At 36.9% G+C, this 288,358-nt stretch overlaps 1 protein-coding gene across 3 annotated transcripts; it reads right to left on the bottom strand.

The window, feature by feature from the left end:
- Window positions 1-94,293: 94,293 nt before the first annotated feature.
- CWF19L2 (CWF19 like cell cycle control factor 2) lies at window positions 94,294-287,873 on the bottom strand. 3 transcript variants are annotated; one of them, XM_067750901.1, is made up of 18 exons: window positions 287,714-287,873; window positions 286,060-286,170; window positions 285,197-285,319; window positions 257,922-258,032; window positions 257,047-257,166; window positions 235,977-236,070; window positions 222,937-223,046; window positions 216,038-216,696; window positions 211,289-211,385; window positions 209,597-209,689; window positions 181,258-181,374; window positions 179,343-179,480; window positions 139,107-139,319; window positions 125,948-126,064; window positions 120,824-120,979; window positions 118,788-118,868; window positions 98,311-98,412; window positions 94,294-95,559 (listed from the first exon to the last, which is right to left on the bottom strand). In XM_067750901.1, exons 1-18 carry the CDS (start codon window positions 287,804-287,806, stop codon window positions 95,416-95,418), a joined length of 2,679 nt encoding a protein of 892 aa, XP_067607002.1. In that variant the 5' UTR covers window positions 287,807-287,873; the 3' UTR covers window positions 94,294-95,415. The 3 variants fall into 3 exon arrangements, with proteins under 3 accessions (XP_067607002.1, XP_067607004.1, XP_067607003.1); XM_067750903.1 differs by having other exon boundaries at window positions 94,294-95,372; XM_067750902.1 differs by having other exon boundaries at window positions 222,937-223,043.
- Between the last annotated feature and the right edge of the window lie 485 nt (window positions 287,874-288,358).

Genomic DNA, 288,358 nt, shown 5'->3' with positions numbered 1-288,358 from the left:
GTGTTGCCTCATACACATAGAAAAGTATGACTCTTGTGGAAATAAGTCTGCATTTTCTTAATACCTATTCCCCAGCACAACCTTACCCCCTTTTGAGATATGTTACATTTCCAAGATAGCATTCATTCATGCACTCATTTATTCAGAATTTACTGAATAGCTCGTACAAACCAGTCACTCTTCTAGTCATATAAAAATTAATGACATGGCCTAGGCCCTCCAGAAGATCATATTTATATTTAGGAGTCAGACATGAAAAATAATTACAACACATACAATGTTTAAAGAATATAGTTACATACTAAGTTCAGTATTAACAAGAGGTAGCTTAGAGTAAGGGTTCTGAAGTCAGGATGCCAGACTCAAATTCTAGTCTTTCTATTTATTTCCTTTGTAATCTTAGGCAACTCACTGTGCCTCATTTTCCTCAGTTATAAAATGGAAATAATAATACAACCAATAACTTTGTGGACTTCATAGGTTTTTTTGTGAAGATTAAAAAATATATATAGAACATAATTAGACTGCACTCATTTAGTGCCTATTGTTATTATTATTGTTAAATGGATGCAGAGAGAATGGATTTTATTTTAAGGTACTGAAGGGTAGAAAAGGCTTTTCTGGAGATTTTGATTAATACCCTAAATATCAAAAGAGTTTTCCTAAATAATGTTATCCTCCTCCCAATTCCTCAGCCAGTTATTCAGTGTTCTGGGCAGGAACAAAAATCAGTTTAAAGATGGTGAAACAATCTGATTAGCCATGGATAAGAGAATAGTTAAATGAGTTAGAGACCTTTTATCCTTGTTCAACACTGTGTCTCAGGACTAGCACAGGAATTTAATAATTACTTAAATAAATAATTCAATCAATGGAATATTATTTAGCCATCAATGTATATATTGGGATTGCCAAAAAGTTCATTCGTTTTTTTCCATAAGATGGCTCTAGTAGCGCTTAGTTGTCTTTAACTTCATTCAAAGCAATTTTGTTAGATTGTATTGTAACAGCTGTCATATCAGTATGCATTTAAAAAAAATCAAAATTGATGAATTTTTGTGTAGCCATTTTAATTTTGAAGATGGAAGAAAAAAACAACATTTTCAGCATATTATGCTTTATTATTTCAAGAAAGGTAAAAACGCAACTGAAACACAAAAAAAGATTTTTGCAGTGTATGGAGAAGGTGCTGTGACTGATCAAACATGTCAAAAGTGGTTTGTGAAGTTTCGTGCTGAAGATTTCTCGCTGAACAGTGCTCCACAGTCGTGTAGACTGGTTGAAGTTGATAGCAATAAAATTGAGGACATTAATTGAGAACAATCAATGTTATACCACGTGGGAGATAGTCAACATACTCAAATATCCAATACAAGCTTTGAAAATCATTTGCACCAGCGTGGTTATGTTAATCACCTTGATGTTTGGGTTCCACATAAGAGAAAATAACCTTCTTGACTGTGTTTCCACATGAAGTTCTCTACTTAAAAGTAACAAAAACATTCAATTTTTTAAACATTTTTTGGAGTATAATTGCTTTGCAATGGTGTGTTAGTTTCTGCTTTATAACAAAGTGAATCAGTTATACATATACATATATCCCCATATCTCTTCCCTCTGGCGTCTCTCTCCCTCGCACCCTCCCTATACCACCCTTCTAGCTGGTCACAAAGCACCAAGCTGATCTCCCTGTGCCATGTGACTGCTTCCCACTAGCTATTTTACATTTGGTAGTGTGTGTATGTCCATGCCACTCTCTCGCTTTGTCACAGCTTACCTTCCCCCTCCCCGTGTCCTCAACTCCATTCTCTAGTATGTCTGTGTCTTTATTCCTGTCTTGCCCATAGGTTCTTCATGACATTTTTTTTTTTTTTAGATTCCATATATTTGTGTCACATACGGTATTTGTTTTTCTCTTTCTGACTTACTTCACTCTGTATGACGGACTCTAGGTCCATCCACCTCACTACAAATAACTCAATTTCGTTTCTTTTTATAACTGAGTAATATTCCATTGTATACATGTGCCACATCTTCTTTATCTATTCATCTGTTGATGGACACTTAGGTTGCTTCCATGTCTTGGCTGTTGTAAATAGAGCTGCAATGAACATTGTGGTACATGACTCTTTTTGAATTATGGTTTTCTCAGGGTATATGCCCAGTAGTGAGATTTCTAGGTCGTAGGGTAGTTCTATTTTTAGTTTTCTAAGGAACCTCCATACTGTTCTCCATAGTGGCTGTATCAATTTACATTCCCACCAACAGTGCAAGAGGGTTCCCTTTTCTTTTTTCTTTCTTTTTTTTTTTTTTTGCAGTACACGGGCCTCTTTCTCACTGCTGTGACCTCTCCCATTGTGGAGCACAGGCTCGGGCCGCACAGGCTCAGCGACCATGGCTCACGGGCCCAGCTGCTCCGCGGCATGTGGGATCCTCCCAGACTGGGGTACGAACCTGTGTCCCCTGCATCAGCAGGCAGACTCTCAACAACTGTGCCACCAGGGAAGCCCAAGGTTCCCTTTTCTCCACACCCTCTCCAGCATTTGTTGTTTGTAGATTTTCTGATCATGCCCATTCTAACTGGTGTGAGGTGATAACTCATTGTAGTTTTGATTTGCATTTCTCTAATAATTAGTAATGTTGAGCAGCTTTTCATGTGCTTCCTGGTCATCTGTATGTCTTCTTTGGAGAAATGTCTATTTAGGTCTTCTGCCCATTTTTGGATTGGGTTGTTTGTTTTTTTTAATATTGAGCTGCATGAGCTGTTTATATATTTTGGAGATTAATCCCTTCTCCGTTGATTCATTTGAAAATATTTTCTCCCATTCTGAGGGTTGCCTTTTCGTCTTGTTTATGGTTTCCTTTGCTGTGCAAAAGCTTTGAAGTTTCATTAGGTCCCATTTGTTTATTTTTGTTTTTATTTCCATTACTCTAAATGGTGGATCAAAAAATATCTTGCTGTGATTTATGTCAAACAGTGCCCTTCCTATGTTTTCCTCTAAGAGTTTTATAGTGTCCGATCTTACATTTAGGTCTGTAATCCATTTTGGCTTTATTTTTCTGTATGGTGTTAGGGAGTGTTCTAATTTCATTCTTTTACATGTAGCTGTCCAGTTTTCCCAGCACCACTTGTTGAAGAGACTGTCTTCTCTCCATTGTATCCCTTTGCCTCCTTTGTCATAGATTAGTTAACCATAGGTGTGTGGGTTTATCTCGGGGCTTTCTATCTTGTTCCATTGATCTATGTTTCTGTTTTTTTTGCCAGTATCATATTGTTTTGATTACTGTAGTTTTGTAGTATAGTCTGAAGTCAGGGAGTTTGATTCCTCCAGCTCCGTTTTTTTTCCCTCAAGACTGTATTGGCTATTTGGGGTCTTCTGTGTCTCCATACAAATATTAACATTTTTTGTTCTAGTTCCATAAAAACATGCCATTGGTAATTTGATAGGGATTGCATTGGATCTGTAGATTGCTTTAGGTAGTAGAGTCATTTTCACAATATTGATTCTTCCAATCCAAGAACATGGTATATCTCTCCATCTGTTGGTATCATCTTTAATTGCTTTCATCAGTGTCTTATAATTTTCTGAGTACAGGCCTTTTACATACTTAGGTAGGTTTATCCCTAGGTATTTTATTCTTTTGTTGCAATGGTGAATGGGATTGTTTCCTTAATTTCTCATTCTGATCTTTCATTGTTAGTGTATAGGAATGCAAGAGATTTCTGTGCATTAATTTTGTATCCTGCAACTTTAAAAAATTCATTGATCAGCTCTAGTAGTTTTCTGGTAGCATCTTTAGGATTCCCTATGTATAGTATCATGTCATCTGCAAACAGTGACAGTTTTACTTAGTCTTTTCCAATTTGTTTTCCTTTTATTTCCTTTTCTTCTCTGATTTCTATGGCTAGTACTTCCAAAACTATGTTGAATAATAGTGGTGAGAGTGGACATCCTTGTCTTGTTCCTGATCTTAGTGGAAATGCTTTCAATTTTTCACCATTGAGAATGATGTTTGCTGTGGGTTTACTGTATATGGCCTTTATTATATTGAGGTAGGTTCCCTCTATGCCCACTTTCTGGAAAGTTTTTATCATAAACGGGTATTGAATTTTGATGCTTTTTCTGCATCTAATGAGACGATTATATAGTTTTTATTCTTCAATTTGTTAATATGGTGTATCACATTGATTGATTTACCTATATTGAAGAATACTTGCATCCCTGGGATAAATTCCACTTGCTCATGGTGTATGATCCTTTTAATGTGTGGTTCAATTCTGTTTGCTAGTATTTTGTTGAGGATTTTTGCATCTATATTCATCAGTGTTATTTGTCTGTAATTTTCTTTTTATGTAGTATCTTTTTCTGGTTTGGGTATCATGGTGATTGTGGCCTCATAGAATGAGTTTGGGAGTGTTCCTTCCTCTGCAATTTTTTGGAAGAGTTTGAGAAGGACGGGTGTTAGCTCTTCTCTAAATGTTTGGTAGACATCACCTGTGAAGCCATCTGGTCCTGGGCTTTTGTTTGTTGGAAGATTTTTAATCACAGTTTCAATTTCATTATTTGTGATTGGTCTGTTCATATTTTGTTTCTTCCTGTTTCAGTCTTGGAAGGTTATACCTTTCTAAGAATTTGTCTATTTTTTCCAGGTTGCCCATTTTTTTGGCATAGAGTTACTTGTAGTAGTCTCTTAGGATGCCTCATATTTCTGAGGTGCCTGTTCTCCTTTTTCATTTCTAATTTTATTGATTTGAGTCCTCTCCCTCTTTTTCTTAATGAGTCTGGCTAATGGTTTATCAATCTTGTTTATCTTCTCAAAGAACCAGCTTTTAGTTTTATTGATCTTTGCTATTGTTTTCTTTGTTTCTATTTCATTTATTTCTGCTCTGATCTTTATGATTTCTTTCCTTCTGCTAACTTTGGGTTTTGTTTGTTCTTCTTTCTCTAGTTCCTTTAGGTGTAAGGTTAGATTGTTTATTTGAGATTTTTCTTGTTTGTTGAGGTAGGGTTGTGTTGCTATAAACTTCCCTCTCAGAACTGCTTTTGCTGCATCACATAGGTTTTGGATCATCGTGTTTTCATTGTCATTTGTCTCTAGGTATTTTTTGATTTCCTCTTTGATTTCTTCAGTCATCTCTTGGTTATTTACTAACGTATTTTTTAGCCTCCATGTGTTTGTGTTTTTTACGTTTTTTTCCCTATAATTCATTTCTAATCTCATAGTGTTGTTGTCAGAAAAGATGCTTGAGATGATTTCAATTTTCTTAAATTTACTGTGGCTTGATTTGAGACCCAAGATGTGATCTATACTGGAGAATGTTCCCTGTGCACTTGAGAAGAAAGTGTAATCTGTAATTTTTGGATGGAATGTCCTATAAATATCAGTTAAATCAATCTGGTCTATTGTGTCACTTAAAGCTTCTGTTTCCTTATTTATTTTCATTTTGGATGATCTGTCCATTGGTGTATTATTGTGTTACTGTTGATTTCCTCTTTTATAGCTGTTGGCAGTTGCCTTATGTATTGATGTGCTCGTATATTGGGTGAATATATATTTATAATTGTTATATCTTCTTCCTGGATTGATCTCTTGATCATTATGTAGTGTCCTTCCTTGTCTCTTGTAACATTCTTTATTTTCAAGTCTATTTTATCTGATATGCGTATTGCTACTCCAGCTTTCTTTTGATTTCCATTTGCATGGAATATCTTTTTCCATTGCCTCACTTTCTGTCTTATGTGTCCCTAGGTCTGAAGTGGGTCTCTTTTAGACAGCATATAAATGTGTCTTGTTTTTGTATCCATTCAGCAAGCCTGTGTCTTTTGGTTTGAGCATTTAATCCATTCACGTTTAAGGTAATTATCAATATGTATGTTCCTATGACCATTTTCTTAATTGTTTTGGGTTTGTTTTGGTAGGTCTTTTTCTTCTCTTTTTTTTTTCTCACTTAGAGCAGTTCCTTTAGCGTTTGTTGTAAAGCTGGTTTAGTGATTCTGAATTTCTTAGCTTTTGCTTGTCTGTAAAGCTTTTGATTTCTCCATTGAATCTGAATGAGATCTTGTGTAGAGCAATCTTGGTTGTAGGTTCTTCCCTTTCATCACTTTAAGTATATCATGCCACTCCCTTCTGGCTTGTAGAGTTTCTGTTGAGAAATCAGCTGCTAAACCCATGGGAGTTCCCTTGTATGTTGTCATTTTTCCCTTGCTACTTTCAATAATTTTTCTTTGTCTTTAAGTTTTACCAGTTTGATTACTATGTGTCTCAGCCTGTTTCTCCTTGGGTTTATCCTGTGTGGGACTCCGCTGCACTTCCTTGACTTGGGAGGCTATTTCCTTTCCGATGTTTGGGAAGTTTTCCACTATAATCTCTGCAAATATTTTCTTTGGTCCTTTCTCTCTCTCTTCGCCTTCTGGGACCCCTATAGTGTGAATGTTGTTGCGTTTAATGTTGTCCCAGAGGTCTCTTAGGCTTTCTTCATTTCTTTTCATTGTTTTTTCTTTCTTCTGTTCCACAGCTGTGAATTCCACCATTCTGTCTTCCAGGTCACTTATCCAATCTTCTGCCTCAGTTATTCTGCTATTGATTCCTTCTAGTGTAGTTTTCATTTCATTTACTGTATTGTTCATCTCTGTTTGTTTGTTCTTTAATTCTTCTAGGTCTTTGTTAAACATTTCTTACATCTTCTCTATCTTTGCCTCCATTCTTTTTCTGAGATCCTGGATCATCTTCACTATCATTATTCAGAATTCTTTTTCTGGAAGGTTGCCTATCTCCACTTCATTTAATTATTTTTTCTGGGGTTTTTTTCTTGTTCCTTCATCTGGTACATAGCCCTCTGCCTTTTCATCTTGTCTATCTTTCTGTGAATGTGTTTTTTTTCCACAGGCTGCAGGATTATAGTTCTTCTTGCTTCTGCTCTCTGCTCTCTGGTGGATGTTGCCATCTATTAGGCTTGTGCAAGTTTTCTGATGGGAGGTACTTGTGGTGGGTAGAGCTGACTGTTGCTGTGGTGGGCAGAGCTCAGTAAAACTTAATCTGCTTGACTGCTGATGGGTGGGGCTGGGTTCCCTCCCTGTTGGTTTTTTGGCCTGAGGCAACCCAACACTGGAGCCTACATGGGCTCTTCAGTAGGGCTAATGGCAGGCTCTGGGAGGGCTTCCGTCAAGGAATACTTTCCAGAACTTCTGCTGCCAGTGTCCTTGTCCCCATGGTGATCCACATCATCACCCACCTCTGCAGGAGACCCTCCAACACTGGCAGGTAGGTCTGGTTCAGTCTCCCCTGGGATCATTGCTCCTTCCCCTGGGTCCTATGTGCACACTGCTTTGTGTGTGTCCTCCAAGAGTGGAGTCTGTTTCCCCAAGTCCTGTCAAAGTCCTGCAACCAAATCTCACCAGCCTTCAAATTCTGATTCTCTAGGAATTCCTCTTCCCATTGTTAGACCCCAAGTTTGGGAACCTGTTGTGGGGCTCAGAACCTTCACTCCAGTGGGTGGACTTCTGTGGTATAAGTGTTCTCCAGTCTGTGAGTCACCCACACAGCAGTTATCGGGATTTGATTTTACTGTGATTGCGCCCCTCCCACTGTCTCACTCTGGCTTCTTCTTTGTCTTTGGATGCAGACTATCTCTTTTGGTGAGTTCCAGTGTCTTCCTGTCAATGATTGTCCAGCAGCTAGCTGTAATTCTTGTGTTCTCGCAAGAGGGAGTGAGAGCATGTCCTTGAACTCCGCCATCTTTGTTCCAAATCTCGCATTGTAGTTTTGACTTGCATTTCTCTAATGATTAATGATGTTGAGCATTCTTTCATGTGTTTGTTTGCAATCTGTATATCTTCTTTGGAGAAATGTCTATTTAGGTCTTCTGCCCATTTTTGGATTGGGTTCTTTGTTTTTTGAATATTGATCTACATGAGCTGTTTGTAAATTTTGGAGATTAATCCTTTGTCAGTTGCTTCATTTGCAAATATTTTCTCCCATTCTGAGTGTTGTCTTTCTACTTGTTTGCAAACGCTTTTAATTTTCACTAGGTCCCATCTGTTTATTTTTGGTTTTATTTCCATTTCTCTAGGAGGTAGGTCATAAAGGATTTTGCTGTGAATTATGTCACAGAGTGTTCTGCCTATGTTTTCCTCTAAGAGTTTGATAGTGTCTGGCCTTACATTTAGATCTTTAATCCATTTTGAGTTTATTTTTGTGTATGGTGTTAGGGATTGTTCTAATTTCATTCTTTTATGTGTAGCTATCCAGTTTTCCCAGCACCACTTAATGAACAGGCTGTCTTTTCTCCATTGTATATTCTTGCCTCCTTTATCAAAGATAAGGTGACCATATGTGCGTGGGTTTATTTCTGGATTTCTATCCTGTTCCATTGATCTATATTTCTGTTTTTGTACCAGTACCATACTGTCTTGATTACTGTAGATATAGAAGTCCGGGAGCCTGATTCCACCAGCTCTGTTTTTCTTTCTCAAGATTGCTTTTGCTATTCAGGGTCTTTTGTGTTTCCATACAATTTGTGAAATTTTTTGTTCTAGTTCTGTGAAAAATTCCAGTGGTAGTTTGATAGGGATTGCATTGAATCTGTAGGTTGTTTTGGGTAGTATAGTCATTTCCACAATGTTGATTCTTCCAATCCAAGAACATAGTATATCTCTGCATCTATTTGTATCATCTTTAATTTCTTTCCTCAGTGTCTTGTAATTTTCTGTATACATGTCTTTTGTCTCCTTAGATCTGTTTATTCCTAAGTATTTTATTCTTTTGTTGCAACGGTAAATGGGAGTGTTTTCGTAATTTCACTTTCAGATTTTTCATTAGTGTATAGGAATGCTAGAAATTTCTGTGCATTAGTTTTGTATCCTGCTACTGTAACAAATTCATTGATTAGCTCTAATAGTTTTCTGGTAGCATGTTTTGGATTGTCTATGTAGACTATCATGTCATCTGCAAACAGTGACAACTTTACTTCTTTTCCAATTTGGATTCCTTTTATTTCTTTTTCTTCTCTGATTGCTATGACTAAATTGATAAACCATTAGCCAGACTCATCAAGAAAAAAAGGGAGAAGACTCAAATCAATAGAATTAGAAATAAAGGGGAAGTAACAACTGACACTGCAGAAATACAAAGGATCATGAGAGATTACTACAAGCAAAAATATGTCAATAAAATTGAAAACCTGTAAGAAATGGACACATTCTTAGAAATGCACAGCCTTCCGAGACTGAACCAGGAAGAAATAGAAAATATGAGCAGACCAATCACAAGCACTGAAATTGAAGCTGTGATTAAAAATCTTCCAACAAACAAAAGCCCAGGGCCAGAAGGCTTCACAGGTAAATTCTATCAAACATTTAGAGAAAAGCTAACACCTATCCTTCCCAAACTCTTCCAAAATATAGCAGAGGGAGGAATACTCTCAAACTCATTCTAAAAGGCCACCATCACTCTGATACCGAAACCAGACAAAGATGTCACAAAGAAAGAAAACTACAGGACAATATCACTGATGAACATAGATGCAAAAATCCTCAACAAAATACTAGCAAAAAGCATCCAACAGCACATTAAAAGGATCATACACCATGATCAAATGGGGTTTATCCCAAGAATGCAAGGATTCTTCAACATATGCAAATCAATCAATGTGATACACCATATTAACAATTTGAAGGAGAAAAACCATATCATCATCTCAGTAGATGCAGAGAAAGCTTTCGACCAAATTCAACACCCATTTATTATAAAAACCCTACAGAAAATAGGCATAGAGGGTATTTACCTCAACATAATAAAGGCCATATATGACAAACCTACAGCCCAGATAGTCCTCAATGGTGAAAAACTGAAACTATTTCCACTAAGTTCAGGAATAAGACAAGGTTGCCCACTCATCACTATTATTAAACATAGTTTTGAAAGTTTTAGTCACAGCAGACATTCCATTTTTAAAACAAATTGTGATGGATAAAAAGTGGATACTATACAGTAATATGGAATGGAAGAGATCATGGGGGCAAGTGAAATGAACCACCACCAACCATACCAAAGACCAGTCTTCATCCAAAGAAGGTGATGTTGCATATAAGGTGGGACTGGAAGGGAATCCTCTATTATGAGCGCCTACCTGAAAACCAAACAATTAATTCGAACAAGTACTGCTCCGAATTAGACCAACTGAAACCAGCACTCGACAAAAAGCATCCAGAATTAGTCAATAGAAAACACGTAATTGTCCATCAGGTTAACGCAAGGCCTCATGTTTCTTTGATGACCAGGCAAAAACTGTTACAGCTTGTCTGGGAAGTTCTGATTCATCCACCATATTCACCAGAGGTTGCACCTTTGGATTTCCATTTATTTTGGACTTTACAAAATTCTCTTAATGGAAAAAATTTCACACTAATTTAATTGGACAATAATGAGCAGCTAAATGGCCAAAGGTAAAGAGAAAAAAATAGTAATAAAGGGTAATAATTATTCACAAACAGGTCATTGACCTAGTCCAGCATTGGCTACTACACAGACTTTTGAAAATTAATCTAAAATTATATATTGTTAACATGTCTGCTTTCTATAGATAATTATCTTTCTATGTGCCTTATGCATTCACTTTGGTTAAGAGCTGATCTTACCACTATAATCATACCATTAAGAATTTATTATTGCCAGTCCATTGTAATTGACCATTTCCAATGGATTATCCATTCTGTCTTGGTTTAAAAAAAAAGAATACTGAAGTTTGAAATTTTGTTTATCCCTTGAATTACGTCTCTATATATTTCAGCGCTTCCCTGTAGCATGGATCAATCAATAGCCTTATCCTTGTTTACAATGAAATAATTATGAATTTCCTGAGTCCACATGCTTTCTGGCAGTGTGATGGTTAAAGTTCCCAGGGTTTGCTGCCTCTTTGCAGCTAATGAAAACTGAATTACATAGCTTAGCTTATAGGTTGAGAACAAAGTGTAATTACCATGAAATGACGAGTCAACGATGAAGAAACTGTAGCAGGAAAATTTGCATTTGAACTCTTCTATTAGGAGTTGCATGCACAGTGTACAAAAGAGATCTGAATTTAACTCTCTGGGTTATCAGCCTTGTGAACTCTGCAGTGAAAGAGTGAAGTAAACATTTGAGGAAGACCCATTTTCTTTGTAAAAATAAGAATCTGAACTGAAACTTCCGATGCATCATGACACTCAAGGACAGCTTGACAGAACAACAAATGCTGCTCCCTGTATGTCAGGAGAAGCAGTGTTTTGACAGTTCATGGCATACTTTGCAGGTCTACTGAGACCTCTGGGATTGTATTAAAGGAATGATTTAGTCTTGTTCCTATGGAAACCATAACTACTCTGTAAGCCTATTAAACAAGAAAGTTTGCAGCAAGATATCTTATTCAAGATGAATAGTGTTTGCAGTACATCATTTATAAAGTTTTCAATCTGGTTTTCAACATCTGCCCAATAAAATTCTAAATCTGTGGTGACTCTGCAAGAAAGGGATCAGCTGGCCACAGTAAAACAAGCTCCACTGCACTCAGGTTTGCATGCTGGAAATTAGAATGACCTCTACGTTAAGGAAAAGTGATTCTGTCCAGAACCCAGGAATAACATTCTCACTTTGTACAACTCATGAGACACCAGCATTTTCTTACCTAGTTTTATTTATATTTCTTTGAATTTCTCACTTTTCTTCATCACAAAAAGATTAATGCATTTAAAATTAAATTGGTTTAAGGATTAAGAAACAGAAAACATGTGTTGTCTCTTCTACCTACTAGCTGTGAATATTTATGCAAGTGCACTAGACTACACCTTGTACTATTATACCACTAGCAACTATTACAATGCCCAGCACATAAGTGAAAAAGCAGTAATAGTAATATGATAACAATATCAGCTATCAATTTTATTGAGCAACAGCTTTGTTCCAAATAGTGTGCTTAATATTTTACATGAATTATCTCATTTAATTCTCACTACAGCCCAATGAGTAGATACTTTGATTAGCCTCAAAGCACAGATAAGAAAACTGATGTTTAGTAGGGCCTGGAAACTTGACCAGCATCACATAGCTAGTAAAATATCTAGAAATAGAATTAAAAGTTTGGTCTATCTGATTACAAATACTGTGATCCTGACACTGTGCTAGTCTACATATTGGTAAATGAATAAATAATTAATGATGTAACTCTTCTGACCCTTTGTTTCTTCATCGCTAAAAAATGGGGATGGTTCATACTTTACAGGGGGTTTGTAATGATTCCATGGTTTACTTTATAAATCATAAAATACTATACAAATTTCAACACTAATATTAATTATTATTGGCTTACTGCATTTGCAAACCTAATACCATCTGGATACAACAAAAGAGCAGTGCTTGAACATCTTGTTTTTTGTATGTGGGTAAATTGCTTTTAATAGTAATGTCTTGAAAACATCACATAGACAGGGAATTGCAAAGAAATATGAGTATGCATAAGTTGGATATTAACCTTAATGACAAAGTAGCTCTGCTATATAATCTTTTATCTTTCTCTGTATCAACTGCATATAGATCTGAGGGCTAGAAAAAGTCTCCATAAAACTGAGAGCATCCTTTTAGCCAATGCTGGTCACCACTACAAAGTGAAGGGGAAACAAACTTTTGCAGTATTCATTGTAGAGGAACTGGGTTTCTGCTGATTACAGAAGTTCAGCACAGAGCAAAATAGTGAGCAGCACATGAGCACCTAGTCAACATTTGTTGATTAATTGATGACATGGCTGATGATGACACGTATCTTTGCACACAGAGATGTTTGAGTACCAGAGACTGCCCTTTGATTCTAGCAATAGTTGACACTTGTAAGATCTGCCACTCTTTGCAGGTCATTGTGTTATGAGGATAAACATCCAGATGCTGAGTGGAACCAGAGGACTAAAGACCTCAACAGTTTTACCTGAACAGTCTGCTAAGCTGCATTGGACTGTGACCAGGAGAAATTTGGAGACAGGACGCAAGATGGTGTGGCAGGCAGTAAAACAGATCCAGCTTCAAGTCCTAGCTCCACCACTAACTAGTTGTGTGGTCTTGACAGACTTAACCTTTATATATTTTGGTTCCTTAATTTATAAAGTAGAAACAATAACAGTACCTGTGTGGAAAATAAAAGAAGTGCCAGGAGTGGTATGGAGAAAGGGTTCATTGAATGCTAGTAGTCATTGTTGTGTGAAATGCCATATTTAAAATTCTCAAATGAATATCTTACTTTTTAAATTGGCTTTTTGCTTTTGTAAACCAGCCACCCTCTGAGTTGGGGGTATACCATGTACATTAATTAATAAAATATTTTTTGACATTCTTCAAAAAGGTGTTTGATTTTCCAATATCTTGCTGCTACTGGTTCTTTGTTCATTAGCCAGAAACTCAAGATCCTAACATATTGGAAGTGGCTTTCTTTTAAGTATTTGCATGCCCCTTAGCAAAGAAGAGAACTGAAACAATTCTTATATAGCACATGCTAAATTAAAGAGAATGTAGTCTTTTTTTAAGAAGTTTTTTTTTAATCATGAGTGAATGTTGAATTTTGTCAATACTTTTTCTGCATCTATTGAGATGATCATATGATGTTTATTTCTCTTTTTGTTAATGTGGTGTATCACATTGATTGATTTGTGTGAGCCATCATTTCATCCTTGGCAATCATTCCACTGAATCATGGTGTCTGATCCTTTTAATATATTGTTGAATTCAGTTTGTTAATATTTTCTTAAGGATTTTTACATTCATGTTTATCAGGAATATTGATCTGTAATTTTGTTTTCATGTAGTGGCCTTATCTGGCTTTAGTATCAAGGTAATGCTGGCCTCATAAAAGGAGTTTGAATGTATTACCTTCTCTTCTATTTTTTGGAAGAGTTTAAGAAGGAGTCATATTAATTCTTCAAGGAATGTTTGGTAGAAGTCACCATTGAAGCCATCTGGTCCAGGATTTGTTTTTATTGGGAGCTTTTTGATAATTGATTCAATCTCCTTACTACTAATTGATCTATTCAAATTTTCTATTTCTTCATGATTCAGTCTTGCCTACTTGTTTTGATCTGGTTATTTTCTCACTCTTGCTATTTGTAGGAATTTCTCAGCTAACTTCTTGATTTCTTTCAGATGGAATTGTTCCATGTGTAGCTACACAATCTGTGTATCCTTGGGGGTAAAAAAATTCAGGAGACTCTTATGTTGTCATCTTGATTGACTCCATCTGATAGCCTTTAAAATTGTTCCTTGAAGATCATCTCTAGATATTCTATCTTTATTAATTCTTAATCTTTCTATCTTTAAAAAAATTATTTTATATTAGAGTACAGTTGATTAACAATGTTATGGTAGTTTCAGGTGTACAACAAAGTGATTCACTTATACATGTATCTATCCATTTTCAAATTATTTTCCAATTTAGGTTGTTACAGAATATTGAGTAGAGTTTCCTGTGTTATACAATATGTCCCTCTTGGTTATTTATTTTATTTTATTTTTAACATCTTTTTTTTTTTTTTAAACATCTTTATTGGAGCATAATTACTTTACAATGGTATGTTAGTTTCAGCTTCACAACAAAATGAATCAGCTATATATATACATATGTTCCCATATCTCTTCCCGCTTGCGTCACCCTCCCTCCCACCCTCCCTATCCCACCCCTCCAGGCGGTCACACAGCACCGAGCTGATCTCCCTGTGCTATGCGGCTGCTTCCCACTAGCTATCTACCTTACGTTTGGTAGTGTATACATGTCCATGCCTCTTTATTGCTTTGTCACCGTTTACCCTACCCCCTCCCCATAGCCTCAAGTCCATTCTCTAGTAAGTCTGTGTCTTTATTCCTGTTTCACCCCTAGGTTTTTCATGACATTTTTTTTTTCTTAAATTCCATATATATGTGTTAGCATACGGTATTTGTCTCTCTCTTTCTGACTTACTTCACTCTGTATGACAGACTCTAGGTCTATCCACCTCATTACAAATAGCTCAATTTCGTCTCTTTTTATGGCTGAGTAATACTCCATTGTATATATGTGGCACATCTTCTTTATCCATTCATCCGATGATGGACACTTAGGTTGTTTCCATCTCTGGGCTATTGTAAATAGAGCTGCAATGAACATTTTGGTACATGACTCTTTTTGAATTATGGTTTTCTCAGGGTATATGCCCAGTAGTGGGATTGCTGGGTCATATGGTAGTTCTATTTGTAGCTTTTTAAGGAACCTCCATACTGTTCTCCACAGTGGCTGTATCAATTTACATTCCCACCAACAGTGTAAGAGGGTTCCCTTTTCTCCACACCCTCTCCAGCATTTATTGTTTCTAGATTTTTTGATGATGGCCATTCTGACTGGTGTGAGATGATATCTCATTGTAGTTTTGATTTGCATTTCTCTAATGATTAGTGATGTTGAGCATTCTTTCATGTGTTTGTTGGCACTCTGTATATCTTCTTTGGAGAAATGTCTATTTAGGTCTTCTGCCCATTTTTGGATTGGGTTGTTTGTTCTTTTGTTATTAAGCTGCATGAGCTGCTTATAAATTTTGGAGATTAATCCTTTGTCAGTTGCTTCATTTGCAAATATTTTCTCCCATTCTGAGGGTTGTCTTTTGGTCTTCTTTATGGTTTCCTTTGCTGCGCAAAAGCTTTGAAGTTTCATTAGGTCCCATTTGTTTATTTTTGTTTTTATTTCCATTTCTCTAGGAGGTGGGTCAAAAAGGATCTTGCTGTGATTTATGTCATAGAGTGTTCTGCCTATGTTTTCCTCTAAGAGTTTGATAGTTTCTGGCCTTACATTTAGGTCTTTAATCCATTTTGAGCTTATTTTTGTGTATGGTGTTAGGGAGTGATCTAATCTCATACTTTTACATGTAGCTATCCAGTTTTCCCAGCACCACTTATTGAATAGGCTGTCCTTTCTCCACTGTACATTTCTGCCTCCTTTGTCAAAGATAAGGTGACCATATGTGCGTGGGTTTATCTCTGGGCTTTCTATCCTGTTCCATTGATCTATATTTCTGTTTTTGTGCCAGTACCATACTGTCTTGATTACTGTAGCTTTGTAGTATAGTCTGAAGTCAGGAAGCCTGATTCCTCCAGCTCCATTTTTCGTTCTCAAAATTGCTTTGGCTATTCGGGGTCTTTTGTGTTTCCATACAAATTGTGAGATTTTTTGTTCTAGTTCTGTGAAAAATGCCAGTGGTAGTTTCATAGGGATTGCATTGAATCTGTAGATTGCTTTGGGTAGTAGAGTCATTTTCACAATGTTGATTCTTCCAATCCAAGAACATGGTATATCTCTCCATCTATTTGTATCATTTTTAATTTCTTTCATCAGTGTCTTATAATTTTCTGCATACAGGTCTTTTGTCTCCTTAGGTAGGTTTATTCCTAGGTATTTTATTCTTTTTGTTGCAATGGTAAATGGGAGTGTTTTCTTGATTTCACTTTCAGATTTTTCATCCTTAGTGTATAGGAATGCCAGAGATTTCTGTGCATTAATTTTGTATCCTGCTACTTTACCAAATTCATTGATTAGCTCTAGTAGTTTTCTGGTAGCATCTTTAGGGTTCTGTATGTATAGTATCATGTCATCTGCAAACAGTGACAGCTTTACTTCTTCTTTTCCGATTTGGATTCCTTTTATTTCCTTTTCTTCTCTGATTGCTGTGGGTAAAACTTCCAAAACTATGTTGAATAAGAGTGGTGAGAGTGGGCAACCCTGTCTTGTTCCTGATCTTAGTGGAAATGCTTTCAGTTTTTCACCATTGAGGACGATGTTGGCTGTGGGTTTGTCATATATGGCCTTTATTATGTTGAGGAAAGTTCCCTCTATGCCTACTTTCTGCAGGGTTTTTATCATAAATGGGTGTTGAATTTTGTCAAAAGCTTTCTCTGCATCTATTGAGATGATCATATGGTTTTTCTCCTTCAATTTGTTAATATGGTGTATCACGTTGATTGATTTGCGTATATTGAAGAATCCTTGCATTCCTGGAATAAACCCCACTTGATCATGGTGTATGATCCGTTTAATGTGCTGTTGGATTCTGTTTGCTAGTATTTTGTTGAGGATCTTTGCATCTATGTTCATCAGTGATATTGGCCTGTAGTTTTCTTTCTTTGTGACATCCTTGTCTGGTTTTGGTATCAGGGTGATGGTGGCCTCGTAGAATGAGTTGGGGAGTGTTCCTCCCTCTGCTATATTTTGGAAGAGTCTGAGAAGGATAGGTGATAGCTCTTCTCTAAATGTTTGATAGAATTCGCCTGTGAAGCCATCTGGTCCTGGGCTTTTGCTTGTTGGAAGATTTTTAATCACAGTTTCAATTTCAGTGCTTGTGATTGGTCTGTTCATATTTTCTATTTCTTCCTGATTCAGTCTTGGCAGGTTGTGCCTTTCTAAGAATTTGTCCATTTCTTCCAGGTTGTCCATTTTATTGGCATAGAGTTGCTTGTAGTAATCTCTCATGATCTTTTGTATTTCTGCAGTGTCAGTCGTTACTTCTCCTTTTTCATTTCTAATTCTATTGATTTGAGTCTTCTCCCTTTTTTTCTTGATGAGTCTGGCTAATGGTTTATCAATTTTGTTTATCCTTTCAAAGAACCAGCTTTTAGTTTTATTGATCTTTGCTATCGTTTCCTTCATTTCTTTTTCATTTATTTCTGATCTGATTTTTATGATTTCTTTCCTCCTGCTAACTTTGGGGTTTTTTTGTTCTTCTTTCTCTAATTGCTTTAGGTGCAAGGTTAGGTTGTTTATTCGAGATGTTTCCTGTTTCTTAAGGTAAGATTGTATTGCTATAAACTTCCCTCTTAGAACTGCTTTTGCTGCATCCCATAGATTTTGAGTCGTCGTGTCTCCATTGTCATTTGTTTCCAGGTATTTTTTGATTTCCCCTTTGATTTCTTCAGTGATCACTTCGTTATTAAGTAGTGTATTGTTTAGCCTCCATGTGTTTGTATTTTTTACAGATCTTCTCCTGTGATTGATATCGAGTCTCACAGTGTTGTGGTCGGAAAAGATACTTGATACAATTTCAATTTTCTTAAATTTACCAAGGCTTGATTTGTGACCCAAGATATGATCTATCCTGGAGAATGTTCCATGAGCACTTGAGAAAAATGTGTATTCTGTTGTTTTTGGATGGAATGTCCTATAAATATCAATTAACTCCATCTCATTTAATGTATCATTTAAAGCTTGTGTTTCCTTATTTATTTTCATTTTGGATGATCTGTCCATTGGTGAAAGTGGGGTGTTAAAGTCCCCTACTATGAATGTGTTACTGTCGATTTCCCCTTTTATGGTTGTCAGTATTTGCCTTATGTATTGAGGTGCACCTATGCTGGGTGCATACATATTTACAATTGTTATATCTTCCTCTTGGATCGATCCCTTGATCATTATGTAGTGTCCTTCTTTGTCTCTTCTAATAGTCTTTGTTTTAAAGTCTATTTTGTCTGATATGAGAATTGCTACTCCAGCTTTCTTTTGGTTTCCATTTGCATGAAATACCTTTTTCCATCCCCTTACTTTCAGTCTGTATGTGTCTCTAGGTCTGAAGTGGGTCTCTTGTAGACAGCAAATATATGGGTCTTGTTTTTGTATCCATTCAGCCAATCTGTGTCTTTTGGTGGGAGCATTTAGTCCATTTACATTTAAGGTAATTATCGATATGTGTGTTCCCATTCCCATTTTCTTAATTGTTTTGGGTTTGTTATTGTAGGTCTTTTCCTTCTTTTGTGTTTCTTGCCTAGAGAAGTTCCTTTAGCAGTTGTTGTAGAGCTGGTTTGGTGGTGCTGAACTCTCTCAGCTTTTGCTTGTCTCTAAAGGTTTTAATTTCTCCATCAAATCTGAATGAGATCCTTGCTGGGTAGAGTAATCTTGGTTGCAGGTTTTTCTCCTTCAACACTTTCAATATGTCCTGCCACTCCCTTCTGGCTTGCAGAGTTTCTGCTGAAAGATCAGCTGTTAACCTTATGGGGATTCCCTTGTGTGTTATTTGTTGTTTTTCCCTTGCTGCTTTTAATATGTTTTCTTTGTATTTAATTTTTGACAGTTTGATTAATATGTGTCTTGGCGTATTTCTCCTTGGATTTATCCTGTATGGGACTCTCTGTGCTTCCTGGACTTGATGAACTATTTCCTTTCCCATATTAGGGAAGTTTTCAACTATAATCTCTTCAAATATTTTCTCAGTCCCTTTCTTTTTCTCTTCTTCTTCTGGAACCCCTATAATTCGAATGTTGGTACGTTTAATGTTGTCCCAGAGGTCTCTGATACTGTCCTCAGTTCTTTTCATTCTTTTTTCTTTATTCTGCTCTGCAGTAGTTATTTCCACTATTTTATCTTCCAGGTCACTTATCCGTTCTTCTGCCTCAGTTATTCTGCTATTGATCCCATCTAGAGTACTTTTAATTTCATTTATTGTGTTGTTCATCGTTGCTTGTTTCATCTTTAGTTCTTCTAGGTCCTTGTTAACTGATTCTTGCATTTTGTCCATTCTATTGTCCATTCTATCTCCAAGATTTCGGATCAACCTTACTATCAGTATTCTGAATTCTTTTTCAGGTAGACTGCCTATTTCCTCTTCATTTGTTAGGTCTGATGGGTTTTTATCTTGCTCCTTCATCTGCGGTGTGTTTTTCTGTCTTTTCATTTTGCTTATCTTACTGTGTTTGGGGTCTCCTTTTTTGCAGGCTGAAGGTTCGTAGTTCCTGTTGTTTTTTGTGTCTGTTTCCAGTGGCTAAGGTTGGTTCAGTGGGTTGTGTAGGCTTCCTGGTGGAGGGTACTAGTGCCTGTGTTCTGGTGGATGAGGCTAGATCTTGTCTTTCTGGTGGGCAGGTCCACGTCTGGTGGTGTGTTTTGGGGTGTCTGTAGACTTATTATGATTTTGGGCCGCCTCTCTGCTAATGGGTGGGGTTGTGTTCCTGTCTTGCTAGTTGTTTGGCATAGGATGTCCAGCACTGTAGCTTGCTGGTCGTTGAGTGAAGCTGGGTGCTGGCGTTGAGATGGAGATCTCTCGGAAATTTTTGCTGTTTGATATTATGTGCAGCTGGGAGGTCTCTTGTGGATCAGTGTCCTGAAGTTGGCTCTCCCACCTCAGAGGCACAGCACTGACTCCTGGCTGCAGCACCAAGAGCCTTTCATCCACAGGGCTCCTTAATTTGGGATGATTGGTTGTCTATTCAGGTATTCCACAGATGCAGGGTATATCAAGTTGATTGTGGAGCTTTAATCCGCTGCTTCTGAGGCTGCTGGGAGAGATTTCCCTTTCTCTTCTTTGTTCTCACAGCTCCCAGGGGCTCAGCTTTGGATTTAGCCCCGCCTGTGCGTGTAGGTCGCCGGAGGGCGTCTGTTCTTTGCTCAGACAGGACGGGGTTAAAGGAGCCGCTGATTCGGAGGCTCTGGCTCACTCAGGCCCGGGGGTAGGGAGGGGCACGGAGTGTGGGGCGGGCCTGCGGCGGCAGAGGCCAGCGAGACGTTGCAGCCTGAGGCGCGCCTGTGCGTTCTCCCGGGGGAGTTGTCCCTGGATCCCGGGACCCTGGCAGTGGCGGGCTGCACAGGCTCCCCGGAAGGGCGTGTGGCTAGTGACCTGTGTTCGCACACAGGCCTCCCGGTGGCGGCAGCAGCGGCCCTAGCGTCTCATGTCTGTCTCTGGGCTCCGCACTTTTAGCCGCGGCTCGCGCCCGTCCCTGGAGCTCTCTCAAGCAGCGTTCTTAATCCCCTCTCCTCGTGCACCAGGAAACAAAGAGGGACGTAAAAGTCTCTTGCCTCTTCGGCAGTTCCAGACTTCTCCCCGGACTCTCTCCCGGCCGGCCGCGGTGCGCTAACGCCCTGCAGGCTGTGTTCACGCCGCCAACCTCAGTCCTCTCCCGGCGCTCCGACAAAAGCCGGAGCCTCAGCTCCCAGTCCCGCCCGCCCCGGCGGGCGAGCAGACAAGCCTCTCGGCTGGCGAGTTCCGGTCGGCCCGATCCTCTGCGCTGGAATCTGTCCGCTTTGCCCTCCGCACCCCTGTTGCTGTGCTCTCCTCCGCGGCTCCCAAGCTCCCCCACTCCGCCTCCCGAAGCCTCCGCCCGCGAAGGGGCTTCCTAGTGTGTGGACACTTTTCCTCCTTCACAGCTCTCTCCCGCTGGTGCAGGACCCGTCCCTATCCTTTTGTCTCTGTTTAGTTTTTTCTTTTGCCCTACCCAGGTACGTGGGGGGTTTCTTGCCTTTTGGGAGGTCTGAGGTCTTCTGCCAGCGTTCAGTAGATGCTCTGTAGGAGTTGTTCCACGCGTAGATGTATTTCTGGTGTATCTGTGGGGAGGAACGTGATCTCCGCGTCTTACTCTTCCGCCATCTTCCCCTGAACTCTTTTTAACATCTTTATGGGAGTATAATTCCTTTACAATGTTGTGTTAGTTTCTGCTGTATAACAAAGTGAATCAGCTATATGTAGACATATATCCCCATATCCCCTCTCTCTTGCATCTCCCTCCCACCATACCTATCCCACCCCTCTAGGTGGTCACAAAGCACCGAGCTGATCTCCCTGTGCTATGCGGCTGCTTCCCACTAGCTATCTATTTTACATTTGGTACTGTATATATGTCTTTGCTACTCTCTTACTTTGACCCAGCTTACCCTCCTCCCCTCCCCATGTCCTCAAGTCCATTCTCTACATCTGCATCTTTATTCCTGTCCTGCCCCTAGGTTCATCAGAACCTTTTTTTTTTTTAAGATTCCATATATATGTGTTAGCATAAGGTATTTGTTTTTCTCTTTCTGACTTACTTCACTCTGTATGTCAGACTCTAGGTCCATCCACCTCACTACAAATAACTGAATTTCATTTCTTTTTATGGCTGAGTAATATTCCATTTTATATATGTGCCAATTCTTCTTCTTTATCCATTCATCTGTTGATGGACACTTAGGTTGCTTCCATGTCCTGGCTATCGTAAACAGTGCTGCAATGAATATTGGGGTACATGACCCTTTTTGAATTATGGTTTTCTCAGGGTATATACCCAGTAGTGGGATTGCTGGGTCATATGGTAGTTCTAATTTTAGTTTTTTAAGGAACCTCCATACTGTTCTCCGTAGTGACTGTATCTATTTACATTCCCACCAGCAGTGCAAGAGTGTTCCCTTTTCTCCACATCCTCTCCAGCATTTACTGTTTGTAGATTTTTTGATGATGGCCATTCTGAAATACAGCAGTGTGTACATGTGAATCCCAAACTCCAAATCTATCCCTTCAACCCAACCTTCTCCCTGGTAACCGTAAGTTCTTCTCTAAGTCTGTGAGTCTGTTTCTGTTTTGTAAATAAGTTCATTTGTATCATATTTTTAGATTCCACATATAAGTGATATCATATGATATTTTTTTTTCTCTGTCTGACTTACTTCACTTACTATGATAATATCCAGGTCCATCCATGTTGCTGCAAATGGGATTATTTCATGCTCTTTAATGGCTGAGTAATATTCCATTGTATATATGTACCACATCTTTATCCATTCTTCTGTCAATGGGCATTTATGTTTCTTCCATGCTTCAGATATTATAAACAGTGCTGCAATGAACATTGGGGTGCATGTAACCTTTCAAACCATGGTTTTCTCCAGATATATACCCAGGAGTGGAATTGCTGGATTATATGGTAGCTTTATTTTTAGTTTTTTAAGGAGCCTCCATACTGTTCTCCATAGTGGCTGTATCAATTTACATTCCCACCAACAGTTCAAGAGGGTTCCGTTTTCTCAACACCCTTTCCAGCATTTATTGTTTGTAGATTTTTTTTATGATGGCCATTCTGACTGGTGTGAGGTGATACCTCATGGTAATTTTGATTTGCATTTTTCTAATTATAAGAGATGTTGAGCATCTTTTCATGTGCTTCTTGGCCACCTGTATATCATCTTTGGAGAAATGTCTATTTAGATTTGCCCATTTTTTTTATTGGGTTATTTGTTTTTTGGGGTTTTTTGTTTGATATTGAGCCACTTGAGCTGTTTGTATCTTTTAGAGATTAATTCCTTGGCAATTGCATCATTTGCAAATATTTTCTTCCATTCTGTGGGTTGTCTTTTACTTTTGTTTATGGTTTCCTTTGCTGTGCAGGAGCTTTTATGTTTAGTTAGATCTCATTTGTTTATTTTTGCTTTTATTTTCATTACTCTAGGAGGTGGATCACAAAAGATCCTGCTGCAATTTATGTCAAAGAGTGTTCTGCCTATGTATTTCTCTAAGAGTTTTGCAGTATCCAGTCTTACATTTAGGTCTTTAATCCATTTTGATTTTCTTTTTGTGTATGGTATTAGTGTTCATTCTTTAACATGTAACTGTTCAGTTTTCCAGCACCACTTATTGAAGAGACTGTCTTTTCTCCATTGTATATTCTTGCCTCCTTTGTCATAGTTTAGGTGACCATAGGTGTGTGGGTTTATCTCTGGGCTCTTTATCCTGTTCCATTGATCTATATTTCTGCTTTTATGTCAGTATAATACTGTTTGATTACTGTAGCTTTGTAATATAGTTTGAAATCAGGGAGCCTGATACGTCAAGCTCCATTTTTCTTTCTCAAGATTGCTTTGGCTATTTGGGGTACTTTGTGTTTCCATAAATATGGTAAAATTTTTGTTCTAATTCTGTGAAAAAATGCCATTTCCATTTGATAGGAATTGCATTGAATCTGTAGATTGCTTTGTGTGATATAGCCATTTTCACAATATTGATTTTTCCAGTCCAAGAGCATGGTATATCTCTATATGTTTGTGTCATCTCTGATTTCTTTCATCAGTATCTTATAGTTTTCTGAGCACAGGTCTTTTGTGCTTAAACTACCTTCTCAGGTAGTTTATTCCTTGGTATTTTATTGTTTTCTTGTGTTGGATTGTTTCCTTAATTTCTTTTTTCTGATCTTTCATTGTTAGTGTTTAGGAATGCAAGAAAATTTCTGTGTATTACATTTGTGTCTTGCAACTTTACCAAATTTATTAATGAATTCTTGTAGTTTTCTGGTAGCATCTTTAGGATTTTCTATGTATAGTATCATGTCATCTGCAAAGAGTGACAGTTTTATTTCTTCTTTTCCAATTTGGATTTGTTTCATTTCTTTTTCTTTGACTGCTGTGGCTAGAACTTCCAAATCTATGTTGGATAATAGTGGCTAGAGTGGACATCCTTGTCCTGTTTCTTATCTTAGAGGAAATGCTTTCAGTTTTTCACAATTGAGAATGACGTTTGCTGTGGGTTTATCATATATCGACTTTATTATGTTGAGGTAGGTTCCCTCTATGCTCACTTTCTGGAGAGTTTTATCATAAATGGGTGTTGAATTTTTTCAAAAGTTTTTCTGCATCTATTGAAATGATCATATGGTTTTTATTCTTCAATTTGTTAATATAGTGTATCACATTGATTGATTTGCATACGTTGGAAAATCCTGACATCCCTGGGATAAATCCCACTTGATCATGGTGCATGATCCTTTTAATGTGTTGTTGGATCAATTGGCTGGTATTTTGTTGAGGATTTTTGCATCTATGTTCATCAGTGATATTGGCCTGTAATTTTATTTTTTTGTGGTGTCTTTCGTTTTTGTATTCAGGGTGATGGTGGCTTTGTAGAATGGGTTTGGGAGTGTTCCTTTCTCTGCAAATTTTTGGAAGAGTTTGAGAAGGATAGGTGTTAGATCTTCTCTAAATGTTTGATATAATTCTCCTGTGAAGCCATATGCTCCTGGACTTTTTTCTGTTGGAAGATTTTTAATCACAGTTTCAATTTCAGTACTTGTGATTCATCTGTTCATATTTTCTATTTCTTCCTGATTCAGTCTTGGCAGTTGTGCATTTCTAAGAATTTGTCCATTTCTTCCAGGTTGTCCATTTTATTGGCATATAGTTTCTTGTAGTAGTGTCTTATGATCCTTTGATTTTCTGCTGTGATAGTTGCAATGTCCAGTTTTTCATGTCTAATTTTTTCTTGAGTCTGGCTAAAGATTTATCAATTTTATCTTCTCAAAGAACCAGCTTTTAGTTTCATTGATCTTTGCTATTGTTTTTTTTTATCTCTATTTCTGCTCTGATATTTATGATTTCTTTCCTTCTACTAAATTTGTGTTTTGTTTGTTCTTCTATCTCTAGTTGCTTTAGGTGTAAAGTTAGGTTGTTTATTTGACATTTTCTTATTTCTTGAGGTAGGATTGTATTGCTATAAACTTCCCAGTTAGAACTGCTTTTGTTGCATCCCACAGGTTTTGGGTCATTGTGTTTTTATTAGCATATATTTTTAGGTATTTTTGGACTTCCTCTTTGATGTCTTCAGTGATACAGTGGTTATTTAGTAACATGTTTTTTAGCCTCCATGTACTTGTGTTTTTTACAGAATTTTTCCTGTAATTGATTTCTAATCTCATAGTGTTGTGGTCAGAAAAGACGCTTGATATGATTTCAATTTTTTAAATTTACTGAGGCTTGCTTTGTGACTGAAGATGTGAGTTATCATGGAAAATGATGTGCAATTCAAAAGAAGATGTTTTCTGCTTCTTTTGGATGAAATGTCCTATAAATATATTTGGTGTATTGTGTCATTTAAAGCTTGGATTTCCACACTAATTTTCTGTCTGAATGATCTGTTCATTGGTGTAACTGAGATGTTAATATCCCCCACTATTCTTGTGTTACTGTTGATTTCCCCTTTTATGGATGTTAGCATTTGTCTTATGTATTGTGGTGCTCCTATGCTGGGTGCATAAATATTTACAATTGTTATAACTTATTCTTGGATTGATCCCTTAATCATTATGTTGTGTCCTTCCTTGTCTCTTTATTTTAAAGTCTATTTTGTCTGATATGAGTATTGCTACTCTAGCTTTCTTTTGATTTCCATTTGCATGGAATATCTTTTTCCATCCCCTCCCTTTCAGTCTGTATGTGTCCCTAGGTCTGAAGTGGGTCTCTTGTAGACAGCATATATTTGGTCTTGTTTTTGTATCCATTCAGCCACTCTGTGTCTTTTTTTTTTTTTACCACTACTCTTCACTTTATTTTTTTTTTATTTTTATTTTTTAACATCTTTATTGGAGTATAATTGCTTTACAATGGTATGTTAGTTTCAGCTTCACAACAAAATGAATCAGCTATATATATACATATGTTCCCATATCTCTTCCCGCTTGCGTCTCCCTCCCTCCCACCCTCCCTATCCCACCCCTCCAGGCGGTCACAAAGCACCGAGCTGATCTCCCTGTGCCATGCGGCTGCTTCCCACTAGCTATCTACCTTATGTTTGGTAGTGTATATATGTTCATGCCTCTCTCTTGCTTTGTCACCGTTTACCCTTCCCCCTCCCCATAGCCTCAAGTCCATTCTCTAGTAAGTCTGTGTCTTTATTCGTTTCACTCCTAGGTTTTTCATGACATTTTTTTTTAATTCCATATATATGTGTTAGCATACGGTATTTGTTTCTCTCTTTCTGACTTACTTCACTCTGTATGACAGACTCTAGGTCTAGCCACCTCATTACAAATAGCTCCATTTCGTTTCTTTTTATGGCTGAGTAATATTCCATTGTATATATGTGCCACGTCTTCTTTATCCATTCATCCTATGATGGACACTTAGGTTGTTTCCATCTCCAGGCTATTGTAAATAGAGCTGCAATGAACATTTTGGGACATGACTCTTTTTGAATTATGGTTTTCTCAGGGTATATGCCCAGTAGTGGGATTGCTGGGTCATATGGTAGTTCTATTTGTAGTTTTCTAAGGAACCTCCATACTGTTCTCCATAGTGGCTGTACCAATTCACATTTCCACCAGCAGTGCAAGAGTGTTCCCTTTTCTCCACACCCTCTCCAGCATTTATTGTTTCTAGATTTTTTGATGATAGTTATTCTGACTACTGTGAGATGATATCTCATTGTAGTTTTGATCTGCATTTCTCTAATGATTAATGATGTTGAGCATTCTTTCATGTGTTTGTTGGCAGTCTGTATATCTTCTTTGGAGAAATGTCTATTTAGGTCTTCTGCCCATTTTTGGATTGGGTTGTCTTTTTGTTATTGAGCTGCATGAGCTGCTTATAAATTTTGGAGATTAATCCTTTGTCAGTTGCTTCATTTGCAAATATTTTCTCCCATTCTGAGGGTTGTCTTTTGGTCTTGTTTATGGTTTCCTTTGCTGTGCAAAAGCTTTGAAGTTTTGAGAACTTGACCTTCACTACTATTGGTCCCCACCTGGTGGTAACTTGTCCAAGGTCACAAAACTGAAGCTGAGGTTCAAACCTAGATCCACCTAACTCAAAATCCAATGCATAATCCACTCCACAGTGTGTGTGTGTGTGTGTGTGTGTGTGTGTGTGTGTGTATACTGTACAAATCCACTATGTTTATACTTTTGCATGTTTGCCTGCTTGGGAACAACACATCTGTAAGCATCATCACCAGGACCCTAACAACAAAAAGCATTTCAAGGTCAGTGTAGAATACTGGTGGAGAACAAGGAGTCTGGTTTTCAATCCCAGCTTTTTCATTTGCCTGCTGTGTGAATGTTCTGGTTATCTACTGTTGTCTAATAAACTACCCTAAAACTTTGTGATTTAAAGTAATAATTTATTATTAACTTTCATGGTTCTGTGGGTTGACTGCATTTAGCTGGGTGGTTTTTAGGGTCTCTCATGCCATTGCAGTCAGATGTTGACTGGGGCCACATTCATCTGAATGTTCAATTGGATTAAACATCCAAAGGGGATCCTATGACTGGTAGGTCAGCTGGGGCTGTTAACCAGAGCACATTCATGTAGGCCTCCCATTGAATCCTTTTGTTCCAAGACAGAGATTCCAACAGCAAGTGTTCCAAGAAAACTGGGTAGAATCTATAAAGCTACTTATTAACTAGCACTGGAACTCATGTGACTTCACTTGTGCTATATGTTGTTGGTCTAAAGTGAGTCATAGTGGCCAAGAGAGATTTGAGACAACACAAGTTGTGGGTCATTAGCAGATTCACCTTTGGAGGTAAGCTACCACACTAACCTTGTTCAATTCAGTTCAATTCTCTGTGCTTCATTTTCTCCATCCATAAAATGGAGGTGATAACAGTGCCTACTTGATAAGATTGTTGTGAGAATTAAATGAAGTAATACATGTAAAATGGTTAGATGATCCCCTGGCACATAACAGGTACTCAATGAAGGTTACATTGCTATTACTATTCTCTTAGGAACACCATGCTAGATACTGGGACTGTATCACTTTACACCCACGGAGCGCCTTATATATCGCTTATTATACTGTTTCTAGAGACCATCACCAGGCCATGATCATGCTTGGACAGAGAATTTCACATGGGCTTCCTGGTGACTCTTTATTGTGTTCCACATATTCATTCCCATGGACAAATGGGAATTTGTCTATGCTGACACTTGTCTTTCTGTCATTTCTATGCTGTCACTTGTTGTTAACATAGACTTTCAATGAGGATATTTCAAAGCCAACCACACTCAGGCTTTCAGGCAGGAAGATCAAGGACATAATCACCAACGCTCTTCGCAATTTTAAACATAGCTCCAAGGAGATCCATTAGCAATAAACTGTCTCCCACCCACTCAAGGACCCAAACTGAGAACTTCTGATCTTCTTGAGGTCAGCTTCAAAGACTCAGGGGCAAAAAGTGGCTTTGTGGTTCTCAGGAAACTTGGACTCAAGCTTGAGAACTTTCTGTACAACAGACCAGCTGAGGTTCCTCTTGCAAAAAGAAGAAAATTTAACCCAGGCACTGCTCAACTGAAAAGCTGCATGGTTTTGAGGAAATCCCTGGCATAGCTGGCACACAGTCATATCACCATGACAGTACAAACATTTTCCCCAGGCTCCTGCCACATGGAGTTGCAGCATGAAAGCCTAAACATAGTTTTAGGGAGATCAGACCCACAGGGCAACTTACTGCAGTCTTTTCTTCTCTCCTTCTAGTTTCTAGGTCGTCTCAGGAAGCAGCTGGACATTGCTGTTCATTCTAAATAGAGTCACCAGTTTATCCACCTCTAAGTGCTTAAAAGATCCTTAGCAAAGGTAGCCAATTTTGGTGAGTGGCACAGGCTAGCACTGGTGTGGTGAAAGTTGAGAGGTATCAGAGTGGACCCTCTGCTTCAAACTGCTTTCTCTCCATTTTCCATACTGCCTGAAATGTTACTGAAAGTGCTTTATTAATTTTAGTGATTATGTCCTCTTGAAAAATAAAAATTTCCTAGATTGAATTAATTCATTATAGAATGATATTAGTCAGAACTATGATTAATATTTAAGAAAAAAACTGAGGAGGAAAAGAGCAGAGGAGAGAAGTAGGTATTTCTTCACTAATATGAGTAAAGTGCAGGAAAAGCAAGGGTAGAGCTAGGCCCAGGAGAAAACTGGAAGCAGAGACTTGACATCTATAGGACCTTCTCTAACTCTAAAATGTGTCAGCTTCTTATCTTAAACAAAATCTCTACAATTGGAGACCTGGACACTAGCAATTATAGGCTTCCATTGTTTTACCCTCAAAAATCAGAGAGGAAAGATACTGTTACCTCCCTGATACTTAAAAAAAATATCCTAGGGAAGGATCCTGACTGTCCAGTTTAGACTAGATTTTTATCCCTCAACCAATCACTGTGGTCAGGAAGGGGGAGTCATTAAAAAATAAAAAGTCTCATTTATCTCATGTGAATTGTGGGTGGAGGAAGAGGTAGAAAAAATGATTCAACTAAAAGGAAGAAAGTGAAATTCTCAAAAGAAGAAAGAGGTCCTGGACACACACAAAAAATCACTAATATACACAATGGGTATTATCAGCCACCAACACTTTAAAGCAGAGGTCCCCAACCCCCAGGCCGTGGACCAGTACCAGTCCACTGCCTGTTAGGAATTCGGGCCGCACAGCAGGAGATGAGCAGCAGCAAGCGAGCAAAGTTTCATCTGCCGCTACCCCATCACTCCCCATCACTCGCATTACCACCTGAACCATCCCCCCACACCCTGTCTGTGGAAAAATTGTCTTCCCCGAAACTGGTCCCTGGTGCCAAAAAGGTTGGGGGCCACTGCTTTAAAGTATATTATTTTATCAAATCAATTTTAGGTGAGACTAGTGGACTGAAGGACAGGAGAAGTGGGGGGAGGATAAGGAAGAGATATAATTTTGATTCAGAATTTATATCTATTTACAACTGTATTTATAATTAACTATAATATATATGACTTTCATATAAATACTTTTTCAAATCTCTGGTCAAACTATGTGATATAACTTTTATCAAAAGTATATAATTATTGCAGTCATGGTCTCTAAGAAGGCAAAAATTAGATGAGGGAGCAGCAATTGTCAGTATAAAAATGCTAGAGGTAAAGTAAGGATGGGGTGGAATGGGGTGGGATCAGCAAGGAAAAAGAGAACAAAAAAGTCAAAGTGAGAGACTTTCCAAAATAAACTTCAATGCCATCAGAGTTTTGCCTTTGACAAGCAGTTTAGATTTTTGGATCTATCAGCTTTTGCAGTTCTCATTCAGTAGCTTCAGCTTTTCTCCAGGAAAAAAATCTAGACACATATTTTCATGTCTCAGATGAAATCACAACATCTATTATGTGGCTGGATTTGTAAATCTAGTGCTACCTACTTCTATTTCCAGCCTGAAAACAGTGGGCAGCTCCAAGAGTTCTCCAGTGCAAACCCATGTGCATATAAACACTGCATGCCTGACAAGCTATGTAATGAAGCATAAGTATTTTCTTATTCAGCTTCTGAAGAGACGTTTCATTGAATAAGAAGAATTAGGATTGAAAAGAGTCACATTTGACTGGCTACACTTTGCCAAATGAGATTTCAAACTCTCTTTAAAATTTCTTAAAACTCTTTAATTCCCCACATGAAGTAAAATCATGTAAACTTCAATGTTTACCTCTAGAAAAAACAGCTAAAATAATTTTACTTGCTTGATGTTACCTGTACAATAATTATGTCAAAGCAGAAGCTCCAAGTTCCATTCTGCTTTTCTTTAAATGGCAGTAATAACAGTTGTGTAGTAATAGCAGCAGGTACAGTGATCCTGAGCCCACCACAGAGGCTCTCACTCAAAGGTAGGTGGTAATACTCAGCATCTTGTCAAGAAATGAGTTTCAATATTCGAGAATTTCTCAAAATGTCTTCCAAGTTTGTAAATATCACTATGTCTAACCGGCCATTTCAAAATGTCCAGATCAACATCTACACTTTTAACTGGTTATCTCATCCCAGAAGGAAAATTTGCCCCTTCTCCTATTTACCTGTGCTTTAAACACGAGTTCTTCCATTCCGTCAGCATTCCTCTCCCTGTTCCCTCATCTCCTTGAAGTCTTTTTCCCACCAATACCCTCCTTTCTTCTCCAGTGTCTCCCTTCTTCAGGCTCTTTCCTCTCACTTCCAATACACACTTATGTCTCCAACTAAACTCTCTTTGAAGAGGAAGTTGTGTTCCCTGTGCAGATTCAAGTGCTTTCTGCTCAGTTAAGCCAATGTTTGGGGTAGAGGGACAGTGGGAGAGGGAAAAGAAACAGTGAGTAAGCATAGCAGCTGTCATGTTTTGTTTAGGGCAGAATGACATTTTAATGAGTTCTCAGAACTCTATCACAAGTTATATCTTGCTCAGGACAGTGCTGGCACAGAGAAAACAATGTACAGCATGGGATGAGAACCACAGATGTGAAGACAAAAGTAAAACCTAAGACATTGACAAGTTCCAGGCTGTAGAAATATTACTAAAATTCAATGAAATAAAAGCCTTGGTTATAAAAAAGATGATCACTGTATAACTACATACTTTCCATATTAATACCAACAGAGGTATAGGTACAAAGCAATAGTTATGTGGCAAGTTAGGGAAACAGTACCACATTCCTGAGCTATCATAGCAGCGAGATTGCCCTTCACTTTTGGATGAAATTTCAAAACAAGAAATGTGTGATATTACTAAGATGTCACCTTCCTTCCATTTTCCAACAGATAAATTTAAATGGATAAATTTGTAAATTGAATTATATTTTCTCAATGAAGAGAAAGGAAAGAGGCTCTCTCTCGTTTATTATTGAACTTCAATTAGTTATTTGTATTTAGTGCTTTTTAAAAAATTATTTATTTATTTATTTTCAGCTGAGTTGGGTCTTTTTTGCTGTACATGGGCTATCTTTAGTTGCAGTGAGGGGGGGCTACTCTTCATTGCGGTGCGTGGGCTCCTCATGGTGGTGGCTTCTCTTGTTGTGGAGCATGGGCTGTAGGCGTATGGGCTTCAGTAGTTGTGGCTTGTGGGCTCCTAGAGTGCAGGCTCAGTAGTTATGGTGGCGCCTGGGTTTAGTTGCTCTGCAGCATGTGGGATCTTCCCAGATCAGGGCTTGAACCCATGTCCCCTTCATTGGCAGCAGATTCTTAACCATTGAGCCACCAGGGAAGCCCTGTATTTAGTGCTTTAGTTTTAGTTTATCTTCTCCCAATCTCTCTTGTCAAGTGACTAGTGAAACATAAACAAGAAATTAAGGAAAGAAAAGTACGACTTTCTAATTAAAATTATTTTAGAATTCAAACAATGAACGCTGTTCCTATTTTTTGTTCCTGTTATCATCCAATTTTGTCTTGTTTTTAGTGTAATAGGTTTTCTTGAAGACAGGCAAATAAAACTGATATCTGGGGGAAAAATTTTTCCTACATCACGTTTCCTAAATCCCATAAAAGTGTTTTCTCTATTTCATTCCAAAGCCTCAGGATAAAGAAAAGCCAAATTCTGCCTTAATCTTGGCATTCACTTGTGAACAAGCAGCCTGACCTAGTTCTCTCATTTAATGTCATACAGTCCTCTGAGCACCTGCAGAAAAAGAAAAACCAAAACTCATTTACTAGATACCCAACATCAGACATGTGTGAAGATACATTTTTAAAAATAATCATGGACACTGATTTGCAAGAATATAACTTACTTTTCTTATATTTGGACTTTGTTTAGTTTTCAAGATCACAATTTCACTAATAGCAGAAAAACAAATCTTGTATGTTGGAAGATTTTTTAATCATATTACTTATGATTGGCCTGTTCATATTTTCTATTTCTTCCTGGTTCAGCCTTGGAAGGTTATGACTTTCTAAGAATTTGTCCATTTCTTCCAGGTTGTCCATTTTTTGGCATAAGTTGCTTGTAGTAGTCTCTTATGATCCTTTGTATTTCTGCAGTGTCAGTTGTAACTTCTTTTTCATTTATAATTTTATTGATTTGAGTCCTCTCCCTTTTTTCTTGACAAGTCTGGCTAAAAGTATATCAGTTTTGTTTATCTTCTCAAAGAACAAGCTTTTCATTTCATTGATCTTTGCTATTGTTTTCTTCATTTCTTTCTGCTCTGATATTTATGATTTCTTTCCTTCTACTAACTTTGAGTTTTGTTTGCTCTTCTTTCTCTAGTTGCTTTAGGTGTAAGGTTAGGTTGTTTATTTGAGATTTTTCTTATTTCTTGAGGTAGGATTGTATTGCTATAAACTTCCCTGTTGGAAATGCTTTTGCTGCATCCCATAGCTTTTGGGTCATTGTGCTTTCATTGTCTTTTGTTTCTAGGTATTTTTTGATTTCCTCTTTGATTTCTTCAGTGATCTCTTTGTTGTTCAGTAACATATTGTTTAGCTGCCATGTGTTTGTGTTTTTTACAGTTTTCTTCCTGTAATTGATTTCTAATCTCATAGCGTTGTGGTTGGAAAAGATGCTTGATATGATTTCAATTTTCTTAAGTTTACTGAGGCTTGATTTGTGACCCAAGATGTGATCTATCCTGGAGAATGTTCCATGAGCAATTGAGAAGAAAGTATTATGCTGCTTTCAGACGGAATGTCCTATAAATATCAATTAAGTCCATCTGGTCTAATGTGTCATTTAAGACTTGGGTTTCTTTATTAATTTTCTGTCTGGATGATCTGCGCAGTAGTGTAAGTGGGGTGTTAAAGTCCACGCTATTGTGTTACTGTTGATTTCCCCTTTAATGGCTGTTAGAATTTGCCCTGTTTATTGAGATGCTCCTAGGTTGAGTGCATGTCTATTTACAGTTGTTATGTCTTCTTCTTGGATTGATCCCTTGATCACTATGTAGTGTCTTTTTGTCTCTTGTAACAGTCTTTATTTTAAAGTCTATTTTGTCTGATATGACTATTGCTACTCCAGCTTTCTTTTGATTTCCATTTGCATGGAATATCTTTTTCCATCCCCTCACTTTTAGTTTGTATGTGTCCCTAGGTCTGAAGTGGGTCTCTTGTAGACAGCATATATACAGGTCTTGTTTTTGTATTCATTCAGCCAGTCTATGCCTTTTGGTTGGAGCATTTAATCCATTTACACTTAAGATAATTATCGATATGCCTGTTCCTATTACCATTTTCTTAATTGTTAGGGTTTTTTTTTTTGTTTGTTTTTTTTTTTTGCGGTATGTGGACCTCTCACTGTTGTGGCATCTCCCATTGTGGAGCACAGGCTCTGGACATGCAGGCTTCGGACACGCAGGATCAGCGGCCATGGCTCATGGGCCCAGCTGCTCCGCGGCATGTGGGATCTTCCCGGACCGGGGCACGAACCCGTGTCACCTGCATCGGCAGGTGGACTCTTAACCACTGCGCCACCAGGGAAGCCCAAAGGGGTTTGTTTTTGTAGGTCTTTTTCTTCTCTTGTATTTCTCGCCTAGAGAAGTTCCTTTAGCATTTGTTGTAGAGCTGGTTTGGTGGTGCTGAATTCTCTTAGATTTTTCTTGTCTGTAAAGCTTTTGATTTCTCTGTTGAATCTGAAAGAAATTCTTGTGTAGAGTAATCTTGGTTGTAGGTTTTTCCCTTTCATCACTTTAAATATATCCTGCCACTCCCTTATGAACTGCAGAGTTTCTGCTGAAAAATCAGCTGTTAACCTTATGGGGATTCCCTTCTATGTTATTTGTTGCTTTTCCCTTGTTGCTTTTAACATTTTTTCTTTGTGTTTAATTTCTGTTCCTGTGATTAATATGCATCTTGGTGTGTTTCTCCATGAGTTTATCCTGTATGGACTCTTTTGTGCTTCCTGGACTTAGCTGACTATTTCCTTTTCCTTCTTAGGGAAGTTTTTGACTATAATTTCTTCATTATTTTTTCAGACACTTTCTCTTTCTCTTCCTCTGGGACCCCTATAATCTGGATGTTGGTGTGGTTAATGTTGTCCCAGAGTTCTCTGAGACTGTCCTCATTTCTTTTCATTCTTTTTTCTTTATTCTGCTCCATGGCAGTGATTTCTACCATTCCCTCTTCCAGCTTACTTACCCCTTCTTCTGCCTCAGTTATTCTACTATTGATTCCTTCTAGTGTATTTTTAATTTCATTTATTGTGTCATTCACCACTGTTTGTTTGTTCTTTAGTTCTTCTAGGTCCTTGTTAATCATTTCTTGTACCTTCTTGATCTGTGCCTCCATTCTATCTCTGAGATCTTGTATCATCCCTACTATCATTACTCTGAATTCTTTTTCAGGTAGATTGGCTATTTCCTCTTCATTTATTTGGTCTTGTGGGTTTTTACCTTGCTCCTTCATCTGCAACATATTTCTCTGTCATCTCATTTTGTATAACTTATTGTGCTTGTGGTGTCCTTTTCACAGACTGCAGGGTCAGAGTTCCTCTTGTTTCTGGTGTCTTCCCCCTGGTGTATGATATTGGTCCAGGCGCTTGTGTATACTTCCTAGAGGGAAGGACTGGTGCCTGTCCACTGGTGGGTGGCGCTGAGTCTTGTCCCTCTAATGGGTAGTGCCTCATCAGGGAGTGTGTTTTGGGGTGTCTGTAAGCTTAGAAAGAATTTAGGCAGACTGTCTGCTGATAGGTGGGGCTGTGTTCCTGTGTTGCTGATTGTTTGGCATGAGGCATCCAGCACTGGAACCTGCAAGCAGTTGGGTGAAGCCAGGTCTTTTTGTTGAGAGGGAGCCCTCCAGGAGAGCTCAAGCTGATTAATATTCCCTGAGGCCAGGTCAGGATTCCCACCCTGGAGATTCAGGCCCAATCTCCGGCCTAGGAACCAAGACCTCCCAAGCTGCACAGAGTGGTCAATAAAAAAAAAAAAAAAAAAGGAAAAGAAAACAATCAAACAAAACCCAAGACAAGTAACAAAAATGCAAACAAACAAACAACAGCAACAACAACAACAAAATGGAAAAGAAAACAAGCAAACAGACAAACAAAACCTAAGATAAATGATAAAAGCAAAACCAAACATAAAAACCCACAAAAAATACAAAGAAAACAAGAGAATCAAAGGACTCAAAAACAAACAATAAAAATGAAACTAACAAAATCAAAAAAAACAAAACAGAAAGCAAACAAAAAAGAAAACATAAAACAAACAGACAAACACAATCTACAAAATAAAAAGATAAAAACAAAGAACAAAAACAAAAGAAAAAACACCATACAGCAAAAAAGAAAAAAGTAAAAATAGTAAAATAAAAAACATTAAAAAATTTTTAAAAAGAAAAGAACAGGGCCTGGTGGTGCAGTGGTTGAGAGTTCACCTGCCAATGCAGGGGACACAGGTTTGTGCCCCAGTCCAGGAGGATCCCACATGCCATGGAGCAGCTGGGCCCGTGAACCATGGGCACTGAGCCTGCGTGTCCAGAGCCTGTGCTCCCAAAGGGAGACACCACAACAGTGAGAGGCCCATGTACTGCAAAAAAAAAAAAAAAAAAAAAAAAAAAAAAAGAAAAAAGAAAAGAAAAAAGGAAAAGAAAAGAAAGAAAAAAAGAACAAATAGAACAACAACAGAACAAAATGAAACAAATAAAAATAATAATAATATTTTCCTGGGGCCTCCACTGTCAGTGTCCTTGCCCCCACAGTGAGCCACAGCCAACCCTGCCTCCACCGGAGGCCCTCCTATACCTCTAGGTAGGTCTCTGAACCTGCTGTGGGCACTGTAGGGGCAGCTCAGACTCTCACCTCACCCAACTCTCACATGTGCTTGCCCCCAAAGTCCACAGCTGCTAAAGTTAGACCAGTTTCAGTTGTGGGAGCACTTGCTGTCTGTTCATATATTCCACAGACCCAGAGTTTGCCAAACCAATCATGGGGATTTTATCTGTGGTTTGTGCAGCTGCCCAGAGAGATTTCCTTTTCTCCTCCTTAGTCACACAGCCTCTGGGGGTCAGCTTTTGTTCTGGCCCCACCTCTGCATGTGGGTCACCCTCAGACATCTATTCCCCACCCAAGCAAGAGGGGGGCGAAAGCAGTAGCTGATTGGGTCACACTTACTTGCTCAGGCCAGGGAGGGATAAGGCAGCCACAACTGGGGCAGGTGCGAAGTGCCTGCAGTGACAGAGACCGGCAGGAATTTGCAACAGACTGGGGAGTGCTCAATCTGGTGGGAGTCCCTCCCAGTGCCTGTGGAGGCAGGGGCTGGCGTGTGAGGAGAGAGTCCAGGATGGCAGCACCACCTCTTATGCACCACTCAACAATGGTGCCTCATTTCCAAGGCAGACCACACTTCCTCTAGGAGCATTCATGGCCATGGAGCCCCTCACTCCCATCCCCTCAAGTTGTCTCTGTACAGCCAACAGTGGTCCTCTCCCTGGATTTGCTCTCCTAACCTCACACTTTAGCACGCAGCCCCTACCAGCATTGGTGGCTTCATTTCTCAGGCTGGGGTGCCCAGGGCTTATTTTGGAGGAGGCTTTGGTGTGGGCGATGCATGTGGTTCCTGCATGCTGTCAAAGGAGGCTTTGGCAGTGGCAGCACTCAGGACCCTGGAGCCTGCATTGCACTCAGGACTCCAGAGCCTGCATGGGTGGAGGAGGTGTTGACTTGAGGGGTGGGCGAGCCTGCTCAGAAGGCTGCCCCTCTCAGTGAGCAAGGAGGCAGGAAGCCAGTGGGTGGGGAAGAGGGTTGTGATGGCGGCCCCACCCCTTGCACACCAATCAATGTGTGCCTTGCTTCTATAGTGCCCCAGGCTTCTTCTGAAAACTTTCTAGGTTGTGGAGTTCCTTCCTCCTGTCCCTTCAGGCTGTCTCTTCACAGCCAGCAGCTTTCCCCTCCCTGGGTCTGCTCTCCAAAGCCCACTTCCCAGCACCCAGCCCCCCTCTGCACCAGGAGACACACGACTCAAGCTGGGATGCACAGGGCAGCTGCACAGACCATGCACGCAGTTCTTACTTGTCCTGCCTTCCACAGACCACTTGCTGCATTTCCCTCTGATCCCACAAATGTCCCTTCCTACCCAAGCTGATTTCCCTGTTGTGAATGGGCTTTTCTGAGGGCAGGAACCTCTCCTCACCTTCATTTCCCTGCCAGCAGTGCTGGTCCCTTACCATGTCCTTGTTTCGTTTTTTTTCTTTCTTTTGTCCTACCCAGTTGTGTGGGGATTTTTCTTGTCCTTTTAGGTGTCTTCTACTAATGTTCAGCAGGTGCTCTGTGAGGATAGTTCCATTTGTAGATGTATTCTTGATGTACTTGTGAGGAGAGGCAAATTCTACTTCCTCCTATTCCATTATCTTCTCTTGTAGTTCAGCATAAATGTAATCATTTCTGCTTTAAAATTCAAAATAACCTTCTGGGTGAAATACTCAGTTAAATTTAAGATTTTCAAACTCCTCCTTAACCTTACCTTCTCTTTCCCAGGAATTGAACTAAGCACAAAGGACTTTGTATCATCCTGTCATCATGGGAGAGGTGCCTGAGGAATGACAAATTGTTTATGCTAGCTTCTGCTCAAATGGCCTTGGTTTTCAGCATCTGTTCCCACTGTACCTTCCACCCATTGTCCTCCCCTACAAACATCCCACAGGTTCCTCTGTGGCCACCTCATCCCCATTGTGCAAGTGCTCTCTCTCTGTCTCTCTTTCTCCTGGTTTACCAGACCTCTCTCAATCTTCCTCTTCACTCACACCACATGGGACCATGAGACATCATTGAGGCTCAAGGTGAAGTGAATAGTGATGATAGCTTTCTCTCTGCTAGGTCTAATTGGTCATTATTTCTACTTAACTACAGACACCTCACTTTGGGTATGGCATACTGTGAGTCTATCTCCTCTCAGAGTTTTAGGCAGGAAATGGGACATCAACCCTGTAATGCCCTCTAACCCCCAAGCTTATCAGGGTCTTTCTATGGGACCCATGTCCATTACTCAGACTCTGACTCCCCTCTCAGCCTTTCTTTCTCCTCCCCTCAGTTTGTCTCTCAATTGGTCAAGGAGAAAAAGACTAGTTTTTCCTCTGTCATGCATCATTTTGAATCTGTTTTTTTAGCATAATCTCTACACTTTGTTTTCTTCAAGGATCTGGCTCTTGATATACAAAACCAAGTTTGGGGGATTCAAAACAATTTTCTTTCTTCATCCTCTTGCCTTTAAAAGACTTTTTCACTACCAAGAATTGTGAAGCAACAATTCAGTGTTCAAACGACTTATTCTATCTTGGCTTCCACCTGCCTCACCCCTTATCCCCACCTCTAGAGCAGTGGATATAGAAAACTACCAGTAGTAGCTACCAGTAGTAGCTATGGAAATGGAGGATGGAAAACTAAGATTATGTTTCTATTATGGCCAATATTTTTATATTGAAGCCCGATATTAACTTCATCAACAGAGATTTTTGAGACATGCACTCTTCCAGGCTCTGAGAGTTCCCTATACTCATGAAACTTGCACTTTCATTGAGTGAAGTAGATAACAAACAAGAAATGAATAAACAAGATAATTTCCAATTATTATAAGTTCTATGAAATAAAGAAAGAGGGTAATATGATAAAGAGTAACTGGAGGAAATGAGGAAGGTCAAGGAAGCTCACTCTAAGTAGGTGACATTTGAGCTGAGACCTGAAGGATAAAGGGAGCCCAACATGTGAAGAGCTAGGAGAAGACCTTTCTAGGAAGAGAAAGCAGCAAGTATAAAGGCTCAGAGGTGGAAAATAGCTTGGCATGTTCAAGGAACAGAGGGGAGACAAGTGTAACTAGAACATCATGGACACAAGGGAGAGATCAGAAAAGGAAACAGAACCAAGTCATGTGGTTTCCAGAAAGCCAGAGTTAACAGCTTGATTTTTTTTCCAGATAAAATGAGAAATTATTAATCAGTTTGATCAGAGAAATTACATTTGTTTTGTTTTTTAAAAGATTCCTCTGTTTGTAAGAATGGCTTACAAGGGGAGTAAGACTGAATATGGTAGAAGTAGATACATTCAACATATATTTAAGAAATATCCTCAAGGAGAACTCTTCAGCTCTCGGTGAAAAAGGGTTGAAATGTCAAATTCCCAAATTATATAATTGTGTTTATGATTCCACTATTAATACCAACTTTGCAAGAACTAACTCATAAGCACTCTGAACATCACACTTGGTTGATCATTAAAGGCCTTGACCAGCTGCCTAAATAAAAATCAGGACCATTGATGTTAAGATAAGGCCAAGAATCTCACTGGCAAGCTATTTATCTCTAACATTTTGTGAAACAAAGAATGCTTATTAGTTCTCATATCCAAGTTGCATGAGAATACTTGGAGCATAAGTATTGTGCAAAAATAATTTAATGGTTATGTTCCAGCTTAAATACAAATATTAAGATTTGGAGGGTAAAATTCAGATTTATTTCTCCCTTTAGAATTTGGTCACCAGATTAATCACCCATCTAGAGTTTCAGACTAAATACATGTGTTTTTTTTTCTTTTTTTTTTATCACCTTTCTCCCTTTCCCCTGGTAAAAATACTATCAAATGAATATCCTCCAAACTCTGCCCAAGTCTGTTAGCTACTCTTCCCATCTCCATGAGGTATATGTGAGTGATTAACTAGGAAAGTGTTCACTTCAATATAATCCTCTCATACGAAGGGGAGTAAAAGTGTCCTGTCTGTTGAATAATAAAGATGGGAAGCTGCAGATTTCCCCTTATAATCTGTTCAAGAGTTCAAGTCAATTATAAGGATTCTAGTGCAGTAATAACTTGAATAAGAATTTTACTTAATCTTTGATCTTACATATAAGCAATTCATTAGAGTTTGGTGCAGGAAAGAGAAGAGAGATCTTTGAGAAGTTTAGTGTTTGTCATTCCTTTGCTTCTCTTCTGCAACAAAACTCAGGGTCTGTTCTTGACATTACTGTCCTCTCTTCCATACATCCTATGTAAAACATCTCATACTCTACATTACTGTTTTTATGCTGATGACTCCCAAATCTCTATCTCCAGCACTAATCACTCCATGAACTTCAGAATCATTCATCCAACTGCCTGCTAGACATAAATGGGAAGTCCCATAAACATTTCAATATCAATATAATCCAAATTGAATCTGAATTTCCCTACATATTCCCATCTCAAACTGTTACTCCTCCTATATTTCCAATTACTGTGGTACCAGTACCACAGTACTGGTACTTCTACCCTATACCTAGTCACAAATCCAGCAAACTGAGAGTGATTCTAGGACACTCCCCCCTTACACAATCCATCAATTGCAAAGTTCTGTTGATTTAACATACTACACATTCTTGAATCTGAACTCCTAACACTTACTCTGGTTGGGGTCCTCCTCAATTCTTACATGAACCAAAAAAGCAATCTTCCAGCAAGTCTCCCTACCCCTAATGTTGTTCCCTTATATCCATCCTCAACAATGTTATCTATCTAAAGTGCACACCTGACCTCTCCTGCTTTAAACCCTTCAGCAACTTCTGATTGTCTATAGGGTAAATATAGAAGCTCCTTAGCATGACACAAGCCTTCCAATATCAGTTGCCCACCTACCTCTTAAATCTTATCTTTCTACCTCACCTTTTAAGTTTTAGTCTTCAAACCACTTTTTCCCTCCACAATCTATGATCCTTCAAATCTCTGTGATTTTATAAATGTCCCTTTATTTTATAAATGTCCCCCTTGGAATAATTTTTCCACCTTCTTTCTCCTAACTTTTTCCACATATGATTCATCACAAGTGTCATTTCTTTCTAGGAGCTTCTCTTTAACCTCCAGTTTCTGCCAAGTGTCCCTTTCCACTCTGTAATTCTATGATACCTGCATTTACCTCTCTTACTAAATATTATACTAAAGTGATCTATGTACATTCTGGGGCTTTAAAAGAGTCAATCAGTAACAACCCACTTTCTTGCACCCAAGTTAGTACCCAATTGAAAAATAAAAGAGTCATGTGGATGAAAATAAAAATATTACCTTTATTATTGAGAATGTGGCAGAGCTCTTTGAGCCAAATAAGCTGAGTTAGACTTACCCTGAATAGTCCCCAGTGGTTCTGTGCAACCACAACCTCCCCCCACCCTCATCTACATGAGGGTGTGCCTGCTCCTGAAAATTCACATGGAGGAGTCAAGAAGAATGCATACTTTCTTCAGGTAAACATTAGAATATTGCCCCAATAAAAAGGATAGAAAGGCTGAACCATCAGACTCTGCTCTTTTTCAAAGAGAAATCAGCTCTCTTCACTCAGAAGGAGTGAGAGGAGGGGGTAGGCAGGAAGCTGTGAGTGTCACTCTAGTGAGGTTTCCTCTTCACAAAACATGGAGCCAAGGAAACAAGGTTTAATTCCAAAGATCTCATTACTTCATTAAATGGTAAGTTCCTTGAAGGCAAACCACATCGTATTCCTCTTTGCATCACCAAAGCTGGCCTACATGAATGTTTATTGAATTTAAGTGATTCCTCAGCTGTAATCATTAAAATCAATTTTGGATAACAGTAACTGACAGAAGCACAGGAAGAGTCAAAGTAAAGACAAAAATTAGAGCAGTATCTAGGCTGGTGACAATTTTTAAAATGTCTATGATGTAATGACAGGGAGGAAAAGGCAAAATGTAATGGGAAATTAAAATTATTATTGTAGAATTATGGGCAATATTTTTAATAATATTTCTTGAACATAATAATTTTGGGGGAAAAATGTTTTAATACATAAGGCAGTTTAGAGGGAGGAATCAAGATGGTGGAGGAGTAGGATGTGGAGCTCACCTCTTCCCACAAATAGATCAAAGACACATCTATAAGTGGAGTGATTAACACAGAACATCTACTGAATGCTGGCAGAAGACCTCAGACTTCCAAAAAGGCAAGAAAACCTCCATATAACAGGGTAGGACAAAAGAAAAAAAAGAGAGAGAGAGAAAGAAATCAGGATGGGAGCTGCACCTCAGGGAGGGAGCTGTGATGGAAGAAAAGTTCCCTGACCCTGGGAAGTCTCCTCACTTGTGGGGAGTTCAGTCTGGATGGAGGAGGAGATTTAGACCCTTGGAGAAGAGCACAGCAACAGGTTTGCAGAAGGAAAAATGGAGAGTGACCTGAACAGATGGCTGGTACTGCCTCCCTGCACTCCTCAGCCTGAGACACTCATCCACAAGTGCAGGAGGGGTCTGGGTGCTGAAGCTCAGGTTTAAGAAGTCAGACCCAGGGAGAGGACTGGGGTGGGCTGCATACAGACAGCCTAAAGAGGCTGGAGTGTGGCAACTAAGGGTAAACTCAGAAGAAGCCTGAGCTCATCAGAGAGGCAAGATGCCATTGCTGGGGTTGCCCAAGGAGAGGAGCGAGACCACCATAGGAGCTGCTTTTCTTGTATCCATGTTCTCAGGCAACAGGACATCACCAACACAAGTTCAGGGGCCGGGTGCAAGCCAAGGACATTGTGAGGTCCACTGGTGGACGTGGGCCACTGCTGTGGCTAGGGGACCCACGAGAGGGCACCAAGCACTGTCCCTGCTCTCCCAGGGGTAGTGGGCTGCCACCACCATGGGGAGACACAGGAGCATGCACCAATCACTGTCCCCACCATACCAGGAGCAGGCATGGTCTGCGAGCAAGTTGCTGCCCCAGCCCTGCCATAAGCATGCACAGGCCTCCACACCTACACAACCCATATAAAGGGAATAAAGGCCAGAACATGCTGAGGAAAGAGACATCAAGCATTCAAGCTAAAAGCAGCCCCTCGATTATGGACAAGATCATGGAAAAAAGGACTTGAACTTACCTCCTCTCATAAAAATCGCACAAAAATCACAACTAATTACTGAACAACCATCAAAAAAAGATAGGAACCTACAAAAAAGAGAGATACTTTACACCCAAAGACAAAGAAGAAGCCACAATGACACAATAAGAGGGCCACTTTCACAATATAATCAAATCCCATACCAGCTGGGTGGGCGACCCACAAAGGGGTAAATAATTATATTGCAGAGGTTTTCCCACAGGAGTGAGAGTTCTGGGCCCCACATCAGGCTCCCCACCCTGAGGGTCTGCCATGGTGAGGAGAAACTCCCAAAGCATTTGGCTTTGAAGACCAGATGGGCATGAATGCAGGAGCTCCACAGGACTGGGGGAAACAGAGATCCACTCTTGGAGGGTGCACAAAAGATTTCATGTGCACTGGGAGCCAGCACAAAGCAGTGACTCCATAGAAGCCTGGGCTAGACCTACCTGTGGGATTTGGAGGGTCTCCTGAGGAAGCAGAGGATAGCTGTAGCTCACTGAGGGGGTAAAGTCACTGGTGGCAGAGGCCACAGGAAATATTGATTAATGTGAATTCTTGCAGAGGTCACCATTTTGGTGCCAAGACCCAGTCCTACCCAACAGCTTACAGAATCCAGTCCTAGAACATCTCAGACCAAACAACCAGAAGGATAGAAAAAAAGCTGCACCCATCAGCAGACAGGTTGCCTAAAGTGAAACTAAGCTCACAGCCACCTCTAAACACACCCCTTGACATGGTTCAGCCTACCACAGGGACAAGACCTAGATATACCCTCCAGTGGGCAGAGACAAGTCCCTCCCACCAGGAAGACTACAGAATCCTCAAAACCAACTTCACCCAGCAATGGGAAGACACTAGAAGCAAGAAGAGATATGATCCAGAAGCCTGTGGAAAAGACACAATAAATACAGAAATTAGACAAAATGAGACCACAGAGAAATATGTTCCAGTTGAAGAAATAAGATAAAAACCCACAAGAAAAACTAAGTGGAAATAGGCAATTTACTGGAAAAGAATTTAGACTAATGATACTAAAAATGATCCAAGATCTTCTAAAACAAATGGAGGCACAGGCCAAGAAAAGAGAAAAAAGGTATAACAAAGAACTAGAAATACTAGAGAACAAACAAACAGAGATGCACAATACAATGATTAAAATGAAAAAATACACTAGAAGGAATCAGTAGCAGAATAAATGAAGCAGAAAAACGAATAAGTGACCTGGAAGGCAGAGTAGTGGAACTACTGCATAACAGAATAAAGCAAAACAATGAAAATAAATGTGGACGGTCGAAGGGACATCTGGGACAACATTAAACACATCAACACTTGCATTATAGGGGTCCCAGAAGGAGAAAAGAGGGAGGAAGGTCCTGAGAAAATATTTAAGACATTAGAGATAAAAAAATCCCTAACATGAGAAAGGAATCACTCACTCAAGCCCAGGAAGGGCAGAGAGGCCCATACAAGATAAACTAAAGGAGGAACATGACAAGACAAATAGTGATCAAACTGACAAAAATTAAAGAAAAAGAAAACAATATTAAAAGCAACAAGGGATAGGCAACAAACAAAATAAAAGGGAATTCCCATAAGGTTATCAGTGGATTTTCTGCAGAAACTCTGCAGGCAAAAAGGGAGTGGCACAATATATTTAAACTGATGAAAGAGAAAAACCTACAACCAAGAATGCTCTATACAGCAAGGCTGTTGTTCAGATTCAGTGGAGAAATCAAAAGCTTCACAGACAAGCAAACACTAAGAGAATTCAGCACCACCAGCTTTGCAACAAATGCTAGAGGAAGTTATCTAGGAGGAAAAGAAAAGGACACAACTAGAAAGAAGAACATTATGAATGGAAAAGCTCACCAGTGAAGGCAAACGTACAGTAAAGTTAGGAAATCATTTGCACACAAACGTGATATCAAAACCAACAATCATGAGAAGAGGAGAGTACAAATGCAGGATATTGGAAATGCATTGGAAACTAAGAGACCAGCAAATATAAACAGTCTTGTTTATATACACATTGCTATATCAAAACCTATGGTAACTGTAAAAGGAAAATCTACAATAGATACACACACACACACACAAAAGAAAAAGAAATCCAAACACAACACTAAAATAGTCATCAAATCACAAGAGAAGAGAACAAAAGAGAAAGGGAAGAAAAAAGGCTTACAAAACCAAATCCAAAACAATTAACAAAATGGCAATAAGAACATACATATCGATAATTATGTTAAATGTAAATGGATTACATGCTCCAACAAAAAGACACAGACTGGTTGAATGGATACAAAAACAAGACCTGTATATATGCTGTCTACAAGAGCTCCAATTCACATCTAGGAACACATACAGACTGAAAGTGAGGGGATGGAAAAAGGTATTCCATGCAAGTGGAAATCAAAAGAAACCTGGAGTTGCAGTACTCATATCAGAAAAAATAGACTTTAAAATAAAGACCGTTACAAGAGACAAGGAAGGACACTACACAGTGATCAAGGGATTAATGCAAGAAGAAGATATAATAATTGAAAATATATATGCACCCAACATAGGAGCACCCCAATATATAAGGCAAACACTAACAACCATAAAAGGAAAAATCGACAGCAACACAGTAATAGTGGGGGACTTTAATACACCTCTTCCATCAATGAACAGATCATCCAGATAGAAAATCAGTAATGAAACACAGGTCTTAATGACACATTAGACCAGATGAACTTAATTGATATTTATAGAGCATTCCATCCAAAAGCAGCAGAGTATGCATTCTTCTCAAGTTCACATGGAACATTTTCCAGGATTGATCACATGCTGGACCACAAAACGAGCCTCAGTGAATTAGGAAAATTGAAATCATATCAAGCATCTTTTCCAACCACAGTGCTTTGAGATTTTAAATCAACTACAACAATGAAAAAAACTGTAAAAAACACAAAGACGTGGAGGTTAAAAAATATGATACTAAACAACCAATGGATGACTGAAGATATCAAAGAGGAAATCAAAAAATACCTAGAGACAAATGAAACTGAAAGCACAATGATCCAAGACCTATGGGATGCAGCAAAACATTTCTAAGAGGGAAATTTATAGCAAAATAATCTCACCTCAGGAAACAAGAAAAACTTCAAATAGACAGCCTAACATTACATCTAATGCAAAGAGAGAAAGAAGAACAAACAAAACCGAAAGTGAGTAGAAGGAAAGAAATCGTAAAGATCAGAGCAGAAATAAATGAAGTAGAGATGAAGAAAACAATAGCAAAAATAAATGAAACTAAAACCTGGTTCTTTGAGAAGATAAACAAAATTGATAACCCTTTAGTCAGACCCATTAAGAAAAAAATGGAGAGTACTCAAATCAAAAAAATTAAAAATGAAAACAGAGAAGTTAAAAATGACACCACAGAAATACGAAGGATCATAACAGACTACTACTATGTCAGTAAAACGGACAACCTAGAAGACATGGACAAATTCTTAGAAAGGTACATTCTCCAAAACCTGAACCAGGAAGAAATAGAAAATATGAACAGATGTATCACAAATAATGAAAAACTGATTAAAAACTTGCAACAAACAAAAGTCCAGGACCAGATGGCTTCACAGGCGAATTCTATCAAACATTTAGGGAAGAGCTAACACCTATCCTTCTGAAACTCTTCCAAACAATTGCAGAGGAAGGAACACTCCCAAACTCATTTTGTGAGGCCACCAACACCATGATACCAAAACCAGACAAAGATAACACAAAAAAGAAAATTACAGGCCAATATCCCTGATGAGCACTGATGTAGAAATACTCAACAAAATATTAGCAAATGGAATCCAACAGTACATTAAAAGGATCATACACCATGATCAAGTGGAATTTATCCTAGGGATTCAAGGATTTTTCAATATCCACAAATCAATGTGATACACCACAGCAACAAACTGAAAAATAAAAACCATAGGATTGTCTGAATAGATAAATTTTAATAAAAAATATTTTAACAAAATTCAACACCTGTTTATTAAAAAAAAAAAAAAAACACTGCCAAGAAACTGGACATAGAGGGAATTCCCTGGTGGTCAAGTGGCTAAGACCCTGCACTCCCAATGCAGGGAGCCTGGGTTTGATCCCTGGTCAGTGAACTAGATCCCACTGCATGCTGAAACTTAGAGTTCACATGCCACAACCAACTGTCTCGCATGTGACAATTAAAGATCTCACATGCCTCAATGAGATCCTGCATGCTGCAACTAAATATTCCACATGCTGCAACGAAGATCCCAAACATGACAACAAAGATCGTAGCATGCCCCAACTAAGACACAGCACAGCCAAAAATAAATAAATATTATTTTAAAAAAAGGAAACGGGTACAGCAGGAACATTCCTCAACATAATAAAGGCTATGAATGACAAACCCCACTGTTAACATCATTCTCAACAGTGGAAAGCTGAAAGAATTTCCTCTAAGATCATTAACAAGACAAGGTTGTCCACTCTCACCCCTTTTATTCAACATAGTTTTTGAAGTCCTAGCCATGACATTCAGACAATAAAAAGAAATAGAAGACATCCAAATTGGAAAAGAAGAAGGAAAACTCACTGTTTGTAGATGACATGATACTATAAATAGTAGGAAATCCTAAAGAGGCTGTCAGAAACCTACTAGAGTTCCTCAATTAATTTGGTAACTTTACAAGATACAAACTAAATACACAGAAATTTCTTGCATTCTCATAAACTAACAATGAAAAACCAAAAAGCTAAATTCAGGAAACAATCTCACTTACCATCACATCAAAAAGAATAAAATACCTAGAAGTAAACCTATATAAGGAGGTAAACTTTCTGTACTCTGAAAACTATAAGACACTGATGAAAGAAATGGAAGATGACACAGATGGAAAGTTATACCATTTTCTTGGATTGGAAGAATTAATATTGTCAAAATGTTATACTACCCAAGGCAATACACAGATTCAATGCAACCCCTATCAAACTACCAATGGCCTTTTTAACAGAACTAGAACAAAATATCTTAAAATTTGTATGTAGACACAAAAGACCCCAGATAGCCAATGCAATCCTGAGAAAGTAAAACAAAGCTGGAGGAAGTGGGATCAATGACTTGACTATATTACAAAGTTACAGTCATCAAAACAGTATGGTTCTGGGCCAAAAAGGGAAATACAGATCAATGGAACAGGATAGAAAAGCCAGAAGTAAAGCCACACACCTATGGTCAATTAATCTATGACAAAAGAGGCAAGACTATACAATGGAGAAAAGACAGTCTCTTCAATAAATGGTGCTGGAGAAACTGGATAGCTACATTTAAAAAACGATATTTGAACATTTTTAACACCATACACAAAACTAAACACAAAATGGATCAAAGACCTAATGTAAGACTGGATACTATATAACTCATGGAAGAAAACATAGGCAGAATACACTTTGACATAAATCACAGATCTTTTTTGCTCTACCTCCTAGTGTAATGGAAATAAAAACAAAAATAAACTAATGGGACATAATTAATTCAAAGCTTTTGCACAGCAAAAGAAACCATAAACAAAACAAAAGACAGCCCACAGAATGGGAGAAAATATTTCCAAACAAAAAGACCAAGAAGGGATTAATCTCCAAAATTTACAAACAGCTCATGCAGCTCAATATCAAAAAAACAAATAACCCAATCAAAAAATGGGCAGAAGACCTAAATAAACATTTCTCCAAAGAAGACATACAGATGGGCAAAAAGCACATGAAAAGCTGCTCAGCATCTCTAATCATCAGAGAAATGCAAATCAAAACTGCAAGGAGATATCACCTCACACCAGTCAGAATGCCCATCATCAAAAAAATCTACAAACAATAAATGCTGGAGAAGGTGTGGAGAAAAGGGAACCCTCCTACACTGTTGGTGGTAATGTAAATTGGTACAACCACTATGGATAACAGTATGGAGGTTCCTTAAAAAAACTAACAATAGAGCTACCATACGATCCAGCAATCCCACTCCTGGAAATATATCCAGGGAAAACCATAATTTGAAAGGATACATGCACCCCAATGTTCATTGCAGTGCTGTTTACAATAGCCAAGACATGGAAGCAATCTAAATGTTCATTGACAAAGGAATGGATAAAGAAGATGTGGTACATATATACAATGGAATATTACTCAGCCATTAAAAAGAATGAAATAAGGTTTTGTAGCAACGTAGATGGACCTGGAGATATCATACTAAGTGAAGTAAGTCAGACAGAGAATGACAAATATCTTAGGATATCACTTATATGTGGAACCTAAAAAAAATTATACAAATGAACTTATTTACAAAACAAACAGACTCAAAGACTTAGAGAATGAACTTCTGATTACCAGGTGTGGGGGAGGGTTGAAGGAGGGATAGATTGGGAATTAAAATTGACATGTACACATTGCTATATTTAAAATAGGTAACCAACATGGACGTACTGTGTAACACAGGGACTCTGCTCTATACTCTGTAATAACCTAAATGGGAAAGAATTTGAAAAAGAATAGATACATGTATATGTATAAGTGAATCAATTTCCTGTACACATGAAACTAACACAACATTGTTAATCAACTATACTCCAATATAAAATAAAAATTTTTTAAATCCAGCTTTATTCATTTATAATTGATATATAAAACATACATATTTGCTATATACAATTTGAGAGCTTGGACATATACATACACCTGTAAAACCATCTCCATAATCAAGGTATTAAACATATTATCAACTCCAAAATAATAGCACTGCAATGAATAATGGGGTGCATGTATTTTTTGAATTATGGTTTTCACTGGATATATGCTCAGGAGTGGGTTTGCTAGATAATATGGTAGTTCTATTTTTAGATTTTTAAGGAACTTCCATACTGTTCTCCACAGTGGCTGTACCAATTTACATTTCCACCAACAGTGTAAGAGGTTTCCCTCTTCTCCACACCCTCTCCAGCTTTTATTTTTTGTAGACTTTTTTGATGATGGCCATTTTCACCCGTGTAAGGTGACACCTCATTGTAGTTCTGATTTGTATTTCTCTGAAAATCTATGTCCTTTTGACCATCTGTACGTCTTCTTTGGAGAAATGTCTGTTTAGATTTTCTGCCATATATTTATTCAGTTGTTTGTTTTTTGATATAAAGCTGCACTGGCTGTTTGAATATTTTGGAGATTAAGCCCTTGTCAGTCACTTTGTTTGCAAATATTTTCTCCCATTCTATGGTTTGTCCTTTTTGCTTTGTTTATGGCTTCCTTTGCTGTGTGAAAGCTTTTGAGTTTAATTTGGTCCCAGTTGTTTATTTTATTTTTTAAAATTTCTATTACCCTAGGAGGTGGATAAAGAAGATACTGCTGAGATTTATGTCAAAGAGAATTCTTCCTTTGTTTTCCTCTGTGAATTTTATAGTGTCCAGCCTTACATTTAGGTCTTTGACCCATTTTGAGTTTATTTTTGTTCCTGGTGGTAAAATATGTTCTAATTTCATTTTTTTACATGTAGCTGTCCAGTTTTCCCAGGACCATTTATTGAAGAGTGTCTTTTCTCTATTGTATAATCATGCCTCCTTTGTTGTAGGTTAATTGACCATATGTGTGTGGGTATACTTCTGGATTTCCTATCCTGTTCCATTGATCTATGTTTCTGTCTTTGCCCCAGAACCATCTATTTTGATGTATGTTGCCTTGTAGTATAGTCTGAAGTCATGGAGCCTGATTCCTTCAACCCTGTTTTACTTTCTCAGGATTGCTTTGGCTTTCTGGGGTCTTTCGTGTTTACATACAAATTTTAAGATTTTTTGTTCTAGTTCTGTGAAAAAGGCCATTGGTAGTTTGATAGGAATTGCACTTAATCTGTGTATTGCTTTGGGTAGTATAATATTTTGACAATATTAATTCTTCCAATCCAAGAACATGGTATATCTTTCCATCTGTTTGTGTCATCTTCCATTTCTTTCATCAGTGTCTTATAGTTTTTCAGAGTACAGACAGTTTGCCTCCTTATATAGGTTTACTTCTAGGTATTTTATTCTTTTTGATGTGATGGTAAGTGAGATTGTTTCCTGAATTTAGCTTTTTGGTCTTTCATTGTTAGTATATGGGAATGCAAGAAATTTCTGTGTATTTTGTATCTTGTAAAGTTACCAAATTAATTGAGGAACTCTAGTAGGTTTCTGACAGCCTCTTTAGGATTTCCTACTATGTATAGTATCATGTCATCTACAAACAGTGAGTTTTCCTTCTTCTTTTCCAATTTGGAAGTCTTCTATTTCTTTTTATTATCTGATTGCCATGGCTAGGACTGCAAAAACTATGTTGAATAAAAGGGGTGAGAGTGGACAACCTTGTCTTGTTAATGATCTTAGAGGAAATTCTTTCAGCTTTTCACTGTTGAGAATGATGTTAACTGTGGGATTTGTCATTAATAGCCTTTATTATGTTGAGGCATGTTCCCACTGTGTCTGTTTTCTTTTTTAAAAAATATTTATTTATTTTTGGCTGTGCTGTGTCTTAGTTGGGGCATGCAGGTTCTTCATTGCCACCTTCGGAATTTTTGCTTCAGCATGTGGGATCTTTAGTTGTGGCATGCAGGATCTTCACTGAAGCATGTGGGATCTTCAGTTGTGACATGTGAACTCTAAGTTTCAGAATGCAATAGGATCTAGTTCCCTGACCAGAGATCAAACCTGGGCCCCCTACATTGGGAGTGCAGGGTCTTAGCCACTTGACCACCAGGGAATTCCCACTATGTTCAGTTTCTGGGAATTTATTTTTTTAATCATAAATGTGTGTTGAATTTTGCTAAAAGCTTTTTTGTTAAAAGTTTATCTATTGAGATAATCCTATGATTTTTATTCTTCAGTTTGTTGATGTGGTGTATCACATTGATTGATTTGTGGATATTGAAAACTCCTTGCATCTCTAGGATAAATCCCACTTGATCATGGTGTGTGATCCTTTTAATGTATTGTTGGATTCAGTTTGCTAATATTTTGTTGAGTATTTCTACATCAGTGCTCGTCAGGGATATTGGCCTGTAATTTTCTTTTTTGTGGTATCTTTGTCTGGTTTAGGTATCATGGTGCTGGTGGCCTCATAAAATGAGTTTGGGAGTGTTCATTCCTATGCAATTGTTTGGAAGAGTTTCAGAAGGATAGGTGTTAGTTCTTCTCTAAATGTTTGATAGAATTCGCCTGTGAAGCCATCTGGTCCTGGACTTTTGTTTGTTGCAAGTTTTATAATCAGTGTTTCAATCTCATTACTTGTAATTCATCTGTTCATATTTCCTATTTCTTCCTGGTTCAGGTTTTGGAGAATGTACCTTTCTAAGAATTTGTCCATGTCTTCTAGGTTGTCCGTTTTATTGGCATAGTAGTAGTAGTAGTCTGTTATGATCCTTCGTATTTCTGTGGTGTCATTTTTAACTTCTCTGTTTTCATTTTTAATTTTTTTGATTTGAGTACTCTCCATTTTTTTCTTAATGGGTCTGACTAAAGGGTTATCAATTTTGTTTATCTTCTCAAAGAACCAGGTTTTAGTTTCATTTATTTTTGCTATTGTTTTCTTCATCTCTACTTCATTTATTTCTGCTCTGATCTTTACGATTTCTTTCCTTCTACTCACTTTCGGTTTTGTTTGTTCTTCTTTCTCTATTTACATTAGATATAACGTTAGGTTGTTTATTTGAGGCTTTTCTTGTTTCCTGAGGTGAGATTATTTTGCTATAAATTTCCCTCTTAGAAATGTTTTGCTGCATCCCATAGGTCTTGGATCATTGTGCTTTCAGTTTCATTTGTCTCTAGGTATTTTTTGATTTCCTCTTTGATATCTTCAGTCATCCATTGGTTGTTTAGTAACATATTTTTAGCCTCCACGTCTTTGTGTTTTTTTACAGTTTTTTTCTTGTAGTTGACCTAAAATCTTATAGCAGTGTGATTGGAAAAGGTGTTTGATATGATTTCAATTTTCTTAATTCATTGAGGCTCATTTTGTGGTCCAGCATGTGATCAATCCTGGAAAATGTTCCACGTGAACTTGCGAAGAATTTGTGTTCTGCTGCTTTTGGATGCAATGTTCTATAAATATCAATTGAGTCCATCCGGTCTAATGTGTCATTTAAGACATGTGTTTCCTTATTGATTTTCGGTCTGATGATTTGTTCATTGATGGAAGGGGTGTATTAAAGTCCCCCACTACTACTGTGTTGCTGTCGATATTTCCTTTTATGGTTGTTAGTATTTTCCTTATATATTGGGGTGCTCCTATGTTGGATGCATATATATTTTCAATTATTATATCTTCTTCTTGCATTAATCCCTTGATCACTGTGTAGTGTCCTTCCTTGTCTCTTGTAATGGTCTTTATTTTAAAGTCTATTTTTTCTGATATGAGTACTGCAACTCCAGGTTTCTTTTGATTTCCACTTGCATGGAATACCTTTTTCCATCCCCTCACTTTCAGTCTGTATGTGTTCCTAGATGTGAATTGGAGCTCTTGTAGACAGCATATATACAGGTCTTGTTTTTGTATCCATTCAACCAGTCTGTGTCTTTTTGTTGGAGCATGTAATCCATTTACATTTAACATAATTATCGATATGTATGTTCTTATTGCCATTTTGTTAATTGTTTTGGATTTGGTTTTGTAAGCCTTTTTTCTTCCCTTTCTCTTTTGTTCTCTTCTCTTGTGATTTGATGACTATTTTAGTGTTGTGTTTGGATTTCTTTTTCTTTTGTGTGTGTGTGTGTGTATCTATTGTAGATTTTCCTTTTACAGTTACCATAGGTTTTGATATAGCAATGTGTATATAAACAAGACTGTTTATATTTGCTGGTCTCTTAGTTTCCAATGCATTTCCAATATCCTGCATTTGTACTCTCCTCTTCTCATGATTGTTGGTTTTGATATCACGTTTGTGTGCAAATGATTTCCTAACTTTACTGTACGTTTGCCTTCACTGGTGAGCTTTTCCATTCATAATGTTCTTCTTTCTAGTTGTGTCCTTTTCTTTTCCTCCTAGATAACTTCCTCTAGCATTTGTTGCAAAGCTGGTGGTGCTGAATTCTCTTAGTGTTTGCTTGTCTGTGAAGCTTTTGATTTCTCCACTGAATCTGAACAACAGCCTTGCTGTATAGAGCATTCTTGGTTGTAGGTTTTTCTCTTTCATCAGTTTAAATATATTGTGCCACTCCCTTTTTGCCTGCAGAGTTTCTGCAGAAAATCCACTGATAACCTTATGGGAATTCCCTTTTATTTTGTTTGTTGCCTATCCCTTGTTGCTTTTAATATTGTTTTCTTTGTCTTTAATATTTATCAATTTGTCTCAACATGTTCCCCTTTGGGTTTACCCTGCCTGGACCTCTCTGCTCTTACTGGACTTGGGTGACTGTTTCCTTTCCCATGTTAGGGAATTTTTTAGGTATAATCTCGTTAAATATTTTCTCAAGCCTTTCTCCCTCTCTTCTCCTTCTGGGACCCTATAATGTGAATGTTGGTGTGTTTAGTATTGTTCCAGAAGTCTCTTAGATTGTCCTCATTTCTTTTCATTCTGTTCTGTGGCAGTGATTTCCACCATTCCTTCTTCCAGCTCACTTATGTGATCTTCTGCCTCAGTTATTCTGCCATTGATTCCTTCTAGTGTATTTTTCATTTCAGTTATTATATTGTTCATCTCGGTTTGTTTGTTCTTTAGTTCTTGTAGGTCTTTCTTAAACATTTCTTATATCTTTTTGATCTGTGCCTCCATTATTTTTCTGGGATCTTGGATCATCTTTACTATCAATACTCTGAATTCTTTTTCAGGTAGATTGCCTGTCTCCACTTCACTTAGTTGTTTTTCTGGAGTTTTACCTTGTTCCTTCATCTGGGTCATATTCCTCTGCTGTCTCATTTTGAACTTTCTGCACTTGTGGTTTCTGTTCTGCAGGTTGTAGTTATTCTTGCTTCTGCTGTCTTCTCCCGGTGGATAACCTGTCTAAGAGACTAGTGCTGTTTTCCTTGTAGGAAGGACTTTTTCCTGCCTATTGGTGGGTGGAGCTGGGTCTTTTCCCTCTGTTGGGCAGGGCCGTGTCAAGGCATGTGTCTATCATATAGCTGTGTGCTCAGTACTGCTTTAGGCAACCTGTCTGCTGATGGGTGGGGTTATATTTCTTCCCTGTTTGTTCTTTGGCCTGAGGCTTCCCAGCACTGGAGCCTACAGACTGTTGGGTAGAGCCAGGTCTTGGTGACAAAATGGTGGCCTCCAGGAAGGCTCACACCAATGATTACTACCCAGAACTACTGCCACCAGTGTTCTGGACTGTGCAGTGAACCACAGCCACCTCCTACCTCTGCAGGAGACCCTCCAATACTAGCAGGCAGGTCTGGCCCAGTGTCTTATGAGGTCACTGCTTTTTTCCCTGTGTCCTAGTGCATAGGAGACTCTGTGTGCACCCTCCAAGAGTGTAATTTTTGTTTCCTCCAGTCCTATGGAATTCCTGTGATCAAACCTCACTGGTCCTCAAAGCCAGATTCTCTGGGGGCTCCTCTTGTTGCCATATCCCCAGGCTGAGGAACCTGATGTGGGGCTCATAACTTTCACTTCTGTGGGAGAACTTCTGTGGTATAATTATCTTCCAGTTTGTGAGTCAACCACCCAGCAGGTATGGGATTTGATTTTATCATGTTTGCACCTTTCCTACCTTTGTCTTTGGATGTAGGGTATCTCTTTTGATACATTCCAGTTTTGTTTTTTTTTTTTAATCAATGATTGTTCAGCAGTTAGTTTTGATTTCAGTGTTTCTGTAAGAAGAGGTGAGCACACGTCTTTCTCCTTTGCCATCTTAAATCTGGGTCCACTGCAGCACTACTTACAATAGCCAAGACATGGAAGCAACCTAAATATCCTTCAACAGAGGAATGGATAAAGAAGATGTGGTACATATATACAGTGGAATATTACTCAGCCATAATAAAGAATGAAATAATATCATTTGCAGCAACATGGGTGGACCTAGAGGTTATCACACTAAGTGAAGTAAGTCAGACAAAGAAAGACAAATATCATATAATATCACTCATATGTGGAATCTTATTGCAAAAACTGATACAAATGAACTTACTTACAACACAGAAACAGACTCACAGATTCTGAAAACAAATATATGGTTACCAAAGGGGAAACATGGGGGGAGGGATAAATTAGGAGCTTGGGATTAATATACATACACTACTCTATATAAAATATATAACCAACAAGGACCTACTGTATAGCCCAGGGAACTCTACTCAATATTCTGTAATATATTTACCTATATGGGTAAAGAATCTGAAAAAGAATGAATATATGTATATGCATAACTAAATCATTTTGCTGTATACCAGAAACTAACACAACATTGTAAATCAGCTATACTTTGGTAAAATTTTTTTAAAATTTATAAGGCAGTTTAGTGGACATTTATTGTATTGCCTACTCATAACAGCAACACCCTCCTTTGAGGAACTGTCCCATCTCCTCTTCAACCATGTGATTTTGGTTGGAGTTGCCAGACACTGTACTTTATTCTCCTGGGCACAGGAATGGGCATTTGACCACAGTCAGACCAGACTCTTAGCTAATATGAGCAGGTGGCAAGAAGAGGACTCCCATTGGAACTTGCTGTTATAGAAAGGTTTAATGTGCCTTGTAAATGGTAGGAGGGCTATGTATACTTTCTGATTATAATTAAGTATAGTTGAAGACAAATCTTTCTTCAGAAAAGCAGCACCTATCTCGTTTTCCTCTCATTTCTCAATACTGTTTTCTTGCTAGTACTTATGAGAACTGCTCAGGCCCTGCAGCTTTGTGACATCTCCCTGTTTAACAGTCAGCAGGGTTCTCTGATAAACCACTATGACCAGACCCCAGTATCCTCTTTCCAATTATTTCTGGGAGTCCCAGCAGGTGTTCCTCAGTGTTCAATTAAAAGTCTAGTCAGCCAGCAAATGGCCTCTCTCACTTTTTCCCCTCCCTCATGGGTCACCCTATAGCTCAGTCACTGTTCTTAATGGCTCTTCCAAGTGGCATGTAAAAGAATGGGTGCCCCAGCTTAGAAGAATGACTCTATCAATTCTCCCTGAGGAATTGGAATTAGTTGACCATGATCACACACCTCTTGGGCTGAGAAGAGCCCAGCCCTATTCTTGCCTCATAGCTAGAGTTCAGCTCTTCTGTGTCATAGCCAAATGATACTTGTTTATGCCCAATTAGAAATGTGAAAGATTCTTTAGTCGAGTGAAGTGATTATTCCTTACTAAGCAGTGATGCAGAAAATGAATTAACACAAATTGCTTCCATTTGTTTGTTTGTTTTCTTTCATTTGTTTCTCCAAAAGTGGGGTGGAAATAACGAGAAAGTTCAAATTTTCTGAATTGTACTATTTAGGAAAACTGACTATTATCATCTTGGCTCCTTTAGTGGATATGTAAACACGGCATGGTATTCTTTGGCAAAGTGAAAGATAATGCTTCTTTTTTTACACAATTCTGAGTGAAAATAACTTTCACTTTTCCCTCTTAATCTCAGTTTTCCTGGGTCTCAGCATTAATATACATATATGAGGCTGGGCCAGGTCATAAGCACCAGAATGAACCCAAGATCACTCACGGTCAAAAAAAGGAAACTCTGTTGCTGTGTGTCAGACTCGGCTTTTTTGAGCCTGTCATAACTAGGTATGTCCACTCCCTGTAGTGGACATAATTAGATCCTCTGAAAACCCTACAAAATAGAGTAAGGTTTAGAGTAAAGCACCTAAACTCATCAGGCTTCCTACCAAGGTGGTAGAGTCCAAAGTGCTCAAATATACTATACGTAACTCTTCTTTATCAGTTCTATTCAAAATAACTTTCTGTGATTTTGGAAATGGTTAACATCTGCGTTGTTTGATATGGTAACCACTAGCCACATGATGTAACTGTACATGTGTAATGTGATTAGTGGTACTGAAGAATTGAATTTTCAATTTTATTTGATTTTAATTAATTTTAATTTAAATAGCCATATACAGTGAATGACTACCAGTGAACAGGAGACTTCCATAGGAAAAGAGATTCCTTTAAAGTGAACAAAGATTCCAAAATAGGTAACTAGAAATGAGTGAAAAATTTTAAATTAATGCTATTCAGCTTTTCCTTCAAAATGCCCCTCATAAGTAAACAGTAATAAAATGAATTTATTACTCTGGGACATCCAGGTATATGAGGAAAATGCTTTCCATAACCCAAGCATACGATCTAGTCCCCTTTAGGTACATATATTCCATCTTGGGAAACAGGGGATTAAATGATGGTCCAAAGGTCTTAGCAAGATGGAGCACAAGGAAATAGTTTTTCTGACCCCAACCAGCACTCCTCTCCTTAGCCCAGATGAAGCTCACTACTTCCCTTTGCATATGAAAGTGAGTAGGGGTAATGAGTGCCAAATCCCATTCAAAATTGGGAAAATCCTCAAGGTGCTGCCATGGTGTTTTGTGTCCCTGTTATTAACAAAAGAGGTTAAAAGATAAACACACAGGTAAAGACAAAGGAGGGCCATTCCCAGACAGCAGTGTGAATTAGCTTGTTTTCTGTGGGACACAGGAATCCTCTCTGAACACTTTCTTTTCTGTTTTTTTTCAGTGACACTTTTCATCAAGGCACCCTGGGCTGCCATGCTACTGGGTATATCTGGTTAACGTGAATGAACTTACCTTATAATCTTTATTCACAATAAGGTGTAATTGCAAATTAGCTCTTGCCTAGAGTATATACATTTTAAAAGAGTTTCCTGCTGAGGCGGCTGAGTGTAACTATACAACCAAACAGGAATTTCAGAATGCTCTGGGAGTAAAAAACAGAGGATCCACCTTGTCTGAAGGGCTTGAGACAGCCTCCTTGTGATTGTCACAGTGAAGCTGAAGCCTGAAGATTAGGTAGGATTTGAAAAGGCAAAGATGGGAAAAAAAAAACATTCCAGGGTAAAGGAATAATAATAGCATGTAGGAAGAACAAAAGTTAACAGAGAGAGTGTGTGAGTTGTTAAAATTCTGCACAGTAAGATTGTTAAGAGAAAGGAAGTTTGGTGCAAGAGAAGGCCATATATGTAGGTAAAGAAATAACTGATTTGCAGAATGTTCTGGTGTACAACTTCTCAGGCTATTCAGGCTGGTTCTGTACTCAATTCAATATGTTTGGGAGATTATATGTATCTTTGCTCTGGAAAACATCCCCATTCATTCATTGGAACCGTAATCCCCTTGGCAGATAACAGGTCTCTTCTCCACCTCTTTCATGTAAGTACTAATTAATCTCCAGAATGCCTCTTCTGTATGTATCTGTACTTGTTCGCTTCTATACTTTAAAAATCTGGAACAACCTCAAAATGAGTTGCCTTTTGAAACCACTAAAGAATTCCATTCAGAGGTAGACAATTCAGGGTTAGGATGTCTGTCCTGGATCAGATTGTTCCAGCTAAATTAAATAGAAGACATTACTCACATTTTGCAGGCATTCCAATAAGCCAAAAAAAAAAAAAAAAAAAAAAAGATTCTGCATCCTACAGCCTGAAAACTAATGCAATAAGCCCCTGACTATAATATTTCCCCTGACACCTATGAATGGGTTCTAATTGTAGGAAAGAGATTCTGTTCTCCCTGGACTTATATACATAAAACACTCCAGAAAAACTCTCTCTAGGCCTCTACAAATGTGAGATTGCTAGAGGTCTGCCCTCGATTATTAGGGAGGAAGCTTCCTCTTTTCTCCTGTGGAAGTCAGCATTTCCCAGAAACATGGAGTGACTTGGCAGAGGTCATAAAAATAACCCAGACAAACAACTCCATTTTCTACTTTGTGGACACTGTTTAAACTAGAAGGCCAATCACTGTGGTGGCTGCTTGGTCACAGAGGGATTATGAGTAATTTTTATTTTTTTCAATACTTTTAAGAATTTTTTTAAACAAGCAATTATTATTTTTATAGACCTCCCCCCTCTCCAAAAAAAAGCCACATTTAAAAACAGTGACTCTGTAAGACTAGAAAGACCTCTGCTGGCTAATTTTATGCCTGGGGATGGAGCTTATCTTATCTTCACCCTCCTTTGATAAAAATAATTAGCTTCATTAAGATTCTGAGAAATAGCTAGTATTTCTAAATCACTTTGCAGATGATGATATTCAGAGAGGATAAATAACTTTCCCAAGGTCACATGTTAGTAGCAGAGTAAGGAGTCAAACTCATGCACTTCTGATTTCAAAATCTATACTTTTACTATTAAGCTACACCACCAGCATTTGCTGTGTTCAAAAATCAGGACTGAGTCAGCAAGGCTGAAGGCTAACACTAAATTCCATATATAATTTTTGTAATGCTTTCAGCTGTAAATAACTCAACTAGCTCAAGCAATAGAGAATTTTATTGACTCATATGACTGGAAGACCAAAAACAGAATGGGTTTAGACACTTTATTTGGAGCTCTGACTTGATTTCTGGTCCTTCTCTTACTTTGGCCCTTCTCCATATGTCACATTTTTTTCTTATCTGGCTTCCCTCAAGATCATAAATCAGGGAAATCTTTAAAAGCTATCACAGAGGCCTCTGGTTTTCATATGGTGCCTTAAATTGGTAATTAATTGACCTGAGGTTATTGATTTCTCTCCTTGGTGTATAATTGTGCTGAGCAACAATCAACCAAATCTACAGATGGTTCTATAAAATAGAAACATGTATATAAAAATGTAGTATATGATAAAGGTGGAACTTCAAATAATGGTGATAATTCTGAACTATGTAGTTAATAGTGTCGGGACATCTATGAAGCAATGCAGTATGAGTTCTACCTCACACCATATCAAAGTAAATTCCAGATGTAATTAAATGTAAGAAAAAAAAAAGCAAACTTCCATAGAACTAAGAAAAAAGTACAGATGAATATTTAAATAATTTTAAAGAAGTTCTCCTATTTCATAAAAGGAAAAAACAATATAAGAAATATCTTAAAATTTTATTGGTCAATTATATATCACTAAAGCTGAAGAAAAGATTGAGAGTTTTAACTAATTTTTAAATTTTTCTATAGTTACTTTAAAAAAACTCCCATATATAAAGTTAAAAACCAAAGGGCAATTTGTAACAGATATGACATGCCAGTATAATATGTGTGTGTCAATGTGTGTGTACATTTGTGTGTTTGTGTAATACATAAATCCTTATCAGAACATAAATATCTTTAGAAATCAATTAGAAAAAAATACATCAGTATAAATATGGTAAGTGGGTAAATCACAAAAGGAAAATTTTAAGTGGCCAAAAAATATATGACAATCTATAAAACCTCATGGTTTTAAATAAATTCAAATAAAAAATGTTACTATTTACTTATAAAATTGGAGAAATGTTTTAAAGTAATTATTTCCATTCCTTACATGGAAATTTAAAACAACCTAAATGCTTAATAATAGAATGTTTCCCAGATATAGTTGTACATTCCTAAAAATGGAATACTCTTTCATTCATTAAAATTTTTTATGATTCAAAATAATAGGGAATGTGTTCATGCTGTATCATGTGAAAGAAGAGTTTTCAAAAATATATTGGTAGTATCACTCTCTGTTTAAAAAGAATCATGTGTTTGTGCACAGAGAAAAGGCCTAAAGGTCATGTTAACAATGTTTTCAGTGAGAAGTGGATTAATTTGATGACTTAAATTTTTTGCTTTCTGTTTATCTATATCGAATAAATGTCCTATAATGAGCATGAATTACTTTGAAATAAGATTTACAGTTACCATTTATTTTAAAGGTACAATTTTCCAAATTCCCCTTAATTAATCAAGGTATTTAACCCCACTTGTGATAAAGTTTGGGGGAGGAACAGGGAAAACTTCGGATTAGATAGGTGAACTCATAACAGCTCATTGGTGAGACTGGGTATGGACTTCTGAAGTGCTGGGAGGTAGGCCTTGACTTCCCTCACCTCCCTGCCCTAACACTCCATTCTCACTGCACCGCAGGCTAGGCCTCACCTTGGTTGGACAGTGACCTCTATGCTTGCTGGAGCTAACATCAACATGACTCCCACTCACAGCCTCTTTATCAGAACATTAACCCTATATTAAAACATCATACTGTATTTTTTGGTGCAAACTGCATCCCTGGTGATGACAGGTTTATTTCATTTGAAGGCAAAGGTTCTGTAAACTTCAGTTAGGACTAAACATAATTCTACCAAAAGGCTTTATAATACTTAGGCAGGAATATAAATCATTCAAACTCAGTATTATAGAAGTTTTACAGATTTCTTTCTTCTCTGAATGACAAAGCTTATGAAATAAATGACAGTAATCTGCAAAGCTTTATTCCTCTTTGACTAATAGATTGGTCAGTTTATCCCCCATGTGGCTTCAGGCATATATGCCATGCACTCTGCCTTTCAAGTGTTAATGATGCCTTATATTTTCCTTTAGAATTATGATGTGATTAGTCAAGACATTTTTCAGCAAGGCATCACATAGGGCCAGTTAAGGGAGACTGCTTTCTGGAAAGGCAAAGAGAAGTCCCTTGTCATTCCAGAGGCACAGGATTCCATGGAGGAAAGCAAGCTACAGAGAATACAGGACACCATGGCAGAGCCCTAAGCCTACTTCCTGAACATTAGGTCACCAGTAATTCACACAGTGATCAGACTATTCCTAATGATGCTGATGATACTGTGTTTGTGTATATTGGGCTTTCTGCCAACAGACAAGCTCAAGAAGTGGGTAGTCTGGCCCTATCTAGTCTAGCTCCTTGGTTTATAGCCAAGTGACCAAGAATGAAATCACTGAATCATTTAAGAGATTGGTATAAGACTATTAAATGTAGTGTTGGAAAGTAATACCTTTTTTTTCTCTTTCTTTCTCTTGTACTTATTTGACAAACCATTAGCCATGCATTCACTTAAATGCTGAAGAGCTAGAATAAGGAAAGCAATGTGAGGAAGCCAATCAGAGCACGAAGTTGGTTCATAAACATGTATGACCAACCAACATCCCAAAGATCCTCAAAAGCAATTGTCAAACATCATAATAGCTTGCCTTTATATATTTATATACATACATATCTAAATTTATATTTATCTATATTACCTTATATTTTCCAAGTTTTAAAAGAAGAAAAAAACCCTGAGAAATTAAATGACTTGTCTGGTCAGCAGCAGAGGCAAGCCGGGAAGTTAAGCAGGGTTTTTTCTAGTCCACATTCATCAGTGATTAAGGGAGATACCGTTAAGTGTACTGTCTTTTGAGAAACACATCTATGGAAAATAACAAAATGTAAGTCTTCAGACTCATGGTTTATAATTTTTAATGAGTACCAACTATATGCAAGGTGTTGTACTAAATGCTTTAAGGTTTACAAATATAAGTAGGATGTAATCCCATCTCTCAAGGAGAGAATTACCTGACAGGAGAGATATATACATTAATAATTCTAATAAAAGGTAGATGGTAGCATCACAACAAAAGTACAGAGTTTAAAAGATATATTTCAGGGTTTCCCTGGCGGCACAGTGATTAAGAATCTGCCTGCCAATGCCGGGGACATGGGTTCAAGCCCTGGTTTGGGAAGATCCCACATGCCACGGAGCAACTAAACCCGTGCACCACAACTACTGAGTCTGTGTTGTAGAGCTTACGAGCCAAAAATACTGAGCCCACATGCCACAACTACTGAAGCCTGTGTGCTTAGAGCCCATGCTCCACAACAATAGAAGCCACCGCAATGAGAAACCCATGTACCACAACGAAGAGTAGCCCCCACTCACCACAACTAGAGAAAGCCCGTGTGCAACAATTAAGACCCAACACAGCCAAAAATTTTTTAAAAATTAAAAAAAAGAAAAGATATATTTGAAGTGACCTCTGAAAAGTGAGTAAGATTTGGACAGACAGAGAAAGAGGGGAAAGTCTTTCCAGGTGGAACAAAAAGGAACCAAGAAGCAGGAGTAGAAAAGTTCAGGACATGTTTGCGAGAATATCCAGTTTGATTGGAGGTCAGTGTACTCTTCTAAACACCTTAGACCCAAAGCATAAATTCTCTTTAGGAGGTCCCCCAGGTTGTAGATAAGAGCCTTGGAGTTGCAGTTGGGTTCTAATACTGGCCAGGTCACTTTCTACAGGCAAGCCCTGATGACATTGGGCCAGTAGCTTCACCATTTTCAGTCTTTGTTTACTCGTTGGTATACAGGTACAATAACACTAACCTTGTGGGGTATTTTGAATATTCATTTAGTTAATCCACAAATATATATTGTGTTTACTGGGCCAGCACTGGTCTGTGTACTACAGATAATGCAGTGAACCAATTAGAGTGGTCCTTGCCTTGATAGAGTTCCATCTAATAGGAGAACCAGATATTAAACAAATGAGAGTTATTCATTCTTTACTTATCAGCTTAGAAGGCCTTTCTCCCCAATCTAAATTAGATCTCCTCCCCACTTACTTTCTCTCATAGATCTATATACTTTTCCTTCAGGATACTTGTCCTCATTTTAAACTGTAAGTTTATTTCACTTATAGCTAGATGAAAAGTGGGTGAAGAAAGTCTCAAGCAGAGCATGTTCCAGCAGCATGTGTGATGCCCTTCAGGTAGGAAAGAGTTTAGACCTTTTGAGGAATTAAAAACTCAGTGTGTATAGAGCACACAAGGAGGAGAAGGGAGAGAGATTCAAGACATGGTCAGGAAAAAAGGCATGGGTCAGATCATGCAGGATCTCCCGGGCCAAGATTAAGAACTTACTACTTTACTTTCATTGCTATGGGAAGCCATTCATGGTTTTAGGCATGTTAAAAATCTGCAGTGAATGAGTGGAGAGAACACTGCAGTTTCCTCCTTAGCAGTTATTCTGTTTCCCCAAAAGTAAAGGTGAGACTGGCTCATACCCAGTCACACTTATTTGTTCATGACCCAAGTTGGTAAGTCAGAGTGAATTCTAGGAATTTGTTTTAGCAATTACAGGAAAGAGAAATCCCCTCTCTTGCCTGAAGAAGCATGTAGCCCTAGGGATTGCTGCCAGACATTTTGCCATCTAAAGAGAAGCCTGTATGAGGATGAAAGCAGCCTACACAGGAGGTCCAAGGTGAAGGGTTGGCATGGCAGAGAGATGGAGCGGCAGTCCTTCTCCCACTGAAGCCTACGCTGCTTATGGACTCACTGGGTACCCGAGCCAATAAATTCAATTCATGATTTAAAATAAACAAATAAAAAGAACTTCAGGGTCAAAATGATTACCTTAAATGCAGAGCTGTTTAACACAGAACTAGGAAAATAGACATCTAACCAGCTGACCAAGAAAAGTGATTAAACCTCAGGCATAATCCATAGTGGAGCCACAGGGCCTCTTGAAGCCTAAAAATGGAAGATAATCTGGAATCAAAGCCCATGTTATTAACTTCAGATCCTCATGAATCTTCATGCTAATGTTCCAACCCTAACATAATTCAGCTCTTCTTCAAAAATTGCTTTTCTCACTTCCAACTGGCTTTCTTGTCCTCAATCCTGTATAGATATTTTATATATATATATAACTTTTACTTATTTGCAACTTTGACTTACTTACTCATGGGCCATCATGACTATCAGATCAGCCTCTATCTTGTTTCTCATCAGCTTCAGATTCCACTATTATTTGCCTGATTATCCCCATATGTTCCCATTTGACTTACAGAGAGTGAGAATCCAACCAGCCCAGCTCCTTCCTCTTTGAGCACAGCTCGCCACACCAGACCACCTCACAGGCCTGTGGGTTGACAGCCCTTGGGTCATATGTGATCAGAGAGAAGTATCCCTTGGTTGACCTGTTTTCCTGAGAGGCATATGACTGATCTCTCTATACACTAGGGCTGGTAGGGAGAAAAAGGTAAATACCTTGGAATCTTAGCAAAATGTTACTTTTACTACTATAAGAAAAGTTATTCATTTTTAATAGATGAGAATGCTATTGGACTCTGGTGTCCTTGAAAAGACTTTCTCTGAATCAAGAAATAATCATTTATTTCAGTGGGAAACAAAGTGAACCATGCAAATGAAAATCGTGAATTACTCATTTGGAAACTAATTGGAGAAAACAAAGTCTGCAACTAAATGTGCATCTGCTTAAAAGTGGAGTGACTGTGATAGAGCCAAATGTGTTTTCTTTCTTTTAACATTTCTCTTCAGGCTTCTTAAGCAGATGAAACATAACTATAAATCCAAGAACAGATTCCTTATTGCTACTAGGGCCCAATGGAACTAAGGCATCTAAGCTTCTTAAAGAAAATTTAAGAGATCCCTGGAATTGTGCTGCTATAGATGCTTATTTGTGAGTCTGGCATCTGTGTTGTATTATTCTCTCTAAATTGATTTATATAAAATGATCTCCATGCCTTTAAAGGAAAAATGTATCATCATTCAAGCAACATAAGAAACCTTATCTCCAAGCATCCTTCTATATAAAACATTGTGTCTACCTTATCCAATAGCCTTCTATTCTCTTCCTCCTTTGACCCCTCCTTTCCTCAGCAGTGAAGTAAACTGTCAAGACACTATCTATGGAGAGGGCAGACAGCAGAAGCAGGAAGAACAACAATCCTGCGGCCTGTGGAACAAAAACCACATTCAGAGAAAGATAGAAAAAATGAAAATGCAGAGGACCAGGTACAAGATGAAGGAACAAAATCCCAGAAAAACAACTAAATGAGGTGGAGATTGGCAACCTTCCAGAAAAAGAATTCAGAATAATGATAGTGAAGATGATCCAGGACCTCAGAAGAAGAATGGAAGTAAAAATCAAGAAGATGCAAGAAATGTTTTAAAAAGACCTAGAAGAATTAAAGAACAAACAAAGATGAACAATAAAATAACTGAAATGAAAACTACACTAGAAGGAAGCAATAGCAGAATAGCTGAGGCAGAAGAATGGATAACTGACCTGGAAGACATAATAGTGGAAATAACTGCTACAGGACAGAATAAAGAAAAAAAAGAAATGAAGACAGCCTAAGAGACCTCTGGGACAACATTAAACACACCAATATTTGCATTTTAGGGGTCCCAGAAGGAGAAGAGAGAGAAAGGTCCTGAGAAAATATTTAAAGAGATTATAGTTGAAAACTTTCTAACATGGGAAAGGAAATAGCCACCCAAGTCCAGGAAACACAGAGAGTCCCAGGCAGACTGAACCCAAGGAGAAACATGCCAAGACACATAGTAATCAAATTGACAAAAATTAAAGACAAAGAAAAATTATCAAAAGCAAGAAGGGGAAAATGACAAATAACATACAAGGGAACTCCCATAAGGATAACAGCTGATTTCTCAGCAGAAAATCTACAAGCCAGAAGGGAATGGCAGGATATATTTAAAGTGATGAAAGGGAAGAACCTACAACCAAGATTACTCTACCTGGCAAGTATCCCGTTCAGATTTGATGGAGAAATCAAAAGCTTTACAAACAAGCAAGAGCTAAGAGAATTCAGCACCAGCAAACTAGCTCTACAACAAATGCAAAAGGAACTTCTCTGAGTGGGAAACACAAGAGAAGAAAAGGAAAAAAACCCCAAAACAATTAAGAAAATGGTCATAGGAACATACATACCGATAATTATCTTAAATGTGAATGGATTAAAGGCTCCAACCAAAAGACACAGGCTGGATGAATGAATACAAAAACAAGACCTGTATATATGCTGTCTACAACAGACTCACTTCAGACCTAGAAACACATACAGACTGAAAGTGAGGGCATGGAAAAATATATTCCATGCAAATGGAAATCAAAAGAAACCTGGAGTAGCAATACTCATATCAGATAAAATAGACTTTAACATAAAGAATGTTACAAGAGGCAAGGAAGGACATTACATAATGATCAAGGGATCAATCCAAGAAGAATATATAACAGTTATAAATATATATGCACACAACATAGGAGCACATCAACACATAAGGCAAATGTTAACGGCTATAAAAGAGGAAATCGACAGTAACACAATAATAGTGGGGGATTTTAACACCTCACTTATACCAATGGACTGATCATCCAGACAGAAAATTAATAAGGAAACAAAAGCTTTAAAGCACCCAGTAGACCAGATAGATTTAATTGATATTTATAGGACATTCCATCTGAAAACAGCAGCTTACACTTTCTTCTCAAGTGCTCACAGAACATTCTCCAGGATAGATCACATCTTGGGTCACAAGTCAAGCCACAGTAAATTTAAGAAAATTGAAATCATATCAAGCATATTTTCTGACCACAACACTATGCAATTAGAAATAAATTACAGGGGAAAAAAACATAAAATGCACTACAAATGGAGACTAAATGATATGCTACTAAATAACCAAGAGTTCACTGATGAAATCAAAGAGGAAAAAAAAAATACCTAGAGACAAATGAAACTGAAAACACGATGATCCAAAACCTATGGGATGCAGAAAAAGCAGTTCTAAGAGGGAAGTTTATAGCAGTACAACCCTACCTCAACAAACAAGAAAAAGCTCAAATAAACAATCTACCCTTACACCTAAAGGAACTAGAGAAAGAAGAACAAACAAAACCCAAAGTTAGTAGAAGGAAAGAAATCATAAAGATCAGAGCAGAAATAAATGAAATAGAAACAAAGAAAACAGTAACAAAGAACTAAAACTAAAAATTGGTTCTTTGAGAAGATAAACAAAATTGATAAAACTTCAGCCAGACTCACCATGAAAAAGAGGGAGAGGACTCAAATCAATAAGATTACAAATGAAAAAGGAGAAGTAACAATTGACACTGCGGAAATACAAAGGATCATGAAAGATTACCACAAGCAACTCTATGTGAATAAAATGGACAACCTGGAAGAAATGGACAAATTCTTAGAAAAGCACAACCTTCTAAGACTCAACCAGAAAGGAATAGAAAATCTGAACAGACCAATCACAAGTACTGAAATTGAAAGAGTGATTAAAATTTTTCCAACAAAAAAAATCCAGGACCATATGCCTTCACAGGTGAATTCTATCAAATATTTAGAGAAGAGCTAACACCCATCCTTCTCAAACTCTTCTTAAAAATTGCAGAGGAAGGCACACTCTCAAACTCATTCTACGAGGCCACCATCACCCTAATACCAATATCACACAAAGATACTACAGAAAAAGAAAATTACAGATGAATATCACTGATGAATATAGATGCAAAAATCCTCAACAAAATACTAGCAAACAGAATTCAGCAACACTTTAAAAGGATCATATACCATGATCAAGTGGGGTTTATCCCAGGGATGCAAGTATTCTTGAATATACGCAAATCAATCAATGTGATACACCATATTAACACATTGAAGAATAAAAACCATATGATCATCTCAATGGATGCAGAAAAAAACTTTTGACAAAATTCAACACCATTTATGATAAAAAGTCTTCAGAAAGTGGGTATAGAGGGAACATACCTCAACATAATAAAGGCCATATATGACAAACCGACAGCCAACATCATTCTCAATGGTGAAAACTTGAAAGCATTTCCTCTAAGATAAGGACAAAGACAAGGATGTCCACTCTCACCACTATTATTCAACATAGTTTTAGAAGTCCTAGCCATGGCAATCAGAGAAGAAAAAGAAAGAAAAAGAATACAAATTGGAAAAGAAGAAGTAAAACTGTCACTGTTTGCAGATGACATGATACTGTACATAGAGAATCCTAAAGATGCCACTAGAAAACTAGTAGAGCTAATCAATGAATTTAGTAAAGTTTTAGGAGACAAAATTAATGCACAGAAATCACTTGCATTCCTGTACACTAACAACAAAAGATCAGAAAGAGAAATTAAGGAAACAATCCCATTCACCATTGCAACAAAAGGAATAAAATACCTAGGAATAAACCTACCTAAGGAGATAAAAACCTGTACTCAGAAAAATATAAGACACTGATGAAAGAAATCAAAGATGACACAAACAGATGGAGAGATATACCATATTCTTGGATAGGAAGAATCAATATTGTGAAAATGACTACACTACCCAAAGCAATCCACAGATTCCATGCAACCCCTATCAAATTACCAATGGCATTTTTTACAGAGCTAGAACAAAATATTTTAAAATTTCTGTGGAGAAAAAAAAGACCCTGAATAACCAAAGCAATCTTGAGGGAAAAAACGGAGCTGGAGGAATCAGACTCCCTGACTTCAGACTATACTGCAAAGCTACAGTGATCAATACAATATGATACTGGCACAAAAACAGAAACATATATCAAAGGAACAGGATAGAAAGCCCAGAGATAAACCCACACACCTATGGTCAACTAATGTATGACTAAGGAGGCAAAAATATACAATGGAGAAAAGACAGCCCCTTCAATAAATGGTGCTGGGAAAACTGGACAGCTACATGTAAAAGAATTAAATTAGAACACTCCCTAACACTATACACAAAAATAAACTCCAAGTGGATTAAAGACCTAAATGTAAGACTGGATACTATAAAATTCACAGAGGAAAATATAGGAAGAACATTCTTTGACATAAATCACAGAAAGACCTTTTTTGACCACCTCCTAGATTAATGGAAATAAAAAAAAATAAACAAATGAGACCTAATGAAACTTCAAAGCTTTTGCAAAGCAAACTATAAACAAGACAAAAAGACAGCCCTCAGAATGGGAGAAAATATTTGCAAACGAATCAACAGAAAAAGGATCAATTTCCAAAATATATAAACAGCTAATGCAGCTCAATATTAAAAAAAAACAAACAACCCAGTCAATAAAAAGGCAGAAGACCTAAATAGACATTTCTCCAAGAAGACATACAAATGGTCATGAAGCATGTGAAAAGCTGCTCAACATCACTAATTATTAGAGAAATGCAAATCAAAACTACAATGAGGTATCACCTCACACCAGTTAGAATGGGCATTATCAGAAAATCTACAAACAACAAATGCTGGAGAGGGAGTGGAGAAAAGGGAACCCTCTTACACTGTTGTGGGAGTGTAAATTTATACAGCCACTATGGAGAACAGTATGGAGGTGCCTTACAAACCTAAAAATAGAATTACCATATTGCCGAGCAATCCCACTACTGGACATATACCCAGAGAAAATCATAATTCAAAAAGACATATGCACCCCAATGTTCATTGCAGCACTATTTACAATCACCAGGTCATGGAAGCAACCTAAATGCCCTTCGACAGACAAATGATAAAGAAGATGTGGTAAATATATACAATGGAATATTACTCAGCCATAAAAAGGAACGAATTTGGGTCATTTGTAGAGAGGTGGATGGACCTAGAGACTGTCATACAGAGTGAAGTAAGTCAGAAAGAGAAAAACAAATATCCTATATTAACGCATATAAGTGGAATCTAGAAAAATGGTACAGATGAACCGGTTTGCAAGGCAGAAATAGAGACACAGATGTAGAAAACAAATGTATGGACACCAAGGAGGAAAGTGGGGGAGTGGTGAGTGGTGGTGGGATGAATTGGGAGATTGAGACTGACATATATACACTAATATGTATAAAATATATAACTAATAAGAACCTGCTGCATAAAAAAAGAAGACCCTGTCTATGGGCTTCTACTTGCTCCTCTTGACTTGCTACCCAATCACACTTCTAAATAGCAAACTTTAGAGGTAGATATGATAGATTTGGGAGCCTGAGCCTGGGTCTCCTCAGAGAGACAACCAAGAGATTAGGATCTAATCCCACGTATGGCACATTCATTTTATTTTTTTGCCTGAGGATCAGTCACATTCTAGGAACTGATTCATGCCATCCAATTTCACAAGACACTGCCACGAGGGTCAATATAATTTGGCAGAAAGCAAACTTTATTGGTGACAGACATACCCATGTCTACTGTGCAGGATGTAGTCCTCCCTCCACCGTGTCACCTCACCTCCAGTTTTCAAATTACCTGGGAAACTGACTTGTCACTAGGAGATTTGTGGCAAGCATACTATCCCAAACAAAGGAACCTGGGTGATGTTCTGAGTCTTTAAATATTTATTTATTTATTTGGTTGCACTGGGTCTTAGTTGCAGTAGGCAGGCTCCTTAGTTGTGGCTCTCTGGCTTCTCAGTTGTGACACATGGGCTCCTTAGTTGTGGCATGCGAACTCTTACTTGTGGCATGCATGTGGGATCTAGTTCCCTGGCCAAGGATCAAACCCAGGTCCCCTGCATTGGAAGTGCATAGTCTTAACCACTGCGCCACCAGGGAAGTCCCAATGTTCTGAGTCTTAGCCCTAATCCACTAGGTGGTGCAGCTTTAATGTGACTATAAACTCACATCTGCCAGATACAGTGTCTCTGTGCCTCTGACAATGACAGATTAGTAATCACAAATTTTTCTCAAACATTTACCTTTTCAATGTTCCTTAACAGTTGCCAAAGACTTATTACAACATACCCTCAAGATACACATGTCACTATTTCCAAAATGACAGCCTGTTTTTCATTAATTACATTCTAGATTGAAGCCTTTTTTTTTTTTTTTTTTTATGGGAGCACCTTATGTCCCTGGCTGGGAGAAAAGAAGCTCCATAATCTTATCAGGAACACTCATCCAAATCTTTTCCTCCTGAAAAGATTTCCACAGATGGGCAATCTCACTCATTTGTGATGTTTTATTAATTCTAGTTTCAAAAACTGCCATTTCTTTTGTCCCCAAATAGTTGGAATGGACATGATTCTGAATCTGCAACTCAGTTCAAGTGTCTCAAGTGCACATATTCTTCTGAAAACTGAAGGTGGATGCAAAAATAGCAAGTCCTTGCCTTCAATAAATGTATACTCTGGAGGTACAAAACAGCCCCAAAACCAAAGATAATTATCCAAATACCATATAACATGGCATGTTAAAGGAGTGATACAGAGAGGGACTACTTTGAGAGTTCAGGGGAGACAACTTTAAGGGTTTGGCATTGTTAGTCCCTATAGTGGGTTGAATAATGCCACCCCCCCAACCCCCTCCCAAGATATACCCATGCCCTGACCTCTAGAACTTGTGAAAATGACCTTATTTGGGAAAAGAGTCTTTGCAGATAAAATTAAGTTTAGGATCTTGAGATGAGATCATCCTGGATTACCCAGGTGGTCCCTAAATCAAATGACAAGAGTCCTTATAAGAGACAAAGAAGTGAGAAGAGAAGAAGGCAAGTTGAAGACAGAGGCAGAGATTGGAATGATGTAGCCACAAGCCAAGGACCACCTGAAGCTGAAAAAGAAAAAGAAAGATTCTCTCCTAGAACTTTTAGAGTGAGTGTGGCCCTTCCTACAACTTGATTTCGGACTTCTGGCCTCCAGAACCATGGGAGAATAAATGTCTAGTATTTAAGTCACCAAGTTTGCAGTAATTTGTTACAGCAGCTAAGGAAACTAAAACTAATACAGTCTATTTGTCTGGAACACTCCATTCCCCTAGCTCTTTAGGTTTCAGCTTTAATATAACTTCCACAGAGAAGCATTCTCTAATGCCTAGCCTCGCCTCAAAGCTAATTTTGGTCCCTTTTTTATATTTTTATAGCCAGCTCCTGTACTTTTCCTTCCTAATACTTATTATAACACATACCTACTCAATTTATTGAGATATTTATGTTTGTTTCTGTCTAAAAATTCGCTATAATATTCCTCAGAAAGAACTGGGCCTTGTTCTGCTTTGTTTCTTTAAAGCCTGAACCATTGAGGAGATTATATGGAGACACAGAGCAAGAAGGGAAGCAGCAGCTAGGAGAGGAGTGATTCCTCAGTAATGGGGAGAGAGGTGTGGCACACACTCTACTATCTGTCAGCACCCAAGGAGGCAGTAAAACCTCTGAGGGAACTACTGGACCTCAGGCCCTGGGGTTTCCATCTTCACAAAGATTCTCAGCCCTAAGCACAGAGTGTCATACCTTAAGGGACCATGTGGGACAGTGGTTCATCAGCAAGATCCAGTGCAATCAGTTGGCCAACTACTACGATGAACCTTCTTAATGTTCGATGCCCCAAGAGTAAATGTAACTTCTGGCGGAGTACGGAGGGAAGTATGAGGAGGGCAGGCAAGAATTTCTGTTGCTTCTGGCCAATGTATTCTAGTGCAAAATTATGTTAAAATGGAATTTTCCTGTTTTAAATCAGTTATGGCTGATGTTACAAAGTTATGAACAAAAGATATTAAATACCCACACATTCCAGAGAGAAGCACAAATGTTTGCAAAACTTATTAAGATGACCCCTAAATCCAGTCCAGCGAAACTTACCCCACCACCCAGGAGGGGCTTTTAATAGAACTAGAGATTAATATGAAGATATCTTTAGAAGGGAAGTAGTCTGAGTGCTATGGTACAACACCACGTCCTTGTGAAGGGATTGAGGGCTTCAGGGAATCAATAAGAGGCTGACATGTTTCTTCTGGAGTTTGGAGGAAGTAGGGACATAAGCTATTCTAAATGTGAGAAGCTGGCTGGAGCAACCTATGGTGACAAAGCAAAGATCAAAGGCGGCTTCAGGAACAGCCTGTGCTTCCAGAATTCAGCAGTACCTCCCCAGATGTAGATCTTCCAGAAAATAGGTGGGTCTTGGTCATTTTGAAAAAAATCCTAGCCCAGAAGACCATCTTGGTGGGCTGAGTGACTCCCAAAAAGATTCTGCGTGGGGTAGACTGCAGAAATTCAAAGGGGGCAGTACCTGTATTGGAGAGCTATGGAAAAAAAGAGCTCCTAGTAATGGGGTTCTCTGAAGATCTCCCAGACCTATCTTATCAGAAAAAGATCAGCTTTGGAACACCTGACACCCCCAGAGGGACAAATACCAGGTCACAAATAAGGGTTTTGTTTTGTTTTCTTTGCTATTTTTCTCTCTGTTCTCTCCTGCTCCAACTGTGGAGGCAACTTAGCAAATCAAGCAGGGGGAGGACATAATTAAAGCATCACCACTATCTCCTTTCCACTGCGGGTTTACCAGTCTGGGCAGGCTTAGCTTACGGTGGGGAGTGGGAAGAAACTATGATTTAGATGAGAGGCTGAAGGTTATAGATTACACTGGTCTGAACTTTTAATATCTGAAAAATGGAATCATTCATTAACACCTGAAAACAACTTCATAAAGCTATGGGGTTTACTCAAGACTTCATCCATAAGTAAAGAAAGCTGCAATAAATCTTGGTTAAAGGCAGTAGTGTGAAAGAATAAAGCTGCTTTCTTCATATAAGTTTCTCAGTTCAACTCAAACAAAAACCAGTATAGTTCCATGGGCTTCTCCCCCACAGTGATGTCAGGTTTGAGCCTTGCACAGCTGTAGTGGGACTCATGTTTGGGTTCATAGGTGACCCTCACAGCCATAGCCCAAGGACAAGCTAGGCCCAGTAACAATGAGCACTGTTACAGGGTCAGAGTGACCCTAATTGCAGTACAAATAATTGGAGTCATTGTCTTTCATCCTCAGAACTAACACATTTTCTTCGGCCACTCCAAATTCTATAAGACCCTTCTTACAGCCACCTCCTAAGACAAGATGACCAACTCCTTCTAAGCATACAGAACTGAAGGACACTCTCAATGTGGTCTAGTTGGCTTAAATTTGCATAAGTAAGTTGAGGCAGCCAACTGACACTTCCTTTTTCAAGTGACTTGTAGTCGCCACCCTGGGCATTTGAAGAACCTTTTTCAATAAGCACCCTGTATGATTTCTGCCTTAATAGGCTACCTATTATGGTTCCTTTAAGCAAAAGAAAAGAATATTGTTTTTAATTGAAGGATGACAGATTGAATAAATAAGAAGAGACAGCCTAATAAAGAAAAGAGATGGGATCTATACAGGTTAGGGGAGGAGAGGGAGAAGGAAAGGTATCACATCATAGCTTTCAACCCCAGCTCCATCTGCCTAACTTTAGTTCCCCCAAATTCATAATTTTTGAAACTGTTAACTTTTTCCTATACTGAAATTAGATGGGCAGACAAACTTTACTGGCTGTAACCCAACTGCAGCCATGTTTTCCCCCATGTCTTTGCTGAATGTGCTTAAGTGTCCTGGCTCTATACTATTTCTACACTAGAGGAAATATAATAGTTCTGTGCTACAGGAATGTGTTGCTTCATTACAGCTTTCCCAGGTTCATTAAATAAAATTAGCTTTGAAAGAAGTTACATTAAAAAGCACTCACATTAAATATCAACTGCTAATGAGTATCCTTTTAAGACTGTCCCCTGAAAAACAGAGCTTGTCACCCATTAGCAATTGTTTTAAAAATGAGCTAGGGAAGAGTGGCTTTCCACTGAGAAACAGAGTGGCTTCCTATGGAGATGGATGCCAAATGGTGCAACAAGTTTATTGAGAAGTCTCAATTGTTGGAATAAAAAAAACCTTTTTTCGTAACACGTAGCACCCAATGAAACTATGTCAAACCCATTTTTCCTCTTCACTAGGTTCCATAACATTTTAGTCACTTTTGATTTTCAAAAATGTCTTAGTTGAGACATTTCAAAAATATCTAGGAATCATCCCTATTCATTTTTTCCTTTTTACTGTGTAAATATGTAATATGTACACATCTTTTAATGTGGGAGAGATTAGCTTATTCTGCATATGTATTTTGTGTACTTTTAAAACTGTAATGTTATATTATTATTAATACTAATATTATTATATTATTTCCAATGTCTTTAAAAACTACTTATAACTATTTTATGAATCATAATTTATTTACTCCCCTATTGCAGAATGAAGATTTTTGTGTTGTTATATTCATTCATTTTATTTTTTAGGTTCCACATATAAATGATAACATACAGTATTTGTATTTGTCTTTCTCCATCTGACTTGTTTCACTAAGTATAATACCCTCCAGGTCCATTCATGTTGTTGCAAATGGCAAAATTTCATTCTTCTTAATGGCTGAGTGGCATTCCATTGTATATGTTTATACCACATCTTTATCCATTCATCTGTTGATGGACACTTAGGTTGCTTCCATATCTTGGCTACTGTAAATAATGCTGCTATGAACATTGGGGTGCATATATCTTTTCGAATTAGTGTTTTCTTTGGACGTATACCCAAGAACGGAATGGCTGAATCATGTGTAGTTCTATTTTTAGTTTTTTAAGGAACCTCCATACCATTTTCCATAGTGGCTGCATCAATTTACATTCCTACCAACAGTGTACAAGGGTTCCCTTTTCTCCACGTCATCACCAACATTTGTTATTTGTGGTCTTTTTGCTCATAGCCATTCTGAAGGTGTGAGGTGATATCCCATGGTGGTTTTAGTTTTGATTTACATTTCCCTGATGACTGGTGATGTTGAGCATCTTTTCATATGCCTGTTGGCCATCTTCATTTCCTCTTTGGAAATATGTCTAGTCAGTTGTTCTCTCCATTTTAAAATTGGCTTTTTTTGATATTGAGTTGTTTATATTTTTGGGGTATTACCCAAAATATCATTTGCAAATATTTTCTCCCATTCTGTAGGTTGTCGTTTTGTCAGTGATTTCCATTGTTGTGCCAAAGCTTTTAATTAGGTCCCATTTGTTTATTTTTGCTTTTGTTTCCTTTCCCTTAGGAGACAGATTAAAAAAAATATTGCTACAATTTATGTCAAAGAGTGTTCTGCCTATGTCTTCTTCTAGTTATTTTATGGTTTCTGGTCTTTAATCCATTTTGAATTTATGGTGTAAGAAAATGTTCTAATTTCATTGCTCCTTTTCATATCTTGAATAGACTATATTGCAAATGCCTATAAATTAATCTCCCTTTTCTTATGTCAGGTCCTTCTAAGGCATCTTCTACATGAGTGCCAAAGTGGTCTTTCTAAATAACGAATGTGCTAATCTCTGTACCCTACCTTAAAATCTTTAATGATGCCCATTACCCACAGACAAAGTCCTAAATTGTGAGTATAGAATAGATGTCCCTTTATGCCCTGACTCCTTCCCACCTCACCGGTATCAGTTCTTAGATCTCCTCCATTCTCATCCTGCGTTACAGCCATTCTAAAATCTTTGTCTTCTCCATTTGCTATATGACAACTTGGCGAATTTGCACTAGGTTTTCTCTTTTTGGAGTGTTCTCCCTTATTTAAATCCCATTTACTCTTCTAGGCTCAGTTCCCACTCTTCTTCCCTGTTACAGGGTTGCTGATCTTCCTCCTGCCCCCACCTACTGATTTTGGATGCACACAGCAGTGAGCAGTAGCTTGCAGTGAGCAGCAGCTGGAAGCGAGATCTTAGTTCCCTGAACAGGAATTGAACCCTGGTCACCTGGGTAAAACCAGGAGTCCTAACCGCTAGACCATGAAGGCCAGCAGCTAGAGCCTAAATCCCCAGTCATTGCCTGCCTTGACAAGAAAATTCTGATGAGGAGGTGGAAGGTAAAGAGAAAAGTAAAGCATTTATTGGAAAAGCAGAGTACATGGGAAAGACAAACAGGCAAACTCAGCAAGAGTCATGAGAGTCATGCCTTTGGGAAGTTTAAATCATTTATAAGGGGGCAGTTTTCTGGGCCTTTGTCTTCCCTCTCGCCAATTGTCTTGCTTTGCCCCCCTGGCTAATTTGTCTCAGGGCCTTCCCTTAGGTGCGAATGCACCCCTCAGCCAAGATGGATTTCAGTGCACAGGTGTCTGGGGTAGGTGGGGAATGGCAAGACTCATTATGGCCTGGTGTTCCCTGCCTTTTGACCCCTGAAGAGAATTTCTGCGCATGTGTAGTGTCTCCGTTGCCCTAAGGAGGGGAAATATGTAACTTCTTGATCCTTTACTCAAACAGGGTTTAGCCCCTCTCTGTCCCTGCCAGGACTGTTATTTTAAAGTGTCCTCAGGAGACAAAGCCTGGCTATCTACCCTGTGTCTGTTGTTATTTCTATTTTAAAGAGCAAACAGGAGGCTGATTGGAAATGCCTAACCTGGAGCCCACCGATCTCCTGTCTCAGGAAACGCAAACAAGAGGCTAGTTTTAAGTGTCCGGCCTGAAGCCCACCTTTTTCCTGCCCCAAGAAATGTAAACAGGAGGCCAGTTGTGAATGCCTAACCTGGAGCCCACCTATCTCCTGCCTCACTACCTCAAGTAGTTTAATTTCCTTTACAGTACCTGTGCAAACTTCTGTTCTAACACATCACTCTATATTGTAGTTGTTATCTGAGCTCTTCTGAGGATAGGAATCACGTCTTGCCTGTCATTGTAGTATAACCCTATCACAGCAAGGTTTCAGTAATTCCTGGATCTGGCCCACACATTTGCTTCAAATTCTCTAGCATTTATCTGGTTTGTTATTTCAACGTACTGTTTCCCACCTAGATTCTCCCTCTCTGCTTAGACTTCTTGGATCAACAACCCAATTGGATGGTCTACCCAGATTTGACAGAGGTTGACCAAGGTGGCAGCCTGTGAATTTCTCTATTCAGCTCCATACTCTGAGAGACAGTAGTGTCACCTGGCCCCAAGTTCCTGGGTACCCCAAGTTCCTCAGGGTACTGGGCAGCCCAGACCCAGTACCCTGAGCACCCAGCTGTCAGGGGTAGGAAACAAAGAAGAGAGAGGGAGAGGCTGGGAAAACTGTATTGTTATTATCTCATTATCTCATCTTCTAATAGCAATGTTTTAGAAAATAACTATGTATTAAGATAGCAGGCACTCTGTTGACAGGCATCATTGTACTGCTGAAAGGATAGAAAGCCATTGAGTGAACTGGAATAGCTGTAGAGAAAGAATAGCAAGGTACAGTTTAAGGAAAAATAAAAAGTGAACAACATTGTTCTCATCCTGCGTTCCTGTGTTGTCTATTGTGATGCAATTAGACGGATGGGGATGTCTGAAGTCACATCAATCTGTCATCTATTATTCAGTTTTGCTAGATTGTTGCTGAAAGAGAAGCAGCTAATTAAAATGCCAGAGTGTTGTCTATTCTTAGCTTTGAAAGACAAAGAATGCTGTTATAGCAATGTGTAGACTATTTTGTTTAATGTGAAAGTCAAAAGACCAAAGATTTAGACAGCTAATCAGGAAATGTAATGGAATAAATTATAAGAACACACTCATTGCATGCTTCCAGTCAACTTAAGGTTCAATAGAAACATACTAAAAATGCTGAAATAAAGTATGTAAATTAACAATCTCAATGTGTGTCATTGTTGAGAAAACAACATGGGAGATTCTCTAGACTTTTCCCTTAATAATACTATAGAATTAAGCATAAGTCATGTTTGTCATGAACTCAGAATTTATTAAAGGAACTTATTATAACATTTATACCTAGATTACAGTCCTTGTCTGGATTACAACTTTGAAGGCTGTTATAAAATTTCTGAATACCTTACTAGCTGCCTGCATCACAGAGAAATAGTGGTGATTATTTTCACTCTCAGATCAGAAGATCCTGAGATAATACATGTTCCCTTCAGATTCCAGTTTGAGACCTGTTAACAGGAGTCACTTTTCTGTCTTCCAGTATTAAACACTATACTTGCTCCTTCCAGCTGGGCCCACAGCTCCAATTCTATTTAGCAGTCTCTAGAGTCAGAAATATATGGATGTCCGCAGTGTTAGTCTTGCATGTTATCAGCATGTGATAACTGTGCAAAGTGTGAACTGCTCAGCTCTGAGGGATGCGGTCTCTGTCTCTTAGGCTAGGATGTGTGTCCCCTGGAGATGGGCAATGTGCTAGCCTTGGCATGCTTTGAGTTGCATATCCTCTCCATGCCTCAGTTCTTTCATGTGCAGAATAGGGACATTAAACAGAGGCATTTAGAATATCTACCTAACTTAGTATTGTGAAAATTAAGTGAGATAATGTATGAAAAATGTTTAGTATAGGACATGGACACATACAGAGTGCTCACTAAATGTTAACAACTATGATGATGACAAAGTCTCATTTTTCAGTAGGATTAGTCTCAAACCTGGCTTTCTAAGAAAAAACACCATTGCAGCTTTTGTACGTCTGCCAGCCACCTTAGTATTTATGTACCTAGAGTACAGATATTTAAACCAGTTGTGTTGGAAACTTCCTTTGTCATATAGTCATGTTAATAAACCTTAATAGCAATGAGGAGCAATGAAATTAGAACATTTTCTCACACCGTATACAAAAATAAACTCCTCATTGCTCCTGAGGCTCCTGGGAGAAATCTCCCTTTCTTTTCTTTGTTCGCACAGCTCCTGGGGTTCAGCTTTGGATTTGGCCCCGCCCCTGTATGTAGGTCGCCTGAGGGCATGTGTTCTTTGCTCAGACAGGACGGGGTTAAAGGAGCAGCTGATTAGGGGACTCTGGCTCACTCAGGCCAGGGGGAGGGAGGGGTATGGAATGCGGGGCGAGCCTGTGGCTGCAGAGGCCGGCGTGACGTTGCACCAGAGGCGCGCCGTGTGTTCTCCCGGGGAAGTTGTTCCTGGATCACGGGACCCTAGCAGTGGCGGGCTGCACAGCCTCCTGGGACGGGAGGTATGGATAGTGACCTGTGCTTACACACAGGCTTCTTGGTGGCTGCAACAGCAGCCTTTGTGTTTCATGCCCGTCTCTGCTGTCTGCGCTGATAGCCGTGGCTCGTGCCCATCTCTGGAGCTCGTTTAGCGGTGCTCTGAATCCCCTCTCCTCGCACACCCCAAAACAATGGTCTCTTGCCTCTTTGGCAGGTCCAGACTTTCCCGCACTCCCTCCCGGCTAGCTGTGGCGCACTAGCCCTCTTCAGGCTGTGTTCACGCAGCCAACCCCAGTCCTATCCCTGGTATCTGACCTCCGAAGCTGGAGCCTCAGCTCGCAGCCCCCACTCGCCCAAGCCTCTCAGGCTGGTGAGTGCTGGTCGGCACCGATCCTCTGTGCGGGAATCTCTCCGCTTTGCCCTTCGCACCCCTGTGGCTGCACTCTCCTCCGTGGCTCTGAAGCTTCCCCCTCCGCCCCCCTCAGTCTCCGCCAGCAAAGGGGCTTCCTAGTATGTGGAAAACTTTCCTCCTTCACAGCTCCGTTTCTTGCCTTTTGGGAAGTCTGAGGTCTTCTGCCAGCATTCAGTAGGTGTTCTGTAGGAGTTGTTCCACGTGTAGATGCATTTCTGATGTATTTGTGGAGAGTAAGGTGATCTCCGCGTCTTACTCCTCCGCCATCTTGAAGTCTCTCCTGCGTATCTTTTCTGATATATTCACTAGTTTATTTTTTGGATTATACATATAAGTGACATCATACAGTATTTGTCTTTCTCTGACTTATTTCACTAAGCATAATACCCTCTAAATACATTCATGTTATTGCAAATGGCAAAATTTCATTCTTTTTTTAAGGCTGAGTAGTATTCCACTGCATATATATACACATCTTCTTTACCCATTCATCTGTTGATGGACACTTAGGTTGCTTCCATATCTTGCCTACTGTAAATAATGCTGCTACGAATATTGGGGTGCATGTATCTTTTTAAATTAATGTTTTCATTTTCATCAGATATATACCCAGGAGTGGAAATGCTGGGTCATATGGTAGTTCTATTTTTAGTTTCTTGAGGATCCTCCATACTGTTTTCCATAGTGGCTGCACCAATTTACATTCCTACCAACAGTGTATAAAAGTACTCTTTTCTCCACCTCCTTGCCAAAATTTGTTATTTATGTTCTTTTTGATGATAGCCATTCTGACAGGTGTTAGGTGATGTCATTGTGCTTTTGGTGTTGATTTGCATTTCTCTGATGATTAGGGATGCTGAGCATCTTTTCACATGTCTGTTGGCCATCTATGTGTCTTTTTGAGAAAATGTCTATTCAGGTCTTCTGCCCATTTTTAAACTGGATTATTTTTCTAAATATTGAGTTATATGAGTTGTTTATATATTTTGGATATTAATCCCTTACCAGTCATATCATTTCCAGCAAAATTTCTTAAAGATCATGTTAATAGTCCTTGGACTATTTACGTGTCCTCTAGCACCTAATGACATTGTCTGAATTTTATCAAATGTTTCTTGATGTAAGTGCTTCTTTTGAATTTCCTGTTAGTTCTGATATTTCCTCTTCAATTATTTGTATCTAGACACGGAATTATTTTGCAGGGGAAAGTGATGTGTAACTTGCAAAAACTTCTAGAACACTTTAACCAGTAATACTATCTGAAGTTCTTTCTGTTGATGCCAGTTGTAGAGTCCTAGATCAGGAGGAGGCAAAGCAAGCCTTAGAAAACTATCATCTTATCTTTTAAATAAGTGCCAGTAAAGTGAGCCTACTGTATTTCAGGTACTCGTCCTAGGAACTTACAAAAGGGAAGAAATGTAAATAAATAAATCAAATAATATCTTATAGGTGCTACATCAGAATGTTGTGCCTTTTACAACTGGGACAGAAAGAGAAAGCGATCAATTCAACACATGTGTCAGTAAAAATCTCCATTAAGAAGGTTAATATCTGGGTGGAACAATGTCCTCAAAATTAGTAGATATCCCCCAAGTGTGTATGTTGTAGAAAGGGGGTGGGAAGTAGTCCAAGTGAAACATCATGAACAAAGGTAAAGAGGCTAAACCAGCATGATATGTTAGGGGAATTAAAGTTTGTTCACTATGATTTTCATTGACTAGGAGAAGAAGTGAGATGATCATGAGACGGAAGAAGTGACAACAGAAAGGTAGGATGAACTCATATTATGAAAGGAATTTCTCCCATGCTGTGGTGTTTGGATTTTATCCTTTAGGCGAAAAAGAACCACTGAAGAGGCATGACATGATTTTTTAAAGAAATAATTCTGATATTGAAAGAAAAAAGCAAAACTGAAAGGGAAACAATAGGCTAATACAATAATTCAGAAGAGAGATAACAGAAGTCTGAAGCAATGCCATACCAAAGGGAATAAGGAGGATATTTGAGAGATGTTAAAAAAGTATATTGTTCAGGACACAATTGGTCATTGAATGTGGAAGGCACAAAAGATGACTCAAATTTGGGGTGTGGCTTACTTGGTTATGGTTAGATTCATTCACCGAAACTGGATCTACTGGAGGAAGAAAAAATTTGGAAATGAGTAAAATATGTTTTATTTTGGATATGTTGATTCTGAAGTATCTTATGGGGTATTTAGATAAAGAACTCATTTCAGGGGTGTACAAAGAAAAAGGAACCAGAAACTATATTAATAAAAAACAAAGAGGAGGGCTTCCCTGGTGGTGCAGTGGCTGAGAGTCTGCCTGCCGATGCAGGGGACACGGGTTCATGCCCCAGTCTGGGAAGATCCCACATGCTGCGGAGCAGCTGGGCCCATGAGCCATGGCCGCTGAGCCTGTGCTCCGCAACAGGAGAGGCCACAACAGTGAGAGGCCTGCGTACCGCAAACAAACAAACAAACAAAAACCAAAGAGGAATAAGAAAACAGAGACAGGGCCACCAATAAAGTAAAAAGAGTTTCATGTAATGTTCAACAATGTTCAGTCCTATAGAGAACGTAATTAAGATAAAGACTGAAATAGTCTTTTTGGTTAATTTGCTTTGAATTGGGCAACTGGATCAACATTACTATTGTAGCTTCCAAAAATAAACAGCTTTGGAGGCCTCACTGAGGTGGATTTAAGAGTGAACAAGAGAGAGCCTCTAGGTAATAAAGAAGAATGGCAGCTACTTACATCTTTGTCTCCCCACATCCACCAGAAACAATAAAGAACAACAAGAACAAATAAATTTATACAAAAATCATACCCTCAACCTGAGGAAAAGATAGGATATATCCAAACCTCAAATTACAGTTGACCCTTGAGCAACATGGAGGTTAGGGATATGCCAACCCTCCATACAGTTGAAAATGTAAGAATATAATTTAGAGTCGACCCTCCATATCTGTGGTTCCTCCATATCTGTGGTTCTACATCTGCAGATTCAATCAACCAAGGATTCAACAAAACTCTACCAAAACAACAATCATAGAAAACTGTAACAAAACAAAGCAAACTGAATTAAAACACTCAAGTAGCATTTGGGTATATAAAAAGCAACCTGACTTGAAAACTCAAAAAAATTAAAAAAAAAACAAAACAGAAATAGGCAAAAATAACTGGCATAATTGAGAGATGATTAAATTCAAGAAAGAAATGGAAGATAAGGCAAAATCATATCATACATGAAGATTAAATTACAAGGTGCCCATAGAGAACAAACTAAATGAAAATTTAAGAGGCAAAGAAGAAATGCTAAATAACAAGCAATATGAGAAAGGAAACAGGGTTAGAAAGAGTGAAATGGTGGACAAAGGAGAAATAACACATGTATAATTGGAGTCTCTGAAGAAGAAAATAAAAACAATGTAATTAATACTTAAAACTATAATTATAAAAACTTAATTACAAATGAAAAAGATCTGAATTTACATTTTGAAAGGGATCTCAAGGTAACTGGAAAAGTAAACCTAGAATGTCAACTCTGAGACATATCCTGTTAAAACTATTTAGACTTGAAATAAAAAAAAATCCTCAAGGATTACAGGCTACATGACCAAATAAACTGTAAAGGCAAAAGAATTAGACTGGCATCAGTCTTCTCAAAATCACATACACACACACACACACATATGTATATGGCAAGGCAACAATGAAACAGAATTTTCAGAAAACTGAACAAGTGTGAATCAAGGGTTTTATATTCAGCTAAGCTATCCTTCAAGTATCAGTACTATAGAAAAACATCTTTAAATATAAGAAATTAGATAATTGTGTACCCATGAGCCACTAATGAGGAATCTAGTAATGAATGAGCTTCATTCAAGCAAGAGATGACTTGAGAAAACTTCAGCCAATAAACAAATTAAAATGATGCTGAGCATTTATCATATTTATTAAATACGAAGAAGCTTTATGACAAATGAGTAATAGGAATGACAATGCAAAACCAATATATAAACATTTTATGTTGTGACCAGGTAGAAATAAGATAACTAAAAAATGGAACATAAAGAAGTAAGTAGAATAAGCTCATTCATTGCTGTATGCTATATAGGCAATAGGTGTGAATTAAGGGTTTTAAAAACCTGATAAATCAGAAAGTAAACATTTAATTACAATGAGGATAAAGTATAAGTAAAATGGTAACCACTAGAACAAAAATTCAAACCTTCCTAAATATCAACAAAGTTTTTAATGAAATAGCAAATAATGTACATTACATGGAGAAATAAACAGAGCAAATGTAATAATTATAAAATTTTGTGAAAGACGTGAGACCAAACATTCATTCATATTAATAAATATAAATGGGTTTGACACATCTATTAAAGGAAAAGTGCTTCCAATCTGGCTCTCAAAGCAAGAACCAACAGTATGACACATATAAGAAAGTTATTTAAGAAGGCTAAAAATAATGGGATGGACAATGGAATGCTAGGTAAATGAAAACAATAAGAAAGTAAGGGTACCAGGCAAAGTATAATCCAGGCCAAAAAAGGAAAATTGTGACAAAGAAAGCTCTCTTTTAATGCTAAGAGCCACAATTCAAAATAAAGATAATAGTTAACTTGTGCCAAATAACACTGTAACCAGAAGATGCAGGAAGACAAAGATAGAATTGCACTAATAGTAGAAGACGTTAACAAAACAAAGTACAAGACAAAATAAGTGTACAAAAAATGACTATGTATATAGAAGACCTAAACAACATAACATAGACCCTATGACTATAAATCAAACTTGACATGCTGACAGTAGACTGTATACCATCTAAAGTACATATAAATTATTCATAAAAAGTAATCATATATGAGGCCACAAAGTTCCGTAAAGTAGAAATATTAACAAAAAATATCTGATCACAATGTAGTACTAGAAATAACTAACAAATTCAAAAAGCAAAAATGATCTTCTACTGAAATTAATAAACCTTATTTTAAATAATCCTTGGGTCAAATGAGAAATACGAACTGAAAGTAAAATTTTCTAATAATGAAGACACTTTATATCAGAATCTATGACATGTAGTTAAGAGTAAGCAGAAAAATATTGATCAATAAAAGAATTAAGAATAAATGAATTAAATTCATAAATTAAGGAAAACTTCAATGAGTTTACTAAGTTTTCAGAATTGTCACTAATACCCCAAATTATGAAAAGAAACAAATTCAGTCATTACCCATATCTTTTCTCTCTTATTTGCCTCCCTCTTTTCATTGAGAAAATATTGGAAAAGGCTGGAGAGAAATGGGCTAACTTATGAAAACGTGGACAATGGAGATGACTTTTTGAAGTGAATGCTCCAGTACTAAACACTGAGTTGGGAAATAATTTAAAACCCACATATCTTTCCCAGTGGGAATGGAAAGATTTCTACTAGGCAATATGAACTATGATACACAATATTTACTATCTCACAGAGAGACTTACAGAGCTCAGCAATTCTAACAAAACATCTCAATCACACCCCCACTCTCCACCCTTCCCCACAATCTCCTCAGGCTACGAAAAAGTAGATAGAATAGGAACTATCCAGGTCTCAAACTACAGTGCTGACTGGAAAACAAATTGGTTCAAGTTAAAAAGTATGAAGAAAGCCAAGCAATTTTATTGCTGATAGAATGTACAACACAGATCTCCAAGCATGAACAAGATGAAAAGAAACATTCTGGCAACTCTGTAAACACACCATAGCAAAAAAAAAGAAAAAAGGAGTAAAGAATAAATGTATAAATGAATTGAAACAATGCATGCAAACTACAAAGAGCACGATTAGAAGAAAACTCACACAAAAGAAATTTCCATAAAGTGCTTCTTGAGCAACTTGATGAAAATCTAAATGCAATAGACAAAAGCTCAAAAACAAGATGATTTAAAAAATAGAATTAGGAAGACTGCTTAGCTATAAAAAATGAGAAACCAAAAAAAAAAAAAAACATTGCTACAGAATCAATAAATAAATTAGGAACAACAGGTACACAGGACAGACAAGGCTAAAAAAATCAAACTGACTTTATTTCCATTTACTGAGGTGACACCAAATATGAATTGGATCAACTAAAAGGAATGCAGAGTACTGGAAATTGCAATACTTGTGTATATATAAGAGAATTTTTTTCCTCATTAAAAAGTTGCTTTAAAATAGAGTCAGGTGTTTAAAGCAAAAATAACAATGTATTCTGTAGATTCTAATAGACATAGAAATAAAATGTAGAAAAACAAAGGGCAAGGTGGGAAAAATGAAAGAAGAAAGTTTTAAGGTTCTTAAAATGTGAAATGGCATATTTTTGGTGGACAAACTCTTAGGGTGGCCTCCATTATGTTCCAGTCCTGGTGTTCACAACCTTGTGATTGCATCCCCTTGAGTGTGGGGATCCAGGACCTGTGACATGCCTCTACCAATAGTATATGGCAACAGATGTGATTTTGTGTATTATGTAAGAGTTCAGCTGCCATCTTTCTGGAATCTCCCTCTCTGTTGCTGGTTGTGAGGAAGCAATAGGCCATGTTAGAGAACCACATGTGGTAAGAAATTGCTGATGCCTAGAAGAGCAGAGAGCACCTTCTGGCCAACAGCCATTAAACAACTGAAGTTTTCAGTTCTAGCTGCAAGGAACTGAATGCTGCAAAGAACCATGTGAGTATGGAAGTGAATCTTTTCTGGGTTCAGTCTCCAGGTGAAAACTCTGTCCTAGGTGACACCTTGGCCTGGTGAGATCCTAAGCAGAGAGGACCCAGTCAAGCTGTGCCCGAACTCCTGACCCACAGAAGCTGAGATATTAAAGATTTGTTGCTTTAAGCTGCTAAAGTTGTAGTAATTTGCTATATGGCAATAAAAAATGGATATTACTGATATAATGTTTAGGTTTAAATCTATCATCTTGTTATTTGCTTTCTCTTTATCCCATCTATACTTTGTTTCCCTGTTCTTCTTTTTCTGCCTTCATTTAGATTATTTTATGTTTCATTTTACCCTCTTTGTTGGGTTTTTGCTATAAATCTTTATTTGCTTGTTTTTTTTTTTTGTGGTATGCGGGCCTCTCACTGTTGCGGCCTCTCCCGTTGTGGAGCACAGGCTCCGGATGCGCAGACTCTGCGGCCATGGCTCACGGGTCCAGCCGCTCCGCGGCACGTGGGACCTTTCCAGACCAGGGCATGAACCCGTGTCCCCTGCATCGGCAGGCGGACTCTCAACCACTGTGACACCAGGGAAGCTCTATTTGCTCGTTTTTTTATCTTAGGATCTGCTTTAGAGTTAATTACATATCTTTATCACAGCCTACATTCAAGTTATGTTATACTGCTTCAAATATAGTACAATATCCTGTACTTTCACTTCTCCCCTTCCCACCCTTGTGCTATTATTGTCATTTATTTTGCTTTTACATGTTATAAACCTCATACGGGTTTTGTTTATAGAAGTAAAATATCTTTTAAATAAATCTAGAGAATAAGAAAAAAATCTTATATATTTATCCATGTAACTGCTTTCTTTGCATGCCTTGTAATTTTTGACTGCATGCCAGACACTTTGAATTTTTTATTGTGACTACTGGATATATTTTTATTCCTATACATACTTTTAAGCTCTGTTCCGAGATGTAGTTACTTGGAAACAGTTTGAGCCTTTTGCCTCTTGCTTTTAAGATGTCTGTCAAGACTAGATCAGTGCTAAGTGTTGGAATAATTATTCTACACTGCAATTACCATCTGTGTACTCTACCCAATTCCTAGTCAATCTTGAAATTTTCCATTCTAGCTATCAAGAAAGGTTCCCTCTAATCATCTCGGGTAGATCAATCTTTTCCTGGCCTTGGGTAGTTTCCTCACATGCATACAATTAGTCACTGTACAGATACTAGAAGGGGACCCTCTGAAGATCTCTAGAATTCTCTGTGTAGCAATCTCTTCTCTAGTAACCAGTCCTGTTGTCTTAGTCTCCCCAGACTCATAGCTCTACTTCCTCAACTCAGTTAGTTCAACTGGCTCTGCCTGGATTCTCCCAACTTGTACCACAAGGTGGTACACAGCAATAAGATAGGGTAATACAGGGTTTATCTCACTTTCCCCCCATCTCTTAGGGCTCATTATACCTTCTTGCCTGATATCCCATGTCTTAAAAACCATCCTTTCATATATGTTGTCTATTTTTCAGTTGTTCTGGACAGGAAGATAATGTGGCTACTTTGTCTTAGCTGGAAGTGTAAGTCTTGAGTTATTTCTTATGAAAAACAAAGGCTGACTGAGGGTTGAACCAAGAGTGCAAAGGGCAGAGCAAAGAGCCCAATGGAGTCATTCTCAAGAAGCAGGACTGGGGGGAAAAAAAAAAGCAGGACTGGGGCCCTAATCAAGCAACTGGTAACATATGCTTGACTTAATTTTAGAATTACTAGTGAACAGTGACTAAAATGTGCATCAAGTTTTCCATCTTTTTCAATGAATGTTCCTACTGCAGTAACTATATACTTCTCTTACTACTGTATGTTTGATAGTGTGTGTGTGTGTGTGTGTGTGTGTGTGTGTGTGTAAGGGGTACAGATAATTTGTCTAAGTTCACAGGTCTTCAGATTGAAGCACCTGAGTAACCTCATCTCCATCTGGGCCTGATTTAGATGGGATCCTGAATTTTGAGCCTAAGCCTAATGCCCTACTGGAATGGGACTTTCCTGGGTGGATTTGAATATGCTTTTCACATAGGAGGAGTATAAGTTTGTGGCCAGAGGGTGGACTGTGGTAGATTAAAGATTATTAATTATTTGACACAAATTATTTGACACTACTCCCACTGAGAGATAGGGTTATGACCCCTCTTCTTGAATGTAGGTGGGCTCTGTGACAACTTTATCACAAAAAGAACACAGCAAAAGTTAAGCTGTACCAGACTCGAGAAGATTGGCACCTTCCACCTCTTATCTCTTGGAACTGTCTTTCGGAATGCTTGCTCTGGAGGAATCCAGAAGCCATATAGCAGGTCCAACTACCCTGAAATTGCCATAGGAGAAAAGAGTATTATAAGCCCGTCCCCAGCTGTTCCATTCATTCCACTATAGGCACCACACATGTGAGTAAAGGAACCATTCCCACTATTCCAGCTTCAACATACACTGTATGAAGAACAGAGTATCCAGACATATGACCCCAGTCATCTCCAGACATTTGAGCCATCCCAGCTGAGGCCCCGGACATCTTGAAGCAGAGGCAAATCATCCAGCTGAGCCCTGACCAAACGTCTCACCTATAAAACCATGAGATATAATGAAATGGTTATTATAAATAACTAGAACAGGAGGAAAATCAGGAGTTCAGTTTATATATGCTTACTACCGATACAGTTACAGAACAAATGTCAAGTTGGTATTTGGATATGTGATTCTGGAATTCAGTGAAGATGTCCAAAGTGAATAAAAATTTGGAAAACAATCTCCTTGTTCTGTTCTATTTTCATTTTTCCATAGTACTTATCACCTCTGACATTTCCTAGACAATTTATTTATTGTCTAATGTGTACTATCTGTCTTCTCTGATACAATGTAAACTCCTCAAATACAGGGATTTTTGTTTTCTTCACTAATGTAACCCCTGCACACAGACCAGTGACTGACATATAGAAGACACTCAAACATTTGCTGAGTAAATGAACGAACTTAAAAATAGTATTTAAGACCATTTTATTGAGAAAATTACCTTGGGAGAGAGTGAATACAGTAGTTATGGTTTGAGAATAGGCATTTCAACACTTAGAAGTTGACAAGAGGAGAAACCAGCAAAGGAGATTGAGAGGATGCAGCCAGTAAGGAAAGAGGATAAATAAGAGACAGTGTTCTAGAAGCAAAGTAAAAATAGTGTTTCAAGAAGGGGAAGTGATCAAGTATGCCAATGAAGCTGATAGAGTAAGATGAGCACTGAGAATAAATTATTTGATTTGGCAATGTGGAAGGAACTGAGGACCTTACCATAAACAAAACTAAAACTAGTAGAATGGTGAGGATGAAGTCTGACTACTGAGAACAGGAAGAAGATGGAAGGAAAGGAAACAGATTTTTTTTTTTAATGAATTTTGCTCAACTGGAGAAGAGAAGTGGCTAGGGGTGGCAGTATGATGCCAGGGCTTGTTGTTGATATATTATAAAAGGTTTTGTATGCTAATTGAAATAATCTTACAGAGAGGAAAAAATCTAATAATTCAGAGGGTAGAGGCATTTGAGTAGGTGAAAAAGGATGAAATCTAGTAGTACATAAATGAGTTGACTAGCTCTAGGTAAGGACAACAAAATAATTTACCTACAGTTATCAAGAGGAGAAGCAGAGTACCTGGGTACAGATGCAGGTATATTAATTAGATGTGGTAGAAACTCCTTCTATTTAGTTCTATTTTCTCAGTAAAACAGGAAGCAAGATTCATCAGCTAAGAATGAAGACAGAGGAGGTGTAAATAGTCCTTTAGCACTAGACTTGAACACACTTGGCACATATCTTGCATTAGAACTTATATTGTGCTGTAATTATTATTTTTTTTTAACATCTTTATTGGGGTATAATTGCTCTACAATGGTGTGTTAGTTTCTGCTTTATAACAAAGTGAATCAGTCATACATAAACATATGTTCCCATATGTCTTCCCTCTTGCGTCTCCCTCCCTCCCACCTTCCCTATCCCACCCCTCCAGGCTGTCACAAAGCACCGAGCCAATATCCCTGTGCCATGTGGCTGCTTCCCACTAGCTATCTACCTTACTACGTTTGTTAGTGTGTATATGCCCATGACTCTCTCTCGCCCTGTCACAGCTCACCCTTCCCCCTCCCCATAACCTCAAGTCCGTTCTCTAGGAGGTCTGCGTCTTTATTCCTGCTTTACCCCTAGGTTCTTCATGACATTTTTTTTCTTAAATTCCATATATATGTGTTAGCATACGGTATTTGTCTTTTTCTTTCTGACTTACTTCACTCTGTATGACAGACTCCAGGTCTATCCACCTCATTACAAATAGCTCCATTTCGTTTCTTTTTATGGCTGAGTAATATTCCATTGTATATATGTGCCACATCTTCTTTATGTAATTATTTTTGAACATATCTCTTGCACCACTAAACTATGAAATAATTTAAGGTATAGGAAGTATTTTTTTATTTTTGTACTACCAGTATGCAACAAAATGCCCTGCAAACAAATGTTTGTTAACTCACTGATTGAATAAATGAATGTTAAAGATTCCTCTGAGACTTTGCAGCAAGGCCAAAAGAGTCTGAAAACAGCGAAAAATAAAATACTATCAAGTATCAAGTATGTGATAATAACTTAAATCCAATTTGTAAATATTGAGAATCTGAAACCATTAAACTTCCAACTTTTATTAAAATTTTAAAACTTCAGATAGAACATAAACATTTCTCTTTTTTCAAGATACTAAAGAAATGAGATGTCAATATTAAAAATAACTACGTCGAGTTAGGAGTTACTCTAGAGTACATGTCACATTGATTCTAAATATTCAACATTTCATGACAAAACGTCAAGGTTCCGCTCCAAAAAAATCAACATCTTTGAAAAAGGGTTACTACAAAAATATCTTCCATATAAAAAATAAAGTAGGAACACTCTTAGAGACCATGGCCATATTTTATATGTATAGGGTTTTTCTCTTCACACCAAGTGTAAGAATACAGGAAAATGAAGAACCTTAGATCATATGGGACAACAGAATGTGTTCCTGACACTAAAAATACTCACATTACTTAAGATTTTGTAATAATCAATACAACCTCAAAATGATGATTTGGCTAAAATTTTTAACTTTCATACAAACCCCAAACAACTGTAAACTGTAATTTTTGGAACAATTACTTTTAAAATCACCAAAATTCAAAGACACTATTTAAAAATACAGAAATAAAAACAAATCATGAACATGTTATATACCTTATTTAATTCTTAATTACTTTTGGGACATTCTTTATTCCTTTAATAAAAAGAATAGTAGTAATATATATGCTATTGGTAGAAAATTAAGAGCTTCTATAAAATGCTGTGAAAAGAAATTTCAATTATTACTAAATATGCCAACTCTTAGTTTAAAAAATGCAAAAGAAGCTAGTCAGCAGACTCAAACTTGAAGCAGACCCGCTTCCCTCTGAAGCAATGATTTGCTATACTTCCTAGATAATCCTTCAGAAAAGTCTTTCTATATGTTAATATAAATAGTTCAGAATACCAAGACAGAGGTACAGAACAGGACATGAACAGGTCACATGACATAACTGGTCTTGCTCCACAGTTACTACAATGAAGTCCACAGGAGCAGGTGGGGAAGGAAACCGACACAATCCAATGATGAAGTTGTCATTAAACCCAGATCATGATTCTCTTCCTATTACCTGATGATCAGTTGTTTAGTTAGATGCAATGGAAATAAAACTGAAAGAAATATGAAGAGGAAATAAAAAATGAAAGGTATGTCTCAACATTTTTTATTTTTGGTGAAGTCAAATGGTTTCCACCACTGAGCAAACTGCAGTACTTTCTTCCTCTGATCCTCAAAGCTTTCTCGGATCCCTTTCCTCCAAAGTCTTGGTTCTACATCCAGCATCCCACCAATGATTTCCTTTCAAAGAATGAGAAAAATACAAACACGTGCATGTATAAATACTAAAAACAGGAATGAAACTATTTCAATTTATTCTGTTACTAAATATAACATTAAGTAGTTCTCCGTGAGGATCAAATTTTACATAGGTATTAGTTTCAAGTTAAAAATAAACATTCTTTTCATTTAGTTCTAACTATGCAAACCCTGTGATTCTAGGGGTCCTAGCTGTGTCTCCTGTCAAACAATTTGTCTATTTTGTTGCTTGTTAACACATCCATCAGACAGCAGCAAAGGGGAGGAAGAGAAAATGGAATTTAACTAATTTGGTCCTTATTAGCTGCTCTGGTAAAAGTTTGAAGAAAAAGTTGATCAACATGTAGCAATTATTAACTTGGTTGTTCAACTACAGTTGAATCTCCGGCTAATGTTCTCCCTACTACCCAGTATAGTTAAAAGCCAGTTTCTTCTACTATTAGCTGTAGATATTTTTTCAGGAAACAAAATCATATTTTAGTACTAATCTAAGCAAACCAAGAATTAGAAATTATAAATCACCTTCATTTAAAAAGTCACATTCCCAAGCCCTGAAAGGAATGGATTTCTGACTGTCTGCTTATTACTCTAGATCATTTCCTTCATGATCCTCTTCCTGTGCTATCAGCTACAGAAATTAATCAAATTTATGATAGTGAGTATCCATGTACAGAAAGATATGGGGGAGATTTATAATGCTTCGAGGAAGGGAAGTACGGTAATACAGGAAAATCTTGGGCTAAGGGTTGAGTTCTGCATATTCAGTCTAGGTCTGCAGGATTGTGTGGTAAGACCTTGGACATAATCACTCTAAGACATAGGTTCTTCATCTTAACAAATATACTAAAGGGACATACTATGTACAAGCAAGTGCCAAATATTGTAGGGGATACAGAGATAACTAAAATACATTTCTCTGTCTTCAGAAAGCTCATAACAGAATGTGGAGCTGTGGTGGGAGTTATAAAGCAGAATAAGGCAAATGTCAAAGCAGACTACATGGAAACTCAAAAAGAAAGAAGATTCTAATTGTTGGATAAATCAGGAAAAGCTTCATGGAAAAGGAAATCTCTTTTCAGTGGGAAAGGGAAATAAAGGGGTTAAGAGAGACATAGTTTAAAAAGAGGGCACATTTAGATTTAATGCAAGAGTTTCTTGGCACCAGCCAATCACTAGCAATGTAGTTTAAGAAAGCCTAGCTTATAAATTGATCTAAAACTGTCTATAAAGCATCAAGTTTTGTCTCATGGGTACCATATAAGGACTGATTCTTGTTCTGTTACTGAAGCAGATGTTAATGGAAAGAGACCAACCCTTCTTGCTCTCTAAACAACTGCAGGCTGAAGGGAGTTTTGGTCTCATAGGCTGTTTCTTGGAAAGAAGATTTTGGAGAAAACGGATCAATGATGTAATGCTAACTAAAGAAGCTTTCCTTTTAACATTAAAACAGTATCATAAAAATCATAGCACATGCATAATATTGGGGGGGGCGATCTCCCAATTAAATTTATGCAACTTAAAAAATTGATATTTTATTTCATTTTCACTAGAATTAAGTTTTCTTTTTTTGAAAGAAAGAAATGCAGAGTCATAAAGCTTTGAGTTATAAAGCTCTATTGAATAACAACAGAATTTTTCAGAGCAATGAAAACAAATTTCTTTCTAATTAACTCTGGGAAAAGATATTCTGAAAAATTCTCAGACAAGTTTCTGTAACATATCTCAACAGTTCATAGATGAATGTGATTTTAGGCCTCTAGCTAACCTTTAAGGAAAACAGCATAAACATTTTTGAGTCCAAACCTCTTACATGTCACTATTCTTTGCAGAAAATGATCTTACACAGGAGATGAAAGTGGGGAGGAAGAACAGGGAACAATGGACAGAGTTCATCTAGGCTCCTCTAATTTAGAGAGAAAGGCCTGAGTTATACTAGATTGAAAGGTCACTTCTAGAGCTGTTATTGCCCAGACTTCTTTTAATTGCTTCAATAGCTACACTAATTTCATTCTAGTCCCTGATACTAACTTACATACTTCCCAGATACTCAGTAGACCTTAAATTTAAGGACTATAACCCTAGAAGGCAATCTGTAGTAACAGAAAAAATCCACTAGCAAAAAATGAAAGATCTACACTCTAGTATCTGTCCAGAAACTATCTGTGTGAAATGAGTGACACATTCTTGGACTATATCGTTCTTAATTATAAATGAAGATGTGAGATCATTTGTTCTCTAGTTCAACCATGAGCTTATGCACCCCTTGTTTCTGTCACTTAGCACATGACCATGGGGAAGTTATATAGCCTCTCTGTAGCTCAGTTTCATCATCTATAAAATGAAAGTATAAAAATATCTATATAATAGAGTTATTGTGAGCATTAAATGAGTGCTCAGAACAGTAACAGGCTCATTGTAAACCCTCAATGAGTGCGTTATCATCATTATCAATTATCATCAATCACTCTCAGCACAAGCCTGGCTGACTCCACAGGAAAAACATTATAGTCACCATTGACACTGTCAACAAATGTTTGGTTACAAAGTAATATTCCTGTTATAAATATTCTGGGATATATTTATTAACAGTTTCTGGGTACTCCCTCTAAAACTTGGGTGGAACAGTAATAACCAACTTCACTATATATTGTGCCCAAAGTTTTGATTTCCCTTCAAAAGAAAAGTGTTACAAAATTGCTAAACTCTGGTACTTTACTAAATTTGTGAGCATACCTTTCCAAAGTAATGAGGGAATTTGTGTTGATCTTCAATGACATGGGCAAACCCTCCATGGAGGCCAAAATTCACAGAGAAGTAAGGTAAGCCTCTGGGTACCTAAATAAACAGATAAATCACACATGAATACAGCATGAAATCAGAAAGTTATGCTTAATCCCTCTTCCTAATTAAGCATCCCTCAAGACAAACGTATACACTGAATTTCCAGTTCTATAGGTATTTAAACAATAACCTAACTTCTTAAATAAAACATTTCATTTGGTAGCCTTTCAGCTAGATAGTGCTTTATAATATCCAGCAATTATAATCAGAACCAATTATTTTTGTCTTATGGGGAAACAGGAAAGAAAAGGCATTTTTAAAATATATAACAACCGAGTAATTTTCCTTAAACTATGCAAATAGAGATTAAGGATATACTTTCTTATATTTTCCTCACAATGCAGAGGTATAACATTCCTGAGATTATACTGCTATTTATTGATCAAAGATAAATTAAACATGAACAATCATAGTTTTTTATTAACTGGTGAGGTGGGTATAGAAATTTTTAGTTTACCAACCTTGTTTCAAAATATTTCCATGATTAGCTATTATCTTTCCCTGTCTTTTATCCCTCCCTCTTTCTATACACACTCACGCACAGACACACAAACACACACACGTGTGCATGCATGAAGTATTTTAAACACTATCTTGATTGGAAAAGGCCATAATTTCTAGCTTTAAAAGTTAAGTAGATCTTGTGTCCTTGCAAGTTTTTCCTTCAAGCCCTTATTCTGTCACTAGAAAGTATTCAAACTGTCAATTTAAAGTAATATCTCTCTCCTCTAATACCCTTATACAGTCAGCATTTACTAATTTTGGCAGTGAATTACATATTTCTACTTAACTATATATATTTTGTATTGTGTCCTCAGGAAGGCATGACTTGGAAAGAGATAGTATGGTATGGTGGAAGAAGAGTGGTCATCTTGAAATAGTATAAAGCAATTAAAATTGGGGATTATAAAGACTTGTTCAGGTTATAGGAAAAGCATAATTAAAAAATAATCAGTTTACAAAATAGTACAATACGTAAAATGCAGAGAAATGGGTTACTACTTTGTGCTTTTTAAAAATATTTTCACATTTTAAAATAAAATGTGAAAACATGTATGACACAGACAATTAGGAAAAAAATAAAGAGAAAGACAAGGCTCTAATCACAGCTCTGATACTTATAACTACGTAACTTCAGGCAAGTTATTTAACATCTGTGAGTCTCATGAGAAATATGAAGAGCTCAGAAGTCTGCTGTGAAGATCAAATAGAAAAATGTATATAAATGCTTGGCACAGAGAATATTATTCAAATATGACTTTCATTTCCATCTATTAATAGCACTTTGTGCAAATCTGATAGTCAAAGAAAAAGAAATGGAAGGCTCCGTTAAAATATATATATATATATGTATATATTTTTAACATCTTTATTGGAGTATAATTGCTTTACAATGGTGTGTTAGTTTCTGCTTTATAACAAAATGAATCGGCTATACATATACATATATCCCCATATCTCTTCCCTCTTGCGTCTCCCTCCCTCCCACACTCCTTACCCCACCCCTCTAGGTGGTCACAAAGCACAGAGCTGTTCTCCCTGTGCTATGCAGCTGCTTCCCACGAGCTATCAGTTTTACATTTGGTAGTGTATATGTGTTCATGCCACTCTCACACTTTGTCCCAGTTTACCCTTCCCTCTCCCTGTGTCCTCAAGTCCATTCTCTAGTAGGTCTGTGTCTTTATTCCCAATGCTGCACCTAGGTTCTTCATGATCATTTTTTTTTAATATTCCATACATATGTGTTAGCATACGGTATTTGTCTTTCTTTTTCTGACTTTCTTCACTCTGTATGACAGACTCAAGGTCCATCCACCTCACTACAAATAACTCAATTTCGTTTCTTTTTATGGCTGAGTAATATTCCATTGTATATATGTGCCAATTCTTCTTCTTTATCCATTCATCTGTTGATGGACACTTAGGTTGCTTCCATGTCCTGGTTACTGTAAATAGAGTTGCAATGAACATTGTGGTACATGACACTTTTTGAATTATGGTTTTCTCAGGGTATATACCAAGAAGTGGGATTGCTGGGTGGTATGGTATTTCTACTTTTAGTTTTTTAAGGAAGCACCATACTGTTCTCCATAGTGGCTGTATCAATTTACATTCCCACCAACAGTGCAAGAGGGTTCCCTTTTCTCCACACCCTCTCCAGCATTTACTGTTTGTAGATTTTTTGATGATGGCCATTCTGACAGGTGTGAGGTGATACCTCATTTTAGTTTTGATTTGCATTACTCTAATGATTAATGATGTTGAGCATTCTTTCATGTGTTTGTTGGCAATCTGTATATCTTCTTTGGAGAAATGTCTATTTAGGTCTTCTGCCCATGTTTGGATTGGGTTGTTTGTTTATTTGATATTGAGCTGCATGAGCTGCTTGTAAATTTTGGAGATTAATCCTTTGTCAGTTGCTTCATTTGCAAACATTTTCTCCCATTCTGAGAGCTGTCTTTTGGTCTTGTTTATGGTTTCCTTTGCTGTGCAAAAGTTTTGAGTTTCATTAGGTCCCATTTTTTAATTTTTGTTTTTTTTGCATTTCTTTAGGAGATGGGTCAAAAAGGATCTTGCTGTGACTTATGTCATAGAGTGTTCTGCCTATGTTTCCCTCTAAGAGTTTTATAGTGTCTGGCCTTACATTTAGGTCTTTAATCCATTTTGAGTTTATTTTTGTGAATGGTGTTAGGGAGTGTTCTAATTTCATTCTTTTACATGTAGCTGTCCAGTTTTCCCCGCACCACTTATTGAAGAGGCTGTCTTTTCTCCATTGTATATTCTTGCCTCCTTTATCAAAAATAAGGTGACCATAGGTGCATGGGTTTATCTCGGCTTTCTATCCTGTTCCATTGATCTATATTTCTGTTTTTGTTCCAGTACCATATTGTCTTGATTACTGTAGCTTTGTAGTATAGTCTGAAGTCAGGGAGTCTGATTCCTCCAGCTCCGTTTTTCTTTCTCAAGATTGCTTTGGCTATTTGGGGTCTTTTGTATTTCCATACAAATTGTGAAATTTTTTGTTCTAGTTCTGTGAAAAATGCCTTTGGTAGTTTGATAGAGATTGCATTGAATCTGCAGACTGCTTTGGGTACTAGAGTCATTTTCACAATGTTGATTTTCCAATCCAAGAACATGGTATATCTCTCCATCTGTTTGTATCACCTTTAATTTCTTTCATCAGTTTCATAGTTTTTTGCATACAGGTCTTTTGTCTCCTTAGGTAGGTTTATTCCTAGGTATTTTATTCTTTTTGTTGCAGTGGTAAATGGGAGTGTTTCCTTAATTTCTCTTTCAGATTTTTCATCATTAGTGTATAGGAATGCAAGGGATTTCTGTGCATTAATTTTGTATCCTGCTACTTTGCCAAATTCATTGATTAGCTCTAGTAGTTCTCTTGTAGCATCTTTAGGATTCTCTATGTATAGTATCATGTCATCTGCAAACAGTGACAGCTTTACTTCTTCTTTCCTGATTTGGATTTCTTTTTCTTTTCTGATTGCTGTGGCTAAAACTTCCAAAACAATGTTATGTAATAGTGGTGAGAGTGGGCAATCTTGTCTTGTTCCTGATCTTAGTGGAAATGGTTTCAGTTTTTCACCATTGAGGACGATGTTGGCTGTGGGTTTATCATATATGGCCTTTATTATCATTAAAATATTTTTGCTACCTGAAGTAGATCAACGTGTGAGACATGAATTTGAATGGCTAAAATCATGTTGTAGACTACCATCAATTAAAAAGCAGTACTTTGAGGAAGAGATAACTTCAGAAAGCAATTTATGATGACAGTGCCCATGCTTTTGGTTTGTATTACACTGTGTTTGGCAGAAAAAATGGCTTCCATGTTACATTGTATGGCAAAAAGGACTTTGCAGATACAATTAAGTTAGGGGTCTTGAAATGGGGAGATTATCCTGGGTTATATAGCATATGATAGGAGGATCAGAGTCAGAGAAAGACTGGAAAATGCTATACTGGTTGACTTTGAACACAAAGGAAAGAACCACAAGCCATGGAATGCAGGTGGTTTCTAGAAACGAAAAAGGCAAGGGAATGGATTCTCCCTGAGAGCCTCCAAAGGAAAAAAAAAAAAAAAAAGTAGGCCTGCTAACACCTTGACTTAGCCCAGTAAAACCGAGTTCATATTTGTGACTTCCAGAACTATGAGATAACAAATGTGCTGTTTTTAAAGCACTAAGTTTGTGGTAATTTGTATATATCAATACATACCAAAGCTCAACAACATATGGCATAATTGCCAAGATGGCAAAATGAACACATTATTTCTAAACAAAGAACAGTTGCGTGCCACAAGAACTCTTCTCTCACTGCAGGCAGAAAAGGTACAACCTAATGTCTTGCCTGAAGAGTTGTGAGTCGGTAGGCATTGCAAAGGATTCAGTATAAAAGTATATGTACATTTAGCACTTCCTTTTCCTGCCTTGACCAGCCAGAGGGATAGAAGTTGGAACACTGGCACCACCCATGAAGAGTACTGACAGAATTACAGCAAAAAATTTTACTGATGATAGGAAAACAGTAGTATTTGAGCTTTCCCCTTTTAATATTCCAGATTTTAATCCTGACTTCGTATAATTGTCCTCATATTTGATGGTCTTAGGGTAAACCCAAATTTTCCTTGAGGTGGACTTTGCTTAGCTTTGAAGCTCAAACCCAAGACGTCTTAGATGTTTTTCAACTGCTACAGTTAACACAAAATTACAGTTAAAAATCATATTAAAAAGTAGAGGGGGAGAATTGGGAAGATGGCGGGGGGAATCGGGAAGATGGCGGAAGAGTAAGACACGGAGATCACCTTCCTCCCCACAGATACACCAGAAATACATCTACACGAGGAACAACTCCTACAGAACACCTACTGAACGCTGGCAGAAGACCTCAGACTTCCCAAAAGACAAGAAACTCTCCACGTACCTGGGTAGGGCAAAACAAAAAAGAATAAACAGAGACAAAAGGATAGGGACGGGACCTGCACCAGTAGGAGGGAGCTGTGAAGGAAGAACAGTTTCCACACACTAGGAAGCCCCTTCGCGGGCAGAGACTGCGGGTGGTGGAGGGGGAAAGCTTCGGGGCGGAAACTCCGGAAGAGAGCACATCAACAGGGGTGCGGAGGGCAAAGCGGAGAGATTCCCGCACAGAGGATTGGTGCCGACCAGCACTCACCAGCCCGAGAGGTTTGTCTGCTCACCCGCTGGGGCGGGCACGGCTGGCAGCTGATGCTCGGGCTTCGGTAGGAGTGCAGGGAGAGGACTGGGGTTGGCGGCATGAACACAGCCTGCAGGGCGTCACTGCACCACGGCTAGCCGGGAGGGAGTCCGGGGAAAACTGTGGACCTGCCGAAGAGGCAAGAGACTTTTTCTTGCCTCTTTATTTCCTGGTGCACGAGGAGAGGGGATTAAGAGTGCTGCTTAAAGGAGCTCTAGAGACGGGCGCGAGCCGCGGCTAACAGGGCGGACCACAGAGACGGGCATGAGATGCTAAGGCGGCTGCTGCCACCAACAAGAAGCCTGTGTGCGAGCACAGGTCACTATCCACACCTCCCTTCATGGGAGCCTGTGCAGCCCGCCACTGCCAGGGTCCTGGGATCCAGGGAAAACTTCCCGAGGAGAACGCATGGCAAGCCTCAGGCTGGTGCAACGTCCTGCCGGTCTTTGCCGCCGCAGGCTCGCCCCGCATTTGCACCCCTACCTCCCCCCCGCCTGAGAGAACCTGAGTCCCTGAAGCAGCTGCTCCTTTAACCCCGTCCTGTCTGAGCGAAGAACAGACGCCCTCCGGCGACCTACACACAGAGGCAGGGCCAAATCCAAAGCTGAGCCCCGGGAGCTGTGCGAACAAAGAAGAGAAAGGGAAGTCTCTCCCAGCAGCCTCAGAAGCAGCGGATTAAAGCTCCACAATCAACTTGATGTACACTGCATCTGTGGAATACCTGAATAGACAACTAATCATCCCAAATTGAGGAGGTGGACTTTGATAGCAAGATTTATTATTTTTTCCCCTTTACCTCTTTTTGTGTGTATGTGTATGCTTCTGTGTGAGATTTTGTCTGTATAGCTTTGCTTTCACCATTTGTCCTAGGTTTCTATCCATCCGTTTTTTTATTCAGAGCCGTGTGCATAAAAGGCTCTTGGTGCTGCAGCCAGGAGTCAGTGCTGCACCTCTGAGGTGGGAGAGCCAACTTCAGAACACTGGTCCACAAGTGACCTCCCAGCTCCAAATAATATCAAACGGCGAAAATCTCCCAGAGATCTACATCTCAACACCAACACCCAGCTTCACTCAATGACCAGCAAGCTACAGTGCTGGACACCCTATGCCAAACAACTAGCAAGACAGGAACACAAGCCCACCCATTAGCAGAGAGGCTGCCTAAAATCAGAATAAGTCCACAGACACCCCAAACACACCACCAGACGTGGACCTGCCCACCAGAAAGACAAGATCCAGCCTTATCCACCAGAACACAGACACTAGGCCCCTCCACCAGGAAGCCTACACAACCCACTGAACCAACTTTAGCCAATGGGGACAGACACCAAAAACAACAGGAACTACGAACCTGCAGCCTGCAAAAAGGAGACCCCAAACACAGTAAGATAAGCAAAAGGAGAAGACAGAAAAACACACAGCAGATGAAGGAGCAAGGTAAAAACCCACCAGACCTAACAAATGAAGAGGAAATAGCCAGTCTACCTGAAAAAGAATTCAGAATAATGATAGTAAGGATGATCCAAAATCTTGGAAATAGAATGGACAAAATGCAAGAATAAGTTAACAAGGACCTAGAAGAACTAAAGATGAAACTAACAACGATGAACAACACAATAAATGAAATTAAAAATACTCTAGATGGGATCAATAGCAGCATAACTGAGGCAGAAGAACGGATAAGTGACCGGGAAGGTAAAATAGTGGAAATAACTACTGCAGAGCAGAATAAAGAAAAAAGAATGAAAAGAACTGAGGACTATCTCAGAGACCTCTGGGACAACATTAAATGCACCAACATTCGAATTATAGGGGTTCCAGAAGAAGAAGAGAAAAAGAAAGGGACTGAGAAAATATTTGAAGAGATTATAGTTGAAAACTTCTCTAATATGGGAAAGGAAATATTTAGTCAAGTCCAGGAAGCACAGAGAGTCCCATACAGGATAAATCCAAGGAAAAACACGCCAAGACACATATTAATCAAACTGTCAAAAATTAGATACAAGGAAAACATATTAAAAGCAGCAAGGGAAAAACAACAAATAACACACAAGGGAATCCACATAAGGTTAACAGCTGATTTTTCAGCAGAAACTCTGAAAGCCAGAAGGGACTGGCAGGACATACTTAAAGTGATGAAGGAGAAAAACCTACAACCAAGATTACCCTACCCAGCAAGGATCTCATTCAGATATGATGGAGAAATTAAAACCTTTACAGACAAGCAAAAGCTGAGAGAGTTCAGCACCATCAAACCAGCTTTACAACAAATGTTAAAGGATCTTCTCTAGGGAAGAAACACAAGAGAAGAAAAGACTTACAATAACAAACCCAAAACAATTAAGAAAATGGGAATAGGAACAGGCATATCCATAATTACCTTAAGTGTAAATAGATTAAATGCTCCCACCAAAAAACACAGATTGGCTGAATGGATACCAAAACAAGACCCTTATATATGCTGTCTACAAGAGACCCACTTCAGACCTAGAGACACATACAGACTGAAAGTGAGGGGATGGAAAAAGATATTCCAAGCAAATGGAAACCAAAAGTAACCTGGAGTAGCAATTCTCATATCAGACAAAATAGACGTTAAAATAAAGACTACTACAAGAGACAAAGAAGGTCACTACATAATGATAAAGGGATCGATCCAAGAAGAAGATGTAACAATTGTAAATATTTATACACCCAACATAAGAGCACCTCAATACATAAGGCAAATACTAACAGCCATAAAAGGGGAAATTGACAGTAACACATTCATAGTAGGGGACTTTAACACCCCACTTTCACCAATGGACAGATCATCCAAAATGAAAATGAATAAGGAAACACAAGCTTTAAATGATACATTAAACAAGATGGACCTAATTGATATTTATAGGACATTCCATCCAAAAACAACAGAAAACACATTTTTCTCAAGTGGAACATTCTCCAGGATACATCATATCTTGGGTCACAAGTCAAGCCTTGGTAAATTTAAGAAAATTGAAATTGTTTCAAGTATCTTTTACGACCGCAATGCTATGAGGCTAGATATCAATTACAGGAAAAATCTGTAAAAAATACAAACACGTGGAGGCTAAACAATACACTACTTCATAACCAAGTGATCACTGAAGAAATCAAAGAGGAAATCAAAAAATACCTAGAAATAAATGACAATGGAGACACGACGACCCAAAACCTACGGGATGCAGCAAAAGCAGTTCTAAGAGGGAAGTTTATAGCAATACAATCCTACCTCAAGAAACAGGAAACATCTTGAATAAACAACCTAATCTTGCACGTAAAGCAGTTAGAGAAAGAAGAACAAAAAACCCCCAAAATTAGCAGAAGGAAAGAAATCATAAAGATCAAATCAGAAATAAATGAAAGAGAAATGAAGGAAACGACAGCAAAGATCAATAAAACTAAAAGGTGGATCTTTTAGAAGATAAACAAAATTGACAAACTATTAGCCAGACTCCTCAAGGAAAAAAAGGAGAAGACAGAAATCAACAGAATTAGAAAAGAAAAAGGAGAACAACTGACACTACAGAAATACAAAAGATCATGAGAGATTACTACAAGCAACTCTATGCTAATAAAATGGACAACCTGGAAGAAATGGACAAATTCTTAGAAATGCACAACGTGCGAAGACTGAATCAGGAAGAAATAGAAAATATGAACAGACTAATCACAAGCACTGAAATTGAAACTGTGATTAAAAACCTTCCAACAAACAAAATCCCAGGACCAGATGGCTTCGCAGGCGAATTCTATCAAACATTTAGAGAAGAGCTAACACCTACCCTTCTCAAACTCTTGCAAAATATAGCAGAGGGAGGAACACTCCCAAACTCATTCTACAAGGCACCACCACCCTGATACCAAAACCAGACAAGGATGTCACAAAGAAAGAAAACTACAGGTCAATATCACTGATGAACATAGATGCAAAAATCCTCAACAAAATACTAGCAAACAATCCAACAGCACATTAAAAGGATCATACACCATGATCAAGTGGGGTTTATTCCACGAATGCAAGGATTCTTCAATATACACAAATCAATCAACATGATACACCATATTAACAAATTGAAGGAGAAAAACCATATCATCATCTAAACAGATGCAGAGAAAGCTTTTGACAAAATTCAACACCCATTTATGATAAAAATCCTGCAAAAAGTAGGCATAGAGGGAACTTACCTCAACGTAATAAAGGCCATATTAGACAAACCCACAGTCAACATCATCCTCAATGGTGAAAAACTGGAAGCATTTCCACTAAGATCAGGAACAAGACAAGGTTGTCCACTCTCACCACTCTTATTCAACATAGCTTTGGAAGTTTTAGGCACAGGAATCGGAGAAGAAAAGGAAATAAAAGGAATCCAAATCGGAAAAGCAGAAGTAAAGCTGTCACTGTTTGCAGATGACATGATACTATACATAGAGAATCCTAAAGATGCTACCAGAAAACTACTAGAGCTAATCAATGAATTTGGTAAAGTAGCAGGATACAAAATTAATGCACAGAAATCTCTTGCATTCCTATACACTAATGATGAAAAATCTGAAAGTGAAATCAAGAAAACATTCCCATTTACCACTGCAACAAAAAGAATAAAATATCTAGGAATAAACCTACCTAAGGAGACAAAAGACCTGTATGCAGATAATTATAGGACACTGATGAAAGAAATTAAAGATGATACAAATAGATGGAGAGATATACCATGTTCTTGGATTGGAAGAACCAACATTGTGAAAGTGACTCTACTACCCAAAGCAATTTACAGATTCAATACAATCCCTATCAAACTACCACTGGCATTTTTCACAGAACTAGAACAAAATGTTCACAATTTGTATGGAAACACAAAAGACCCTGAATAGCCAAGGCAATGCTGAGAACGAAAAATGGAGCTGGAGGAATAAGGCTCCCTAACTTCAGACTATACTACAAAGCTACAGTAATTAAGACAGTATGGTACTGGAACAAAAACAAAAATATAGATCAATGGAACTGGATAGAAAGCCCAGAGATAAACCCACACACATATGTTCACCTTATCTTTGATAAAGGAGGCAAGAATGTACAGTGGAGAAAGGACAGCCTCTTCAGTAAGTGGTGCTGGGAAAACTGGACTGGGACATGTAAAAGTATGAGATTAGACCACTCCGTAACACCATACACAAAAATAAGCTCAAAGTGGATTAAAGACCTAAATGTAAGGCCAGAAACTATCAAACTCTTAGAGGAAAACATAGGCAGAACACTCTATGACATAAATCACAGCAAGATCCTTTTTGACCCACCTCCTAGAGAAATGGAAATAAAAACAAAAATAAACAAACAGGACCTAATGAAACTTCAAGGCTTTTGCACAGCAAAGGAAACCATAAACAAGACCAAAAGACAACCCTCAGAATGCGAGAAAATATTTGCAAATGAAGCAACTGACACAGGATTAATCTCCAAAATTTATAAGCAGCTCATGCAGCTCAATAACAAAAAAACAAACAACGCAATCCAAAAATGGGCAGACGACCTAAGTAGACATTTCTCCAAAGAAGATATACAGACTGCCAACAAACAGATGAAAGAATGCTCATCATCGTTAATCATTAGAGAAGTGCAAATCAAAACTACAATGAGATATCATCTCACACCAGTCAGAATGGCCATCATCTAGAAAGAATAAAAAATCTAGAAAGAATAAATGCTGGAGAGGGTGTGGAGAAAAGGAAACACTCTTGCACTGCTGGTGGGAATGTGAATTGGTACAGCCAGTATGGATAACAGTATGGAGGTTCCTTAAAAAACTACAAATAGAACTACCATACGACCCAGCAATCCCACTACTGGGCATATACCCTGAGAAAACCATAATTCAAAAAGAGTCATGTACCAAAATGTTCACTGCAGCTCTATTTACAATAGCCAGGAGATGGAAACAACCTAAGTGTCCGTCATCGGATGAATGGATAAAGAAGATGTGGCACATATATACAATGGAATATTACTCAGCCATAAAAAGAAATGAAATTGAGCTATTTGTAATGAGGTGGATGGACCTAGAGTCTGTCATACAGAGTGAAGTAAGTCAGAAAGCGAAAGACAAATACTGTATGCTAACACATATATATGGAATTTAAGAAAAAAAAATGTCATGAAGAACCTAGGGGTAAGACAGGAATAAAGACACAGACCTACTAGTGAATGGACTTGAGGACATGGGGTGGGGGAAGGGTAAGCTGGGACAAAGTGAGAGAGTGGCATGGACATATATACACTACCAAACGTAAGGTAGATAGCTAGTGGGAAGCAGCTGCATAGCACAGGGAGATCAGCTCGGTGCTTTGTGATCACCTAGATGGGTGGGATAGGGAGCGTGGGAGGGAGGGAGATGCAAGAGGGAAGAGATATGGGAACATATGTATATACATAACTGATTCACTTTGTTATAAAGCAGAAACTAACACACCATTGTAAAGCAATTATACTCCAATAAAGATGTTAAAAAAAAAAAAAAAGATAGCTAGTGGGAAGCAGCCGCATAGCACAGTTAGATCAGCCCGGTGCTTTGTGACCACCTGGATGGGTGAACTAGGGAGGGTGGGAGGGAGGGAGACAGAAGAGGGAGGAGATATGGGAACATATGTATATGTATAACTGATTCACTTCATTATAAAGCAGAAACTAACACATCATTGTAAAGCAATTATACTCCAATAAAGTGGTAAAAAAAAAGAAAAAGTTGAGGAAGAATTCATGTGAAATCTCAATAAAATTGTCTTGTGAAAAAAGACCACTTTCTTGACAAGTTACTGAATATTATGCAACTCCTCTGCAATGAACATTCAGATCTGTTTTTTTTGTATATATCCATGAACTTCACACTACACTGCAAGGAAATAAAAAGACCCAGAGAGAGTAAACAAAATAGACATAAAAAGAGAAGCTTATACTCACAGAAATAAAAACATAAATCAACAGAGAATCAGAATGAATTACAAATATGTCAATCTCTACTAACAACCAAGAATCCACTATGGAAGAAAAAATCAGCACATCCCCAACACACACATAAAATACTTTACGTACCTACTAAGGACATAGAGTTTTTTAAAAGAAGGATAATGAGGTTTCTTCAGAATAAAAATAATGTTAAAATAAATCAAGATTGTTCACTTCATGCTCAGAAACATAATTATCATTTTAAAAAGACACTGGAAAGTTTGTTAACCTTGTAAAAAGTGACCTGCTTTGAAATTATTCTTATACTCAAGTTCTCTTCACAACTCCATCCACATAATTATCAAATCCTAAGCTAAGAGTGACCTCAAGAGGTCATCTGATTCATTCCCCAGCTACTCTCAAATAGTCTCAGATAAAACGCTATGTGGTGATTTAGAAAAGAAAACACTTCAAAGTTGAATATACAACAACCATTCCAAGAATTTGTATGTTTCTTACTGTCTCTATTGGTTATTTTAAAATATTAAAATCCTCCAGGTACTTATTTTAGGTATATATCCAGGTTTTAAAAAACAACCTTACAATAGGTACTAGATGGCTTACCAGCAAAAATACTGCATATATAGTGGTTATCATGGAGTTCACATATGTTGATGTATATCTATATCTATCGTTTTAAACTGATAGTCATTTAAGTTCAAACACATTCTAAAAGATCTATATTTTTTAATTTCCCCTTCATGCTTTCTATTTTTGATGTCATATTTTACATCTTTATGCCTATCCCTTACCTGTTCATTGATCCACTGCCTTTACTTGCCTTTAACAGTGAGGTTTTTCCCTTCCTGTATTTTCTTATTTCTTGTTTTGGTCCTTTCTTTTTCACTTGAAGAAGACCCCTTAACATTTTTTGTAAGGTCACTTTAGTACTGATGAACTCTTTAGTTTTTTCCTTTTAGCAATTTAAATATATCATGCCACTCCCTTTTGGCCTGCAAAGTTTCTGCTGAAAAACCAGCAGATAGCCTTATGGAAATTCCCTTGTCGTAACTGTTTTTTGTTGTTGACTTTAAAATTCTCTCTTTACCTTTATTTTTTCCCATTTTAGTTATTATATGTCTTGGTGTGGTTCTCTTTGGGTTCATCTTCTTTGGGACTCTCTGTGCTTCCTATACCTGGATATCTATTTCCTTCTTCAGGTTCAGGAAGTTTTCAGCCAAAATTTCATCAAATACATTTTCTATCCCTTTCTCTCTCTCTTCTCTTTCTGTGATCCCTACAATGCAAATTTAGAATGCCTGATGTTGTCCCAGAGGTCCCTTAAGCTAGGCTCATTTAAAAAATTTTTTTATTTTCCCTGTTCTGATTGGGTGATTTTCACTATATTCCAGGTTGCTTATGCATTCTTCTATATCACCTAATCTGTGGCTAATTCCTTCTAGTGTATTTTTCATTTCAGTTATTACATTCTTCAGCTCTGATTGGTACTTTTTTATATTTTCTAGTTCTTTGTTCAAATTCCCACTCTGTTCATTTATTTTTTTCCCCAACTTGAGTTAGCATTCTTATTACTATTGCTCTGAACTCCTTATCAGGTAAATTATTTATCTCTGTTTCAGTAGGGTTTTATTCATTTTTCTTTTCTTGTTTTTTCATTTGAAACATATTCCTTTGTCTGCATGACAGTAGGTGAAAGAGTTACCTATCCCGGTCTTGAAGGTATGTCCTTGTGTGGGAGCATCCCAATGCAGTGTGTGTGTGCACAGTGGTTCCAGTGGGAGCTCAATCTGAAGTAAGCCCAGGGTGCCCTGACAGCCACTGCCTTGGTGGGAGGTAGAGCCAGAGCCATGTTTGAGCTGGGGCTTCTCCTATGCTCAATGGCAGTCACTGCCCTACTGGGGGTGGGATCCAGGCTCAAGAGCTGAAGCAGGAGCCCTGAGGGACCTGCACTTCTCCCAGGTGTGATGGCAGTCTCTACCTTAATTGTGAGCATGGTCAGGGACTGAGGGCTTGGGGCTGCACTTTGAAGTGATTCCACTTTTTTCTTGATGCGTGTACTTTGGTAAGAGGCTAGATCAGGGCTGGAGGAGTTGGAGCCACACAACTGAGCTGGTTCCACTCTTTCCCAAGTGTGTGCACCGACATGCACACAAGAAATGGCAGTCTCCACCCTGGGGCTGATTCCTCTCCCTCCCAAGTATGTTGCTCCCATCCTAATCAGAGGCAGGGCCAGGGTTCAACCAAGCCCTGTTCCCTCCAAGTGTGTGCACTCTTGTTGGCAATTGCAGCCTTGACCTTAGCAGGGAGCAACAGCAGAGCAGTAGGGGCTAGAGTAGGAGTCCAGTGCAAACCTGGGGGCACACTGGGGTGGTCTTGGCAAGCCAGCCAGAGCACCATGAAGATTTCAATCTGCTGCCTCCACCCTGGGACTGTGAGCAAGTCTGTGTGCAAGCTCCTAAGAGCAGAGTTTCCATTTATTACAGCACTCAGGTAAGCCCCACTGGTTTTCTAACCCAGACAGGCTCATCTTCCTCTTGCTGGACCACAGGGATGGAATGCCTAATGTGTGGATTGAATGCTCCACTCCCCAAGGAAGATCCTGAACATGTGATTTTCTCTCCTCTCTAGGTCACTCTCTAGGGGTGTCAGTCCCAATTAGATCGCTTCTCCTCCCCTCCTATCAAACTCTGTGTGGTTCTTTCTTTACAGTCTAGGTTTCAGAAGAGCTGTTCTGCTAGTCTTTAGGGTCACCTTTAGGGAGACTTGCTTTATATGTAGTTGTAGTCTTGATGTGTTTGTGAGGGGAGGTGGGTTCAGCAACATGCTACTCCACCATTTTGATTCCACCCCTCCCCTAAAATATTTTCAACTGCCATTAAAATCATGTTCTAAAAGAATCAATGGCATTGGAAATTATGATATGAGAAGTGAAAAACTTAGGCACAAAAGATGTATGTACATTAGATACCTTTTTCTATAAGATCATGAATTAGACATTTGTGGGGGCGTTGTTTTGTTTTTTAATATATTGTCTGTCCCAATTCACCAGCAAGGGAAAAGAAAAAGACCACAGGCAAATTGTAAAATTATTTGTCTAGTTCTGTGAAAAATGCCATTGGTATTTTGATAGGGATTGCACTGAATCTATAGATTGCCTTGGGTGGTAGGGTCATTTTAACAAAATTGATTCTCCCAGTCCAAGAACACGGTATATCTTTCCATCTTTTTGTTTTATCTTCAATTTCTTGCATCAGTGCCTTATAGCTTTCAGAGTACAGCTCTTTTGCCATCTTAGTTAGATTTATTCCTAGGTATTTTATTCTTTTTGATGTGATGGTAAATGGGATTGTTTCCATAATTTCTCTTTCTGATAGTTCATCGTTAGTTTATAGAGATGCAACAGATTTCTGTACATTAATTTTGTATTCTGCAACTTTACTGAGTTCATTGATGAGATCTAGTAGTTTTCTGGTGGTGTGTTTAGGATTTTTCTATGTATAGTATCATGTCATCTGCAAACAGTGACAGTTTTACTTCTTCCTTTCCAATTTGAATTCTTTTAATTTCTTTTTCTTCTCTGACTGTTATGGCTTGGATTTCCAAAACTATGTTGAATAAAAGTGGTGACTTTGGACATTCTTGTCTTATTCCTGACCTTAGAGGAAATGCTTTCAGCTTTTCCCCATTGAGTATGATGTCAGCTGTGGGTTTGCCATATACAGCCATTATTATGTTGAGGTATGTTCCCTGTATGCCAGCTTTCTGGAGAGTTTTTATCATAAATGGATGTTGGATTTTATCAAAAGCTTTTTCTGCATCATATGGTTTTTATTCTTCATTTGTTAATGTGGTATGTCACAGTGATTTGTGAATACTGAAAAATCCTTGCATCCCTGGGTTAAATCTCACGTGATCATGGTGAATGATCTTTTTAATGTATTGTTGGATTCATTTTGATAGTATTTGTTGAGAATTTTTGCATCTATGTTCATCAGTGATAATGACCTGTAAGTTTCTTTTTTGTGATATCTTTGGTTTTGGTATCAGGGTGATGTTGGCTTCATAGAATCAGTTTGGAAGCATTCCTTCCTCTGTAATTTTTTGGAATAGTTTCAGAAGGATAAATGGTAGAATTCACCTGTGAAGCCATCTGGTTCTAGACTTTTGTTTGTTGGGAATTTTTAAATTACTGACTCAATTTCATTACTGGTAATTGGTCTGTTCATCTTTTCTATTTTTTCTTAGTTCAGTCTTGGGAGATTGTACCTTTGAAACACTCTGAATAGCCAAAACAATCTTGAGAAAGAAAAACAAATCTGGAGGAATCATGCTCCCTGACTTCAGATTATAATACAAAGCTACAGTCATTAAAACAGTATGATACTGGCATAAAAACAGACATATAGATCAAAGGAACAGAATAGACAGCCCAGAAATAAACCCACATACTTAATGGTAAATTAATCTATGACAAAGGGGGCAAGAATATACAATGAAGAAAAGACAGTCTTTTCAATAAGTAGTGCTGGAAAAACTGGACAGCTACATGTAAAAGAATGAAATTAGAACATTCTCTAATACCATACAAAAATAAAACTCAAAATGGATTAAAACCTAAATTTAAGACTGGATACTATAAAACTCCTACAGGAAAATACATGCAGAACACTGACTGACATGAATCACAGGAATATTTTTTTGGATCAGTCTCCTAGAGTAAATGAAATAAAAGCAAAAATAAACAAATAGGACCTAAGTAAATTTAACAGCTTTTGAACAGCAAAGAAAATCATCAACAAAATGAAAAGACAAACTCCTAAATGAGAGAAAATTTTTGCAAATGATATGACCAATAAGGGATTAATATCCAACATATATAAACAGCTCATACAACTCAGTATCAAGAAACCAAAACACCCAATTAAAAAAAAGACAGAAGAACTGAATAGATATTTTTCCAAAGAGGAAATGAAGATGGCTAACAGGCATATGAAAAGATGCTCAACATCGCTAATCATCAGGGAAATGCAAATCAAAACCTAAACCACAATGAAATGTCACCTCACACCGTCAGAGCAGCTATCATTAAAAAGAAAACAAATAACAAATGCTGGCAAGGATGTGAAGAAAAGGGAACCCTCCTACACTGTTGGTCGGAAAGTAAAATGGTGCAGCCACTGAGGAAAACAGTATGGAGGTTTCTCAGAAAACTACAAATAGAACTACCATATGACCCAGCAATTCCTCTCTTGAGTATATATATCAGAAAAAACCCCAAAACACTCATTTGAAAAGATATATGCACCCCAATGTTCATAGCAGCATTATTTACAATAGCCAAGATATGGAAGCAACCTAAGTGTCCATTAACAGATGAATGGATAAAGAAGATGTGGTGTATATATGTATATATGGAATACTACTCAGTCATAAAAAAGAACAATTTTTGCCATTTGCAGCAACATAGATGGACTTGGAAGGCATTATGCTAAGTGAAATAAGTCAGACAGAGAAAGAGAAAGACTATATGATATCACTTATATGTGGAATCTAAAGAATACAACAAACTAGTGAATAGAAGAAAAAAGAAGCAGACACACAGATACAGAGAACAAACTAGTGGTTACCAGTACCAATGGTGGGGGGCAATACAGGGGCGAGGAAGTTGGAGGTACAAACTACTGAGTGTAAGATAGGCTGAAGGATGTTTTGTACAACACGGGGAATATAGCCAATATTTTGTAATAACTGTAAATGGAAAGTAACCTTTAAAATTTGTATTACTTTTTTTTTAATTTTTAAAAAAGACAACAGACAATGGTTTTACTTTTGAATTAAAACTACCTCCAATAATACAATGAGATTTCAACCTTTGGCCTGGGATATAATAAATAAAATAGTGAATTCTATCAGTCACATGTATCAGGTCTGGCTTTCCAAAACAAAAAATGGGAGAGAAATATTCTAGTGACATCTGCTAGAGGAGGGGTCAGCAAAATTTTAAAAACTTAAAAAACAATCTTAAAAACCTATAATAAAATTGTAATTTAAATAAAATAATTTGGGCTTTGCAGATCATAAAATTTCTATTGCAACTCTCAACTCTATCCTTGTAGCATGAAAGCAGCCAAAAACAGTACCTCTGAAACTTAAAACCTTTGGCAGCAAAGGAAACCATAAACAAGATGAAAAGACGACCCTCAGAATGCATGAAAATATTTGCAAATGAAGCAATTCACAAAGGATTAATCCCAAAATTTATAAGCAACTCATGCAGCTCAATATCAAAAAAACAAAAAACCCAATCCAAAAATGGGCAAAAGACCTAGACATTTCTCCAAAGAAGATATACAGATTGCCAACAAACACATGAAAGAATGCTCAACATCACTAATCATTAGAGAAATGCAAATCAAAACTAAAATGAGGTATCATCTCACACCAGTCAGAATGGCCATCATCAAAAAATCTACAAACAATAAACGCTGGAGAGGGTGTGGAGAAAAGGGAACCCTCTTGCACTGTTGGTGGGAATGTAAATTGATACAGCCACTATGGAGAACAGTATGGTGCTTCCTTAAAAAACTAAAAGTAGAAATACCATACCACCCAGCAATCCCACTTCTTGGTATATACCCTGAGAAAACCATAATTCAAAAAGTGTCATGTACCACAATGTTCATTGCAACTCTATTTACAGTAACCAGGACATGGAAGCAACCTAAGTGTCCATCGAACGATGAATGGATAAAGAAGATGTGGCACATATATACAATGGAATATTACTCAGCCACAAAAAGAAACGAAATTGAGTTATTTGTAGTGAGGTGGATGGACCTAGAGTCTGTCCTACAGAGTGAAATAAGTCAGAAAGAGAAAAACAAATACCATATGCTAACACATATGTATGGAATCTAAAAAAAAAAAAAAAAAAAAAAGGTTATGAAGAACCTAGCAGCAGGACAGGAATATAGTCGTAGAGAATGGACTTGAGGACACGGGGGCGGGGTGGGGGAGGGTAAGCTGGGAAGAAGTGAGAGAGTGGCATGGACTTATATATACTACCAAATGTAAAATAGATAGCTAGTGGGAAGCAGCCACATAGCACAGGGAGATCAGCTCAGTGGTTTGTGACCACCTAGACGGGTGGGATAGGGAGGTTGGGAGGGAGACACAGAGGGAAGAGATATGGGGATATATGTATATGTATAGCTGATTCACTTTGTTATAAAGCAGAAACTAACACACTATTGTAAAGCAATTATACTCCAATAAAGATGTTAAGAAAAAAAAAAGGGATTTAGCTGTATTACTATAAAACTTCATTTACACAAACAGGCAGCAGGCTGGATTTAGCACACAGAGTGCAGTTCCCAACTCCTGCACTAGAATATTAGCTACATAAAGCCTTTGTTTTGTTCCATTATGTATAAAAAGCATGTAGAACAGTGCCTGGTAAATAGCAGGCACTCAATAAACATTCATATAATACTCTTTGAAAAGAAAAAGGAATCCCCAGTTCTATTATATATCTATTCCATTTAATGTGTATTTCTAGAAAAGAGGGAGGTCATTACAGAAGTACTCAACCTAAGGGTAACTTGTATCTAAAATCTGATCTGCAAATCAAGATTAAACTATGAAGCATGGTTAGTAAAGTCTCTAAAAGAATAATGTACCCATCATCTAACTTAACTACTGTTTTAAAGGACCATAACAGTAAACCTTTGTATAAGTAAAAAAAAAAAAAAAAAAAAAGAGAGAGAGTTCCATGTGCAAAATAGAGCCTTTAGGAAAATGTTTTTCTCATTATAATTTCAGTAACAAGAAGACATCTCTCCTCACTTGTCCCAGAGCCTGAGAATCCCATTAAGAGCAACTTTCATGGCAGAGTCTTATGGTTATCATAAACAATCATAGGGACTACAGTGGCAGAGCACCAAAAGATCAGGAATAAACATTCAAATAAGCAATTAAAGAAATAAGGATTTGCTAGACCAGGTAGGATGAAAATAATTTCTTCTTTATTTATGGAATTATATTTCCTTCACCTTTGATCACTCAGCCAAATGGTCTCTTTCTCAAATAAGATATGGAAATTACAAAGATCCTAAATAGTAGGGTTATTTCTTATATTAAAAAAAATAATACTTACAGACTTTCTGATATCTTTTGAAGAGAGATCAATTAATTTCTTGTTCATAGACCATTCTTCATCAGTTTCCATTATGGCTTTCTAAGAAACAGCCATTTGTCAATTAAAAAATAATGCACAAGTAAATACAAAGAGTTTAAAAGTAAAGTAATATGGTGAATTAATTATAAGGTTTAATATACATGTTAGGTTATTAGTTTGAATGACTTTAATTTCTGTTATTTAAAATTGGAATTTCTTGATTTCATACAAGTCTTATCTTTAGCCAAAATAATACTATTTTACTCATTCTTAACTCTTGTACTAACTTTAGCTCACCTTTACATGACAAAAACAATCCTTAGTAAGACCAAGCAACTTAATATTGAACGGAATTTGTGAACATAAAGTTCACAAATTCCTTACTCCATTCATAGACATCTACTCAAATAAATTCATTTTGTTTTATTGTTCTTCTTCCATATATAAGAACAGTAATTTATGTGCTTTCTGGCAACCAAATACTTGACCTATTTCTGGCCATAGAAAAAAGGAGTAAAAATGCATGGGAAAAAATACATAGACATGGAATTATAAGACTTTCTAAGCTAATCAATATGACTAGTATTTATGGTAAAGAAATATTTAATAGAAAGAAAAGCCATGGTGATAATTATAAAATAATCTCATTTTTATACATCATTACTAATGAAGTAAATTTTAAAGGTGAAATTAACATTCAAATAAGCATAGTTTAAATACATCAGGTATACTGCCTGCTCCCTATTTAAAAGACATGGATTGCTTGTGTTGACATTATAATGTAGCACATTCAATATAAAATTGAAGCTAAATCAAATAAGTACATCTTTAATGATCATATAAAAGATACAATATAAAAGAAAAGTAGCATACCATTCTGCTAAGAGATGACATTTCTGTCACCCACCATAAGCAACAGTAGCTGCTCTATGTTGTGCCCTATGTACTTCAATACCTATAGTCACAATCTCCTAGGGCTCACTGAGGAAGTACAAGAGGAAAAAAAAAAATTGAAGAAAAGCATAATAATCTCTTTCTCAATTGATTCTGTTTAATACAGGACTGACATGGGTTTGGGAATTATCTGGATTGTTTTCCTATACTTTACTAGCATGACTTCAAAGCAAATAATCAGATGGTTTTTAAAAATTTCTATAGGAAAAGTTGATTTTCACCACCTCATCAACCTTAACAGGTTTAATAATCCTTTTTTAAAATAATTCTTTTTATTGGGATTTACAGTCCATATTAATTAAAATTTACCATCCTATATTGTCTAAATGTTGCATTTGCAAGTTTCTATACCACCTCATAAAACATTATCTTCTTCTTTAATTGTACACGTTACTATTTCATATATGGTTCTACATTTACAAATTTATAAATTATAAATTTATAAATTACACTGCACTCAGGCCAGTATCAAACAAACGCTATTTAGTTAAACCTGCTTGAACATTATAATGACACAATTGCTTAAGAACTCTAATCATTTATTACAATGTCCAAAGATGTATGTCAAGGTTAGATTTTAGTTTCTTTTTCAAAGAGCATGATGAGGTATTAAATATTAAAACTTGCAGCAATAACTTGTCTCTGCAATTGTAATTTTTTTTTTTTTTTTAGCAATTGTAATTTGTACTGTTTGCATGTAACTATGTTTGGCCCTAAGGAATTTAAATTATAAATTTCTAGAGTCATGACTACAATTTTGACTTGAAAGTATTTCAAGGTAGAACTTGATTTTTCATTTGAGAAATGAAAAATTAAAATTATAAATTACCATTTGATAGTATATTCATACTGATAAGTAAGCATGCTTTTTAAAGGTCAAAATCCCAAATTTCTTCTACAGAAATTTATATAGCAGAATTTTTGTGCTTTACTTCATTTCTTTATATGATATAAAATTTCATTAAGTACATAGGAGAAAAAATATCAGAATAAAGATAACTATTCATAAAACCATAATACAGCAAAAAATAAGTATGCCTGTAAAGACTATCCATAAATACCTTAAAATAGATGGGAGCCATACCACCCACTTCCTTTGGGAGAGGAATGCATTCATAAACCATATGATACTGTTTCTTCATGCTCATATTCGTTTCTAAAAAGATACAGTCCAATCCTTTATCTTCAAACATCTTTACCAATGATTTTCTAAACATCTGAAGAGAGGAAATGGCTAGGTAAATAACACACTGAGAGGAGATTCAAAATATGAGAACAATAAAAAGTATAATAAATTCTTTTAAAATTAAAAAAAAATAGTAAACAATGTTTGAACTCTACAATGTTACCTTATAGTTACTTTACTTTCTAAATCTACCACATAATTTCACATAGTTAAGCAATGTGTTTTTTATAACTGAAACGCACTCTGCTCAGTATTATGTATATATTGGAAACAGTGCCAGTAAACTAAAATAAGAAAAGGAAGAGATAAAAATCAAATTTAGGTGGTAAAATATATAGAACTGACAGTAAAATCATAGGAAAACATCCAAAAACCAAAAAAGGTACTCTGAGCAGGTAGGCATCCTTAAATTCAGTAACAGACATGCAGAATTCACTTCCAATTGTTTTTCTATCCTCAAAGTAACTTCATTTGCTGGTTCCCTTCATATGTCTTCTGATCCTTCACTTGCAAATTTTCACTCAGCATAATTCCCTAGAGATTCAACCAGGTTGTTGTTGAGACCCTGCCTAGTTACTGCCATGTGGAGATAGAAGTTCAGGTTTTCCATTCAAGCCTCTGTTGACACCCAAAAATAAGAAAGCCTACAAATTACTGCTGGGTAGGGGTTGGGAGTTCTGGGTTCCGACCAGGTCTCCTCTGATCACTTATTATTGATCACTCATCACTATTCTATTTTCCACTCATTTTATAAAATAAGAACAAGTAGGAAAAAAAATCGAATAATTATAATTTGAGGTAAAGTAAAAAGGTACCTAGTAAGCAACAGATACAGGATTCGCTCTACATTTCTAACCACAGCTATATATATAAGCTCAGCATTTTTTAAAATAAAAAAATAGTAAACAATGTTTAAACTCTACAATGTTACCTTATAGTTACTTTACTTTCTAAATCTACCACATAATTTCACATAGTTAAGCAACATATTTTTTTTAACTGAAACTCACTCTGCTCAGTATTATGTATATATTGGAAACAGTTCCAGTAAACTAAAAGAAGAAAAGGAAGAGATAAAATCACATTTAGGTGGTAAAATTTAGGTTTAACTGTTGGATGACTGTTCTAGAGTCTATCTGGATAATAGCGAAGAAGACAGACTTAAGATGTCATGGATTATAAATGAAAACTCAAAAGTACTAAATTAGTGATACAAGAATAGTTCAATATTATAAAATATATAAACATCATACTTATAGCCTCGAGGACACATACACACTTTTAAGTACTTCATATATATATATATATATATATATATATATATATAAAATACTTTAATTTAAAAATATGAGTTTAATGGTATAATTTGAGGTTATCAACTCCATTAAAGCAGGATTTCCCCAAGTTCAATACAACAAATACAATATACATAGTTAAATAATATGCATTCTTTAAAATTTATATGAAAACTAAACAATGAAGAAAGTGTTTTAGTTCATTATCATAAGATACCAAAACTATTTTATGCTTCACAGAGATGTAGAGATCTCATGTTACAGGGGCGAAATAAAATTCCCGTATTACTAGTAGAAAACACTTCGTCCTTCAGGTAATCACTATTTTCCACGTTTCTAAACTATGATTACTCACCTAATTGCAATTCCTCATTTAGTTAACACATCTGGACTTATATTCCTTACAATATATTTAAGTAATCTATACTAGAGTGTTACGATTCTTACACATTACAAACCACATTACAAAAAACTCAGATAAACACACGTAAAGGAATTTAAAATAAATATTAAAGTATTTTCATTAAACATACCAAAGCTATTTAGGGCTGATGATATAATATTAATACTATAATTTATTCAAATTTTCTAAATAGAACATGTCTAAAGATAGGATTATCCTAAGATAAATGTTATGCGATAGTACAGAACATACACATTTAATTCTACACCCTTCATGAAGTGACCCCTCAAAAATGACATTAAGATAATTTTCAAAACAGCATAAAGCTATTAGAACAAAGAAAATATGCTAAAAATCAGATCACCCCATATTATCTGACTTAAACACTAGAAAGCTGGTTCACAGTTGGGTGATATAGGAGGAGGCAGTTTAGCAGGGATGGTAAAGAAGAAACCCATGCTACACTGCAGAATCCTCAAAAGGCTCAGGAATTGGCAGCACCAAGGAATTATGGAACTAGAGGTGAAGTTGTAATGAAAAACAATGGCACAGACGAAAGTCTTTTGAAAAAAAATAACTAACACACCGGATCCCCTCCTCCACACCAGCAGAACACTATAGGATAAACTTCTGGAGAAGGCAAACAACAAAGTTGCTGGGCTAGGAAAACCAGACACAGTTGAGAGTATACAGTCTGAAAACAGGGGCATCATAAAAAATGTTACTTAGTGTTCTTAAATGTTTGACATTCTGCCACACCAGCCTTCTTTCCCAACTCAGCTCCCAGAACACTGGAAAGCAGACATAGATGCTCTAGGCAAGAGACTGAAAGAGTGTTTTCTGGAGAGTCTGACTAGCCCCAAGAAAAAGACCCAATGGTACTAACACTGGAAGTTTTCCACTGAAATGGCCCCACAGTGAAGCCCACTGTAGATAAGCATCAACGACCCCACCACCATACCGCTAATTTGAGATATTTAAAAAATGGACCTACAGTATCTGACTATAACGTATGTTCAAGTTCATTTGTCAAACTGATAAGAATAAACTTAAAGGGGAACAAGTTTCACTATATATTTAGTAAAACTAAAAATTTAGATATTATCATTAGAAATCTGTGATTATTCCCACATGCTCTGCTGAATATCTTTGTATATTCTACTAAATACAAGGTCTAAAATTAAATTTAAATGTTACTAGAGGATGGTGATAAAAATTACTTGAAGGAAGTGGTCCCTGAATTTGCAAACATAATTTTTTGCTAAGTCAAGTCATTTTTAACATATATTCTCTAAAAGAGGTGAATGACCATAAGGGTATTAACCAGGGCATAATTAATTTGAGTTTTTGTACATATTTGAAAGTAAAAACAAAAATCAAAAAAAGTACATTTCTTTAAATAAGCTAGAATTCAGATATTTTCTTCATTCACTATCATAGAGTAATTTACACCTTCTAACAACTTCTTTCTATCACAGAAGAGAGCTATAATGCCATTATTTACATAAAACAATTTGGCTTCTCCCTCACTCAATTTTCTATAATGCATCTGGCTTACAAAATCTGCTAAACCATAATGTAACCTATACTAGTATATACCACACCTTTGGGCAGAATTAATGAGTGATTTTATCTCTGCATTTCTCACAACACCTGCATGATCATACATTCATGCACTCAGTATCTACTGAACTGAATAAATTTCTTCTTTATCCAACTCGGTGTTTTTCATCAAGTAACTTAATTTCTTCTTTTTTTTTTTTGGCGGTACGCGGGCCTCTCACTGCCGTGGCCTCTCCCGCCGCGAAGCACAGGCTCCGGACGCGCAGGCCCAGCGGCCATGGCTCACGGGCCCAGCTGCCGCACGGCACGTGGGATCCTCCCGGACCGGGACACGAACCCGCGCCCCCCGCATCGGCAGGCAGACTCCCAACCACTGCGCCACCAGGGAAGCCCAAGTAACTTAATTTCTTACAAAAACATATAACATACATACTAGATTCCTGTATAACTTAAAATCTTTTTGGCACTTTATTTTTGCTCTAAGTTAAATCAGTTTTGCATGTATACATTTTTAGAAAGCATTCCAGAAAAGTCCCCAAATAATTCTCAAAACCAAATCTGCCACACTTTCCACTTTAAATTATTTACTGCACTGGAATCCACTATTAGAAAAAGAAAAATTTTTTTCACATCAAATACACTTATCCACACTTTTACCCTTGCTGGGCCACAGATGCATTAAAACAGTTTGCCCTTTAACTTTCACAGCATAAACTAAAAGATTTCAGGGAGTTAAAAGACGGAATTTCATGAAATACAGTCAAAATATCTCCTCTCTTGGTATCTTTATCAGCATGATACAAAGACTAGTATTAGTCTCTTTAGAAGTCTTAAAATTTTCGTGTTTTCTAACTAGGGGTTCCTATAACCCCTATTCACCCTATTCACTTGTCAGTCATTAGAAAAACAGGACCTGCCTCCCTTCCTTCCTTCCCTCTCTCTCTCTCTCTCTCTCTCTCTTCTTCTCCCTTCCTTCCTTCCTTCCTCCCTCCCTCCCTCCCTTTCTCTCTCTCTCTCTCTATTTTGGTCATTATAAGGTCTTGCAATTCAGCAGCAATTTCACCCACGTTGTGCCTTTCAATTTCTTGAAGAATCAGACACAGACACAGACATTCATTCACACACACACACACACACACACACACACACACACACACACAATCCCTGAATCCAAAAGGCTATAAGGGAAAAGTATGGAAATTAAAGCTGGTAACAAAATCATGACAAAACATAGCAGCAGAAAAGGTCAATGCCATTATAGGAAAATATGACAATTGCTAAATGTAAACCACTAAGTTCCAAAAATTATTTTTTATTATCTGAAAACATCTTTCCTTTGGCTGTAATTTATTAGCTTACTGTGGTAAGAATGATTATTTCATGTTCCACGAAAGCAAATATTAGAAATCTTACATTGATTTCTTTTAAAGTAAAAATAATTATTACTTGATCATAGTTTATTTAGTAGACAAAAGCTTTCAGTTGTATACCTGGAACTAATATATTATATGACAATTATACCTCAATAAAAATTTTTATTTAAAGCTTTCAATAAAGTAAAAAGTGAGTGGTGAAAACATCATGACCCACAACATACACAACTATGGAAATGTATACTTGTTTAAATTCAGAAAGTAAAATCATTGAATGAAGGCATAAAACTTGTTAGAATTTATCACAATAGTGTGTAAAAACTGCTCTTGATCATTACAATGATCATGAGCATTATCATGCTGACCTGAATTTCCTCCCAGATGTCTTCATCCAATAAGGTAGCTGCTCTATAGTGCTGCAAAGGGACTATCAAGCAGTGCCCTTCAGTAAGAGATCGTAAGTTGGGTAAACATAAATAAACCTATGGGAAAAAAGATGCAAAGGCGAAATGTTATTGCTATTCTCAGTTCTGAAAGATGAGCCCCTCATAGGTTAACATGGCTAACAGTTAATAAAATAAACCTGCTCATAAGAAATATATTATAGTTTAATATTTTAAAGACATTCACTATTTAAAAATTTAAAATCCATGAAGATATCTTTCAATAATCAGAAACTTATTGCATAAGTCTCAATTTTGACTGCTATACCTCAAAGATTAAGCTTACCAAAGAGTAGAATGAATGACACTTTATCCTTCACCTGAGAAAGCTATATGCCTTCAAAGCCCTTGAAACAGCACAAATTTTGCAAGAATAAAAGAAATACATGACCTGGTAGTGATACGAAAGTTAAACTGATGCCTGTTAATCAGGTCTTCCTTCCCTCATTGGCTGGGAAAAGAGAAATAACCTCTGTATGGCTTTACAGCACTGGTTAAGTTCTATTTATTTACATACATGTATTACCTACAAGCTGGTACTATTTTTTCATTTTACACAAACTGTCTAAAAACAAAAAAGGTCAATTAGTATATATGTAGAGAGGAAAAGGTGTTTATAAGAACCATAAATATTCTTCAACGAGGCTTGATCCTATTTTCTATAATTTTTCGCTAGGTTTTAGCTAGAAAAATTTTATGTAAGAGAATTAATGAATTAATAAATTTATTTATTAATTGCTTTACAAAATTATGCAAATTTTTAAAACTTCACTGTAAGAGGAGAAACTAGGAGTGTGTGTGGATATGGCTATCTACTTAAATTTACAGTTAAATCCCCAAAATATTCACAATTAAAAACAATATCAGGAATAAGCACTGAAGAGGTGGCCAAGACGTTGGACTAGGAAGACCCTGAGCTCACCTCCTCCCACAGGCACAACAAAATTACAACTAATTACAGAGCAACTACCTGTAAGAACAACCTGAAGACCAGCAGAAAAGATACTCCACAACTAAAGACATAAAGAAGGAACCACAATGAGACAGGCAACAGCGCTGGAGATGCACTTTAGTCAGGACCTACACCCCCAGGTCAGCAACCCACAAACCAGAGGAATATTACAATTATAGAGGTCCTCCACAAGAAGCAAGGAGTGTGAACCCCACACTGGGCTCCCAGGCAGGCGACCTGCACCATGAAGATGAGCTCCCAGAATGTCTGGCTTTGAAGGCCTGCAAGGTTTGCATATGGGAGAGATCCCAAGGGCAATAGGAAATAGGGACTCCATTCTTAAAGGTTGTCTGCAAAATCTCACATGCTCTGAGTCCTAGCACAGAGGCACTAGTTTGAAAGGAGCCTGTTTCAGACCCACTTGCTGCTCTTGGAGAGCCTCCGAGACAGGCAGGAAGCAACTGGGACTCCCCCTGGGGACAGAAAAGCTGGCAGCAGCCATTTTTGGCAGCTCATTCTACCTCAATAACACCAGCACTGGCAAGCACCATTTCAGAATCCTCCCTCTAGCTTATTAGTGCCAAGGACCAGGCCTGTCCTCCAGCAAGCTGGCATCAGCCCTGAGCCCTGCTAGGCATGCAATGAACCACTTGAGAAGCCTACCCCACCGACCAGCAGACGGCAGCAGCCCCACATCCCATAGGTTGAAACAGACAACCACGAGAAAAGCCCACCCTGCACTCCAGCAGGCCTGCAAGTTGTGCCAAGAGGCACCACAGCCAACTAAGCTGGGGTTCAGCCCCACATACCAGCTGCCCAATGGAAGTTGACCCTACTGCAACAGAAGGGTACATGCAGTCCATATAGGGGGCACCCCTAGGAATAGGGCTCTGGTGACCAAAGGGGTGCATGCTGCCAGGCTCCAAAGGATGTCTCTTATATAAGGCTACTTCTGAAGATGGGGAGAAGTAACTGACATACTTAACACCGAGTGAAAAAACACAGAATTGGGTAAAATGAGGAGATGAAGGAAATGTTCCAAGTGAAGGAACAAGACATAACCTCAGGAAAAAAAAAAGAAAAGCAACTAAACAAAGATAAGCAATTGACCCAATAAAGAATTCAAGATAATGATCATAAATATGTTAACTGAACTTGGGAGAAAAAGGGATGAACACATTGACAATTTCAAAAAAGAGTTAGAAAATACAAAGAAGAACCAAAGAGAACTAAAGAATACAAGAACTAAAAGAAAAATATATACTAGAACAAAACAACAGTAGATTGATTCAGAGGAACTGATACAGAGGAACTGATCAGAGATCTGGAAGATCTGGAAGACAGAGTAGTGGAAATCTCTCAAGCTGAACAACAACAAAAAAAAGGGTTTTAAAAATGAGGACAAATAGAGAAAGACCTCTGAGACAACATCAAGCATACTAATATTCACATTATAGGGGTCCCAGAAGGAGCATAGAAAGAAAAAGGGGTAGAAAATGTATTCAATGAAATTATGGCTGAAAATTTCCCTAACCTTAAGAAGGAAACAGATATAGGTATAGGAAGCTATGGAGACTTCCAAACAAGATGAACCCAATGTGTCTACACCATGACACATTATAATTAAAATTGCAAAAATTAAAGACGAAGAGAGAATCTTAAGAGCAGCAAGAGAAAAGCAACTAGTTACATATAAGGTAACTCCCATAAGGCTATCAGCTGACTTTTCAGCAGAAATTGCAGGCCAGAAGGGAAGGGCATGATATCTTTAAAATGATGAAAAGAAAAAACCTACAACCAACAATACTCTACTTGGCGATGTCATCATTCAGGTTTGAAGGAGAGTTAAAGCATTTTAAAGATAAGCAAAAGCTGAAAGAGTTCAGCACTAAACTGGCTTTACAAGAAATGATAAAAAGACTTCTCTAAGGAGAAAAGAAAAGGCCATACTAGAAGTAAGAAAATTATGGAAAGAAAAGTCTCACTGGGAAAGGGAAACATACATTAAAGGTAGTAGATCAACCACTTACAAATAGGAAGGTTAAGAGATAAAAGTAAAAAAATTATCCATACCTGCAATAAGTAGTTAAGGGATACACAAAACAGAAAGATGTAAAATATGACAACAAAAACATTAAATGTTGGGGGGAGGGCAGTAAAATGTAGTGTGGTTAGAATGAGTATAAACTTAACAGATCATTAATTTAAAATAAAGATTATATATATATATATATGCAAATATGTATGTTGCTACATATGAGCATCATGGTAACTAAAAAAATCAAAAACCAGTAATAGATACACAAAAAAGAAAAAGAAATCCAAATGTAACACTAAAGACAGTCATCAAATCACAAGGAAAGAGAGCAAAAGGAGAAGAAAGGAATGAAGAAGAACTATAAAAACAACAGGAATACAATTAACAAAATAGCAACAAAGACACAGAGCAACTAATTTGGTAAAAAAAAACAAGAATGATACATATGCTGCTTCCAAGAGATTCACTTCAGATCTAAAGACATACATACTGAAAGTGAGGAAACAAAAAATTGTATTTGATGCAACACGATACACCACATAAAAAAACTGAAGAGTATAAATCATATGATCATCTCCATAAATGCAGAAAAAGCTTTAGACAAAATTCAAGACCCATTTATAACAAAAACTCAACAAAGTGGGTATACAGAGAACATACACCAATATAATACAGCCATACATGAAAATCTCACAGCCAACATTATACTCAACAGTGAAAAGCTGAAAGCATTTCCTCTAAGATCAGGAATAAAAAGGATGCCCACTCTCACCATCTGTGTTTAGCGACAGCAGAGAAGAAAAAGACAAAAAAAAGACTGCAAATTAAAAAGAAGTAAAACTGTCACTGTTTGCAGATGACATGATACTATACATATCAAATCCTAAAGATGCTACAAAAAATTACTATAACAAATAAATGAATTCAGTAAAGTTGCAGGATAAAAGATTAATATACAGAAATCTATTGTTTTTCTATATATTAATAATAAATTATCAGAAAAGGCAAGAAATCAAATCCCATATAAAATTGCATCAAAAAGAAGAAAACACCTAGAAATAAACTTAACTAATCATGTGAAAGACCTATATTCTGAAAACTATAAGACACTAATGAAGGGAACTGACGATACAAAGAAATGGAGAGATATCCTGTGTTCATGGATTGGAAGAAATAACACGGTTAAAATGTCCATATTACTCAAAGCAATCTACAAGTTTAATGCAACCCATATTAAAATAACCATGATATTTTTCACAGAATAAAAGATCCTGAATAGCTAAAGCAATCTTAAGAAAAAAAGAACAAACTGTAGGTATCACACTCCCTGAGTTCAGCTGATACTACAAAGCTACAGTAAAATCACAACAGTATGGTACTGGCACAAAAACAGACACAGAGATCAATTAAGTAGAACAGAAAGCCCAGGAATAAACTCATGAACCTATGGTCAATTAATCTATGGCAAAGGAGGCAAGAATATACAAAGGAAAAGACAGTCTCCTCAATAAGAGGTGCTGGGAAAACTGACCAGCTACATGTAAAAGAATAAAATTAGAACAGTTTCTCACACCATATGCAAAAATTAACTCATAAAACTCCTAGAAGAACACTATAGGCAGAACACTCTGTGACAAAAATCATGGTGTTATGTTTTCACATCAGTCTCCTAAGGCAAAAGAAACAAAATAAAAAATAAACAAATGGGACCTAATTAAACTTAAAAGCTTTTGCACAGCAAAAGACACCATCCACAAAATGAAAAGACAACCTACTGAATGGGAGAAAATATTTGCAAATCATATGACCAATAAGGGGTTAACATCCAAAATATACAAACAGCTCATAAAATTCAATATCAAAAAACCAAATAACCCAATTGAAAAATGGGCAGAAACTAGAATAGATATTTTTCCAAGGAAGATATACAGATGGCTAATAGGCACATGAAAAGTTGCTCAACATTTCTAACCATTAGAGAAATGCAAATCAAAGCCAAAGATATTACCTCACATCTGTGAGAATGGCTATCATCAAAAAAGTCTATAAATAACAAATGTTGACAAGGATGTGGAGAAAAGGAAACCCTGTACACTGTTGCTGGGAATGTAAATTGGAAGTCACTACAGAAGACAGTATGGAGGTTCCTCAAAAAACTAAATATAGAACTATCATACGATCCAGCAGTTCCCCTCCCAGGTATACATCTGAAGAAAATGAAAACAATAATTGAAAAGACACATCACCCCAATGTTCACAGCAGTATTATTTACAATAGCCATGATATGGAAGCAACCTAAGTGTCCATCAACAGATGAATAGATAAAGAAGATGTAATACACACACACACACACACACACACACACACACACACACAATGGAATATTACTCAGCCATAGTAAAAGAATGAATTCTGCCAATTGTAACAATGTGGATGGATCTAAGAGGTATAATGCTTAGTGAAGTAAGTCAGACAAAGAAATACAAACACTGTATGTTATCACTTATATGTGGAATCAAAAAAAATAAAATAAGCAAATGAATAAAATAAAACAAATACAGAGAACAAGCTAGTGGTTACCAGTGGAGAGAGGGGTGGGGGAGGGGAAAATAAGGATAGGGTTTTAAGAGATACAAACTTCTATGTATAAAATAAATAAGCAACAAGGCTATATTGTACAGCACAGGGACATATAGCTATTATTTTGTAATAACTTTAAATGGAGTATAATCTATATAAATACTGAATCACTATGTTATAAACCTGGAACTAACATAATATTGTAAATCAACTATATTTCAATTAAAAAATAAAAAATAAATAAAAGAAAAAGAAAAGGAAGCCAACTCTTGCCACTTGTATTTAGCCACAGCAATCAGACAAGTAAAAGAAATAAAAGGAATCTAAACTGGAAAGGAAGAAGTAAAACTCACTGCAGATGACATGATACTATATATAGAAAGTCCTCAAGATGCTACCAAAAATACTATTAGAACTAATAAGTGAATTCAGTAAAGTTGCAGGATACAAAATTAATACACAGAAGTCTGTGGCATTTTTATACACTAATAACAAACAATCAGAAAGAAAAAATTAAGAAAACAGTCTCATTTACAGTTGCATCAAAAAGAACAAAATACCTACAAATAAATCTTACCAAGAAGATAAACAAATTGTACTCTGAAAAGTATAAGACATTGATGAAAGAAAATGAAGATGACAAAAATAAATGGAAAGAAATTCTGTGTTCATAGACTGGAAGAAGTAATATCGTTTAAAATGACCATACTACCCAAGGCAACCTGGAGATTCAATGCAATCCCTATCAAAATACCATTGGCATATTTCACAGAACTAGAACAAATAATTCTAAAGTTTGTATAAAAATACAAAATACCCTGAACAGCCAAAACAATCTTGAGAAAGATGAACAAAGTTGGAGGTATCACACTTCCTGATTTCAAATTATACTACAAAGCTATAGTAATCAAAACAGAATGGTACTGGCATTAAAAACAGACACATAGATCAATGAAACAGAATAGAGAGCCCAGAAATAAACCCATGCTTACATGTTCAGTTAATCTACAACAAAAGAAGCAACAATATACAAAAGAGAAAAGATAGCCTCTTCAATAAATGGTGTTGGGAAAACTGGATAGGTACATGCAAAAGAATCAATCTAGACTACTTTCTCACACCATATTAAAAAAATTCAAAATGGATTAAAGATTTAAATGTAAGACCTGAAACCAGAAAACTTCTAGAGAAAACTATAGGTAGTACACTCTTTGAAATTGATCTTAGCAACATTTTTTTGCATATGTCTCCTCGAGTAAGGGAAACAGAAGCAAAAATAAATAAATGGGATTACGTCAAACTAAAAAGCTTTTACATAGTGAAAGAAATCATCAACAAAATGAAAAGGCAGCCTACTGAATGGGAGAAAATACTTGCAAATGATAGATAAGGGGTTAATATCCAAAATATACAAAAGAAGTCATATAACTCAAGACCAAAAAAACAACTGATTAAAAAATGGGCAGAGGACCAAACAGAAATTTTTCCAAAGAAGATATACAGATGGCCAACAGACACATGAAAAGATGCTCAATATCACTAACAATGAGGGAAGTGCAAATCAAAACCACAATGAGATGCCACCTCATACCTGGCAGAATGGCTATCATCAAAAAAACAAATAACAAGTGTTGGTGAGGATGTGGACAAGAGGTGACCCTGCTACACTGTTGGTGGGAATATAAATTGGTGAAGGCACTATGGAACACAGTGTGGAGCTTCCTCAAAAAATTAAACATAAAACTGCCATATGATCCAGCAATTTCACTTCTGAGTATTTACCTAAAAAAAACAGAACACTAATTCAAAAAGATATATGCATATCAACGTTCATTGCAGCATTATTTACAATAGCCAAGATACAGAAGAAACCTAAGTGTTCTTCAATAGACGAATGGATAAAGGAGATATGGTATATATCTGTGTGTGTATATGTGTGTGTGTGTGTGTGTGTGTATATATATATATATATGTACCATATATACAATGAAGTATAACTCAGCCATAATGAAAATGAAATCTTGGCATTTGCAACACTACAGATTGAAATGCTAAGTGAAATAAGTTAGACAGAGAAAGATAAATACCATATCATCTCACATATACGTGAAATCAGAAAAACAAAACAAATGAACAAACATAATGAAACAAAAACAGACTCACAGATACAGAGAACAAATGGTGGCTGGCAGAGGGAAGTGTTTGGGGATGGAGGTGTGAAATAGGTGAAGGGGATGAAAAAGTATTAAAACTCCAGTTACAAAATAAGTAAGTCATGAGGGTGTAATATACAGCATAAGGAATATGGTCAGTAATATTGTAATAACTTTGTATGGGGACTGATGGTTACTAGACTTTTCATGGTGATCATTTCATAATGTATGCAAATGTCAAATCATTACGTAGAACACCTGAAATTAACATAATATTGTATATCAACTATATTAAGTAAAACAAACAAAAAACAGTACTGATTCATTAGATGTAACAATTTTACTATACTAACGTTAAGATGGAAATAATAGATGAAACTGGGCACAGGGTATATGGAACTCTATACTGCCTTACAATTTTTCTGTAAATCTAAAACTGCTCTAAAATCAAAGTACTTTTTTTTTCTTTTAAGTAAAGGATAGTGTTAAGACAAGAAGGGGAGAGATAACTTTTATTTTTAAAAAAGAGGGAGAAGGCAGGGACAATTTATGATCAGAAGCTTACATAACTGTCTGACTCTAATGAGTACTCACATAGCTTCATTAATACATTTGGATTTACGACATTAACTTTAAGTATTAGAAATTCAAGCTGAGTGAGAATTGCTGAACTGCTTTAGAATACTGTTAAATTATTACTACCTAACGCAAAGTAATTCCTTAGAAACTCATAATCATATATAATTACTGAGGTAACAACTAAAAGGAATAATTTCTTACTGTTTATTCAGATTAATAAAATAACCTATTAGCTACAATAGATGGGATAAGCAGTCAGATACTGTAGTAAATAGATGAAATTCCTTCGAACCAATATTTCAAACATTTCTATATTAAAATATTCACGGATGAAAGGCTGAAGCTTGATAGCAGTTATTAAAGCTAAGATAGCATAATAAAGCATAGACCAAGAAAAGAGATTCAAATGGTATTAAAATGAAATCAGAATGAAACGACTAGTCTGAGAGGGAAGAAACATCAGCCAATGCTCAGTAAGTTAAAGGCAAAAGAAGATTTAATACCTTTACAAATCTCTAATGGAAAATGTGGATTACCTCACAGCAGAAGAGGAAAACTGAGACTAGGAAAAGGAATGTATGAAATAATATATGAGTTGAAGAAATAGAAAATGTCTCTTTACTGGCCAACAGTTTCCTTTCACTAGTTAATTGAGAAATGCCTACTTTGGGACACCGACTATAAGGTAGGAGGCTAAAAAAAGGTTTATACACTTCACACCTCTGGGCCTCCCCTGGACCTGGCCTGTCTTCAGTGCATTAGAGAAAATGAAGTCATTGAAAAAAACCCAAACTTCTTGTAAAGAATTACTGAAAACTTTGTGTTACTTTATGTTTAATTTATTCATACATTTTTTAAAGGTAGGGACTAGATGAAAAGGGAATGAAATATTTATATATAATGTCATAATTATGAAAATGCGAATGTTTATGTAACAATCTAGAAAAGAACATAGAAAAATTAATAAGTGATTAAGGTGGGGTTTTTGATTGATTAAATTTTGAATGGAATTTTTACTTTTACTTTTTGATAAAGTCTAGAGGAAAAGAAAGAAAAAGAAAAGGAAGGGTAAGGAAACAAAGAAACCAAAATCCAAATTGATAAATTGACTGTCTTAATGACCTAAAGATATTAAAGTCTAGAATTGGAATGGAAAAGTCAATGCCAGTTCTTTGGCTACACAGGTGCTTGTGTGTATGTGTAAGTATGTATATACAACAAACAAATTAATTAATATGTATATGTATATTCCCCAAACTATTAGTTCTTGAAACTAGCATTAATTGAACTTCCTCTCCTACCACTTTTTCTCACTCACTCCACTCCAGCTATACTGATCTTTTTTCTGTCCCATAAATGCCTGCCTTACTTCCTCCTCAAGGCTTTTCACTCACTGATATCTTTCTGAAACATTATTCATTCATAGCTTCATGTTGCTTGCTTCTTCTCATCTTTCATACCTTTACTAAAATACCTCCTCAGAGAAGCCTTCTACACCACCTTCTCAAAAAATACTCTCCCATTATTTTATCACATTTGCTCTCTATATCTGCTTCATAACAACACTTTCTTTTATATCAGGGCAATCATTACGTTTTTTATTCTCTGCTCTATTTCACTAGAATACAAGCTCCACACGTATATCTGATTTTCTACTTTTCCCCAGTGACTACTGAGGTTCTGGCATACATCAGGTACACAATAATTATTTACTTAATATAAGAATGAGGGATTGCATTGAAACTGTAGATTGCTTTGGGTAGTAGAGTCATTTTCACAATGTTGATTCTTCCAATCCAAGAACATGGTATATCTCTCCATGTATTTGTATCATCTTTAATTTCTTTCATCAGTGTCTTATAATTTTCTGCATACAGGTCTTTTGTCTCCTTAGGTAGGTTTATTCCTAGATATTTTATTCTTTTTGTTGCAATGGTAAATGGGAGTGTTTTCTTGATTTCAATTTCAGATTTTTCATCATTAGTGTATAGGAATGCAAGGGATTTCTGTGCATAAATTTTGTATCCTGCTACTTTACTAAATACATTGATTAGCTCTAGGAGTTTTCTGGTAGCATCTTTAGGATTCTCTATGTAGAGTATCATGTCATCTGCAAACAGTGACAGCTTTACTTCTTTTCTGACTTGGATTCCTGTTATTTCTTTTTCTTCTCTGATTGCTGTGGCTAGAACTTCCAAAACTATGTTGAATAAGAGTGGCACAATTTGTATGGAAACACAAAAGACCCCGAATAGCCAAAGCAATCTTGAGAATGAAAAATGGAGCTGGAGGAATCAGGCTCCCTGACTTCAGACTATACTACAAAGCTACAGTAATCAAGACAGTATGGTACTGGCGCAAAAACAGAAATATAGATCAATGGAACAGGAGAGAAAGCCAGAGATAAACCCACGCAAATATGGTCACCTTATTTTTGATAAAGGAGGCAAGAATATACAGTGGAGAAAAGACAGCCTCTTCAATAAGTGGTGCTGGGAAAACTGGACAGGTACATGTAAAAGTATGAAATTAGAACACTCCCTAACACCATACACAAAAATAAACTCAAAATGGATTAAAGACCTAAATGTAAGGCCAGAGACTATCAGATAAACTCTTAGAGGAAAACATAGGCAGAACACTCTATGACATAAATCACAGCAAGGACCTTTTTGACCCACCTCCTAGAGAAATGGAAATAAAAACAAAAATAAACAAATGGAACCAAATGAAACTTAAAAGCTCTTGCACAGCAAAGGAAACCATAAACAAGACCAAAAGACAACCCTCAGAATGGGAGAAATTATTTGCAAATGAAGCAACTGATAAAGGATTAATCTCCAAAATTTACAAGCAGCTCATGCAGCTCAATAACAAAAAAAAAAACAACCTAATCCAAAAATGGGCAGAAGACCTAAATAGACATTTCTCCAAAGAAGATATACAGATTGACAACAAACACATGGAAGAATGCTCAACATCATTAATAATTAGAGAAATGCAAATCAAAACTACAGTGAGATATCATCTCACACTGGTCAGAATGGCCATCATCAAAAAATTTAGAAACAATAAATGCTGGAGAGGGTGTGGAGAAAAGGGAACCCTCTTGCACTGTTGGTGGGAATATAAATTGAGACAGCCACTATGGAGAAGAGTATAATTGCTTTATAATTCCGTAAAAAATAATTCCTTAAAAACTACAAATAGAACCACCATACGACCCAGCAATCCCACTACTGGGCATATACCCTGAGAAAACCATAATTCAAAAAGAGTCATGTACCAAAATGTTCATTGCAGCTCTATTTACAATAGCCAGGACATGGAAGCAACCTAAGTGTCCATCAACAGATGAATGGTAAAGAAGATGAGGCACATATATACAATGGAATATTACTCAGCCATAAAAAGAAACAAAATTGAGTTATTTGTAGTGAGGGGGATGGACCTAGAGTCTGTCATACAAAGTGAAGTAAGTCAGAAAGAGAAAAACAAAAACTGTATGCTAACACATATATGTGGAATCTAAGAGAAAAAAAAAAAAGGTCATGAAGAACTTAAGGGTAAGGCAGGAATAAAGACACAGACCTACTAGAGCATGGAGTTGAGGATATTTGGAGGGGGACGGGTAAACTGTGACAAAGTGAGAGAGTGGCATGGACATATATACAGTACAAAACGTAAAATAGATAGCTAGTGGGAAGCAGCCACATAGCACAGGGAGATCAGCTAGGTGGTTTTTGACCACCTAGAGGGGTGGGATAGGGAGGGTGGGAGGGAGGGAGACGCAAGAGGGAAGAGATATGGGAACATATGTATATGTATAACTGATTCACTTTGTTATAAAGCAGAAGCTAACACACCACTGTAAAGCAAGTATACTCCAATAAAGATGTTAAAAAAAGAATTAAACTGCCAAATACTGAAATAAGTGACTATTATTAGTGACTATTAAATAAGTGAGTATTAACATTTATCGAAAGAAGTGACTATAAACATAAATGCTTGGTATATAATGGGATACATGTGTGGTATACAATGATGAGTGAAAGTTATCTATGCCGTCAGAGCACTTACAGACTACTGAGGGAGACACTCAACAAGTAAAACAAACTACAGTTGACCCTTGAACAACATGGGTTTGAACTGCGTGGGTCCAATTCTACATGGACCTTTTTCAATAAATACTATGGTACTATATGATCCAGGGTTGGCTGAATCCACAGATGTGGAATTGCAGATAGATGGGTGACTATGGGACTTGAGCATCTGTGGATTTTGGTATAGAGAGACTGCTGGAACCAATCTCCCGTGGAAACCAAGCAACAACTGTACAATAAACTTCTTCAAATTATGAGATATTCTATAAAGATACAAAAGGTTCTATGAGAAAGTAAAGGAAGAAGCAGAAGTTAGACTAAGTAGCTCTGAAGTGATTTTAATACTGAGAATCAAGTGCCAATCATGAAAATAAGATCACATAGATGGTAAATGGCAGAGCAAGAATTTGAATCCAGGTGGTCTGGTTCCAAAGTCTAGGGCCTGAGCACTACTCAATGCTGCCTCTCTACAGAGAAGAATTACACAAAATGGGAGCTTCATATCATTTAGATATTTATACTCGCTCTAAAAAGATTCTAAGAATCATGGGAACTTAGAAAATATTTGAAACAGAATGAGACAAGACAGATTTCTTAGAATCTTATGAAGAAATAGGCAAATTTACATATACCACTGAATCGTTTCCTTAGGGCAATAAACGTTATATTTCTTACCTTAACACCTATTGCAACAATAAGGTGCTTGGGAAATTGAGAGCTGTCAAAACAATACAGACAGTTTTCCATTAGTGCAGCAAGTCTCCGGTGCTCAGCAATAGCTTTTTTCCTCTGATTCTCTTCCTCTTCACCAAAACATTCTCTCTCAGCTGCTCTGGAGACAAACATGTCATCCAGAGTGTAATAGTCTCCATCTGTTTTTCCCATAAACTGAAAAAACAAAATAATAGTAGTGGGGAGAAGGTAGTAGTTAATTCAGTTTATTATACTGTGGCATACTGAAGTCATATCTGTAAGTCCTGTGATAAAACTCTTACATTAAAAGAAAAAAGAAAACATGATTAAAATTTAAGCTTGACCTGCAAGGACCAAGTTATTATCATCATCATAGCTAAAGTTTACTGAGTATTTACTATGTGCAGTTCTATGCAATTTGATTGTTTTATACTCCTATGATGAGGGAACCATTACCATTTCTATTTAATAGATGAGGAACTTGAACGACAGAGAGGTTAAGAACAACCTTCACTTTAAAATTAGCATACACTCTATTAAACTTACAAGCCAATTTGCTAATATGTATATTGAGAGCATTGAGAGCCACGTTCCCCTTTCTCTTTTAAAAATAATTTTCTTTTTCATTTGTTTTTATTGAGGTAACAATGATTTATAAAACTATATAAGTTTCATGTGTACAAAACCAAATTCTTTAATAAGTCTTTTCTAACACCCTTTTACTGAAATACTGAGCAATTCAACATGGTGTGCATTCTGCCTTGCTGCAATAAGTAATAAACCCAACTTGTTTAACTCTGTGTGCCCCTGGTGGTCTTTGGCTAACAGCCACTGACAGTATCAAGAAATACTGTTAATTTGTGTGTGTGTAATAATGGTGTGATAATGCTAAAAACTTCTGTTAAAAGTTTATTTATTTATCTTATTGAGGTGTGGTTGGTTTCAATGTTGTGTTGGTTTTGGGTGTGCAGCAGGGTGATTCAGTTATATATATGTGTAAATAAATATGTATATGTATATGTATGTGTATGTATATGTGTGTGTTTTTTTTCAGATTCTTTTCCATTATAGGTTATTGCAGGATGCTGAGTGTAGTTCCCTGTGCTTATCAGTAGGTCCTTGTTTGTCTGTTTTGTATATAGTAGTGTGTATCTGTTAAACCCAAACTCCTAATTTATTTAAATTAGGAATTAAAAGTTTATTTTTATTAAAAAAATAAATCCCAGAACCTCATCTATGAAAAAATAAAAATAAAAAAAATAAAATTAGTATACGCTCCACATAGAACATAAAACATTTTTCAACTGTATCTCAAGGCACCTTCTCTATACCTCCCCCAACATAAACTGTAGCCAGGGTGATGTTTTTAAAACAAAAATTTTATTTACTTATTTTATTTATGTCCCTACTTAAAATCCTCAAAGAGCTCTACATTGTGAACAGGATCAAGTTCAAACTGTTGTTTGGCCTAAGTCATAGACACAGAACGGTATAATGGTTAAGAGCTTGGGCTCTATAGTCAGAATGACCATGGTAAAATTCTATCTCCTGTCTGTATAATCTTGGGCAGTTATTTAATCTCTCTGAGCTCTCTCTCTGTTTTATTTCCTCATTTTACAATGGCTATAACAATATTATCCATCTAATAAGGTTATCTTTCTTCATCCTTACAACACATGCCTGGCACACAATAAGGACTCATAAATGTGAGTCACCTCGGTCACATGTGATCACATCCCTACTCAAACTCTACACTTTGCCACCCTACTTTAGTCCCCAAAAGTACTGTTACCTTCAGGCTTTGCACATATTGCTCTCTGAGCAGTTCTGCCCTCAATTTCGCCATTCCTACCCCTACTCATTTTTTAATCTGAGGTTTAGATTTAGTTGTCACCTGCATGAAAGAACTTTTCTAGATCGTCCAAGCTCCTTCAGTACTATACTCATCAGTTTCATGAGGACCACACTGTATCAAAACAGCTCATTAACTTATGTTTTTCTTCCATTAGACTAAGTTCTACTTAGTCTACTAAATACCAAAAAGAAAATGACTGTTTTCATCTTACCAGATACTTAAATAGATATGAAGAAAGCCAGAGTGCCTGTACTCCTGTCAGAGAAAGTAGATTTCAAAGCAAAGAATATTATGAAGGATAAAGAAGGTCATTTCATAATAATAAAAGACTTACAGCAGGAGGACAAAACAATCCTAAAGTTTATGCACCTAATAATAGTTTCAAAATATATGAAGCAAAAACTTGACAGAACTGTAGGAGAAACAGACAAACCCACAACTGTAGTCAGAAATTCAAATGCCACTCTCTCTACAATTGATAAAACAAATAGAAAATCAATAGGCAATAGAAGACTTGAACAAACTATCAACCAATCTGACATAACCAACAATGACAGAAATTGTATCCAACAGAAATTGTATCAGCAGAATAAACATTCTTCTCAAGTGCACAGAGAACATTTACCAAGACAGACGGCATTCTCAGACTTAAAACAAACTCTCAATAAATTTAAAAGAATTCAAGTAACATAGAGTATGTGCACTGAAAACAATGGAATTAGACTAGAAATCCCAACAGAAAGATATATGGAAAATAGTCAAGTATGCAAAAATTAAATAGTGTACTTCCAAATAACCCACGGATCATCAAAAAAATAAAATTAGAAAGTTTTTTGAACTATAATAAAACAAAAACAGGACATGTGAGAATTTGTGGTGTACTGTGAAAGCAGTACCTAGAAGGACAATTACAGAACTAACCACTTATATTAGAAAACAAGAGAGGCCTTAAATCAATGATGTCATCTTCCAACTTAAAAAACTAGAAAAAGAAGAGAAGTAAAACTAAATGTAAACAGAAGAAAATTTCTAAAATGTCATTATTGATAGAATCAGGTAAAAAGATTATTATCAGTAAGGTATTTCTCAGAGCACATTAGCTTCAGGAATTAATTTTTATCTTCTACTTTTTCTCTTTATTAATCTTTGATTATCTCTCTATTCTTCAGGTTTGTCTATTTATATGTAGTCTCCTGACTTACAAATTATTATTTTAACTTCAGACCTTTATCTCAACCATAATATATCAAATTTTGAAAAATGTCCAAACTGGTCACTAAAATTTTCATGAAAATAGTGACTAACTATATGCTAGATATTAATAGAAACTTTAAGTACCCTCTCAGCCAAATACCTCTACAACATAGGAATTGTCATTCTCCCTTCATATTAAAAAACTGAGGCTAAGAGAGACTAAATAACTTAATCAAAATCACATAATTATTAAGAGACAGCCAGGAATCAAGTTTGATTGTAAAACTGAGAGTGCCTGGCATATAGTGAGCCTCTCTCACTTAAGAAACCCATCTTTAAAACATAGAAAGGGAATACTGTGAATATAGTCTATGAAGCAGAATAAAGAATTAGAAGAAACCTTAAATTTCATCCAGAATAAACATACCCAATCAAGTTAAGGTGCATATTAAAAGAGAATACAGATATCTCATGGGTATTTATCTTTTCTAAAATACATTAGTGAGCAGAATATGTACTTCTACATGTAACTTTACTTTCATATGATATATTGTTAAAATATTGTTATTAAAAATCAGTTCATAACTTGTCAGGGAATATATTCAATTCAAATAAAATCAGTTGAAAACAGAAGACAGTATTTCTAGTTTTTAAATCTATGTTCCATGAATGCTGCTGAACGTCTCTGATCTATTCACAGTTTTTGACTTAAATAGGGGACAGTCTTCCAAATTAAGTCTGAATGATTCTTCAACACAACTGAAATATGATACTCATCTATCCCAGAACAATAATTCCCTCCTCCTACACCCTCTAATTATTTGCATTTTCCCATTATCTTCTCTTTGGGGTTTGACACAAAATGTTTTTACCTTTATCAGTCACGTACACATCTATGACCTTACCCCCAACCAAAAATTTTTAATGAACAGAGATAGTGGAGAATATAAGACCAAGAAGGGGAAAAGTGAAAATATTTGCTGGAGGAAAGGAGGTGAAGAAAACAAGAGGGGCATGAAAATATGCCTCTTTTTCATTTAGATAGAGTCCTAAAGAAAACTGATGAGATGGTACAAGATCAAGATAGTATATCATAAATTTTAGAACTTTGAGAATCTCTTTTCTAAATAAATAAGAAAATGTGATAAAATAGTTATAACATTAAAATGAATAAGATAAAAGAAAGGGGAGTAGATGTCAATACTACCCAAAGTGATCTACAATGTATGCAACATCTATCAAAATCTCAATGACGTTTTTTGCAGAAATAGAAAAAGCCATCTTAAAATTCATATGGAATCTCAAGGGACTACAAATAAACAATCTTTAAAAAGAACAAAGTTGGAGGTCTCACACGTCCTGATTTTAAAACGTACTACAAAGCTACAATAATCAAAATAATGTGATACTGGCATAAAGAAAGATATACAGACCAATGGAATAGAATGGAGATCCCAGAAATAAACAAACTCATATATGGTCAAATGATTTTCAGTAAGGGTGCCAAGACCACTGAATAGGGAAACGACAGTCTTTTAAACAAACGGTGTTGGGAAAATTGGATATTCACATGCAAAAAGAGATGAAGTTGGACCCTCACCTCACACCATATAAAAAAATTAACTCAAAATGCATCACAGACCTAACTTAAAAGCTAAAACTTTAAAACTCTTAGAAGAAATCATAGGGGAAAAGCTTCATGACATTGAATTTGGCAATGATTGCTTGGCTATGACAACAAAAGCACAAGCAATAAAGAAAAAATAGGTAAGTTGGATTTCATCAAACTTAAAACTTTTGTGCATCAAAGGACACTCTCAACAGAGTGATAAGGCAGCCCACAGAATGGGAGAAAATATTTGTAAATCACTTATTTGATAAGGGACTTACAACCAGAATACATAAAGAACTCCTACAATTCAACAACATCAAAAAACAAGCAACCTGATTTTAAAATGGGCAAAGGATCTAAACAGACATTTCTCCAAGGAAGATATACAAATGGCCAATAAATACAGGGAAATGTAAATGAAAACTACAATGAAGTTACAACTTCATGCTCACTAGAATCAAATAGTCAGATAATAACAAGTGTTGTCAAGGATGTGGAGAAACTGATACCCTCAAACACCGCTGGTGGGAGTGCAAAGTCATGGTGCTGCTTTGGAAAACAGTCTGGTAGTTCCTCAAACAATTCAATATAGATTAATTAATAAATAATTAAACATATGGGCTACCATATGACCTAACAATTCCACTTCCAGGTATATACCCAGGAGAAATGAAAACATATGCCTAACAAAAACTTGTATATGAATCTTTACAGCAGCATTATTCATAAAAGTCAAAACTTGTACACAATCTAAATGCCCATCAATTGATGAACAGATCAACAAAACATATAAAATATGTACAACAGAGTGAGTATATTTGGCTATAAAAAACAAATGAAGTACTGATACCCCCTACAACACTCTGAAAACATGCTAAGTGAAAGAAGTCAGTCACAAAAAATCACTATCATATACATGAAATGTCCAGATCAGCAAAATCTATACAGACAGAAAACAAACTCAAGGCTGCTTAAGGCTGGAGATGGAGGAGGACTAAGAGGGTTAGGGGGTGACAGCTAAAGGTTACAGGGTTTATTCTTGAGGTGATAAAAATGTTGTAAAATTGACTGTAGTGATAGTTACATATATTCATGAAGATACTAAAAACCATTGAATTTTACACTTTAAAAGGGTGAATTTGTATGGCACGTGAATCATATCTCAATAAACCTGTGTTTTAAAAAATTAACTGTACCCAAATAGAGGTCTGGCCTTTGCCTTCTGTCACTGGAAGGTAATCTTTAAGGACTTGAAATGTCCTGCCTAAAACAGTGGTTTTGTTTATCTGAGGGTCTTGGGCCACACGAGCCATCTATGTTAACAATGTGGTTTATGCTGGGAAATTTGGGCCACACAGTATCAGCTCCACCTCAGTAGGGGCTGGAAACTGTCATCATCACAGGCAATCAACCATGTCTATGTGACCAAATCCTAACAAAAACTGCACACCAATGCTTGGGGGAGCTTCCCTAGTTGGCAATACCCTGTGTATTTCACACATTATTGCTGGGAGAAGTTAGTGCTGTCCATGATTCACTGGGAAAGGGGACAAATGGAAGATTCATGCTTGAAATTCTGCTGGATTCAGCTCCATGAGCCGCTTCCCTTGACTAATTTTCCATCTGTATTCTTTCACTGTAATAAACCTTAACTGTATATTTAACAGCTTTTAGGGAATTCTGTGAGTCCTTGTAGTAAAGTATCAAAGCTGAAGGTGGGCTTGGGGATCCCTGAACTTGAAGCTGATGTCAGAAGTGAGGATGGTCTTAGGGACATTGGGGAGATATAATAAACACAATGCACGAACACTGATCAGATCCTGAATCTCAAAAAAAAAAAGCTATAAAAATTTAAATATAGGTTCATCTATATCAACATTTAAAAAAATAAATACATGGTTCTGCATGATACACAGGCACCACCCAAAGTGGACAGCTACAGCACTACAGTCCCACTCTGGAATGGCCATAAAGGGAAATTATCTCAGTAAGAAGAACTTTGTGCAGTGAGTTCACTTTGCCTGGAAAGAGAGATGGCCATAGATACAGGTCTGCACTGATTCATGTACTATGGCAAATGGTTTGGCTGGATGGCCAGGAACCTGGATAGAACACAAGTAGAGATTACCAACAAGGAAGTCTGGGGAAGAGGTATATGGACAGACCTCTCCAAATAGATACAGATATTTATGTCACTAGTGATATTTATGTCACTAGCCACTCCTACCATTGTTCCAATGAGCTTGTGAACAAAGTGGCCATGCAGGTATGGAAACTATTCAAGGGCTCAGCAACATCAAAGCTGATCTGGCTATAGCCACTGCTGAATACCCAATCTGCCAACAGAGATCAACACTGAGCCTCTGATATGAGCACCACTCCTTTGGGAGATCAACACTGAGCGTCTGATACGAGTACCACTCCTTTGGGGGATCAGGCAGCTAACTGGTGGCAAGTTGGGTACATTGGACTGCTACCATCATGGAAGGAGCAGCACTTTGTTCTTACTGGAATAGACACTTACTCTGGATATTGACTTGCCTTCAATGCATACAGTGATTCTGCCAAAACTACCATCTCTGGACTTGTATCATTGTGGTATCACACATACGCTTCTGACCAAGGAAACAATTTCACAGCAGATGAAATGTGTCTATGCCCATTGCAGTCACCATGTAACAATGATGACTACCAAGCAGCACTGCTCACTAATTCACCATGTTCCCCACCAACTGAAGTAGCTGGCTGGATAGAACAGTGAACTGGCCTTTTTAAGATTTAATTACAAGTGCTGGATAGGTGATGTCTTGTAAACTAAGGGTATGTCTCCCAGAATGAAGTAAGTGCTCTAAATCAGCACCCAAACTATGATGCTATCTTTCCCACAGCCAGAATTCACAGGTATGGGAATCTAGGGGGGATAAAACAGAAGTGACCTATCTCACTACTGTCCCTTTTGATACACTAGCAAAATTTCTGCTTCCCAACTCTGTGATCTTAGGCTCTACTAGTCTAGAGGTCTTAGTTCTAAAGAGAGGAATACATCTATCAAGGGACACAATGATTAATTGAACTTGAAGTTCCGACAGCCACCTGGCCACTCTGGCTCCTCATTCCACTGAATCAAAAGGCAAAGAGGGGAGTTACTGTACTTTCTAGAGTGATTGATTCTGACTATAAAGGGAAAATTGGGCTGGTACTACATAATGGAGGTAAGAGGAAGTATATCTTGAATATAGGTTACCTTTTAGGGCACCTCTTGGAATTCTCATGGCCTATGATTAAAGTCAATGATAAAATACAACTCAGTTAAGGCAGGACAGCTAATAAATGGCCCAGACCTTCTGAATGAAGGACTGGATCACCCCACAAGGCAAGGGGCCATGACCAGCTAAGATGTTGCTGAGGACAAAAGGAATACAGAATGGGTAGTAGAGGAAAGCAGGTATAAATACTAGATGAAACTCCATAACCAGTTTCAGAAATTAATATTGTAATATTATGGTACCCTTTCAATATTTTGATATGAATTTATATGTGTGAATATACACCTAAATATTAACAAAACTTCTTTCTTTTCTTCCCCTTTCTCATCCCCTTACCATCTAACATAATAGTAGCTTTGTACTCTATTCTGGGGACACAGCCTGTTTTTGGTTGTATGTAGGACAGTTCTATCATGTTGCACAGAAGCACGATTTTGTTTTCTTTATTTGGAGATTAAATATAGTTTAAAGAGAGGAGCCAAGGTAACATGGTTGTGGTCACTGGGTCAATTTGACTAGTCTGACATACACTTACCAGAATTCCCTTTTCAGTGTATTTCTGGTTATGATGGGTAACAAGAGATTTTTATAGAAGACCTGAAGAGTAGAAATAAAGCAGCAGCCATTTTATAGCTTGCATACATTGTCACTTAACTGCTGGTTCACCTCCTTATATAAGGCAGCATCTGAGTCTGCAGCTGCCCCACCTTTCCCACCATCCTCCTTCAGCTTCTCTGACTTCTAGGCCAGATGTGTGTATTTAGCTCCTAGCCTAATCTACAGAATACCCACACCACCAAGGTCAGAGGCAACATAAACTGACATGTATATTTGTCCATCCTCGAGAATTCCAGCTCATGCCTGTGGGTTCTAGCTTGTTCTTGTTCTTAGTCTCCCCCGCTTTATATTCATTTTTCCTTCCCAAGAGCCTGCTCTCTGGACTTAAAGCTCCAAATTCAGATGCAACCACAACAGCCTTAAAAAGATTGCTTAACCAGCTTCTACAATGGCATAAGGTCAAATCCCTGTAAAGAAACCTATGTCTATATGTCTTTTAATAGTTCTGTTTCTCTGATCGATAAGTGACTGATAAACATATAACCCTCTATAAACAGCAATAACAAACTGCTTCTGTTCAGAGGCTCTGCTTGTATAACATTTTTTCAATATTATTCCAAGAATAATATTATTCTAAATATCATTAATCATAATGTAAGTGAAATTCAGACATTTCAAATGCCAACTGTATAATATAATGGGAGAAAATTAATATAATAATAAAATAAAACCACTCCTTTTCTGCTTCAGTCCACTTTCCTTAAAAACCAAATCCAGGGCTTCCCTGGTGGCACAGTGGTTGAGAGTCCACCTGCTGATGTAGGGGATGCGGGTTCGTGCGCCGGTCCGGGAGGATCCCACATGCCGTGGATCGGCTGGGCCCGTGAGCCATGGCCGCTGGGCCTGCGCGTCTGGAGCCTGTGCTCTGCGACGGGAGAGGCCACGACGGTGAGAGGCCCGCGCACCGCAAAAAAACAAACAAACAAATCCAATTATACTATTTGAGCATAGGCTAATCTGAATGTAGTCAATCATCTCCCTTTTCTGGCCCTCTGCAATGCTTGCATGTTACTATAGAAAAGTTATCATATTTTATAAATGGTTCCATTATAAGCTCATAAGCTAACTGCCACTTCAACATAATAAGAAAACCTCCCATTTTCCACAGTGGCAATTTTAGATGATCACCATCAAACCCTGGACACTCCATCAACTCCTCTCTCACTTTCAGTAGATGACCTCAAAGAAAAATTAAAATCAGACAAGAATTTCCTGATCCTCCTACCACCAAACCTAAAACCATCCACAAACACACAGCTTATACTTCTTTTCTCCTGAGATAATGGAAGGGTATATGTGCTCCTGTTTAAATTCTGTCATCCATGCAGTAGACCCTACCTAACCCCTCTTCACATACTCTGGATAGGACTGACTCTCTGCAGTCTGCTCAGTTGTGCCACTCATAACTTCTTCTCCTTTATCATGGGCCTTTTTCCCCTTGCCAACAACTCTTCCTAACTAGAATTTAAGTATTTAAGCATGCCAAACATTCTTCTATTTTAAACAGTTCCTTTGGAATACACACCACCTTTTATCACAGTAAAAGTTAAACCTCTTGAATGAATTGTCAAGGGAAGAGAAGAAAGAAGTCAGGATTTTATTAAACAGTGATAACTGGGGGAGATGTCAAAATATGACTGATGTTTAGAATACAACCATTAATGTAAACCAGTTGAATAAGTCTTCCTGAACAGCCAAATTTCCAAACAGTTAAGGGTTTACCATTTAAGCAAAGAAACATTACTTATTATAGTCATTTTGAATACAAACGTTCCCAGAGTTATAAACTGTCCTAACTTTTAAAACATAATTACCGGAATTTAGTCTTATCCTGATAATAGGGTAATTAATGGAACAATTATTAAAATGTGCCATAATTCACAAATGGCCCTCTCAAGGGCTAGTGGCTTCTATGCTAGCTATGTCAACCAAGATGTTTATGATTTTTCAATTCTTTACCTGAATTTTTCCATCTCATTCTTTGCTCTATATTAAGTCAGCTGTTGGTTCTCATTGTTATAAGCACTTCTTCTTGTGGTACTCGTGTCCCCACTTCTAATTTGCTACTTTTATTATATTTCTGGTCTAAAGTTGAATAGCCAAGTATATTAGAATTATATATAAAAGTATGGCTTAGAGGCCACCTTCTCCAGGTAATCAGTAAATAGTTGATAAATTTAGAGGAAAGACAGAAAAGCTACCCTATAGTCTATAAATACTAGATTGGCATCAAGAGAAAAGACTTAAAAAAAAATCTTCTTAAAATGATGACAATAGAAGGACCTTCAAGATGGCAGAGGAGTAACACATAGAGATCACCTTCCTCCCCACAGATACATCAGAAATACATCTACATGTGGAACAACTCCTAAAGAACACCTACTGAATGCTGGCAGAAGACCTCAGACTTCCCAAAAGGCAAGGAAATCCCCATGTACCTGAGTAGGGCAAAAGAAAAACGAAAAAACAGAGACAAAAGAGTAGGGATGGGACCTGCACCAGTGGGAAGGAGCTGGGAAAGAGGAAAAGTTTCCTCACACTAGGAAGCCCCTTCACTGGCAGAGACTGGGGTGGCCAGTGGGAAGTCAGGGGGAAGCTTCAGAGCCACGGAGGAGAGTGAAGCAACAAGTGTGCAGAGGGCAAAGTGGAGAGATTCCCGCACAGAGAGGATCAGTGATGACCAGCACTCACCAGCCTGAGAGGCTTGTCTCCTCACCCAGCGGGGCGGGTGGGTGCTGGGAGCTGAGGCTGGGGCTTCAGGGGTCAGATCCCAAGGAGAGGACTGGGGTTGGCTGCGTGAACACACAGCCTGAAGGGGTCTAGTGTGCCACAGCTAACCGGGAGAGAGTCCAGGAAAAAGTCAGGAACTGCCTAAGACTAAAGAGACCATTGTTTCGGGGTGTGCAAGGGGAGGAGATTCAGAGCACCACCAAAACGAGCTTCAGAGACAGGCACGAGCTCTGCCTATCAGCACAGACACCAGAGACAGGCATGAAACTCTAACATTGCTGCTGCAGCCACCAAGAATCCTGTGTGTAAGCACAGGTCACTATCCACACCTCCCCTCCTGGGAGCCTGTGCAGCCCACCACTGCCAGGGTCCTGTGATCCAGAGACAACTGCCCCAGAAGAATACATGGCACGCCTCAGGCTGTTGCAACGTCACACCAGCCTCTGCCGCCACAGGCTCGCCCTGCATTCCGTAACCCACCCAACCCCCAGCCTGAGTGAACCAGAGCCCCATAATCAGCCACTCTTTAACCCCCTCCTGTCTGGGTGAAAAAAAGATACCAGAGGGCGACCTACATGCAGAGGTGGGGCCAAAACCAAAGCTGAACCCCAGGAGCTTTGAGAACAAAGAAAAGAAAGGGAAATTTCTCTGTGCACCCTCAGGAGCAGCAGTCAACCTGATGTACCCTGCATCTGTGAAATACCAGAACAGACAATGAATCATCCCAAAATTGAGGCAGTGGACGTTGAAAACAACTGTAGACTTGGGGTTTGTTGTATGCAGCTGACTAGTTGCTGATTTTGATGTTTATCTTAGTTTAGTTTTTAGTGCTTACTATCATTCGTGGATTTGTTTATTGGCTTGGTTCTCTTCTTTTCTTTATTACTTTTTAAAAAGTTTTTACTTTAATAATATTCTTTAGATTCTTTATTTTAATAACTTTATTTTATTTTATATTTCTTTCTTTTTTTCTCTCTCTCTTCTTCTGAGCCATATGGCTGACAGGGTCTTGGTTCTCAGGCCGGGTATGAGGCCTGAGCCTCTGAGGTGGGAGAACCGACATTGGTCCACCAGACACCGCCGGGCCCCATGCAATATCAATCAGCAAGAGTTCTCCCAGCGATCTCCATCTCAATGCTAAGACGCAGCTCGACTCAAAGACCAGCAAGCTCCAGTGCTGGACACCCATGCCAAACAACTAGCAAGACAGGAACACAACTCCATCCATTAGCAGAGAGGCTGCCTAAAATCATAACTTCATAGACACCCCAAAACACACCACCAGAAAGACAAGACCCAGCCTCATCCACCAGACAACAGGCACCAGTCCCCACCACCAGGAGGTTTATACAAGCCACTAAACCAACCTTACCCACTGGGGGCAGACACCGAAAACAACAGGAACTACTAACCTGCAGCCTGCGAAAAGGAGACCCCAAACACAGTAACTTAAGCAAAATGAGAAGACACAGTAAGTTAAGCAAAATGAGAAGACATAGAAATGTGGCAGATGAAGGAGCAAGGTAAAAACCCACCAGACCTAACAAATGAAGAGGAAATAGGCAGTCTACCTGGAAAAGAATTCAGAGTAATGATAGTAAAGATGATCCAAACTCTTGGAAATAGAATGAAGAAAATACAAGAAACGTTTAGCAAGGACCTAGAAGAACTAAAGGGCAAACAAACAATGATGAACAACACAAAAAATGAAATTAAAAATTCTCTAGAAGGAATCAATAGCAGAATACCTGAGACAGAAGAACGGATAAGTGACCTGGAATATAAAAGAGTGGAAATAACTACCACAGAGCAGAATAAAGAAAACAGAATGAAAAAAATTCAGAACAGTCTCAGAGACCGCTGGGTCAACAATGAACATACCCACATTCAAATTATAGGGGTCCCAGAAGAAGAAGAGAAACAGAAATGGATTGAGAAAATATGTGAAGAGATTATAGTTGAAAATTTCCCTATTATGGGAAAGGAAATAGCCACCCAAGTCCAGGAAGCACAGTGTCCAATACATGATAGATCCAAGGAGAAACATGCCAAGACACATATCAATCAAACTCTCAAAAATTAAATACAAAGAAAAAATATTAAAAGCATCAAGGGAAAAGCAACAAATAACATATAAGGGAATCCCCATAAGGTTAACAGCTGATCTTTCAGCAGAAACTCTGCAAGCCAGAAGGGAGTGGCAGGACATAATTAAAGTGATGAAAGGTAAAAATCTACAATCAAGATTACTCTACCAAGCAAGGGTCTGACTGAAATTTGATGGAGAAATTAAAACCTTTACAGACAAGCAAAAGCTAAGAGAATTCAGCACCACCAAACCAGCTTTACAACAAATGCTGAAGAAACTTCTCTACATAGGAAACACAAGAGAAGGAAAAGACCTACAATAACAAACCCAAAACAGTTAAGAAAATGGCAACAGGAACATACTTACCAATAATACCTTAAATGTAAACAGATTAAATTGTCCAACCAAAAGACACAGACTGGCTGAATGGAGACAAAAACAAGATGTCTATGATGTCTACAGAAGACCCACTTCAGACCTAGGGACACATACATACTGAACCTGAGGGGATATAAAAACATATTCCATGCAAATGGAAATCAAAAGATAGTTGGGGTAGCAATTTTCATATTAGACAAAACAGACTTTAAAATAAAGAGTATTACAAGAGATAAAGAAAGACACTACATAATCATCAAGGGACCAATCCAAGAAGAAGATATAACAATTCTAAATATTTATGCATCCAATATACAAGCACCTCAGTACATAAGGCAAATGCTAGCAGCCATAAAAGCGGAAATAGACAGTAACACAATCATAGTAGGGGACTTTAACACCCCACTTTCACCATGGACAGAGCAAGCAAAATGAAAACTAATAAGGAAACACAAGCTTTAAAAGACACTTTAAACAACACTGACTTAATTGATATATAGAGGAAATTCCATCCAAAAACAACAGAACACACTTAATTCTCAAGTGTTCATGGCACATATTCCAGGATATACCTTGGGTCACAAATAAAGCCTTGGCAATTTAAGAAAATTGAAATCGTATCAAGTATCTTTTCTGACCACAATGCTATGAGAAGAGATATCAACTACAGGCAAAAAACAGCAAAAAATACAAACACATGGAGGCTAAACAATACGTTGCTAAATAACCAAGATAACACTGAAGAAATCAAAGAAAAAAATCAAAAAATAGCTAGAAACAAATGACAATGAAAACACACAACTCAAAACCTATGGGATGCAGCAATAAGAAATCTAAGAGGGAAGTTTATAGCAATGCAATCCTACCTCAAGAAACAAGAAAAATCTCAAATAAACAACCTAAACATACACCTAAAGGAATTAAAGAAAGAAGAACAAAAAAACCCTCAAAGTTTGCAGAAAGAAAGAAATCAAGAAGATCAGATCAGAAATAAATGAAAAAGAAATGAAGGTAATGATAGCAGAGATCAATAGAAATAAAAGCTGGTTCTTTGAGAAGATAAACAAAATTGATAAACCATTATCCAGACTCATCAAGAAAAAAAGGGAGAAGACTCAAATCAATACAATTAGAAATGAAAAAGGAGAAGTAACAATTGACACTGTAGAAATACAAAGGATCATGAGAGATTACTACAAGCAACTATATGCCAATGAAATGGACAACCTGGAAGAAATGGACAAATTCTTAGAAAAGCACAACCTTCTGAGACTGAACTAGAAAGAAACAGAAAACATACACAAGCCAATCACAAGCACTAAAATTGAAACTGTGATTAAAAATCTTCCAACAAACAAAAGCCCAGGGTCAGACGACTTCACAGGTGAATTCTATTAAACATTTACAGAAAAGCTAACACCTATCCTTCTCAAAATCTTCCAAAATATAGCAGAGGGAGGAATAGTCCCAACTCATTCTATGAGGCCACCAACACCCTGAAAGCAAAACCAGACAAAGATGTCACTAAGAAAGAAAACTACAGGCCAATATCACTGATGAACATAGATGCAAAAATCCTCAACAAAATACTAGCAAACAGAATCCAACAGCACATTAAAAGGATCACACACCATGATCAAGTGGGGTTTATCCCGGGAATGCAAGGATTCTTCAATATACGCAAATCAATCAGTGTAATAAACCATATTAACAAACTGAAGGAGAAAAACCATATAATCATCTCAATAGATGCAGAAAAACCTTTCGACAATATTCAACACCCATTTATGATAAAAACACTCCAGAAAGTAGGTATAGAGGGAACTTACCTCAACATAATAAAGCCCGTATATAACAAACCCACAGCCAACATCGTTCTCAATGTTGAAAAAGTGAAAGCATTTCCACTAAGATAAGTAACAAGACAAGGTTGCCCACTCTCACCACTATAATTTAACATAGTTTTGGACATTTTAGCCACGGCAATCAGAGGAGAGAAAGAAATAAAAGGAATCCAAATCAGAAAAGAAGTAGTAAAAGTCACTGTTTGCAGATGACATGATACTATATGTAGAGAATCCCAAAGATGCTACCAGAAGACTACGAGAGCTAATCAAAGAATTTGGTAAAGTAGCAGGATACAAAGTTAATGCACAGCAATCTCTTGCATTCCTATACACTAATGATGAAAAGTCTGAAAGAGAAGTTAAGGAAACATTCCCATTTACCACTGCAACAAAAAGAATAAAACACTCAGGAATAAACCTACCTAAGGAGACAAAAGACCTGTATGAAGAAAACTATACGATACTGAGGAAAGAGATTAAAGATGATACAAACAGATGGAGAGATATACCATGTTCTTGCATTGCAAGAATCAATACTGTGAAAATGACTGTACCACCCAAAGCAATCTACAGATTCAATGGAATCCCTATCACACTACCAATGGCATTTTTCCAGAGCTAGAACAAAAAATTTCACAATTTGTATGGAAACACAAAAGACCCCGAATAGCCAAAGCAATCTTGAGAATGAAAAACAGAGCTGGAGGAATCAGGCTCCCTGACTTCAGACTATACTACAAAGCTACAGTAATCAAGACAGCATGGTACTGGCTCAAAAACAGAAATATACATCAATGGAACAGGATAGAAAGCCCAGAGATAAACCCACGCACATATGGTCACCTTATCTTTGATAAAGAAGGCAAGAATATACAATGGAGAAAAGACAGCGTCTTCAATAAGTGGTGCTGGGAAAACTGGACAGCTACATGTAAAAGAATGAAATTAGAACACTTCCTAACACCATACACAAAAATAAACTCAAAATGGATTAAAGACCTAAATGTAAGGCCAGATACTATAAAACTCTTAGAGGAAAACATAAGCAGAACACTCTATGACATGAATCACAGAAAGATCCTTTTTCACGCCCCTCCTAGGGAAATGGAAATAAAAACAAACAAATGGGACCTAATGAAACTTAAAAGCTTTTGCACAGCAAAGGAAACCATAAACAAGACGAAAAGACAGCTCTCAGAATGGGTGAAAATATTTGCAAATGAAGCAACTGACACAGGATTAATCTCCAAAATTTATAAGCAGCTCATGCAGCTCAGTATCAAAAAAGCAAACAACCCAATCCAAAAATGGGCAGAAGACCTTAATGGACAGTTCTCCAAAGAAGATATACAGATTGCCAACAAACACATGAAAGAATGCTCAACATCATTAATCATTAGAGAAATGCAAATCAAAACTTCAATAAGGTATCACCTCACACCGGTCATAATGGCCACCATCAAAAAATCTACAAACAATAAATGCTGGAGATGGTATGGAGAAAAGGGAACCTTCTGGCACTGTTGGTGGGAATGTAAATTGATTCAGCCACTATGGAGAACAGTATGGAGGTTCCTTAAAATACTAAAAATAGAACTACCACATGACCCAGCAATCCCACTACTGGGCATATACCCTGAGAAAACCATAATTCAAAAAGAGTCATGTACCTCAATGTTCACTGCAGCACTCTTTACAATAGCCAGGACATGGAAGCAACCTAAGTGTCCATCAATAGATGAATGGATAAAGAAGATGTGGCACATATATATATACAGTGGAATATTAGCCATAAAGAGAAAGAAAACTGAGTCATTTGTAGTGAGGTGGATGGACCCAGAGGCTGTCATATAGAGTGAAGTAAGTCAGAAAGAGATAAATACCGTATGCTAACACATATATATGGAATCTAAAAAAAAAAAAAATTCTGACAAACCTACAGGCAGGACCGGAATAAAGACGCAGACATACAGAATGGACTTGAGGACATGGGGATGGAGAAGTGTAGCTGGGATGAAGTGAGAGAATGGCATTGACATATATACACTAGCTAGTGGGAAGCAGCTGTGTAGCACAGGGAGGTCAGCTCTGTGCTTTGTGACCTCCTAGAGGGGTGGGATAGGGAGGGTGGGAGGGAGGGGATATGGAGATATACGTATTCATGTAGCCAATTCACTTTGTTATGCAGCAGAAAGTAACACAACAATGTAAAGCAATTACACTCCAATAAAAATGTTAAAAAATAAAAAATAATATGATGAGAGTAAATCAACTATACACATCTGTTGTATAAAACAAAAAAAAGAAGTAAAATAAAATGATGACAAATCATGGAGAAAGGATTTATATGCTTATCTTTTCTCTGGTCTACAATGACTTCATAGGTAGTAGCAACTTTTTGAATTCTGTTTCTTCTACTACTATCATTTGTATGTTGCATTATTATGATGCTAAAGTATTCACAATAATTTGTTACAGGAAGAAAATAAGGAAACTGATTCTATACTTTTTCAAAATGAGTTTAAGATTATTTAAAGCCAAAAGACTAACAAGGAACTATTTTTCAAAGTGAAACTAAAATCAACTGGCAAAGACAAAGAAGAGCAAATAATGTATTATGACAACATAACTAAACTGTGGTTTTGGTCTTCACCTTATACATTCATACTTTGTGAAGTACCATTACCTGGCTCTTTTACAGATAATTAGAACCCTGGTAGTTCATAAAGAACCAGTACCATTATCACCTAATTAAATGAAAAAACACTAATTTTCAAGTATTAGCTTTATGAAATGACTAGAAATGTAACTCATGTTTCACTTATTCATATAACTATGAAATAAGTATACAACAAAGTCAATAGTCTTTTGATGCACTACCTAACGATGATTAAATAAACATCAAATTTAAATTTCAGTTGAGAGAAAAATCTCAAATAAAATCCATCCTACTATAACAAATCAGCTGACAAACTCTACTTACAAAAACTGTTCTCCTGTTAAATCATGTACTACCGCAACGTTAGAAAGTCAGTAGCTAAACAGATATGCTGAATGTATAATTTTACTTAATAACATAGAGTTAATAAAAAAGAACCGTAGAGGGTGGCCAAGATGGCAACACAGGAAAATCTTGAGCTCACCTCCTCTCACAGCACACCAAAATTACAATTATTTACACAGCAACTACTGATGAGAAAGATCTGAAGACTAGCAGAAAAGATCTTCTAAAACTTAAGATATAAAGAAGGAACACCAACAAAATGGATAGGAGGGTCAGAGACTTGGTACAGATCCACACCATGAGATGGGTGACCTAAAAATGGAATGATAATTACACCTTCAGTGGTTCTTCCAAAGGAGCAAGGAGTCTGAACCCCACATCAGGCTTCCCAACCTGGGGGTACTGCACTGGTAAGATAAGCCCCCAGGACATTTCAGTTTGAAGGCAGGTGGGGCTTACTTGTGGGAGAGCCATAGAGCTGTAGGAAATGAGAGACTATATACTCTTAAAGGGTCCACAGAAAAACTCATGCTCAGGGACCCAGGGCAGAAGCAGTAATTTGAAAGAAGCCTGGATCAGATGCACCTGTTCATATTGGAGAGCCTCCTGGAGAGGCAGGAGGAAACTGGAGCTCAACCTAGGGACACAGACGCTGGTGGCAGCCATTTTGGGAAGCTCGTTCTACCACATGGACACTGGTGCTAGCAGGTGCCATTCTGGAATCCTCCCTCAAGCTAATTAGTACCAGAACTTGGCCCTGCCAAAGCCCCACCCACAAGCAGGGTGGCTGACTTAAGGCTCCCAAAGCCCACAGCTGCCCCAAGACATAGACCTGTCCAATACAGGCTCAGGACCAACCCCACAAATCAATGCATAGGCACTAGCTCCAGGACACTCAGGGCCCTGCATCAAGAGACCACAGGACCATTAGCACCTATCAGAGAGCCAGCACTAGCCCTGGAATGCCCTGAACCTCAACCCTTCCTACCAGTGTGCCAAGCAGCTCCAGGACCACCAGGTTTGCAGCCAGAGATCCCAAGACGCAGAATCCACGCAAGCGTGGACCAGCATTATCCCCAGAACCACCCTCACACACCAGTGGGCAGGCAGCACTGCCAGGACACCTGGTCCCCAACCCTATCACCAGAGGGCCAACACCAGCTCTGGGAATTCCAGGCTCTGCAGCAAGAAACACCAGGACAAAGCTCCAACCACAAGTGGGCCGGCACTAGCCCCAGGACCCAGTCTCACCCACCAGTGGGCATACACTAGCCCCAAGACCACCACAGCAACATAGCCTACTGTGCCAGGACCCAGCTCAATATACAGTAGGCCAGCACCAACCCACAGACCCCCTAAGCTATAGCCTCCCCCAAAGCAGGCTGACATGAACACCAAGACACCTTGGACCTCTCAGCTAGCCACTTTGGAATCCAGCCACAGTCACAAGTGAGCAAACAGCAGCTTTAGGACACCTTGAACCAGCCATGCTCACCAGCAGGCCGACACTAGATGTGGGACCACCAGCACCGCAACCAGCCACCACAGACCAGGTTCTGCCCACCAGTTGGTCAGCACTAGCCCTGGTAGGTCCCTGGGCTGTGTGGCCAGCCACCTCATGACCTGGTCCGACTCAACTGGCAACCAACTGGACTGGGGGCCAGCCACAGCTACCAAACTGCACACACAGTAGTCAGCCCACCACAAGAGAAGGACCAACACAGCCCACATAGGGGGCACTCCTAGAGCATATAGCTCTGGTAACCAGAGGCGAGTGTGCTGCTCAGACATATAGGACATCTACAAAAGACCACTTCTCCAAGATTGGGAAACGTAACCAACTTATCAAATGCATATAAAAGTAAAAACAGCAAATTAGGCAAAACAAGGCAACAGAGAAAAATGTTCCAAAACAGAGGAGCAGATAAAAATCCCAGAAGAACTAGGTGAAGTGGAGATAAGTAATACACATGATAAAGAAGATTATAACAAAGTTAGAAAATTTTAACAAAGAGTTAGAAAATATAAAGAAAAACCAAAAAGAGATTACAAATACAATAACTGAAATTTTAAAATATTCTAGAAGGAATTAAGAGTAGATTAGATGATACAGAGAAACAAATAAGTGAGCTGGAAGACAGAGTAGCAGAAATCACATAGCTGAACAGAGAAAAGAATTTTTTAAAAAGCAAAGGACAGTCTAAGAGACACTGAGACAACATCAAGCATACTAACATTTGCATTACAGGGGTACCAGAGAAAGAAGACAGAGAGAAAGGGGCAGAGAACATATGTGAAAAGATAAGAGCTGAAAACTTCCCTAACCTGGGAAAGGAAACAGAACTCAAGGTCCAAGAAGCACAGAGAATCCCAAAGAGGATGAAATTAAGACAAATTAGAATTAAAATGGCAAAAATTAAAGATAACAAGAAAATATTAAAAGCAGCAAAGGAACAGGAACAAGTTACTTACAAGGGAACTCGCATAAGGGTATGAGCTGACTTTTCAGCAGAAACTCTGCAGGGCAGAAGGGAGTGGCACAATATATTTAAAGACATGAAAGGGAAAACGTACAACCAAGAATACTCTACCTAGCAAGGCTACCATTCAGATTTGAAGGAAAGATCAAAAGTGTTAGAGACAAGGAAAAGCTAAAGAGTACAGCACAACAAAGCCAGCTTTATAAGAAACGTTAAAGAGAATTCTCTAAGCGGAAAAGAAAAGGTCACACTAGAAACATGAAAATTACATATGGAAAAGGCTCATTGGTAAAGGCAATGTACAGTAAAGATAGTAAATTAACAACATATAAAGCTAGTAGGAAGTTTAAAAGACAAAAAAGTACAATCATAAATATCCACAATGAATAGTTAAGGAATACACACAAAAAAGATGTAAAATATGTCAAAAACAGTAAATGAGGGGGAGGCAGTAAAATGCAAGAGTGTTAAAATGCCTTCAAACATAAGAGATCAGCAACTTAAAATAATCATGAATATATATAGACTGCTCTATATAAACTTCATAGTAACCAAAAACCAAAAATCTATCACAGATACACAAAAAAGAAAAGGGAATCCAATCAAAACACTAAAGATAGTCATCAAATCACAAGGAAAGAGAGCAAAAGAAGAAGAAAGAAACCAAAAACATGTGAAAAACAACCCCAAAAGAATTACCAAAATGGCTATAAGTATACACCTATCACTAAATGGATAAATGATCCAATCAAAAAACACAGAGTGGATGAATGGATACAAAAACAAGACCCACATATATGCTGCCTACAAAAGACTCATTTCAGATGTGAAGACACACAGACTGAAAGTGAGTGTGTGGAAAAAGGTATTCTATGCAAATGGAAATATAAAGAAAAACAGGGTAGCAATACCTGTATCAGACAAAATACATTTTAAAATAAGGTCGCTACAAGAGACAAAGAACATTACATAATGATAAAGGGATCAATCCAGACATAAAAGTAGAAACTGACTATAATTCAATAATAGCAGGGGATTTTAACCCCCACTTACACCAATAGACAGATCATCCAGACAGAGAATAAATGAGGAAACACTGGCTTTAAACAACACATTAGACTTGATGAACTCCACAGATATATACAGAACATTCCATTCAAAAGCAGCAAAATACACATTCTTTTCAAGTGCACATGGAACATTCTCCAGGAAGATCCCATGCTAGGCCAGAAAACAAGTCTCAGTAAATTTAAGACGACTGAAATCATATCAAGTATCTTTTCTGACCACAATGCTATGACACTAGATATCAAATACATGGAAAAAACCTGCAAAACACAAACACATGAAAGCTAAACAATATGCTGTTAAACTACAAATGGGTCACTGAGGAAATCAAAGTGAATTCAAAAAATACCTGGAGACAAATGAAAACGCAAATACAACAATCCAAAATCTATGGGACACAACGAAAGCAATTCTAAGAGGGAAGTTTATAGCAATACAAGCTTACTTCAGGAAACAAGAAAACTCTTAAGTAAACAACCTAACCTTATGACTAAAAGAACTAGAAAAACAAGAGCAAACAAAACTCAGATTTAGGAGGAAAGAAAAATCATACAGATCAGAGCAGAAATTAATGAAATAGACACTAAGAAACAACAGAAAAGATCAATGAAACTAAGAACTCGTTCTTTGAAAAGATAAACAAAATTGATAAACCTTCAGCCAGACTCACCAGGAAAAAAATAGAGAGGGCCCAAATTAATAAAACCAGAAATGAAAATGGAGAAGGTACAATTGACACAACAGAAATAAAAAAAGATCATGAGACTACTATGAACAACTACATGCCAATAAAATAGAAAATTAGAAGAAATGGACAAATTCCTAGAAATGTACAATCTCTTAGGACTGAACCAGAAAGAAACAGAAAATATGAACAGACCAATTACCAGTAATGAAACTGAATCAGTAATTTAAAAATAAAAAACAAAAGCTCCCAACAAACAAAAGCTACACTATATGGATTCACAGGTGAATTCTACCAAACATTTACAGAAGAATTAGTATCTGTTTTTCTCAAAACTATTCCCAAAAATCACAGAGGAAGGAACATTTCCAAACTCATCCTAAATGGTCAGAATCATCCTGATACCAAAAGTAGACAAAGATATCACAAAAAAAGAAAGTTACAGAACAATATCATTGATGATAATAGATGCAAAAGTCCTCAACAAAACATTAGAAAACCAAATCCAACAGTATATCAAAAGGATCATACACCATGATCAAGTGAGATTTAACCCAGGGATGCAAGGATTTTTCAATATCTGCAAATCAATCAATGTGATACACCACATTAACAAACTGAAGAATAAAAACCATATGATCATCTCAATAGATGCAGAGAAAGCTTTTGACAATATTCAACACTGATTTATGATAAAAACTCTCTAGAAAGTGGGTATAGAGGGAACATATCTCAACGTAATAAAGGTCATATATGACAAGCCCACAGCTAACATCATACTCAACGGTGAAAGCTGAAAGCATTTCCTCTAAAATCAGAAACAAGACGAGGATGCCCACTGTTGCCACTTTTTTCAATATAGTATTGGCAGTCCTAGCCACAGCAATCAGACAAGAAAAACAAATAAAAGGAATTCTAATTGGAACAGAAGTAAAATTGTCATTGTTTGCAGATGACATGATACTATACATAGGAAATCTTAAAGATGCTACCAGAAAACTATGAGAGCTCATCAATGAATTCAGTAAAGTTGCAGGATACAAAAATCAGTGGCGCTGATATACACTAAATACAAACTATCAGAAAGAGAAATTAAGAAAACAATCCCATTTACATTCACATCAAAATTAATATAATACCTAGGAATAAATCGAACTAAGGAGGTAAAAACCTGTACTCAGAAAACTGTAAAACAATGACAAATGAAACTGAAGACAACACAAACAGATGGAGAGATATATATACCATGCTCATGGACTGGAAGAAGTAGTATTGTTAAAATGACTGTACTACCCAAGGCAATTTGCAGATTTAGTGCAATCCCTAGAAAGATACCAATGGCATTTTTCATAAAACTAAAACAAAGAATTCTAAAATCTGTAGGGAAACACTAAAGATCCTATATGGCAAAACAATCTTGAGAAAGAAGAACAAAGTTGAAGGTTTCATGCTTCTTGGTTTCAAACTATACTACAAAGCTACAGTCACCAAAACAGTGTAGGACTGGCACAAAAACATAAACATAGATCAAAGGAACAGAACAGAGAACCCGGAAATGAACCCACACTCATATGGGGAATTAACTTATGACAAGGTAGGTAAGAATATAAATGGGGAAAAGACATCCTCTTCAATAATTGGCATTAGAAAAGCTGGACAGCTAAATGCAAAAGAATCAAACTGGACTACTTTCTCACAGCACACACAAAAATTAATTCTTAATAGTCAAAAGGTGAAAACAATCCAAATTTCCATCAACAGATGAAGGAATTTTTTTAAGTGATATATACATACAATGGAATGCTATTTGGCTTTAACAAGGAATGAAATTCTGATACATGCTACAACACGGACAAACCCTGAAAACATTATGCTAAGTGAAATAATTCAGACACAAAAAGACAAACCTTGTACGATTCCACTTATATGAGGTACCTAGAAAAGGCAAATTCGTGGAGATAAAAATAGAATAGAATAGATAAATAGAATAGATAGATAGAATAGAATAGATAAAAATAGAATACAAGATACAGAAGTGGAAAGGGGAGTTACTGTTTTATAGTTACAGTGCTTCTGTTTGGAATGATGAAAAAGTTCCGAAAATGAATAGTGGTGATGGTTGCACAATACTGTGAATGTACTTAATATCACTGAATCATACATTTAAAAACGGTTACACTATTAAATTTAATGTCATGTATATTTTACCATATAAAAAATAAATGGGATCTGAACTAAAGAATGTCAAATAAATTACTTTCCTGGTGTTTCCACCCAGAAGTGATGTTTAGATAAACAAAAACTGTTATGATAGCATCTTGGACTGGATTCAAGCCTACATCTTTTAGAAAATCACCAAACTAAACCAAAATTCATTTTATTCAGTTCCATGTAAAAGCAAAATATCATTTCTATCATTTTATGACACCCAAATTTCAAATCTTCTTTAGAGAAAGTCACAGAAAAATATACATGATTTCACACTCTTGGATTAGCCTTTCAATCCAACGCCAATTTCACCTCATATCAATGAAGAGTCTATGAAATGGAAATGGCTACCATGAGAACTGAAACAACCAAAGGAAGCTGCAATGAGTTACAATTTCAATATTCCTTACCTACTTCTAGTTATGCCTTTAAAAAATATATGACATTTAATCTCTCAAGATTATTAATATTACAGTTTACTGAAAATAAAATGGATTTAGGTTCTAGTGTGTATTAAGGAACTACGTGTTTTGTATTTTAAAAATTACTTCCAACAGGAAACATAGCAAGTCTTAAATGTCATAAATTCAGAAAAGATAAAACTATCAATAGAAACACAGGCATATTTTATTAGACAATAAAATCATCTTGTTTTCTTACAATTTAAGGTAAGACCCTAATTACTTTGAGTCTTTCTCACTCTTCCTATTCTTCTCTAGTACCTTCCATTTTCTCCCCTCTAGTCCATTTTTGATGCACTATCAGTACAAAAAGGAAAAAATTACTGCCCATGGTTCCAATAAAATTGAGGAAAGATGTACACAGATCTCATGAAGATGTGCCTAACTTTACATTGCCAAGGAAACACTGACGTCTTGGAGTTTAAATGTAAGAGTTTATATTTAAAGAATGCTGGAGTTAACAGAATGCATTTTAAGAAAAAGTAAAGAACACACCACTTACCCCCAAATACCAATAAGTGATACATGCAAATTGTATGAAGACAATTAAATTTAGGCAATAATCAAGAACTATCCATTAACTTGAGTCATTTGAAGGGCAGTGCTGTTTAATGAAAAAAGCTGGACTAGGAGTTAAAAGTTGAGGTTACCAGTTGGTTTTTGTACCATGATTTGATTAATATGGAAACTCAGAAAAGATGCTTAGCGTTGTATAAGCCATTTAGTTCTCTTAGAGTCTTAGTTTCCTCATCAGTAAAATGTGGACGGTTAAGCAAGATTAGTAAAATCCCTTCCTATAGTTGAATATTCTTTAGTTCTATGATTTCAAAGGAAGAAATTTCCAGAAAGAAGTTAACTGTATACTTACTAGTTTCTAAGAAATCATAGTACACTATCATCTATACTGTAAGATATATATATGTGTGTGTGTGTGTGTGTGTATATATATATATATACACACACACACACACACACACACACACATATATACAGTATGATAATAGATGTACAAACTTTTCTTTGTCAGGATATATTTTATTGTTTCCTTTTATCAATAATTATGTAGTAAATATTCAGAAAAAAATTTTAAATACAGAAAGGATTAAAACCAACAGCCATAATTCCCCTATCCAAATACAAAAATATAATCAAGGTTATACTTGGCATACCTTTCTTCACCTAGTTATAAGAAAGAGACGCTATTAAAAATTTAATGGTAAAATACAACTGGAAAGAAAATGAGCATACCTGAATTTCAGAATTACAAAGAAGGATGGACATAATAAATAATACAACAATAAAAATAATACAGCAGGGTAGAACTGAGTACTGACCAGTAGTATCAGAGTTGCTGTCCAACCTAAAATAATTTCTGACTTCTTAGTTTAGGTTAGGACACCTGGTGCTGATCTCAAGACTTTCCACTTGTCTTTCACAGTAATTTGCACATCCGTAATTACTAAATTTATTTTTCATAATTATTTATTGAATGCATTCTCCTCACTAGCCTACAAACTCCTTAAATGCAAGGATCATGTCTTCTTTATGTGCCAATGTACCCCAAGAACACCTCACACATTGAATGTGATTATTTAATATGTGTTGACTGAATAAACAAATAAACAGGATCTTGATCTATATCAACTATTCCTGACTGTTTACCTCTACCAGGGCCTTATAAGATCCACTTTCCTAATTAAGGAAAGCACCCAAATTCAAAGACAACTGCCATGAAAATATATATCATTTAGATATCCTAGACAACGGATTGACAAACCATGAGCCACAGGCCAAATCAGGACAGCCATCTATTTTTGTAAATAAAGTGCTGTTGGAATATAGCCATACCCATTCATTTACATATTGCCTACAACTGCTCTTTTGGCACAATAGCAGAGCTGGTAGTTGCAAGAGAAAACTGAAAATATTTACTATCTCGCCCTTTACAGAAAAAGTTTGCCAACCTCTATTCTAGACCAATGCCTTTCAACTAATGAAAGAAACACAGGGTAATGAGCTTTTGTGATCTCTTCATGAAAATATTTAACACTTTTGAACTCTACACCAATGATACTACTATCTCTAAAAATGCAATAACAGGTATGTTAATTCATAAACTTTTAAGAATGAAGGGATTAAGCACAATATTAATAGAAATGGTCAATACTCCCAATACTTTGCTTTTCTAAGCTTTTAGTATTACTTCAAATTTTTGTTGAGATGATTTACAAAACAAATTGCTACTATGCTATGGTTAATTATTAGCCATGAAGAACAAAAGCTCACAATGTCAAATCAGCATTTCTATAGTAACTTGTGAGTCCATTAGCTCTACTGCATATAGGTAGGGACTGGCATTACTCTACATACTTTAAAAAAAGTTTACCTTTTTCTGTGAGAAATTACCTAATATGATTCAAGTCAACTTTCTTCCTTCTGCTATCATATACAAATCAATCTTCAGCCAAAAAAAAAAAAAAAAGACATGAAAAACTTAAAAAAATTGATAAAACAAATGGGATGGTACTTATTGTACTTCCTTAGCTGCTACAACCAAATTAACAGCTTCATTAAATAATAAAAAGAAAACAATTTGTTTGAATAAAAACTACACCCTTGTAAAAATTTTAACTACTGCAAATTCAACAGTACATAAATTAGGTCAATTTTTTTTTCAAAATCTGGATTTTATGTGTGTGTATCAGTTGCACACTCAAAAGTGTGCCCAGTTTGTAGATTTACTTACTGCTATGAGATCTGGCTGATTTCTGCTAAAAATTATTAGGTAATATCTAAATCATATTTTTAAAACAGTAAGCATTTATTTATAAATAGTGTGAAAAATGTACAGAAGGTAGGGAAAAAGAACATTTATTGAGTGCCTACTGTCTATGCTAGGAATACTTCTTATGAATACATTTAATAATGATTTCATGTGACTATTTAATCCAAAACATGTCATTTTATAAAACTGGGATACTATTTTGTATGTCAAAATTTTCTGTTGTAAATAATATAAACTTGGAACAGAACTTTTAAGGGTCAAATATCACTAATAAGTGTTCTCTAGCTTTATTGAGATGATAATTGACATTTAACACTGTGTAAATTTAAGGTGTACAATGTGGTGATTTGATACTTACAAATTGCAAAATGTGTTTACCACAATAAAGTGAGTTAACACATCCGTCACCTTAACATAATTCCTGTTTTGTTATTGTTGTTGTTAAAGTGAGAACATTAAAGCTCTACTCTCATAGCAACTTTCAAGAATACAATACAGGGTTTCCCTGGTGGCGCAGTGGTTGGGAATCCTCCTGCCAATGCAGGGGACATGGGTTCGAGCCCTGGTCTGGGAGGATCCCACATGCCGCGGAGCAACTGGGCCCGTGAGCCACAAGTGCTGGGCCTGCGCTCTGGAGCCCATGAGCCACAACTACCAAAGCCCACAAGCCACAACTACTGAAGCCTGTGTGCCTGGAGCCCGTGCTGCACAACAAGAGAAGCCCCCGCACTGTAAGGAAGAGTGGCCCCAGCTCGCTGCAACTGGAGAAGGCCCACGCGCAGCAATGAAGACCCAAAGCAGCCAAAAATAATAAATAAATAAAATAAATAAATTTATAAAAAAAAAAGAATACAATACAGTATTGTTAACCAAAGATACCATGCTGTACATTAGATTCCCAGACCTTATTCATCTTATAACTGAAAGATTTTACCTTTGACCAACATTTTCCTCCACCCCTCATCACTTGGCAACCACCATTCTACTTTTTATTTCTAGGAGTTTGATGTTTTTAGATTCCACACGCATGTGAGATCATACAAATTGTCTTTCTCTGTCTGACTTATTTCAGTTAGCATAATGCCTTCAAGGTTCACCCACACTGGTGCAAATGGCAGGATCTTCTCTTCTTTTTTTCTTTTTTTAATGTCTAATATTCTTGTGTATATGTGTGTGTGTGTGTGTGTGTGTATGTGTGTGTGTGTGTATCTCACATTTTCTTTATCCATTCATCCATCAATGGACACTTAGCATGTTTCCAAGTCACGGTTTTGGTGAATAATGCTGCAATGAACATCGGGGTGCAAGTGTCTTTAAGATAGTGACTTCATCTTCTTTGGCTATATACCCAGAAGTGGAATTGCTGAATCATATGGTAGTTCTATTTTTAATTTTTTGAGGACCATCCATACTATTTTTCCACAATGGCTGTACCAACAATTTACATTCACACTAACAATGCACCAGGGTTCCTTCTTTTCTCCACATCCTCATCAGCATTTGTTGTTTCTTCACTTTTTGATAACATGATTCAAACAAGTGTAAGATATCTCATTGTGGTTTTTGATTTGCATTTCACTGAAGATTAGTGACACTGAGCATCTTTACATGTATTTGTTGGACATCTGCATGTCCTCTTTAGAAAACTTTGCCTATTAAAGTCTTCTGTCCATTTGAAATCAGATTTTTTTTTTTTTTTTTTTTTGCTATTTAGTTATATATGAGTTATATTGAGGGATTTTTTTGCTATTATTTTGGACATTAACCCCTTATCAGAGAAATGGTTTGCAAATATTTTATCCCATTCTGTAGGTTGCCTTTTCATACGCTTTTTAGTTTGATGTAGTCCCACTTGTCAATTTTTGGTTTTCTTCCTTGTGTTTTTGGTGTCATATCCAAAAAAAAATCATTGCCCAGACCAATGTCATGGCATTTTCCGCCCTACGTTTTCTCCTAAGAATTTTAGTTTTAGGTCTTACATTTAAGTCTTTAATCTATTTTAAGTTAATTTTTGTGAGAAGTGTTAAGAAAGATGTTCAATTTCATTATTTTGCATGTGAATATCCAGTTTTCCAAACATCCTTTTTTGAAAAGATTATCCTTTCCCCATTAAGTATTCTTGGCTCCATTGTCAAATACTAGTTGACCATACATACATGCAGAGGTTTATTTCTAGGTGCTCAATTCTGTCCCAATGGTCTATGTGTCTGTTTTTATGCCAGTACCATACTGTTTTGATTACTACAGCTTTGTAATATAGTTTGAAATCAGGAAGTGTAATGCCTCTAAGCTTTCTTCTCTCTCAAGATTTCTTTGGCTATTTGGAATCTTTTGCAGTTCCATACAAACTTTAGAATTTTTACTTTTTCTGTAAAAAATGACAATGGAATTTTGATAGAGACTGAACTGAATGTATAGATGGTTTTGGTTAGTATGGAAATTTTTATAGTATTAACTCTTCTGTCCATGTACACAGGATAGCTTTTCATTTATTTCTGTCTTCAATTTCTTTCCCCAATGTATTATAGCTTTCAGTATACAGATCTTTCACCTCCTTGATTAAATTTATTCCTAAGTATTTTATTGTTCTTCATGCTACTGTAATGGGATTGTTTTATTTCTTTTTCAGATAGGTCATTCCTAGTGTATACAAATGTAATTGACTTTGGTGTGTTGAGTTTGTATCCTGAGATTTTACTGAATCATTTACTAGTTCTAACAGTTTTTGGTAGATTCTTTAAGATTTTCTATATAGAAAATCATATCAGCAAAGAAAATTTTACTTCTTCCTTCTCAGTGTGGATTCCTTTTATTTCTTTTTCTTGCCTAACTGTTCTGGCTAGCACATCCACTACTATCCTGAATAGGAGTGGTGAAAGCAGATACCCTTGTCTCATTTCTAATCTTAGAGTGAATGCTTCCAACTTTTCACTGTTAAGTATTATGTTAGCTGTGGATTTCACATATATGATCTTTATTGTGTTGAAGTATGTTCCATCTATATTCAATTTCTTGAAAGTTTTTATCATGAAAGGATGTTGAATTTTTAAAACCTTTTTTTCTGATAGCTTGTTATTAGTGTACAGAAATGCAACTAATTTTTGTATATTGATTTTGTATCCTGAAACTTTACTGAATTCATTGATTAGTTCTAACAGTTTTTTGATGGAATAAAAAAATCAGTTTTCTATATATAATATCACGTCACTTGCAAATAGAGACAGTCTTACCTCCCTTTCCTTTTTGGTCCTTGGCTTTTCTTTGGTGGGAAGTTTCTGATTATTGAAAACAAATTTCCTTACTTATTACTGATCTGTTCAGATTTTCTTTTTCTTCATGATTCAGACATGGTAGGTTGTATCTTTCTAGGAATTCATCCATAACACCTAAGTTGTCCAATTTGTTAGCATATAATTGTTCATAGTAGTCTCTTATGATTTTTGCACTTCTGTGGTATCAGTTGTAATATCTCCTCTTTCATTTATAATTTTAGTTCAGTCCTCTCTTTTTTTCTTTGTAAGTCTAGCTAAAGGCTTGTCAATTTTATCTTTTCAAAAACCCAACTCTTAGTTTTGTTGATCTTTTCTGTTGTGCTTATATTTCCTAGTTCATTTATTTCTGTTCTAATCTTTGTTTATCTTCTTCCTTCTGCTAACTTTAGGCTTAGCTTATTCTTTTTTTCTTTTTTTTTTAGCTCCTTAAGGTATAAAGTTAGGTTCTTTATTTGTTACCTTCTTTTCTTCTAAATGTAGGTGTTTAGCATTATAAACTTAGCGTCTTAGCACTGCTTTGTTGCATTCCGTAAGTTTTGGTATGTTGTATTTCGATTTTCATTTTTTAATATATTTTTTATTTCCCTTTTGATTTCATCTTTGGCCTACTGTTTGTTCAGGAGTGTGTTATTTAATTAAGCCTTATTTTGTGACCTAACATATAATCTATCCTGGAGAATGTTCCATGTGAACTTGAGAAGAAATGTCCTTATATAATAATAAAGGACTCAACTCATCAAGAGGAAATGCTAATTGTTAACATATATGCACCCAACTTCCTAGCACCTAAATATTGGGTTGGCCAAAAAGTTTGTTTGGGTTTTCTGTACAAGCTTACAGAAAAACCCGAACAAACTTTTTGGCCAACCCAATATATTAACCAAATACAGATCTGGAGAGAGTGATAGATAGTAACACAGTAATACTAGAAGACTTCAATATTCCGCTTTCATCAATGGTCAGATCATCTAAATAGAAAGGCAATAAAGAAACACTGGGCTAGAACTAAACTTTAGGCCAGGTGGACCTTACAGATATGTACAGAACATTTCACCCAACAGCAACACAGAAGAATTCTTTTTCTTTGACTTTAGAGTTTTATTATATTGTTATCTTGGAGACAACTGGTTCAGGTTGAAATTTTGGGGTAACCTATTAGCTTCATGAACTTGGATGTTTAACTCTCTCCCTAAGTTAGGGAAGTTCTCAGCCATTATTTCTTTAATTAAGCTTTCTACCTCTTTCTCTCTCTCTTCTCCTTTGGGACTCCAATGATGCATAGATTGTTTTTGTTAGTGGTGTACTGTAAGACCCACTGGCTTTCTTCATTCCTTTTCATTCTTTTCCTTTTTGCTTCTCTGACTGGATAATTTCAAATGATCTGTCTTCAAGCTCTTCTGCTTGGTCTAGTCGGTTGTTGAATATCTCTACTGAATTATTTGGTTCAGTCACTGTATTCTTCAGCTCCAAAATTTGCTGGGTTCTTTTTTGTTTTCTATTTCTTAGTTGAACTTTCTATTTTGTTCTTATATTGTTTTCCTGATATTGTTAAATTGCTTATCCAGTTCTCTTACAGCTCTCTGAGCATCTTTAGAGAAATTATTTTGAATTCTTTGCCAGATATTTCCTGTATCTCCTTTTTGGGGAAGCCACTTACTGGAGATTTACTATATTCCTTTGGTGGAGTCTCTTTCACTGATTCTTCATGATCACTGTAGCCTTGCACAGATATCTGAGCAACTGAAGAAGCAGGTACCTCTTCCAGACTTTATGGAATGACTTTACTAAGGGAAAATGTTCACTTGTGGGTGGGGCAAGGGCATGTGGTGGCACTGGGTTCAGGGGAGTACAGTGCCTTGTCAGCTCAAGTCACTGCGGTCTGCAGCATCAAAAACTGTGTGGTCCTTGGTAGGTACTGCAGGGGGTCCACAAATGCTGTAAGAGCTGTTGGGGTCTTCAGCAGCTAGGGACCAGGGCAAGTAGCAGTAGTGGCTGGAGCCAGAGGTGTAAAGACACTCAGATGCAGGAGCCAGCTGCAGGTGCTTGTATAGTGAATGGCAGAGGCTGGTTGCAATCACACATATAGTGGTGGGGGCCAGGGTAGGCAGCAAAGGCCAGAGTATACTATGGGTGCACTGACAGCTGTGGGAGTCTCAACCATCAGCATTCACTACCATGGCTATTGGGTCTTGCCACAGGCACATGGAAGTGGAGGTGTGCCTGTGCACAGCTAGTGGGCTAGCTGCAGGTGAGCACAGTGATATAGGCCAGTGACAGAAAAGAGAGACTGATCCAGGCCCAGAAGTACCTGCAGGGACCCTAGGTGTTGGCATGCTCTTCTGTAGCTACACAGTCTCCCCCAGGGCATGCACATGGCAGTGGAGGCTGGGAAAAGGTGTCAGGTTGGCAGTGCGCAAGTACACATCTGGAAGGGCTGGCCCTGAGCACACACATGGTGGTGGGGGTCAGCCATAGCGGTCTAGGCTGTCATGTTGTACTCCTGCAGCTGCAGAGGCCTAGGCTGGCTGCAAGGGCAGTTCTCAGGCTCCAGGAGGTGGGTAGGGAACAGGAAGGGACTCGGTCAGCTGGCATCAGCAAATGAAAATACCTAGGTGGTGAAAGCTGGTGAAATCTGCAAGTGTTTCACAGCAGCTGTGTTGGCCATTAGTTTCTTCAGTAGCAAATGTTTTGACTGTCTACAGAGTAAATCACTGGGAAACATGATCACTCCTGCCTAGTATGCTCTGATTTTCTTCCTTGTTCCTAGCTTCTCTATATATCTCAGCTTTTCTGATCTCTAGGCAGGGTGAAACTGAGTGGTACCTTCATGTGGTGCCACAAAACACTGGGGAAAGCTGGTCACTCACCCACTCTTCTTTTCCCTGCAAGGGGAACTCTTTTCACCTGGGGAAATCTCTCTTGGCATTGAGCAATACCAGCTTGGGCGACAGGATGATCCAGGCAAAGAGAAGCAGTCTTCCTTCCCTTTCTGTGCAGTCATTCTCAAGTTTTTTGTTCCACTACGTTGCTGAAGTTTCTTAAGTAGACTCTAGAGCTCTCCCAGATCTGTTTCCACTCACGGATAGCTACCTAACCATTGATCTTTCAGGAGCTCTCCCAGATCTGTTTTCACTCACAGATAGCTACCTAACCATTGATCTTTCAGGGATGACAGAGGGTGGGGTCTCTTACTCAGCCATTTTGGTAACATCCCACTGTATCTTTTATAATGTTCTAGCTTAGTAAACTTAAATTTTAAAAAGTTAAAGACTCAAAATGTTCCCAGAAACCGATCAAATATCTTCAATCACAATTACTGCCAAATCAATTAATAAGTAAAAACAATCCTTTACAATACAAATACTAAAAGACCTCTAATATACAAATGAAACAAAAGAAAAAATATTATAAATTTGTATTCTTAAAGCAATAACCAATAGTGGTGAAATATGCAAAACACAGAACAAGTCATGATTATTGTCTCATAATTCAATAAAACTAAGCCTCTTGAAACATGTTATAAGGAAAATACACAAATGCCCTGACATGTTTTATTTTAAATTTATAACCATAAACCTTAGATGGACCTTCAGCACTGCCTGAGATTCCTACTTTATTTCATTCACTGGTTTTCTCAAAAACCATTTCACACTTTCTTCTCAAACCTCTAATACCCCTTCTTCATCATCAATCTCAGCTGATACCTGAGTCCTTTCACTAAACTAACAGAGGCAATAAGAGGAAAACTAGGTCATTTTTCTACTACCACATTTACAGACCTACCTGTATCTGTGCCTCTCCTACTGATGGACAGTAACCAGCTCCTTTCTAAAGATATCTCTCCACTAACTATTCTCACATTCACTCTTGAACACATTATAATCAGGCTTTTCTCCTTAGAAGACCAAGGAAATCACACTTATGAAAGTCACCAGGGGAATTCCCTTGGCGGTCCAGTGGTTAGGACTTGGGGCTTTCACTGCTGGGGACCAGGTTCAATCCCTGGTTGGGGAACAGATCCCACAAGCTGCATGGCACGGCCAAAAAAAAAAAAAAAGTCACCAGAAACCTCCCCAATGCCAAATCAATGGTCACTTTTCCATCTTTGAAGATCTTACTCTATCTCTCAGAAACAGCTGACACAGTTATTCACAACTTCCTTCTTGTCTTCTCTGGTTTCTGAAACACTACACCCTAAGTTTTCCTTCTGGCTTTTCCTCGCTGGCTGTACTTTCTCAATCTCATTTGTTGAATCTATTTTGTCTTCTTTCAGACAGTGCTCAGTTCAGTCTTCAGACTCTCCTCATTAATCACTTCTTAACTCCCATGGCTTTAAGTACATTTAAATGTTAACAGCATCTAAGTCTATATGGGAGAACCAACATATACCCAGAGATCCATGGGCAGTCACTCCACACTACCACGTGAATGGCTAATGGGCATACTTCACATGTCCATAAACAGCATTCTTCATCTCCCACCTCCTGAAAAATTGTCCCACTGCAAAGTTTTTCTACTTCAATAAATGGCACCAGCATTGCCCCAAATCTTAATATTTCTCACCAGTTTACCACCCTAACCCAAGGCACTATCTGAATTAATTAAATACCCTCCTAAATATTCTCCCTGCTTCCACTCTTGCCTATCTACATTACCTTCTCAAAAGAGCCATCAGAAAAGTCTTTTAAAACATAAACCAGCAGTTTCCAGACTGGCATTTCAGAGGCTGAGAAGTCACCACCCTATCACACCAACAAGTACAAAGCTGAACAAACTGAAAAATTGACAGCTCTTTTTAGATTCATCATGAAAGTGACTGCCCCCAAAAATGGAGAGACAGTCGGGTGGATACAAAGAATCATAATTTATATGCGCAGAAACCAGTGGTTCTGTGAGAACCAGTGCCAGGGTAGGAAAACCTAAACTGTAATTGATAAGTTGCAGGAGGCTCAGTGTGGACAAATTTAAGAGTTAAAATTCCTAGGGGAATCCAGTCATGGGGGGGGCCCTCAAACTTTTGTGAATTTTACCTCTTGGAGCTCTACCAGGTACTCAGACTAAAGATCAGGAAAAAAAATCCCCTATGACTTTCAACAGGGGGAAGGTAAAAGGAAACATTTTGAAATATACCAGGGCATTCTGTTTTACTTAACAAGGCCTGCCCCTTCATAGAAACTATTGTGCCAGAGTTTTACCTGCTGGGGTTTTGTCAGAGCCTAACCTACCTGAAGGAAGGGAAACATCCAACTCCATCCCCTTCTAGCCATTCTATCCCAACTAAGTGGAAAAAAAACTGAGAAGTACTGGTGAAATTCACAGTCCAGGGGCATAGGGTCACAAAGAACAGATGGATAATGTAAGCAGAGAGATGAAAATTCTAAGAAATAACCAAAACGAAATGCTAGAGATCAAAATCACTATAACAGAAATGACAAATGCCTTTGATAGATTCATTAGTGACTGGACAAGGCTGAGGAAAAAATCTCTGAGCTTGAGGATATGACAACAGAAACTTCCACAACTGAAAAGCAAAGAGAACAAAGACCAAAAAACAAACAAATAAAAAAACAACAAATAGAAGAGAATATACAAGAGCTATGAGACAACTACCAAACACAAATGAGGTCATGACACTGTCCTACTAAAAACTTTCAAATGGTTTCTCATCATTTAAAACAAAAATAAAAGCTCTACACCATGGCGTGAAAGATCCAACATGATCTGACCATTTCATCTTCTACATGTCTTTCCATTTCTCCCTCTATTCACAGTCACGTGTGATCTTGCTGTCTTTTAATGCTTGTCAAGTTTGTCTCTTCTTCAGATCCTCTGCATTTGTTGTTTCTTCTGCATGAATAGTCTTCTCCCAGATATTCACAGATCACTCCCTCACTTTGTTCAGAAGGTTGCTGAAACATCATCTCCAGAGAAAGGCCCTCCTTCAGCATTCTATTGAAAATAACATCTTATCTTCTTCTAGTTTGTTTTACTCCCTACAAAAATATTTTCTATTTTGTGATATATTAGTGTTATGTAATTTTTATATCATGTATTTGTTCACTTTCTGTCTCATCCACTAGAAGTATAAGCTCCTCAAGAGGGCGAACTTTACTACTTTGCTACACCCAGCACCTTAAATGGTATCCAGCATAAATTAGGTGCCCAATAAACAACTTTTTAATTGATAAATTATTTATTTTTATATTAATTTAAAAAATAAGTTTTTAATGAGGTTTTTAAATCTTATGGATAAACATGAATGGATTATGATAAAATTATTAAAACTATATTTAATTCAGACTTCCAAATAAAATGATCTTTCCCGTTTCATTTTTTTTTTCAATATCTTTATTGGAGTATAATTGCTTTACATGGTGTGTTAGTTTCTGCTGTATAACAAAGTGAGTCAGCTATACGTATACATATATCCCCATATCCCCTCCCTCTTGCGTCTCCCTTCCACCCTCCCTATCCCACCCCTCTAGGTGGTCACAAACCACCGAGCTGATCTCCCTGTTCTATGCAGCTGCTTCCCATTAGCTATCTATTTTACGTTTGGTAGTGTATATATGTCCATGCCACTCTCTCACTTTGTCACAGCTTACACTTCCTCCTCCACGTGTCCTCAAGTCCATTCTCTACATCTGCATCTTTATTCCTATCCTGCCCCTGTTTTTCTTCAGAAATATATATATTTTTTAGATTCCATATATATGTATTAGCATACGGTATTTGTTTTTCTCTTTCTGACTTACTTCACTCTGTAAGACAGTCTCTAGATCCATCCACCTCACTACAAATAACTCAATTTCATTTCTTTTTATGGCTGAGTAACATTCCATTGTATGTATGTGCCACATCTTCTTTATCCATTCATCTGTTGATGTACACTTAGGTTGCTTCCATCCTGCCTATTGTAAATAGAGCTGCAGTGAACATTGTGGTACGTGACTCTTTTTGAATTATGCTTTTCTCAGGGTATATGCCCAGTAGTGGGATTGCTGGGTTATACAGTAGGTCTATTTTTAGTTTTTTAAGGAACCTCCATACTGTTCTCCATAGTGGCTGTATCAATTTACATTCCCACCAACAGTGCAAGAGGGTTTCCTTTTCTCCACATCTTCTCCTGCATTTATTGTTTGTAGATTTTTTGATGATGGTCATTCTAACCGGTGTGACGTGATACCTCATTGTAGTTTTGATTTGCATTTCTCTAATGATTAGTGATGTTGAGCATCCTTTCGTGTGTTTGTTGGCAATCTGTATGTATTCTTTGCAGAAATGTCTATTTAGGTATTCTGCCCAGTTTTGCACTGGGTTGTTTGTTTTTTTGATATTGAGCTGCGTGAGCTGCTTGTAAATTTTGGAGATTAATCCTTTGTCAGCTGCTTCATTTGCAAATATTTTCTCCCATTCTGAGGGTTGTCTTTTGGTCTTGTTTATGGTTTCCTTTGCTATGCAAAAGCTTTTAAGTTTCATTAGGTCCCACTGCCCCATTTCTGAGAAGGAAATTTTCATAAAAATATGTTCTTCTTTCTGCAGTGAATTTCCAGACCCTAGAATATTTCTAGTATTCCCCCCAAATAAAAAGTAAAATTATCCTAATGGGCTAAAGTTAAGATCCCATACAATTTTTTAATCATTTCTGTTTAACCCAAGTTTGTTTTACTCTCTGTGATATACACATACACACACTTGATACCTTGGTTACCTGTATTCTAGTTTTCATTAAGTTAATTTTTTCACCAGGTAATATATTCACATAGTTAAAAGAAAAAGTCTAATAAGGTATACAGTAAAAAGGCTCCCTCCTGTCCTTCAGATCCCTAGGTTCAAATTCCCATCGTAAGCAAGGAAGGGTAATTTGTTCTGTCAAGTGCCAGACAGTAAATATTTTCAGTTCTGTGGGCTGTACAGTCTCTGTCTCAGCTATTCAGCTCAGTTGTTATAAAGCAAAAACAGCCTTAGACTACAGGTAAACAAAGGTGCATAGTTGTATTCCAATAAAACTTTATTTGTAAATATAGGCAGTGAGCTGAATCTTTCCAGTGGGGTCAAACCCTAACTTTACATATGTCTCTTTCATTATAAGTGTTAATGGTAATGTTTGAAGGGACTGCAATGGAAGGGTTTGCAACAAAGAATGCTATTTTGAAATAAAAAAATTCATCCTACTACCCATGAAACATTGATATACATTTAAAAACATACAAAATTTTCATATAAACAGACTTAAGATTTTTCCAAGATGCCTTCTTTATGATATATATTACTCCAAATTATATATACCTTGTGGCATAATTATGAAGAACTAGTGTAACATCAAGATAAAACAGACTGGTCACCTAACTAGCAGCACACTGTCGACATTAAAGTCTGGCCCCAAACATTCCCTTAAATGGTAGATCAAATATATAGTTAACATTTTCATGGAATACATTAAAAAGTTAACCCAGAATTCTTATTTTAAAAAAACCTGAATACCAAAAGTATACTCCCCAATCAAATCAATTCTAAAATGCACATTTCCAATATGTCTTACAAAGGATTTAATTTAATAAAACAAATCATGATTATAAAGAACTAGCTGTGTCTGAAAAGTAAATCATTGTAGACTGAGTAACCAGCTTACCAAAATTCAAAGGTATCCTAGGAATATATCTTACCTTAGATGTCATTTTCATAAAATGTTTGTTTTGATTTTCTGCTGTTCCCATCTTTTCGTTCTTGACTAAGTCACTTAGGCTTAGAGTATCATCATCATGAAAGTATCTGACCCTTTCTTTTTCCTCATAGGTTGAAACCTATGACAAAATGAACATTATTAGTTTAGTGAAAACATAAGTCTCTGAAGTATTTTAATGAATTATCTATAAATCTGATACTAAAAATCCCTCTTTGTATCATAATCTTTCTTTCCAGTATATCCCTATTCTGTCTGACTCCACGTGGAAAAATTTCCATTAGAATAACACTCTCTACCTCTTCTGTGCCTTTACTTTTTCCTCTTCCCCAAGGATGGAAGCATGACAGTATCTGATTTCTGAGTTTTAAGGAAAGGACAGAATTGTTTTATGCCTTCTTCTCTCCTCTATGCTCTTCCCCTCCTTGTAGTAAAAATTCCCTACCACTGTGAAGGGAAGTCATTAGTTACCCAGAGATCAAGTAAGCATATCAAGAACAAAAGTGAAGTATTAGCAAGCCTACTTTAAACAGCTCTATCAGAAAAAAAGCTGATATTCTGATTCTCATCTAAATCAATTCTGGGTTTTCCTGTCAGTTGATTCCATACCTACACGTGGAAAAGAAAAGTGCTATGTACTGTCTACCAACCAAATCAAATCTCTTCAACACTGTTCTCACATTCCCTTATCCAAATAAAACCTGGTCTTCAACTTCTTTAGAACCACGTTCCCAATATTTTTTCCCCACATTACTACTCCTGTCTTCACAAGCTTAAATCTCACATTCTAAGACTTCAATCACTCTCTGGATCCAAACCCCTTTCTGTTCCTCTTATCCTTTCACTACACTCAGAAAACAAACCTCAATCCTGAATGAATGTGTCTATCCTCTTTACTCCTATACCTAGACTACTCAGTAGTAAGCAATTCAAAAGAGTATTCAATGCCATCTGGCAATGCATCTATGAATCCCTAGCCAGTTCTGTCATTTCATACAATTCAAACCTTTACTATTCTTCTCCCACATCTCCCTTTCAAACCCCTAATACGTCCCATTTCTTTAGGAGAGGTATCCATCCCATTTCTATTTGCTGAACAAATCAATTACTAGCTCTAGCAGCACAGGCACTCAACAGGCAGATAATAAACATTTGATAGAAGAATTCTAAATGAACAAATCTTCTGTGGACCCAATTACCACTTATAAGATCTTTCAAATTTAAAACAAAAAATCTAACTTAGGAAAACTGAATATGTTGTTTTTTCCATTTTAAGAGCCTCAAGGTAGTGCTAAAAATTAACTGCTGCAGCTAGAAGATGGAAAAGAAAATTAAGGTTTACAAAGGATCTAACACAGGTCTATAGCACCAAGGTTTTCCCTAAGAGTTATGATAAGTATGTAAAAAGAAGCTAGAAACAATGTCAAAGAAATATACACTAAAGTTAAAACTGCCTTAAAAATTCAATGTTCACAATTATTTGAAAACTGTTGTTGAATTAGAATTCATTTTGTAAAAGGCAGAGGATCATAACTAAAATAAAAGTAAGAACATGATTTACTACCTTCTAATGTTTGCATTATTAAGCAACATTTCAGAAAATATTTTGAAATAAAGTTGACCCTTGAACAATGCGAAGGTTAGGGGCAGTGACCCCCATGGTGTTGAAAATCTGACTATAACTTTAGAGTCGGCCCTCGATATCTATAGTTCCATATTCACAGATTCAAACCACCACAGACTGTGCAGTACTATAGTATGTAATTTATTGAAAACATTCTGTGTATAAGTAGACCTTTGCAGTTCAAACCCATGTTGTTAAAGGGTCAACTGTAGTCTGATACAAAGGGAAAAAGTGAATTAGGAATTAATAAACAAAAGACATATGTTAAACATACAATCAGTCTCTTCCTTCTTCCTCCTTTAGATTCCAGATGTTTTCGTGGTGTGTTCACAGGCCAGACTCTTCCAGAATGATCTGTTCTGACAAGGATCACTTCTTCCTGATCTTCATTCTGTGGAAAGATTTAGAGATAACAATTGTAATTATTGAGAAGAGTCTTGAAACCTTTTGTTTAATAGCCAAAAGAGCATAAAAATGATTCTAGTTTTCACATAATAGTACGGATTATCTTAAGCCTCATGGACTTTCATTATCCACTATAATGTAAAGTGACCATAATCTTTTCATGGAAAAGTTGAAGAAAAATATCTAAAGCTTATTTACTTTTTTAAAATAATTACAAAAGGAAACTTCAAATATAGTTTTCCTCTAAACAATATTAAAAGATGACAAAGCACCAATATTCAAACAGGCATTGTATGAGAATGCCCATCACGTATGGAGCAGATGTCATATTTAATGAATGTTTCTTCAATTTAAAGATCCTGGCTTGCCTGCAAGATGGCAGAGTAGAAGGACATAGGCTCAACCCTTGTTATAGAAACACCAAAATCACAAGTAACTGAACAACCATCGACAAAAACACTGCTGAAACCTACCAAAAAAGACAAAAAAGATGCCACAAAGAGATGGTAGGAGGTGTGTAACTGTGATAAAATCAAATCCCATAACTGCCGGGTGGGCAACCCACAAGCTGGAAAATAATTATACCACCAAAGTTCTCCCACAGGAGTGAAAGTCCTTAGCCGCATGTCAGGCTTCCCAGCCTGCAGATCTGGCAACAGGAGGAGGAGCCCCCAGAGAATCTGGCTTTGAAGGCCAGAGGGGTTTGATCAGAGGAATTCCACAGTACTGGGGAAAACAGAAACTCCACTCTTAAAGGGCACAGACAGGGTCTCATGTGCAATGGGACCCAGGTAACAAAACAGCGAGCTCATAGAGACTGGGTCAGACTTACCTGTTAGTATTGAAGGGTCTCCTGCGAAGGCAGGGGATGGCTGTGGCACACTGAGGGGACAGAGACGCCGGCAGGGGCAGCTCTGGCCAGTACTCATTAGTGTGAGCCCCCATGGAGGCTGCCATGTCATCCCCCCCACCTCCGCAGACATAACCCCATCCAAATGCCTGTATGATCCAGTGCTGGGACACCTCAGGCCAAACAACCAGCTGGGCGGAAACACAGCCCCACCCATCAGAAGACAGGCTGCTTAAAGTCTTCCTGAGCATGACCCAGCACAGCAGATGGACAAGACCCAGCTCTACCCACCATCAGGTAGGAAAAAGTCACTCCTAGTAGGAGGTGTATACAAGCCTCTAAGATAAACTCATCCAGCAGAGGTCAGACAGGAGAAGCAAGAAGAATTACAGTGCTACAGCCTGTAGAATGGGAACCACGAACATAGAAAGTTAGACAAGATGAGACAACAGAAGAATATGTCACAGATGAAGGAATAAGATAAAACCCCAGAAGAAAAACTAAGTGAAGGGAGACAGGCAATCTACTGGAAAAAGAATTCAGAGAAATGATACTGAAGATGCTCCAAGATCTCAGAAAACCAATGAAGGCACAGAGTGAGAAAATACAAGAAATTTTTTTTAAAGACCTGGAAAAACTAAAAAGCAAACAGAGGTGAATAATATAATAACTGAAATGAAAAATACACTAGAAGGAATCAACAGCAGAATAAATGAGGCAGAAAAACAAGTGAACTGGAAGACAGAATGGTGGAAATCACTGCCAGGGAACAGAATAAAAAAAAAAATTAAACGAAATGACGACAGTCTGAGAGACCTCTAGGGTAACATTAGATGCAGCAATATTCTTATTATAGGGGTCCCAGAAAGAGAAGACAGGGAGATAGGACCTTAGAAAATATTTGAAGATATGATACATGAAAACTTCCCTAACATGAGGAAGGAAACAGTAACCCAAGTCCAGGAGATGGAGAGAGTCCCAGACAAGATAAAGCCAAGTAGGAGCATGCTGAGACACACAATAATCACACTAACAAAAATTAAATACAAAGAACAAAATGTTAAAAGCAACAAGGGAAAAGCAATAATTAACATACAAAGGAATGCCCAAAAGGTTATCAGCTGGTTTCTCAGCAGAAACTCTGCAGGCCAGAGGGGACTGGCACTATATATTTAAAGCGATGAAAGAGAAGAACCTACAAACAAAAATACGCTATCCAGCAAGGCTCTCTTTCAGCTTCAGCAAAAAAATCAAAAGCATTACAGACAAGCAAAAGCTAAGAGAATTCAGCAACACCAGAATACCTTTGAACAAATGCTAAAGGAAATTCTCTAAGCAGAAAAGGCCACTAACAGAAACAAGAAAATTATGAATGAAAAAGCTCACCAGTAAAGGCAAACATAAAGTAAAGGTAGGAAATCATCTGCACACAAATATGATATCAAAACCAGCAATTGTGAGAAGAGGACAGCACAAATGCCGGATACTGGAAATGCATTTGAAATTAAAAGACCAGCAACATAAAACAATCTTGTTATATACAGACTGCTATATCAGATCCTCAAGGTAACTGCAAAATGAAAATCTACAATAGATATACTCACAAAAAAGAAAAAGGAATCCAAAAACAACAATAAAGTTACTCAGTAAATGACAAGAGAAGAAAACAAAAGAGGAATGGTTAAAAAAAAAAAAAAGACCTACAAAAACAAATCTGAATCAATTAAGAAAATGGCAATAGGAACACATATATCAATGATTACCTTAAATGTTAATGGATTAAATGCTCCAGTCAAGAAACACAGACTGGCTGAACGGATACAAAAACAAGACCCATATGTATGCTGCCTACAAGAGACCCACTTCAGATCTAGGGACATATACAGATTGAAACTAAGAGGATGGAAAAAGTTATTCCATGAAAATGGAAATCAAAATAAAGTTGGAGTAGCAATACTCATATCAGACAAAATAGACTAAAATAAAGATTGTTAAAGGAGACAAAAAACACTACATAATGATCAAGGGATCATTCCAGGAAGATATAACAACTGTAAGTATATATGCATCTAACACAGGAGCACCCCAATATATAAGGCAAATACTTGCAACCATAAAAGGAAAAACTGACATTAACTCAACAACAGTGGGAGACTTTATCACCCCACTTACATCAATGAACAGATCATCCAGACAGCAGATCAATAAAGAAACACAAGCCTTACATGACACATTAGACTAGATCCACTTAATTGATATTTAAAGAGCATTCCATCCAAAGGCAGCAGAATACACTTTTTTCTCAAGAGCACATGAAGCATTCTCCAGGATTGACAATATGCTAGATCACAAAGTGAGCCTTGGTAAATTTATGAAACCTGAAATCATATCAAGCATCTTTTCTGACTACAATGCTATGAGATTAGAAATCAATTACAAGAAAAAAAACTGTAAAAAGCACAAACACATGGAGGCTAAACAATATGCTATTAAACAATCAATGGATCACTGAAGAAGTCAAAGAGGAAACCAAAAAATACCTAGAGATAAATGAAAATGAAAGCACAACGATCCAAAATCTATGGGATTCAGCAAAACCAGTTCTAACAGGGAGGTTTATAGCAATACAATGTTACCTCAGGAAACAAGAAAACTCACAAATAAACAACCTAACCTTATACCTAAAGCAACTAGAGAAAGAAGAACAAACAAAACACAAAGTTAGTAGAAAAAAAGAAACTGTAAAGATCAGAGCAGAAATAAATGAAATACAAATGAAGAAAACAATAGAAAATATCAATGAAACTAAAAGCTGGTTCTTTGAAAGGATAAACAAAATTGATAAACCTTTAGTCAGACTCATCAAGAAAAAAAGGAAGAGGGCTCAAATCAATAAAATTAGAAATGAAAAAGGAGAAGTTACAACAGAACACAGAAATACAAAGTATCAAAAGAGATCAAATGATCTTTTATAAATGATCTCTTTTACAAATGATCATAATTGATTATACAAGCAACTATCTGCCAATAAAATGGACAACCTAGAAGAAATAGACAAATTCTTAGAAAGTTACAATCTCCCAAGTCTGAACCAGGAAGAAACAGGAAATATGAACAGACCAATCACAAGTACTGAAATTTAAATTATGATGAAAAAATCTTCCAAAAAAGTCCAGGACCACTTCACAGGAGAATTCTATCAAATATTTAGAGAAGAGTTAACATCTATCCTTCTCAAACTATTCCAAAAAACTGCACAAGAAATAGTCCCAAACTAATTCTATGAGGCCACCATAACCCTGATACCAAAACGACACTAAGATACCACAAATAAGAAAATTTCAGGCCAATATCGCTCATGAACAAAGGCACAAAAATCCTCAAACAAAATACTAGCAAACCGAATCCAATAATGCAGTAAAAGGATCATATACCATGATCAGTGTTGTAAGAATTTTTCAATATTTACAAATCAAACAGTGTGATACCTCACATTGGCAAATTAAAGAATAAAAAATGTATGATCTTCTCAATAGATGCAGGAAAAGGTTTTGGCAAAATTCAACACCTATTTATGATAACAATTCTCCAGAAAGTGGTTACAGAGGTAACATACCTCAACATAATAAAAGCAATTTATGACAAACCTACAGCCAACATCATACTGAAGAGTGAAAAGCTGAAAGCATTTCCTCTAAGATCAGGAACAAGACAAGGATGTCCACTTTCACCCCTTTTATTCAACATAGCTTTGGAAATCCTAGCCATGGCATTCTGAGAAGCAAAAGAAATAAAGGGAATATAAATTGGAAAAGATGAAGTAAAACTGTCACTGTTTGCAGATGACATGATACTACAGATAGAATATCCAACAGATAAATAACAGAAAACTACTAGAGCTCATCAATGAATTCAGTAAAGTTGCTGGATAAAAAAAGAATACACAGAAATTTTTGTACCTCTATACACTAACAATTAAAGATCAGAAAAACAAAGTAAAGAATCAATGCCTTTTACCATCATATCAAAAAGAATAAAATATCTAAAAATAAACCTACCTAATGAGAAAAAACACCAGTACTTTGAAAACTATAAGACGATGATAAAAGAAAATCAAAGATGACACAAACAGATGGAAAGACATACCATATTCCTGGATTGTAAGAATCAATATTGTCAAAATGACAATACTACCCAAGGCCATCTACAGATTCAATGCAATTCCTATCAAATTACCAATGGCTTTTTTTTAGAACTACAACAAAAAACTCTTCAATTTGGATAGAGACAAAAATGACCCTGAATAGCCAAAGCAATCTTAAGGAGGAAAAACAGAGCTGGCAGAATCAAGCTCCCTGACTTCAGACTACACTACAAAGCTACAGTCATCAAAACAATATGGTATTACCATAAAAAACAGAAATATAGATCAATGGAAGAGGATAGAAAGCCCAGAATAAACCCACATACCTATGGTCAATTAATCTAACAAAGGAGGCACTACTATACAATGGAGGAAAGACAATCTCTTCAATAAATATTGCTGAAAAAACTGGACAGCTACTATTGAAAAAAAATCAAAATGCTTTAAAGACATACATATAAAACCAGATAATATAAAACTCTTAGAGGAAAACACAGGCAGAACATTCTTTGACATAAATCAAGGTACTATCTTTCCGAGGCTGTTTCCTAGAGTAATGGAAATACAAACAAAAATAAACAAATGAGATCAAATTAAACTTAAAAGCTTTTAAACAGCAGCAAAGGAAACCATGAACAAAACGAAAAGACAACCCACAGAATGGGAGAAAATATTTGCAATCAGTGAGACCAACAAAGGAATAGTCTCCAAAACTGACAAACAGCCATGCAGTTCAATATCAAAAAAACAAACAATCCAATCAAAAAATGAACAGGAGACTTAAATAGACATTCCTCAAAAAAAGACATACAGAGGGCTGAGAGACACATGAAAAGATGATCAACATCACTAATTATTAGAGAAATGCAAATCAAAACAAAGAGAAATAACCTCATACCAGTCAGAATGGCAATCATCAAAAAATCTACAAATAAGAAATGCTGGAGAGGATGCGAAGAAAAGGGAACCCTCCTACACTGTTGGTGGGAATGTAAATTGGTGCAGCCACTACGGAAAACAGTGTGCAGGTTCCTTAAATAACTAAAATTAGAACTACCATATGACCCAGCAATCCCACTCCTGGACATATACCCAATGAGAACCATAATTCAAAAAGATACATGCACCCCAATGTTCACTGAAGCACTATTTATGGTAGCCAACACATAGAAGCAACCTAAATGTCCATCGACAGAGGAATGGATAAAGAAGATGTGGTACATATATATATTGGAATATTACTCAACCATTAAAAAGAATGAAATAATGCCAATTGCAGCAACATGGATGGACCTGGAGACTATGATACCTAAGTAACTGAGACAGAGAAAGACAAATATCATATGATATCATTTATATGTGGAATCTATAATAAAAAATGATACAAATGAACTTACTTACAGAACATCAACAGACTCACAGACTTAGAGAACAAACTTATGCTTACCAGAGGGGATGGGTGGGGACAGATTGCGAGTTTGTGATTGACATGTACACACTACTATATTAACATGTACACACTACTATATTTAAAACAGATAACCACCAAGAACCTACTATATAGCATATGGAACTCTTCTAAATATAATGTAATAACCTAATAGGGAAATGAATTTGAAAAAGAAGAGATACATGTATATGTATAACTGAATCACTTTGCTGTACACATGAAACTAACACAACATTTTAAATTAACTATGCTGCAATAAAAATTAAAAATAAAAGAAAATAAAGAATGCAAATTCTGACTTAGCAGGAAGGGGCTGAGATTCCACATTCTGTCCCCTTCATACCTTTAGTGATTTATACTGATATATAAAATTATATATGGTTAAAGTATAAAAAAAATAAATATCCTACTAAACTTGAAAGCAATTAGATGACAAAATGAACTTGCTAAGTTAGCTACTACAATGATATTCCACACAACTTCTATTTGTTCCATTAAGAGCCCTCAAATATTTTTCACTTCTCTGACTCTTAAGAAGAAGTTATATCCCACTTACTTTCAATACATAATCTTCTTCCTATGAACCTTTAGTCAAATAGACAACTGGTACCATATAGAATAAAGAAAACTGTATTCTATAATGAAAACAGAATTTTATTGAAAGCATTTTAATAAAGAATCGCATAAAGAATATTAGATAACTACTTCATTAAAAACTGATCTGAAACAAGACCAAGCAAATTATTCACATTTCAGGTTACTTCTCCAATCAGAATTAATTATTTAAAATGCATTTCAATTCCATTTAATAGAGGTTTAGTTCCTCTGTTGAAATGAAATAAAAAAGTGCATACAAATTACTGATCTTACATTCACACACAATACGAAGTGATTATTATCAGTACTTTTTTTTTCAATTAATCAATTAGCATTAATTAATAAAGCCATATTTTAAAGGGTATCTACTTACTCTCTTATATTGCAGATGAAGGAGCAAGATAAAAACCTACAAGAACAACTAAATTAAAAGGAGGTAAGCAATCTACCTGAAACAGATTTCTGAGTAATGATACTAAAGATGACCCAAAAATCTCAGAAAAAGAATAGAGACATGGGTTGAGAAGATACAAGTCTAACAAAAACCCACAAGAAATAAAGAACAAACAGATGAAAAAGACAATAACTGAAATGAAAAATACATTTGAAGGAATCAAAAGCCAAGTAACTGAGGCAAAAGAAAGGATAAGGAACCTGGAAGACAAAATGGTGGAAATCACTGCCTTAGAAGAGAATGAAAAAAAACAAATGAAATGAGATCAGTCTCAGAGACTTCTGCAACAACATTAAATGAAACAACATTCGAATTATAAGGATTCCAAAAGAAGAAGAAAAACAGAAAGGGCCTGAGAAAATATTTGAAGAGATCATAGTCAAAAACTTCCCTCCATGGGAAAGGAAATACTCATCCAAGTCCAGGAAATGCAGAATCCCATACAGGATAAACCAAAGGAGGAACAGGCTGAGACACATACTAACCAAACTAACAAAAATTAAATACAAAGAAAAAATATTAAAAATTGCAATGAAAAAGCAACAAATAACACACAGGGGAATTTAAGGTTATCAGCTGATTTTTCAGCAGAAACTCTGCAGGACACAAGGGAGTAGCAGGATATATTGAAAATGATGAAAGGGAACAACAAAGACTATTCTACACAGCAAGGCTCTCATTCAGATTTGATGGAGAAATCAAAAGCTTTACAGACAAGCAAAAACTAAGAGAATTCAGCACCACCAAACCAGCTTTACAACACATGTTAAAGGAACAACAAATGCTATTCTAGGCAAGAAACAAAAGGGAAGAGAACAAAAGAGGAAGGGAAAAAAAGATCTACAAAAACAAACCCAAAACAATTAACAAAATGGTAATAATAACATAAATATTGATAATTATCTTAAATGTAAACATATTAAATGCTCCAACTAAAAGACACAGACTGGTTGAATGGATACAAAAACATGACCCTTATATATGCTGTCTACAAGAGACCCACTCCAGCCCTAGAGACACATTCAGAATGAAACTGAGGGGATGAAAAAAGATATTCCATGCAAATGGAAATCAAAAGAAAGCTGGAGTAGCAATACTCATATCAGACAAAACAGACTACAAAATAAAGACTGTTACAAGAGACAAGGAAGGAAACTACATAATGATTAAGGGATAAATCCAAGAATATGTAACAATTGTAAACTTTTATGAACCCAACATAGGAGCACCTCAATACATAAGCAAAATGTTAATGGCCATAAAAGGGAAAATCAACACTAACAATAATAGTGGGGGTCCTCTAATGCTCCACTGACACCAATGGACAGATCATCCAGACAGAAAACTAATAAGGAAACACAACCCTTAAATAACACATTAGACCAGATAAACTTAATTGATACTTATAGGACATTCCATTCGAAAGCAGCAGAATACACTTTCTTCTCAAGTGCACATGGAACATAATCCAGGATAAATCACATCTTGGGTCACAAATCAAGCCATGGTAAATTTAAGAAAAGGAATCATATCAAGCACGTTTTCCTCCCATAACACTATGAGATAAGAAATCAATTACATGAAAAAACTGTAAAAAGCACAAACACATGGAGGCTAAACAGTATGCTACTAAATAACCAATGAATCACTGAAGAATTCAAAGAGGAAATCAAAAAATACCTAGAAACATGTGACAATGAAAACAATGCCCCAAAACCTATGGGATACAGCAATAGCAGTGTTAACAGGGAAGCTTATAGCAATACAATCTTACCTCAAGAAACAAGGAAAATCTCAAATATACAACTGAACCTTATATCTAAAGCAAATAGAGAAAGAAAAACAAAACACGAAGTTAGTAGAAGGAAAGAAGCTATAAAATCAGAACAGAAATAAATGCAATAGAAATGAAGAAAACAACACCAAAGATCAATAAAACTAAAAGCTCGTTCTTTGAGAAGATAAAAAAATTGATAAACCTTTAAGCAGTCTCTTCAATAAAGAACAGGACAAGACTCAAATCAATAAAATTAGAAATGAAAAAGGAGAAGTAACACTGACACCACAGAAATACAAAGTATGGTAAGACACTACAACAAGCAACTACTACAACACCAATAAAATAAAATGGACAACCTGGAATATATAGACAAATTCTTAGAAAGCACAACCTTACAGACTAAACCAGGAAGAAATAGAAAATATAAACAGACCAATGACAAGTGATGGAATTGAAACTGTGATTAAAAATCTTCCAACAGAAGTCCAGGACCAAATGGCTTCACAGGCAAATTCTACCAAATATTTGGAGAAGAGCTGACACCTATCCTTCTCAAACTCTTCCAAAAAACTGCAGAGGAAGGAACACTCCAAAACTCATTCTAAGAGGCTACCATCACCCTGATACCAAAATCAAACAAAGATATCACAAAATAAGCAAATTAAAGACCAATATCACTGATGAATATAGACACAAAAATACTCAACAAAATACTACCAAACAGAATCCAACAACACATTAAAAGGATCATACACAAATCGAGTAGGATTTGTCCCAAGGATGCAAGGATTCTTTAGTATATATAAGTCAATTAATGTGATACACCATATTAACAAATTGAAGAATAAAAGCCATGTTATTATCTCAATAGATGCAGGAATAGCTTTTGACAAAATTCAACATCCATTTATAAAAACTATCCAGAAAGTGGGCATAGAAGGAACCTCCCTCAAAATAATAAAGGCCATATACAACAAACCCACAGCAAACATCATTCTCAATGATGAAAAACTAAAAGCATTTCCTCTAAGATTAGGAAAAAGACAAGGATGTCAACTCTTGCCACTTTTATTCAACATAGTTTTGGAAGTACTAGCCATGGCAATCAGAGAAATTAAAGAAATAAAAGGAATCCAAATCGGAAAAAAAGAAGTAAAACTGTCACTGTTTGCAGATGACATGGTACTCTATATACAGAATCCTAAAGATGCTACCAGAAAACTACTGGAGCTCATCAATGAATCTGGTAAAGTTGCAGAATACAAAATAATACACAGAAATCTCTTGCATTCCTATACACACAACGAAAGATCAGAAAGAGAAATTAAAGAAACAATTCCATATCCCACTGCATTAAAATGAATAAAATACCTAGAAATAAACCTACCTAAGAAGGCAAAGACCTGTACTCATAAAACTATAAGACACTGATGAAAGAAATCAAAGATGACACAAACAGATGGAGAGATATACCATGTTCTTGCATTGGAAGAATCAATATTGCCAAAATGACTGTACAGCCCAAAGTAATCTACACATTCAATGCAATCCCTATCAAATTACCAATAGCATTTTTCACAGAATTAGAACAAAAAATTTTACAATTTGTATGGAAACACAAAAGGCCCTAAATAGCCAAAGCAATCTTGACAAAGAAAAATGGAGCTGGAGGAATCAGGTTCCCTGACTTCAGACTATCATACAAAGGCACATTAATCAAGACAGTATAGCACTGGCACAAAAAGAGAAATACAGTTCAGTGCAACAGGATAGAAAGCCCAGAGATAAACCCACACCTATGGACACCTAAACTATGAAAAAGGAGGCAACAATACATAATGGAAAAAAGACAGTCTCTTCAATAAGTGGTGCTAGGAAAACTGGACAACTACATGTAAAAGAATGAAATTACAACATTCTCTACCATCATACAAAAGAATAAACTCAAAATGGATTAAAGACATAAATGTAAGGTCAGACACTATATAACTCTTTGAGGAAAACATAGGGAAAACACTCTTTGACATAAATCACAGCAATATTTTTTTGACCCACCTCCTAGACTAATGCAATAAAAACTAAATTAAACAAATGGGATCTAATTAAACTTGAAAGCCTTTGAAAAGCAGAAGAAACCATAAACAAGATGAAAAGATAAACCTCAGAATGGGACAAAATATTTGCAAACAACGATTAATCTCCAAAATATACAAATAGCTCATGCAGCTCAATATCAGAAAAACAAATAACCCAATCAAAAAATGGGCAGAATATCTAAATAGACATTTCCCCAAAGAAGACATACAGATGGCCAAAAAGCACATAAAAAGATGCTCAGCATCATTATTATTCGAGAAATGCAAATCAAAACTCCAATGAGTTATCACCTCACACTGGTCAGATGGCCATCATCAAAAAATCTACAAACAATAAATGCTGCAGAGGCTGTGGAGAAAAGGGAATCCTCCTACACTGTTGGTGAGAATGTAAACTGGTGCAGCCACTATGGAAAACAGTATGGAGGTTCCTTATAAAACTAAAAATAGAACTACCACATGACCCAGCAATCCCACTCCTGGGCATATACCCAATGAAAACCATAATTCAAAAAGATACATGCACCCCAATGTTCACTGAAGCAGTATTTACAGTTGCCAAGACATGGAAGCAACCTAAATGTCCATCAACAGAGGAATGGATAAAGAACATGTGGTAAATATATACAATGGAGTACTACTCAGCAATAAAAAAGAACAAAATAATGCCATTTACAGCAAAATGGATGGACCTAGAGATTGTCACACTGAGTGAAGTCAGACAGAACCATACGATATCACTTATTTGTGAAATCTAAAAAAAAAAAAAAAGTTACAAATGAACTTATTTACAAAACATAAGTAGAATCACGTATGTAGAAAAGAAACCTATGATTACTGAAGGGGAAAGGTGGGGAGGGAGGAATAAATTAGCAGGTTGGAATTAACATATACACAGTATTATATATAAGATAGATAACTCATAAGAACCTGCTGTATAGCACAGGGAAGTCTATTCAATACTGTGTAATGGCCAATAGAGGAAAGGAATCTAAAAAAAAAAAAGTGGATATGTGTATGTATAACTGAATCACTTTGCTGTACACCTGAAACTAACACAACATTGTAAATCAACTATACTCCAATAAAAATTAAAAGAAAAAAAAAACAGTCTGGTATACACATAGTCTGAAAATTACCGCATTATGTAATAGTAAACTCACAATAAGAATCAGATTGACAGTGTTAAAAGTCAATAATCAATAATAGTGAAAATGCTATTTGAAATACTTTAAATCACCAGTCAAGTACCTAGCTTTATGTACAAAATGCCATTAACTAATTAACTATTAGTTAATGTTTTTCTATGGCCTTTTAAGGCCCTCAGTTAATTCCTCAATTTCTTTCCAGAGAATGACTATGTAACCCTCCCCACTCAAGTGCCCCACTCAACCCTCCCCACTCAAGGGAGTATAATAATGTACTTCCCTTCTTTGCCAGCAATGCAAACAAAACTTAAAAGATACTGCATCATTATAGAGCGGCTATTTAATTGTTTACTGCAAATGAGCTGAATTTCCTGTACTATTAAAAAGAAAAAAAGTATAGGGCTGAATTCCATTAGGTTTAATGACCCATGATGTAACTCCATTGAAGGATTATTAACAAGGTAGAAATTATAGAAGGGCAGATCAGGATCTAATACATTAAAGAATTAGGACTAGATTTGTCCTGATATAGAACTGCAATCTTCCAAAACTCAATGGCTCTCATCACTCATAGTCCATGCACAAGTTAGATGGAAATACTATATAGCTGAGTTGTTTAAATAAGGAATCTACAGTACTGGAAAGGCCAGTCTAGAGGATTTCAAAGTTCATGGGCCATTTTTAAGATTTACAATAGAAAACTATGGGGAGGGCTCCAATCAAGATGGGGGAATAAAGGACATGGAGCTCATCTACTCTCACTAATACATCAAAACTACTTCCACATGTGGAACAATTCATGCAGTGTACCTGCTGAAAGCTGGCAGAAGATCCCAGACATCCAAAATTGCAAGAAAGATTATCACATAACTGAGTAGGATGAAAGAAATAAGAAAAGGAATCTGGACGGGACCTGTGCCCCAGGAGGGAGCTATGAAACAGGAAAGGTTTCTGCACCCTGGAAAGCCCCCTCACAGGTAGGGTGATCAACCAGGACAGAAAGGGAGCTTCAGAGGCTCAGAGGAGAGTGAAGCAGCTGGTCTGTGGAAGGCAGACAGAGAGAGATGAACCAGCACAGATGGTCCATGCCACCTCACTGCATTGCCCAGCCTGAGACATGCCTTTGCTAGTGCACATAGGGGCAGGGTGCTAAAACTCGGGCTTCAGAGGACACACCAGGGGAGAGGACTAGGGGTAGCTGAGCAAAGACAGCCTAAAGGGACTGAAGAGTGGTATGGGCTTCAACTGGGGGGTTATATGTGGAAGAAGCCTGGGCCCACTATAGAAGTGAAGTGCCACTGTTAATGGATTTGTGAAGAGAGGGGCAGGGCCCACCATAGAAGCCTCTTTCTTGGCATACTCAAAGCAGGCCTGGCACCTCCTCTAGAAGCTCTGAGAATGCACAAGTTCCAGCAAGTTGCCTACATGCAGAGGCAGGGCTGAAATCAGAGCCCATACCCAGGGGCCACACGATTTAGGAAACAGGGTTGAAATCTGAGCCCTCTCCTCACTGCTGTGTGATCTGCTGATTTACAATGTAGATTTACAATGTAGATTTACAATGTAGCCACCAGGCCCTCTGCGAACTCAGTGCCTGCCAGACATCCGAGTGGACTATGCACCCATAGTATGCATGTCTGGTGTTAGCAGCCGTGGGTTTTACAGGTGAATGCACAAGGAGGCAGGACTGGGGTCTGGGCTGCTTCCATAGCTCCCACAGCAGGTCCAGGTGCACCGCTACTGCAGTTCTAGTACCTGACTTCAGTAGATCTGTGCCTATGGATCTGCACTGTTGGCTTTGTGAACACAGCACCTGAGGGACACCAGGGCTGATTGCATGCATTCCTACAGCTGAGGCAGGGACAAGGGCAGTGCCAACAACAGTGTGCTTTGTGAGCCTGCACAATGGGTGACAGGTGACACCACAGAGCCCACTCCTGAGTGGACAGCTCTGACGAAGGAATACTCAGTGGCTACTTTCCCAGAAGGAATGTTCCAGTCCCCCCTACCTCACAGTGCAGTTGAGAAATGGACCTGGGGGCTTCTACTCCAACATCTGGAGAGCAAAGACCCTGCTCCTGACAGGGCTGTGACAACCACAGAGAAAAGAGGAGGCCCCGAAAATATCTACTGCAGGCTCTCTCTGATCACCACAACAGCAGCCACACCCCCTAACAAGGGGCTAATGGCCAGCACACACTGAGGAAATAAGTGACAAGCATCCATACTAATAACAGACCTTGCACCAAAAATATTAAACTCACACAGCCTACAGAGGAATGCTACCACATAAAAATAGTCCTCGAAGACCACACTACATAACTGTTTTTCCTAAACTCATAGAGTAAGAGAAATATAAGTAAAATGAAGAAGCAGGAGAACCAATCCCAATTAAAAGATAAGAGAATTCCCCTGAAAGAACAAACAATGGAACATACCACTTAAATATAATAGACTGAGTTCAAAAAGGAGGTAATAAAAATACTGAAGGAATTAAGAAAAGCTGTCAATAGAAATGCAGGTTACTGTAAAAAGAAACCAACTTTAGGGCAAAGGACACACATAGACTGAATGTGATGGGATGGAGACAGATATTTCATGCAAACATAATGGCAGGAAAGTGGAGGTAGCAATATTCTTATCAGACAAAATCAACTTTAAAACAATGGCCATAAAGAGACATAAAGTAGGACACTACGTAATGATAAAAGGATCAGTACAAGAAGAGGACATTACACTCGTTAATATAGATGCACCCAATACAAGAGCACCCAAAGACATAAATACTAACAGACATAAAGGGAGAAACAGACAGGAATACAAAAATAGCATTAGAATTTAATACACAACTCAAATCACAGAAATTCAATAAGGCAACAGAGATCCTAAATGATACAACAGAACAGCTAAACCTAATTTATATTTTCAGGACGTTATATCCAAAAAACCAAAATAATTCAAGTGTGCAAGGACCATTTTCTAGAATTGACCATCAACTAGGTCACAAAATAAGCCTCTACAAATTTAAGAGGACAGAAATTATTTCAAGCACCTTTTCTGACCACAATGGCATGAAACTAGAAATCAAACACACAATGAGAAATGGGAAAAAAAGAATTACATGGAGACTAAACAACATACTACTTAAAAACCAATGGGTCAATGACGAAATCAAGAGGAAATTAAAAAACACCTTGAGATAAATGACAATAAAAACACAACCATAGAAAATCAGTGGGATGCAGCAAAAGCATTTCTTAGAGAGACGTTCACAGCAATAAAGGCCTTCCTCAAAAAACAAGAAAAATCTCAAATAAACAGCCTAACTTATCACATAGAAGAATTAGACAAAGAACAATACCTAAAGTCAGCAGAAAGAAGGAAATAATAAAGGTCAGAGAGGAAATTAAAAAAATAGAGATTTTTAAGAAAGTAGAAAAAAAATCAATAAAACCAAGAGCTGGTTCTTTGAAAGGATATACAAAATCAACAAATCTCTGGCCATGATCTTTAAGAAAAGAGAGAGGACACAAAAAAGCAAAAAAATAAATAAAAGAGGAGAAATAACAACTGATATTGCAGAAATACAAAAAAAATAAGGAAATACTATGAACAATTATATGCCAACAAATTGGACAACCTAGAAGAAATGGACAAGTTTCTAGAAACAAGGGGCCCAACAAAACTGAATCAAGAAGAAATAGATAATTTGAACAGACTGATGGAATTCTACCAGGTATACAAATAAGAATTTATATACTGATTTTTCTCAAATTCTTCCAAAAGACTGAAGGGAAGAAACACTCCCAAAGTCATTCTATGAAGCAACGATCACCCTAATAACCAAAACCAGACAAACATACTACCAAAAAAGAAAATTACAGGCCGATATCTTTGATGAATACAGATGCAAAAATTCTCAACAAAATACTAGCAAACCAAATCCAACATCACATAAAAAAGATCATACACCACAACCAAGCTGGATTCACCCCAGGGTAACAAGAATGGTTCAACATACACAAATCAATCAATGTGACACACCACCACAAAAAAAAAGACAAAAACCACATCTTAATAGATGCAAAAGAAGCATCTGATAAAATTCAATATCCATTCATGACAAAAACTCTTATCAAAGTGGGTATAGAGGGAACATAACTCAACATAATAAAAGCTATTTACGAAAAACTCACCGCCAATAACACTCAAAGGTGAAAAGCTGAATGCGCTGCCACTAAAATTTGGAACAAGACAAGGATGCCAACTCTCACCGCTTCTATACAACACAGTATTGGAAGTCCTAGCCACAGCTATCAGACAAGAAAAAGAAATGAAAGGCATCCAAATTGGAAGGGAAGAGATAAAACTGTCATTATATGAAGACGGTACTGCATACAGAAAACTCAAAAGACTTCACACAAAAACTGCTAGAACTGATAAATGAATTCAACTAGGTAGCAGGATACAAAATTAATATGCAGAAATCTGTTGTATTTCATTACACTAACAATAAAATAAAGGGAAAGTAAAAAAAAAAATTCCTCTTAAAATCACATCAATACAAAACAAAAAAAAAAGACTTAGTAATAAACCTGATCAAGGATGTGAAAAGATTTATATGCTAAGAACTTTAAAAAATTACTAAAGGAAATTGAAGTTGATTCAAAGAAGTGGAAAGATATCCCATACTCTTGGATTGGAAGAATTAATACTAGTAAAATGGCCACACTACCCAAAGCAATCTACATATTTAATGTGATCCCTATCAAATTACCCATGAAAGTTTTCAGAGAATGAGAACAAATAATCCTAAAATTAATATGGAACCATAAAAGCCCCAGAACTGTCAAAGTATTCTTGAGGAGAAAGAACAAAACAAGACGCATAACCCTCCCAGACTTCAGAAAATACTACAAACCTACAGTAATCAAAACAGCATTGTTTTGGGAACAAAAACAGACATATGGATCAATGGACCAGAATAGACAGCCCAGAAATAAACCCATACACCTACGGCCAATTAATATTCAACAATGGAGGCAAGAATATACAGTGGAGAAAAGACAGTCTCTTCAACAAGTGGCATTGGGAAAGCTGGACAGCTGCATGTAAATCAACAACCTTCACACCATATACAAAAATAAACTCAAAATGGCTCAAAGACTTAAATATATGACATGACAGCATAAAACTCCTAGAAGAAAACATAGGCAAAACATTCTCTGACATATATCATACCAATGTTTTCTTAGGTCACCCAAGGCAATAGAAATAAAAGCAAAAATAAACAAATGGGACCTAATCATACTTACAAGCTTTTGCGCAGCAAAGGAAACCATAAACAAAATGAAAAGATAACCTACGGAATGGGAGAAAATATTTGCAAATGATGCAACAGACGAGGACTTCATTTCCAAAATACACAAATAGCTCATACAACTCAATAACAAAAAAAAACAAACAACCCAATCAAAAAGTGGACAGAAGACCTAAATAGAAATTTCTCCAAAGAAAACATACACCTCATCAAGCCTCGTAGATAGCCTCATCCACCAGAGGGCAGACAGCAGAAGCAAGAAGAACTACAATCCTGCAGCCTGTGGAACAAAAACCACATTCACAGAAAGATAGACAAGATGAAAAGGCAAAGGGCCATATACCACATGAAGGAACAAGATAAAACCCCAGAAAAACAACTAAATGAAGTGGAGATAGGCAAGAAAAAGAATTCAGAATAATGATAGTGAAGATAATCCAGGACCTCGGAAAAACAATGGAGGCAAAGATCGAGAAGATGCAAGAAATGTTTAACAAAGACCTAGAAAAAATTAAAGAACAAACAGAGATGAACAATACAATAACTGAAATGAAAACTACACTAGAAGGAATCAATAGCAGAATAACTGACGCAGAAGAATGGATAAGTGACCTGGAAGACAGAATGGTGGAATTCACTGCTATGGAACAGACTAAAGAAAAAAGAATGAAAAGAAATGAAGACAGCCTAAGAGACCTCTGGGACAACATTAAACACAACAACATTCACATTATAGGGGTCCCAGAAGGAGAAGAGAGAGAGAAAGGACCAGAGAAAATATCTGAAGCGATTATAGTTGAAAACTTCCCTAACATGGGAAAGGAAATAGCCACCCAAGTCCAGGAAGCACTGTGAGTCCCATACAGGATAAACCCAAGGAGAAACATGCCAAGACACACAATAATCAAACTGGCAAAAATTAAAGACAAAGAAAAATTATTGAAAGCGTCAAGGGAAAAATGACAAATAACATACAAGGGAACTCCCATAAGGTTAACAGCTCATTTCTCAGCAGAAACTCCACAAGCCAGAAGGGAGTGGCATGATATACTTAAAGTGACGAAAGGGAAGAAACTACAACCAAGATTACTCTACCTGGCAAGGATCTCATTTAGATTCGATGGAGAAATCAAAAGCTTTACAGACAAGCAAAAGCTAAGAGAATTCTGCACCACCAAACCAGCTCTACAACAAATGCTGAAGGAACTTCTCTAAGTGGGAAACACAACAGAAGAAAAGGACCTACAAAAAAAACCCAAAACAATTAAAAAAATGGTCATAGGAACATACATATCGATAATTACCTTAAACGTGAATGGATTAAATGCTCCAACCAAAAGACACAGGCTTGCTGAATGGATACAAAAACAACACCCATATATATGCTGTCTACAAGAGACCCACTTCAGAAATAGGGACACGTAAAGACTGAAAGTGAAGGGATGGAAAAAGATATTCCATGCAAATGGAAATCAAAAGAAAGCTGGAGTAGCTATACTCCTATCAAAAAAAATAGACTTTAAAATAAAGAATGTTACAAGAGACAAGGAAGGACACTGCATAATGATCAAGGGATCGATCCAAGAAGAAGATATAACAATTATAAATACATATGTACCCAACATAGGAGCACCTCAATACATAAGGCAACTGCTAACAGCTATAAAAGAGGAAATCAACAGTAACACAATAATAGTCGGGGACTTTAACACCTCACTTACAGCAATGGACAGATCATCCAAAATGAAAATAAATAAGGAAACATAAGCTTTAAAAGCACAATAGACCAGACAGATTTAATTGATATTTATAGGACATTCCATCCAAAAACAGCAGATTACACTTTCTTCTCAAGTGCGCATGGAACATTCTCCAGGATAGATCACAACTTGGGTCACAAATCAAGCCTCAGTAAATTTAAGAAAATTGAAATCATATCAAGTATGTTTTCTTACCACAATGCTATGAGATTAGAAATGAATTACAGGGAAGAAAACATAAAAAACACAAACACATGGGGGCTAAACAATACGTTACTAAAATAACCAAGAGATCACTGAAGAAATCAAAGAGGAAATCAAAAAACACCTAGAGAAAACTGACAAAGAAAACATGACGATCCAACACCTATGGGATGCAGCAAAAGCAGTTCTAAGAGGGAAGTTTATAGCTATACAAGCCTACCTCAAGAAACAAGAAAAACCTCAAGTAAACAATCTAACCTTACACCTAAAGGAACTAGAGAAAGAAGAACAAACAAAAAACCCAAGGATACCAGAAGGAAAGAAATCATAAAGATCAGAGCAAAAATAAATGAAATAGAAACAAAGAAAACACTAGCAAAGATCAATAAAACTAAAAGCTGGTTCCTTGAGAAGATAAACAAAATTGATAAACCTTTAGCCAGATTCATCAAGAGGGAGAGGACTCAAATCAATAAAATTAGAAATGAAAAAGGAGAAGTTACAACAGACACCGCCGAAATAGAAAGCATCATAAGAGACTACTACAAGCAACTCTCTGCCAATAAAATGGACAACCTGGAAGAAATGGACGAATTCTTAGAAAGGTATAACCTTCCAAGACTGAACCAGGAAGAAACAGAAAATATGAACAGACCTATCACAAGTAATGAAATTGAAACTGTGATTAAAAGTCTTCCAACAAACAAAAGTCCAGGACCAGATGGCTTCACAGGTGAATTCTACCAAACAGTTAGAGAAGAGCTAACACCTATCCTTCTTAAACTCTTCCAAAAAATTGCAGAGGAAGGAACACTCCCAATCTCATTCTACGAGGCCACCATCACCCTGATACCAAAACCAGACAAAGATATTACAAAAAAAAGAAAATTACAGACCAATATCACTGATGAATATAGATGCAAAAATGCCCAACAAAATACTAGCAATCAGAATCCAACAACACATTAAAAGGATCATACACCACGATCAAGTGGGATTTATCCCAGGAATGCAAGGATTCTTCCACATGTGCAAATCAATCAATGTGATGCACCATACTACCAAACTGAAGAATAAAAACCATATGATCATCTCAATAGATGCAGAAAAAGCTCTTGACAAAATTCAGCACCGATTTATGACAAACACTCTCCAGAAAGTGGGCATAGAGGGAACCTACCTCAACATAATAAAGGCCATATACGACAAACTCACAGCAAACATCATTCTCAATGGAGAAAAACTGAAAGCATTTCCTCTAAGATCAGGAATGAGACAAGGATGTCCACTCTCACCACTATTATTCAACATAGTCTTGGAAGTCCTAGGCAGGGCAATCAGACAAGAAAAAGAAATAAAAGGAATACAAATTGGAAGAGAAGAAGTAAAACTGTCACTGTCTGCAGATGACATGATACTATACATAGAGAATCCTAAAAATGCCACCAGAAAACTACTAGAGCTAATCAATGAATTCGGTAAAGTTGCAGGATACAAAATTAATGCACAGAAATCTCTTGCATTCCTATACACTAATGATGAAAAATCTGAAAGAGAAATTATGGAAATACTCCCATTTACCACTGCAAGAAAAAGAATAAAATACCTAGGAATAACCCTACCTAGGGAGACAAAAGCCCTGTATGCAGAAAACTATAAGACACTGATGAAAGAAATTAAAGATGATACCAACAGATGGAGAGCTATACCATGTTCTTGGATTGGAAAAATCAATATTGTGAAAATGACTCTACTATCCAAAGCAATCTACAGATTCAATGCAATCCTTATCAAATTACCAATGGCATTTTTTACGGAACTAGAACAAATCATCTTAAAATTTGTATGGAGACACAAGAGACATCGAATAGCTAATACCGTCTTAAGGGAAAAAAACGGAGCTGGAGGAATCAGACTCCCTGACTTCAGATTATACTACAAAGCTACAGTAATCAAGACAATATGGTAGTGGCACAAAAACAGAAACATAGATCAATGGAACAAGACAGAAAGCCCAGAGATAAACCCACACACCTATGGTCAACTAATCTACAACAAAGGAGGCAAGGATATACAATGGAGAAAAGACAGTCTCTTCAATAAGTGGTGTTGGGAAAACTAGACAGTTACATGTAAAAGAATGAAATTAGAACACTCCCTAACACCATACACAAAAATAAACTCAAAATGGATTCGAGACCTAAATGTAAGACCAGACACTATAAAACTCTTAGAGGAAAACATAGGAAGAATACTCTTTGACATAAATCACAGCAAGATCTTTTTTGATCCAACTCCTAGAGCAATGGAAATAAAAACAAAAATAAACAAATGGGACCTAATGAAATTTCAAAGCTTTTGCATAGCAAAGGAAACCATAAACAATACGAAAATACAACCCTCAGAAGGGGGGAAAATATTTGCAAATGAAGCAACGGACAAAGGATTAATCTCCAAAATGTATAAACAGCTCATGCAACTCAATATTAAAGAAACAAACAACCCAATTCAAAAATGGGCAGAAGACCTAAATAGACATTTCTCCAAAGAAGAGATACAGATGGCCAAAAAGCACATGAAAAGCTGCTCAACATCACTAATTATTAGAGAAATGCCAATCAAAACTACAATGAGGTATCACCTCACACCAGTTAGAATGGGCATCATCAGAAAATCTACAAACAACAGATGCTGGAGAGGGTGTGGAGGAAAGGGAACCCTCTTGCACTGTTGGTGGGAATGTAAATGGATACAGCCACTATGGAGAACAGTATGGAGGTTCCTTAAAAAACTATAAATAGAATTACCATATGATCTAGCAATCCCACTACTGGACATATACCCAGATAAAAGCATAATTCAAAAAGACACATGCACCCCAATGTTCATTGCATCACTATTTACAATAGCCAGGTCATGGAAGCAACCTAAATGCCCAACGACAGACGAATGGATAAAGAAGTTGTGGTACATATATACTATGGAATATTACTCAGCCATAAAAAGGAACAAAATTGAGTCATTTGTTGAGACGTGGATGGATCTAGAGACTGTTACACAGAGTAAAGTAAGTCAGAAAGAGAAAAACAAATATCATATATTAACACATGTATGTGGAACCTAGAAAAATGGTACAGAGGAACCGGTTTGCAGGGCCGAAGTTGAGACACAGATGTAGAGAACAAATGTATGGACACCAAGGGGGGAAAACCGTGGTGGGGTGGGGATGGTGTTGTGCTGAATTGGGTGATTGGGATTGACATGTATACACTGATGTGTATAAAACTGATCACTAATAAGAAACTGCAGTATAAAAAAACAAACAAGAAAAACAACTAATACTAAACTTTCTTTGGGTTACTTGTATGGAAATATGTTAACATAAATGTTCCAGACATTACATGAAATTTCTAAAAATCTTATATGCTCTGGTATAATGTTATAAGTCATAATTCTAGTTATTACTTTAAAATGTGTATCTCAGAAATAAGAAAAAAAAAAAAAGAAGACATACAGATGGCCAATAGGCACAGGAAAAGATACTCAATGTTGCTAATTATTACAGAAATGCAAATCAAGAGTACAATGAAGTACTACCTCACACCACTCAGAATGGCCAACATTGAAAAATCTACAAATAAAAAATGCTGGACAGGGTGTGAAGAAATGGGAACCCTCCTACACTGTTAATGAGAATGTAAATTGGTGCAGCCACTACAGAAAACAGTATGGAGGTTCCTCACAAAACTGAAAATAGAGTTGCCATATGATCCAGCAATCCCAGTCCTCAGCATGTATCTGGACAAAACTGTAATTTGAAATGATACATGCACCCCTATGTTCATAGCAGCACTATTTACAATAGCGAAGACACGGAAGCAACCTAACTGTCCATTGACAGATGAATGGATAAAGAAGATGTAGTATATTTAAACAGTAGAATACTACTTAGCCATAAAAGAATGAAATAAAGCCATTTGCAGCAACATGGATACACCCAGAAATTATCATACTAAGTGAAGCAAGTCAAAATGAGAATGACAAACACCATATGATATCACTTATATGTGGAATCTAAAATATGACACAAATGAACTTATTTATGAAACAGAAAGAGACTCATAGACATGGAGAACAGATTTGTCATTGCAAAGGGGGAAGGGGTATTGGGGAGGGATAGATGGGGAATTTGGGATTAGCAGATCCAAACTATTATATATAGAATGGATAAACAACAAGGTCCTACTGTACAGCACAGGGACCTATATTCAATATCCTATAATAAACCATAATGGAAAATAATATGAAAAAGAAAAAGAAAGAAAACTATGGGGAACAAAATAAATCAAGGACATTCATAAAACAAACATTTCAATTATTTTCTGATTGCTTACAATATGCCAAGCATTACCATAGACACTATATATATAAACTGAAATAGCCCTTGTCCTAATCACTAAAAAGTTCAACTTCTAAAGGGTAAGAGAAATAAGCAAACCAACAATTAGAAGTGCTGATGGATTTTCACTAAAGCCAAAAAGATGTTCATAGATCACTGATTCAGGAGATTTACCCTATTCGTACAATCTAACATTTCTAACAAATAAGCTAAGTAACGAAAGAACAATGTTCAATGTTCTATGAGTGGGATTTTCTTTTCTCTGAAAAGGCAAAATTTCTATCAGAAGTATTTCAGGATTTTCCTCTAAAATATCAGCACATTTCTTTGTTGTAGTAAACAACTTTGTACTTTCATTTTTTAACAAACTACTTTGAAAGGTAGATAAACCAAGGCACTGACCCTGATAGAATAAATGACTTTAATGGCATTCTTTGAATTCTCTGAAAGAGAATTCTTTCAGAATTGTTGGCAAAGGTTTTTTTTACATATATGCCTAGTAAAGCTTTAACTAAATGTGCAAGTGCCCTATCTCTGCAGAGAAGAATGAAATTTTCTTTTCTGGTCAAAGAATCCTTAGGAAATAAGAACCTGCTGTATAGCACAGGGAACTCTACTCAGTATTCTGTAATGGCCTATATGGGAAAAGAATCTAAAAAAAAAGAGTGGTTATATGTATATGTATAACTGATTCACACTGCTGTATACCTGAAACTAACACAACACTGTAAATCAACTATACTCCAAATAAATAAATAAATAAATAAATAATACTTGTAACCAAATAAATAAATAAAAAGTGACAACCTACAGGTATAGTTTCAGAAATTGCAGAAAGATCCCCTTCCCTGGCCACCCTGTATAGCTGTCTCTCCCACATTACATCCACACACCACCATCCCCAAAAGAAAAACACTGCTGATACCTGAAATTCCTATAATTATCACTCCATTCGTTTGTATGAATTTAATAGGTGCTTTTTCACAGTTAAACTGTGCACATCCTAGGGGTGGGGGAATTGGAGGAAGGTGGTCAAAATGTACAAACTTCCAGTTACAAGACAAATAAGTACTAGACATGTAATGCACAACATGATGCTATAGTTAACATGCTGTATGATATACGGGAAAACTGTTAAGAAAGTAGATCCTAAGAGTTCTCATCACAATGATTTTTTCTTTTCTTTTTATTATATCTATATGAGTTGATGGATGTTAACTAAACCTGTTGTGATAATCATTTCACAACATATGTAAATCAAATCATCATGCTCTACACTGTAAGCAGTGATGTATGTCAATTATTTCTCAATAAAACTAGGAAAAAATGTTTAAAAAAAAAAGAATCCATAGAATAAAAACCTTTCTATTTGAAGCTTCAAAGGGCTATACAGTTTCCAAAAGAGACTCACAAATAGAAATTCTACTTTGAATACAACTTTGAGTTCTACTTCCCTGAGTTATGAGATACAATGCTCAAAAGCTAGGAGGAGCTGAAAAACATAAAGAAATCAGTAATGGTATAGAGATATATGCTCAAGGGATGAGATATAGTCTGTCAGTACTCTACAATATCCTTAGAACAGCAGAAGAAATGTTATTTAATAGAAGATCTGCTTCAATTTTTTCAGATGAACTGCTTTCAATTTCAAGAATCCCCTGAAATTCAGCCACAGTTTTAGAACCCTCTCATATAAAGTGACAAGTATCAAAAAAGAGATAGGTATAACAAGAATACAAATATACATAATTTGAAAAGACAAATTCCGTAGAGAATATTTTAAAAGGCTTTAAGTTTCAAAAGAGAAAAAGGTTACAACTGTTCAAAAGGATGAGAAAAAAGACTTCAAAATGGACTAAAGACAAAATGAAAAGTGGATAGCCTCAAGAGGGTGATATCCGGCACAGATAATTAATAGCATATGTAAATGTCAAAGAAACATGTAGGTTACGTATAAAAAAGCTTTGGAGGTAAGGCTGGAAAATGGGTTATACTTTGGAAGGATATACTGCAGGAAGATCTAGTACTTTATATAGTTAGCACTAAGAAACCACATAAAAGTTTCAGAGTACAAAAGTATTATGACCACAAAGACACTTGAAAAAATAAATCTGGCAAAAGTGTACACAGTATAAATAGTTTTAGCTATACTCTTTTAGTCCCTACTTTTTAATCCTACTTATAGTTTCCCATTCTCAATTCCTTAATCTGTACAAGAAACTCCAAATTATCCACTTTTTAAAAACATGACTAGCACAACTTAGTAAAAACAGCCTATTTCATAGACATATTCTCTGTACTATTATCTAAGTCATTAATAAGTGAAGCTTGAAAAAATTCTATGAAACCTGATTTCATAGATTCTCACCTCTTCTCACACTACCATTAAATTACATAAATTAATCTTTGAGAATAGTCCTTTAAAATCAGTTATAAACCACTCTATAAACCTCTCAACACTGTAATGCAACCAAACCAATCCTTTGCCTTTTTCTATCCATTTACTCCTGTGGTAATTTCATGCAGTATTGTGAATTTAAACACCATTTATATGTTAATAATGCCCCAATTTCTATTTCCAGTTCAGGTTTCTCTCAACTCCCAACTATATCCATCTGCCTACTTGATAGCTCTACTTGTTTCACATCTAAAAGACATCCAAGCTCAGTATACCCAAAACAGAACTTCCAATCTTTGCTCCAAACCTACTCTTTCTCCCACATCTCAAATAATGGCCATTCTAGTCTTCCAGCTGCTCAGGCAAAAATCTCTGGAGTCTACTTTTCCTCTTCTCTTTAATTCATATTCCCCTCCCATCTAAACCATCATAAAAATCCTGTCCGCTCTCCTTCAAAATATACACAGAAAACATTTATGCATATAAAAACTTTAATCACTTCTAATCATCTCTTCAGCTACTATCTTGGTCAAGTCCACTATCGTTTCTTGTATGTATCATGGCAAAAGCTTAACTAGACCCTATGTCTGACCTTATTCTCCCCCAATCTACTCTTAACAAAGAAGCCAGGATGGTCCTGTCAAAATACATTTTCTGCTCAAAAATCTTAAATAGCTTTACCTCTCACCCAGAATAAAAACTTATTGGGTTTGTCAAAAAGTTCATTAGGATTTTTCCATAAGATGGTATGAAAACCCAAGCAAACTTCTTGGCCAACTCAATACTTCCTTACTATGACTTTTAAGCATAACATGATCTGGCCTCCCACAATCTCTCTAATCTGGATCTTCTACTTTCCTCTCTTTCATTCATTCCACTCCAACAACACTGGTCTCCTTGCTGTTCTTCCTACACATTGGACACATGTCCAGTCTTTGGAACTTTAAATTCTCTGTTCCTTATGTCCACAGTGCTCTTCACTCAGATCCACAAAGATCACTGTTTAACTTCCTTCAAGTCCTTCTATCAATGTCACTTTTTCAATGAGAATTAGCCTGTGCATCCCAAGACATACACATACACATAAACATACAGCATACCTGGCACTCAAGATCCCTACCACCCTGCCTAAGATATATAACTTTTTTTTTATTTTTACAATTTATTACCTCTCTCTTAGTACCCAAATAGAATTCCATGCAGACAAGTGTTTTTATCTGTTTTACTGACCAACAGATAGGTGAATGAATCCTAGAACAAAATATTTTACATGAAATGGATACCAAATTCAAGTCTCTCATTCTGGAGGAGGAGATAATGACCTTGACTTGTGCAAGGTCAGTCAGTAAATGGCAGAGCCCAGAAAAAAACCAGGTCTCCTTGGCCCTAGGCCTAGGTGTAGGCCTAGGCTTTTTTCCACCAGGATACAATGGTGGAACATGAGAGAATACATACGCAAATAAATTTTAAAAACAAGCAAACAAGCATAAAAACATACAAGCACACCGACACAGATATAGACACATTTAACATTAAAATATTACCACTGCCAAGTAGAAGTATTATATAAGGTAACTGGCTACCTATAAACAAACTTTTATTACTTACCTCTACCCCAGATTTTTTTGATGATATCTGTGTTATGCTGTCTTCAAATTTATTTGCCTTGTCAAGTTGGGCTTTAAGTTGTTCAGCTAATTCCTTCAAATAGAAAGACAAGAAAAACAGGTGTGATAACATAGTTTCTTCATTTGTAGAATATTTCAAATTCACTTAACAACAGGGAAAACAGCATAGCAAACATCCAAGTAGCTCTCACCTAAATCTAGTTACCAACTCACAGCCTAGTATGTTACTTTTTAATGAACTCTTCTGGGTAACAAAATTCTCAAATACCTGTAGAAATTGTTTATGCTTTGAAGGTAAATAATTACAAGGACATATATTTTAGGGAAGATAGGGAAATGAAAGAAATACATAACCTTAAGAATGGCATTTTTATAATTCCTTAGATATTATAAACTTCCAATACTCAGAATTTCAGTTATTTGTAAAAAGAAAGCCATCGCAAGATTTAAAATATTACCTTCTTTATTGTTAAGGAATTTAGATTAAAATTCTGAATGTATTTCATTTTAACCCTAGGAAATCTATAAAAATTTATATTACAAAACTGACATATAAAGCAATAAATCACAATGAAATAAATAAACAGAATTATATGACAAGCAAAGACAGCATTCTCCACTGCAGTAGTTCCATGAACACAGAACACTTCTTTTAACATGTTAACCTCTTAACTTGGTGATCTCTCTTTCACTATTTTAACTAATTTCATTGTGCTTTCAAAACTCATATGTTATTTTCTTGCTGTTGTTGGTGGTGGTCTGTCTTGCTTACTAACTTCTGGGTTGAGCTTAAGTTCAGTGTTACCAGATTGCAGCAAATATGACTTTTATTACAGATATAAACTAATAAAAACAGAAGTTATCATGTTTGGCTACTTTTTGTTCTACTAAAGAGTGTCATACGGATGGTACACCAAAACAGAACACTACTTAAGATCACTTATATTTGGATTTGAGATGAGTACATACATATGACCACGAGGGAATCAATTTTATCAAGACATGGAAAGCTGCCTGACTTTGTTATTCTGCCATGTCCAATGTAACAGTATTTGTATAATATAAATGTGACAATATAATAAATAGATAGGTGCCACTCTTACCAAATAATTCTGATTTCTATTCAATTGTGAGTTAAGTAAGTTTCAAATCACAACATTATTATGGGAATAAAGTGAGCTAATCTACACAGAGCATTTAACACATTGTCAGGCACAAATATGTTGCCTTAAGATTTGAAAAAATGAGTTAACCATCCTTTTTATTAGCTCATTTTTGAAGTTCCTAAGTAAGGGAATTTAAGAAAGTAATACACATTCTTAACAAAATATGACTAAAAAAGGGAAAGAAGACAGTGACATCTTTATCTCCCTCAAATACGCTCAATAAGTTATAAATACAATAATAAAGCAAATATCCAAGTTAAAAAGAAAATTAAAAAGCATTTAGTTCCCTAGAATCTTAAATTTCAGAAATTTGACAAATTACATAACTTACTTAGAAGTAGACAGCACTGTTCTTAGAAGTGTTCAAGAATTTCTTCAAAGAATCAATAAGCAGCAGTTATTTTCAAAGAGTGCTACATCCACATAGCTAAGGAACTTCCAAAATTACTTGTAAGAAGTTAAATATTTAGCAAATATTCTCCAAAAGAACAACATATAAGTCTTACCATATTTCCCATCATCTCTGCCTTGATAATCTTGGCTCCCAACTTGTTCTTCTCATCAACACTCAAGATGTGGATAGAGTCATCCACTGGACTACTCCTGTTTGAACAGGACAGATTAAGAGCATATGAAATACAGGTACATATTAACAAGAAGTAAGTTGTTGCAAGTAACATCACCAATATTCAAATGTTACTTTAATTGACCTTAACAAAGCATTCAGCACAAATAGATCATGATTCTAGTATATTAAATAAATAAATAAATAACCCTCAGTGCTCCACCATAAATCAGTACTTAAAGATTCTATGTTACAATGTCATGATGGCCTGTGGCAGTTATAATATCTGACCAAAGATCCAGTAGCAATGAGAAAAATAATATGTCAGCTATTCTTCATTACTTAATATTCCCATACTCATTCTAAAAAAGAAAGAAACAAACAAAAAATTAAAACTCTAGAATCAGGCCATAACTCTACACAGCTAGGGAAACTCTTCTCATTCAGTGTGATAAATTACTGATAATCTAAGAAACTATAATCAGGAAATTACATTTAACTGCATTTAAAGAATAAAAACAGTGACCATGTGCTCTTGCAAAGTCAACCCAGAATTAGACAACATAAACTAATTTACAACTAATATCACGTGTGAAACCTATACTATGGAAGCCTCACAAAAGAAAAGAGAAATTTCCAGCCAAGGTCAGATTCCTGGCATATACAAAGTTGTCCCAACTTACTGCCTTAAGAAAGATTTGAGACTACAGTGCAGGGAGGGTGAACCCAGGGAGAGCATGAAGGACTCCTTAATGGGAGAGACATAGCTAAGAGTCCAAGGCAGCTAGAGAGGGGAGAGCTACACAGTGAAAGGATCCCAGAGAAGTGCAGAGAGTTCCCGTTGAGTATTCAGCAAGACACTACCTGGAGTCAGGGAAAGAACTATCCCAAAGGGTTAAAGGAAGAGATATTCAGCATTCCTGGTAATAGTGCCTGGTCCTACAAGTCAGACTAGGAAAATTCATAATTCTGAAAGCACTGGGTAGAATATTAAGGGTCTTGTTTCATTAGTGGGAAATAAGTCCTAGACTAAATGTTGCTCTCAGCCCACCTAACAAATATTAAAAGCAGGAGTCAAAAGGACCAAACAGTCTCCAATTAAGTTAACTGGGTCCCAAAATAAAGCTCAAGAATACTTACAGCAATGCAAAAATATCCAGCACTCACAAAGTAAAATTCATAATATCTAGTATCCAATTAAAGATTATCAGACATGCAAAGATGTAGAAAAGTAAAACACATAATTAGGAGAAAAAGCTATCAATCAAACCAAGAACAGACACAGATGTAAGAAACAGCATACAAGGGCATTAAAAGTTATTATTATAAATTTATTCCATATGTTCAAAAAGTTAGAGACAACTAAGATATAAAATAGGTAAGAATTTAGTTTCTACAAGTGAAAATTACAATGTCTGAGATAAAAAAAATACACTGAAAAGGATTAATGTAAGATTAGACTGCAAAAGAAAAAATCAGTTAACTTGAAGCATTAGAAACTATGCAAAATGAAACACACAGAGAAAAAGAATTTTAAAAATGGAAAAGAACAACCGAGAGCTATGGGACAACCTTAAATACCCTACTATTCATGCTACTGGAGTCACTGAAAGAAATGAGAGACAGAAGAAACAAAGGCCAAATTTTACCAAATATGTTGAAAACTAAAAAACTTTCATATCCAAGAAGCTCACAGAATCCCAAGTACAAAAACAAGACAGGGCTTCCCTGGTGGCGCAGTGGTTGAGAGTCCGCCTGCCGATGCAGGGGACACGGGTTCGTGCCCTGGTCCGGGAAGATCCCACATGCCGCGGAGTGGCTGGGCCCGTGAACCATGGCCACTGAGCCTGTGTGTCTGGAGCCTGTGCTCCGCAATGAGAGAGGCCACAACAGTGAGAGGCCCGCGTACTGCAAAAACAAACAAACAAACCAAAAAAAAAAAAAACAAGACAAACAAAAAAACTACCTGAAAAGAAACCACAGCAAGGCACTTCATAATCAAATTGCTCAAAACTAGTGATAAAGAGAACATTTCAGAGCAGCCATAGGAGGAAAAAAAAGACAGTTATGCACATAGAAACAAAGGAAAGTATGACAGCAGATTGCTCATCAGAAAAAATGTAAGCAAGAAAAGAGTAGCAATATCTTTAAAGTACTTTAAAATGCCAACCTAGAATTCTATATCAAGTGAAAATATCTTTAAAAGAAAAGTGAAATGAAGAGTTTTTCAGACATACAAAGCTGAAAGAATATTAAAGAAAAGCCTTCAGGCAGAAAAAAAATTATGCCAGACTGAAACATGGATAAACCCAAAGGAAGGAAGAGCAACAGAAATGATGACTACAAGGGTAAATATTTAATACTTAACTATTTAAAAGGTCACAGACCCAAGAAATGGCCAAGTGCTACGTACAGTTGCCAAATAAAACACATGACACGCAGTTAAATTTGAATTTCAGGTAAAAAAAATATATATTTTTTTAGTTTAAGTATGTCCAAACATTTTTATTTGCTAAATCTGGCAACCCCAGTTACATAGCACTGTGCAAGTCACAATCTCAGTTGCCTCAGTCTCTGCATCTGGAAAATGCCCAGGTCAGTCTATAATTTCTCATAGTTATAAAATCAGTTCTATGATTTTTTCCTAGTTCTAAAATTCATTGGTTCTAAAGCTCCCTAAAATTCTGGCATTTTATAAAGAATTCAACATATACCCAGGATAATGTTCAGACAAATTAACAGCTTCTAACAATCCTTCACTGAATCTTTCCACTCCCTGAAAACAGGCATTCTTCAAGGTCCCACACTTGGTTTCTCACTTTATACCACTCTACATGCTCAGGAATTCTTTTTTGTTTACATATATGTGGAATATTCCTAGACTGTCCTTTCCCTCTCCAGCCAATCATGGAATTCATGGAAAGCCTCAAAACATCTGTAACATCAAAATTAACACAGCTAACAAAGAATACTGTCTTCAGACCAAAACATAAAGCTTTCAATGAGTTCCTGTATTACAGTATATCTATCAGAAGCTTACAACATATAAACATGAAGCAATTATAGAACCAGAAGGAATATTAACAATGTAAGATTGCTTACATATTCTGCTTAGCTGCAGTCACAGAAGTAAAAACCTACAGATCACCCAAATGTTAAGCCAACCCTAATGATATCAGGAAATAAGAGCCTCATCCCACTAGCAACTGGTGACTGGAAACAGTCTACCTTCCAGACTACCTGGAGTGAAGCCTGGACAATTATATATGTATACAGCCTTAGACATTCTCTAATCCCTACCACGTTTATCCGGTCAATACAACTGGATTTCTCCTTTCGCTTCCTGGGAACAAAGCCCTGACGTGAACCAGAGCCCATGTGACTGGGCCTCTCATCATTCAGTCCAGATTTTGCCAGCTTCCCTGCCTCCCTCCTACTGAAAGCTACACACTGTGCTCTATAATCCACAGCTTCAGATGGAGTCACTAACAAAAGTGATTTACCAGACTCATGACCCCAAACCACAATGCTTATACCTACTACTGCCACCAATGAATTCTATTATTTCCTAAAACCTCTTCCTTCAGTGTCCCATTCATTTGGTGGTATTTTAAAACATATTTTAATGATCATTCAAGTATAAGTTAGTTATTATCCTTTGGATACTCATTTTCTATTTATGGCTATTTCAAATAGTGCCAGCCCTATGGCTAAAGCAAGTTTTCCTAGGTTTGATCCCATTCAACCTGGGTTTCCTGATCGACTGACTCAGCCCTATATATAAGTGCTACAGGTACAAGAATAATAAAACCAATAAGTGCTGCCTATTTTCCTAATCATTATGGGTACAACCACTATCCTATCTATATTTTGCTTTCAGAACTCTAACATTAGGGGACTTCCCTGATGGTCCAGTGGGTAAGACTCTGTGCTCCCACTGCAGGGGATCTGGGTTTGATCCCTGGTCAGGGAACTAGATCCTGCATGCATGCCTCAACTAAGGAGTCCTTATGCCGCAACTAAAGATCCCACATGTCACAACTAAGACCCAGCGCAGCCTAAATAAATAATTTTTTTTAAAGATATGTGTATAAAAAAAAACCTCTAACATTAGCTTTAAAACCTGACAACTATCAAAGTGGATTTCTTTCTCTGCAAAACCACCACCAAAATTCATGCTTCCCTCTGTAGGATATTTCACATATCTTTTCCACTTTATATTTGGGCTATGGCAGCATATTTTCCTTCAGTCTCCCAGACCTCCAGTAGGCATGCAATATTTACAATTATGATTATACTTTAAAATGCAGCAATTTCCTTTGGAAGTAATATGGCAGTACTAACAAAATCTACCAAAATATTTCTTGTGGCATATCCATTTAAAAGAATTACTAAACTCATTTAGTTTTTTAGATTGCAAAAAAGCAATAAATTTTGAGGGACTATATAGCTACTGAATTCATCTTCCAGCTCTTTTTGTTAAATATACTGTGAAATGAAATACAATTCACAAAACGGAACTACTGAATTGTTAAAAGTACATATCCTATCTCTTCCATTGAATTTAAGAAATAGAAAATCATAACTCATATCTAATTAGTAACTGACGCTCTAAAAATACAGTTCAGTTCCCTGAATCCTCTGGACCTTAATATTCATTTATCAGTTTAAAAAATAAATGAAAAAATACCCAGCAAGCGAAGACTTTGTATCCTGTAGGTGTTCTTTTTTCAGAGAGTCCTCTCTCAAGCTTTCACCCTGTGATTTTTCTCTCACGTCTTCTGAAACTTGTCCACGGTCAACACTGTGACTGGTTTCTAATGGTTTTCGATTTGAATGTTTCCTGTCTCCTTCTCTCTTATCAGATCGACTCCACCATGATAAACTTTCCTCACTGTTCTCCGTGGATTTTTGAAAACCACAATGTACAGAATCCTGAGAGACCAGTGCTGAAGGTGAACTAGATGGTTCAAAATTTCTGTCCTTGCTATGAAATGACAGTTCTGCATCAGAGGGTCTTAAGAATTTAGGTCTCAAATTTATATGAGAAGAAAACTCTTGATTTTGTTTTGGACTCAATTCTCTTCTACATGCTTCTAAAGACCCAGATCTACTATCTTTTTCATCACCACTAAACTTATCTTTATTGATATTCTTTGCAGTATCTGTTGTATTATATCTATCTCTTGAACTTTTATTATATTTTACCAAGTCTGATTTTTTACTTTCCTGACTACTTTGTGCTCTCTCTGAGTATGCTGGTTTCCTCCACCGTTCTCGTCTACAGTCTTCTTTCATAAACGCAGTTTTTTCAGCTTCTTTTAATTTCAACTGGAAGATTTCCATTGACTAGAAAGGAGGAAAAATTAAACAAGATATTTAAAATTAAAAATGGCTCAATGACTTGTACCCCACATGCCACTGTGTCACGATACACTGTCATGTAGCACAACGAAAAGAAAAACTCAACAAAGGGTAATAAAAGACCCATACAGTCATCCTACCTGACATGGCCTGAAATATGTCCCCCCCAAATTTATATGTTGAACCCCTAATCCCTAGTACCTCAGAATATGACCACATTTGTAGACAGAATCTTTAAAGCAGTGATTAAGTTAAAATGAGGTCATTGGGTTAGGCCCTAATCCAGTATGACTGATGTCCTTGTAAGAAGAAGAAATTTGGACACACAAAGAGACATGAGGAATGTGCACACACAGAGAAAAGTTCATGTGAGGACAGAGCAAGAAGGCAGTCATTTATGAATCAAGAAGAGAAGCCTCAGATGAAACCAAACCCTCTAACATCTTGATCTTGGACTTCCATTCTCCTGAGCTGTAAGAAAAATTTCTGTTGTTTAAGCCACCCAGCCTGTGGAGCTGTGTTTTGGCAGCCCTAGCAAGGAAACACACTACCATAAAATGAATACTTAAAAAATATGAATAACCAATGAAAAATTACCAAATAATGAAAAAATCCTGGGAGCTCAAAAGGAGCCCTTTGACCAAATGACCAGCACTAAAACAAAATGTAATTCAGAAAACAATAAAAACATAATTAAAAAATAATAATAATTCCTACGGGGCTTCCCTGATGGCGCAGTGGTTGAGAGTCCGCCTGTCGATGCAGGGGACACGGGTTCGTGCCCCGGTCCAGGAAGATCCCACATGCCGCGAAGTGGCTGGGCCCATGAGCCATGGCCGCTGAGCATGCGCGTCCGGAGCCTATGCTCCGCAACGGGAGAGGCCACAACAGTGAGAGGCCCGTGTACCGCAAAAAATAATAATAATAATAATTCCTACAGTCAGTGACAGTCAAGATGTTACTAAAATACTAAAACAAAATAGATTCTCATAAAAAAGAGCAGTTCAAGAATAATAAAGACTTATAATTAAACTATGTTCAAAACTATGCATGTAGTGAGTAGAAGAATAGAAAGTGTTGAATCCAAATTTGTGAATTCAACACTAGCCTGGGAATTTGCTATACTTAGGAAAAAATGGTAAATTGATTTAAGTTACAGGGAGAAGACACATGAACAATTAATTCTACAGAATCTAATATGCATATGCTAGTACTTTCAGAAAGAAAAAAGCAAAGATAATAGGAGCATTAACAAAAAAAAGAGAGAAAATTTCCTCAACTAACTTTCTAGATCCAAAGGGCTCACCCAACAGCCTTAGGGGAGGAGAGAAAGTGAAGCATTCAAAGACTCATACATAAAAAATCCTAATTCCTGAGTCTCAAAATTCATTCAGAAAAAAAATTCTTCACAAAGATTGGATCAGGGGAGAAGGGAGTGTGAGCATGTAAACAAACGTGAGTTAGGTAAATAACACATTGCCTACAAAGGAAAGAAAGTCAGACTGCTATCAACTATTTGCTTACAATACTAAATGCTAGAAGATAATGGAATAAAGATCAAATTTTGATAAAAAATTATAAGGCAATAGTAATTCTATATACAGAATTCAATTCAGTCAAATTATCCTTCCTTGACATGGACAAAAGAAAGTCATTTTCCAAAATGAAAGGACTCAAAAAGTAAATCACTTACTAATTCTGGGGGGAAAATTACTCAGGATCATTAAGCCAAACCATAAATGAATTAGGGCAAAGATCTCTGAAAAAAGGAATGCATGCTATAAACCAAATAGCAATAGTCTAAATAATTGTTCTTGTAGTTGTGAAGAATATAACTGTCAAGAATCACATGCATATTTTTTAAATTTATAGTAAACTGTAATTAAAATTTCAAATTATTTCAATAAAATATGTGAGTTGAGATGGAAAGTTGTCATCTTAGTCTAGGCAGAGATAATCCATTATATTTCATTTTTCCAAATTATTTTAAAAATTCAGGTTTAACATGTTTCTTAAATTTAATGACAACATCAACAGAGTGAAACTGATGGCAGTGGGGGGGAATATTTTCATAATTTAAGCATTGCCTCATAGGCAACTTCTTTTTTTCTTGGTGATACATAAATTAATGATGTATCTACAATTAGTGGCTTCTTAGATTAAATAAAATATGGTAATAATAAAAACCAAAACAGCAGTTACCACAATTTATCCAATGCTTATTTTACTACATCTTTTGTATCATTTAAGTGGGCTCTACAAACAATGCCTAGGTTCAAATTTACTCATGAGCTACGTAATCTTGGTTATTTAAACTCTGTCTGCTTCAGTTTCCTCATTTACCAAACAAGAAAATAGTACAATTATGGGTATTAAATAAGTTTAATTATACATGAAGTATTTTAACAGTACCTGGCAGATAAAAAGCATTCAAATTATTATTAATGTTCACAACAATTCTATGATATTGATACTAATAGCTGTGTTTTTAAAATGAAAAATAAAAATGAAGCTAAGGTCACATAGCAAGAGTAACAAACACTGTATTGAAATTCAGGACTATTTGACTACAAAGCCAATGTTTTTAACTACTATGTCAAAATGCCTCACTCTGTGATTCTTAACTGTTCTAGAGCATTAAGAAATTACATAAGGGACTTCCCTGGTGGTCCAGTGGTTAAGACTTCACCTTCCAATGCAAGGGGTGAGGGTTCAATCCCTGGTTGGGGAGCTAGGATCCCACATGCCTCACGGCCAAAAAACCAAAACATAAAACAGAAGTAATACTGTAACAAATTCAATAAAGACTTTAAAAATGGTCCACATCAAAAAAAAATCTAAAAAACGAAGGTTTAAAAAAAAAGAACTTATATAAAAGTTCACAATTCAAAACATAAACTCATAATAACCCCTAAAAAAACATAAGAAGGAAACTAAAGGCCATGTTATGTATAAATAAAGATAGAAATTCAAAATAAAATATTAACAAATTTAATGTAGTGGTATATTAAAGGAAATGCCATAATCAAATAGGATTCAAAGAATGCAAGAATGGTCCAATGTTAGGAAATGTATTCAGGCAATTCATCTCATTAACAAAAGAAAAAAAAAAATCACAGTTATATCAAAGGATACCAAAAAAGTTATTTCATAAAATTTAGATACCCATTCCTAATTTAAAAGCAAAAGCAAATTAACAAAAAAACACTTTTGAATAAACTTTGAATGCAAAGATACTTTCTAAAGATGACAATCTTCATCTTAAATGCGAGAAGTTATCACTTAAACACAGAAAGAAAAGTGTTATTAATCAAAGTTCTGAAATTCTACTTCAAGAATACAAGAAAGTTGAAATATTGTAATACCGAGTAGCAAAAGCAAAAGTAATCACCATTTGCATATAACTATATTCCCATATAACCCAATTAAAAAAAAAACCCTATAGATTTAATGACAAGAGTTAAAAAAAAATGGGCAGACTAGCACCAGGCAAGTCAGAAAACATAAGAGAACAAAGATTCAGCATACAATTGAAAAAAATAAAAATATCTTAGGATACATGCATTAACAACTGAATGGAGAAATGTACTGAAGAGCATAAATAGAAATCTGAATTGACTGTGGTGACCTAAATGGGAAAGAAATCCGAAAAAGAGGGGATATATGTATAGGTATAGCTGATACACTTTGCTGTACAGTAGAATCTAATGCAACACTGTAAAACAACCCTACTCCAATAAAAATTTTAAAAAATTTTGAATTGAGAAATAATCAGTATTTTAGGATGAGGTTACTCAACATTACAAAGGTATTAATTGTCTTTGATTTATCTATACATTTAATTAAATTTAAATCAAAATTCCAAAATGAGTTGTAAATTTATAATGTATTTTGGAAAACTGTTTCTTTTGAGCTTGAACTTGACAAAATTGATTCTAAATTTAACAACAAAAAAAAGCACACATAAGAATGTAAAGTTACTTTTTAGTGACTAATAAAAGGAGACTTACCCTGTCACATAGTAGGTGTTCACTAATTATTTGCTATCTGCATGAGTTACTGAAAACTACAGTAATTAAAATAGTATGATACTAATTCCAGGAAACAACAAAAAAATCAATAAAATAGATTTGAGAGTAAAGAAATAGACTGATTTTATAAAAAATGATGTAATATATAATAAATGTATCATTTCTAATTAGTGGGAAAAAATAATTCATTCAATATATTATAAATGACTATCTAAAGACTTAAGGAAAGTTAAATGCTTACTTTAAACTATACACAAATATGTATTTCAAAAATATTAAAGCTATCCATAAAAATAAAACTGAACAAGTTCTCAAAGGACATATAGGTGTGCATTTTTATGATCTTGGGGGTGGAGAAGGCCTGTCAATGAATTATACCAATAACATTAAGTCATAAAAGAAAAACCTGATAGGTTTTGTTCGTAAAAATATTTAAAATATATTCATAGCAAATATAAACAAAGTAAAAAATGAACATGAAACTAACAGGAAGAAATTTGAACAGACTTATTAAAAGGTCTTAAATTAATATCCCAAAATGGGTAAATACCATCAATAATCAATCAAATGGCCAAAAAAATATGAAAAAATATCCCACTTTGCTAGTAAACAAATGTATAAAAATAAAAGCAAAGACAAAGTCTGCTTACCAATCACAGTAGCACAGAGTATAAAGAATGATAGTACTACTATTGAAAACCATGTAACAAAAGTCATTTTACTGACAGTATAATTTCTTCAATATTTCTGTACAGAAATTTTGCAATACATATCTCACTTTAAGTGTCTATATCCTCTAAATTGACAATTTCCCTTTTAGCAATTCATGTAAGAAAATAACCAGGTAAGTATGAAAAATGCATTGGAAAAGATGATCAGCACAGTGTTGTTTAACAGCGGAGAAAATAAAAATATATAAATGTCCCTCCACTGACAATTAAATAAATGATGGTAAAATCATATAAATATATATATGTAAATATTAAGAGGTCATTAAAATATATACATTTACTGGCAACCAACTATGTCTGTTTGTGTAAGTGAAAGAATCAGGATGTATTCTATGAGCCTACTGTTTTTTTGGGGGGGTTTTTTTTGTTTTTTTTTTGTTTTTTTTTGCGGTACGCGGGCCTCTCACTGTTGTGGCCTCTCCTGTTGCGGAGCACAGGCTCCGGACGCGCAGGCCCAGCAGCCATGGCTCACGAGCCCAGCCGCTCCGCGGCATGTGGGATCCTCCCAGACCGGGACACGAACCCGTGTCCCCTGCATTGGCAGGTGGACTCTCAACCACTGCGCCACCAGGGAAGCCCGAGCCTACTTTTATAAAACTGTTTATTTTAAAAGTATATAATAACCAGAAAAAAATCTAAAAAAAAATCAAAATATTAACAAAGATTCTCTTAAAACAAAGGATAATTTTTCTCTCTCACTTTCTTTGTTTGCCTACTCCTTCCTAAGCCTTCTTTCTTCTGAAATTAAAAAAGAAAAACAGGATATCAATAGCTACTGAAACAGAAAGATTATTCACCCATGGTAAATGGGGGAGCTGGTTCTAAAATATACTGCTGCATGATTCCATTGTTTTGTACATACACATACACACACACACACACACACACACACACACACGGTAATCATGTCATGATGTATGTAAGTGAAATCATTATGCTGCATATCTTAAGCTGATATAGTGCTGTTATGTCAAGTATATGTCAAGTATGTCAAGTATATTTCATAAAACTGGAAAAAAAAATAAATATCACTTTTTAAAAGCACACTCTCTAAACAACAACAAAAAAACTGTTACAATCTGAAACTCCGGAATACAACAAAAACTCTGAAATAAAATAAAATCTCTGATATATACAAAATTTTTAACAGTGGTTATGTCCAGAGGTATACTATGGAGGCTTTCCTATATTATTTAAATTTCCTCACAAGAAGAAAACGTTGCTTTTACATTAAACACATGCATACTTAAATTTTACATACTTAAGTTTTATATTCATTGAGTTTTATATTCAAATATGCTACATAGGTTTACATAAAAATGAAAAGGAAAAAATGGCTATAGCAATATACACATTTGAAATTTAGTATCAAGTCAATTCAAAAGTGTTTCCTGGCACAAAACACTGACAAAGTTAATTTCTCATATAACTCTGAAAATAATATGTATCTCCTTAATACTTACCCCATATCTTTCAGCTACAATGTCTTCTAAATTTCTATTTTGTTTCTCAGCTTGTTCCTTCATTCTTTGGTAAGACTTCCTTAGCCAGCTTAAACCACCATCTTCTACTACTGAAATTAAATTCCAATATTAAATGTCAGTTATACTTTTCACATGGTTATGACAGAATACTTATTGCTACTACAATGATTTCTAACTATAAAATTACATATTATTCCTTGAATATATAAAAATCATAAATACATTTAAAATTCAACATATACTTGAGTGCCTATATATGCAAGGTGCAGTTCTACAATTATGAGAAAGGAAAAAATAAAACTACCCTCAAAAACACTGCCATCTAAGAGAATGAGGATAAAAAGACATAAATAATTATAACAAAGATAATATTTGATAAATATTATAAACAGCTAAAAAGTTATATAAAAATGAAAAAAAAGGAACGATTGCCTCTAAATGTGAGGTCAGGGAAAATTTCACAAACCAGGCTGAAAAAATGAGTTGGATTTCTATAATAAAAGATAAGAGTAGGAAGGGCATTCCTAGAAATAAATAAGGAATAAAGGTACACACATGGGGTAGAAAAGCTGTTTCAGATACAACACAAAGAACAAATAAGGAGCTGAGAGCAGTCAAGAGGGTGGAATAGGAGGACCTGGGGTTCACTTCTCCCCACAAGTACATCGAGAATATATCTACAAGTGGAACAATTTGCATAGAGCACCTGCTGAACACTAGCACAGGATCCTGGACACCTAAAAGGACAAGAGAAGATCCCTGTGTAACCAGGTAGGATGAAGGACAGAAAGGGAAGAAAAGGAAAAGAGGAAACGGGATGGAATCCACACTCCTGGGGAGGAGCTGAAGGAGAGGAGAGATTACCAAACCCAGGGAGGCCCCCTTACCAGTGGCAAAATATGCTGAAAGGGGTGGATTCAGGGGCTATTGTAAGAAAGGACAGTGGCTGATCTGTGGCAGTCAGAAGAAAACAAGACTTCCATGGACAGTCTGTACCACAGCCCTGCACACCTCAGCCTGAGATGGGTGTCTGCCAACGTGGGCAGGGGCTGGGTGCTGACGCGAGATGTTAGGAGAGCAGACCCAGGGAGAGGACTGCTGTTGGCTGTGTGGATACGGCCTGAAGGGACGGGAGTGAGGAGCTCTGCAGCTGGGAATGCTCCTGGAAGAAGTAGGACTGCCTTAGAAGCAAGGCGCCATTGTTGAGTGGCACACAAGGGGCGGGGCCCCCATCGCAGCCTCTCTCCCCACATGCCAGCCCTGGCCTCCATGGCCACTGGGAGGGATTCCCAACAGAGTGCCCACGCCCCAGTCATTGCAACCTTGTCCCCCTCACACCTGAGCAAGTGCACATGCCCCAGTCATAGGCACCTTATTCCCTCCTGCCTGAGCAAGCATGCATGCCCCAATCGATCACCACCTGTGGCCAATCCCACCTAAGCGAGTAAGAGTCTCCCACTCAGTTGCTGCCTTTGCCCCCACTCGCCTGGGTGGAGAGCAGATGCTTGAGGTTAGCCCACACACCGAGAAGGGACCGAAACCAAAACTGAGCCCCCATGGCTGTACGACTAAGGAAGAGGAATTAAAATCTCTCCGTGCAGCTGCACAAGCCACAGATTTAACCCCCATGATCAGCCTGGTATATCCAACACCTGCAGAACAACTGAAGAGATGAGTGCTTCCAGAACTGAGATGGGTCTAGCTTTGGCAGCTGTGGACTTTGGGAACATGTGCACATGGGAGTTGGGGCAGGTCAGAATCTGTGTTGCAACCACACTGCCCACAGCAGGTCCAGAAACTTACCTGAAAGGTCTTTGAGGGCCTCCTGGGGAGGTGGATGTTGGAAATGGCTCACCATGGGGGCAAAGACACTGATAGCAGAGCCCCCAGGGATTATTTTGTTGTTTTGTTTTGCTGTTTTAATTAATTCATTTAAAATTTTAAACTTATTTTTTATTGGTCTATTGGGTTTTTTTGTTTGTTTTGTCATTTTTGTTTCTTTTTGTCTTCTTTTTTTTCTTTTCTGTTTTGGAGCTTTTTTTCTCTTTTTCTGTTTGTTTCACTTTGTTTTCTTGTCATTTTTGTGTGTTTATTTTTTGTAGTCTTTGCTTTTTGTGTTGTTTTTCTTTTGTTTTTGTTAGTTATGTTTCTATTGTTTGTTTTCATTTTGAGGTATTTTTGTTTGGTTGGTGGTTGTCTACTTTATTATTTGTGGGGTTTTTTGGGATCTTTTTGGTTTTGTTTGCTTCTTTTTAGTTTTCTGTTTCTCTTGGTTTTTGTCTCTTTTCTGGGTTTTTTTGTTGTTTTTTGTTTGTTTTTGGCCACACCACGTGGCTTGCAAGTTCTTCCTTGGTTCCCCAGCCAGGGGTTGAAACTGAGCCCTGTGGTGGAAGCATGAAGTCCTGGCCACTGGACCTCCAGAGAATTCCTGGCCCCAGAGAATATTAATCAGTGTGAGCTCTCCCAGAGGTTCTCATCTCAGCAGCAAGACCTGGCTCCCCACAACAGCCTGCAAGCTTCAGTGCTGGATGTCTCAGGCCAAACTACCAGCAAGACAGGAACACAACCCCAACCATCAGCAGACAGGCTGCCAAAAGTCATCCTATGCTCGAGACACCCAAAATACAGCTCTTGCCACAGCCCTGCCCACCCAGCTCCAACCACCAGAGCACAGGCATCAGTCCCTCCAACCAGGAAGCCTACACAAGCCCCTGGACCAACATCACTCACAAGGGGGCAGACACCAGAAGCAAGAGGAACTACGACCCTGCAGCCTGCGGAAAGGTGACAATGAACATAGTAAGTTACACAAAATGAAAGAACAGAGGAATGTGCTGCAGACAAAGGTGCAAGATAGAAACATACAAGATCAAATAAATGAAAAGGAACTAGGCGATCTACCCAAAAATAATTCAGAGTAATGATAGTAAAGATGATGCAAGATATCAGAAACAGAATAGAGGCACGGATCGAAAATATATAAGAAATGATTAACAAAAAACTAGAGGAACCTAAGAACAAACAGTGATGAACAATAATGAAATGAAACTACCCTAGAAGGAATCAGTAGCAGAATAATTGAAGTAGAAGAACAGGTAAGTGAGCTGTAAGACAGAATGGGGGAAATCACTGCAGTGGAACAGAATAAAACAAGAAATCAGGACAGTCTCAGAGACCTCTGGGACAACATTAAAGGAACCAATATTCGAATTATAGGGGTCCCAGAAAAAGAAGAGAAAGAGAAAGAGTCAGAAAATATTTGAAGGGATTGTAGTTGAAAAGTTCCCTAACATGGGAAAGGAAATAGTTGCCCAAGTCTAGGAAACACAGAGAGTCCCATACAGGATAAACCCAAGGAGAAACATGTTGAGACACATATGAATCAAACTAACAAAAATTAAATACAAAGAAAAAATATTAAAAGCAACAAGGGAAAAGCAACAAATAACATACAAGGGAATCCGCATAAGGTTATCAGCTGATATCTCAGCAGAAACTCTGCAAGCCAGAACGGAGTGGCAGGATAAATTTAAAGTAATAAAAGGGAAAAACCTACAACCAAGATTAATCTACCCAGCAAGGCTCCCATTCAGAATCAGCTGAGAAATCAAAAGCATTACAGACAAACAAAAGCTAAGAGGAAATTCAGCACCACCAAAATAGCTTTACAACAAATGCTAAATGAACTTCTCTAGGCAAGAAACACAGAGAAGAAAAAGACTTACAAAAACAAACTGAAAACAATTAAGAAAATAACAATAGCAACATACATATCAATAATTACCTTAAATGCAAATACATCAAATCCTCCAGCCAAAGGTACAGACTGGCTGAATGGATACAAAAACAAGACATGTATATATACTGTCTACAAGAGACCCACTTCAGCTCTAGGGACACATACAGACTGAAAGTGAGGGAATGGAAAAAATATATTCCATGCAAATGGAAATGAAGAGAAGGAGAGAGTAGCAATTCTCATCTCACACAAAATAAACTTTAAAATACAGACTGTTACAAGAGACAAGGAAGAACACTGGATAACGATCAAAGGATCAGTCCATGAAGAAGACATAACAATTGTAAATATATGCACCCTATATAGGAGCACCTCAACATAAGGCAAATGCTAACAGCCATAAAAGGGGAAATTGACAGTAACACAATAATAGTGGAGGATATCAAGATCCCGCTGAAACCAATGGATACATCATCCAGACAGAAAGTTAAGGAAAACACAAGCCTTAAATGACACATTAGACCAGACACACTTAATTGATATTTATAGGACATTATATCCAAAAGCAGCAGAAAACATTTTCTTCTCAAGTGGACATGGAACATTCTTCACAATAGGTCACATCTTGGGTCACAAATCAAGCCTTGAAAATTTTAAGAAAACTGAAATCATATCAAGTGTCTTTTCTGACCACAACGCTATGAGATCAATTACAGGAAAAAAAAAACTGTAAAAAACACAAACACATGGAAGCTAAACAATATGTTATTAAATAATCAATGGATCACTGAAGAAATCAAAGAGGAAATCAAAAAATACCTAGAGACAAAGGACACCAAATACATGACACTGCAAAATGTATGGGACACAGCAAAAGCAGTTCTAAAAGGGAAGTTTATAGCAATACAAGCTTACCTCGAAAAACAAGAAAAATCTCAAGTAAACAACCTATCCTTACATCTAAAGCAACTACAGAAAGAAAAACAAACAAAACCCAAAGTTAGTAGAAGGACAGAAATCATAAAGATCAGAGAAGAATAAATGAAATAGACACAAAGAAAACAATAGTAAAGATCAATAAAACTAAAAGCTGGTTCTTTGAGAAGATAAACAAAATTGATAAACCTTCAGCCAGGCTCATCAAGAAAAAAAGGGAGAGGATTCAAATCAATAAAATTATAAATAAAAAAAACAGAAGTTACAATGGACACCACAGAAATAGAAAGGATCATAAGAAATTAGTACAGGCAACTCTACATCAATAAAATGGACAACGCAGAAGAAATGGACAAATTTGTAGAAAGACAGAAGCTTACAAGACTGAACCATGAAGAAATAGAAAATATGAACAAACCAATCACAAACACTGAAATTGAAACTGTGATTACAAATCTTCCAACAAAAGTCCAGGACCAGATGGTTTCACAGGCAAATTCTATCCAACATTTAGAGAAGAGATAACACCTACCATTCTGAAACTCTTCCCAAAAATTGCAGAGAAAGGAGCACTCCCAAACTCATTCTATGAGGCTACCATCACCCTGATACCAAAACCAGACAAAGATACCACAAAAAAAGAAAATTTATAGGTCAATATCACTAATGAACATAGACACAAAAATCCTCAACAAAATACTAGCAAATTGAATCCAACAGCACATTAAAAGGATAATACACTCTGATCAAGTGGGATTTATCCTAGGGTTGCAAGGATTCTTTAATATACACAAATCAAACAACGTGATACACCACATTAACAAACTAAAGAATAAAATCCATATGATCAACTCAATAGATGCAGAAAAAACTATAACAAAGTTCAACACCCATTTATGACAAAAAAAAAAAAAAAAACTCCAGAAAGTGGGCTTAGAGGGAACTTACCTCAACATAAAAGAGACCATATACAACAAAAGCTACAGCTAACAATTAATCAATGGTGAAAAGCTGAAAGCATTTCCTCTAAGATCAGGAACAAAGCAAGGATGACCACTCCTGCTAATACAACTCAACATAGTTTTGGAAGTCCTAGACACAGCAATCAGAGAAGAAAAATAAATAAAAGGACTCCAAATTGGAAAAGAAGAAGTAAAACTGTCACTGTTTGCAGATGACATGACACTATGCATAGAAAATCCTAAAGATGCTATGAGAAAACTACTAGCACTCATAAATGAATCTGGTACAGTTGCTGTATACAAAATTAATACATAGAAATCTCTTGCATTCTTACACACTAACAACAAAAAATCAGAAAGAGAACTTAAGGAAACAACCCCATTTACCACTGCATCAAACTGAATAAAATACCTAGGAACACACCTACCTAAGGAAACAAAAGACTGCTACGCATACAACTATAAAATACTGATGAAGAAAGTAAAAGATGACACAAACAGATGGAGAGATATGTTCTTGGACCGGAAGAATCAACACTGTGAAAATGACTATACTACTCAAAGCAATCTACACATTCAATGCAATCACTATCAAACTACCACTGGCATTTTTCACAGAAATAGAACAAAAAATTTCACAATTTGTATGGAAACAAAAGACCCTGCATAGCCAAAGCAATCTTGAGAAAGAAAAACGGATTTGGTGGAATCAGGCTTCTGGACTTCAGACTATACTAGAAAGCTACAGTAATCAAGACAGTATGGTACTGGCACAAAAACAGAAATATAGATCAATGGAACAGGAGAGAAAGCCAGAGATAAACCCACGCAAATATGGTCACCTTATTTTTGATAAAGGAGGCAAGAGTATACAATGCAGAAAAACCAGCCTCTTCAATAAGTGGTGTTGGGAACACTGGACAGCTACGTGTAAAAGAATGAAATTAGATCATCCCTAACACCATACACAAAAATAAACTACTCAAAATGGATTAAAGACCTAAATGTAAGGCCAGACATTATAAAACTCTTAGACAAAAACATAGGCAGAACACTCTGTGACATAAATCACAGCAAGATCCTTTTTGACTCCCCTCCTAGAGAAATGGAAATTTTAAAAAACTAAACAAATGGGACCTAATGAAACTTAAAACTTTTTGTACAGCAAAGGAAACCATAAACAAGATGAAAAGACAACCCTCAGAATGGGGGAAAATATTTTCAAATGAAGCAACTGACAAAGGATTAATCTCCAAAATTTACAAGCAGCTCATGCAGCTCAATATCAAAAAAACAAACAACCCAATCCAAAAATGGGCAGAAGACCTAAATAGACATTTCTCCAAAGAAGGACAGATTACCAACAAACACATTAAAGGAGCTCAACATTACTAATAATTAGAGAAATGCAGATCAAAACTACAATTAGGTATCACCTCACGCAAGTCAGAATGGCCATCATCAATAAGGTCTACAAACAATAAGTGCTGGAGAGGGTGTGGAGAAAAGGGAATCCTCCTACACTGTTGGTGGGAATGCAAACTGGTACAGCCACTATGGAGAACAGTATGGAGGTTCCTCAAAAAAGTAAAAATAGAGCTACCACATAATCCAGCAGTCTCACTCCTGGGCATATATACGGAGAAAACCAGAATTCAAAAGGATGCATGCACCCCGATGATCACTGCAGCACTATTTACAATAGCCAGGACATGGAAGCACCTTAAATGTGCATCAACAGAGGAATGCATAAAGAAGATGTGGTGCATATATATACAACTAAATATTACACACCCATAAAAAAGAACAAAATAATGCCATTTGCAGCAACATGGATGGACCTCGAGATTCTCATACTTAGTGACTTAAGTCAGACAAAGAAAGACAAATATCATATGATATCATTTACATGTCAAATCTAAGAAAAGGCTACAAATGAACTTATCTACAAAACCAAAATAGAGATACAGACGTAGAAAATAAACTTATGGTTACCGGTGGGTGAGGGTGGGGGAGGGATAAATTGGAAGATTGGGATTGACACATACACACTACTATACATAAAATAGGTAACTAATAAGGACCTCCTCTACTCAATACTGTGTAATAGCCTCTATGGGAAAACAATCTTAAAAAAAGCAGATATATGTATTTGTGTAACAGATTCACTGTGCTGTACACCTGAAACTAACACAACATTGTAAATCAATTATACCCCAATAAAAATTTTTTCAAAATAAATAAATGAAATAAAATATATTAATAGTTTTAAAAAAGAACAAATAAGGAAATTACAGATAATACAGAACTATCTGTATTATCATAGATAATAATGCAGATATTAACGCAGAACTATAACAATGAAACAAATTATTCTAGCTGTGATTACCAACTATGGAAATCTGAATGCCTCCAACAAACTTTATTAGGCTGCTTATATTTCCTTCTATATACATCACACTTTTCATTTGCATATAGGAAATCTAATAAATAAATCAAAACTGTTCCTGATTTTCCTTGTTCAAAAACAGAACTAGTTTAGATCACCCCAGCTCTATAACCCACAAAATACAGAGACCCCAAAAGACATGTATAAGAATCTTCATAGCAAGAAACCTGTAGTAATCCCAGCCTAGAATCAACCCAAATGTCCATCTTCAGTAAAATGAATATACATACATTATAGATTATTGTATATATATTCCTAAAATAGACTACTACATAGCAATGAGAATAAATGACTATATACCCAACAACACAAGTGAATCTGAAAATGGGCACAAAAGTAGCAGGAAACAAAAGAGGGCATAGTATATGATTCCAGGCAAAGCAGAATTTTGGTTCCAGAACCCTCTGGCAAGAGCACAGTGACTCGAAGAGCCACAAAGCGAATCTTTGGGATGATAATAATGTTCTGTTTCTTAAACTGTACACTGATTGCACAGATGTTTTCACTTTGTAAAAATACAGTTGACCCTTGAACAGCAACATGTTTGAAGTATGTGGGTTTACTTACACTTGGATTTTTTTCAATAGCAAATACTACAATATACACAACCTGCAGTTGGCTGGATCCATGGTTGGTTGAATCCACAAATACAGAGGGCCAACTAAAAGTCATATGCAGATTTTCAACTGCACAGAGGGTAGGTGCCCCGAACCCCCATGTTGTTCAACGGTCAACTGTAATCAGTCTGTATACTAAAGATTTGTGTACTTTTCTATATACGTGTTGAACGTAAATAAAAAGTTTACTTTAAAAAAAACAGATTTTTCAATTCTGAAATTAATTCTGTCCCTCACACAAATCTCAAAAGTTTATCTTCACTAAGCTATCTCTTCTAAGATAACGGGTCTTACTTTACATGCCTAAAATATTGTGTACTTCAAATCCAGGTCTCTAGTTAACTCAATGATTCACTTTTCATTTAAGTTTATTTTGGTCTTGCTCTTTTTTTTTAACTCTATGAGTTCAAAATTAACAATGCAGCTACTCAAGGAAGTTAGTCTAAATCTGCAATTTACACTGTGATAAGAGACAACCACTGTAAATAACACCCATGTTAATGTTCTAGCTATATAATTAAAATTTTTATTCCAAGGAGTTATCTACTGACAAACTGATGGACACAGTGAAAATTTTAATTCATGCTCATGGAGTTCTCATAGAAATGGGACCTAAGAAGGGACCAAAGAAGCCAGTTTTTATACTTTTTAGACAGAGAAACACTAAATTTATAAGAAATTTATAGGACAAAAATAACTTAGGCTTTGGGTGCTTAATTAGTAAAGAATCTAAACTGAGTTTGGGCTTGGGGTAATAAATTAAAGAAGTAACAAGGTCTGTTTGTATAGGCTTTTTGACCTCAAATTCCCTATCTCTGTTGATAAGAATTTCCTTCTACCTTCATTTTTCATATGCAATTTATTCCCTACTTTCAGGAAGACAGAGAGGAGGTTCAAAGTGTCCCTCTTGCATCAGCTCTTTCTTAAGTAACTTTAATTCAAAATAATCAATATGCCATTGAGGCACACTTTGCGGCAACGTACCCTGGGCCCCAACAATAGCAATAATAAAATATTTATAACAAGAGAATTCACCAAATTGAATATTTAAAAAGCAAACAAAAAATACCAACTACAGAACCATCTATCAAGAAATTCAATCCAACAAATATTTTGTGAACACTTACTATGAATATGAAAATCTATTAAACACAGAAGGAAATCAAAACATAATAAGGGGGGCTTCCCTGGTGGCGCAGTGGTTGAGAGTCCGCCTGCCAATGCAGGGGACACGGGTTCGTGCCCCAGTCTGGGAAGATCTCACATGCTGCGGAGCGGCTGGGCCTGTGAGCCATGGCCGCTGAGCCTGCACGTGCGGAGCCTGTGCTCCGCAACGGGAGAGGCCACAACAGTGAAAGGCCCGCGTACCGCAAAAAAAAAAAATAATAATAATAATAAGGGGGTAAAACATTGGTGAATGGGGTATCTACTCACTAAAAAGTAACTTTTTAAAAAAACAAAAAAAATCATGAATAAGGCATGGTCCCTGTCCTATCTGAGATAAAGATATATCAAATAATTACAGTAAATTCATTGGTATGGAGCACTTAATATATACCTGTACGTGAAGTCTGTTGTTTATAAGTCAAAAATTCAGAGACTGAGTATATGCTTCCATAATTAAAAGTTATATTATTATAGACAAAATACAACCAAGTGAATCTGGGCTACATCCTCATTTTTCTCAGAAGACAGGATAATATAAAAATAGCAATAAACTGAATATCAGGAGACCTAGATTTTAGTCTTGCTGTTTTTATTAAATAGTTGTAAGACCTCAAGCAAGTCATTAACTCCTTTAAATTTTGCTTCTTTGTGTGCAAAATAAGGCAGTTGATTTAAATCAACTTTGAAACAACTTCTCAAAAGATTCTGTAAGAGAAAGCCAAAAAATAAAGAGGGAAAATAATCTACATGGATGAACAAAAATACAGAGTTTTTAAGCAAGAATATCTACTAACTACATGGTAACAGAGTCTTCTAATGAAAACCTAGAGTAACTAACCCTAGACTAAAATCAGAAGACCTGGGTTCTAGTACTACTCATATGACTATAGGCAAATAACGACCAATTTCAGCCTTAGTTTCCTGAACATTAGGTATTAGCTTCCTATACAATTGGGACATCTACTTTGCTACCCTCACATGGCTGCTATTGAAAATAAACTGATACAAAAACGTGTTATTTTGTAAACTTAAAAATTGTACAAATATTCCCATTACTAAAATATGATTTAAGATAATTTTGTATGGACAGTGAAAATTTATTTATTTTTTTACTTAATTTTCTCTAAGGAAAAAAATATCAAGAGTAACAAATTAGTTATTGTGTATATGGCACCTCAATCATTACCAAAAAACCTGTTGATAAAATCTTCCCAAAACATTTCATCATAAGGACAAATATTTGACAACATCATTATTAAGTATTTACTATATTCCAGATTCTGTGATAAATCCTCATAATAACCATATAAGACAGGTAATACCATTATTCCCTACTACAATGTTTAAACTGGGCTCAGAGAAGTCAGGAAACATTCCCCAAATCACAGAACTAATGAGTGGAAACGCCAAAATTCTAATCCCAAGAAGTCAAACTCCAAAGTCTAAGTCCTTAAATATAAACACTATAGCACCTCTACATACCTCTTAATACTACTTTTATAACACTTTTACGTGCCTCACAGTTTCAACTCTACCACTAGTCTAAAGAGAATGACTACACTATCTGCATATGCAGAAAAACCTACAAATCATTTTTTAAAGCTTAATTTCAACTCTGGGATCTGAACCTCTGACAGACATTCAGAGTTTTCTGTCATTCTTTCTCCTTCTAATTAAATATGAGAAAGGGAAATGGTGAAAGCATTATATGAAAGGGAAGGGAGAAAGGCTCTCTAATACCTTTATGTAAGGTCATTTTTCTCCTAGTGTCTTTGATTCTACTGGTTCAGCAAGCTGAAAGATACTACCTAAGGTAGAACTTTGGGTCTTCTCCAATCAGTGAAGTTAAGAACCTGCTGACTACATATACTCAGACAGGATTTGCCAATTCTAAGTCTTCCCCATAGATGAACTTACTGACTGTCCTCTGACAACAAGGATGGTAAAAGCTTGGATCAGCCCTACATAATAATGGTTCACTGAGAAAACTTATGATTCCCAAACTCTTAAATTTCTAAACATCAGTATTTCAAAGAGAATCTTATATGACTACAGTTATTATTATATAGCCCAGCAGAGACATTTCTTTATTGCCCAAGTTGAAAGGCAATAAAGAAAAGGTTATTAATTACTAATAACTTCAGTAAAACTAATAAATATAAATTAAAAAGGAACCTATAACGTGGCTCCAGGGACATCTCTCATAAAACACAAAAGAATATAACAAATGGCCAAAATAAAAATAAACTATGTATAAAAAGCAGGAAAATATTCTGCTGAGAAATGACTAAGATGAAAAGATAATTTATAATACTACTATGTGTATACTGGGTTAATTGTAATTAATCAAACTTTTCATTGAGTTGTCAATGTAACACTTAATTGGCATATAAGTATTTTTTTAAATTATGGTGAAAGGTATGAATACATGACACAAGTATTTTGTCTCCATCTGCTGGAAAGTAACAGCACTATCCTAACATCAATAAAATCTGTAAATGCTGGCAAAGTAAGAATTTCTGAAGATATAAAATCACATCTTTAATATTTATACATCATTTTCATGAAACTTCAGAGCTTTAATACTTTTTACATTTTGTTATAGAATGTAACAAACCAAAGGATTACATCCTTACAGAACCATACTTTTCATTAATCCATTCAAAATATAAACTCAAATATAAAAACATTATCGAGTATAAAAATATTTAATAAATTTGCTAACATATTATAGTTAAAATAATCTTCCCAAGTACTAATAATTTAAATGAGGCCTTAAAAGATTGCATGTTTTATCATTGCTTTCCTATATGTAAACTGAACCTTTAGTAATAATCCATAGATGCTCATAATATAAAACCATACAAATTTCACATCAGATAATCAATATACATCATTGTTCTGCAAATACATAAACAGACACAGATATCTGCAGACTAGATCAAAATTACAGCATCAAGCAGAAATATTTAAATAATAACTAGTGATAAAATTTAGATTTAATACATCTCAAAATCTGATTTAGATTATTATTCATTTTTGGAATTCATAATACATCTTGCCAATCTACTAGCAGACTCAGTTGATTCCCTTAGGAATACCAAGTTATAAGAAATGCCTGTGTGGCTACAATCAAAATATGAAGATACCTTTAGTAACTGATGACACATTACAGTCTTCTGGTGGAAGACCTGTCCCACCATCCTTCCAGTATGGGTTCAATTCTCTTTCCAGCAGTCTGAACTGGAACAAAACATTTTCAGAGGTCACAATTTTAAAATAACCCCACCATAAAATATATTAATAAATTAAAAACCTGAGACTCAGTTAACAATTGTAACCTTAGGGAAATACTTTAAAAACTCTTAAGACACACTCTTTTCCAACTTGCAGGAAATAATGTCTAAATTAATATTCATTCAATGCTTTTCTTGAATACCTACCATGAATCAGAATTGTGCTAGATGCAGAAAATGTAATAGTCAATATGCCTAACACAGCCTTTGCTAGCTTATGAGATAGTGAGGAATACAGACAATATACAAGTAACTGTCAAGTGCTTTGAAGACAGAAGTACAGAGTGTTAAAGCCATACACAATTCAAACTCCTCTCATGCTGACAAATCAAAGACTTCCTAAAGGAAGTAATATGAGTACTATTAGACCTAAGGATGAGCAAGAATTAGCCAGTTTCTTCTGTGGGAAAAGAGAATTAAGAGGTTCCAAGTGTAGGAATAAAAGCATGTTCATAAAGCCCAAGAGGAAAGAAAAAGCACTGCACCTTTAGGGAACAAAGTAATTCAGACTGGCTAAAACTTGAGAAGCATGAATGAACATCAATAAGAGATTAGGTTATAGAATAATCAGGGACTAGGCCACAGGAACCACTTTAAACTGCTATTGGAGCTTTCTGCTGGGGCAATGGTAAGTCATAAACATGATCAGCTTTGTGTTACACAAAGAGCAAACTGGTTTCAGAGTGGAGAAAAGACTGGAGAAAAGCAACATTATAGGTAGGAAACCAGTAAGAAGATTGTGGCAGTAATCAGGAAAAAGATGACAGTAGCCTAGTCACAGTGCAAGTGTCTACTGTGTTCCAAGCACTATGCCAGGTACTGGGGCTATATTTAATAAGCCAGGCATAGTCCTTACCGTCAAAGAAATTATGGCCTTGAGAAAGGAGAAAGACAAGCAATATTAATATAGAAGAGTGCTATGAAAGTAAAGACTGCTATAGAAACATATACTAGGGGTATCCAATTTGACTTAAGGGGTCAGAAAATGCTTCTTAGAACTAATAATGGCAATTATTAGAAATAATAATGGCAATTAGAGAAGAATGGAAAGAGTTAAATGTTAGTTAGCTTCCAGAACCAACCTTTGAAAACAAAAATGTTGGATAAAAAATTTTTAAAAAGCATTTAAAATGTATTCATGAGCTGACAAAAAAGTACAGAATCTCCAAAGAACAAAATTTAAGTTAGGAATTTCCTGGCGGTCCAGTGGTTAAGACGCCGTGCTTCCACTGCAGGGGGCGCGGGTCCGATCCCTGGTCTGGGAACTAAGATCCCACATCACATGGTGCGGCAAAAAAATAGAAAAAAACAAACAAAAAAATTTTTATGTTAAAGGTTAACTTAGGGCTTCCCTGGTGGCGCAGTGGTTGAGAGTCCACCTGCCGATGCAGGGGACACGGGTTCGTGCCCTGGTCCAGGAAGATCCCACATGCCGCGGAGCAGCTGGGCCCGTGAGCCATGGCTGCTGAGCCTGCGCGTCCGGAGCCTGTGCTCCGCAACGAGAGAGGCCACGACAGTGAGAGGCCCACATAACGCAAAAAAAAAAAAAAAAAAAAAGGTTAACTTAGAGGGATAAGCAAAGTAGTAAGGATTTGACTTCTTATAATGTACACACAAAAAGATTCTGCCACCTCCCTTTTTAGCCTACTGTAAAATCTCACAGTATCTACAATTTCTTCCAGTGGTCTTATTTGGACACTCAGAGAGATACATATCAGATATTCAACAGGATAACAAAGACTAAAATTACAAACTGAGGAGGACAATTGACAACTGGTAAGACGAATTATGAGATACTATCTGAAAGTACACAAAAGACACAAGACTGAATATATAAAGAACTACCATCAGTAAGAAAAAGATAAAAAACATAAACAAGCAGTTCATACTATAAGAAATCTAAATGACAAAAAAAGAGATCTCTCCTAGTAATCAGAGGAATGCATATTAATACATGAAATACCATTTCTCACACATTATTCAGCATGACATAATTTTAAAGTTTGACAATACAGATACTAAGTATGGTTAAGAAACATACATTGTTGGGGCACAATAAATTGATATAATCTCTTTGCAAGTGTTTGTGAAAGAAAATAGGTGCGTACTTAATAACTTAGCAATTCCACTTCTAAATATGCACTATGGAGAAATTTAGCACTGCTTGTAATAGTTTGTAAGAGTGAAAAACAAAATATCCATTCCAAGAGGAATGGATATTTACAGAATGGCAGAGTTAGATTATGAAAGACTATACAGTGATTGAAAGGAATGAAATAGAAATAAAATATATCAACATGAATCAATCTCTAAAACATGCTCAGACCTTCTAGTCAAGAGATTTATTAAAGTTCAGTTCATGTTGCCATGTTTGTCTCTGCTCAGGACAAACCGAAAAGATATACAAAATATAAAACACTGCTAAGTTCAAAACAAGATAAACCCATCTCTGTGGACCAAAAACAGAAGAGAAATGCAAAGCAGTAAGCATAACTGAAGCCACATGACTACTGGGCTCTATGTGCAAGCAGAAAACGTTAGTCCTTAGTTCAATTTCTAAAACATAATAAATACTAAAGGTGCTCCAGCATATACAGGGGAATGGAAACAAAGCCAAGGACTGGAGTGGGGAGATGCCCTGCTTATGAAAAAAGGTTGAAAAATTGGTATGCATCTCTATGTGCTATAGACTGGTTTTATAGATATGTGCCATAGATCTGAAGCTTACAGCACAATGTGAGAAAGAAGCCAAGAAGACACAAAGACTTGAGCATTGGCTTTCAAGCTTTTCTGTGACCTTGACCCATAGAGAGATTTTCTGTGTGTATGTGTATCCAAAACAAAGGTTTTAGGAAACAAAACGTATATTTGTTACATGTAATACATGCTGATATTTTATATTTTTAAATGATGACAGCAATAAATTTCTGACTCACAATATGAAAAACATTAGCATAAAGCACAAAAGAAATGATATCCTCAATATAAAGAAGACATATGAAATCAACATGCTTCACACTGAAGCTTCAGTTAAGGACCATCATTTTAGTCTTCTTCCTACGATCTTCATTTATTTTCACTCCCATTATAGGAATTATCATTTGATTCTAAGGCAAGGGCCATATTTTCCTCAAAATAAACCAAACATTTATCATGTGTTAAGAATATGATGATGTAGGAAGGAGAGATCAAGATGGTGGAGTAGGAGGATGTGGAGCTCACTTCCTTCCAAGAACACAGCAAAAATACATCTACATGTGGAACAATTCTCACTGAAAACCAACAGGAGACTGGTAGAAAGACTCTTATACAACAAAGGCTGTAAGAAAAATCCACACAGATTCAAGTAGAAAGAGAAGAGAAGCAATCAAGTCAGGAATTGTGACCCTGGGAGGGGACACAGAAAAGGAAGGAGATTACATGGACTCAGAGATCCTCCCTGGGGGGTGAGCAATTCAAGCCACATATTGGGTTCCCTAGTCCTAGGGTCCAATGCCAAGAAGACCAGTCCCCTTAGCTGATTGGAAAACCAGTGGGACTAACAGGGGGACTGTAAGAAACCTAGACTCTGCTCATGAAGAGCACATACAAATTTGATTACTCTCAAAACAAGGCAGCAGAAGTAGACTTAAACTGCCCCAGGACTCTGGCCAGTTTCCTACAACACCCCCAGCCCATGCTCCAGCCTAAGCCGAGTGCCCACTACAGCACCACTTGCTCCATGGCACAGTTCCATACTGGCGCAAGGGATGCTGCACCCAAGAAGAGTACATAGTTGTGAGAAATGAACCCTGCTCAGATCTGGAACAGCATCTGAATGGAGTGACGGCAACCACTAAAGGTGCTTGGCGAGGCAGCACATCAGGAGCAGTCTGTAACTCTGACTGGTCTGGGACCACCACAGCCCACTCCCTGACCGAAGCCAAGTGCCCATTCCAGCCTCTCTTGCTATGCCATGCAGCTCCAAACTGGGGCAAGGGCTACAGGACTGAGGGGAGTATGCTGTTTTGAGGGACAGAGCTAACCTGACCCAGAATGGCATCTGACGGGGGTGGGGGAAGGTGGCAGTCGCTGCAGCTGTTTAGGGAAGCAGTTCATTGGGTGAGGTCCGAAACTCAGACTGGGGTCCAGAACACCACAGCCCACACCTGACCGTTGCCGAGCACCCACTCTGGCCCCTCTTGCTCCAATACTGGTCCCCTCTGGGGCAAAGTACTGGTGCTAGGAACGAAAAGAGTACACACTTAAAGGGAATGGAGCCAGCTCACTCCCAAATAACAGGGCTTCTGCTCCAGGAACTTGGGGCCCTACACCACCTCCAATAAGGTGGTGTTGGTCACTGAGCAGAGAAGAACCCCAGGCTCACACCTGGCTCTGACTCTAGTCCCTCCATCTTCCAGTCTCACCTCCTACAAAGGTGACAGCTGCCAGCACACCCTGTGGAAAGATGTGACTCATGCTCAGGTCAGATCCAGTTCTCCCATCAAAGCCACTGGGCACATGGAGACTGCATAGAAATGCTCCCACACAAGGACACTCCTTCAAGATCAGAGTAGGTAAATGTTTCACCTAATATCACAGACACAGAGAAAGTTAAGCAAAATGAGAAGACAGAAAACTGTTTCAACTGAAAGAACAAGAGAAAAACCCTAAAGAAACCAACTAATGAAACAGCAGTGAACAACTTAATATACAAAGAGTTCAAAGCATTAATAATAGGAATACTGACTAAATTAGAGGAAAGAATAGATGAACAGAGAATTTTAAAAAGGAACTAAAAAACATTTTTAAAAGACAGAACTGAAGAACATGCTAACTGAAATGCAAAACACATTAGAAGGAACCAACAGCAGACAAAGTGATACGGAAGAAGATGAAATAAAAATTAACTCAATCTGAACAGAAAAAGAGAAACAAGGTTTAAAAAAAATGAGAACAGTTAAGGGATCTCTAAGATAACATCCAGCATACCAACATTCACACTCTAGGGGTCCTAGTAGGAGAAGAGAGAGAGAGGCAGGGCAAAAACGTGTTTGATGAAATTATGGACTGCCAGAACCTGAAGAAGGAAACAGAAATCCAAGTACAGGACGCACAGAGGGTACTAACCCAACCCTAAAAAAATGTTAAAGCATTTTCTCTAAGTGGAAAAGTAAAAGCTACAACAAGTAAGAATCTATAGGAAAGGGAAAATCCCACTAGTAAAGGCAAATATATAGTAAAGCCTATGACTCAATCACTTAAATAGGCTGTTACTAAGATTAAGACAAAAAACTGTGAAATCAACTATATCTACAACGAACAGTTAAGGGAAAACATGAATATGTAAAATACATCATTAAAAACACAAAATGTGGTGAAGGGGTTTAGAAAAATGTAAATCGTTTAGAATGTGTTTGAACTTAAATGACTACCAGTTTAAAACATGTAAATATAGTTATAGGTCAACATATATGAACCATATGGTAACTGCAAATCAAAAACCTGTACTACATACAAAAAATCTAAAGAAAAAGGAACACAGGCATACCACTAAAGAAAATCATCAAACCCCAAGGGAAGGAACTAAAAGAAGAAAAGAACAAAGAAGAACTGAAAAACCAACCAGTAAACAAGTAACAAAATGGGAATAAGGACACACCTATCAATAATCACTGCAAATGTAAATGGACTAAATGATCCAATCAAAAGACACAGAGCAGCTGATTGGATTAAAAAAAAACAAGACCCATCTAAATGCTTCTTGTAAGAGACTCACTTCAAACATAAAGACAAACACATAAACTGGAAGTGACAGGATAGAAAAAAATAATTCATGCAAATGGAAATGACAAGAAAGCAGGGGTAGAAGTACTCACTTCAGACAAATTTTAAAATAAAGTCAATAAAAAAAGATAAAGAAGGGCGTTATTAACAAAAAGGATTTCAATGCAAGAAGAGGAGATAACACTTATTAACATATATGCACCTAATATATGAGCACCTAAATGTATATATATAGCAAATATTAACAGACATAAAGGGAGAAATTGACAATAACAAATAATAGAAGAGGATTTTAACACCGCACTTACATCAATGAACAAATCATCCAGACAAGAAAACAGTAATCTTTTTTTTTTGCGGTACGTGGGCCTCTCACTGTTGTGGACTCTCCTGTTGTGGAGCACAGGCTCCGGACACGCAGGCTCAGCAGCCATGGCTCATGGGCCCAGCCACTCTGCGGCATGTGGGATCTTCCCGGACCGGGGCACGAACCCATGTCCCCTGCATCGGCAGGCAGACTCTCAACCACTGCGCCACCAGGGAAGCCCAAACAGTAATCTTAAATGATACTTTGGACCAGATGGGCTTAGTAGATATCTACAGGACATTCCATCCAAAAACAGTAGAATAAACATTCTTTTCAAGTGCATATGGAACATTTTCCAGAATAGATCACATAGGAGGCCAAACAACAAGTCTCAACTAATTTAAGAAGATAGAAATTATATCAAGCAGTTTTTCCAACCACAAGGCATGAAACTAGAAATCAATTAACGGGAAGAAAAATGGAAAAAACACAAAATGTGGAGACTCAACAATATGCTACTAAAAGAAAAACCAATGGGTCAATGAAGAAATCAAAGAGGAAATCAAACAAAACCTCTAGACAAATGAAAATAACACAACTTTCCAAAATCTGTGCTACACAGCAAAAGTAGTTCTAAAGGTAAGTTTATAGCAGTAAAAGGCCAACCTCAAGAAACAAGAAAAATCTCATTAACAACCTAACCTACCATCTAATGGAATTAGAAAAAGAAGAACAAACAAAAGCAGAAAGAAAGCAATTCACATCCGAGAGGAAATAAATAAAACAAAGAACAAAAAAGAAAAAAAAATAGAAATGACCAATGAAACCAAGAGTTGATGTTTTGAAAAGATAAACAAAACTGATAAGCCTTTAGGCAGATTCATCAAGAAAAAAAGAGAGAGGACCCAAATAAAATAAGAAATGAAAGAGGAAAAATAACAACTGCTATCACAGAGATACAAAAATATCAAAACAGAATACTATGAACAATTAATATGCCAACAAATTGGACAACCTAGAAGTAATAAACAAACTTCTATAAACATAAAAACTTACAAGACTGAATCAGGACAAAATAGACCATATGAACAGAAAGATCACTAGTAGTAAAATTGAATTTGTACTTTAAAAAACTCTCAGCAAACAAAAGTTCAGGAACAAATCCATTCCTGGGAGAAGTCTACCAAACATATATAAAAGAACTAATATCTATACCTTCTCAAACTCCTCCAAAAAATTGAAGAAGAGGGAACATTCCCAAATTAATTCTATGAGGCCATTGCTAATTACCCTGATACTAAAATAAAATAAAGACACTACCAAAAAAAAAAAATGACAGGTGAATATCTCCAATGAATGAAGATCCAAATATCCTCAAGAAAATATCAGCAAACCAAATTCAACAGTATATAAAACAGATCATACATAATGGTCAAGTGAGATTTATTCCAGGGATGGTTCAATATTTGCAAACCAATCAATATGATACACCACATTAACAAAAGGAGGAAAAAAAATCACATGATCATCTCAACAGACCCACAAAAAGCATTTGACAAAATTCAACATCCTTTGGTGACAAAAACTCTCATCAAAGTTGGTATAGAGGGAAAATATCTCAACATAATAAAGACCATTTGTGACAAATCCACAGCTAACCTCATACTTGATGATGAAAAGCTGAAAACTTTTCCTCTAAAATCAGGAACAAAGGGGTTCCAAGACAGCGGAGGAGTAGGAGGATGTGGAGTTCCTCTCTCTCCATGGATGCATCAGGAATACATTTATAGATGCAACAATTCTCACAGAACACCAGCTATACACTAGCAGAAGACCTTATACACCGGAAAGGACTATAAAGATCCCTGCATAACTGGGTAGGAAGAAAGAAAGAAGGGAGAAGGAGGAGGAGAGGAAGCGGGACAGGACCTGCATGCCAGTGGTGGGAGCTGAAGCAGGAGAGAAATTCCCTCATCCGGGGAAGCCCCCTCACCAATGAGGAAATCAGTTGGGAGAGAAGGGAAGCATTTCAGGCTGTTGATGGAGGGTGAAGCGACCGACCTGTGGCAGATGGGACAGGGTGAAAACTACACAGACGGTCTGTACCACGGCCCTAAGTGCCCCGGATTGGGATGTGTGTCCAACAGTGCACATGGGGGCTGGGAACTGGAGCATGGGGAATGGAGAGTAAACCCAGGGCAAGAACTGCTGTTGGCTGTGGGGAGATGGTGTGAGGGAACAGGAGGGAGGAAATAGCAACAGAGAATGCCTATGGAGGAAAACCGGAATGCCATGGAAGCAGGGCACTACTGCTGAGTCACATGCAGGGGGTGGAGCCACCATTGTAGCCAGTCTCTCCCCACATGCCAGCGCCTAGCACCAGGCAATACAAAAGGCCCTGCCAGGGCTGGCCCTCATGAGCCTGTCGCTGGGCACTACAAAAAAACCAGACAGGGCTAGCCCTTGCACACCTGCTGCCAGGCACTAAAAACAGACTGACCAGGTCTGGCCCTCGCACGCATGCCACTGGGCACTAGAAAAGGTTCCCACTAGGGCCATATCTCTTGCGCCCATGGCCGCCAGCTCCCCCACGCACCTGGCGCTGCCGGGGCTCCCACTATCCAAGTAGCCATGCCACCTCCATGCCCTGTCCTCACCAGGACAGACCCAACTGCTCCAGGGAAGCCTCGGGAGCAGACTCCTGTGGGTGGCCCACACACATAGATGGGGATAAAACCACAGCTGAGCCCCAGGGGTGGGGCAACTAAAAAAGAGAAACAAAAATCTTTCCATCAGTTACATAACTGGCAAATTAAATCCCCGTAATCAGCTAAGTAGATACTGTGCCTATGGAATATCTGAAAGGACAATGAGTACTCCCACAAATGAAAATGGTCTAGCACTGACACCTGTGGACTTTGGGGGCAAGCACACACGAGTGGGGCCAGATCAGAGTCTCAGCTGTCCCCACAGGGCCCACAGCAGGTCCAGAGACCAGCACAGAGGCACTGGAGGGTCTCCTGAGGAGGCAGGGGTGGGCTGTAGCTCATGGCAAGGACAATAACAGCTGAGACCCCAGGAAAACATTATTATTACTATTAATTTTACTCAGTTTTGATTCATTCTGTTGTTAAGTCTGTTGTTTTGTTTTTTTCTTTTTCTTTGTTGTTGTTGCTATTGGTTTGGGGTTTGTTTTTTGTTTTTACTTTTATTGAGTCTCAATGTTTTTTTTAACATACTTTTGATCTTCTTATATTTCTACTTTTACTTTGCTTTTCTGTTGTTCTGTGCTTTTTCATGGTTTTTTAATATATTTAAAAAATTTTTTTATATTTCCATTTTCCCTTTGCTCTTCTGTTCTGTGGGTTTTGTACCCATTACTATTTTTTTTTTTTCTTTTCTTTTTTTTGCAGTACGCGGGCCTCTCACTGCTATGGCCTCTCCCATTGCGGAGCACAGGCTCCAGACGCACAGGCCCAGCGGCCACGGCTCACGGGCCTAGCCGCTCCGCGGCATGTGAGATTTTCCCAGACCGGGGCACGAACCCGTGTCCCCTGCATCGGCAGGCAGACTCCCAACCACTGAGCCACCAGGGAAGCCCCTCATTTCTTTTTTTTGAATCATTTTTGTCTGTTTTGTTTTCTTTGCTTTATTCTTCAGTTGGCACTCTGCTTTGATTTTGGTATTTTGTTTTTGTTAGTTTTGTTTTTAATTGTTTAATTTTGCCTTGGGATTCTTTGGCTGTTCTCTTGTTTTCTGGTTTCTTTGGTTCTGTTTTTGTTTCTTTGTGTGTGTGTGTGTGTGTGTGTGTGTGTGTGTGTTTGTTTCTTTGTTTTTGCTCATTTGATTTTGCTTTTACCATTTGGAGTTTTGTCTCTTTTTTTTTCTTTAATCCATGACAAGCTGCTTGTGGGGTCTTGGCTCCCCGACCAAAAGATGGGCCTGAGCCTCTGGGGGAGGAGGATAGAGTCCAGGATACTGGACTTCCTGAGAATTCCCAGTCCCAGAAAATATTAATCAGCAAAAGCTCTCACAGAGGTCTCTATCCGAATTCAAGAACCAGCTCCACCCAAATGCCTGCAGCCCCCAGCACTAGTTGCCTCACACCAAACAACAAGCAAAACAGGAACACATACTCACCCATCAGCAGACAGGCTGCCTAAAGTCGTACTAAGCTCACAGACACCCCAAACACACCACATGACATGGCCCTTTCCAACAGATGTAAAGGACTCAACTCCACCCACCAGAAGACAGGCACCAGCCCTCCCACCAAGAAGCCTACAAAAGCCACTGGCCAAACCTCACCCACTGGGGGCAGAGACCAGAAGAAAGAGGAACTCCGACCCTGCAGCCTGTGGAAAGGAGACCTCAAACACAGTAAGTTAAGCAAAATAAGAAAACAGAGAAATACCTTGCAGATGAAGGAGCAAGGTAAAAAGGCACAAGACCAAATACAAGAAGGGAAATAGGCAATCTATCTGAAAAGAATTCAGAGTAATGATAGTAAAGATGATCCAAAATCTCGGAAATAGAAAGGATCGAGAAGATGAAAGAAATGTTTAACAAGGACCTAGAAAAACTAAAAAACAATCAGTGATGAACAACACAATAACTGAAATTAAAAATACACTAGAAGGAATCAATAGCAGAATAACTGAGACAGAAGAATGGATAAGTGAGCTGAAAGACAGAATGGTGAAAATATAGCAAAAACTAACACACCATTGCAAAGCAATTATACTCCAGTAAACATGCTAAAAACAAAAAAAGAATGGTGGAAATAACTGCCACAAAGCAGAATAAAGAAAGAACAATGAAAAGAATTGAGGACAGTCTCAGAGACCACTGGGACAACATTTAGCACACCAGCATTTGAATTATAGGGGTCCCAGAATTAGAAGAGAAAGTGAAATGGTCTGAGAAAGTATTTGAAGAGATTATAGACAAAAACCTAACATGGGAAAGGAAATAGTCAATCAAGTCCAGGAAACGCAGAGTCACATACAAGATAAACCCAAGGAGAAACATGCCAAGTCACATATTAATCAAACTAACAAAACTTAACACAACGAAAAAATATTAAAAGCAGCAAGGAAAAAGGAACAAAAAATATCAAAGGGAATTCCCATAAGGTTAACAGCTGATCTTTCAGCATAAACTCTGCAGGCCAGAAGGGAGAGGCAAGATATATTTAAATTGATGAAAGGGAAAAACATACAACCAATATTACTCTATCCAGCAAGGATCTCATTCAGATGCAACAGAGAAATCAAAAGCCTAACAGACAAGCAAAAGTTAAGAGAATTCAGCACCACCAAACAAGCTTTATGACAAATGCTAAAGGAACTGTTATAGGCAAGAAAAACAAGAGAAGGAAAATAACCTACAAAAACAAAGCCAAAACAATAAAAAATATGGTAATAAGAACATACATGTTACTTTAAATGTAAACGGATTAAATCCTCCAACCAAAAGACACTGACTTTCTGAATGGATACAAAAATAAGACCCTTATACATGTTGTCTACAAGAGACCCATTTCAGACATAAGGACACATGCAGACTGAAAGTGAGGGGATAGAAAAAGATATTCCACGCAAATGGAAATCAAAAGAAAGCTGGAGTACCAATACTCATATCAAATAAAATAGACTTTAAAATAAAACTATTACAAGAGGCAAAGAAGGACACTACATAGTGATTCAGTGATCAATCCAAGAGGAAGACATAACAATTCTAACTATTTGTGCATCCAACATAGAAGCAACTCAATACATAAGGCAAATGCTAACAGCCATAAAAGGGGAAATCAACAGTAACACAATAGTAGTGGGAGACTTTACACTTACACCAATGGACAAATCATCCAGAAAAAAAAATTAACAAGGACACACAAGCCTTAAATGGCACATTAGGCCAGATGGACTTAACTGATATCTGCAGGACATTCGATTCAAAAGCAGAAAAACTTTATTCTTAAGTGCACACAGAACATTCTCCAGGATATATCACATCTTGGGTCACAAATCAAGCCTCAATAAATTTTAGAAAATAGAAATCATATCAAGCATCTTTTTGGACAACAATGTGAGATTAGCTATCAATTACAGGGAAAAAAACTGTAAATAACACAACACACAAATGTGCTACTAAATAACCAAGAGATCACTGAAAAAAATCAAAGAGGAAATCAAAAAATACCTAGAATCAAATGACATTGAAAGCACAAGGACATAAAATCTATGGGAGGCAGCAAAAGCAGTTCTAAGAGGGAAGTTTATACCAATACAATCCTACCTCAAGAAACAAGAAAAATCTCAAATAAACAAACTAATCTTAAACATAAATCAACTAGAAAAAGAAGAACAAACAAAGCCCTAGGTTAATAGAAGGAAAGAAATCATAAAAATCAAAGCAGAAATAAATGAAATAGAACAATGAAAACAATAGCAAAAATCAATGAAACTAAAAGCTGGTTCTCTGAGAAGATAAACAAAATTGGTAAACCATTAGCCAAACTTATCAAGAAAAAAAGAGAGAGGACTCAAATCAGTAAAATTAGAAATAAAAAAGAAGTTACAACTATCACCACAGAAATACAAAATATTGTTAAGAGACTACTACAAGCAACCATATGCCAAAAAATGGACAACCTAGAAATAACAGACAAATTCTTAGAAAGGTACACCCTTCCAAAACTGAACCAGGAAGAAACAGAAAATATAAACAGACCAATCACAAGTACTGAAATTGAAACTGTGATTTAAAAACTCCCAACAAACAAAAGATCAGGGCCAAATGGCTTCACAGGCGAATTCTAACAAAGATTTAGAAAAGAGCTAACATCTATCCTTTTGAAACTCTTCCAAAAAATTGCAGAGGGAGGAACACTCCCAAACTCATTCTACAAGGCCACCATCATCCTGATACCAAAACCAGACAAAGATATCACACGAAAAAGAAGATTACAGGTCAATACCACCAATGAACATAGATATAAAAATCCTCAACAAACTACTAGCAAACAGAATCCAGCAAAACATTAAAAGGATGATACACCATGATGAAGTGAGATTTATCCCAAGGATGCAAGGATTCTTCAATATACGCAAATCACACAATGTGATACACCATGTTAACAAACTGAAGGATAAAAACCATATGATAATCTCAACAGATGCAGAAAAAGCTTTAGACAAAATTCAACACCCATTTATGATTAAAAAAACTCTCCAGAAAGTGGGCTTAGAGAGAACCTACCTCAACATAATGAAGGCCATATACGACAAACCCACAGCAAACATTATTCTCAACGGTGAAAAACTGAAAGCATTTCCTCTAACATCAGTAACAAGCATGCCCACTCTCACCACTATTATTCAACATAGCTTTGGAATTCCTAGCCACAGCAATCAGAGAAGAAAAAGAAATAAAGGAATAAAAACTGGAATACAAACTGGAAATGAAGAAGTGCAACTGTCATTGTTTGCAGATGACATGATACTATACTTGGAAAATCCTAAAGATGCCACCAGAAAACTACTAGAGCTAATCAATGAATTTAGTAAAGGCAAAGAACACAAAATTAATACAGAAATCTCTTGCATTACTATATACTAACACTGAAAAATCAGAAAGAGAAATTAAGGAAAAACTCCCATTTACCACTGCAACAAAAAGAATAAAATACCTAGGAATAAACCTACCTGAGGCGGCAAAAGACCTGTATGCAGAAAACTATAGGACACTGATGAAAGAAATAAGAAATGACACAAACAAATGGAGAGATCCATGTTCTTGGACTGGAAGAATCAACACTGTGAAAATGACTATACTACCCAAAGCAATCTACAGATTCAATGCAATCCCTATCAAATTACCAATGGCATTTTGAACAGAATTAGAGGAAAAATTTTCAAATTGTATGGAAACACAAAAGACCCCAAATAGCCAAAACAATCTTCAGAAAGAAAATGGAGCTGGAGGAGTCAGGATCTCTCACTTCAGACTATACTACAAAGCTACAGTAATCAAGACAGTATGGTACTGACACAAAAACAGAAATATAGATCAATGGAACAGAAAAGAAAGCTCAGAGATAAACCCACACACTTACGGCCACCTGATCTTTGACAAAGGAGACAAGAATATACAATGAAAAGATATTGATAATGATAAGATAATGAAGATAAGATAATGAAGACAGTCTCTTCAATAAATGGTGCAGGGGAAACTGGACAGCAACATGTAAAAGAATGAAATTAGAACACTCCCTAACACCATACACATAAATAAACTCAAAATGGATTAAAGACCTAAATTTAAGGCTAGACACTATAAAACTCTTAGAAGAAAACATAGGAAGAACACTCTTTGACATAAATCACAAGATCCTTTTTGACTCACCTCCTAGAGTAATGAAACTAAAAACAAAAATAAATAAATGGGACCTAATGAAACTTAAAAGCTTTTGCACAGCAAGTGAAGCCATAAACAAGACAAAAAGACAACGCTCAGAATGGAGAAAATATTTGCAAACGAAGCAAGTGACAAAGGACTAATCTCCAAAATATACACACAGCTCATACGGCTAAATATCAAAACAACCCAATCCAAAAATGGGTCAAAGACCTAAATAGACATTTCTCCAAAGAAGACATACAGTTGGCCAACAAATACATGCAAAGATGCTCAACATCACTAATTATTAGAAAGATGCAAATCAAAACTAATATGAGGTATCACCTCACACCAGTCAGAATGGCCATTATCAAGAAATCTACAAACAATAAATGCTGGAGAGGGTGTGGAGAAAAGGGAACCCTCTTGCACTGTTGGTGAGAACATAAACTGATACAGCCACTTTGGAGAACAGAATGGAGGTTCCTTAAAAAACTAAAAATAAAACTACCATATGGCCCAGCAATCCAACTACTGGACATATACCCTGAGAAAACCATAATTCAAAAGATACATGTACCACAATGTTCACTGCAGCACTATTTACAATAGCCAGGACATGGAAGCAACCTATATGTTCATCGACAGATGAATGGATAAAGAAGATGTGTTGCATATATACAATGGAATATTACTCAGCCATAAAAAGTAAGAAAATTGGGTCATTTTTATTGATGAGGATGATCCTAGAGTCTGTCATACAGAGTGAAGTAAGTCAGAAAGAGAAAAACAAATACTGTACATTAAGGTATATATATGGAATCTAGAAAAATGGTACTGAAGAACCTATTTCCAGGGCAGGAAAAGAAATGTAGATGTAGAGAAAGGACTTCTGGACATGTGGGGGAAGGGGAGAGTGGGACGAATTGAGAGAGTGGCATTGACCTATATACACTGCCATGTGTAAAATAAATAGCTAGTGGGAAGCTGCTGTATAGCACAGGGAGCTCAGCTCGGTGCTCTGTAATGACCTAGATGGGTGGGATGGGGTGGGGGTTGGAGGGAGGCTCAAGAGGGAGGAAATATATGTATACATATAGCTGATTCACTTTGTTCTGCAGCAGAAACTAACACAACATTGTAAAGCAATTATACTGCAATAAAAAAATTTTTCATTAAATCAAGTATAAAAAAATAAAATCAGGAACAAGACAATGTTGCCCAGTGTCTCCACTTTCATTCAACACAGTATTGGAAGATGTAACGACATCAATCAGACAAGAGAAAGAAATAAAAGGCATCAAAATTGGAAAGGAAGAAGTAAAACTGACACTATTTGCCCATGACATGATACTATATATAGAAAACCCTAAAGTCTTCACCAGAAAACTATTAAAACTAAGAAATAAATTTTATAAAAGTTCAAAATACAGATTAGCATACTGAAATCTGTTGCTTTTCTAAATACTAGTGATGAATTATCAGAAAGAGAATTCAAGAAAAAAAATCCCATTTACAATTGAATCAAAAAAGAATAAAATACCTGGGAATAAACTTAACCAAGGAGGTAAAGGACCTATACTCTGAAAACTATAGGACAACAATGAAGGAAATTAAAGATGATAAAAGAAACAGAAAGATATACCATGTTCACAAATTGTTAGAATGCTATTATAATGTCCATACTACCCAAAGCAATCCCTATCAAAATACCCAAGACATTTTTCAAAGATTTAGAATTAATAATCTTAAAATTTACATGGAACAACAAAAGACCCCAAATAGCCAAGACAATCTTGAGAAAAAAGAACAAAGCTGGAGGTATCATGCTTGCTCACTTTAGACATTACTACAAAGCTACAGTAATCCAAACAGTATGGTACTGGCACAAAAACACACACATAGATCAATAGAACAGAATAGGCAGCTAAGAAATGAACGCACACACCAGTGGTTCAATTGATCTATGACAAAGGAGACAAGAATATACAATGGAGAAAAACAGTCTCTGCAGTCAGTGGTGCTACAACAATGGACAACTATATGTAAAAGAATGAAATTAGAACATTCTCTAACACCATATACAAAGAATAAACTCAAAATGGATTGAAGACCTAAATGTAAGAACAGAAACCAGAAATCTCGAAGAAAACATAGGCTAAACACTCTTTCCAATAAATTGTAGCCGTATTTTTCTGGATCTGTCACCTCAGGTAAAGGAAAAAAACAGAATAACAAATGGAACCTAATTAAACTTAAAAGCTTTGACACTGCAAAGGAAACCATCAACAAAAGGAAAGACAACCTACTGCATGGGAGAAAATATTTGCAAATGATATTTCTGATAAGGGGTTAATATTCAAAATATATAAACAGCTCATACAACTCACTATCAAAAAAAACAACCCAATTAAAAAAATGGGCAGAGACCTGAATTGACATTTTTCCAAAGAAAACATACATATGGCCAACAGGCACATGAAAAGATTCTCAACATCACTAATCATCAAGGAATTGCAAATCAAAACCACAATGAGGTACCACCTCACACCTGTCAGAATGGCCATCATCAAAAAGATCACAAATAACATGTTGGTGACGTGGAGAAAAGAGAATCCTAGTACATTTCTAGTAGGAATGTAAATTGGTACAGCCACTATGGAAAACAATAAGAACTTTCCTCAAAAAACTAAAAAAAGAACTACCATATGATCCAAAAATTCCACTCCTGAGGTACATATTCAAAGAAAATGAAAAGACTAATTCAAAAAGATATATGCACACAATGTTCATAGCAGAATTATTCACAACAACCAAGATATGGAAGCAACCTAAGTATCCATCAATAGATGAATGAATAAAGAAGTTGTGATACATACACACACACACACACACACACACACACACACACACACAGGAATATTTCTCAACCATAAAAATAAATGAAGTTCTGCCATTTGCAACAATATGGATGGACCTACAGGATTTTATGCTTAGTGAAATAAGCCAAATACTGTAGTTATTACTTATATGTGGAATAAAATGAATATATAACAAAACAGACTCACAGATAGAACTAGTGGTCACCAGTGAGGAAAGGTAAGGTCAAGGGGCTCAACAGAGGTGGGGGATTGAGATGTACAAACTACTATGTATAAAGTAAATAAACTACAAGGATATATTGTACAGCACAGGGAATTATAGCCATTGTTTTATAATAACTTTAAATGGAATATAATCTATAAAAATACTGAATCACTAAGGTGTACACCTGAAACTAATACTGTATATCAACCATACTTCAATTAAAAATTAGATTAAATTAAAAATACAATAAAACTTTTAAAGACTTATTATAGGGCTTCCCTGGTGGCGCAGTGGTTGAGAGTCCGCCTGCCTGATGCAGGGGGTGGGGGTTCGTGCCCCGGTCCGGGAGGATCCCACGTGCCGCGGAGCGGCTGGGCCCGTGGGCCGTGGCCACTGGGCCTGCGCGTCCGGAGCCTGTGCTCCGCAGCGGGAGAGGCCACAGCAGTGAGAGGCCCGCATACCGCAAAAAAAAAAAAAAAAAAAGACTTATTATAAAAACTGTAACCATCATGTGAAGAAAGAAAATATATGGATGTTTGAAAACTGGCTTGTCTCACTCATTAGTCTAGATGATTTACTTCTGTACACAATAATCTGAATTCTTACCTAAGCAAAAGTCAAAAATTACTACAGGTTATCATACATCAGGACTAAATCCAGGCATTTACAGAGCAGCAAAATAAATTCATGGGTAAAAGAATAATACTGTACAATTTCAAATACATTAAAAAAAAAAAGAAGCACCTACAGTTTCCCAAAAAGTTTATAATCTCATAAGGGAAACAGGATAAGACTATTAAACTACAGTGCTTTATAGAAAACTACAAGTACTATATACTAAAGGAACAAATAAAGTGCTATGGGAACATAAAGGAAGCAGAGATATATTTCAATCAAGCAAAATAATAAAAATTTCATCATATATATCAAGTTAGGCCTTGAAGGATAAACAGGATGCAGTCATACAGGGATAGAGGGCATGTACTTAGAAAAATCCAGATGAACAAAAATTCAGAGACAGGAATTTGCAGAGAAATACAACAGAAATTAATTAAACTATTTTGGTTGAGATGCAGATCACCCAAAGGAAAGAGTCCAATCTAATGTGTTTGGACTCTATTTGCAGGCAGCATTTTGTGGTCTTTAAAAGAGAATAATAAATATAGCACCTTTCTTTTCAATCTAGGCTCTGAGCAAGTTAAGAAACATAAAAAAAGCATAAGAAATAAAAGACAAAAATTACCTTTATTGCTAATGAAAGCTAAATTGGAATTTTTCTTTCAGTGAACAACAAATGCATCTGTTAACCCCACAATGAGGCAGATTTTCCCAGGTGTAGAATGCACTGAACCAACCCCGCACTTCATATCATTCCCCACACAATCTCTTCAAGCAGTCTGTTCCATAAGCAGGAAAGGCAGGGCTAAGCCAAGTACACCCAGTTTATTCTTTGCAAATTTTCTAATAGAAAATGTACTTCATATCCTCAAAGACAGAATGAGAAAGGAGGGTGGCATGAAACACCACTAGCAGAGCATCATCCACGGAAAAGGAAATACTACAAACAGCAAAGACACATTCCCCTTAACTTCAATCACTGAAGATTTCTAAACAGAATAATACCATGACAAAAGCTGTAGTTTGAAAAAGTTAGTCTGACATCAGTTGTAGGATGCTGAAAAACAAAAACGTTATTGTAACTGCCCAGGCAAGAATAAATTAGGGCCTGAACCATAATAATATTTAACGTTAACCGGTTCTTAGTTCCAGGGGCTGTCTTCAGTTCACTTCATATATTAACTCAGCTCCAGTAAAGATGATATAAATGAGACAAAGAGGTGAAGACATACAACTAACAAATGGCATTTAAACTAGGAGTAGCAGCAGGAATGGAAAAGATGAGTTAGATGCAAAAAAAAAGACAAAAATTACATAAGCAAATGAGCAAGTCAACAGACACTGACTTACTTGAATCAGAGAAGTTTATATAAGAATTTGTAAGAAAAGATTATATTAATTAGAAAAGCTGTAATTCAATGCTGGAAAGTTGGTAAGATAAGCATGACAAAGTACTATAGCTTCTTAGGAAAGGAAAGGTAGTTTTCTGTAACAGTATTTCTAAGAAAAACTAATCACTATTTCAATGTATTAAAGATACTCAAGAGTTTACTACATTCCGTTGTTTGATATAGAGAACAGACGAATATGTGCAAAACCGAAGATCATAAGCCAGGGATACCTGAACATACCAGACCATTCATGCCCACAAACAGCAGAGCATGATTTCAGAAGAAAGCATGTAATCACAATGGGTAAAATCAACTTCCTGACTTCATGCAGCTCCTCTTTCTTGCTCTACTACCCACTGGTTACCCCCCTTTGGTACTTTCCCCCTAACTTCCTCAGGTCTAACTCAGAGACAAAACAGAACTTAGTAAAGATATTCCAAAAACCTCTGGCCCCAAAGTTCCAAATGGGCAGCTACTTAATTATAAAGTCAATACAGTTTACCACACCAACGTTTTCAGAATTAAAATCAAACTGGGGAAGAAACAAAAACACAAAACATTGATCACAGGACTTCATAATCACTCTTTCATATTTTTCATTTATTTGTGCCTCTATGTTGCATTCAAATTCTTGAACTTGATAGACTAAATTCTTAAAGACTATCTTCTTGTTCACTAATTCTGTCTTCAGCTGTATTCAGTTTGTTGCTTCACCATTTTACAAGTTTCTAATTTCAACTCTAATATTTTTCATTTATAATATTGGCTCTTTCTCAAATCCACCTTCTTATTAAACTTTTAACCCTTATTCATATTTTCTATACCTACTATTACTATATAAAGCTATTAAATATTCCAAAAGATAAAGGTTTTATGAGTCTGATTTGGTTGTTTATTGTTTCGGATGACTCTCATTCGTGGACTATCGTTACATTTTCATGTATAGTATGATTTTAGATTATGACCTTAAATGCCATAGAACTTGCTTCTGGGAGACCTGGGAGACCTAAATTGACAGTGTCATCCTTTAGAAAGGACTGGTAGTTATTTCTGCCAATCATTTCAAGGCACTACCAACTCAAGAATGCTTTAAATTCTCACCTTGAAGATTTTCAGCTGTAAACCAAATTCTGTACTCAACCATATATGCCCTAGATTTATGAATATAATATACATTTAAACTCATTTCCTACAAAAAAAATTTAAAAGAACATATCACATTTCATAGTTGTTCCCACTGATTTATTAAATACCACCAAAAATAATATCTTACAAGGAAAACTGCATTTACATAAATGTGTATCAGTTAAAGGCAAATCAGAAAAGTAAAGCATTTTAAATGTTCTCTTACCTGTTCAAGTGCTTGGGTTTTCTCTTGCTCTATTTTCCTTATAGTTTCCTTTTCAGCTTTGAGTGATAATGATGACACAGTTTTAACAGACATAAAATCAACAGTCATCCATTCATCCCTCTGTTAAGAAAAAGAAGTCACTTCAATCTAAATTGATTAGAACAACACTAAACACTTAACAATAAATTAGAGATTCTGGAGGCACTGAAACCTGGATTAAATCCCACATGGCTGTATAACTTAAAGCAAGTTTCTTAGTCTCTCTAAGCCTTCTTCTCTCCCCTGTAAAAACGGGTTAAAATACCTACCTTTCAGGAATGTTTTAAGGAGTTAACAAGAAAACTGACTTAAGGCATCTAGCCCAATGCCGGATATACAACAAGCTCAAACATAGTTCTTTTCACCTTTCTTTCTTCATTGTTGCTAACAGTGTAAATATAGCATTCTTCCTCAGGCGTATGAACTATAACCCCAAATTTGTGAACTATTCAACTATAAGCGTTGCTAAGAAAATTATGGCATGAAGTGAAGGGAAAGAAAAACTGTGACTGAACTCTACTCGCTGTAGAAAAGTCAGAGAGATGTAAAAATACAAGACTTCAAGTACATAAGGGGAAAAGTGCCACTTCCTTATCAACAACCAGAGGTAGGAAACCCTCTGAGGGACTAGAATAGGGACAAATGCTAACTTTCCCACAAGAGAAGAAGGGGAGTGAAAAGGATCAGCAAACAGCATTATTGCTAAAATTACTCATAAAAGTATACTGTTTACAAAGTCTAGTTTTTCTTCTGACTAAATTACAATCATCTTTCATTTTAACATTCACCTACTCTTGTAAGTTGACGCTTTCTTTGTTTAAAATCAGGCGGCTTACCTGAATAACTTCGTTGTCTTCTTTTTCTGACTTTTCATCTTTCACCTTCCAGGCCTTTTCCTTGCCAGAAGTGTGGGAGGAAACAGCCTCAACCCACTCATCTTCAGAGCTCTAAGAATATTTAACATATAAGTAGAATTCTCAAATTTACATACTTCCGCATAAAAACTGTGTGGTTCCACTCTTCCTCCTTTTCTCAACCCTTAAATATCAACTTTGTCTGTGTTTCCAGTCTTTGCCAATTATACTTTTTAATCTCTAGACATTCCCCTTGGGACATTAAATCCACTCTCATGACTTAAACTACCACAACTATACTGATATCTTTCTAATTTATCCACCCAAAGTTTCTGTGATTTAAACAACTGCCTACAATATTTAAACGCCATGCTGAACGCAGTAAGAACAAAAAGTGAACCCAGCACCTACTTCCACAATACTTGATCCTTCTTCTATATATCTGAATTAAGCTACCTGACATCACCAACCACCCACTTACCCGAGTCAGAAATCTCAGGATCATCTTACTCCTCCCATCTAAACCTATGACTGTCATTTCCAAAAGATTTCTCAACTACAGTGAACACCAAATGATTATCATGGGAGTTCACCTCCATCCCTGGCCACAACTGACTGTTTCAGAGGTAGGGACCTGAACCAATTAATTTCAATCATAGCCACTCTCCAGGAATTTGAAACCAAGGCTAAATGGTTTACTCTATAACAAAGGAGAACTCGAAAGCCATTGGCAGAGACCATTTCTGTCATGAGGCACAGAATTCAGGAAAAATTTACCTATATCAAGAAAAGCAAAAATAGAACTTAGAGGCGAAAAAAGGAAGATGGTAAGAAGATTCATAAAAGCATTCATGACTCTAGTTTGAGCTATTCCTAAAACCCAGGTGCATTCCTATATGTCCTATGAGACGTTTGTGTTCTAATAATAAATCCCTCCCTCTTTTTTTGGGGGGGGGGTGGTTAAACCAATTTAAGTTTGGTCTCTGCTACCTACAACCAAGAGTCCCAACTAATATATACTCCTTCCTCCCCATTCTTAAAGCAGCAGCCCTAGATCAGATCTGCTTATCTCTCACTTAGACAACTGGAAAAACCAAGTTAGTCTCCAAAATCCCAGTCTTTCCTGCTCCCTTTCATTCTCCAACCCCCACCCTAAATACCTTTAAGTATCATAAAAGGCGTGTCTGACCACAGTACTCCTCTTCTTTGACTCCCTGTCATAAAGACGACTGTTACGCCTTTTCTTTCCTACCAATAGAACCCAATTTCATTTGGAGTTGTAATGTGCCTCCCTTGCTGGAGAGTGAAACCTTAATCAAGTCTCCAATAAGGTGGAAATGAAAGTACTATTTAGAACTTTCTGGAAGTTACAAAAAAGAGGGCATCCTCGTTCCTGTTATCTACACTAAGAGGTACATTTTAAAGACAATGGAGGAACAAAACTAGAAGACTTGGTCCCAGAAGACCACACTAAATTGCCTACTTGATTTCTTCTATATGAAAGAAAAGTTAGAGATTGGTTCAAGATGGCAGAGTAGAAGGACGTGCGCTCACTCCCTCTTGCGAGAGCACTGGAATCACAACTAACAGCTTAACAATCATTGACAGGAGAACACTGGAACTCACCAAAAAAGATACCCCACATCCAAAGACAAAGAAGAAGGTGCAATGAGATGGTAGGAGGGGCACGATCACAATAAAATCAAACCCCATAACCACTAGGTGGGTGACTCAAAACTGGAGAACAATTATACCACAGAAGTCCACCGACTGGAGTGAAGGTCCTGAGCCCCATGTCAGGCTTCCCAACACGGGGGGTATGGCAACAGGAGGAATTCTCAGAGAATCAGACTTTGAGGGCTAGTGGGATTTGACTTCAGGACTTCAACAGGACTGGGGGAAATAGAGACTCTACTCTTGGAGGGCACACACAAAGTACTGTGTGCACCATGACCCATGGGGAAGGAGCATGGGTCTAGACTCAACTAGACCTACCTGCTAGTGTTGGAGGGTCTCCTGCAGAGGCGGAGGGCAGCTGTGGCTCACTGCAGGAACAAGGACACTGGCAGCAGAAGTTCCAGGAAGTACTCCTTGGTGTAAGCCCTCCCAAATTCCACCATTAGCCCCACCAAAGAGCCTTTACACTCCAGTGTTGGGTCGCCTCAGGCCAAACAACCAACAGGGAAGGAACTCACCCATTAGCAGAAAAGAGGATTAAAGTTTTACTGAGCTTTGCCTACCAGAGCAACACCCAGATCTACCCACCACCAGTCCCTCCCATTAGGAAATGCACAAGCTTCGTAGATACACTCACTCACCAGAGGGCAGACCGCAGAAGAAGAACCACAATCCTGCATCCTGTGGAACAAAAACCACATTCACAGAAAGATGGACAAGATAAAAAGGCAGAGGATTATGTACCAAATGAAGGAACAAGATAACACCCCAGAAGAACAACTAAAGAAGTGGAGATAGGCAACCTTCCAGAAAAAGAATTCAGAATAAGGATAGTGAAGATGATCCAGGACGCAGGAAAAAGAATGGAGGCAAATACCGAGAAGATGCAAAAAATGTTTAACAAAGACCTAGAAGAATTAAAGAACAAACACCTAGAAGAATGAAAAAACAAACAGAGACGAACAATACAATGACTAAAATGAAAACTACACTAGAAGGAATCAACAGCAGAATAACCGAGGCAGAAAAACAAATAAGTGACTGGGAAGACAGAATGGTGGAACTCACTGCCACAGAACAGAATAAAGAAAAAAGAATTAAAAGAAATGAAGACAGCTTAAAAGACCTCTGGGACAACATTAAACAAACCCACATTCGCATTATAGGGGTCCCAGAAGGACACGAGAGAGAGAAAGGACCCGAGAAAATATCTGAAGAGATTATAGTACAAAACTTCCCTAACACGGGAAAGAAAATAGCCACCCAAGTCCAGGAAGCGCAGAGAGTCCTAGGCAGGAGAAACCCAAGGAGAAACTTGCCGAGACACATAGTAGTCAAACTGACAAAAATTAAATACAAAGAAAACTTATTAAAAGCAAGAAGAGAAAAATGACAATCCACATACAACGGAACTCCCATAAGGTTAACAGCTGATTTCTCAACAGAAACTCTACAAGACAGAGGGGAGTGCCACGATAAATTTAAAGTGATGAAAGGGAAGAACCTACAAGCAATATTCCCCAGGAACAATCTCATTCATATTCGACAGAGAAATCAAAAGCTTTACAGACAAGCAAAAGCTAAGAAAATTCAGCAACACCAAACTAGCTCTACAAGAAATGCTAAAGGAATTTCTCTAAGGGAGAAACAAAACAGAAGAAGAGGACCTACAAAAACAAACAAAAAACAATTAAGCAAATGGTAATAGGAACACACATTTCGATAATTACCTTAAACGTGAACGGATTAAATGCTCCAACCAAAAGACACAGGTTCACTGAATGGATACAAAAACAAGACCCATATATATGCTGTCTACAAGAAACCCATTTCAGAACTAGGGACACATACAGACTGAAAGTAAGGGGATGGAAAAAGATATTCCATGCAAATGAAAATCAAAAGAAAACTGGAGTAGCAATACTCCAATCAGATAAACTAGACTTTAAAATAAAGAATGTTACAAGAGACAAGAAAGGACACTACAAAATGATCAAGGGATCAATCCAAGAAGAAGATATAACAATTATAAATATATATGCACCCACCATAGGAGTACCTCAATACATAACGCAAATGCTAACAGCTATAAAAGAGGAAATTGACAGTAACACAATAATAGTGGGGGATTTTAACATCTCACTTACACCAATGGACAGATCACTCAGACAGAATATTAATAAGGAAATAAAAGCTTTAAACAACAAAACAGACCAGTTCAATTTAATTGTTATTTATAGGACATTCCATCTGAAAAAAAGATTACACTTTCTTCTCAAGTACACACGGAACATTCTCCAGGATAGATCACATCTCAGGTCACAAATCAAGCCTCAGTAAATTTAAGAAAATAGAAATCATATCAAGCATCTTTTCCAACCACAATGCTGAGATTAGAAATAGATTACAGGGAAAAAAACGTAAAAAACACAAACACATGGAGGCTAAGCAATACATTACTAAATAACAAAGAGATCACTGAAGAAATCAAAGAGGAAATCAAAAAATACCTAGACACAAACACAATGAAAACATGATGATCCTAAACCCATGGGATGCAGCAAAAGCAGTTCTAAGATGGAAGTTTATAGCTATACAAGCCTAACTCAAGAAACAAGAAAAATCTCAAATAAACAATCTAACCTTACATCTAAAGGAACTAGAGAAAGAAGAACAAACAAAATCCAAAGTTAGTAGAACAAATCATAAAGATCAGAGTGGAAACAAATGAAACAGAAACAAGAAAACAATAGCAAAGATCAATAAAACTAAAAGCTGGTTCCTTGAGAAGATAAACAAAATTGATAAACCTTTAGCCAGATTCATCAAGAAAAAGAGGGAGAGGACTCTAATCAATAAAATTAGAAATGAAAAAGGAGAAGTTACAACGGACACCGCAGAAATATAAAGCATCCTAAGACACTACTAAAGCAACTCTATGCCAATAAAAAGGACAACCTAGAAGAAATGGACGAATTCTTAGAAAGGTATAACCTTCCAAAACTGAACCAGGAAGAAACAGAAAATATAAACAGACCAGTCACAAGTAATGAAACTGAAACTGTGATTAAAAATCTCCCAACAAACAAAAGTCCAGGACCGGAGGGTTTCACAGGTGAATTCTATCAAACATTTACAGAAGAGCTAACACCCATCCTTCTCAAAGTCTTCCAAAAAATTGCAGAAAAAGGAACACTCCCAAACTCATTCTACGAGACCACCATCACCCTAATACCAAAACTAAAGATACTATAAAAAAAGAAAATTACAGACCGATATCACTGATGCAAATGGAAAAACCCTTAAAAAAATGCTAGCAAATAGAATCCAACAACACATTAAAAGGATCATACACCATCATTAAGTGGGATTTATCCCAGGGATGCAAGGATTCTTCAATATATGCAAATCAATCAATGTGATACACCATACTAACAAATTGAAGAATAAAAACCCTATGATCATCTCAATAGATGCAGAAAAAGCTTCTGACAAAACTCAACACCCATTTATGATAAAAACTCTCCAAAAAGTGGGCATAGAGGAAAACTACCTCAACATAATAAAGGCCATATATGACAAACCCACAGCAAACATCATTCTCAACAGTGAAAAACTGAAAGCATTTCCTCTAAGATCAGGACCAAGACAAGGATGTCCACTCTCGCCACACTTATTCAACATAGTTTAGGAAGTCCTGGCCACAGCATTCAGAGAAGAAAAAGAAATAAAAGGAATACAAATTGGGAAAGAAGAAGTAAAACTGTCACCGTTTACAGATAACATGATACTATACATATAAAATCCTAAAGATGCCACCAGTAAACAATTAGAACTCATCGATGAATTTGGTAAAGTTGCAGGATACAAAATTAATGCACAGAAATCTCTTGCATTCCTATACACTAACAATGAAAGATCAGAAAGAGAAACTGAGGAAACAATCCCATTCACCACTGCAACAAAAAGAATAAAATACCTAGGAATAAACCTACCTAAGGAGGTCAAAGACCTGTACTCAGGAAACTATAAGACAATGATGAAAGAAATCAAAGATGACAGAGAGATATACCATGTTCTTGGACTGGAAGAATCAATACTGTGAAAATGACTATACTACCCAAAGCAATCTACAGATTCCATGCAATCCCTATCAAATTACCAATGGCATTTTTTACAGAACTAGAACAAAAAAATCTTAAAATTTGTATAAAGACACAAAAGACCCCAAATAGCAAAAGCAATCTTGAGGTAAAAAAATGGAGCTGGAGGAATCAGACTTCCTGACTTCACACTACACTACAAAGCTACAGTAATCAAGACAATATGGTACTGGCACAAAAACAGAAATTTACATCAATGGAACAGGATAGAAAGCCCACAGATGAACCCATGTACCTATGGTCAACTAACCTATGACAAAGGAGGCAAGGATATACAATGGAGAAAAGACAGTCTCTTCAATAAGTGGTGCTGGGAAAACTGGACAGCTACATGTAAAAGAATGAAATTAGAACACTCCCTAACACCATACACAAAAATAAACTCAAAATGGATTAAAGACCTAAATGTAAGACTGGATACTGTAAAACTCTTAGAGGAAAACATAAGAACACTCTTTGACATAAATCACAGCAAGATCTTTTCTAACCCACCTCTTAGAATAATGAAAATAAAAACAAAAACAAATGGGACATAATTAAACTTAAAATCTTTTGCACAGCTAAGGAAACCATAAACCAGAGGAAAAGGCAACAGTCAGAATGGGAGAAAATATTTGCAAATGAAGCAACTGACAAAGGATTAATCTCCAAAATATGAAAACAGCTCATGCAGCTCAATATTAAAAAAACAAGCCAATCAAAAAATGTGCAGAAGACCTAAATAGACATTTTTCCAAAGACATACAGATGGCCAAAAGGCACATGAAAATCTGCTCAACATCACTAATTATTAGAGAAATGCAAATTAAAACTATGAGGTATCATCTCACACCAGTTAGAATAGGCATCATCAGAAAATCTACAAACAACCAATGCTGGAGAGGGTGTGGCGAAAAGGGAATGCTCTTGCACTGTTGATGGAAAGGTAAAATGATACAGCCACTATGAAGAACACTATGGAGGTTCCTTAAAAAACTAAAAATAGAATTACCATATGACCCAGGAATTCCACTACTGGGCATATACCCAGAGAAAACCAAAATTCAAAAAGGCACTTGCACCCCAACGTTCACTGCAGCACTATTTACAATAGCCAGGTCATGGAAGCAACCTAATGCCCATCAACAGACGAACAGATAGAGAAGATGTGGTACATATCTACAATGGAATGGAATATTACTCAGCCACAAAAAGGAACGAAACTGGGTCAGCTGTAGAGACGTGGATGGACCTAGAGACTGTCATACAGAGTGAAGTAAGTCAGAAAGAGAAAAACAAATATCCTATATTTATGCATATATTTAGAACCTAGAGAAATGGTACAGATGAACAGGTTTCCAAGGCAGAAATAAAGACACAGATGTAGAGAACAAACGTATGGACACCAAATGGGGCGGGGGGGGGGGGTGCGGGGGATAAATTCGGAGCTTGGGATTGACATATATACACTAATATGTATAAAATAGATAACTAATAAGAACCTGCTGTATAAAAAAATAAAATTCAGAAAAAGAAAAGTTAACTATTTTTAGATTCTATATATTTTATATTAACCAATGGCTATTCTGGGGTTCTCTAATAACACAAATGAACCTCATTTGATGATATACTCCCTACTGAAGAATTCAAACTTCTTGGTTTACAAAGTCCTATCAACTCTTACAATTTCATCTCCATTCACTCTCCTCTTGTTTTATAATCTAATATTGTTAAGTTACTTATAGTTGTATTTACCTATGTACATACATAAACACACACATGCACACACAGACACTTTTATATCATGTTATCTCCTACTTCCACGCCTTGCTCTCACAATTCCTTGTGCACACACACCTCTATATGCCAGGGTGATTCTTACTCATCCTTTAAGTCTGAACTCAAGCATCATTTCCTCAAAACCTGCATATGAAATCCTCCTTCCCTTAATACCTTGACATGCCTTGGCATCATGAGATTACATACTGGAAGTATGTGTCTGTTTAATTATAAAATGAGTTCCCCAAAACTTTGAACTCTATATATTTGTATTCCCCATGTATATAAAAATGTCTGGCAAAGAGCTGGCATTCAATAAATGTGCATTAAAATTAACTCAATCCACCCTTGCAAAAGCCCAAGTCAGAAACTTTAAGCAGCAGCCTGCATTAAATACTAGGTACTGAATGAAAGAAGCATATGTGATACAGCTAGTACTCATTTTTCATTTACACAACGACAACTGGACCATTCTGTACAACTCTCCTGCCTCCATTCCCTATTAATTTTGTTGCTAATTTTCACTATTATTCACTCACCTCACCACTTCAGCATGACTTATGTTCCCCTCTCCCCATGCTATGACCTAAGTTCTCCTGCTGTTTCAATCCTCGACCCTACCTTGAAGAACTCATAAACCATCAACGTGCCTCTTGACCTAAGATAGCTCCCAGGACTCTTCTTCTCATGTGTAGCCATCATAATTAACCACACTCCTAATCCCATCTAACAGTCAAAACCTAAATACAGGACCAAGACAGAAAAGTGTCACCAATAAAAACATATGTAAATGTACATATTATATATATATATATATATATGAAGTATTACATATGTATATAAAATACATTTACTTATATTTGCATAATACACATAAAATGCATACATTTTATATTTAAAATATAAAGTACCTACATAAATACATATATTTCTCAAAGATACTTGAAGACTTCTGCACTAGCTGTGAAAAAATAAATGCTACATCAGACTAGAAAAATATACAGAAATGGAAATAAAATTAAAAATATAAGAAACAACTGTTTTTAGACATTGAATCTCAGTTGTGCAGGACTATGATCCCTGAGAAAAGGCAAACAAATGAGGTGAGTGCTACAATTACACTCTACTGCTTTTTGCCTAGTGGCACTTTCTAGACCATGGCACAAGGCAGGGTAACTCAAGCCCAATATGACAATCTCACTGAGATAAGAAAACAGAATTTTTACTTTGTGATGGCTGAGATAGAGCATCCATGAAAAGGGAGCTACACAGAGAAAGAACTCCAGAAAACTATATAAGAGACCCCTGTAGTCTTTAACTGAATATCAAACTGAACATTCTTAGGATGCAAGTCCACAAGGACAGACAAAGAATAATTACCATGGAAGGAACAATTATTAGAGTGCTATGAGCAGAGAAATCCCCAGAGCTCACAAAGGGCTAGAAGACATTCTAGTTCCCACCAACCAGAATAGAGAAATCTCCTTGAATACCGAGGGCAATCAGCAGAGAAACCACAAAGGGCACGCCTTAGCATGTCTTAGAAGTAATGGCTACTCTAGATGCACACAAACATAACTTAAACACCAGCCTTTGAAAAGTATTAAGCTAATACACAAGTAACCTACTCCCCACCAAAAGAAAACTCAAGACCCTTTACAGGAAGACAACAAATCCAGTAGTCACAATATAACTTTCACAAGGTTCAGCATCTAATTAGAAATTACTAGACATTCAAAGCACGAAAATGTGACCCAAAGACAAGAAAAGAAATCAGTTAATCAAAACAGAACAAGAAATAAAGAGATAATGACATAGCAAACTAGGATTTTGACACCGCTGTTATAAATATGCCCAAGGAAAGGAAAGCATGAACAAATAGGAGTCAAAATGAAGATATAAAAAAGACCCAAATGAAATGTCTAATGATGAAAAATACAATAACTGAAATGAAAACTTTAATGACTGGGGATAACAGCCAACTAGATGCTACAAAAGAAAAGCCTAGTGAACTTGAACCTAAAATGCAACAGTAATATCTATCCAAACTGAAGAACAGAAAAGGCTAGAACGAAAATAAATAAAGGTTCAGTGACTTATGGGACAGAATTAAGGAGACTAGCAGAATAAGAGGGGACACAAAAAACATTTCACGAAAAAAATAGCCAGAAAGTTTCAAATTTGATGGAAACTATGAACTCATAAATCAAAAAAGCACAATGAACCCAAGGCAGGTTAAAGACAAAGAAAACAGTATCAAACGTATCATAATTGATTTGCTAAAAAAAATGATAAAGAAAAAATTTTAAAAGCATTCAGATCAGAAAGAAATATATACAGAGAGAAAGGGATAAACATGATTGCAAATGTCTCTCATTAGGAACAATGTAGGCAAAAGACAATGAAATGACATCTTAAAGTACAGGAAAAGAACTATAAACTTAAAATTATCTGTCTAGGAAAAAAACTTTAAAAATGAAGACTAAACAAAACAAATTTTCAGACAAACAGTAACTTAGAGAAATGTCACAAAATAAGCCCCAGTAAAATTAAGAAAACTGCAACCATATCAAGCATCTTTGCCAATGCTGTGAGACTAGAAACCAAGTAAAGAAAAAAACTGCAAAAAAACACAAACGGGGGGACCTTGAAGATGGCGGAAGAGTAAGACGCGGAGATCACCTTCCTCCCCACAGATACACCAGAAATACATCTACACGTGGAACAACTCCTACAGAACACCTACTGAACGCTGGCAGAACACCTCAGACCTCCCAAAAGGCAAGGAACTCCCCACGTACCTGGGTAGGGCAAAAGAAAAAAAAGAAAAAACAGAGACAAAAGAATAGGGACGGCACCTGCACCAGTGGGAGGGAGCTGTGAAGGAGGAAAAGTTTCCACACACTAGGAAGCCCCTTCGCGGGCAGAGACTGCGGGTGCTGGAGGGGGAAAGCTTCGGGGCGGAAACTCCGGAAGAGAGCACATCAACAGGGGTGCGGAGGGCAAAGCGGAGAGATTCCCGCACAGAGGATTGGTGCCGACCAGCACTCACCAGCCCGAGAGGTTTGTCTGCTCACCCGCTGGAGCGGGCACGGCTGGCAGATGCTCGGGCTTCGGTAGGAGTGCAGGGAGAGGACTGGGGTTGGCGGCGTGAACACAGCCTGCAGGGGGTTAGTGCGCCACGGCTAGCCGGGAGGGAGTCCGGGGAAAAGTCTGCACCTGCCGAAGAGGCAAGAGACTTTTTCTTCCCTCTTTGTTTCCTGGTGCGTGAGGAGAGGGGTTTAAGAACGCTGCTTGAGGGAACTCCGGAGACGGGTGCGAGCCGCGGCTAAAAGCGCGAACCCCAGAGACGGGCGCGAGCCGCGGCTAAAAGCGCAGACCCCAGAGACGGGCGGGAGACGATAAGGCTGCTGCTGCCGCCACCAAGGGGCCTGTGTGTGAGCACAGGTCACTCTCTACATCCCTCTTCCGCGGAGCCTGTGCAGCCCGCCACTGCCAGGTTCCCGGGATCCAGGGACAACTTCCCCGGGAGAACGCACAGCGCGCCTCAGGCTGGTGCAAAGTCACGCCGGCCTTTGCCGCCGCAGGGCCGCCCCGCACTCCGTGCCCCTCCCTCCCCCCCGGCCTGAGTGCGCCAGAGCCCCCGAATCAGCGGCTCTTTTAACCCCGCCCTGTCTGAGCAAAAAACAGACGGCCTCCAGCGACCTACACGCAGTGGCAGGGCCAAATCCAAAGCTGAGCACCTGGGAGCTGTGAGAACAAAGAAGAGAAAGGGAAATCTCTCCCAGCAGCCTCAGAAGCAGCGGATTAAAGCTCCACAATCAACTTTATGTACCCTGCATCTGTGGAATACCTGAATAGACAACCAATCATCCCAAATTAAGGAAGTGGACTTTAGGAGCAAGATCTATGATTTTTTTCCCCTTTTCCTCTTTTTGTGAATGTATATGTGTATGCTTCTGTGTGAGATCCTGTCTGTATAGTCTTGCTTCCACCATTTGTCCTAAGGTTCTATCCGTCCATGGTTTTTTTTTTTAATTTTTTTTCTTAATAATCAATTTTAACTTTAATAACGTTATTATACTTTACCTTCGTTCTTTCTTTCTTTCTTTCTTTCCTTCCTTCCTTCCCTCCTTTAGACAACGAATCATCCCAAATTGAGGAGGTGGTCTCTGACAGCAAGATTTATGATTTTTCCCCATTTACCTCTTTTAGTGAGGGTGTATATGTATGCTTCTGTGTAAGATTTTGTCTGTATAGCTTTGCTTCCAACATTTGTCCTAAGGTTCTATCCGTCCCTTTTTTTTTTTTCTAAATACGAATTTTTTAATTCAATAACTTTATTATACTTTATTTTATTTTTACTGTATCTTCTTTCTGTCTTTTTTCCTTCTTTCCCTCCTTCCTTCCTTCCTCCCTCCCTCCCTCCCTCCTTTCTTTCCTTCTTGCCTTCTTTCCTTCTTTGCTTTTCTTTCTTTCTTCCTTCCTTCCTTCCCTCCTTTCCTTCTTTCTTTCCTCATACCTCTACTAATTCCCTCTACTTTTTCTCCCTTTTATTCTGAGCCGTGTGGATGAAAAGCTCTTGGTGCTCCAGCCAGGAGTCAGGGCTCTGCCTCTGAGGTAGGAGAGCCAACTTCAGGACACTGGTCAACAAGAGACCTCCCAGCTCCACATAATATCAAATGGCGAAAATCTCCCAGAGACCTCCATCTTAACACCAGCACCCACCTTCACTCAACGACCAGCAAGCCACAGTGCTGGACAACCTATGCCAAACAACTAGCAAAACAGGAACACAACCCCACCCATTAGCAGAGAGGCTGCCTAAAATAATAATAAGGCCACAGACACCCCAAAACACACCACCAGACGTGAACCTGCCCACTAGAGAGACAAGATGCAGCCTTATCCACCACAACACAGGCACTAGTCCCCTCCACCAGGAAGCCTACACAACCCACTTAACCAACCTTAGCCACTGGAGACAGACATCAAAAACAGCAGGAACTACGAACCTGCAGCCTGCAAAAAGGAGACCCCAAACACAGTAAGATAAGCAAAATCAGAAGACAGAAAAACACACAGCAGATAAAGGAGCAAGATAAAAATGCACCAGACCTAACAAATGAAGAGGAAATAGGCAGCTTACCTGAAAAAGAATTCAGAATAATGATAGTAAGGATGATCCGAAATCTTGGAGATAGAATGGACAAAATGCAAGAATCAGTTAACAAGGACCTAGAAGAACTAAAGATGAAACAAGCAATGATGAACAACACAATAAATGAAATTAAAAGTACTCTAGATGGGATCAATAGCAGAATAACTGAGGCAGAAGAACGGATAAGTGACCTGGAAGATAAAATAGTGGAAATAACTACTGCAGAGCAGAATAAAGAAAAAAGAATGAAAAGAACTGAGGACAGTCTCAGAGACCTCTGGGACAACATTAAACGCACCAACATTCGAATTATAGGGGTTCCAGAAGAAGAAGAGAAAAAGAAAGGGACTGAGAAAATATTTGAAGAGATTATAGATGAAAACTTCCCTAATATGGGAAAGGAAATAGTTCATCAAGTCCAGGAAGCACAGAGAGTCCCATACAGGATAAATCCAAGGAGAAATACGCCAAGACACATATTAATCAAACTGTCAAAAATTAAATACAAAGAAAGCATATTAAAAGCAGCAAGGGAAAAACAACAAATAACACATAAGGGAATCCACATAAGGTTAACAGCTGATCTCTCAGCAGAAACCCTACAAGCCAGAAGGGAGTGGCAGGACATACTGAAAGTGATGAAGGAGAAAAACCTGCAGCCAAGACTACTCTACCCAGCAAGGATCTCATTCAGATTTGATGGAGAAATTAACACCTTTACAGACAAGCAAAAGCTGAGAGAGTTCAGCACCACCAAACCAGCTTTACAACAAATGCTAAAGGATCTTCTCTAGGCAAGAAACACAAGAGAAGGAAAAGACCTATAATAACAAACCCAAAACAATTTAGAAAATGGGAATAGGAACATACATATCAATAATTACCTTAAATGTAAATGGATCAAATGCTCCCACCAAAAGACACAGATTAGCTGAATGGATACAAAAACAAGACCCTTACATATGCTGTCTACAAGAGACCCACTTCAGACCTAGAGACACATACAGACTGAAAGTAAGGGGATGGAAAAAGATATTCCATGCAAATGGAAACCAAAAGAAAGCTAGAGTAGCAATTCTCATATCAGACAAAATAGACTTTAAAATAAAAACTATGAGAAGAGACAAAGAAGGACACTACATAATGATCAAGGGATCGATCCAAGAAGATACAACAATTGTAAATATTTATGCACCCAACATAGGAGCACCTCAATACATAAGGCAAATACTAACAGCCATAAAAGGGGAAATCGACAGTAACACATTCATAGTAGGGGACTTAAACACTCGACTTTCACCCATGGACAGATCATCCAAAATGAAAATAAATAAGGAAACACAAGCTTTAAATGATACATTAAACAAGATGGACTTAATTGATATTTATAGGACACTCCATCCAAAAACAACAGAATACACATTTTTCTCAAGTGCTCATGGAACATTCTCCAGGATAGATCATATCTTGGGTCACAAATCAAGCCTTGGTAAATTTAAGAAAATTGAAATTGTATCAAGTATCCTTTCTGACCACAACGCCATGAGACTAGATATCAATTACAGGAAAAGACCTGTAAAAAATACAAACACATGGAGGCTAAACAATACACTACTTAATAATGAAGTGATCACTGAAGAAATCAAAGAGGAAATCAAAAAATACCTAGAAACAAATGACAATGGAGACACAACGACCCAAAACTTGTGGGATGCAGCAAAAGCAGTTCTAAGGGGGAAGTTTATAGCAATACAAGCCCACCTTAAGAAGCAGGAAACATCTAGAATAAACAACCTAACCTTGCACCTCAAGCAATTAGAGAAAGAAGAACAAAAAAACCCCAAAGCTAGCAGAAGGAAAGAAATCATAAAAATCAGATCAGAAATAAATGAAAAAGAAATGAAGGAAACAATAGCAAAGATCAATAAAACTAAAAGCTGGTTCTTTGAGAAGATAAACAAAATAGATAAACCACTAGCCAGACTCATCAAGAAAAAAAGGGAAAAGACTCAAATCAATAGAATTAGAAATGAAAAAGGAGAGGTAACAACTGACACTGCAGAAATAAAAGAGATCATGAGAGATTACTACAAGCAACTCTATGCCAATAAAATGGACAATCTGGAAGAAATGGACAAATTCTTAGAAATGCACAACCTGCCAAGACTGAATCAGGAAGAAATAGAAAATATGAACAGACCAATCACAAGCACTGAAATTGAAACTGTGATTAAAAATCTTCCAACAAAGAAAAGCCCAGGACCAGATGGCTTCACAGGCGAATTCTATCAAACATTTAGAGAAGAGCTAACACCTATCCTTCTCAAACTCTTCCAAAATATAGCAGAGGGAGGAACACTCCCAAACTCCTTCTACGAGGCCACCATCACCTTGATACCAAAACCAGACAAGGATGTCACAAAGAAAGAAAACTACAGGCCAATATCACTGATGATCATAGATGCAAAAATCCTCAACAAAATACTAGCAAACAGAATCCAACAGCACATTAAAAGGATCATACACCATGATCAAGTGTGGTTTATTCCAGGAATGCAAGGATTCTTCAATATACGCAAATCTATCAATGTGATAAATCATATTAACAAATTGAAGGAGAAAAACCATATGATCATCTCAATAGATGCAGAGAAAGCTTTTGACAAAATTCAACACCCATTTATGATAAAAACCCTGCAGAAAGTAGGCATAGAGGGAACTTTCCTCAACATAATAAAGGCCATATATGACAAGCCCACAGCAAACATCATCCTCAATGGTGAAAAACTGAAAGCATTTCCACTAAGATCAGGAACAAGACAAGGTTGCCCACTCTCACCACTCTTATTCAACATAGTTTTGGAAGTTTTAGCCACAGCAATCAGAGAAGAAAAGGAAATAAAAGGAATCCAAATCAGAGAAGAAGAAGTAAAGCTGTCACTGTTTGCAGATGACATGATCCTATACATAGAGAATCATAAAGATGCTACCAGAAAACTACTAGAGCTAATCAATGAATTTGGTAAAGTGGCAGGATACAAAATTAATGCACAGAAATCTCTGGCATTCCTATATACTAATGATGAAAAATCTGAAAGTGAAATCAAGAAAACACTCCCATTTACCATTGCAACAAAAAGAATAAAATATCTAGGAATAAACCTACCTAAGGAGACAAAAGACCTGTATGCAGAAAATTATAAGACACTGATGAAAGAAATTAAAGATGATACAAATAGATGGAGAGATATACCATGTTCTTGGATTGGAAGAATCAACATTGTGAAAATGACTCTACTACCCAAAGCAATCTATAGATTCAGTGCAATCTCTATCAAACTACCACTGGCATTTTTCACAGAACTAGAACAAAAAATTTTGCAATTTGTATGGAAACACAAAAGACCCCGAATAGCCAAAGCAATCTTGAGAACGAAAAAAGGAACTGGAGGAATCAGGCTCCCTGACTTCAGACTATACTACAAAGCTACAGTTATCAAGATGGTATGGTACTGGCACAAAAACAGAAAGATAGATCAATGGAAAGGGATAGAAAGCCCAGAGATAAACCCACGCACATATGGACACCTTATCTTTGATAAAGTGGCAGGAATGTACAGTGGAGAAAGGACAGCCTCTTCAATAAGTGGTGCTGGGAAAACTGGACAGGTACATGTAAAAGTATGAGATTAGATCACTCCCTAACACCATACACAAAAATAAGCTCAAAATGGATTAAAGACCTAAATATAAGGCCAGAAACTATCAAACTATTAGAGGAAAACATAGGCAGAACACTCTATGACATAAGTCACAGCAAGATCCTTTCTGACCCACCTCCTAGAGTAATGGAAATAAAAACAAAAATAAACAAATGGGACCTAATGAAACTTAAAAGCTTTTGCACAGCAAAGGAAACCATAAACAAGACCAAAAGACAACCCTCAGAATGGGAGAAAATATTTGCAAATGAAGCAACCGACAAAGGATTAATCTCCAAAATTTACAAGCAGCTCATGCAGCTCAATAACAAAAAAACAAACAACCCAATCCAAAAATGGGCAGAAGACCTAAACAGACATTTCTCCAAAGAAGATATACAGACTGCCAACAAACACATGAAAGAATGCTCAACATCATTAATCATTAGAGAAATGCAAATCAAAACTACAATGAGATATCATCTCACACCAGTCAGAATGGCCATCATCAAAAAATCTAGAAACAATAAATGCTGGAGAGGGTGTGGAGAAAAGGGAACACTCTTGCACTGCTGGTGGGAATGTGAATTGGTTCAGCCACTATGGAGAACAGTATGGAGGTTCCTTAAAAAGCTACAAATAGAACTACCATATGACCCAGCAATCCCACTACTGGGCATATACCCTGAGAAAACCATAATTCAAAAGAGTCATGTACCAAAATGTTCATTGCAGCTCTATTTACAATAGCCCAGAGATGGAAACAACCTAAGTGCCCATCATCCGATGAATAGATAAAGAAGATGTGGCACATATATACAATGGAATATTACTCAGCCATAAAAAGAAATGAAATTGAGCTATTTGTAATGAGGTGGATGGACCTAGAGTCTGTCATACAGAGCGAAGTAAGTCAGAAAGAAAAAGACAAATACCGTATGCTAACACATATATATGGAATTTAAGAAAAAAAAATGTCATGAAGAACCTAGGGGTAAGGCAGGAATAAAGACACAGACCTACTAGAGAACGGACTTGAGGTTATGGGGAGGGGGAAGGGTGAGCTGTGACAGGGCGCGAGAGAGTCATGGACATATACACACTAACAAACGTAGTAAGGTAGATAGCTAGTGGGAAGCAGCCGCATGGCACAGGGATATTGGCTCGGTGCTTTGTGACAGCCTGGAGGGGTGGGATAGGGAGGGTGGGAGGGAGGGAGACGCAAGAGGGAAGAAATATGGGAACATATGTATATGTATAACTGATTCACTTTGTTATAAAGCAGAAACTAACACACCACTGTAAAGCAATTATACCCCAATAAAGACGTTAAAAACAAAAACACAAACACGTGGAGGCTAAAGAATTTGCTACTAAAAACCCAATGGATCACTGAAGAAATCAAAGAGGAAATAATACCTAGAGACAAATAACACTGAAAAGATGATGATCCAAAACATACGGGATGAGAAAAAGCAGTTCTAAGAGGGAACTTTACAGTGATACAAGCTTATGTCAGGAAGCAAGAAAAAACTCAAATAAAGAACCTAACTTACCCCTGAAGAAACAAGCAAAAGAAGAAACAAAACTCAAAGTTAGTAGAAGGAAAGAAACCATAAAGATCAGAGCAGAAATAAATGAAACAGAGACTTAAAAAAACAACAGAAAAGATCAATGAAACTAAAAGCTTGCTCTCTGAAAAGATAAACAAAACCAATAAACCTTTAGCCAGATTCATCAGAGAAAAAGAGAAATGGTCCAATCAGAAATGAAAAAGTATAAGTTACAACACCACAGAAATACAAAAGGTCAAAAGAGTCTACTAAGAACAACTATATGCCAATAAAATGAAAAACCTAGAAGAAACAGACAAATTCTTGGAAAGGTACAATCTCCCAAGAGTGAACCAAGAAGAAATAGAAAAGTATGAATACATCAATTATCAGTAATGAAACTGAATCAGTAATTTAAAAAAAAAAACAAACTCCAAACAGACAAAAGTCCAGGACCAGATGGCTTCACACATGAATTCTACCAAACATTTAGAAGAGTTAACAGCTATCCTTCTCAAACTATTCCAAAAAAATTGCAGAGGAAGGAACATTTCCAAACTCATTCTCTGAGGCCAGAATCACCCTAATACCAAAACCAGACAAACATATTGAGAAAAAAAAATTACCGGCCAATATCACTGCTGAAGATAGATGCAAAACTCCTCAACAGGAGATAAGCAAATTCAATCCAACAATACATTAAAAGGATCATTCACCTTTGTCAAGTAGGATTTACCCCAGGGATGCAAGGATTTTTCAATACTTACAAGTCAATCAATGTGATACACCACATTAACAAATTGAAGAATTAAAACCATATGACCATCTCAATAGATGCAGAAAAACCTTACATTAAAGTTCAACATTTATGATAAAAACTCTCCAGAAAGTGGGCATAATAAAGGCCATATATGACAAATCCACAGCTAACGTCATGTTCAATTTCCTCTAAGATCAGGAACAAAACAAGGATGCCCACTCTTGCCACTTTCATTCAACATAGTTTTAGAAGTCCTAGCCACAATCGGACAAGAAAAAGAAATAAAAGGAGTCCAAATTGGAACAGAAGAAGTAAAACTGTCATTATCTAGAAGTGACATGACACTATACATAGAAAATCCTAAAAGCACTACCAGAAAACTACTAGAGCTTATCTATGAATTCAGTAAAGTTGCAGGATACAATACTAATATACAGAAATCTGTTGCATCTCTATACACCAAAAGTGAACTATCAGAAACAGAATGTAAGAAACAACCCCATTTACCACCACATCAAAAAGAATAAAATATCTAGGAATAAGCCTACCTAGCGAGGTAAAAGACCTGTACTCGGAAAAATATAAGACACTGATGAAAGAAACTGAAGAAGACACAAACAGAAAGATATACCTGTGTTCTTGGATCGAAAGAATTAACATTGTTAAAATGACCATACTACCCAAGGCAATCTACAGATTCACTGCAATCCCTATCAAATTACCAATGGCGTTTTTCACAGAACTAGAACAAATAATTTTAAAACTTGTATGGAAACACAAAAGGCACTGAATAGCTAAAGCTATCTTGAGAAAGAAGAACAGAGATGGAGGAATCATGCTTCCAGACTTCAGATTATACTACAAAACTACAGTAATAAAAACAGTACGGCACTGGCACCAAAAAAAAAGACATAGATCAATGCAACAGGATAGAGAGCCCAGAAATAAACCCACACACCTATGGTCAATTAATCTATGACAAAGGAGGCAAAAATATACAATGGAGAAAAGACAGTCCCTTCAATAAGTGGTGCTGGGAAAACTGGACAGCTACACATAAAAGAATGAAATTAGAACATTCTCTAACACCGTATACAAATATAAACTCAAAATGTATTAAAGACCTAAATATAAGACCTATACTATAAAACTCCTAAAAGAAAACATAGGCAGAACACTCTGACATATATCACAGCAATATATTTTTGGATCCGTCTCTTAAAGCAAAGGAAACAGAATCAAAAGTAAATAAATGGGACCTAATTAAACTTAAAATCTTTGGCACAGCAAAGGAAACAACTGACAAAACGAAAAGACAACCTACTGAATGGGAGAAAATATTTGCAAATGATATGACTGAAAGGGGTTAATACCCCACATATATAAACAACTCATACAACTCGTAATCAAAAAAACAAATAACCCATTTAAAAAATGGGCAGAAGAACTGAACAGACATTTTTCCAAAGAGGAAATGAAGATGGCTGATGGGCAAAAAGATACTCAACATCGTTAATTATCAGGGAAATGCAAATCAAAACCACAATGAGATATCACCTCACACCTGTCAGAATGGCTATCATCAAAAAGAACGCAAATGACAAATGACAAGGATGTGAAGAAAAGGGAACCATGCTACACTGTTGGTGAAATGTAAACTGGTGCAGCCACTGTGGAAAACAGTATGGAGGTTTCTCAAAAAACTAAAAATACAACTACCATATGATCTAGCAATTCCACTCCCAAGTATATACCCCCAAAAAACAAAGACACTAATTCAAAAAGATACATGAACCCTAATGTTCAGAGCAGCATTATTTACAATCACCAAGGTATGGAAGCAACTGAAATGTCCACCAACAGATGAATGGATAAAGATATGGCATATATATATATATATATATATATATATATATATATATATATATATATATATATATAATAGAACAGAATACTACTCAGCCATAAAAAAGAATGAAGTTTTGCCATTTGCAGCAACATGGACAGACCTGGAGGGCATTATGCTAAGTGAAGTAGTAAGTGAGACAAAGAAAGACAAATACTACAAAATATCACTTATATGTGGTATCTAAAAATAAAACAAACTAGTGAATAAAACAAAAAGAAAGCAGACTCACAGATATAGAGGGTAAACTAGTAGTTAACAGTGGGGAGAGAGAAGGGGAAAGGGGCAATATAGGCACAGGGGATTAAAATTAAGGGTTATTATGGGATTATATTAAATCATGTCTGTGAAACTTTTGAAAAGTATAAGGCACTACAAAATTTTAAAAATCTTTCATTCAACTAAAAAAACATAGAATGAATCAATGAATGAATAAACAAATAAGAACACTAAAATAAAACCAACTAACCCAAATGAAGCTAGGAAGAGAAAAAATAAATGGGACAAATAGAAAAGGGAAAGCAAGATGGCAGACAAACTCAAACATACCTGTAATTACATTAAACATTAATAATCTAAACCAGCACTATCTAATAGGATCTTTCTATACCTACACCGCCCAATATGGTAGCCACTAACCTAGCCATGTGTGTCTACAAACACTTAAAAAATCTGGCTAGTGACCCTGAAGAAATGAACTTTCAACCTGATATAACTTCAGTAAATTTTTACCAGAAATGTTAGTCAATATGGCTGTCATATTATATAGTGGAGAAAATCCTCTAATTTAAAAGGAAGAAACTGATAAGCTAGATAAAAAAGCAAGCCCCAAACACAGACTGTCCACAAGAAATACTTTCAATATAAAATAAACAGATACATTAAAACTAAAAGAATAAAAATAAATACACCATGAAAACAAAAAGTCAGAAAACTGAAAAGGCTTTATTACTATGAGACAAAAGTAGACCTTAAAGAAGAATATTACCAGAAATAAAGAGGAACATTTCATAATATAATCATCAATTCATCAAGGAGATACAACAATCTTAAATGTGTATGTATCTAACAAGACTTCAAAATACATAAGGCAAAAACTGACAAAACTGAAAGAAGAAAAAGACAAATCCACAACACAGATTTTACTGCTGCTCTCTCAGTAACTGACAGAAGAGGAAAACAGAAAATCAGTAAGAATACAGATGACTTAACACTATGAATAAACTTTCCCATGTTGACATTCACAGAACACTACAACTAACAACAGCTGAATATACATTCATTTCAATTACATAAGGAATTTTCACCAAGATAGAGCATAGGCTAGGCCATAAAATTAGTCTCTATGATTTTTTTTTAAAACTAAATTATACAGAGTATGTTTTGTGACAACAATAGAATTAAATTTGAAGTCAAAAACAAAACTGGTTAAATCCACAAATACCTGGAAAATTTTAAACTCATATATAGTCTGTAAGTTTAAAAAAAGTAACAAAATCAATTAGAAAATATTTTGAAAAGATGACAATGAAAACATAACACATCAAAATTAGTTAGATGGAGATACAACAGTGTTAGGAGAAAAAATTGTAGATTAAATACTCATTCGAAAATAAGAAAGATTTAGAATCAAAGACCTACACAACCCACTTCAGGAAGCTAGAAAAAGAAGAGCAAATTAAATACAAAATAGGTAATAGGAAAGAAACAGTAAAAAGAGAGTGGAAATCAATAAAATAGAAAATACACAACTAGAAAATTAATGAAACTAAAAGGCAATTCTTTGAAAAGATTAATAAAATTGATAAACCTAAAACTATTCTAAAGGAAACAATGAGAAAATAGAAATAGCCAAAATCAGGAATGAAAGAGGGGACATAACTACAGACTCAACAGACATTAAAAGGACAATAAAGGAATATTACAATATTATGACAATAAATTCAAAAATTTAGATGAAATAAACAAATTCCTTGCAAACCTTAATTCCAAAACTAACTCAAGAATAAAGAGAAAACATTTAATACAGATATTAAAGAAATTAAATGTGTGCTTTAAGCATCCCACAAAGAAAACTGCAGGCCCAAACAGTTTGACTAGTGAGTTTTAACAATCCTTTAAGGAAGAAATCACACCAATCCTGCACAAACTCTTCTACAAATGGAAGAACAGGGAACATTTCCTAATTCATACGTGAGGCCAGCATTACCCTTACAACAAAACCCAATACCCCTCATAAACACAGATGCAAATATTCTCAACTAATTGTGAGCAAATCATATCAGAAAAAATATATATAAAATAAAATGTGCTTGTGAGTATATATAAAGAAAATATTTTATAATTAAATAAACAAAAATAACCAAATAGAGTATATCCCAGAAATTCAGGTTGCTGTAACATTCAAAAATCAACCAATGTAATTCTCCATACTAACAGAATAAAGGAGAAAAATCATATGATTATATAAATAGATGCAGAAAAAGTATTTGACAAAATCCAATGCTATTCAAGACACCAACTCTTAGAAAAAAATAAAAATAGAGGAGAATTTACTCAGTCTAAAAGGGCATACATGAAAAGCCCACAGCTAACATCATGCTTAAAGGTGAAAGATAAATGCTTTCCACTTAAGATAAAGAACAGGTAAGGATGTCCACTCTCACCACTTCTATTCAACACTATATTGAAGGCCTAGCGAGTGAAATAAAATAACAAAAAATTAACAAATGGGATAAAACACCTAGAGATCGGAAAGAAAAAAAAGTGTCTTTATTCACACATAATATAATCATGTACTAAGAATCAACCAAAAAAACCTAACACTAGTACTTGTGAATTTAGCAAGGTGACAAGATACAAGGTAAATATACAAAAATCCACTGTAAACGTACATGCTAGCTGCAAATACACAAAAAATAAAACTTATTTTTTTCATTCCATTTCCAACAGCACCCCAAGAAAATAAAATATAAAAAATATAACAAAAGATGATAGTAAGACCTCTACACTGAAAATTCCAGAACACTGTGAGAGAAATTAAAGAAGACTTAAAGAGATGGAGAGATATACCACATGCATGATGGGTTGGAAGACTCTCTATTTTAAGATATTAATTCTCCCAAAATTGATCTATTGATGCAAAACAATTCCAATCAAAATATCAGTACATACTTTTGTTGAAAGTGATAGGCTGATTCTAAAATTTATTTTAAAAATGCAAAGAACTTAGAGTAGCAAACAATTTTCAAAAAGAACAAAATCATAGAACTTACACTACCTTATTCCAAGACTTACCCTAAACTTGCAGTAATTACAACAGTTTATTTACTGGCCAAGGAGAGACATACAAGCCAAGGGAACAGAACAGAGTCTAGAAATTAACCCACAAATATATATGCTCAATTGTATTTAAAACAAAGGAGCCTAAGTAATTCAACAAAGAAAGGTTAGCCTTCTCAACAAATGATGCTGGAACAAGTGGAAATCCACGTGGAAAAACTGAAATTTGACACTTACTACATACCATAAGCAAAAATTAACTCAAAATGAATCGCTGATAAACGAAAAAGCCAAAGCTACAAAACTTCTTGAAAAAAACACAGGAGAAAATCTTCACAACCTTGAGATGTGCAAAAATTAGGACACCAAAAGCAGTAACTACGAAAAATTAATGATAAAAGAAAATAATTAATAAATTGGACTTCATAAAAGAAAACAGAATGGCCAATAAAGACTTAAAGTAATGCTCTACATCACTGGTGTTCAGGGAAATATCACATGAAATATTACTACACATAGTAGGATGGTCAAAAAAGTACAAAGGCTGAAAATTCCAAGTGCTTGCAAAGGTGTAGAATAACTGGAATTCTCATATATTGCTGGTAGGAGTGTAAAATGGTCCAAACACTTTGGAAAACTATAGCATTCTTCCAAGAGAAAAACATGTCCACCAAATGACTTGTACACAAACATTCACAGTAGCTTTATTCATACTAGCGCAAACTAAAAAACCACCCAAATGACTTTGAACAGATAAGACAGATAAGCAAATTATGGTATATTCATACACTGGAATATAGCAATAAAGAGAAAGGAAATACTGATACATGCAATTACGTGAGTTGCAAAAACATTATGTAAAGCCAAAGAAGCCCGACACAAAAAGGATCATATTACAGTTGACCCTTGAACAATGTGGGGGTTAGGGGTGCTGATCCTCCGTGCAGTGGAAAATCCACATGTAACTTTACAGTTGGCCATCCATATCTATGGTTCCACATCCGCAGATTCAACTAACCAACTGTAGATCGTGCAGTACTATAGTACATATTCCTCGAAAAGGATCCACGTACAAATGAACCTGTGCAGTCCAAACCCGTGTTGTTCAAGAGTCAATCATATATGAATATTCATATGAAATTCTAGAACAGCGAAAACTAATCTATAGTGTGCTAAAGCAGATCTATGCCTGCCCAATCCCAGAGTGGAGGAGGAGAGAGGGTGAGGAGGAACTGATTGCAAAGAGCCATGAAGAACTTTATGGGGAATGGAAATGCTATCTTAACTGACAGTTAAAAAGGTATATTCACTAAATAGTACAATTAATATAGGATTATTTTATTATATATAAATTATACCTCAGTAAAGCTCATTTTAAAAGTTAAAAGAAAAAAAAATAGAAACTCTGACAGTCAAGATATGCTTTCCAGCCTCACATGGATCCTCAATGGTTCCCAGCAATTCATTTGCTTCTTTTATTACCTAAGCAAAGTTGTTTCAAATCTATACTATTTCCTCAGTCCCTCCATCCTACTTCTACTCCCAAGTTGTCATCTCAGATGATGATTTTACCTTCTACTTCACAAAGGAAACAGAGAACATCAAGCAGAAACACCATCAATAATCTGCTCCCCTTCTTATTTATCTGCTACCTCCTCCTTATTTATCTGTATTTGTATACATCTTTACTACTTCCCTCTAGCTCAGAAGAGAAGGTGATCCTACTTCCCGTCTAAGCTTACCCCTTCCCCTGGAAGCTTGCTCACCCAAACTTAGCATTCTCCTCAGCAATATTTATCCCTCTCTTCCTAAAAACATTTTCTCAAAAAGACCTCCCAACCAACTTGATTCCCCTAGCTATCATTCTGTCTTTCCTACCCTTCACTGTCAGTATAAGTTTCTCTGTTCTTCTTCAGTCAACTTCAGTGTGATGTGGGCACTGAGCATTCATTCAAACTACTCTCTCTAAGGTATATGTTATACAACTTAATAGGTATGTATAAATGTACATGCTATATATTGCAACAAAAAGACTTATGTATGTTGCAGAGAAGAACAGCAATAGCAACAAGAACAACAAAGAACAGGACAGTGTGTCTCTAATAAAGGGAAGCAAGTGCCCTTAATCAATTGACATAAATGTTTAGTTGCCCTGGCAGATATATCCCCATGGAATGAGGATTCTTAACCTGTGATCCTTGTGTAAACTCCTGGGAGTTTTACAAACTCCCCTGAAATAAACAACTTTGTATATAAATTTCTTTTTGAAGAAAAGATCACTTTTATCAGATTCTCAATGGGGTCAGCAACTCAATCCCACAATTGTGGAAAAAGTACCTCTATCTTCTTTTCTCATTAAGATTTTCTAACTCCCTCTGTGCTGAGTTATATTCCAAAAAAATTTTTTTTCTATATAATATTCCTACCATTACAAAATATGCTGGATAGTCAATAAAACTATCCAGGTGTATTTCTCACTATGAATTAAGATACTGCGTTCTCAAATAAGATAGGCTTTCATGAGCCAATTATCATCTCAGGGTACACTGCCAAAAATTTAATTTCTGAAACTACAAGAAGGCCAGATTGTCAAACATGATGATTCAACTGAGAGTATAATCCTCTGAAGATCGTACCTATGAGTCCAATTATCCCTAAACATCTCTAGCTCATCACTCACTAAGCACAACATACCTTTCTCTTCCTGAAAATAAGCATGAGGGTTTGGCCTGCATTCCTATCCTCTGTGAGTCCTCTCACCCCAGACCTGGCTAGAGACAAAGCAGACCCAGCATTCTCTTCCTTTTTGTCCCAAAGATAAATATATAAATACAACCTATTTTAAAGACTTAAATGTTAATTTCTATGAAAAGCAAACAGAAGTAACAGACTCTGAAATATCTTGGCACTCTTTTCCCTTATTTTACAGTACTACTCTTTCCTGCTTCTCCTAATTTTCCAACTACTTCTACTTAATATCCTTTATTTTCTGTCTGGCTCCTCAGTATCGGTATTCTTCTTTCTTTTCAATTACCCTAGGCAATTCATCCATTCTAATGGCTTCAATGAGCAATGATTCTCAAAATGTATCTCCCTCCTCTTACCTTTATCTATAACCTAAGATCCATATTTCTACCATTTCCTGGACACCTCCAAGTAGATGTCTCCCAGGCATTTTCATATCCTAACTAATAATATTATCTAAGTTCTCATATATATTTTAGGTTCGCATATGTTGTTCCTCTAAATACAATTTTCTCAAGTAGCTGCTTTGGTTAGTTTTAGTACATACTTACTGATGAACTGTCAGTTGACTCATTGTTTTTTTCACACTTTTGTTTCTTGTTCTTTTTTTTCTTCTCTTTTTTTACTTTTCTTGAATGTTTGTCTTTTTTCTTCTTTTTCTTCACAGAGTGTTCCTATAAATAATCATGTTTAAAAGGTAAGAATTTAGTTTAGCTTACTTTAAAAGGAAGTATTTTGAGGAAAAGAAACCTCTATATTCCAAAAAACTTTAAATCTTTCATGAAAGGAAACAAGGAATATGACTAAATAAATAATTTCTTCTAAGAAACTTTACCATACTTCTATAATATATGCCACTACTAATAAATCATATAGCTAAAATTTCTTAGAAAAATATGAGGGAAGTTTTATTTGTAGATACATTGACAGATATAATCAAATAAACACATATATGCACAGACATACGTGTGTGTGTATCTCCTTCAATAGGCCCAAAAGAATTTATAGAAGATTACTAGCCACATAAAATATAACAAGATAGCATAAACTGTGGGAAGAGAAAACAAGGATTGAGACAATCCCCCTAAAAAAAAAAGAAAAAGAAATAAAAGCATGACATTAAGCTTAAAACGCATAACTTTTTAGATCCATAAACTTGCCACAAGTGGGCTAGAAATTTGAAGCTAAGTTTTCTACCAGCCAACTCAACTAACAAAATCTTTCCAATGTCATTATGTCCAAAATATTATTTGGCCAGAGTGAGAAAATATTCAGTAATGCCAACTATGTGATATTCATTCTGTAACTTGCAAAAATAGTCTATAAAGTTACTCCTCCAATATTAACTTGAATAAGTACAAAAAGAAAAAAAAAGACAGATAAGCTTACATCAAGTAAGCCTGTTAGTATTCACCTGTGAGATTTGTTCAAGTCGCTTATTCACATCAGGTAGCATCCATGTTTCCTTACCCCAAAGTCGTTTAAGTTCTTTACGCCTTTCTTCCTTTTCAAAATTGGCTTTAGCCTAAAACAGTGAAAAAAGAAAAATTAACAATTGATCCACTTGCCTTTCACAAAAAAGCAAAACAAAAACTTCTCCCTCTTTCATATAAGGCTTACCAGGAATTTGCTTCTACCAAAGTATAAGAAAGATTTAAACAAAAAACTCTCCTTCCACATTACCAATTGCATTACCAATTACCAATCTCTAGTGAAATGAGCCACCAATCAAAGACAGAATCCGGGGACCTACTGTAGACCCTTCCCTCTCCCTAAGCTCCCTACCTCAAATATGACTTGAATCTCTTTTCCCTTCACTATCGCACTGATACTGCCTGACACTTTTGTAACTATCTGGGGACTGACCTCCACACCTTCAGTCTGCAGTGCCCAAACTCCTCTACCAACACCCCCAAAATGCTTCAGGAAGAATCACCTTTCTAAAAACAAATGATTATATTGCTAATTTTTATTCATCTTTCAACAACAGTCAAATAAAGTAAGATCTTTCTAGGAAGTTGTTCCTGCCTTTTCATTCTTCCCCCAAATTTCAAAGCTGGGGTTGGTCCTTCTCAAACCTCTGTACGTAGCTCTACTATACAATTTATCACAAACCCTACTCTCTCCAAAAACTGCCTGAAATATCAGAGACAAGGATGAAGGATATTTATTATACACGTATATTACATATGCTGAAATCAGGGAACAACACCAACCTTTCACCTAAGACTTATTGCCCTCTCTTCCCCTGTAAATCTGGCTGTAGTCGCTACACCTTCTCCTTCCTGTCTGTATACCGGCTCCTTCTCGTCTGCATTTAAACTCGTTTTAAACTGTTTCAGCTTAAAACAAAATCCATCACTTGTTTCACCTTACATTGCTCTCCAACTACAACTTTTCCCCTTCATTGCCACACTTCTTACATCTTGTCAGATAATTCAATAGTACAGTTTACTTCCTGCATTCTTTATGTTACCTCTACCCCATCTCAATCTTAATGAGAAATAGAATGCTTCTCAACCTTTTTCGAAGTGCTGAATTCTCTGGGTCTCTTGTCTCAATCCTTGTTTGCATCAGTAAGTATTTACAATAAGCCAATAACTGATATAAATAGTTTAAAAGGAGAATGAAACGGTCTACTCTGACAAGGCTTACATGTGTTCCTGGAAACGGAAAATTTCATTTCAGATATAGCAAGAGCGAGGATTGAGACTATATAAAACGCAGAGAGAGTCGTTGTAAGTGGCGGAGTTCTTCGAAAGTGCGCAGCTCAGGTGATCAGGTGATAGAAATGTCAAGAATGGATGATTTAAAAGATATGGAAATTCAGAGGAAATAAACAAGTCTTACTGAAAAGAGTATAAGCAACTGGAGCCTGCCAGAGCATCTAGGAGGCAGAAAATACCCAAGAATTTGCGGGCATTCCAAAGGGAGACATCTACCCCCACACAACCAGGTAAGGTGAGATACCAAGGCTGCGGGGAGGCAGGAGAACCAGAGGCCTGGCTCCCAGAAAGCCTCCACTCTCTCAATTCTAAATGGTTCACGAAGCCCCCAAACAGAGGTACCTGTCCCAACACCTCGGTCCTGGAAATCCAAGTCTGTTCTTTACGCTCGTCGACGACCCTCGCATTTTCAAACCCACCACCGGCAGCCGCCATAGTGATTGTCGTAAAGTTGGGAAGCCGTCACAAAAATCTCAGTTTACGACTGTCGTAATTTACTAAACAAACCGGGACTTCCGACTAGGAGGAGGAGGGGCGCTGTCCACCAGCAGAGCATGCGCAGATCTGATTGTTGCTTACTATTCGGGTGAATTGTCTAACCCGTGGTTTTAGAGGAAGCAGGAAGTTTTAGCCGGGGAATTGCCCACCTTCGTATATCGAGATTGCGCTGAGCAGGACTGGTGTAGGTGTACATTTGTTACGCGTTTTGCAAGGTTCTGACGGCATTTTCAGCTATCAGCTATCTCCTCTTAAAATCTCCGCAGTAAGTTAGACACTCAGGGAGGTTAAATCCGCACCTTTCAAAGATTTCCACCAAAGCGCCCTTCCCGCCAAAGAGGTTTCCCTGTGCAGGAGGAATGGAACGAAGGAAGGTTGGCCAGAAAGGCAATGCAAGGTAGCAGGAGGGCAAAATTGCTTTGAAGAGTCAATGTTTTGCTTTGGTGGACTTTTGTAAAGTACAGTATATGAAAACGTCATGTGAATTTT

Source organism: Pseudorca crassidens, chromosome 9, assembly GCF_039906515.1.
Source record: "Pseudorca crassidens isolate mPseCra1 chromosome 9, mPseCra1.hap1, whole genome shotgun sequence".
Taxonomy (NCBI): Eukaryota; Metazoa; Chordata; class Mammalia; order Artiodactyla; family Delphinidae; genus Pseudorca; species Pseudorca crassidens.
Note: the sequence above shows the minus strand (reverse complement) of the source record. Positions and strands in the feature narration are given on the sequence as shown.

What these genes read in the sequence shown, in the direction of transcription:
- CWF19L2 (XM_067750901.1), bottom strand. Translation starts at nt 287,806, where the DNA reads ATGGCGGCTGCCGGTGGTGGGTTTGAAAATGCGAGGGTCGTCGACGAG. An exon ending in CAGAGATGATGGGAAATATG is followed by an intron (nt 209,690 to 211,288) that starts GTAAGACTTATA and finishes TTCTATTTGAAG; the next exon opens with GAATTAGCTGAACAACTTAA. An exon ending in TCCCTCATTACTTTGGAAAG is followed by an intron (nt 95,560 to 98,310) that starts GTATGCTCACAA and finishes ATTCTTTGAAAG; the next exon opens with GAAATCATTGGTGGGATGCT.